Below are 254,707 nucleotides of genomic sequence, written 5' to 3' on the forward strand. Positions count from 1 at the left end.
TGAGGCCAAAAACTTTCTAGAGTACTGTACAAAAATATCTGCTAAAAATATTAAAACATATTAAATTAGTGGGCATACTTGTTGCTCCCCATCTCGGCGCCTGTACGTTGGGGTTTACCCCGGTGAACGAGAGGGTAGGATCCCTCCGCCTACGGGTGGGGGGACGGGTTCTGACTGTCGTTTGTGCTTACGGGCCGAACGACAGTTCAGATTACCCACCCTTTTTGGAGTCCTTAGAGGGGGTACTGGAGAGTGCTCCTCCTGGGGACTCCCTTGTTCTGCTGGGGGACTTCAACGCTCACGTGGTCAACGACAGTGAGACCTGGAGGGGCGTGGTTGGGAGGAACGGCCCACCCGACCTGAACTCGAGCGGTGTTCTGTTGCTGGACTTCTGTGCTCGCCATGGATTGTCCATAACGAACACCATGTTCAAGCATAAGGGTGTCCATATGTGCACTTGGCACCAGGACACCCTAGGCCGCAGTTCGATGATCGACTTTGTCATCGTTTCATCGGATCTGCGGCCGTATGTCTTGGACACTCGGGTGAAGAGAGGTGCGGAGCTGTCCACTGACCACTACCTGGTGGTGAGTTGGCTCCGGTGGCGGGGGCGAAAGCCGGTCAGACCTGGCAGGCCCAAACGTGTTGTGAGGGTCTGCTGGGAACGTCTGGCGGAATCCCCTGTGAGACGGAGCTTTAACTCCCATCTCCGGCAAAACTTCGAACACGTCCCGGGGGAGGTGGGGGACATGGAGTCTGAGTGGACCGTGTTCCGTGCCTCCATTGTTGAGGCGGCCGATCGGAGCTGTGGCCGCAAGGTTGTCGGTGCCTGTCGCGGCGGCAACCCTCGAACCCGTTGGTGGACACCTTCGGTGAGGGATGCCGTCAGGCTGAAGAAGGAGTCCTATCGAGCCTTTTTGGCCTGTGGGACTCCGGAAGCAGCTGATGGGTACCGGCGGGCGAAGCGGCATGCGGCTCGGGCGGTTGCTGAGGCAAAAACTCGGGTGTGGGAGGAGTTTGGAGAGGCCATGGAGAAAGACTTCCGCACGGCTTCGAGGCGATTCTGGTCCACCATCCGGCGTCTCAGGGGGGGGAAGCGGTGCAGCACCAACACTGTTTATAGTGGGGATGGTGTGCTGCTGACCTCTACTCGGGACGTTGTGGGCCGGTGGGCAGAGTACTTCGAAGACCTCCTCAATCCCACCAACATGCCTTCCACTGAGGAAGCGGAGCCTGGGGACTCTGGGTTGGGCTCTCCAATCTCTGGGGGCGAGGTCGCCGAGGTGGTTAAAAAGCTCCGTGGTGGCAAGGCCCCGGGGGTGGATGAGATCCGCCCGGAGTTCCTTAAGGCTCTGGATGTTGTAGGGTTGTGTTGGTTGACGCGACTCTGCAATATCGCATGGACATCGGGGGCAGTTCCCCTGGATTGGCAGACTGGGGTGGTGGTCCCCCTGTTCAAAAAGGGGGACCGGAGGGTGTGCTCCAATTATAGAGGGGTCACACTCTTAAGCCTCCCTGGCAAGGTCTATTCAGGGGTCCTGGAGAGGAGGGTCCGTTGGATAGTCGAACCTCGGATTCAGGAAGAGCAGTGTGGTTTTCGTCCTGGTCGTGGAACACTGGACCAGCTCTACACCCTCAGCAGGGTCCTGGAGGGTGCATGGGAGTTCGCCCAACCAGTCTACATGTGTTTTGTGGACTTGGAGAAGGCGTTCGACCGTGTCCCTCGGGGAGCCCTGTGGGGGGTTCTCCGGGAGTATGGGGTACCGGGCCCTTTGATACGGGCTGTCAGGTCCCTGTATGACCGATGTCAGAGTCTGGTCCGCATTGCCGGCAGTAAGTCGGGCTCGTTTCCGGTGAGAGTTGGACTCCGCCAGGGCTGCCCTTTGTCACCGATTCTGTTCATCACTTTCATGGACAGAATTTCTAGGCGCAGCCAAGGTGTTGAGGGGATCCGATTTGGTGGCCTCAGGATCTCATCTCTGCTTTTCGCAGACGATGTGGTCCTTTTGGCTTCATCAGATCGTGATCTGCAGCTCTCGCTGGATCGGTTCGCAGCCGAGTGTGAAGCGGCCGGGATGGGGATCAGTGCCTCCAAATCCGAGGCCATGGTCTTGAGCCGGAAAAGGGTAGAGTGCCTTCTCCGGGTCAGGGGGGGTGTCCTGCCCCAAGTGGAGGAGTTTAAGTATCTCGGGATCTTGTTCACGAATGGGGGAAGAAGGGAGCGGGAGATCGACAGGCGGATTGGCGCAGCGTCTGCTGTCAAGCGGGCGCTGTACCGGTCCGTCGTGGTGAAGAGAGAGCTGAGCCAAAAAGCGAAGCTCTCGATTTACCGGTCGATCTACGTTCCCACCCTCATCTATGGTCATGAGCTTTGGGTCATGACCGAAAGAACGAGATCGCGGATACAAGCGGCCGAAATGGGTTTTCTCCGTAGGGTGGCTGGGCTCTCCCTTAGAGATAGGGTGAGAAGCTCAGTCATCCGGGAGGGACTCAGAGTAGAGCCGCTGCTCCTTCACATCGAGAGGAGCCAGTTGAGGTGGCTTGGGCATCTGGTCAGGATGCCTTCTGGACGCCTCCCTGGTGAGGTGTTCCGGGCACGTCCCACCGGGAGGAGGCCCCGGGGAAGACCCAGGACACGCTGGAGGGACTATGTCTCTCGGCTGGCCTGGGAACGCCTCGGGATTCCCCCGGAGGAGCTGGAAGAAGTGGCTGGGGAGAGGGAAGTCTGGGCCTCCCTTCTGAAGCTGCTACCCCCGCGACCCGACCTCGGATAAGCGGAAGAAGATGGATGGATGGATGGATGGATATTAAATCAGAAATAATGAGGCTTCCATGCATGCACAGTATGTTTTTTGGACTTTTCTTTCTATCTAGAGAAAAAAGTTGTTTATGGCTTTTATTCTCTTCATCTTAAAAAAAACTGCATCATGTGATTTTGTATTTTTACTAACTTTCATCATTTTGCACATGTGCATCAGGCATATGTGAAAGAATCTGCATTTTTAAATGTTTATATGATGTGCTTGATGTTTGAGAGGCTGCACTTGTGTGTTTGTGTCTGACCGTGTGTTTGGCGTGTGTGCGTTTTGGTGGCGTTGGGATTAGGAATCGATTAAGAGGAAATTGGACTGCAGGCTGGGGGAACAGGGGGGCAAAGACAGGAAGGGGTGGAGGGAAAGCCAGGCAGCTGCAGCAGCAGCAGCAGCAACAGCAGCCTGTGGCATGATTACACTGCGCCTCCAGAGCAGGCCGGCCACCAGCTTGTTTGTCGGGGATTAGAGAGGGGAAAGAAATGAATCATATTTCTAAGTCCTGACTCCGTGTCTCTGCGCTTTACAGTCCATATGCTGCTGCTGCTGCTGCTGCTGGGGATTACAGGAGGACACTGTCTTCGTCTGTCTGTCTATCCATTCATCTATTCATTTGTCCATCCATCCCTCTGTCCGTTCGTTCGTGGAAGGATGCTGAGCTCAGCCTTATGGCATCAGGCTGAATGATGTCTAAAGGTCCATTGTAAGCCTTCATAAACAGCTGTTTGTGTCCCACAATTAAGCGACAATTAAGCCTATATTTGCAGTTTAGTTTAATTTTCTTACACTATGTCACCTTGTGTAGTCCATAAAATCACTTCTTAGAGACCTGTAGATCTCCTGTATCCTCAAAGGAGTCTGCAGTATTCTTAAAGCAGTGGTGTCCAAACTCTTTGCAATATGTTTTAGAATACCAAAGTTGAAAATCACATTGCTATTCCAACTTAAAGCGCAAAAGAATTTTGTTGTGAATTGTTTCAACAATAAAATAATCATGCAATATTTCAATGAACAAAGTGGCAATATTTTGTATTAATAAAAGGCAGTTTCCCAAATCTTTGGGTACATTTTCTTCCGTTTCTTTGCTCTATATTCCCAGAAACAAAAATGAGTACTTCCTTAAAATGATCCTTCTTCTATTAACCAGATTTAATAGATTTAATTGTGCTCAGGTTTTGTTTTATTTTTATTTGTTTTTTAAAGTTGGTGGATTTTTACAGCCATGCTTACTATAAAGTTAGATGAAAACATTTCTATTTAAAGAAAAATATTTCCGTTAAAGAAGAATGAAATTTGTCACTGAAATTCTCATGCTAAAAAAAGGATACCAGTAATCACTGGAAGGCCAAAGTTGTACCATTCATTAACTACAATCGGAGGGCCACAAAAAATGTTCTAAGGGCCACAAATGGCCCCCTGGCCTCACTTTGGATACCACTGTCTTAAAGATTAATTCCATGCAAGTCACACTTGGAAAGCTAGTGTGGGCATGTAAAAAAATACAAGTGCAAATGTATGTATATAAAAAAGGACCTATTAGTTAAACTGTGCTTTTATCTTTAATCAATAAGTATTTATTACTGAAACATGAGGATGCAAAGCATTTCAAGCACAGAAGAGAGCTACAGTTCCACATTTAGTTGTTATATTTATATATGTAAAGAGAGTTGGAAAGTGTGTGTTGTGTATTTAGTTATACGAAATATATATAAAAATACTCTTATATATGAAAGCGGCAAGTATTGAAAGAGGATGTTCACTTTACAATGACTGTAACCATGAACAACACAAAGCAGCTATACTGAACCCCCCCAGCCATTTTAATTAAAGTAATATATTAATTCACTTACTCTATGTATGTTTTTGATCAGGGAATAACATTATAACATGATGTTAATTTCAAAAAAGTTGATTTTGCACAATACCTCCCCTTCAATAATTCAGTCCCATTGTGACAAGCTCAGTGTATTGTTCTACCTTCCACGGTTTACATTCACTCAGACACAGAGGTCAGAGGTGAACCTTTCAACATTATTGTAATACAGCTTAAATACGTTCCTCTGCTAAGAGCATTGTGTTGTGATACAAGACCCGCTACGTCGGTGCAAGATATCATCTGAACACGCATGAGCTAATAGCACTCTTAAAACCGTTGATGCAGTCCACTTCTCATAACCCCGGTAGAGCTGACCCCCCCGACCTTTCAGTGGCATGAAAACACAGCCAGAAATCCAAAGTAATCTGCCCGTCCCTCGAACTTTAGTTTGGGCCCGGCAGAGTGATGGGACTCGATTTAATGGCCACTTCTAATCTTTATTCTGTCCACTCTGCCCTGTTTCAACCCATTTCTGCCTTATACCCACTGAAACTCTTCTGTGGATTAAAAAAGCTGCTCTCACAGTGCCGCAAATATTAGAGAAATCACAAGAAAATGCCGCCTTGCAAAAGTATACACATTAGGTGTACGACATTTTTGTTAAAAAGCATACAGAAGAACTGTTCAAAAAAATGTAAACAAAGAAATGAACAGACTGAAGATGTGGTTTGATGGTAACAAGTTGTAGCTAAATTTGATTAAAATTTAAATAATGTTACTCAGGAATTGCAAACCAAGTTCTGAAACAAAAATAGAGATAAATGGTGTAACTATTGAAAGAGTTCAGGAACACAAATTTCTTGGAGTGATTATCGATGACAAGGTTAATTGGAAACCGCATATTCAATATAAACAAAAGAAAATATCAAAGAGTATTTTTTATCCTGAATAAAGCCAAGCGATTGGTTGAACAGAAAGCATTACATACTCTCTACTGTTCCCTAGTTTTACCCTACCTCAGTTACTGTGCAGAGATATGGGACAATAATTATGCAAATTTATTACAACCACTAATTAAGCTGCAAAAAAGAGCAATAAGAATTATTAATCACACAAACCTGGATCAGCTTTAAATAATCTAGATTACTAAAACATTCAGATTTGGTGAATTTACAAACAGTGTGTGTCTTATTTAAAGCGCAAAATGAACAGTTGCAAGAAAATATTCAAGAATTGTTTTCAAAAGAAGAAGGACGTTATAATCTCAGAAGAAAACACAAATTTAAAGTTTGTAAGATCAGAACCACAAGAAGAAGCTTTTGCATGTCAGTCTGTGGTGTGAAACTATGAAACAGTTTGACAAAACATTAAACAATTCAAACGTTTGTATAAGGAAATGGTTTACTCTAAATATGAGAAACTGTCTTGATGCATTATTTTGTTGTTGTTACATTATTGTTGGCATCAACATTAACAATATTTTGTAGTTAATACTGTTAAAGCTATTGTTAATATATCATTGAGTGTACTGCACTAATTAAGAATCAGGAAGTGGAATGAAGGTGTACTTATAAAATATATATAAACAAGATGAGATCATTTTGTGATGTTGCTGGAAAAGGGATGGGTTTTAATAAGCTCACACTTATTAAAACCAGCTCCTTTGAAAATGTATTGTTATTGCATTGTTGTAATTTCGTTATAACTTGGCACATTCAATAAAGTAAAATAAAAAGTAATAATAAAAAAAGTTTTGCTTTGTTCAACACACCTTCAGTGCCAATCAGTTAGAGAAGAACTGAGCCAGAACCAAGACCCTTAGACTCTTTTCTTTTCCAAACTCTCACTTTTACACTAATGAAAGTAGTTCTAATTATTGAATTAATTGGTATAAGAACTTAAAAATGATGACCTTCTTTAATCTCATGAGAGAGCAGTAAGCTTCTGATCAAATCTGCTGATATTCAGGATCCAATCATTTAGTTTCTTATTCAAAAAACTTTGCTTCTTAGCTCTGGCAGTAGTCTCAAGCATTAATGTCTTTGTTTTATCTTGTTTTTGTTTCTTTTTATTTTATTAAGTCATTAGAAATTAGATCCAGGTTGATCGATGATGACTACAAGCATTAATTACGTTTAAATCATTGTATTAATAGTGAATAAATCTTAATCCAACAAACCGACTGCTTTTTTCTGTTAGACGCTGCAAACTGGGGCAGAGCCTCACTTGACAGAACGAACAACTAGAGCTGCAATGGCACAGTTTAAATCAAAGTATATTTGTGTATCTCTACTCTCCAGTCAAAGTTCAGGCCAAAGTCCAACTGGGAATCTGTAGTAAGAATTGATAATTGAAGCTCAGAGGTGTTCTCCATCCAATCTGACTTTTTTTGCAAGAACAAATAGGCTCAAAATTTGTCTTCTAGATGTTCAATCTTGGTAGAGACAAACTCCAAAATATGTAGTTCTACAAATCACAACTTCCTAATTATGCACTGCTTTTGTTGGTCTACTGGAAAAACATATTAACTAAGCTGAAGCTTGTGCTTGGTTCCATCCAACCTCTGGCTGAACTACAATTATGCTGCTTCGTCTAGTGACTTACAGACAACAGTGAACCCAGAGCTTTAATTAAGTCATTTAATGTCTCATCTGAAACATCAGCACTATCTAGGTAATGGTGAAAACGCTCACACACACACACGAGACAAATGCAAGGTACAAAATAATCCATGGCAGAAAAATATAGGCAAAGAAGACTACAATGCAAAAGAAAAGAATACAGAAAATGATAAGAAGCGTGAATAACATTGTGTGTCATCAGTGCTACTTTTATTGGTTGAACCCCTGAGTTTGAAAAGAAAAGAAGTATAAACAAGAGAAACATGAACAGTAAAAAGTTGGCATTTTTCTAGATTTTAAGGGTGACGAAGAGAGAGACAGAGCCTGTTGACAGACACCAGACGAGATTGCACTTTCAAGTTTTAATATTTACAAAACAGCAACAGAAAATTACCTTTATTAGCGACATCCATGTCGGCTGAAGACATAGTAGCGACGATGATAGTATTAATACTGATAATACTGAACAAATTACCATTTTTTTCTTCTTTTTTTTTCTTTTCTTTTTTTTTTACTTCAACAAGTTCACAATTTGTTTTTTAAAGAAACATAGTATTGTTAAAGTCTAATACAAAGAAATAATCAAACAAAAAAAAATTGAACACACACAAAAAAAAGTGGTGTCACTTCTTTACAAGACGGAGTGGAGCGAGGCACCAGACGCTCTGTGCAAAAGGGACAGGCTGCCCCTTCCTTTTCTCTGGTGCGGTTTTCTCTCCAGTCATGCAGTCCACCAGAGCAGCAAATTCAAGAACTGCTTCTCTCAGGCAGCTGAAGTGAGGGGAGTGGGCATCACAGTGGGACTGTAGCTGCCCACCCTGCGTGGAAGTGATCCTATTGAACAAACAATGTCCAGGTTTGTACTGCAGTCTCTGGAAAGGCCAACTCTTCCCAAAAGGCTGTTTGGAAACATTTATGTCCCCTCTTATTTCTGGACTAGTGGCTATCCTGTTAGCCGTCGTAACTATGACAACCCCTCAGCTCTTTTTCCTGACCAAGTCCCAGTTCTTAGATTGTTAATCAGGCGGATAAATTAAAAGCTAAATGAAAGTACAGATTTTGATAGGTTAAAAAAAAATCTTGATCTGCTTTGGGTTTGTTTCCATTAGGGGTGCTGATTTCAGATTACATCAACTACCAGTTGAAATGATTGTTTCTTTTTTTAAAATTACTGTTATTCATTATTATTCTTAATCAACGCCTGTTTTGAACACTTTGGTGTAACTAATTAGATTTTATTGTAGCTATACAACATAAGTCTTGTGTTCCTTACATGTGGCCTCAGGTGAAGGCTGACATTTATGTTTCTTAAAAACACACATAGAAACCCAATAGTCCAAGACAGAAAAAACTCAAGCATTAACAGATCAACTTCCATACTTCTTTTATTCTCCTTTTCTGTAACATTAGCTGGTTTGTCCCTCAGCTGACATCACTAATGTCTCTATGTCCCCAGCTCTCTGTCTTCTACTGAAACACCAACAGTAATATGGGGGTTATTCGCACTACTTCATTTTTGTTGTTGTTGTTGTTTGATTCCCCACCTCTTTTTATCGTCGCCTCCCCCCCGCTGTTTGAAGCCGCTGTTATTTACAAGACCTGGAACTTCCAGGAGTTCTGGTCTTTGTAGTCCAGACAGTCAGCGGCATTGAAATTGAGCTTCCAGGCAGCTTGGTCTTTGTAGTCTAGACAGTCGACGGCTCCGAAGCCGAGTGAGGCGGCTGTGTAGCCCTGCGAGGAGAGCGAGGCGGGGGACTGGCTGAGGGGCCCTCCCATCGAGGAGGCCGTGATGGGGCTCAGGGCCCCTCCGGTGCTCGACAGCTGCGGGTGCATGGGAGACAGGTAGGAGCTGCAGTCCAGGCCGGTGAAGTAAGAGGAGGAGCCGGCGTAGCTCTGGCTGTAGGCCGGCGCCTGGGTGTAGGTCATGGGGTAGGCGGTGGTGCGCTGCATGCAGGGGGTGGTGGAGGCTGACAGCGGGTCCGGCAGCGGGGAGATGGAGGCCGGGCTCCAGATGGAGACGGTGGCACTGGCGGAGCTGGAGCTGGGGGTGATGGCGGTGCCTGGAGGAGGGGGCGGAGGGCTGTAGGGTCCATTGGTTGGGTTGGCACTGGCCTCCGTGGGGGCCTCTCTGGCCGGGGAAGCCTTCTTCTTAGGAGGCCTGGGTTTGGATTGGCCGGTGCTCTGCTGCTGCTGCTGGCGGCATTTGGCACGGCGGTTTTTAAACCAGACCTGCAAAGCACCAAAGTGAATCAGAGTGATCAAAAAATAAATGAATAAATAAATAAATAAATAAATAAATAAATAAAATAAAAGGAGAGGATTCACAAAAATATGAGAAATGTTCCACATGTTGGCCTAAATTGTCCAGTGACGATACCTGAACTCTAGACTCAGGCAGGTTGATCTTGAGAGCCACCTCCTCCCTCATGAAGATGTCTGGGTATCGGGTTTTGGCAAACAGAGCCTCCAGGATGTCCAGCTGCGCACGCGTAAAGGTGGTGCGTTCCCGACGCTGCTTTCGCGGCGTACCTAGAAAAAAAACGTTATTATTATTATTATTATTATTGGGGTTTTTTGTTATTTTACTTTAATTTTGTAGAAAATATGTTATATTTTATCGTTTTATAACACTCTACGAAACATAACATGCCATATATACCTGCAAAAAAAAAACCGTTTCAATGAAATCGTCATGAAGTGCAAGTAAAACTCGATTCAGCTGTTTTTGGGGGGAATTACTTTTTCTTTTTCTTAGTTGTTTAATTATTATTTGTGTTTTTCCTGGTTTTCGCGTTTAATGACATTTCATGTAATTGTCCAGAATACTTTAATAGTTTCAAATTTAAGAGAGAGTTTATTATTATTATTATTATTATTATTATTATTATTATTATTATTATTATTATTTCTTTGTTTTTCATTGTTTCGATTTTTTCCTACTGACTTTTCACGAGAGAGTCAATTATTGATATTATTCTTGTTATTGTATTTTTTAAAATCTTCTCGGGAAAAAAGGTCGTTTGAATAAAGACCCCCTTTACACAGACTATATACTTATCGTCCAAATTGCTCGATTTCCTTCTTTCTGATCTTTGTTTAAAAGCTTGTCTAATCGGCGCCGGAAATCCCTGTTTTATTTGAATTATTGTGTGGCGATGACAGATGTTCGCAGCGCATTGAAAAACAATAAGCGCGTTAACCCACTGAGTTAAAAAAAAAAGAAAGAAAAGAAATGTGGATAACTAAAAACACACAATGAGAGTGTTTTCGGGAAGTAGGTTAGATGATTAGCGCAGCAGATTGGAGTTTGTTTTAATTCGGTGTGAGAACAGGCTGCATTTTCATTCACACACAGTTTCATTGTTTTGTTTTGGGTTGTTTTTTTTTTTGACTCTGTAATCCTCTGAACTGACAGGTCAAGTGAGCACATGTCCTGATGCCCGAGGAATCAGGCACATAAAACGGAGTATGAAACTGAAGGAAAGATTTATGGACAATTGATTTGCAAGTTCATTATCACAGGCTTGCACGTGTGTATCAACTGATAGAGTAAATTAGAGAGATTAAATAGACACTAAGAAAACATTCAGTTAATAGAAAGGAGGAAAAAAAAACTTTTTACTTACTGGGGTATCCCACGGCTGCGGTGTGTAGCAGATCCATGCCCGGGCCGGACAGCGTTAACCCGTTCACGGCGTAATGGGGCTGCTTTATGTAGGACATCATGCCTCCTGCCGGCTTTAAAACACTCCCTCACTCCCTCACTCTCTCTCTCCTTCTCTCGGGCCGGGGGCCGGCTCTCTGAACTATTCTCCAGGGGGTGTTTCTCTCGTTCTCTCTCTTTCTCTCTCTCTCTCTCTCTCTCTCCTTTTCTCTCTAACCTGTTTTCCTCCCTCTCTGTTTTTCTTTTTCTCCTGTTTTTCAGATGTATTTTTAAAAAAAAACTATTTTCTGCCCTTGTCTTCTGCGTTCCTGACTCTCGGCAGCAGTGCACCTGTTCTCACCTGATGCGCAAAAGCGGAATCGCTCTCTGACCCTTTAGCTCTGATTTTAAAAAATGACAACGAAAAAAAATAAATAACAGTTTAAATCAACAATCGGACCAAATTGTCCGAAACAAATCCGCGCATCTATTTTTCTCCCTAAAACTTCGTGCGTAAAGGCAGTGCGCAACAGGAAAAGAAGTTGCTCTGAAAATGTTTGCCCGACTAGGTTCCCGGTCCCTGACAGGAGCAGGAGGATGCGCTGCAGGGTGGACAAGTGAGGCGAGCAAGAAGAGACTGGCTAATTAGAAGAAACTTCTTAACCAAGTAGACGCACAGAGCCCTCCCCCCTTCCCTCTCTCTATCTCTCTCTCTTTTTCTCTCTCTCTCTCTCTTACGCAAACTCATTCGCTCACGTTGCGGGTTCAGTTTGGTTATCCTTTGTTTGACTTTATGAATTGTTGCACATCATTTCTCTATGTTTATTTGACATATTAAATTTACATTTAAAATAAAATTGTACTTTAATCCACACACACACACACACACACACACATACTTGTTGATATGCTCAACAATTTACACAAGAAACAAACGGAAAAGAGCGAACAGTTAAAACCGAATAATGACATTTGAAAGAATAAGGTTTGAAGAAAACTTGCGTATCTATCTGAGCTGGGTTTTTGTGTTGTTGTTGTTTTTTGTTGTTGTTTTAAATAACGGCCATTTTTAAATTGACCTCCTGAAATAATTGGGCAACCATAACCAGAGAGCCAGGGTAGAGTTATCAAGAGGCGGAGAAGTGGGTACAGGCCGGATTAAAAGCAACACAAAGACCCCGTTGTTCTGCGCTTAAATCCTTTCCTGATCCCCAACATGCTCCTTTTGCCCCCTTCATTCATACATTCACCGTAAGCTTTATTATTATTATTATTATTATTATTATTATTATTATTATTATTATTATTATTAGAATAATTTGCCTGACCAAAGCCAGGCAAAGGCACAAGCAAACTAGGCCGCTATAGCCCTCTTGACAGGTTTTGAATAGGCCAGGTTTTCGTGAATTTCTTGTTACGCTCCTGGTTTGGAGCCCAATGCTCCCGACAGTAAACCTGCTGCTTCTCCTTAAACCTGTGGTCTCTCCCTACAGCAGGCAGTCTTGGTATTTGGTTTGGCTTAGCCTTGATTTGCTCTTGCTGGGCTTCGGCTTGTATGTTTCAGACCAGGGATGACCAAGGGCACACAATGGAGCAAGTCTGATCTGCAAGCAGATCACAGATGGTCACCTTTTTTTATATATAGATCTTTTAGGGCAACACTTCCACAGGCAAATAAAGTCTTCTTAAAATATTTTTTTTAAAGTTACTTTTGTTTCTCATCACTAATCAATCCTATCATCCTTTTCATCTCTCTTGAGTAAATATCGCCAAAAATCTGAGTACCAGTGAGGTTCATTTGTCAGTTTAAAGCTGCCATTTAAAAGTTTAAAATCTTTAAAATGTTATTAAACAAACTTTTCATTAAGGCTACACTTCCGTTAAAATTTTTTTTTTTTGGTCTGATGTATATTCTAATTTTAAATGTCATATTTTCATTACCTGTAAGCTAAACATCGTCATAAAAAAACACAATTAAAGGCTTTCAAACATCCATTTGTGTAATATAACGTGTTTCACCTAGTGAAATAACGCTCAAGCTAAAGTTAAATGCACTTTTCAACAACATTTTATATATACACTGCTCAAAAAAATAAAGGGAACACTTAAACAGGTGTTTAACACTTAACGTGTTCCCTTTATTTTTTTGAGCTGTATATAAGAATATATTGCCCTGCGACAGACTGGCGACCTGTCCAGGGTGTACCCCGCCTCTCGCCCGGAACGCAGCTGGAGATGGGCACCAGCACCTCCCGACCCCATTAGGGACAAGGGTGAACAGAAAATGGATGGATGGATGGATATAAGAATATATATATATAAATATATTTTTTATTAAATATATATTCTAATTTAATGATGAAGGGATTAATTTAAAACGAATGAATCTCAGTCAGTTTATAAGGTTGATCACGTTAAAGCATCACACTGAGATGAGTTTTTTTGTTTTCGTCGTTTTATTTGCGTTCAGGCTCCATGTTTGCTGTTTACTCCTCCTCTCCTCGGTGCAGGCCTTTATGCCTTTATGGTTTTGCTTGTATCATCCTCTGCGGCGAGACAATTTTCCCAGTGTCCAAATCCGATTCTGCGCGCTTGTTAATTGAATCGGATTTCTTATAGTTTAAAATCCACACACACTCACACACACCCACATAGGTCCATGCAGCTAGTGCCCAAACTGTATAAGGGGTTTATCTAGCTGGGTAAAGCCAAAGCGGAGATATAAAGACACACCGAGAGCTGCGGGGAGATTCTACAGGCGTGTTTGAACGTTCCCAATGCTGGAAGAAAATGTCCTGAGTTGATGCTGAAGGGTGTGTTGGTGTTTGTGAGTGGGTATTTGGGTGGGTGACTCCGGAGGCCTGCATCCTCCTGACGCTGGGAAACATCCAGTGGAAGCTTCATTTCGTTCACAGGTAGGCTACGCTTTGTCTGATTTTTTTCCCCCCCTTGTGCTGCTTTGACACAGCAGCAGGTTGGACTAAGGCTAACTGTCTGGAAAAATCTAAACGAGAAGAAGAAAAGAAACTTTGGGAACTGAGAGACCTCAAGGGAGCGCGCGGACCACGGAAGTGCATGCGCACTGCCGTGGTCCGCGCGCACTATACTCTAAGTCTCCTCTGACGTAGTTTCTGTTACACTCTGTCCGACCGGAAGCACGGGTCATAAGTCGTCCGTCTAAGATCAAACATAACAGTAAATTTATTGCTAGTACAATACAATACAATATAATAAATTTGCTGTTAGATATTTTAAAACCCCCCAGAAAGATTACAATTACTCTTATGCGTGGTTCTACGGCTTGTTCTGTCATTAGGCCCAGTCAGCCCAAGGCATAAGCAAACTAAGCCTGCAAGTGTCAGACAGAATGCAGTTCTCATATTTGTCTATAAAAATTAACAATCTTTCAATTTACTCTGATTGTTTTTAAATAGCGAAAGATATAAAATAAGTTTCAAGATTAATACTCGAAACATTTATAACAAAATGTCCATATTTAAATGAGCTTGCGATGTATTTGCTGTACAATTCATATCAATGAATGCTGCTGCCCTTTAACGTCTGGCAAGAGCTCCGATAACAATTCCCAGTATATTGCAAATGCTTGTAAACAGTGGTTAATAAGCACAACTAATTAAATTTGACCAAACTCTTCCTATTAATTATACCAAGTTTTTGTTTAAATTACCAAGTTAAGATACTAAAGACCAATGATTCACTTTTGAAAGTGTGAATCATGTCTCATTTTGCTGCATCAGTAAAACAGAATTCAGTACATTATTTTATAAACATAGCATTCTTTTTAAGACCATTGTGACTAAATAAAGCCTAATCTATTATAACAATCTATAGACGTTCATAGTTATTAGATTATTTCCATAAGAGTAATTGATGATCTTGGATGATGGTGAACTTTCAGTGGCTTTTTCTTTTTCTCCCTGTTCTTGACAGTTTCTTGACAGTTTTGAATGTCTGCATGCAGAGTTAAGCTAGCTAGCATTGCCAGTCACATTTAGCCCCTTCATTCTGACTTTGCAGTCCCTATTAAAATGCTGAACATCAGTTATTATTTTATATCTCCACAAATAATTTGTTACTCTCACCTTTCGACACATTTAAAGTCAGATAATCTGAGTACTATAATAAAAATATATAGGCACAAATGTAAATGCCAATTGAAATACATTCTGTTGTACAATCAGTTAAAGAAATTGGTTTTGGTTTACAAAATAACTGTAAAACAAGCTGGGATCAATGTGTAATGCTTAATGTTTCACACATAAATAACATTATTTTTATTTTGAAAGAAAAACAGAAGTGCCGCTGCGATGGTCAATGAACTTAACCCAATTTTATGTGCTGGCTCAGATTAGATCTGTGGCTTATTAGCAATTTTAAGACTTTGTGGCTTCTATATTTCTGACACTAATTTGGCTGCTGAATCATCTATTAAGTGACTTAAAATTGTGCGTGAGGAAGTAAAACATGTTGGATTTTATATAGTTTCATAAGGACATTTTATGGTCTTTAAGTCTGTAGACTTTTTAAGTCAGTGAAAGCAAAAAACAAGGCACTTTAAAAGCACAGAAAATGTTTTTTTCTTTATTATCGACCAGGATTTTGTAATATAAAATGTTGAAATATGTTTTTAACATAGGGATAAAACGCTTCTCATTTTAGGTTAAAATCTTAACCAATTTCTGGATGCCACAAGTAGATAAATAGTGATAAAGTTAGTTAGGTTAGTCTTTCTGTAATTTATTTTCCTTTTTTTAATTTACTTTGCTTATTTTACTTTAATCCTGTGTGGAGTTTGGCATAAGACCAGTGCTAAATATTAATGCTCTTTGATCAAGTTGGTGTATTTGAGGCGGCTGCTGTATGACAAGTGTTTCTGGGTTGTTTGAAGGAAATTGCTCCGAGATGAAGATCTGCTGGGCAGTTCAGACGCGCTAGGACCCAGAGCAGAAGCAAATTAAGGACAAGCATCACATAAGAGGCTTAGTGCATCTAATCTATATTGCTACACACAGAGACTCACACTCACAGAGACTCACACAGACACACACACACAGCATTTCATAAACATCCCATTTTGCAACAAGCACGCATTCATGTCCCCAAAGGCGAGTGTTGCCATTGTGTTTTCATTTAGTTTTTCATTTTCTCCAAACTCTTTTATTCCCCCTTGCTGACCTAAGCTTCCATCTCGTATTGTTGGAGAACCTTTGCCCAGATGCTGTCCTGCTCCTCTCATCCTATTTCATTAGCAGACGGCCTTCGATGAACTAAGAAACCAGGAGCAAACTCATTTGCTGCAGACAATTATAGTCAGAAAAGCAAAAAAAAAAAAAACACTCAGGGAAGCTTCCTGAGCGTCTGAGTGATTCATCTGCCTGTTTCACTGTTAAATCAGCTGAACAATCACTCCGGCGGGTCGACAAATGAAAAAAAGGATTTCAAGCTGAAATGAAAATGAAGTTTGACTAAGTCATGGCTTCTGAACAATCATGTTAATGAAATTATCCTTCCATCCAGCCTGAACAGAAAATGCAATTTTCTTTGTTTTACAGTGTCCCAGGAGAACATTTACCCAGAATTCCCCCTGCCAACATGGCTAGATACTCAGTATTCATTCTGATACCTGAGTTTGATTCTGATTGTAAGAACAACAGAAGAGCAGCCGCCATGAGGCGTGCCAGTATGGATCAGAAACTCCTTCTGAATCTGAATCCTAAAACAGCCATTCCCAGCTGTTCGATGGAGTGTTTTTTTTTTGTATGTCTGTGTGTGCACTGTGTGCTTATGTTGCATGTGGGAGTGTGTGAGACATTTACGCACTCACGCACACAAACACACTCGTGCACTGAGTTCAGCCGATTTATCATAATATGCTTTATCTGAAAAGTAAGTATCTTACCTCGGGATAAAGGGAGGAAAGAGGGGTTTGTGGCCAGATTGACAGAGGAAGGGTGAACGGATAGAGCCGAGCAGAGCGCTCGCTGCTCGGGAGCGGAGAGCTGGACTTTTAGTTCGGTGGCTGGATTGAACAGAACTGAGAAGGTAACTGGGCTTGGTGGGATGGGAGGGAAAGGAGCGGGCCGCAGTGGTGTGCGTGCGCGTGTGTGTGTGTGTGAGAGAGAGAAAGAGAGTAGACAGGAGACTGATGCTTGGATGAGAAGAAAGCAGTGTGGTCTCAGAGAGGGGGACTGGTGGATGTTGAAGTGCTACCTGGAGGAAGTTGAGTTAGATGGGGTGGGGTAGAAGGAAGGACAAGTGGAGACGTGTGATGATGATAAATCAGGAGAAGTAAGTGGGAGAGGGACAGATGGGTGAAGGGGGGAGCATGGGAGGGGCATCGGGACTGGACCATGAGCTCTCTGAGGGTCTCTACCTTCACATAGAGAATATTCACACAGAAACTCATTTAAATTGATGTGATTTATGTTTCCTAATGTCATCCTGCCGTTGAGCTTGTACTGAGTTATAAAAGCTGCAGCGTTTGTGTGTGTGGGCATGTGTGTGCTTGTGCGTGTGTGTGTGTGTGTGTTTGGGGTGTGTATTGAGGTCAGTGTGTGTTAACCCCTCATTTAGGAGATGTGAGGATTACCCAGCATGAGTTCAGGCCGCGCCATGTGTCTCTGCACCCGGACCGCGTACGTCTCCTATAGCCACAGAAACACAGCCACATGAAATGGAGGTTCTCACGCTGCCTATAGGTTATACTGCTGTGTTAGTGCACAGTGCATGCCTCTGGAGCACAGACTTGCATATGCATGGGCTTTTGTTTAAATGAACGTCCATCTGGAGGGATTTAGGGTATGAGCAGTCTGGCATGAGTCCGGGCTAAAGATAAACTGCAGGTTGTTTATATAACGATGAACTAACTGACTGTATACAGTTTGGTGTCTATATGAAGCCTGAAGGATCACTAAGAATTGAGTTTTGTCTCCATTTCACCAGCAGAACTGCTGTACAGTAAAACCCACCATCACATCTTTAACAATCAGATAATCTGGAAATTAGCTGGAAGAACATCAAGTCAGAATCTGTATATTTAGGAATCTGGTATTTTAAATAATAAGTAGGAATATTAAAGAAGTTAAATTTCCTACAGCGATGATGATGCATGAACACATGTTCATGTTTTGTCACATTACAGTCACAAAATAAAATGTATTTTATCTGGAGTTTATGTGATAGAACAATAAATACAGAGTAGCACATGGGAGTGATGCTTGAGTTTCAAAACGTGCTGTGAACAAAAATCTGATAAGTTTGCTATGCATTTGTATTAAGCTCACTTTATTCCGACACCCCTAGACAAAATCTAGTTCAACAAATGTCTGTTACATCTCATCTAAACCAACAGGTTAGGCAAGGAGAGAATCAGTCAGAGAAGCAGCCAGGAGGCCTACGGTAGCTCATGAGGAGCTCCAGAGATGCATGGCCCATCTGGGCAAAAACTATTAGTTTTACCTTCCACAAATTTTATCTTTATGAAACAATAGCCAGGCAGAAGTCATTCAAGTCCAATTACCACTTGCTAAAAGTCATGGAAAGTCAAGAAATTGCTCTGTTCTTGAGACAACAATTGAACAATTTGGCTTACATGAAAAATGCTATGTATGCAGGAAAACTATCACCCTAAACACATTCAACCTGGTGAAACATGGTGGTAGTAGTGTCATGCTGTGGGGATGCTTTTCTTTCAGACAGAGAAGCAAGAGAAGCAGATGGGAATTCGGATGTAGATGCAGTTCTTGGAAGATAACCTGAAGCTGAATAAGACTTGAAACTGGGGCGGAGGTTTGTCTTCCAGCAGGTCAGCCTCCTAAAACCTGCAGCAAGAGCTACAATGGAATCATTTTAGTTAAAGATTATTCATGTGTTGGAAGGACACACTCCTAAATCAAATGTTGGTCTTCATCTAATCTGACTGAGCTTAAGCTGTTTTGCAAAGAATTAGGAACAATTTCAGTCTCGTGAGCGAACCTCAGACCACACCTTTCACATCTATATTTTCCATACAATGTAACATTTTTTCTTTCACTTCAAAGTTGGTTACTACAGAGGACTCCAATTTATTTCTGAAAAATCTGCTTTTTAACAGATTTTTCCATAGAACATAAAATATTTGCAAGAAAATGCAGTTTGGGAAGACAAAAAAAACCCTACAATTCTTGTCTGCACTCTATTGGTTTGCAAAGCAGCCAATCCAGGAGCACCAGGAATTTTCCTCGGTGCTGATTGGCTGGAACCCCAAGTGCAGAGAAACGGAAGACTGTAGGTGTTAACTTCTTTTGTAGTGCTAACAATTTCCATGGTGTATATAAACATATATTTAGTGTATAAATTCTTAAAACAGGCAGTCGTAAGCGTTTTTGGAGCAGGTCTCAAGATTTCACTTCTCTGCAGTTCCTGGCCCCCTCTTTGGCTACTTTATGTTGCTCTTTTGCATAAAATCAAATGAAGTACATTGAAGTTTGTGGTTGTAATGTGACACAATGTAAAAACCCAAAAAGTCAAGGTGTGTTATCTTTGGAAGGCACGTTTTTATTCATTAAATTATTATTATGGAAATTAGTTGAAAGAATCTTTCTATAGCAAAGACATGTACTGTATATTTATGAGGCTAAAAATATGAATAATCTGCTACAGTACAAAAGCAATCATGTTTCACATATTTATAAAGTTTTAGCATATGTGCTATACTCATAATGCCAGAACACAATGGATAAGAAATATACTAATGATATACGTAATTAAAGCATAATTTTTGTTTTAGTGTAATGGGATCAATCTTTTAAATATTTTTTAAATCTTTCTGACATTTGTGAAATAAACTAATCTAGCCTTGAGCTTTATTCAAGTTAAACCCCAATGGTGTAATGTCTCTTTTTGAAGGTTTTGTTAAGATACATGAAGTCACAGTAAAAACATTCTTTCTGTTTTGTTTCTGGAAAAGAAAATCAGATAATTTATTTTTGTAAACTTCAAGCATCCGCTAGCATTTCTCTTCAACAGCTCCCAGACTAATTTAACACAGCATTGCCTCTACATGTCACCTATTTGCTGAAAGCTGCTAATGTGAACTTCTGTGAGACTTTCTAAAGAGGACAGGCCGTCTTTCCACACGTCTTCTTTAAGTTGTGTCAGAGGACGTATTGGACAGAGGACTTGGCTGGGGATCAATACCAGTACGGCTTCATCTTTAAATAATGTCTGGCAAGCATCTTGATCAATTTCACAGACTGCAGACCCCCCGATGTGTGCATGTGTGTGTCCTGCTGTCTTCTAAGAGTAGACAGATTTCTAATCCGCTAGAGACAACAGCAGGTTGGGTCTGCACGCTGTGTGTGTTTGTGTGTGTGTTTGTTAACTGACATCATTTTACCCCCTCCTTGATCAGTGTCTGGGGTTTTAGCTTGTTAACACCTGTTCATGCCGTCATACTCATACACTGCAATAAAGGAGTTAAAGAAATTGTTGCTGCATCTGTAGAACCAGACAGTTTAAATGAAACCTTTATATATATATAAAAATATCGCATTGGATAACAGCATGTGATTCATACATTCTGGCAGCAAAACTTTATTATTTTTGGCAATTAAATTTATTTGTAATGAACTATTAATATCAGCCTAAATGCTGCAGAAACTTAAAGGAAAGAATCCTGCAAACATGCGGCTGTATGAACAGATTTAAACGGCAGAAAAACACACAGCCATTAGGTTGTTGAGGCCAAAGGTCATGCAGGCACTAATGCATCATGAAAATCTCGATATGTGTGCCTAAGAGAGATCTAGGTCTGAGGAGCATGTGTGTGTGTTATCTCTCAGAGAACAGGAATGTTGCTGTAGGTGAGATGATGTCCAATAGTTTGAACCCCATCAGCACCAGCAGTCCCCTTCCCCCAGCCTGCACCCTCATCACCCCATATGGCAGGAGGCAGCAGTAGTAATCATGGAAGTGGAGCAACAGGCTCTGAGCCTCACTAATCCCTGGCCACACTTCGACACGTGCCACACTGATGCATACGCTCGCCCAGCGCACACTCACAAATGGCTATTGAATTGAGGGACCCGATTTTAATACTCACTCGCGCATCTAAACAATAGTTTTGGCAAGCACATTGCAGATGACTCATAAGCAGAGCAGTGATAATGACTGCAGTGTTTTATTGTAACACCAGGTTTAATTGCAGCTGGTTGATGGAGAGGATCAGCTCCAAGCCGCCTCATTAAGAGCACTGTGCCAAATACACTTTGTTTGATCTGCAGCCACAATTTGCCAAGCTGTCCCCAAATTGCGCTTTTTTCTTTTTACTGTTTATTTTTAACCCAACTTGTCTTTAATGAATAAAAGCTAGCACACCCATCAATGCAACACCACACTGAGTCCTAATTGACCACTGGAGAGCACCTTGCCTTATTGCGCACACAAAGGCGCTTGCACCCGTGCACTGACTGCGTCACGTACGCACACACATACAACCTTTTAACTGTGACGCACAAGGAGACAGGGCCACAATGGCTCTCTTATTGTTAATTGGCTGCTTAATCCTGAGGAATGCTTGTGATTAGAACCTGGTGGTGGGTCAGGATCTTGCTCAACACTCTCGTCCACAATAGGCGAGCTGTAACAGAGATCTGTGATGGAGCACACACACACCAGCGCACGCTGTCACATGCAGAGAAATAAGTGCCAACATTAATATTTGCATAAAGAAATGCAGAGTCGAGTATAAATGTTGGTACTTGTAGACCTGAAAGTGGCAAGAGAGTTTTAATCATAGCCTCAAAAAAGTGAATGCCCACAGAAATCTGCCCCATTAAAACCAACTCAACTATACAGAAACCCTAAAGATTATAACAATGGAAATGGTGTGCTTGTTTGTGACTTAGTAGTCAGGTTTTATAGGTCTTATTATCAATCCTAACCTCAAATTCCAAAATGGCTGCCTGGCACCAGTGTAAAAGTTGTTACTAGGTTTTGTCTGTTGACGTCTTTTATTCCACCGATTACCCAAGACACAGCCACACAGACTATGGGAAAATGGTGGGAAAGGAGTAAGTTTCAAGTGTTGCTGGACATTCTAATAAGAAGTCTTTATAGGTAGACTCATTCTACACAACAATGGAACCACAATAATCTACTTCCTTTCTTACTTCAAAATAAGAGTTTCACCACATAGACCATCTCATCAGACTTTCACATCCTTGTAACAGCTGGATTACAAAGTGCACAACAGATTTCATTTAGTTTAGAAATATGGTTTAATATTGTTTTAATTACGGAAGATGTTTTGCTGTGAGATACTGAGACAGAAACTAGAGCCCCCTGGTTGTCTGCTTTTCAACATGCTTCAAACTGGGATGATGTTCTAAGTAATCCAAGATTGGACTTCTTTGGATCTACTCCAAATAAACCTCATCTTGTTGCAGAAGAACTTTGTGGTAAAAAACTTTCAGTAAATGGAATAACTTTTCAACTCTGAGCACACCAGTCACTTTGAAATATTGGTCACATTGTTTGATTAGCAGCATGCATTTTAACTACTTCAAATGTTAAATAATCCAAAATGAATTCTAGAGTGAACTGACAATAAAACCCAGTACTTTTTAGGGATGCAACTAGATACAATGAAATCTCAAAATGCATCAGTATGTCTCTTTAAATTGAATATTGTCTTGCAAAGTGCTATCTGTCAGTCTAAACTGTTATGAGCCTTGAATGTGAAGAGCAACATGTATTTATGTTGGGCAGTGTTATTTTGATGCGAAGGAAGTATGGTACTTCTTGGGCTGTTGCATTGAGAGAGACGACTTATGCTACTTTGTATCTCAGTTTTTGAAGAAATCTCGGCTGCACTTAATCATCTGTACTCTACACTAAACAGTGAGTCAGTGAAACACTAATTTACTTACACAGCCTTAATTAAATTTGTAGGGGAAAATGAAATAAATGTATCACCTCTAACCATGTGTCATGTTCATTAGCAACATTCATGACATATTGCATCATGTCATCTTGTGTATTGTTTATCATATGTACTATAATTTATGTACAAATTATAGTTCATGTATTTATCATATAGTTTATCATTTCAGTAGTATCATAGTATTATGTTGTATATTATCATATCAAATTGCACCATATGATGTTGCATTATATCATAACACAATGTAACATTGTATAACATAACAAAATATGACATGACATAACATTAGCATAATCTAGCATAGCATAATATAGCATAGCATAACATAACGTAACAGGATAACATAATAAAACAGTGATCAAAGGTTTTTAGAGCACGTCAAAACTATGTAACAGTAGCCTAGATGAGAGAAAATAAAAGCATAAATCCCTACTTTAAGTTTATGTTTTCTCATCATTTATTGGTCAAAAACAAATTCCTTAAGTTTGGATTGACAGCAAAATTTAAATGTCAAACTCTTGTTTGATCACATGAATTGTGGTTTTCTCAGAGATCAGTTGAAAGGAAATTATTTAGTATTTTTTTAGGGACTCAAGAAATTCAAAAGTTTGAAGAATTAAGAATTTATGAAGAAGCACTACAGCTGAATGTCATCTGCTTAAAAATGATACGATATATAATGAAATATGTTAATGATCTGTCCAAAATGGGTTTGTAGAATAAAACAAGAAGTTGGTCTAAAACAGGGTGTAGTCCACATACTACATCAGTGGAATGATGTGACTTATGCAGACACTGAGGCTTCTGTTTGAAGGGTAAAATCTAAACAACTTCAAATGATTGAGCAAGAAGAAAAGATGTTTTGCAGTTGGAAAGTTGTGGGATTCAATTGCAGTTCCTCCTATAAGCCAGGTGCAGGCTAAAGTGTTAAACTCTAAAATAAAATTTTCATTCTCTTTAACAGAATAAACGAAAACCCTTCTGTTACTGGCTGTTTAGTCTATCTCTGTTACTTTCTAATTTTCAACCATTAGGTAACATAACGCATATAACAGAGATTACAAGTGCATTTGTGGATTTTAAGGGAGTTCACTGTAATTATGTTGAAGATTCTAAAACCTTTATTGCTCTAAAAGATTTCTGGGGTTTGTTTTGGAGTCAGTATGCAGTCGGCATGCAGTGCTGCCCACTATCGCCTCTGCCTCTTCATGTTCTCTGTAAACTAACCTGCGGAAACATGAGACAGTGTGACAGAACGGCGGTTTAACTGTCCCACCAGTGCAGACAAAAAACAAACACACAAAAGAGAAAAGAATTACAAGACAGACTGGTTACAGGTAGATGGATAGTTAGGGTCTCTGTGTGTGTGTGTGTGTGTGTGTGTGTGTGTGTGTGTGTGTGCGTGTGTGTGTGTGTGTGTGTGCGGGTGTGTGTGTGTTCTGGAGGAGGTCTAGCCAGGCTGCATCACTGCTGACACACTGCTGCTGGTAAATCCAGCTTAGTGTGTCTAAAACAGGCCTTCAAAATCTGCCACAGGGCACCTAATGCAAGGGCCGCTGTCACCCGCAATCACTCACACACACCTAATCCCCACGCTGTGACCCAACACATACACACATGCAGACACAGACACACACATGGCCAATGCTCTGGGTCCCACTCAGCTTGGCGAGCTTGTCCCAGTACCAGGAGACACCAGCCACAGGGTCAACATTTCATGCAGAGGGGTGGGAGGGAGAGGGCAGAAAGGCTGTGTTGTGCTGTGTGGCCGGGTATTAGGACCAGGAGAGGTTCAAGCAAAGGGTTAAGAGACGTGTGGAGGTAGTAATGGAGGTGGAAGCAGGCAGAGGAATGGAGAGTCTGTGAGTTGAGGTTTCAACTAGGTCTGTGGTCCGAGGAGGTGGCTCAACAATGAGAGCTGAAGCAGGAGAACACCTCTGAGTTAAAAAGCTAAAGCAAAGAAAACAAGCTTAGAAGAAGCTTAGAAAAATTAACGACTTTAACAGCATAATTTGAAACAGTGTCATGCAACAGACATGTTGAATTAATGACAAAATCAGACATTCGACTTGCTGTAGTTTTACTAGGGCCAGGACTGTAATGCGCTAATTAATTACGTAGCTTGTAATGCATTTTTTTTAACATGCAAAGATTCTGCTTGAAAACCTATATACTCGCGTCGTTCTGGTACGACATGAGAGCAACAGCAATGGATGACGAAGCTGTTCTCTGTCCGCTGGGGGATAATTTTGGCTTCTGAATACAATCTGATTGAACGCTGGAAAAGACTATTGTTGTGTGCAAGTTGTGCAAAAAGGAGTTAGCCTATCACTGTAGCTAATTATTAAGCCTGAAATACCATCTTGTTGTGCCAAGCGAATACGTCCCGAAGACTTAAGTCAGCGTCCGCAGTCCACATTTCTAAAGAAATATTTTTTTCAAAGAAGATACATGAATGAGTAGGGATTCCTGAAACACTTTGCACTAAACTGATGGTTTAAAAACTTAAACAACAGATTAAAACAATAAATATGTTTGTATTGATCTCATATGTATGCTTATTAAACACTTTAACTGCAAAATTGACTTTTTCATTGAAAATGTTGCTCATTTTGTACTTATATAATTTTAAATTATCATGTGATTACTTACAAAGGAAGAATGAATGTATGGATGGATGGTCTGAAGTAGTTTTGTGTTGTACAATTTTGTGTAAAATCGGGATTTGTAAAGGATGCTGTAATTTTCATTTTCCCATAACATGGAAGTTTTTTTTTTATAAATTCACTGAAAAATGCAAAAACGTTTCCGATTTTAAATAATTCTTGTTGTAAGTCCCCAAAAACTATTTTTAATTGAAATCTTCAAATATGAAACTGAATTAAAAACCACCTGAAGTGACAAGGATTTTAAATGGGATTCAGCATTTAAGAGAAAAAAACATTAATCAGGAAATTTAAATGAAAGATTTATTAAATTAATCTCCTGAGCAGAAAGAATTATTTTTCTTTCTTGGGTTTTATTCTTTGCATTTTTCTATGCTGCTGCAATGGAAATACGTCTAACAGTTTCTCGTGTGTATTTGTGTTTTTTTTTTTCAGGTTTCGGTTAACACAGTGAGGATAAAGAGTTCACCATGGCAATAACGTCAACATCAACCTCATTTTTGGTTAATAGTAGGAAAACCAGAGGTGTAAGACCACTGTATTGGTTTATTTGAAACTGTGTAGCCAAGTTGGACGTATAGGATTATAGCAGGGCATTTTCATATGATAGACTTGTTTTATTTTTCCAGATTTTTTTTTTTTACATAAATAAACAAAAAGTAAGGCAAGACACTAAATCCAATTAGAAAGGTTTGCATGTTCAGTGAGACCAGCAGACCTTCTGACTGCTGTGTGATGCTCACAGAAGCAGGGCTCTCGTACTAAGTCCCACATGTGTTTGCAAACAAAATCATGATCCACTCTTGGAATACACCTCCTCTTGTTCCTACGGCAGGTTCCAACAGGGGATGCAGCGTCTGTGTCAACTCTAAGTTGATAACAAGGTTAACAATGATGTTTTACTCAATTGTTGTCATTTATTAATTGCAGAAAGTGTGAAATTTAACAAAGTGAATCAGGAGACCCTTCACTGTGACCTTTCACATGAAACTCACATTTCTCTACAAAACAAATATGATTTTCTTCATTTGCTGATTGGACAATACTTGTCTACACATGCTGTGTACTAGCTAATATCAATGAAAATTAAATTCATCCCTCATTGTGCTTACTTTCACAGTTTATATTATTAGACAATATAATTAGTTTGACATCTTGTTTTGAAATGGAAGAATCATTCTCTTGCGATCCCTACCTTCAGTTTGCCAAGGACTTTTAAAGGTAAGATATAAAAGCATAATAAAGATGTTTAACTTGCAACTTAGACTGTTTATAAATCCTGTTTTTTAAAGGTTGTATAAAACTAAACATGTATGACACTAATCAAAATTGTTGACATGTATCTTTAGCTAAATAAAAGCTTTCCAATATTTGTTTCGTCACTGGATTTTGTTCATCATGTATAAGTTGATTGTTTTTCTTTTCTTGTTATTTAAATCAAACTTAACTCTGATACTTGCCATGAACCTAACTATTACCTGTACACCTAACCCTAGCCTGATTCTAAACTCATTTCAATGCAAACACTAAAAATGGTGGTCCACCACACTAAGAACGGGCTTTGGTCGCAACAAGATTACACCAGAAAAGGTCCTAAAGGGGCAACATAAACAAGCACACACACATTTAGAAGGATAAGAAGTTTAAATGTTGACCTGAGTCCAAATAGAGGTCTGTAAGTAGGCAAGTAAACAGGAATTATGAAACAGTGTCAAGAAGGTGACTTTATGCACGACACTGCCACCCAGTGGTCGCGTAAAGTAGTTCAGCTCCTGCTGAAATACCCAAACGATGCTATCCTGTCTCGAACTAACTGGAATTAATGTGTATTTATTGCTTACAAACATCAGTTATCTTTTTAATTCATAAGAACAGTTTCCCTACTTTCCTAATGCACATTCCTATTAAATTATCTAAAATAAAAGAAAGACAGGACACTAATTATTCTGTTTTCTAGCCTGTTTTATTATGAAGTGTTGCTACAGAGGTGGAATAAGTCCCCCGGTTGATGAATTTAGAAGGGTCTAAAGAAACAGTATCAAATAAGCTGTTGGATTGTTGCTGTGGATTTTATCATCAAAACCTCACTGGAGTCGTCAGCTGAATTGAACCTGCATCCATCAACCCTTTCCAACAGCGTTTCATTATCAGATGCACATGATCCATCCTCCTGACACAGAGAGAAAAGGATGCTGTTTGCTGTTTTCTGACTGCGATCGGCGGTGCAGCTACACTGAACATGAAATGCCGCAAAGCACAAGTGTCAAACTCAAGGTTCGCAAGCCAAATCCGGCCCACTGTAGCTATCTCTAGACTCTAGAACAGGGGTCTCAAACTCCAGTCCTCGAGGGCCGCAGTCCTGCAACTTTTAGATGTGCCTCTGCTGCACCACACCTGAATAGAATAATTAGGTCATTAGCAAGGCTCTGGAGAACTGATCCACACAAGGAGGAGGTAATTAAGCCATTTCATTCCAGTGTTTTGTACCTGTGGCACATCTAAAAACTGCAGGACTGCGGCCCTCGAGGACTGGAGTTTGAGACCCCTGCTCTAGAAGGTCAAGTAAATTGAACTTTAAGATAAGAGTTGTGTGTTTAAATATTATATTATCAGTGAAGTCAAATCTGTTTTCATTTGTATAGGACCAAATTACATCAATGTGAGAAAAATGTTTTAAAAATTGTTATATTTTAAGAAGTAAATTGCAAATTTTAACAGTTTGCTTATGGGAAGTTTTATTAATACATTCTGCCACAATCGGCCCTTTGAGGACATTCATGATCTTGATGCGGCTCGAAATGAAAATGAGTTTGACACCCCTGCTAAAGAATCGCTGACTGCTGCCAGTGAGGACGCCTCTACTCTCGCTCTGCTATGGCAACCAGGTGGACTTCGATCTCAGCCTCCGACAGGGTCCTACAGAAAGGTGAGGATTAAACAGTTTTATAAGATGCACATGGCCTTTCTTAAGCATTTAAATACCATACACGTTTTTACATGTTGTAACATTAAAACTATAGTGTTGTGTATTTTATTAGGAGTTTATTTGCCAGCAGATAGTAGAATCTAATTAGAAAGTGAGCAGTACATCTAGAATAGAGTATGGTGAAACAATTCCATATTTTCAGAAAGTGAAGACATTATATAGATCCATCACACATAGACTGAAACATTCCAAGCCATTTTTATTATTTTTGTAATTTTGATGTTTACGACTGACAGAAAATCTAAACTCAAAATTAAATAAATAAAAAATAATATTTATATTAAAATATTTTAGAACTATATTTAAGAATATTATTTATAATATCATAATAATAACTAATAATGTTAATGCATATTAATTCTAATATTTATATTAAAGAAATTACATGCAATATTAAATGTAAATATGAATTTATGTTGCTTTATTTAATATTTAATTATTTAACATTTGATAATAATAATAATAATTTTAAATAACATTTAAAAATAATATAATATTTTAAAATAAAAACATAAGCTCTTTTGTGTTGGTTCACAACAGAAAATCCCAATAAAATACATTACATTTATGATGGGTAAGTGACAAAACCTGAAGAAAATCAAAGAGCTTCTGTAAGTTATTCTGAAACTTCAAGTACAATTGATTATATCAACACTGTAATTTAATTTTTTTACCAATGCGGCACTATTTAAACTGTCCCTGTTTGAACATTTCATAAAATTGTGTGACAAAATAAGGTTTAAAAATCAAAACAGGTCAGTACAGTTTTTAAAGAAATTGTACGTTACAGAAAAAGAATCAGTCATAATCATAGAGTCGTTACCTGAACTTAGGCTTGTCTTTGGTCACTACACCGATCTCCAGCTCAGAGGCCTTGAAGTCCATCGACAACACAGAGGCCAGACAAGATATGGCCATCTGCAGCAAGAACAGAGACTTAATAAAACAAATTAAATAGGAGAAAACCAAACTAAGAAAGTGAATTAATAAAACATTAATCAACCAGCTCTTCACATTGTTCTCAGTATTTTAATGTTATTCTAGGGACAGATTTCTGGTCTCATTTTTTTGTGCCAATGCATTTTAATGACCAAACTGAATCCTTAACAGACTCCTCCATCGGCTTTAGACCCATTTTCAAAGTTTAAATGAAAAGTTCTAACTTTCATAACAATGAATGTGTTTTTGCTGATGGTATTTTTTACAGACAGAATGAAGACCATGGTGGTCCTGTGATGGACCGGCAAAATGTTCAGGTTCTCCCAGTCGTACCTGTACTGCCCTGTCATGGCTCAACTCTGGCTTCTTCTTGAGTTTCTTCTCTAAGTAGCTGTTGGCCTCCGTCTGTTTGGCCCCGACCGCCGTGGCTCTGAAGCCGCAGTAGTATCCTGCCGGGTCACATTTATACAAGACGGGGCCGTGCTGGGGGTCCATCGCCACCAGGATCATACCTCCAGGGATTGACAGGACAGATTTTAGAAACATAAAACACAATAATGAGACTTTAAATACACCCACTGTCCCTGTAAATGTTAATCATCCAGTTTGTTTTTACCTTTTTATTCAAAAATCAATCATAATCAAGAAAATGTGACTTTTTTGACAAAAAAAACACCTCTTTAAGGTCAAAGTGACAACTGATTTCTACTAATTCTACAACATTATCCATTTTATTTATGGTTTCTTATACTTTTTACTGTATTTCTGAAACACTTTATATTGATAACACAGTTAAGGAGAAATAAAAGCCTTCACTCACAGCAGCCTAGTGGTCTCATCTCTGCATTCTGTGTGTACACCTGGGAAATATCCGCCAGTCTGCGACACAACACGTCCGCTGTGATGTCATAGCCAAACTTATATTTCCATTCTCCGGCCTCCACTCGGGCCCGGTGAACCTGCGAGCGGCTGTCCGCTACAAAAAAACAAGTGAGCAAGTTTGAAACCCTGCATCTTTAAAATAAAAATCAGTGGCAAAGAAAATCACAGGGATATGTAACGGATAGTACGAGGGCTGCAACTAATGATTATTTTAGTAATTGATTATTCTGACACTTAATCGGATAATAAATTCTACACATTCTACAGACTTTTTTAACCACCTGTTCCTATTTTTATACAATATTAGAAATACATTAGAATATGCAATAAACAAATTATACAGTTGCTTTTTACATAAGAAAACAAACATTTTATTGACTAAAATGCAATAGCAGCATTCCTTTAGCAAATTATACATCTGCGGCTAAAAAAATATACTTCCAAAGTCAACATGTGAAAAACTCAGCCTTTCTGCTTGATATGCAGTACAGACCAAAAGTTTGGACACACCTTTTAATTCAATGAGTTTCCTTTATTTTCATGAGTATTGACATTAGTAGATTCACACTGAAGGCTTCAAAACTATGAATAACACATGTGGATTTATGCACTAAACAAAAAAGTGTAAAACAACTGAAAATAGCCCTTATATTCTAGTTTCTTCAAAGTAGCAACCTTTTGCTGTGATTACTGCTTTGCACACACTCTGCATTTTCTTGATGAGCTTCAAGAGGTAGTCACCTGAAATGGTTTTCACTTCATAGGTGTGCCCTGTCAGGTTAATAAGTGGGATTTCTTGCCTTATAAATAGTCATGAAAATAAAGAAAACCCATTGAATTAGAAAGGTGTGTCCAAACTTTTGGTCTGTACTGTAAGTCCAAAAAGAGGGAAGGACTGATCTGTAGACTATTTTTCAATTAACAAATTAATAATTGGTGCTTAATTGGAGTTGTTTTGTTTTTTTTAAACAGAATGTGAAACAGGTGAAGCTAAATTTATGCCAATAGAGGAGGTTTGGGTAGAATATATTTACAGACAAAGTTATTTTTTTAATCTTAAATGTAAAATCTTTTCGTACAGTTTTGGTGTAATCAGTGCTCTGAATATGTTGTTCTTTCAGAAAATGGCCTTTTCTGAGTCTGTATGCTCAAGTTAGTCGCCAATTATTTCAGTAATAGATTCATCACGATTGATTCGGTTAATTGCACCATCCCTCCTTGGTACGCACCGTTGTGACCCGTCATCACACAGCCGATGCGAGGGGTTAGATGGAACATGTTGGTCACAGTGGAGGAGTCCAGCAGCTTGTCCTACAGTCAAAGGAAAGCAAGAAAAATCCACTTTAATTAGGTAATTCTCTGTAAATGTGAGCTAAATACATCAGATCGATTCAAAAATATGAAAGTATGCTGGATAATCTACATAGGTTGTACCATAATACCTGACCAAATAAGCTAAAAATGGTTCTGTGGTGTTGTAATGTGAGTGACACCCTGTTGACGGTAGGATCAGCTTCATAAACTAGTTTTGTGTTCCAGCTTCTTGCTGACTTGAGCAGCGTCTAGCTTCACTGGCTCCAGCTCATCCACACAGCCTGTGTGTGTTTGTGTGTTTGTGTCAGAAATCCTACCGGTACTTTCTTTTGCGTCACCACCACCACACTGTCCGACCCTCGGACTCCGATAGATGTCAGCCCACTCTGAGAGATGGCTTTGAAGGCATACTCTGCATGGGAGCACACCAGTACACACAATGAGGAAAGAAGCTAGGGTGTGTAAACATTTCCCGTTTTAAAATGTAAAACTTTTTCAGTTTTACATTTTGTGAATTTCCACCTTTTTCAGCGAATATTTGGGATATTTTGATGTCAAGGACAAATATTTGAAATAAATTGATCCCATCACCACAAATAAAACATGGATGCTGCTCAAATGATGGAAACCTAGATTCAAATCTTGGTTTTGACGAGGCCATTCGACCATTATCATGCCTTGATTTGTTCTATAAAAACAAAAAAAAAATATCTAAAATATTCTGTTGTTAATTAAGAAATATTCATACATAGAGTATTGTTCTGAAAACTAATATTGGGAAACTTTGAGACAGAATCAGAGACAGATGCAAATGTTCGTTTCAAGGATTTTTACTAACACATTTTTCCACAAGTATCAATTCTAATTCTTTCTCTCTGAATAAAAAGTAATTTATTTGCACTTAAAAATATAAAAGTCAACTTTTTCTTTACATTAGATTCCAACTTTGAGGTTTCTAAATGATATCAAGATCTGGTCTTTGACTCCAGTTCTGCTTCAACTTTTATTTCTTTACAGAATGTTTCACTTTTTTCCTCCAATATAAAGTGAAATTTCTGTTCAGGATCTGCTGCAGCAAATCTGCCCCAAACCATCACGCGTCCAGCTCCATGCTTCGCAGTTCGTAGGATTTTCTTTTCTTTTTTCCTGAAATGCTGTTTTTGGTTTATATGTCAAATATGTCTTCTGATCTTGGTGTCCAAATAATTAAAATTCAGAGTCACCCAACACCGGTTTACACACCTCATATGAAAGTTAAATATATGTAGTCTCATCATGTTTTTATCTGTTGCAGTTGAAGCAGGTTTTTTTCATTATTAGCCTGCATTTTACGCCATTTATGTTCCAATAAACTCTGACCAACTTTCCTGCAGTTGCGCTCTATTTTCACTGACAGATCAGATGAATTAAACGTTGCTCTGTGAGAAGCTTAAAGCTTGCCATTTTGCTTTATGAATTAAATCAGCTTTAAAATTTCTTTCTGATATATCTTCATAATGCTGTTTGTTCACTAATGGTCTCAAACAACCTCTGAGGCCTTCAGATAACAGCAAAGTTTATGCTGAAAATATATTAAACACACACGAATCTCATATGTAGTAGGTGGGTTCTGAAGGCAGTTGATGGTACTTGATTTAATTTAAGGGGAACAAAATGGAGGATTCAGAATACAAATGCACACCACACTTTTCGGTAAAACTTAAAATTAAAACCATGTATAATTTTCAAGCGGTTTGTATGGAAGAGGATTAGGACCACCGGAAAAAAAAAAGAGTTCTTAAAGTCAGAATTCTGACTTTAATCTCAGAATTATGACTTTAAAGTCAGAATTCTGACTTTAATCTCAGGATTATGACTTTAATCTCAGAATTCTGACTCTAATCTCAGAATTATAACTTTAAAGTCAGAATTCTGACTTTAATCTCAGGATTATGACTTTAAAGTCAAAATTCTGACTTTAATCTCAGGATTATGACTTTAATCTCAGAATTCTGACTCTAATCTCAGAATTATAGCTTTAAAGTCAGAATTCTGACTTTAATCTCAGAATTATGACTTTAAAGTCAAAATTCTGACTTTAATCTCAGAATTATGACTTTAAAGTCAGAAGAGGATTAGGGCCACCGAAGAAAAAAAAAGAGTTCTGACTTTAAAGTCAGAATTCTGAGTTTAAAGTCAGAATTCTCTTTTTTTTTTCCGGTGGCCCTAATCCTCTTCCGTAGGTTTGAATACTTTTCCAGATGACTGGATGTAATATAAAATCGCTCTAACTCATGACCATGGGTAATAATAATATGATTAAATTCCCTGAGTAAGAGGAAATTTAATCCCTCTTTCTCAGAATTAAAAATACTGTGTGTCACCTAATTCTAACTGAATAATGTATCTGGTCGCCATATTTTAGCAGGTAAAGCTGCGTGTATTCACATGAACTCAGGGTCAGGAGGCAGCGTTGGCACACAGCCTCTTGTTCTTGGGCTGACTGAAGCCTCCGTGCCTTACACCTTGATGTCAGGCGGCCAAACCTGGCAACCTGCGTGCTTCTATAATGTTTTAAAGCTGCTGTTTACGGTTATATGTGCCTACAATAATATTAAGTGTTCAAAATAAACGTAAAAATAAAAAATTCTGCGTGTACTTTAGACAAAACAAGTATAAGTCTGATGCTAACCCAGCATTCAGACACAAACCAGCTAACCCAACAGCCAGCACCGTGTTTATGCCTTACTAAAAGTTAACAGTGACTTTATTACGACGTGCAGCCGCAGCAGAGTCCTTCTGGCAGACAGCAATCATACACAGGTGTGTTAGTGTCGGCTGAAATACCAGAAACAGGTCCTTACCGACTTGGTAGAGTCGGCCCTCAGGTGAAAAAATGGTGATGTGTCGGTCAAAACCAGCGTTGGAGCCGCGGGACATTTTCCTCCTCCGGTCTCACCTCAGATGAACTCGGCGGGGGGCTGATTTGACCTGCGTCGGGTCGGATAATCGATCAATGTAAAACTTTTAGGAACTAGCAGTCAGAAAACAGCATGGCTGCGCTGTCGCTGAATGATAAAGCAGGATAATGGAGTGACTTCCCTGAATTTTTTTCTTTTTTACTTTCTCTTTCAGTTACATTTCTGAGCCGCTCCGTTCCTCTCTCTGTCATTGGACGGCAACAGGGAAACAAGGAAGTTAATCACTCTGCTTTTCACCTGACTAAAAGGTGGCCATTTTAGGAGGGTCAAACACGAAAGATGCACTTAAAGGTGGGAAATGTGACTCTCATTCCTCCCGAGACCTCCAACCACTCTTTCTGGAGGGCTGCTGGGTCCGCAGGTTTTTCCGCCAGAGGCGGATCCACGAAGTTTTCAAAGGGGGGCCATTTTCTTGCATTTTCTTGAAAATTTCCATGTATAAGGAAGAATAATAATAACAAAGAATGGGTATAAAAATATTAAGCTGTACAATTTTGACAAAATACAAAGTAAAAAAATGACAGATGTAGATCCTAAAGTATTGCTGTATTAAGCAAAAATGTGCACAGTGTTTTATTTATTTACTTATTTTTTTTGTAAAAACAGGTTGTTTCTCTTTTGTAATTATTTTGGGAAAAAAATGTTTTGGAAATGTTTTACAACACTGCATTTTGTATTTTTACATCATTAATATTATTCTGATTATATTCTTACTCCAGTAAAATTTCTGGATATAATTTCTGGATTAACTAACTTTGACTATACAATGTTTGTTAAGTTTATTCACTTTATTAGAAACATATTTTAACCAATAAGGTACCAGGCACAAACCTACACTTTATGTTAGAGTGAAATTTGTTGTTCCTACACAAGCTTTGTTGTTCACATAAAAATATATTCTATCTGCTGAGCCATTTAGAGATCAAGTGAATTAAATACTAGAACTTGTCACTAAAAGTACTTAACCTTTTTCTAACATACAATACCTAGTGTTGGTTTCACATGATTTATATTTAACGGCACAGACAATGAACTTTCAGTCATATGACCATCCTTTGGTTTGACCACCTTAAAAAACCAGACGCTCCATTCTTTTATTGAAATAAAAAAGCTCCCAGATCTTGACTGAGCTCCTTTCACTGTGCCTCAGAGAAAACATCTCCAGTGGAATTTGATTATGCCAGGAAGGAATTTTGTGGTTAACTGTGTCAAAAGTCTTCTTTAGGTCCAGAAATACAAACATCCATATCTCCTTGGTCCAATTATATGTCAAGTTAATGCAGTTTCTCCTACAGCCATCTCAGACACTGATGACAGATTAGATGTATGAGTTCAGGAAAAAAACAAAAGTTCAAATAAATAGGTCACACAGAATGGTTTGATACATGGTTTATTGATTGACAGATAGCATAGAGAAGGATACAGCAGGCACAAAATACAGCACTGTGATTGACCAGTAATATTGCAAATCATATATATGGTATTATCAGTTTCTGTTTACTTCATCCATTCAGATTATTCTCTGTATTCAGATTATTCCCTCATTCCCCAACTTAAAAAATGTTAATTTTTTGCTTTCTTGCTGGCTTCTAGGGTTACATTTTGTGGAAAAAATGTTTCACTTCTATATAAAAAAGAAAAATATAGTACATTCTTTGCACATTTGGAAACAGGTTTCTTTGGAGAAGACTATATTAGTATTATTGTATGATTTAAAAGATCATACAACCTTGCCTACTATGTTACCAGTGTCTAAACACATGCATGTGCTGTAATCTTGGCTTTATAAAGACGGAGGGAGTATATTTGCTAAAGAAATACCTAATGATGCATTTCAATTACATATTAAATACACTTGGCTAGTTATTGCATTCACATGTGCTATAATCTATATTGCATTATTGCAGCAAGTGGGCCTCCATTGCTAACTCTGTTAATCCCTGCTCTTTGTGCATGTCTACCCAGCGTCCTCCTGGGGGGGCTGTTGCTCCACATCTCATATAATGTTGGCTGAAGGCGCGCACGTAATATTAACACAAATGGGGTGAAAACTACGGACTCTTAAATGTTATTGTTGCTGTTACTAGAAGACAACACATGGCTTTAAAGTGTCCCTCCACCTTTCTTCGACAGCTCCTTGGCATGTTGAGAGTGCAAAGCTGGATTAGAACCCCAAGTGACACTTTTAGACCTTTTAAGCTCTGAGTGCATCACTATTCTGTCACCGCACCACCAATCACACTAAAGACAAGCCTGCCTCTGGCGTGCAACATTATAGTTAACGCCGAATTTGGCTCATGCCACTGGGGTTCGTCACAAACAGTCTGATTTTAACAGTGCGTGAGCCAAATTAATCCATGCTTCTACTGGACCATCAAAAAAATGAAGAGGAAGTAATGACTTATTCCTAATAAGAGCATTGTTGCTGATAACAGTCAGACAGCATGAACTTAGTCATGAGTTATTGCACTAAATATTTACAAATGACCAACAGGGAAGCCGGTCGGTCTCCCCAGAAAAACACAATTCAAACAGAGATTAGAAGAGCAGGGATTTCTAGTATTGTGCATTCAAAATAACATTTGAATGAAAGTGCATGAGTTTGTGAAAGTGCAACTAAGTGAAAAATACCCTGTCTTTGTTACAAACAGCATTTACAAGCACACAGACAGGGAAACCAGAGATGGACGTGAACCTGCAGAATCTCCAGAAGGCCGCCTCATTCGGCTGAGGAAACTGAGACGGACCCATCCTGGCAATCTAACACGATAAAGCAGAATGCACACTTTCTACTGACATCCACATTTAAAGACGTTTCTCTGTGTGCCGTGATGACTGTGTGATTGTAATATACGACTGGAACAGGGAGTGTAAGGGGAAGGGAAAAGGATTGCCAGTCGGTCTGCTCCCTGGGTGAGCTTCTCATCCTCTGCGAAGCTCCCTAAGCTCTGCTGCCACTTTACGCAGCTCTTCTTCAATCTCCAGGAGCTCCTGGTGGTAGGAATGAAAACACATGAATAATCTCTGCAGGAGATTAAATGAACCAAGATCAAAATGTTAAGCTCTTTTTAAAACTCCAAATGGTGTACATCAGGGCTCTACAACCTTTACAACCTAAAGAGTTATTTCTGCTTTCAGGTCAGAACAAATAAAACTTATTTAGAGCCAAAAACTGTCACATAAATTTTTTGGGGAAAAGATTTGAAAAAAACAGCTTATAATTTTAGATAAATATCTACTCCAGTAAATTTGGAGTCATTTTTAAAGAACTGCCAGAGAACCAGAGTACTGTTAAATATTACAATATTACAACGTGTTTTCATACTTATACTGCACTGGTGAATGAAAATAAAACACAATTTAATTTAAAGTATCATTAAACAGTCAACCTGGTTGTGTGTAGCTAAGTAGCTCATCATGTGAAGATTATTTCTGAGTAAAAAGAAGTCCTGATATCATATAAAGGTCATTCTTTTTTTCCTTGTTGTTGTAATTCATTGTTAAAATAGGTCAAGATTTAGTTGTCAAGTAAACCTCTAAAGATGTGTAAAAAGTTAACTTTTAGAGCAATATCTTCTGCAATATCTTCTGCACCTAATATAAGGAACTTGATACGTTTCACTGCTTAGGAGGTGGGATTAATAACTGGAAAGTCGAGCTCAAACCTGTCTAAATTGGGTAGATGTGTTTGCAAATCTCTGTCTCAACAATACATTTGTTATGAATATAAAATTAAAATACCTAGAGATCTATGAAGCATTAAGACCCTTAGACACATTTTCAACAATTTTTGAGCATTTTCAGAGTGAAGTTGCTGCTGTGATAAGAAATAAATTTATCTTAAGGCTTTTTGCACATTTTTCCTGGAATGTAAATATGTTTGTCCGTGTGTGTAACAAAGTAAACATGGTGTATATTTATTTTATATTTATTTTAATTTTCCAGGTACATTGGACATTTTGCCTTTGGGATTAGCTGAAAAAGAAGAAACGTTGAACTCCATCATAGTTTGAAAGTGTAACTGATACTGTTTGCTCTAACTCACCTCCCCTTCATCTTCTTCATGATCCCCTTCATCCTCATTGTCTTCATCCTCATCCTCTCTAACAAACTCTTCCTCCTCATCATCATCCTCTCCATTTTCTTCCTCCTCCTCTTCCTCGTACCTCTCCCTCTCAAACTGCCGTGTGGCCTCATCGCTGGCTTTCTCCATCACTCTCTTCTGCAGCGGCTCCTTCAGCTCCGCTGCTTCGTTCGTCTTCTTGACTTTCCCGTCTGATTTTTCCACCTCTCCACCCTCCTTGTCTTCGCTCTTGTCATCCATACTGTCCTCTCTCTTCCCGCTTTGCGACTCCTGCTGTTCCTCCTCCTGCACCTGTTTCATCTTTCGGACAAGCTCCTCCAGCTCCTCCTGCTTCTCCTTCCTCTCCCTCTCCTGCTCTGGTTTGCTGCCGTTGCTTTGCTCCCTGAGTAGCTCCTTCAGCTCCTTCTCCACCTTCTCTTTCTCCACCATCAACTCCACTTCATTCTTCTTCCTTTCTTCCATCTTTTGCTTCTCGAAGTCCTCTGCTCTTTTATCCTCTCCCTTGTTGCTCTGCTTCATCTTCTTCTCCTCCACTTCCTTTCTTAGCTCCGTTTCAGAGCCTTTCTGGTTCTCCTTCGCAGCCTTGTATCGCTTCGTTTTGAGCTCCTTCAGCAGCTCCTCTAGCTCTTCATCATTCTTCTCCTCTTCACTTTTCTTGGGGATCTCTTTGGCGAGCAGCTCCTCAAGCTCTTTGGACGTCTCCTCTTCATTATCGTCAATCTGTAGCTTCCTCTTGTTGTCTTCATCTTCTGTCTTTTCTCCATCACTTCTCATATCTTTCTCATCCTCCTCATCCCTCTGCTCAGACTCGATCTCGTCATCGGTCAGATTGTACTCGTCCCTCTCCTCCTTTTCCCGCTCTGCAAAAATTGAGAGACAGTGTCAGTTCCATTTTGACTTTAATAAAATCAATGAGACATAAAATTAGCACTTCCATGTTTTGCAACATTCATGAGCAGCTGTCAGTGGGAGTCTGTGCGTACCGTCATCAGCTAGCTTCTGCAGCTCCCTGAGAAGACCCTGGTGTCTCTGCACCTCGTTAAGTTCCTCTGAAACAACAATGGAGCACATGAAGAAGAAACAACAGTGCCTTGCAAAGATATTCATACTGCATGAGCCTTTTCATATTTTGTTACACGTTAGCTACAAACCTCAATGCGTTGTATTTTAATTTTTTTCTAATAAACACAAAGTATTACATAGTTGGGAGGCGGAACAACAAGGCTACATGGTTTTCAAAAGATTTTATAAATAAAAACCTGAAAAGTGTGGTATGCATTTATGTTCAGCCCTCTTTACTCTGACTCAACCAAATATAAAATCCAGTGTTGCAAATTCCCTTAACTATCTGCTGAATTAGATTTAATCTAAGGACGTCAAAGAAGATTTTTGTGAAGTGCAGAACCATTTGTTCTGGTCTTTAAAAAAGAAATCACAAGAAGAAAGTTATTGATGAAAGAAAACCATGTGAAGTTTGCCTCAATCCATGTAGGGGAAACATAAACATGTGGAAGATAGTGTTCAAATTAGATTAGATCAACAATAAATTATTATTATTTTCTTCCACTTCAGATGTACTCACTGTTTTGAGTTGCTATAACAAAATCAAAGCAAAACACACCGAAGTTCATGGTTGTAGCAGGCATGCAAGGAACAAAGACTGTTATTGTGTGATACATTTAGATGAGACGAACAAAACTTGACTTCAGTTTTTTTCCCACTCTACCCAGCTCTTCAGCTGACACTGTGGAAATTGAAGAAAATACAACATGTATCTTCTACCTGCAAGATGGGATCCACACTCATGGTGCGACCCGTCTTCATTCAGTGTCTCCTGAATTATACATTCAACCTGTTGGCGAAAACAGCACAGTTAATACCTGAAGGAGAAAAGCTGAACAACAATGTAAATACAGTACAGAAGGGTTCTTTCTGACCTTGGCGTCATTAAGGGGTGAGGTAACTGGTCGGCTTCCCACTGTGAAACCAGAGCAAACAAAGCAGGGACTGAGACCAAGATTGAACGTTAAATACAAGAAATATCAACAATCATTTAGTAATCACAACACCTAACAGCGCCGCAGCTGAGCGACTGCATGTCTTTAATCCTGCATGGGCGTGGGCAGAGCTGTTCCCTCATTACAGTGAGTGCAGTTACCCCAGTGAAGCAACACTGCAAAGGAGCTTAACTTTGCGTTCCTCTCGCTCTGAGATGAAGGCGGCTTTAGCTCACAGGTTGTTTTCCCACCAGAGCTAAATCAGTGACCAACTACCCGTACCATTAAGGGCATACTAAGCAGCTCCCTCTGTGTCTTTTCTCAAAGGAAGACAAGTTAACCAAAACATGAACTTTAATACAAGGTGAAAAGACTCAAAACACATCCAACGCTTACATACTTGGTCCAAAAAAGCCCAACTTTCCAAGATTTCTTTTGAGTCTTTCTACTACCAACACAACATTGTGCCTAAAAAGTCCAGAAAAAAAAGAAATCTTCTAACAGATAAACAGTAGCAGAAGGTGAAATCTGCTCTATTGTTCATTTTTAGCTGACAGCACTTTGAAAATCACACTGTTCTTAAAATTTTAATTTATATGGATCAAATAACTAACTTTTGTATTTTTTTTAAATAAATCAAGCTAAGTAAATCTAGTAACAAAGTCCCTAATCATTGAATTTCAAACTGGTTCTTTGTTATCTCTAAGAGATCACAGTTTAAAATTCAATGTTTAGGCACTCTGTAACTAGTATTATTCAAACATTTTACTGAGTGAAATAGCTTTACAGGAAAGGTGGCGTCAAGATGGTGGTCGACCGTGGGGAACATTTAGAAGGCTGGTAAATTTGCTGGCCACTATTTTCTTCCTCAGTCCTGCTAGTAAATTTCCAAGTTCTTCTAATATTAATTATGTTATTTATCTAATATAAACATTTAGAAAGATTAAAAACAATCAATGATTACCCATGATTCTCAATATTGATTTAGTTGTGTCAGACCAGGAATATGAACCTGAATGTTTTAGGTACATAATAATAAAAATGCTAATATGAGAACAGCCTCAATAGGAGTCATTTCTAAAGTAAACACTTGCATTAAAATGTTGAGCTTCTCTCAGTCTTAATGTATTTTACAACAAAAAGTTATGGAATCAATATTTTTGGTCTGAAGTAACTAATCATTCTGCAACAGATTTCCCCAGAAATATTGTTAAAATATTTTGTTCTTGTGAAACCAATATTGTCACACTATTACCTACTGCTTCCTTAACCTTCAATGCTTAGCCGGTCCATGGCATAGGCAAACTAGGCAGCTGCGCAGATTCTCAAGGCCAGAAGATGGCCCTGGAGAACGCTAAACGTCTGAAAAGGTCTACAGATGTCAAAAGTATCAATTTATAGTTATGACGCAGAAGCTTGCATTTAAATTGGCTTTAAGGTACATTAAGAGCAGATTTAAAGAATTTAGCATTTAGGATTTTAACATAAACCTACAGAGGAAAGTATTTACTGTATTGACAGATTTGTTTGTCTTCCTTATTTCATAGTTCATGTTTACTGCTTGTTTCTGTGCTGGATGCACATCTAATGTACATTTTTACTGAAAATGAATCAATCAATCAATACATGTTTACCAGTAACCTCTCTCACCCTCTCAAAACAAATAAAACCTGAAGAATTCAAATGGGATACAAGACTAATGGGTTTAACTGGAAATGGGGCCCCAAGCAGATTTGGGGCCCCATAAGATCTCAGGGTGTTCGTATTTGTTTTAATCACAAATAAATTAAATAGATGAATCCGATTCTAATATGTCTGTTTAGGTATTTTTATTCTTTTTTTTCTTCATAAAATCGCGTAATTTTGAATAAAAATATTAATTAAACGCGATGTAAATGAACGTAAGCTCGCTTCAGGCTCATTTTGTTGGTTATATTTTAACATGTTTAATCAGCGCACTCCGAAGGTGGACGGCTAAGGCGCTGGCACGTGTTGCTACAGCACGCGCACCTGCGCGGCTTTAATTGGCTCTTTAAATGTGCGGGTGAGCTTAGGTGACCTCGTTTTATCTATTTAACGTTACCGTCCCAGCAGCCGGTGGTCGTTCAGTGACACACACTGAAACAGAAGGTTAGATGTGTTCATACCGGGTTATGTAACGTCGCTCGTTAAGCGCATTAACTCTAAACCCTCCAGGGTTTTCGTCAATAGGTGGGCGAACCTGGTTTCTCCTCGTTCAATAAACAACATTTCTCTGTTTCCAGCTCTTGTCGGCAACAACTGAGCTGATGCAGCACTGCAGCAGAGTGAGAAACAGGAGGCTTTCATCCAGAGATATCAGCCTATACCCGCCTTTTCCAGCCACACCGCCTCCTCACGCAGTGATGTACATAAACACGGAGCAGCTTGTAAATGAGATGGTCGCCTACCTCCGACAGCAGCCCAGAGAAAAATCGCGGTTATCAGAATTCCCATAGGATCCGTGAGAGGAGTATCCTGCAGGAGATAACCTTGAAAATGCAGGGCTGGCTCTACCTCCCACACCCGCTGAGTGTGAGGTGGAGCCGAGTAGCTGTGTGTGTGTGTGTGTGTGTGTCAGGTGACCGAGCCCAGCCAGATCAGAGCCTAGCACTGTTGCCAGGAGGTCAAGTGTTGCTCTGCTGTCAGGGTCTCAACAACAGACCTACACACCATACTGTAAAAAAATAAATAAAAATAAAAATCTCATACAGTTCAATGCCCAAACAAGCACATCTTCATCCTGTTGGCTCCTTTTATATTCTGCACAAACTATAAAATAAATCATTACAGTATTGGTCTGGAAATATGACCAATTACTCTTTCGTTATTTAGACTAGTTCATCTCTGGAAAACATTTGTAAAAAGTATTTAATTTTACACAAAATTACTCTAAAATTTTTTAAACAACTAAAATGTCTTACAGCAATGTTATTGAAGCATTTTTTTTTTACTTGCACTTTGCTTTTTAAGTTTGGTCAAAAAAAAAAAAGCCAACTAAACTTCTACTCTTCAAAAAGAAATATAAACAATTCACGATACACGTATGATTTATTTCATTTTATTAAAAAGGACATACAGCATTTCCACTATTAATATTCAGCAGCACTGCTCTGTTTCACGAGAAAGAGGTTGTGTTCAAGTTTTTCTCTCGGTTTGTGTGGAGAAGCGCCGTCTGGTTGGGTTTTCATCTGGGATTAGGACCAGGCCTGGGTGGCCGACTGTGCTGGTTGGGTCCAATGTATTTCAGAGGAGTGTGCTTTGGCTGCTCTATCACTTCCAGACCCAGATAAGGCTGCAGGGCTTGAGGAACACACACGGTTCCATTCTGAAGACATACAGTCACCAATCAGTTACTAAAAAACTGAAGATGGAGGAAATGATTTGCATGCATAGGACAAAAGATAAGAGTTTGTACAGAACACTATTTTCATAAGCCGTAAACAAACTGCGCAAAAAAAGTATTCACATGCTTTGAACATTGTTGCATTCTGTTACAGCTACAAAATGTATTTCATTAGGAATATATGTGATAAACCAACACAAGTTTGTGCAGAATTATGACAGAGCAAAATGATCCATGGTTTTCCAAATTATTTAAAAAAAATTTAAATAGTGCAGTGTTCGCCTTTTTATTTAGTAATATTTTTCCTGTATGGAGAAGCAGATCTCATTTAAAGTTTTTCACATCAGTGTTTACTAATGCCAATTGCTTTTAAAATTGATAAAAGTTAATGTGAAATGTTTTATTTCTCATCTACTTTTACACTTTCACAAAAGTATTTTCTTACTTAAAACTTGAGACTAAAAGTGATATTTTTACATTTTAAGCAATAACATGTTTTATTAGCATTTTTCTTTGATATGTTTGTTTTACTACCTTAAGTGCAAAACAGGGCAATTTTTTATTCAATTACTCGATTAATCGTCAAAAATTAATCAACAAATTACTCGATCACTAAAATAATCGTTTACAGCAGCGCTAGTAGTAACAAACAGTACATTTCAGAAGCTGTATGACTTTAAATCCCAATAAAATAGCTTTAAAATTGATTTTATTTGTAATGTATGTGACTTAAGAGATTTTCTGATCACTAGTTTAGTCATAAAAGCACACGGAAATTTTTATTTTATTTTTTTACATTTTCCATTCAAACACTGGAAATCTGATTCTGCATTCCAGGCTTTCCCACTTCTATCATGTAAACGGTTTGTGCCTTACTTTGGTCTGATGAGTCTCCAGGATGGAAATAATCATTCGAGGAATTGCACACGCTGTAGCGTTCACCTAGGTTGAAGAGAAATAATAGACTGTAGATTTATGGTCTAATGTGGAGCAGCAGGAGCGTACTGTGGTCTGCAGCCTTACTGTGTGGGCATACTGCAGACTGCCGTCCTCCCTCTCATACAGGATGTTGAGGCGTCTGCTCTGATAATCTGTACAGTTGGACGCGCTGGAAACCTGATACACAAGAGAGAGCTCTTCAGAAATCAACCTGATCAGTCGTTCAAAGCAACAGCTGCTTGTTTTTAGCTCGGCAGATCTGATTAAAGATGTCTGGCGTATCTGGACTGTTAAGGGAAAGTAATGACGCTGACTTCTCCGTAGCTGTTCCTCCCTGGCATCCATGCTTCGATGTCATACTTCCTGTAGGCGGGAAGGCCCAGCTCCTCAGTGGGCATGTCCAGCACTCTGAAATCAAACCAATGACAGCAATATCAATGAATGTACTCATGACTCAAATAGATGTCTCCAACAACACTGAGCTGAATTATCAAGTCAAATCAAAGTAGAGAGTAGAGAGTCTTTAGAAAGGTATGATAATTCTATGATAGCTTTAGTCACATTATTAGACACTGACATAATGTTTGGATAACAGGAAACATGTAGGAAAGACTGGAGGATCTAATGAAGTGGTATCCAAAGTGTGGGGGGCGCAGTGCCATTGCAGGTGGGAAAGTGGTATGGATGAAAAAAAACAACAAAACAGTTACACAAAAGTGTTTCACTGTAAAGATGGTTTGTAGAGTGTTTTGTTGCAACCAGAAGTGTGAAAAAAACTACAGTGGAGTTTGAAAACAAAATACGTGTACAGGTTTATGTCTGGTTGAACGATGTGTGTGCCCAGTTGATTTTTTTTTCTTTCCTTTTTTCTGGATTTTATTGTAATCCTTAGGGGGGCCCAGGAAATCTTTGGGAACCACTGGTTTAATGAGTTATCTAATGAGTATGTTTTGTACATATGCAGTGTGTGGTAATTTCTTTCACTTTCAGGCATTGATGTTAACTTGGATATCAGACTGGAACACAGGATCAGTGATTGCCTAATGTTAAATCTAATAAATAAGAAAAATTTTGATTATGACATTCCAACTTTTAACCTTAAATAACTTAATGTGGACCACCAGTAAAATCTGTTATTTATTAACCCAGATAATTGCAGTGCAGTTAGAATGGATTTAGTATGTTTTATAACTTGTTAAGATGATTTTTTTCAGGTAAGGTTCCAAAGAAAATAATTTTGTCAAATTCAATATTTTTGTTGCATCTTATTTGCGATCTCAGATTATCTCTGATGCTGCACAGTTGTTTGTTTCCTCACCTGTAGTGAAGCTCCAGCGCAGAAAGCATCTCCTTCTGCAAGGAGACGAACTCCTCCAGCAGCTGTGAGCTCTCCTGTCCTGTCTCATTAGCCGTCACTCCAAACATCTCAACCTGAAGCAAAACACGAGGGGACAATAACAGAGCTTTTAAGATGAATAAGATGAATCTGTTTCAATTGGATTTTTTCATCTCGCCATCATTTAAAGTCTTTCCCCAGGTAAGACCTCCTTTGTGTTTGACCTTATTGAAGTGATGAACTCTGTAAAGTCCCCACGTCTCTCTGCCGGTGTCCGTCTCGGCTCTGTAGCAGGTGCTGCTGCACACCGTCCTGCAGTGAGAGACGACACGCTGCCACGGTTACAGATAGGAGTCGCTCCAGGATGATGAAGGATGAAGGAGTGAGGAGAGCTTCTAACCTGACTGGCAGGTCCTTCCAGTTTACCGCATGATCCATGAAATAACCTGTGGAAATACAAACAAAAATGTAGCACACAACACTGATTTATGCACAAATCTTCTTCTAGCAGTAAGGGGAAGGCAAATATTCAGTATTTATTAACAGCTTTTCTTTAAAGAGCTATAGTGTTTATTCAATAGCATGAGGAACAGAGGTGTGTGTAGCGACAATGTAAAGGTGAGCAAAGCCTCACCTGCCACCCCGACCTCGCCTGTCCCAGCCAGGTTGAGGTCTGGGAAACGTGCCGGGTCCAGGGAGTAAACCTGAGAGAGGTGGGCGTTCGGCTGCATCCCACAGCCCTCCTGGGGACAGTGACAGGAGGGGATAGGAGACATTACTGAAATCCTGGACAGAAAACCAAAGCTGGCTGGACAAAATAAACATTTTACAGAGAACACAGTTTCAAACATTCTGCTTTTGATTACAGAAACAAGATGGCATGATGGACTAATCAGCATGTCTTGAACATAAACGTGAAAAGCTCAGCCCTTTCTGTTTGATTGATTTTTTCAATTAACCGATTGATAATTGAATAGAAGAAAAGATGCTTAGTAGCAGATTTTTTTGTTTACAAACTTCGAACCAGGTGAAACTAAAACTAGGCCACTTGAAAAGTTCTGGGTCAAACAGATGTAAAATGTGTAAACGTAAAATTTAATGACTTGTTTTCATCTGCTCTCTATACAGACTAATCCAAAGTTTATGTGTATAAATCAAAATAAAGCACTAGCTGACTCGAAATCTTTCAAGTAAAAAGCAAGACTATAAAAGTACTTTGAGTGATTTGTAATTGACTTAAATTATATGAAGAAATAATAAAGCAGTTTGCAAAACAAGTCACATGACAGACAGGTAGAAAGTTGCTGCAGCCAAGACAGTCTCTCTTTTGCTGCGAACATTCTTGAAAAACTGGTAGGAAAGACTCAGATTCAGTAAGCCCACAAAATGAAGTGTTCGGCCCATGAAACTGTTTTCAAATCCTGCAAAGAAAAATAGGTTGAGAGTTTAAAAAATGGCTTCGTACGACTAGCTGGAGCTCAATCTGACAAGCATTAAATCTGACAAGCATTTAATTTACCTTATATTCCGGACTATAGAGCGCACCTCACTATAAGCCGCACCCACAAAGTTAAAAACACACAAACAACAAAACAAACTGGAAACGTACATATATAAGCCGCACCGGGCTATGAGCCGCTGGTATCTCCGCCGCTCTCGGTTTTCCACAAGGACGCAAATAAATCTATTATTAAGAACGCAGCTCCGTGTCACCAATGCCGAACCATGGATTTGTTCACACCGAGCTTACATGCAGCGGCTCTTCTTCCCTCCTTTACTACCAGATCGATAGCCCTCAACTTCAAAGCTGCATCATATGAACTTCTTTGTGTGATTTCCATGATGAGGGGGTATGAGTTTGAAAACATTTCTCCGTCGTGCCTGCTGCTAGCATGTGCTTGTTCTAAATGAAAATCAGCACTTTCTTCTTTGCTTTCCAATTTTGACTTCCAATGGTTCACTTCCTGCTAAAGAGCCCCCTGGTGGTTGAAGAAAAATCCACAGAAAAGTCGCACCAAAGTAGCGGCGTATTGTCCGAAAAATATGGTAAGCCCATACTGCGGTGCGGGCATTCAGCAAGATTTTACTACTGCAGCTGACAGATGTGATACTCACAAACACCACCGCCTTCAGCATGTCCGGCACAACCATGGGAACGAAGCCCTGCAACAGAGGAAGAAAACTCAACTGTCAGTGTTTTTTTGCCTGAGGACAATGACTTTACTCGTTTTGCATTCATTCATTGCAGAAGATTTTTCCAAACCACAATCATACCCGTCGCTGCAATGTATCAAGAGCAAAGTTCTGGAGTGCAATTTGAAGTTTGGCTCCCGCTCCTCTCAAATAGTAGGACCGATGGCCAGAGACGTGAGACAAATGCCTGCAGCAGATGACAGACAGACTATGAACACTCTCATTGTGCTACACAAGTATTGAGCACATTGGGTGAATTTCAGCCTACCTCTGCCTGATGAGGCCCAACGCCTCACCGAGCTCTACGTGGCCTCTAGGCTTAAAGTCAAATTCTGCAAACAAAGCAAGACCGTTTTCTTTGGTAAGCATGACAATAAACCCTTTAAAGCCGTTTTTAATTTACTATTAACATCACTCACCTGCTTTCTTTCCAACCAACTCCACCACCCTAGCCTGGCTCTCATCTCCAACTGGCTTAACAAAAACAAGGCGAAAAGGGAAACATCACTTCCACAACTTCTGCTGCACACCAAAACCTCATTGGAAACGCTTGGGATTAGTTCATTAAGTTCTCACCACATCAGGGTGTGTGTTGTTGGGCAGTCGGAGCGAGTGGCTGTAATGTTCCTGCTCCAGTTCGGTGTCTCTAAGGTAGAGCTGGTTCAGTCTGTTGCGGATGTCGCGGCCCTTCTGCAGGGCCTGGGTGTACTCTGGAAGCTGCAGCAGAAACAACTTAGTCAGACACAAAAGATGCAACACATTCAACCTCACCTGGTCATTTGGAGTAACCAAAAGAGAAAGTGGGTACTGAGGCTGCACTTACATTAGCGAGGACCTTCTTGTCTTTTTGGTTCTGTGGAAATAATTATAAGAACATTTAGAAACAGCTTTACAATACGGGTTCCATTAAAGATTGTTTTAAAAATGTATTATTCTGGTGATTGTTGTGTCTTTTAAATGGATAAAGAAAGAGGGCACATTCTGCTGATTTTTCATCTAACTACTTAAGCATATTTTATACAATATTAGCAATACATAAGAAAATGCAAATAGCCATTTTTGCTTGACTTAACATCAATAAAGTATAGGGTTAATCTTTTGATGAATTTTCATGATTACCAATTAAGGACTGGATAGCAAAAACTACATAGTAAGAGATTTATTTTTATTATTATTTTATTTTTTAACCAGGTGAAGCTAAAACTATGCCACTTGAGGCGTTCTGCACAGAACATATTTACACGCAAAAAAGGTTTTGCATTATAATGTGTATTCTTAGTGAACTTTTGGCTCAATTGTTGCTCTTACAGAGTTGTTCTTTTAGCAAATTGTATATTTTAGATTCTTTAAATTAAAGTTAGCAATTAATCGATTGCTTAACTAGTTGAAGATTATTTCAATAAGCAATTCATCACCATTAATCCAATTGAGTGTCTTAGCCATAAAATTGTCATTTCTTTGCTTTATCTTGTTGCATTAAGTCCTACTGAATCAGATCAGAGCATATATTTGAAGATTTGTGGGTTACATTTTTAACTGGTGCAAAATAAATCTCACCACAAGAGTTCTGACTGTCTCACTGATGCATCTCTTCTCCTCTTCCAACTCAAGGATTTCTGTCCTCACAGCTTGGAGCTCCTGCCACACTCTCACCTGAAGCAATATAAGTACGAGGTGAAAGGTCAGTCAGTGTCATTCTAAACAAAGCTACTTTCTGCACAAGAAGACATTATGACAGTTTGAATGCCTTACAATTTTCCTGACATCGTCCCCTCGCAGGTCGCCCTTCCTGTTCTCCACATTAGCGATGACTTTGTCGGTCTCCTCACACACCGCTCCCATGTCCAGCTCGGGCTTGTCGCTGTAGCCTTCACGGACATGCTCGTACAGACTGCTGCGGACTCCATGCCGGAGGCGACGCGGGACAACACCGCAGGCCCTCCGCCTGGAGAACAACTGTCTGCTTATCGGTTGTAACACTGTCAGAGCGACGCCTCTAACTCTTGAAACCATACTGATGCAGGTCGCCATGTTTCTCATGCCGCATTCAAGGAACCCCGGAATATTTAGTTTCATTCACATCACTTGAGAATCCCGCTGAACGTTTTAGCGCTTATGTTATTGAGTTCGTATAAGGATGAAGTAAAGTGGAATAAATTAAAAGTCAAAATTTACATTGCTTTCTTTATTTTATTTCTATATTAGGGAGCATTGAGGTTGCGTATTAATTGACATTCAAAACCCATAAAAAAATTAGCTAGATAAATAACTTAATACATATATAAAAGACAAAAATTTAAAAGACAAAACAGGAGCCAAGGGTTTTCACATGGAAAATTTCTGATCACACATAAGTTGGACATGAAAGCTTACACCTGGTTTATACAGGTCTAAGAAATCTGCTTTTATGCAAAAGGATCAAACATACATATTTCTACTTCTTTAAGTTTACGTGAGGAAATTAATATTTTTTAATTGTTTGCCATTTTTATGCATGTGAGCTCAGTATTTAAAATTTTCTATCCTACTTTTAGCTGTGACATCATGCAATGAATAAAAGCACCTAATCTTGCTTCATCTTGGAGTGCAACGGGTGTTACAATGTGAGAAATCTGTATGCTTCACTTTTCCAGTGATTTTATGTTTGTTTGTTTTTTGTTATGTTTTGGTTTATTAAATAAATATATGATCATTTAAATGTTCACTCATTTGTTGTTGTTTTTATCATGAAAAAGATAGCAGTGTATTTTTATGAAATTGTGCTTCAAACCAAAAATCAAATAACAACAGGATTTTATGTTTATTTCATTTCTGGTTTCTTATGGAAACCTGTAATTGCCAGAGCATTCATAGACCAGTATGGATCTGTCTCTTTTTTAAAAAGTTTTTCTGTTTTATTGACATAAAATGCTGATTGGAAATGTTCGGTATCTACCTTGAATGCACCACGGATGCGGAAATCATATGGGAAACAAATATAATGAAAACAATTAAAAACAAGAAAAGTGTTTTGTTTATTTTTTTATTTCTCATCAACCACAGTAAGAGCTAAACAATAAAAATACAATCGTTTTTACTATTTATTAAGCATAGCTCGATGCGTTGGTACAATTCCTTTCATATGCAAGCAAGCGAAATTTTCATAAACAATTTAAGATATTCAACTATACTTCAATCGCCTTTACCTCGTTCCTTTATTGACTGAAGCTAAATTTAAGTTGCTTTAATGCATTTTTCTGCCTTGCTGTTAGCCATTTCCTTCATTGCTGTTAACCTTCTCGGGTTCTGTTACCATAGCTACCGTTACCAAAATAAACAAACAAAAACAACTGCACTCAGTCGCCCTTTACAAAATATTATATATAAATATATTTTTTATAACTTTTTCTATTCGACAGGAAACGGATCATCAGCAAACAATTGTCACGAGGCAAACTCGGCCAATCAGAGTGAGCGACAATCGAACGTTGCGGTAATCCGGTTCAGACGTGACGAGAGCGGCCGACGGAAGCTCAAGTCCGGGCTCGGTTTCTGGCCACAACAACTCCACTTTTTTACCGCTGCACCCTCCAGCTGAGCGTGTTGGTGGCTCTCTGTTTCAGTAAACAGATATGCGTTGCAAATATGCATCTTTAGATAAGACTCCAAGAGTTTCCTTGTGAGGTTACCCTGTTTTTCTGTACGTAGGGATGGTGTTACACCGGGCTCCATGAGCAGAAACTAGCCTAACGAGGCTGCATTACAGGCCGGGGGACGAGCAATTCGGTTGAGCCCGGAGGACGGAGGAAATTCAAATGCTCACAGGCTTCCATTAACAACCCGGTTGCTTTTTCAGTTTGTCTTATTTTTTCTGCTTAGAGAGGCCCAGCCAGCTTTCACGGTGGAAACAAGAAGGAGAGCAAAGGTACATAAAGCAGTAAACCGTTGCTACCACTGGAGCTTGGTGTTCAACTCTTTCACACCCAGAATTTAATAAAAAATAAACATAGAAGCTGGAAAAATCAATATGAACCTACATGTACATGAATATAAAAAAATCAGTCATGAATTTTATCCCAGAAAAAATATTTGTGATCCTTTTTCTGTTCCTTTTAGCAGAAGGCCACGTTTTCACTTCATGTTGTGTCTGTTCCTCAGATGAACGCTGTGCGGGGGGGCACAGTCACCTGGCGTCCCCAGCCGTGGCAGGACGGGGACGGGGGAGGAGGGGAGCCTCTCTCAGACAGCGACTCAGAGGAGGAGGACTTCCCAGATGACACCACCACCCCACTGGGGGACTACATTACCCATGGTGAGGAGGTCTCTGTCTTCGCCTGTCTGTCTCTCCTCCCATTCCTGCCTATGTTCTAATTTCAGTCGCTCTCTGTGTTTTAGGGTTAAAGCAGCTCCTGGATGCTCAGCAGCTGTGTGATGTTACATTGCTTGTTGAAGGAAAAAAGTTCATGTGTCACAGGTGCAGTTGGGTAACCTTGCTTTATAGTGCTGTGGGTTACTAGAGCAACTAGGCATGGGTCAGTTACTTGTATCAAGGTATCCTAAAAGCTGTGCTTTGTGTACTTGTTGCTGCTGCACACTGTCTGTCAGCTGGCTCAAAGAAGACTTTCACTTGGTTGTATGAAATAGAAGCTCAGTAACGGAATACATTATTGAAATATTTACAATTTTGAAAATCACGCAGTCATGGTGTAGATACTAATGTCTGGTTCGCATGACAAGATTTTAATAATGATCTAACCATTCCTACAGTAAAAGCACACCATCATTGTGATGGCACTAAAGATAATCTCAGGAGATGTTGCTTCTGTGTGTGGTGTGTTAAGAGTAATCTAGTCCGCTTGATTAGTCTCCATCTTCAAATTGGGGATATTCAACATGTTGAATTGTCTTGGTGTCACAGCATGCAGCCAGTTTAATTTGATATGTAACCAATCAGAAAAATGTCTGTGCATTTTTCACAGACAGAAAAATCCGTAGCAATAATTCCATTATGAATAAGAACATTATTAATTAAAATCACAATACAAATTTAGAAAATTATTGAAATAACAAAATTCCAGGTGTAATAATCAATGTTTTATCGTGTTTAGCAACAGTAGAAAATGTTGTTGCTTTTGTGATGTAAACGCATAAAATAATTAAAAGTTTATGGTTTATCATACCCTAGGAATCATAATAATCACCCCACACCTAGGGGTAAATTAATGTAATAAGAATTAATAATTACTAAGTCCAAACAAAGCATATTGTTTGTGATGAGTATCAACATGTCTTCTGTCCCTCTGCGTCTCAGAGTCCTGTTAGCAGCTGTGAGTCCATACTTCCGGGCAATGTTCACCAGCCCTCTGGTGGAGTCCCGCCTCAACGAGATCCGTCTGGAGGAAGTGACGCCGTCTGTCATGGAGACTGTCATCCAGTTTGTTTACACGGGTGAGGCGGGTCTCTCTCTGGAGACGGCCGAGGACTTGTTTGTGGCTGCCAATCGGCTTCAAGTCATGCCCCTCCAGGACCTGTGCTCCAGGTAGGGTGGAACCTCTATGGTTCAGGTTTTTATGCTTTAGCTTTTGAAAGGGGTGCAGTATTATGTAAAATAGACTTTTTTTTAGCTTTATATTATGTTATAATGTTATTTCCACAAATACCTTGTGCAACTGCGAGTCTGCTGGTTCATCATGCAAACTAGTTGTTAGTCCAACGCTCTTAAGAACAGTTGTAAACAGCATAATTAGAAGCATTTCGTGACGACGTGCTGAATCGGAGTTTCAGAAAGAGCAGAGGCTTCTTAAAGAGACAGAGGCCAAATTTCAAATTATCAAATTTCTTTTAAGTCATATTTGATACAGCATTTTATAACAACTGAAGGTAACATATACTTGATTGTGTTATAAAATGTCACTTTGTGTCTGAAAAATACAAAATACCAGTCCTTTTAATAAAATAACAATAATAATAAAATGGAATTTTAACACCCTTGCAATTATTTCACATCTGTATTTTATTGAGGTTTTTGTCAGAGGATCACTAAAAAATCCAGTAAAATATAAAAGGTGTGACCCTGATAAATAAGATTAAATAAAATTGTTGATGTTTGGAAATGTGATTGGTTTCTGTTGTACCTGTCTTACCGGACGCAACTGTACAGTCATTTGAGTCTGACCTAAATGTTTGGATCATGTATTTATTCATTTACAAATATGTATGTGTAATTGGAGTCCATACAAACTTGGACTGCATAAGTGTGCCTTGCATTTCCACTATTATTAAGAGCATAATGAATGGTATCAATGAAAAAAATAATGTTTAAAAAAAATCCATCGAATGTTGAAGGCATTGTGTGTCGGTGTCATCCAGTGGTTTCACCATCCGCCTTTTAATCTCTCCAGGTTTCTGTTCGAGCACCTCTCAGTGGAGAACTGCCTCGGCATGTACTCGCTGGCTCGCTCGCATCACGACCAGCTGCTGCTGCGCGCCTCCCTGCGACTGGTTGCGCAGCACTTCCCCCGGGTATCACGGCAGAAGGACTTCCTGCTGCTCGACCACGGCACCCTGGGCAGCCTGCTGAGCTCTGACCGCCTCGGAGTGGACTCCGAGGCCGAAGTTTACGACGCGGCTCGCCGCTGGGCGGAGCACCAGCCTTTGGATCGCTACGCCCACATGCCGGCTCTGCTGCACCACCTGCGCCCCGGACTGCTGTCCCAGGAGGAGAGCCGACGGCTGAGCCAGGAGCTGGGGCCCGCTGCTGCTGGAGAGGGCCTGGGGGGCCCTCTGAGACCAAGGGAAGGCATGTTTGAGAAAAAGATCGTCTGTGTGGATCTGACACCTCGGGAAGATGAGAACGTGGCTCTGAAGGAGTACACTGTGGACTGCTTTGACCCTCGGACAGGGAAGTGGGAGAAGTTAGCGGCTCTGTGCTCTCTGGTGAGCCCAGGGTGCACGGCGGTGGGGGACAGGCTGTTTGTAGCCGGGGGGATCCTCCGGACCGGCTCTGTCTCTGCCGCCGTGCACGAGTACGACGCCGTGTTGGACAGATGGATAGAAAGGCCTGCGATGGGCCAACCCCGCGCCATGCTGGGCCTGCTGGGCTGCGGTGAGTCGCTCTACGCCTTGGGCGGCTGTAACCGCTCCGCCCTGCTGGACTCCAGTGAAGCGCTGGATCTGACTTCGCTGCAGTGGGGTCCTGGACCGCGACTCCCGCTTCCTCTGCGAGCGTTCGCCTGCGCGGCTCTGCGTGGACGCCTCTACCTCCTAGGCGGGACCACGCTTGAACAGAACAGGGCGGTGGTGCACTCAGGTGTGCTCATTTATCACACCTTGACTGACTGCTGGACACGGGTAGCGCTGGACTCCGGCACCACATGCCTCGCTGGAGGTGTGGCGGTGAGAGGAGGGGTCTGCGCTATCGGAGGATACATGAGGGATACCACCAAGTTCCTGGATGGGAATTACACCAACCTGGAGACTTTAGATGCAACTGGTCGCGTCCTGTTCTTCAGAGAGGGGAGGGGGACGGGGGTGGAAAGGGAGGTGACAGGGGGAGGGGTGATGGTCAGCGCAGAGCAACGGGGGGTCGCCTGCGGTGGAAGCGACCGGGCTCCGAGTCCTGTCGTCTTCCCCGGTTTGCCACGGCGGATTGCCGCAGGGGGCGTCGCTCGGTGGAAGAGGAGGATTTATGTGCTGGGGGGAGAAAACGGCTCGCGTTTCTACGACAGCGTGTACTGCTGGAAGCCTGGTTGGCGCAGCTGGGTGCAGAGGCGGGAAAAACTTCCCGGAGAGACTGGAGGGGTCAGCCAGTTTGGGTGTACCACTCTTAAATTCCCCAAAAAGCACATCTTGTCCAGACTGAGACTAGCCAAAGAAAACTGCAAGAAGCCCAACGACTAACTCGACAGAAAACCCCGGCAGAGGCAGCCTTTGTTTGGCTGCTTAATGATTTCATGCAATGTTGTTGTTTTAATTAATTTAAAGCAGAATATCTACTTTTCTACACGTGTGCAGCCACCATGCAGGCCTATAACAGATTAGATCCTATAAAAGGGATTATCTCTGATAGTCAAAGAGGAGAGTTGGGTACCTGAATGTTTCCTAGTTCACCATTTATTAAAGGAATAAATTCCTTTCAAAGAAGAAAATGTGACATTTTTGGCTTTTTGCTCTTCTTATATTTTTGAAGCTATTTAAAAATCACTAATGCTGTGAATTTTCTTTTTCTCATTGCGTTGTTTAGAAACTGAAATGTTTTATGATGTGTTAAAACTGATCTTATGTCCTATCTGGGCCTGTGATGTGCGGTGACACTGCAGTTAAGGGCTACACAAATAAACTTCATAGGAAAATATGACATTCAGAAAATGTTCTTGCCCTTTGTTAATTCAGATGACAACATTCAATTCAAGGGAGGGTTGTAAATGAATATTTGCATTAGTAGAGTTTGGGTGGGTATGATGTAGAACAGCTACATTTGGGCTTGCAATGAGTTTAGCATCCTTTAAAGCTGCAGTATGTAATTTTTGTAAACAATATTTATCTAAAATATTTGTTAAAATTGTCACTATGTCCTGACAGTATAAAATGAGGCAGATAATTTGTGAAAAATTGAGCTCCTCTGCATCCTCCCTGTGGTCCTAATGCCATTTGCAGAAATACAACGCTCTGTCAGAAACAACCAATCACAGCCAGAAGGAGGGTCTCAGTGCTGTCAATCAGGCTCATGTACACTCCTTTGCTGTCCGCTACACTACGGCTCCAATGCCCAAACTAGTTAGCATGACCACTGATGAAGGTGGATAAACAGTTTTTTTCTCTGGCATTAGCACACTGAGTAGCACATACACGAGATTGATTCACAGCACTAAGACCTTCCTAGTTCTTGATTTAACAAGGGCTGCAATTGTATTTTTTCAAAACCAGGTGGGTTTGAAAACATCCCCTGGAAACAGCAGTTTGTTTCCTCTGACAAGCTACTGAATATTTTTCCTCATGTGAAATATTTAAGTGCGACAACAGAGCAAATACCGAAGACATCAAGAAAGGGGCAAATGCAGTCATACATTTTAAAAGCATAAAACAAATATAACATCCATGGTCACAAGTATGGAAACTTTTCCCCAGCACTTTGTGTTCTTAGTAAGCATCTGGTCTACATCGTATTTATGATCCAAACAGCTTCTTGATAGCTTTCATTTAAAAGCAGCGGCATTATCCAATTAAAAGACAAGCCTACTTTGTGTAAAAACAAACAGAATTTCTTGATGACTAGAAGAGGAAATGGGCATTGAGGCAAGTCAATGTTGGTAAAATGGCTATCAAAGCAAAAATAAAACCGCCCACCTTTCACCTTTATTTTCTACCAGTGGGCAACGGAAAGGAGCTGATGTGACATAAAAAGTTAAGAGAGCTATAAAAAGTATCCAAAAACAACAGATTGCCTGTTGACTTTTTTTTCATGGCTTGGTGTTAATAATTACTCTAATAAGCAAACTGCTGAATCTGCATATTATCCCATCTGATCAAAGTTCCCAGTTAAACTGACCAACCTGAACCGTCCTACCCAGCTTTTCCATTACATCAATGTGCCTGAAACCCAGCAGGCTTCACTTGAAGCTGCAGATGTGAGAACTGAGAAAAGTTTCAGGTTTGACTAAAAGGAGCGATGGCGGAACCCTCATCAGGAAACGTGACCATCAACAATCCCGCCGACATTGCTGTCATCGTTGGATACTTCCTGATGGTCATCGGTGTCGGCGTTTGGGTGATTTTTTCAGACTTTGTGCCTGATAATTAAGACAGGGAAGAAATTTATAAAGTGAGTATAAGCATGAAAACTCTTGACCTCTCTGTGTGCTTTAGTCCATGCTTCGGACCAATCGTGGGACGGTGGGAGGATATTTCCTGGCAGGACGGTCCATGGCTTGGTGGTCGGTAAGTCTAGAAGGCAACAGGACCTTGACCTTCGATCAAAAGTAATATGAGCTGGTTTGTTAGAAAAATAATGAAGAATTGCAGCACAGAGGTGCTGAGGGATGATTTTAGTGAAAGGTGTCCAATTTTGTGATACAAAAGGAGAATATCTCGAGGTTTCTTTATGAATGCTAATAATTGTTGTTTTCACCAAGTTGCACAAACTGATTTCTATTTTTAGATGTTGCCTTTTGTGTGGAATGTCTGGGTTTTTTGGGGGGGGGGGGGGGGGTTTACCACAGAAACTTCCTTGTATTTTGTTCAGGATAAGTTCTGTGAAAACAAAATTTGTGGTATTTTACATTGTTTATGAACACAGAATTATTTGAACCATACATTTGAATTATTTTCCTAAAAGAAAAAAGATTTCGTTCCTACCTTTGTCTTATTGCACTCCCATGAATCTTAGCGGTGCTGAGTGCGTTTGTGTTGCAGGTTGGTGCGTCCCTGTTTGCCAGTAACATTGGGAGCGGTCATTTTGTGGGCCTGGCAGGAACCGGGGCAGCGGGGGGCATCGCTGTGGGAGGCTTCGAGTGGAACGTAAGCAGCGTAGCTGAAAACATGCTGATGTTGCACAACATGCAGATTAAAAAAGTCTTCACACTTCTGAAATGTTTTCACATTTTGTCAATAAAACACTTTGGAATAATCTTTTTTTATCAGGATTTTGTGTGATTTACCAACACAAAATAGTGTACAACTGTTCATTGAAAAGGCGGAAAAAAAACAAAACAAACATATTATGTTGGTTTAAACCATCATCATGCGTGTATGTGTGGATTTGTTTGCTTTCCGCTTTGACAGGGACCTTTTATTTACAGAAAATATAGAAAGTCACAAATCATTTTCTTTTCATTTACTGATACCCTACTTAGTTTTGATCTATCACATAAAATCCTAATAATCATCAGAGTTTCTTTGCTTGGTGAAGCCAATACAGCAGAGTCATGTGAGTTGGAGTTACATATTATTTTGTGCTTTATTATATCAGGCTCTGTTCATCGTGTTGCTGCTGGGCTGGCTGTTCGTACCCGTCTACCTCACGGCCGGGGTAAGACGTTCAGTCTGTGCTCTTCATTTGCTCAGAATGACCCCGCCGTTCACTGCTGTGATGGGCTGAAATTCCCCCATAGGTGATCACGATGCCTCAGTACCTGAAGAAGAGGTTCGGCGGGGCCAGGATCAGCCTCTACCTGTCCGTTATCTCTCTCTTCCTTTACATTTTCACCAAGATCTCAGTGAGTCAAGCTGTCCGGTGAATAAAACTCCACATATTTTGTTGCTTACTCTGATCCATCTGTTTCTTCCCTCCAGGTGGATATGTTTTCTGGAGCTGTGTTTATCCAGCAGGCGTTAGGCTGGAATATTTATGTGTCTGTCATCGCGCTTCTGTTAATCACAGCCTTGTACACTGTCACAGGTAATATAGCAGTATGGTTTCAATTTATTCTTCCCCTAGAAGAGATGTGTGAAATCTTTCAGCAACATTATCTCATACTGCGAATTGTAGAAAAAACAATCCCTAAAGGGACAGGTATTATGCAAAATTCATATTATAATGCTATTCCCTCATCACAAACATACCTGGAGAGTTGCTTTGATTGTATCATGCATGTTTGAAGAATCCCTGATTCTCCAGTGGCAGCGATTCACCTGGTGGAGTTACATATGACCTCATCATACACTGCATACTGACGGAAAGAGCAGGAGCTTCTTAAAGAGACAGAGGCCATTTTCAAGGCATCAAATTGCAAAGTCAACTTTCTTTAAAGTTATGTTTGATCTATGCAGCTTTTTTATAACATATGAAGATAACATAGCTACTTGATTTTGCTGTAAAATACCACCATACTTAACAGTGGGATTCATTCATTTTACTCATCACTCCCAAATTACTGGTTGATATGACAACATCCAATCGTTGTTACAGAAATGTAGCGACCCAGAGATGCCACCGTTTGCTGCAATTCTCTAATAACGAGCTTTGAAGATGTTTTAATCGTCCTTACCATTCAGATATCTCTGGTTTTGTTAAAAGGTATTATTTATTGTTTCTGGGTTTTTTTGTTTTTTTTTACCACCAATAAATAAATGAGCCCAAATTAAATGTTGGATTATTAAAACAATTTTGGTGTGAGTTTAATAAAAAAATAAGTAAGTTTTATGGCTTTCTAAATATAATTTAAATATAAAAAGAACTGTGCATACTTCTTGCATTTTGTTGATTGATAACAAACGGCTTCAACATTTTATCATCTACATCTTTAAGTCTCTGTAATTTTCTAATTTTTTTTTATTATGCATGGTTCCCAGGTGGCCTCGCAGCTCTAATGTACACAGACACTTTTCAGACGTTTGTCATCATCGCTGGAGCTTTCGTCCTTACCGGCTTCTGTGAGTACAAACACTCCTGGGATCTCATCTGTGTTCTTTCTGGTTTCTGCAAATAAGAAGGTGAATACATTGTTCATAGTGTAGAAAATGCATCCTGGTTTAGAATGAAGACAAACACAGGAATGTTTGCAAAGTGGTGATCAACAGTTTGCTCTGATTAAGCAGATGATTCACACTTTCAGTTAGGACAGCCTGACACTGCAAGAGAGCAACAACCACAGGAAGTCTGTAATCAAACTGACACCAAAATGGCTTTTCTGGGATTCTCTCCACCACCTGTCATTTTCAGCCTTTGCTAAAATTGGCGGCTACAGCGCCCTGCTTACCAAATACTACTCTGCCATTCCGAGTAACTTCTCCTCCCTGGACACCCAGCGCTATAACATCTCCTCCCAGTGCTACATCCCGAGACAGGACTCCTTCAGCCTGCTGAGGGACGCGACTGTGGGGGACCTTCCCTGGCCTGGAGTGGTGTTCGGGATGACGATAGGGGGGATCTGGTACTGGTGCTCTGATCAGGTGAGCAACACCATGTGAGCTGAACTGAAACAAACCAAGTCTCTTCGAACTCTATGTGCACAACCAGAGATGGAAGGGAAAGGCAGTAATGATGCATCCTGAGGAGCTTCATGCACTGCAGCACATTCTGCTGTTAAACATTTGTTGGATTTAAGATTTGGGCAAAGGGCAGTGAAATGTGTTAGTTCAGGGATGAGCACTTAAGGGTAATTAGTCATGTGCGAACAAAAAACCCCGACATCCTCTGTTAGATCTTAGGTTTTACAGATCAGAGTGGTTAAACTTTAAAGTAATCTGATCCTGAACAGACTGTAAAATATAACCACAGAAAATTGTGGCAGCAAAAAGGCATGAAAAAACCCCCATCTACTCTCCACCTTGGGAGGTTTGCCGTGATGTTTGGTTTTCAACAGAGGTAGTGCTGTGCATTCTGAACGTCCATCTAAACCACCAAGGTTTCCCCCAGTGTATTCTAAGCCTGGCCGGCCACCAGGCTTCACTTGGGCCCCCACCAGGTTAAGCATTGCTTATTTATTTTAGTTTTTTAAAATGTTTGCATTTTTTAAGACTTAATAGTCTGTATTCAAGCATTAATCTTCCAACAACACATAATTATCAAGCGATATTTTCAAATTTCCTGTCAACTGTAAACATTTTTAACTCCAAAACACGGCAGGCAGCTGAATGAATGAGCTAGTGGCCCAACCAGCGAGCTTAGCAAGTTTTTGGGGGAAACCGTGAGGAAAGACTTTATGTTTATGTTAAAATTTATGTTCAGCATCTGATCTTAATGAATTTTTATTCATAAATACCTTTTGGAAATTGTTTTCCTCCTATTCTCTCACTTCCCAGTAACAAAGCCATTAGTGGATTCCATGTTTGTCCATGCTTGTTCTCATCTCCAGGTGATTGTCCAGAGGTGCCTGGCAGCTCGTAGTCTCACCCATGTGAAGGCTGGCTGCATTGTGTGTGGCTACCTCAAACTGCTTCCCATGTTCCTCATGGTCTTCCCCGGCATGATCAGCAGGATCCTCTACCCAAGTAAGTCACCAAAGCAAATGATCGCTAGACCCCTAAAAACCTGTCTGAATGGATTCAGCCTATAAAATCTGACTCTAAACTAGTCCTTGGGGCCAGACTTGATTTTTTGAGGGGATGAGAAAATAAAAATACTCCCAGTTAGGAGTTTTATTTTATCTGTACAGTTAATCATAAGGTTTTATTAGGGGGGTTCACACAATTGGCTTGTCTGAACAAACTCTTCATTGGTTTGACAACCATCTGACCAACAGGTCTCCATGTACATGATGGAGTTCCTCAGGGCTTAGTTCTGGGCCGCTTTTGTTTTGTATACAGTCTTAATTTAAATGTGCTTTGTCTTCTTGGAAGCGGTTCCAGAAGAACATGAAGCTGAAGGTGCTGTTGGCACTCCTTGGTTTTAAGGCTGCTCTGGGTGATTTTAAGAAGTTATCATTTGTCTGTAAATGTTTTACTTGAGGAATCTTTTTACTAACTTACTTATGATGGCGTTAAACTTACATTAAGCTGCCAGTCTCTACCAAGATTCTCTTGTAAAAGAGATTTTTAATCTCAGGGGGATTTGCTTGGTGAAATAAAGGTTTACAGTCAGTGTCCCATAAAACATCTTTAGTTTGCTGATGAAACACATGACTTCATCTTAGCTATAGACATAAAGCATAAATCTAATCATGTTTCTGTCTCTTTGTAGATGAGGTTGGCTGTGTGGTCCCAGAAATTTGTAAGGAGGTCTGTGGAACCGAAGTGGGCTGCTCTAACATAGCTTATCCTAAACTGGTGGTTACAGTCATGCCCAGTGGTAAGAATAAATACAGATTGGAAGGTTACATACACTAATCTTTTGTAAGGATGTTACAGTGAGGAAAATAAGTATTTGAACACCCTGTGACTTTGCAAGTTCTCCCACTTAGAAGTCTTGGAGGGGTCTGAAATTTTCATAATCTAATAAAGAATCTGGAAATCACAATGTATGATTTTTTAAAAGAATTTATTTGTGTGCTACTGCTGCAATTAAGTATGTGAACACCTGTGAAAATCAATATTAATATTTGGTACAGTAGCCTTTGTTTGCAATTACAGAGGTCAATCGTTTCCTGTAGTTTTTCACCAGGTTTGCACACACCTCCACACAAATCTTCTCTAGATCAGCCAGGTTTCCGGGATGTTTGAGTATTTTCCCCACACATCTACTGTCCAATTCAATTCATTATCTGACCCAAACTGTCACATGTAAAGCAATTAGTGAGGATGTTCTAGAACAGGAAGCCAGGGAGCCTGAAGTGGAAACTGCTGGAACTCCAGCGTCACTGTAAAACAGTGATACATGTTTAAGACAATCCACAATAAAGTTTGAGTGCAGCACTTGTTTTTATAAAGTTGCACATGTTGAACATTCTTTAACGCATCAGAAATAACCAGGACCTTTATGCTCCAGTGACTGTGTTCAAACTTCAGGTTGTAAATTCTCACCAGGTTTTCGTTTTTAAGTTTCACGCTGAATGTTCATCTGTCTCTGTCCAGGTCTGCGAGGGCTGATGCTGGCTGTCATGCTGGCAGCTCTCATGTCTTCTTTGGCGTCCATCTTTAACAGCAGCAGCACTCTGTTCACCATGGACATTTGGACCCGCATCAGACCACAGGCCACCGAGCGGGAGCTCATCGTTGTAGGCCGGTAAATGGATCATAGTACTAACAACAGCAGCCCAGTTACAGTGCCTTGCAAAGTTGTGCCTTTAAGTTTTCCATTTAGGGAACACGCACTTAAGATGCTTAAGATTTGAGGTCATAGACTAACCAATTAGAGCATAATTGTAAACTTAAAAGTCTAGTCAATTTTATTTGTACACCATACTTCAGCAGCAAAGCAAGTCAAAGTGCTTAACACCATAAAACATAATACAGCAAGCAAATATGAAGCAGTAATACACATGAAATTTTGTCAAATTTCTTCATCAGTCATCAAGAAAATATACAGCAAATATATTGATCAATGCTCCAGGTGCTATGAATCAAAGGCAACTCTTAACAGGTGTGTTTTTAGCTTTGATTTAAAAGTGCTTCATCTGTTTTGCAGGGTCTCGAAGTTTGTTTCAGATGAGTGGAGAATAAAAACTGAATGCTGCTTCTAAATGTTTCATTGTGGGAATGCAGAGTAGATTAGAAACAGAAGACCTGAGTGATCTGGAATTTCCAACGATGCCTGGCTTTCAATGATGATAACAAAACTGAAATTTTTTAATGCAAAATGCTCACTGTGATGAAAACACTCTGCATGATGTGCAAGATGAAACATGGTGGTGGCAGCATCATGGGACAAGGAAACTGGCCAGAGTTAATGAAAAGCATCCAGACTCCTTGCAGCTGTAACTCCATGGCTCTACAGAGCATTGACTTGAGGATGTGGTGTAACATTAAGGAACACAGACACATGAATGTACAAATTGTGAAAAAAAAACAACCTTATGGTTATAAATACGATTGCAGGGCCCTATATCCATACAACTTTATGCTGTTCCTCTGCTCTTCAGTGTCTGGGTTCTGTGTATCGTGGCCATCAGCATCTGCTGGATCCCCGTTGTTCAGGCAGCGCAGAGCGGTCAGCTGTTTGACTACATCCAGTCAGTCTCCAGCTATCTGTCTCCACCCATTGCCTCCGTCTTCCTGCTGGCTGTTTTTGTCAAACGGGTCAATGAAACAGTAAGAAGGGATACTCTATTAATTTATTTCAGGTCATACTCTTTAGACATAAACACATTGTTGGTTTTTTCTCCCATAAACCTGCAGGGAGCCTTCTGGGGCCTGATTGGTGGTCTGGCGATGGGTCTGTGTCGGATGTTGCCTGAATTCTGGTTTGGTACCGGCAGCTGTATTTTCCCCTCTCAATGCCCTTTCCTGGTGTGTGGCATCCACTACTTACACTTTGCCATCATCCTGTTTACCTGCACATCAGTGCTGGTGCTTCTGGTCAGCTTCTGCACAGAGCCCATTGAGGATAAACATGTAAGTAAGAGATTAACAGGATGGGTCAGACTGCAGAAAACGACTAGAGGTCAAAATCTTTTGTTTCTTTCAGCTCCATCGCCTGGTATTCAGTCTACGTCACTCTAAAGAGGAGAGGGAGGATCTGGACTGGGAGCAAGAAGAAAGAGCCAGAAGAGCCCGCAAGGAGGCGAAGGAGAGGATGAGAGAGAAGGCTAATGTAGTTACAGGTGGGCAATAAGAAAGTAACACAAAGACAGACAAAAAAAAATCAACTACAAACATACATTATTTCTTTTAGAAACTGAACATGATAAAAAGTCTGGACTCTGTCGCCTGGTTGGTGGATTCTGTGGACTTAATGAAGACCAACAGGTTCAGGATGAGGAAGCAGCCGAGGATCTAGAGCCTCAGATGCCCGACATCAGTGAGAAAGCAGTGTGGAAGAACACCGTGGACTCCAACGCTCTGGTCATGATGGCTGTTGCAGTTTTTATGTGGGGATACTTTGCTTGACTGAGTCATTTTGTTCCGAGCTGAAGGTGTTGTAGCTGCCGTGTGATCGCATCTGCTGCCGATTACAGAAATGGAGTAAATCTTCAAATAGAACCTTGTCGCCATCTGCTGGCAGTGTTTTGTTATTGCACCAGAGTGAGCTCTTTGAAATTCTTGGAAGCAAGGTCAGCTGTTAACAAAAAATATACTTCACAACAAATATATATAAGTCGTCACTTAATGTATAATTTCACAATAAATAAGGCATTTAGGGTTTTATTGCTTTAAAGTAACCTGCTCTGGCTTTAACACCAGCATGTTACATCTACTATTGTGGAAGCTATCATTTTTAATGTTTGTACTAAAACTTTATGGTATCAATACATGTGTAAAAGTAATGAGAAAAATGTGCTTATGAATTAAAGTGAAGGATGATCATTTAGTGCATGTCCAAATACTTTGGATTGTGTACTGCTTCTTTAGAAATGGATTGTGAACAGAAAACTGAAGCCCATTTCAAATATTCGGTCTATAGTTTAATTGTAAATAGTAAAAACAAATCCTTCAAGGTTTATGTTTTTTATTTAAAAAATAATCCGAAAAGTGGGACGTACATATTTGTATGCGATAGTCGTTACTCTGATACCTATAATACCTAATGCTAACAAAGGAGAATATTAGTCGGGTAAGAAGCCTCACTGGTGCCTCTGAGGAAAGAAAGATGATGAAAGAAAATTTGGCAAATTCTGTAGGGATTGAAGGTCAAAACAGTTCCTTAGGTTGTAAAGGTTCCAGATCTGGTTTAGATCACATTTTACTCAGGGGTTAAAATGGCCCAGTCAAAGTCCAGACCTAATCTGATTGTCTCAGTCTTTACATCCAATTGGACTAAACATAAACCATTTCATAAAGCACAATGAAGAAACAGTTGTCTACATAAAAGTGAAAGAGATGTACCTCAAAAAGACTGGTTCTACAATGTATTAGTTTATGGGACCTGAATATAAGCACTTCAGATTATTTATACAACTTTGTGTTGCTATTATATGTAAAATCTTAGAAACAGCACAGGGAAAAGTTCACAAACTTACTACAGTTTCAGAGGTACAGAAATTTCATCCCTGCAGCTTTAATGATCAGATTTAACAGAACCCGTTATCAGATACAAATGCCATTACAGCATCTGGTTACACTCTGATCCAATCAGTCATTCCTAAAGGTGTGAAGGAGAGAAAGTTTAAGTAGCTCATAAATGCATTAATAAAGTTTATCCCACACATTAAAACTTTGGTTTACAAGAAATCAATGTGAGCTGTAAGTGGCTTGAAACCACCTTGGTGCACCCGCCCATCACAATTTAGAAAACGAGCAATGTGGATCAGCGTATAAAAAGCAGACATACCAGGTAGTGGTTCGGATTTCCAGTTTTAATCATCACTTCTGTTTTATTTAAGCAGATATTTCCCATTAGCATTGTACACATCTGCAACCTACAGAGTTCTCCCATGACTACCCAACCATCTTCCTATCTCCATGCAGAGTTTCAGCATCATTCATCACATCAGTTCTTCAATGTCCAGTCTGTCAGCTTGCAGGGGTGGGGAGGGGAATTAAAAGCAAAGGAGGAGAAGGCAAAGATAAATAGATTCCATTTTTTTATTGCCCCCTCCCCCAATATTGAAAAGTCAGAGCCATCACCAGGCACTGTTCTTGTACGCGCAATAATTTAAGTGGACCCAGTGGAGCTGGATGGAGTGTGTGAAGCATTGGAAAACTGTGCAACTTTTGTTGTGTTCTGATCATCAGGTATCTGATGCCTCGATCTCCAGAAGGGTGGGGTAAGAGGTAGGGGGGCTTTTAAGGCTGGAAACTGGTATAGAGAGTTTCTGGTGTTTGTGGTGGATAGTTGAACACACGTCAAAGTATGAATGATGGCTCTGTTGAGGTGGAGGGAAGGATAAAAGAAGGGCATATTTAAAATAAAGATGGCATATTTTTTAAAAAAAGAGAAAACTTCAGTAGGATGACAGTCTGATACACAAAGAACACAGTCCTCATGAATAAAAGCAAATACAACAGCAAACATTCAGACACAAAAACCCAATAAAAACAACCAAACAAAAACAAAAAAATGGCAAAACAAGCAAAAACAATCAATCAAACCATACAAAGTGACATCAGGCCTTTCCAAAGTGACATCTAGTTTCTCTTTTTAAATCCCATTCAAGTCTGTCTCCCATAATTCTCTGTAAACCAGACAGTGGCTCCCATTTATGGCTGGTCAGCAAGGTCAGGGTCCGCTCCGTAACAACAACTGGGCGGCTCTCTGAGACCTGGGCTCGGGGGGGGAGGGGCCCATCCAGAACCGGACTCAGAATGAGCATCAGTGACGAGCAGTAAGTTCAGCAGCATCAGCAGGGGACTAATCAACTTAATACATTATTACAGCACATTCAGAACAGAGAAATGCATGGTGCAGGACAGCTACAAATGGCATCTTGTACAACCGGAAAAAAAGAATCAAGTTTGCTTTATACAATCACATTTCTGTAATAACTCGAAACATTCTGCACTGAAAGATTTTACATGTCTCTTGAAGCCCGTCTGTACAGCTAAACATGGATGCTTGGGGCAAAACAACGCGGGACACGTGTTGGGAGCTGAAAGCACGCTGGTGGGCATTACATTTCTATACGTCACTTTATGAATGCTAATCTCAATCCAAAACACTGCAACGTTTTCACATAAAATCGCCTACTGCAACATCCATGTGCATATTTAAACAGAACCCCCTCAGAGACCAGACTGACAGCAGCAGGAGAGGACCCCAACCCTGCTGTACAAACTTTTATTAGCCACTCTAGGGGGAGAGAAGGACTCTGGAGCAGTTGGAAAGAGAAAAAAAAAGGCAAGGAGTGTGATGCTTCTCTTCCTTCTTCAGATCTCAACCTCTCTCTATTGACAGAAAGAAGGAGACAAGCAAACAGTCTTGGAGTGCTGATTCCTCCCCCGTTGCCCTCTCTGTACCCCAGTTCTCTGACCAGTGATGGAGAGACGGGAGGAGGTATGCAATGAGATGAGACTTTGTTTGCACCCTCTACCTGGCTTCCTCCCTCCGTTCTTCCCTCTTGGTGCGGATGGGCTGCGAGCCGTCGGCAGGCTGCTGCACCCAGTTGTTGTCATGGAGCCCAACCCGGCAACCCGGAGTGTCCTTGTCTGTACGCCGGCAACACATCCAGTAGGAACGTCCGTAAGGCAGGTCATGGTGGTAAGGTTTGGGGTGCCAGCGGCACAAAGAAACGTCCCCGCGCTCATACTGACGCTTGCACTGTTTGCAGGGGTCGTCTCTGTAGAGGGGGTCCTGGTTCCAGCGTGAGTCCACCGCACGCACCCCGTAGGTTTCTATCAGCGCCTTAAAGTAGTGGCAGGTGCACTTAAGGGCCGCCAGAGAGCGAGTGGGTAGGTAGCTGAAGATGTTCACCATGATGTGGTCGGGGAGCAGCAACATGTACTGTCTCGGCTCGAGGAGCCGCTGGATCTGAAACCGGATCTCCAGGAAGTCGTGGGACACGTGGCGGTAAAGGCGACACAGCGAAGGGTCAGAGCAGTCCTCCCCAACACCAGGGGAGTCTGGGCGTGTCGCCCGCTCCACTGAGCCCACTGTCACCCCTGTGCCAGGACTGTTGTTGTTGGCGCAGTCCAAAGAGCACATTCCTGCCCCGCTGCCAGATGTCTTTGCAGTTACATCGTCCTCTGGTCCCCTAGGGGACTGAAGGAAAAAGAGCTGTCCAGGAGGGGGATCGTCTGATGATGGGTCAGTTGAGCTGCCAACACCACCACCACCTCCTACCGCTGTAGGCATTGCGAAACACACCGTTTCCTCCTGCACATTCTCTGTGCTGTCCTTGCCGTAGAAGACACACTGGTCCACAGCACCCGTCACCACAACCTCCACATGGAACCCGGTCACTCGTTCCCTCCCGACGCCCCCTTTCTTCTCCCCCGTGGAGAGCTCCTGGTTGGGGTCCGGGGTGCCGCAGGACAGATTGTCTTGATGAAGATCTCCGTCTGGTTTGGGGGTGGAAGCTGTGGTGGCAAGCAGCAGACTACTGGGATCTCTTGAAGATGGACTGACGAGCTGGTACAAGTCACAGGTGATTTTCTCTTTGGCCCTGGCAGCTGCCTGGTTACTCCCCCCACCACAACTCATGAACATACAGCGGGACCGGCCAGCTGGCTCCAGTTGTGAGTGAGGGTCCATATTTGACACTCTGAAAGCTATCCTCACCTCCCCATGGGTGTGGTTGGGTGGTGGAGGTGGTGTTACAGTGTCCCCTCTTCTGAGCTCCCCATCTCCGCTTTGATTATTTGAGGGTACTCCAGATCCAGAACCCAGACGGAGGCGATTCTCAAGGGTCTGAGATTCAAAGTGTGCGATGGCCTGAGCCACCCTGCACGTCTCCTGCTCCTCCTCAAATTCCTGATCTGTCTGGATTGGAGATGATGGCTTTTGGGATTCGCTAGAGGCTTGACTGTCTGAACTGTTTGATTCAAACAGCATGGGAGAAGGGTCGGAGACTGTACCTCGGAGTAGAGTATGTTGGTTGTGGGGGAAGCCCTGACTATGAGTGGTGGTAAGCGACTGGTGGTGGTGCTGGTTTCCATGAACTGCCACAATGCCCTGAAGTGCCATGGCGGTCCTCTGTTCCACCAAGGCAACCATCTCAGCCACAGAAAGCAGATCTGTCTCATTCACACCTAATGGTAGCTCATCGGGACTTGGAGGTCCTATGGAGGTGTCAGGAGTCAGAGCTTGGGAGCGCGTTGGAGGGTCGTAGGATGAGCACCGCCTTCGTCTTTTGGCTTTACTGCAATCTGTTGCCCAGTTACCTTTAACCTGTGGAAACAGAAATTGATTTAATTAGAGGCCACACACAATTTTATAGCTATGCAACATTCTGATAATGCTAGATAGTGTGATGGTGATGATTAGCTACAGTACTGTCTATATACATCGTAATGACATTGAACGACAACCCCTCAACTGTTTGACCTTAGTCACTCATACATCAAATGATCGTGAAAAGCCATCCAGATATAGTCAAATATATTTGAATGCATGTAGTCTGTGAAATAAAAGCAGTCCTGTGTGATTTCAAGATGCAGAGACTAAATTTGCACATTCATGTTTTATTTTATGTTTTTCTCTCCACAGAAGCTACTCCTGATCTGGCATTCTGTTTGACTTTGGTACCTTCCTGGAGGACGGCACAAGCTGAAATAATGCTATCATCAACTAATCGTTGTCCCTTTTCTGCTATTAACCTTTGACTTTCATTAACATAGAACATAATCCTACATCAGTTCTGTTTCTTTTAGTGCATTCTGCTCTGTCTTTCGGCTGTGGCAAATGGCCGCTGGTACTGATCCTGGATCTGCTGGAGGTTTCTTCCTGATAAACAGTTATTCCTCTTCAATGTTACTACAATGATGCTCAGTATGAGGAATTGCTGTAAAGTCAACGACTCAATGCAAGTGATTGTCCAGCACGTCACTACATGCTCATCCAGGAGAGGTGCATGATGCAAGTAAATGACTCGATGACTGTTCCATAGGAGATCAAAATTGCAATGTCTGAGATTTTCAGCTGGTCCGGTTCGCTTTCACACTACACTGTTTCAAATGAACTAGACACTGGAAAACCTGTTCTCCTCACCTGTGGTGGCACTACACCAAGGACCACTGAAGGAAACGACATGAAAATCTCTGAAGAAGACATGGCTATAACTTACTTCTTTATGAAATATAGGAAAAAAATTGAGTGGTGTCAGAGTTTAGTAGTAGGATTTCTCTTGTCTTTGATAAGTGACTACAAGCCATATCTCCCATTAGCACTAGACACATATTTGTTTTGGTTGCCTTTACCTAGAATGCCTTGCACTATAATCCACTTCCTGCTTATGAAGCGGCCTCTGGTTCTCTTGGTATTCACATATGCAGTCAAACGATATCAGGGTTCAAAACTGAGACCTAGGTTTTTAGGCGGACCAGAGTTTGCTTTTTTAGGTCCATATAAGAGTTGCATATTCACATCTCCCCAGACAAATCAGACTTTCTAGCAAACAAACTAGAGCTCGATTAAAGCAACCTTAGATACAAACTTTTTAGAATACTCTGATATTGTACCTGAACTAAAGGAATACTCAAATTGTAAAAGAGAGACATATACCCCTCTGTTAAGTTCTCACCTTCATGGCACTCGGTCTGGGCTGGCCTGCTCCACTGAACTGGTGTGCAACAAAAAAGGCAATCTTCTCCTTCGTGTTCCCTGGTTTGATAACATACCAAGTGTCCAACAGCACACGCCCATCTTGCATTTGAGACCCTGTAGTTGGTGGCGAGGGTGGAGCAGGAGGAGGCTGAGAGGCCTGGGTTTGTGTAATGGCGCCAGATTCAAGCTCAGGTTCAGGTGGCGTGTTCTCTGACTCCACATCCTCCTCCTCCTCCTTCCCCTCTTTACCCACAACTATCATCCCTACATCTTCACTTTCTTCTGGCGTCCTCCTGGCACCTTGCGAGAGCTCAGCCTTGCAGACCGAGGGGGAACCTGCCCCACTGGCTCCTCCACTGTTGCCCCCCGAGCCTGGACTCCGAGCTTTGTTCTGGGAGTAGGTGCCGAAGGGGCGAGGGCACCACAGCCGGATGTGGGAGAAGGTGTCTCGGTCCATCAGGATGAGGACCACCGTGGCATATCTGCATTTATGCTGGCCAGCAAACACCAGGAGCGCTCATTGTTCGTCTCTGTTCCCGTTGCCACCAGACTGGCACCAAGACCAACACCGGGCATAAAACCTGCATCAAGAAAACAGAAAAAAGGTTAAATCATGGTTTCTGCAGGTTCCACCAACTCGAATTAAAGACTTAAGACCATTTTAAAAGCATTATGCATGAAATTTGAGACCTGTATGAAATAAAAATTGAATAAAAAATACAAAAAATAAAATTAAAAACAAACTACAAAATATTAAATATTGATATAGTGCATCTACAAATTAGGGCGTTTTTTAAAGACTTCATAAGGATGCATAGACACCCTTAAATACAAGAAGGGATGGAGTGACAGAAATGATTGAGATAAAACTACACATTTTATCTATTTAAAAGTGCAGATTAACAAAGCTCATCCGCAGAGGGATTAAATTAGATTATCAATAACTAATCGAGGCTCTACTGAATAGTTGCCCTCAAGTAATCAAACAGTCTGAAAGCATTGCAAGCCCCATTACAACCACTAGTGTTTAGAAAAGACAGCATCACACTCTTATAGACACCAGTCACAAATCCTCTGCTTCAGACTTTGGCCAAATTTAATCAGTAGTTGCATTCACTTCTTTGCAACAAGACCATCTCCCCCACTCCAAGGCCTCCAGATTAAATTAAAGGGATTACATTTCGGATTTCAAGATGAAAGGGATGAACGATAGAGCACAAAAGCACCAAATGGATCCTCCTCACCCTCTCTCTGCATCTCAGCATTTCAAACAGGACTTGACTTAATAAGAGGCAACACAGGGAGGAGCATCCAGGCATATGCTGGACCTATTTTTAGAAAGCAGCGGCGAGGGGGAGATAGGAGTGAAACTGTTGTTGCTATCCTCACCTCTTCCTCGCTGGCTATACTACAGAACAACAAGGGGGAGCTTTTCTGTTCACCCAACATCATTTGCTTCTGTAGCAAGGGCGGCTGCAGGGTATACCAGGGACGGGCCAGCATACTTGGGGACAGACGAAGCAACGCGCCTGACCCACTGGTAAAGTGTTTGCACTTACTTTATTTGCCCCAAGATGCTCCGCAACTCTTAAAAATAAAAAACAATACAGTTCAAAGTTACCATTTATGTAATTAAAGCCAAATCTGGATCAATTTTACTTAAAAAAAAAAACAAACATTTGACACATTGATACATTAACAAATATTAGATTTTTAAAAAATGTAGTTTGCTTTAAGGCGTTGAATTTTTCCAAATGAGGTTAAGTTATTGTTGGTGTGCTCCAATATCTTTGGCAAAAGGAGGTCATATTACTGTGAGTTCACTAGAAAAGTAAATGAGGTTAACTAGTTAACTCCTATTTCTCTGTGGAGCCTCATCTGATCCATATTCTGCCACTGTAGTTTTCATACCTTCTTTACAAATGTTGTAAAATCAAAACATTTACTCCATTCATGACAGTGAACTGACAAGTTATTGCATGCCTACTACATGGCCTTAAATTCCACTGATATGAATATTTTTAGTTTGAGCTGCTTTAAAATGCTGAAGAGGGTGATCAGAGGCATGGGGGTGGGGGGCAGTAAACGTTTGACACCGCCAGACACCTTTTAGATCAGGGGTCTCAAACTCCAGTCCTCGAGGGCCGCAGTCCTGCAACTTTTAGATGTGCCTCTGCTGCACCACACCTGAATAGAATAATTAGGTCATTAGCAAGACTCTGGAGAACTGATCTGCACAAGGAGGAGGTAATTAAGCCATTTCACTCCAGTGTTTTGTACCTGTGGCACATCTAAAAACTGTAGGTCTGCGGCCCTCGAGGACTGGAGTTTGAGACCCCTGTTTTAGAAGATCAGGAGCTGTAAAGAGCCTGTTTAGATGGTTGACTGCAGTCAAAGCCCAACAAACACACACACAGCTCCTAAGAAAAATAAAAAAATATATCAAAATGGACTTCTTCAAGACATCAGTTATGTAAATAATTGGCATTTCCATCTTTAAAAAATGCAATTTGTTTTTAAAGATGCACCTGCATTTAATCATTTTCACAGATTTATTGACGCTCTTTTGTAATCAACAGTGGAGAAATAGAAAAGGTGACTCTGCAGCTGGCAATACTGTCAGTTTTGGGGGTTTCAGACATTCCAAAAAATTTTTTGTCATTACGATAAAACGATTTTCACAACAACAAGATATAACCCCATCCCTACCTGTTAGTCTCACTGTATTGAACACCCAGTTCTGACAGATTTTAGTGCCCATTATGCCTAATATACAGAGTTGGAAGTGTAATGGGAGAGAGAGATTTCCTAATATAGTGAAAACCTGGAACCAACGAGATCAATGAATTCTATTAGCTCTGTTGGATCTGAAACTTTCCTTTTGTATTAACTGCTGCCTCTGAACAAGGGTTCATTATTCATGAGGAAACTATTACAGTTTAGTCTTAAGGTAAATGGAGAGGGGAAAAAAAGTTTTATTCTTCAACACTGACTCAATACAATGCTGTGAAGAGTCTCAAAATGAGGAAAACATTCAGACAGTCTTGCTCTAATTGAAAAGTTGATCAGCTGGGCAATTTAATTCACGATTTTCTTATTCAGGAGGAAACTTGAGCCGCCTGTTTGGCCCATTTTTGAGCTCATTTGACACGTATCCGAAAGGGTCACTTGTTCTTTTCTGTGTAACACACTGCATGGGTGGTGCGTTATACAGTTGGACTAATGGATTGGCTCAGAGAGGTGCAAAAAACAAACACCTCCCACACAGTGTGGTGTAGCAGTATAAATGCTTCCTCTATAATCACACAGCAACAACTCATCTAAGAGCAGACAGATTATACTGTAGCGAAGAGGCTGAAGAGGCTTTTTTTACTGCATTTTCTTCAGGGATTGGACTAGTCATAACTAGTTTCATTCTTTAACTCTTTCTTATCCACCATGATTACCACAGATTTATGCAATATGTTGCTCTTATCATGAAAGAGAGCCAGAAGAGAAGTATTGGCTTTTGCTTTTCTGGAAACTTGGCAGAATTGGGAGATGAGATATTATCTCGATGACAACATGAAATTAAAGGAATCTGGCAGGGAATCAAACCATATTCTGTTTAGACATGGGCACTTCCTCTTAAATTAAATAACGTGCTTTTCAATGAGAAAAAGGTTCAAAACCTTCTCTCTGCTGTAAGAGAAACATGACTAAATAGGGGTACAACAGTCTAAAAGCCAAAAATTCTAAAAGATTTAGAATTACAGAATACTTTAGTTTCAATTAAATGTCACCTGGCAACATAAACATTTAAGAATGAAAGGCAACATTTTGACTGCAAGCACAATATAAGAAACCACAGAAATTGAAATGCCTGCCAGCACTACAGAATATTAATTATCATTATAAATAAGCATGGGCTGTCTACTGGCATCAAGATATACTCAGGTTTTTAAAAAGTAACCGCTAACAGTTCTAATGGTATAAAGTTTGTTTTAATTAACAACAGAGTCAAAGCAGCCATTTTGCTCCAGACATCAGGAAGAATCGTGTTCCTACATACTGCTGGTCAGCCGGCTGATTAGATCCAGTTGCTCTCTGAACTTGGAAATTATATTCCTAATTGGAAAAATCAACTGGAACGCCCTCCAAAGTCGGATTTCCCCACTATAAAACAGGGAGCAACTCTGACTACCTCCTTACGACTTGTAAGGTCAAATTTTTATGTCATTATGGCCCCTCCTCGCTCAAATAGCAACAAGATGTGGTGGATACTTGTTTATTTTACACATGTAAGAGTGCATTTAAAAATCAATGTTACATGATTTTTGTAACATTGTGGTTCTAGAAAGTAAAATGATGAATGTAAGAGGTACAATAATCCTCTTACAGAAAGTTTCTCTTTTACAATTCCAACTTAAATATAACGATGTTACCTCAGTTCTGATCAAACCTAAATCCAAGATAAATGGAACGCAGCATAAACTATTATGGCTGCTTAGAAATTCTTCCAGTTGGGCAAAACAAGCACTCAAAGTGCGCCACCTATCATTTTTATTATGGTACAGAAGCCAACTGCAGGATTGTTCAGACGAATTATTACCAGACAATATCAGGTGTAGGTAGTACTTTTTCAATTAAGTCAATGTTTATTCTATAATATTTTCTTAAAATCCAAGTGCTAAAATGTTAAAATGTAATAATGAATATGCTATTAATTTGACACAGTAGGAAAAAGTAATTAGATCATGTCATACATACAGTATGTGCAACATTTGCAAAACATACTGTGATATTTTTAAACCATGAAATTTCTACTGTAGGTTGTAGTGTGAAAATCTAATACTGGCCCAAATCTGACATATAGACTTTATTAAATGAGGAAAGTTTCTTCTAAATGTGTCCAAGTTCTGAAAAGGGATTGTGACATTTTATGCCGTGTGCCTCAAACCCAGACAGCTGAAAGGATATTTATCTTTTGTCTTTAATATTTCACACAATTGAAAGTTAAATCCAACTAACAGATGAGGCACATTTACACATGTATTTTATGCATCGTTTACTCCTCAAACGAATCTCTGCAAATAAGACTCTGGGTTTGAATTAAGCAATCTGCAACAACCTAATCCATCAAATCCTGTCCAAGCTCAGCAGCAGCCAGTGGCACCACAGCGACTCTGCAGACTTAATCGTTAGAAACCCAACCTGTCTGACAGACTGTCAAGATTTTTCTGCACAATTCCAGCAATTAACTCGTTCCACACACCAACACATGGAAGCATGCAGTCTGCCAACTTTGCGGACTTGTTAACCAGGAAAGCCCAAAATGCAGAGGCATGTTATTCAGTAAGGTTTGGGGCTGGTTTACGAGTAGAGATCCATAAAAGGTCAAATCAAACTTAACAGTGTGTATTCACCTCAAACGGGATGTGTTAATTGGATCAGAGAGAAGATATTTGTTATCTAAGTTACGTCAGTAAAGTTAATCAATAATACAGAGTACAACATTCCTCTACTGTCTGAGAAGGAGCTTCTGATTGCAAAATAGCCACGACACACAAAGGAGCATCCTTCTAACCATCAGAAACCTTCAGATGACACAAAAACACAAATATTAAAATAACAGGTTCTACTGTCTGAACAGTGAAAGCCCGCTTTTTGTTAAACTTTCAACGTTTTCAAAGATGTTAAACTGTTAGCATCTTTGATATCAAGTTTCTAGAAATTTCCCCAGCAATACAATAAACGATTCAGAAAAGATCAATTGTAACAGCTTTGCCGAATATTAATTTAAATCAAGTTTCCAGTGTTTAGATCCTAAAACAACATATTTTTCCAAACTCAAAATTGATTATGCAGTCAATCTCAGATTGGTGGTCCAGATCTACATACAGTTTCAGTCATACAAAGATTAGAAGAAAGAATCAGTTTTCACCTATTCAAAAACAAACATTAGAAACATGGAATTTTTTTATTTTATTTTTTTCTGGCTTGTGTTTTTCTCTGGACACACACCATTGCTTCCTTTAATGACCCTCTCCTTATTTACACTTGGCTGGGTGGGTGTGTTCAGACAACTATATCCTTGTTAAACACCTATAAAACTTGGCAGGTTGGATAAAAAATTCAAGCAATCATTTCTAAATGTTTGATATCACAATTCAAGATGTGAGGTCATAATTTTAGGGCGTTTCGAGTTAATAAGAACCAAATGGTGAAAAAAGAAAACAAGCTGAAGAATAACTCTCAGTTGTGTCTGTTAGACGGTCACGCTCTGAAGCATTTCATTCATGTCAATGTGCGGACCGCAGCCATAAAAGCACCAATCATGCTGGCACGATTACAAAAAACTTTACAAAAGTTTCCCTCTGCCTGTGTGTCTTTGACGACAGTGTAACAGACGGCCAACAGGCCGTTTGTTTAGCACACCGGTGACAGAACAATAGAGTGGAGCGCGTCGCTCCAGCAGTCAGATCAGGATCATGCGACGAACGACACCTGAGTGACCACCAGCCTGCACGGCCATCTCTGACTGGGTGTGTGAGTGAGTGGCAGCATGTTTGTTCAGAAATATAATCACAAACCTCAATAAGACCTCCACCAACACTTCTGTGTCAGCACAGTGATCTGTTGTATTGACCTCCAGAAAAGAGCTTCAGTCACGCACCGTCTGAATAAACAACATCAAATCACTCAGAGAGAGGGCTGCGTCCAAACATACCTACACTAATAAAGCAATAAAGTTAAATACTGGGACAGAAACTGATTTTCTTGAAAATATACATTAATTTATGTAAGTAAGCATTTGGGTAGAAAACAATCTCTTAGTACAACTACAATTTATCATAAAACACAGCTGAGTTTCCCAGAATAGGCCGATCATCAGTGTTTAACATCGTTTTACAACAACATATATTCATATATTAAAAGATACTTTCTATATGTGATTTTATTTCTCTGTTAAATGAATGAAACTTTTGCACTTGAACAACAGCATAAACCGGAACTCCATAGAATATTTCTGGAAATAATTTTACGACTTCCTTCTTTTGGCAGTTTGTCAACATTTTCTAAGTTTTAAGAACATAAAATCATCACGTCGGCCACTTCCATTCTGAAACATGCAAGTACAATGGACACAATTTCTGACTGATGAACCCAAAGTCATGATGGACAAAGAGGCAAAGAGACTTTGCATCTAATTGATGCGAAGTCCTTTGTATTCTGTCAAGAATTATATCGTCCGATTGTTTTCTATGTGCATTTGCCATTCAGAAAGTGAATAAATGTCAAACTGAGATTATTTCATATTAAATCACAATATGGTTTGGCAGCACAGGTGAACTGCATGCAGTCTTTAATCATAATACTTTATCTTAGTTAAACAACTCATTTTATTACTGTTGAGCAATGGGATTTTTCTCCTCTCCCACCTTCATTCTGCTATCAAATGAAATGACTACGACTCTGATGACAAGCAGACATTTCAGGTTAACAGCAGCTGAGTCAGAAGTTCTGACCAACCCTTTATTGTCAGTAATTTCAGGCTAATTCATAAACCGTTTTCATGTCTTTTTATTGCCAAATTTAGGCATTCGACAACTGTACAGAATGTAAACAAACACAAAAGAAAGTGGAATTTTGTTAAAACCATGAATAAATTATGTGTACAAAAGAAAAAAAAACGTGAACAGACTAAAAAGAGCGTTGGGGATGATGTGATGTCACTTGAGGCATGTGGGCTTGGAAGATTGGGAGGGCAGGTTTTTATCTCGATTAGACGATTATTCACAGCAAAAAAGAGAAAGAACTGACCAGATGGGTGTTGTTCTATGAGTGATCTATTCAGAATCCAAGTATTACAGAATGTCTGGTAAGCAGTTTTAACTTGCAGTAAAAAGCACCTGAATAGCCGTTTGATTACAGAAGACCTCTTCAAGATCTTAAGCAACATGTACAACACTAAAGATTGGATCGCAGTTGTTTTCTTCGAGAGAACCACACATCGTGACAGGAGAACGTTAAAAAGGTCAATGCACAAAAAATGTCAGATTGTTCTCCTCGCTGTGACTAAAGTTTCCTAGTCAAAAACGAAGGCCCGCAGCTCACTAAAAGCATTTCTTTGGGTAAATGTGTCAACTTTCCAAAATATATTGAAAACAAGTTGAAACAACGTCTACATCTGACGTGACAATTATGAGGAGAGATGGGACAACAATAACAAAGACGAGCAAAACAAAGCCAAAGGAGATTATGTTTACCCAACATTAAATTTAAATGTCTCTAACCAACTACCAGCTATTTAAGCAGTGAGCTAGCAGAGCGTCGCTGGGACATAAATACCCAGCCGACCAGAAGTCAAACAAAAACTAGAGAACTACAGTATTTAACTAACACACATCTGTTCAAGTCTGCTTTTTTAAAAACGATTATTCACCTCGGTATAGACTAAGAAGAAGTTATAGAAAAACAAACCCCTCTGAGCTAACGAGCTAGCTAACTGGACAACAGAACTTACCTGCAGAATATTATAACAGAGCTTTGCTCTGCTAGCAAGCAACGATTAAAAAAAGACTTTAATTTATGCTGTGGGAGTAGAAATACCTGTTAGGTTGTTCTCCACGGAAACCCCGCGATGAGCAGAAGGTCGGTGACAAGTCCTTGTTAGCCGTGTTTTCTTCCAACCAAACTAGTCTAATACAGGTGACACGAGTTGACTATCCGAGTCCACGTAGCTAGGCTAAAAAGCTAGCAGGCTAACGTCGACATTAGCCCACAGCTACTTTCTGTTTTATCAACCTTGCTTAATACTAGCTCCTATCGCAGCATTTCAGGCTGTCAGTTCCCTGAAGAGAATCCACTTGACCGTCCGCCCAACCAGGTCTCCCAGCAATCTCTCTCCCGCTGTCTATCTAGAAGTGTCACAGGCTTTCACAGTATGTTCTCGGGGATACCAAAATAATCTGTGTTAAAACGGCGAGAGGAGGAAGGCCATCTTGTTGACAAGCAGCTGCATAAGTCCATCAGCCAATAGCAGTGCAGAGTCGGTGGTGTGCCCATATATGGTGTATGCCCAGCGCCCTCCCTCTCCACTGCCCCACGGACTCCACACCGGCCACACTGTGACACCCCAGCATCTAAAGGTCACTGTGTCAAAAACAGGTGGGAAAACTGAAAGCCACACTAACATAACATGGCGTATGTTCATTCTCCACAAAATTCACACGTTATTAGAGTGACAAACATGTTTATTAGACTTCTTTTTATTGTTTCATCAACAATATGTTAAAAATACAGGTTTGTGTGACTAAAAAACGTTTCTACCTGTAATAAATCCTTCACAATTTAACTGAAAGATAAACAAATCTGTTAGGTTAAATTTGAAAAAGCTGCAGTGACTTGCATTGTTAAGTCTCCACAGTTATTTACTTTATACTTTATTGGAGCACTTTAAATAAAAAATAAATCACCTTTCCTTCTTCTGTAATAGTAACTCAGTCTATCTTATTAAAGTTTTCCAATTGTATCAGATTATGGTGGACATCTTTTGTGCACAAAACTCTTAAGATCCACAAATTTTATGTCAGATTTTATTCCAAAACTTTATTTTTTTCCTGATGAAAAGGCCCTGTTGTTGTTGATGATGTTTCTTTAATTTTACTGCAAAGCTGAGAAATGAAATTCATCCTATTCACTAACTTTGTAGCAAACACCTGATTGTTTTGGATCCAAACTGATTCTGAAGCAATCCATAACTTTATTTAAAAATAATGTTCCTTCTGATGTACCTACGTCACTACATGATGCTGCCACTACCATGTTTCACAGTAATTTTTTGTGATACTCAGTACAGCTGCTACTCTGCCAAGAAAAGCCTTTTAGAGTTATGGTGCAAAAAATTAAATTATGACTACATGAGACTGTATAGCATTACCTCACTAGGTTCTGGGAGATTTTAGCCGGTCCTGCATGTTTTACTGCTTAGTTCAGACATTTGAAGAATACAGGAGAATGATGTCATGTTGAACACAGCCACCATTGGGCAGAAATTCCTGCAGCTCCTTCAGTGTTGCTGTGATCTTGGGCCTCCTGGTACTTTCCTTAATTAGTTTATGCCCTTTCTTCATCAATTTTGAAATAAAAACATCCTGTTTCTTCACTATTGGCCCTCAATTTACTGCAATTATTGATTATTACCTACACTTTATTATAGCCCATATTTCACCTTTTTTATTTTAAATTACCCCATCCCAAACGTATCTGTTTTTCAGCTGAATTGAACAGGGTATGTGCTACGTCAAAGGTGGAAAAAGCTTTAAATGATTTATCCTGTTCCTGACTTAGATGCACTGTATTTGTTTTTCTGAAAAGTAATATGAATTTTTTTCTTTATCATTTGCCTTTTCCAACCTGTTCCTTCACTGAGTTGAAACATGATGCGTCTCCTTTATTTCCTACTGGCACTGAACCTAACATTGTAGAGCCAAGTTTCTCCTGTTTCACTTCTTCACACATTGTGTCCCACAACAATCAAACAAGCAGCAAGCGTCATTAATGTTTCACTAAATTTCCCCCCGACACATTTTGACGCCAGCTCCTGCTTTAAGCTGAAGTCCAGTCTTTCAACAGTACAGACAGAATCCAAAGTCTTAATGTCTGTCCAGCAGAGGGCCACATACCACCTTACTATGTGCTTTCATTGTATGCCATTCCATGCTGCAAACAGAATTTTACAATTTCCAATGCCTTGCAAAACTATTCAGATTCTTTGACATTTTGTCATATTTTATCAAGCTCAATGTATTTTATTGAGATTTAACGTGACAAACGACATAGTTTTACAAATACATTCTGAAAAGTGTGGTGTGCATTTCAGCCCCACTGAGCCAATGCTTTTTTTAAAACTAGGTATAGCTGCAAGTAATTTAGAGATGTATGCATCTAAACATTGAATCATTTGTCCATTTTCTTTTCAATATTACCCAAGCTCAGTCAGTTTCCCTGGAGAGCATCTCTGACATCAATTTCTAATGTTCACAGTCCATGCTATACATTTTCTACAAGGAAATTGCAGTTTTGAAATAATATTGGAATGCAGCTTATACTTGACATGATGTTTAAGTGTGACACATGTTTATATTCCTACAGCTGTAGGCATGATAGTTGTTAACATGCTAACCCACAAAAAACCTAGTCTTTTCAATTTACTGCAAAAAAGTGTCTAAAAACCTTTTTACTACCATTGCAAATAACAAAGAATGGCAAACGTTATGCTTACAACAGGAACCTTGAGAAAAATAACCATAAGTTTGGTAACTGTACCTCATAGCACGTGTATTTAGTAACCCACCTCCATGGGAACACCTCTTAACCCTCATTGGAGGTTTTTTCCCGCTTTGACCCGCCTTTGGTTAAACACGATTGGTCAATTTATTCCAGTTGCAGTTTCGTCATCCACTCTTTAGTGCCGCGGTTGGTCAGAAGAACATTCCCGTCGTTTTGCAATCAAAACCCCGCCCATCTACATCTATCATTGGACGTTAGTTCAATCTGTTGAGCTTTAACTTCCGGGTGTTGTGTGCCGTTGTAAAACAGATCATAAAGAGCTACTGAGAGGGCAACCGTTGAACAAACACTGGAAGACGATTTTATTCAATAAAAGTAAGTCCTGGCTAGGGTTTAACCCAGGCCGGTTTGTTCTTTCAGACTTTAGAACCGTGGGTTTAAGTTTGCAGTCGCTAGCTTGTCGTTTTTAGCACCTTTCAGCTGCAACTCCGTATGTTGACTTGAGTACATCCAGGAGCTAAACACAGAGCTTGTTGTTATGTTTCTAAATGCTTGCTATGATTTTGAGAATATTTTTTTCCCGCACTGATATGAGATAACACTCGTTTCTGGCGCATGTCTGGTAACTTTTCTACCCAGACAAATCCAAGGTTAAACATCCAAATTCAATAATCCTAATTCAAGCTGTTGTGAATAAGATATTGTACTCATAACAATACCGTTGTACTATATATATATAGTGTATAATATATACACTATATATAGTAATTTATTTATTTTATATTGTATTGTGAAAATGTATTCACAACTTTATTGTCCTTCCTGTGTAGTTTCAGCGTGCTGGAGAACTGCGGCTGATTTGTTTGGCCATTTCAGGCCACCCTGTTTCATTTGTTCCCTTCTGTGTGTCTGAAGTGATGCTGTCAGAGGTCCTGCAGGTGCTGCGTGGGGCTGGTAAAGTGGGTTCTGCTTTAGTCACCACCCAGGGAGAGCAGCTCAGATTAATGGCCTGCAACTCATCTGTGGGTGCAGGAGTCAAAGCTGCTCAGGATGTGGCTGAAGGCCTGCTGGCCACTTTTATGGGCAGCACCAATGAGGTGAGTGTAATAAGCTGTCTGTGACTGTGGGGCACAGCAAAGGCTTCACTCGACTGCTCCTATCTTTTTCTAAATGCTTTCTGTTATGTTTGTGTGTGTGCACCATAGTCTATAAAGGAAGATGTGTTTCCGGATGCAGAAGGCTGGGAGAATATGGACCCAGATGAAGTAGCCAAATGGGGGGTGGGATCCGAGTTTCCCCCTGGAACTGCAGAGCAAAGCCAAGAAGGAGTAGGACCGACTTCAGGGATGCACACAGGTATTAACATCCCAAACTTGCGGCACCAAGGGAATCTAAAAAAAAATGCCTGGAAGCCATTTAAACCTCATATTTAAAAGAAACAGAGAAAACTCAGGCAGAAACCGAGAAATCTTTGAACTTGGTCTGAATATCTTTCAAAGCGGATAAAGTTATGTTTTTATTATAACTGAACAACAGGGTACCAAATAAATCGTCTCCCTGTTATCCATTAAATACAAACTGACTGACCCTCTCCTCTTTAGTGGAGATTTGACTCTGGAAGTCAACAAATCACAGGGCAACTTTCCTTTTCACAGCTCTCACGATGTTTTAGATATATTTCAGAATACATTGACTATTATTTCCACTGGCTGTGGTTTTAAACAAAATTTCTTTGAATGTTATTTTCTCACTTCAGAATAGGAATGGACCAGTTTACACTTTTCAATGGTTTGATAAAAATTTACCTTATGTAAATTTTTACATATATTTTAATGGTTGTAGCTAGCACAGATGTCCCCAGTGCTAATGCCAGGTTTGATAGTCTACATTTCTAAAGAAGTATTTTTACATGAATGATCAAGGATTCCTGAAACACTTGAAAGCTGAATAATAATGGCATGAACAAAAAGGGTTTTTGAATTGAAAATGTTACTTATGTTGTCAATATATAGTTTTCAATTAAAATGTGATGAATTACTGGTTCTGTAATTAACTCGATTCAAAAAGTTTAAGCAAGTCCCAGCACAAATTTTTAGCTTTGTCTGCTCTACAAAGAGTAATGTTTGCATTTAATTACCAAAACCTTATTTCTTTAGACTGGTAGTGGGCGTTCTTGCTGAAACTCTACCTCTCCAGTGGTTTTACGCTCATGTTTCCAGGATGTCTTTGTCTTGATGTTTTACCCAAACTTTGTTTTTGTGGTGCAAAAGTTTTGAAACATATTGCTGACATCAAATACTCAATAAACATAAACTCTCTGTTGCTCGTCTCTATCAGCCTTTAAATGTCATGTTACGGAAGAACAAGCATCAATGTTTAGTTCAGAGTATTCCTTCTTGGTCAATATGGCACCAGTGTCCTTCATTCAGTCTCTGTTCTACACATCCAAAACACAGGTTTACTCTGCAGGTCTAAACCAGCAGGGTGATTGAAGTTATCACCTTCATGTCTTTATGTTGTAGAACATTCCTGTTTCCTCTTATTCTTGGAACTCTTTCTGATCCAGGCACAGCTCCAGGTGGAGCGGGCTGGCCAGGACAAAACTCTCGCTTCCTGCACACCGTCCACAGCCATCGGCACTTCTACTGCCAGACCAGATCTGTCCACGACACGGTAGTGGCCAAGCTCACACCTGAGGACATAAAGAAAGCCAGAGAGGCAAAACAGGGCCAGGCAAAACCAGTCAGACAGAAGGTTGGTTTGAAATGGCTCCACTGTATATCACTGCACATTATGCGATATTTACTGTGTATACAGAAAAATCTTGATCTGAGCTCGTTTGTATTTAAAATGAGGTGTGGAGATGAATACCTCATGGTGTTTTAGTACATTTAATTTGTAATGTGGAAGTACTGATGTGTCAATTGGAGCAGAGTGGTGCTGTATTAGATGAAATGCAAGCAAAGTCAGAACTCTGCTTGTATTTCTTAAACCTCCTCAGTCACATTTTTTCCTTTACTCACACTGCTATGAATTACTTGTGATAACAGTTTTTTTTTCACCTTCTTCAGCTGAGTGAGCGAGCCAAGGAGAGGAAGGTTCCCTCCACAAGAATCAGCCGGCTCGTTAATTTTGGTGGTGAGAATATCGTGTTGTTCTGTTTTGGCTCATAGACAGATTTGTTTTTTCTTACTGAATATTCATTACAAAGTTAAAATTCTGGTTAACAAGGGCAGTATTATATTTTTTCCAGGCACAGCGCCATTTCATAGCACAACCAAATGCTATAAATCAAATGCTATGACATAAAACTCAGAAGTCAAAATTACATAATATATTCCCTTTAAAATGTAAATAACATCAGATTTCTTTAGTGTCTTCCAAATGTAATCATACTCCTTGATGCTTCTGCTATTTTGTGACATTAAAACCACCAATTTTAATGTAACACTAAAATTATTAATCATGTCACTTGCAAGTATGTACAGTGTATTGCTATATATTGTATATTCTTAGAGTCGAAAGTGCTACTAATGCTGGCAATGGTAACCAAATGCTAGCAAACCTTATTGCCAGAATTTTAGAAAGAACATTTGAAAAATGCTTGAACTCTTCCGACAGTAACCTCAGCATTAAATATTTCTGTGTGTCTGCTGCAGGTCTGGCTGTTGGACTGGGCATCGGTGCCATCGCAGAGGTGGCCAAGCAGTCGCTAGGAGGGAAACAAAAAGGAGGTGAAGACATTCTCACTTCTCTGTTTAGTGTTCTCGCTGTAGTGAGATATTTCACAAACTCAACAGATTAATGGAAAGCTGTTGGGACTCTGAGAAGTTGGGCTAGCTTTGGATCAAGCAGTATAACAAGCCTTTGAAAGGTTTAGGAGTTGAGCTCTGTGGGAATCGCAGCTTGCTCAAATTTTTTTTTAGAAATAATCTGTAAATATTGAGTATGACATGTTCTCAGTATGCATTTTCTAACATGTTTGTCTGTTTTTATGTGGTGTTTCCAGAGATGAATGCCCTTATGGACTCGCCCTTCCTCTCGGAGGCCAACGCTGAAAGAATCGTCAACACGCTGTGTAAGGTTCGAGGAGCAGCTCTGAAAATAGGCCAGATGCTCAGCATACAAGGTACTCACTATCACGGCTTCATGTGAAAATCTGCTCACAGTCAGAGTTGTTTTCCAGCCTTGACATGTTTTCCTTTTTCTCAGACAACTCCTTCATCAACCCTCAGCTGCAGAAGATCTTTGAGAGAGTCCGACAGAGCGCAGACTTCATGCCCACATGGCAGATGACCGTAAGCACGATCTGTCCGTGACAGATGCAAAGTGACTGACTGAATCGAATGAAACACAGAAAAGTGTGTGTTTCTGTCTGAGTAGAAAGTCCTGGAGGAGGAGTTCGGGCCAGGATGGAGGGAGAAGCTCTCATCGTTTGAGGATAAACCGTTTGCCGCGGCTTCTATCGGACAGGTGCATCATGGGGTGTTGAAGGATGGAAGAGAGATTGCCATGAAGATTCAGGTATAAAACAGTTCATACCATCTTTCCCTCAATGTTTGTCTTATTTTTAATCTTTTTATTCTCATTTCCATCCCAGTACCCTGGAGTAGCAGAGAGCATCCAAAGTGACATAGACAACCTGATGTCAGTACTGAAGATGAGTGTGGTTCTGCCAGAAGGTAATGCTGTAAATAATATCTTACCACTCTCTATCACTGCAGCATTTTCTTATCATAGCATTTCTGAATAAACATCAAAAAAAATACTTAAAATGTTATCGGTTTGCGAAGTATGTATGAGAAGAACCAAAAAAAAAGTTCCTTCTTGCACCAGAAATATCAATAACGAGACTAAAGCTGCAGATTCAGAGTGGTGAGCAGCACGCTGTGTAAGAACACAGAGCATCACATTATGTGAAGTAAAGCTTCATAGAGCAGCTTCCTTCTGTTGGCTTTATTTGATCAACTAAAGGGAAATTCAAAACTAATACAGTAACCAAGTGCAAAGGAATTTTAAAATGGTTGCATTTTATTTATTTATTTTTTTACCTGTAACGATACTTCAAGTGTACCAGAGGATGTGATGTAAACTTGAGTTAATGCTGTTTAGTTTTATGTCCAGAAGTTATATTAGCTAGTTTAATTTAGCTGATTACATGAAACATTATTATTTCAATTTTAATCTTTTTCTTTCATTCAGTGTCATCACTGCAATTGACCATGAGGTGGTGCTATAGTTGTACCAGCAGTCTAGTTCCACACTATCTATTGTTCTTTTGGGTTTTATCTACTTTAACATTTTTGTTAAATAGAACCAAAAAATGCAAATGGAAGGAATCAAACTGCAGGAGATGCAGGAAACCAAATGTTAGGATCATTTTCCAGGTGGCTATTTATGCTTTAATTAATAATATACAAGTTTCTTTTAGAAATGTTGTCTATCCTGAAGCATTATTGTGGCATCAGGTGTCGATGAAGGTCAAAGACAAAATCTTCCGCACAAAGTCTTACTGAGTCAACTCCTTGTTTTTTCCCACGCACATCATCTGAAACGCCACGTTCAACAATGAAGTTAACGGTTATGCTTTGGTTGTTTTTACATGCTGAGTTTTGCTCCATTTGTCCACAGGTCTGTTTGCTGACAGCAGCTTGGAGGTTCTCCAGAGGGAGCTGGGGTGGGAGTGCAACTATAAGAGGGAAGCAGAGAGCGCCAAGAAGTTCAGGTAACTTTATTAGTCTTAGCCACAAGGCAGTTTGTCAGTGCACTGACTTGCATCATGTCAAATTAAAACCACTTTTTGCTACCGGTTAAATTTTTTTATTATTATTTTTTTTTCCTGTTATTGGACAACACACGTCTGGCCTGCAGGTCACTGCTGGAGGGTGACCCATATTTCCAGGTCCCAGAGGTAATCGATGAGTTGTCCTCACGCAGGGTGATATCCATGGAGCTGGTACAAGGAGTTCCTCTGGATCGCTGCATTGACCTGGATCAAGAAACAAGGAACCAGGTACAGTTTTACTCAAGAAACACATGTATTTTAGGTGTTAGAGTTGAGAATTTGTATATTTATTTGCAAAAATTGTTTTTGCAAGGGTGCAGTGATCACAAGCGTCTCTATATCTGCATCTTGCATATAAACAAAAGTAATCTGAATATCTTGTCATCTGATCACTAAGGTAACCGCGCATAAGTGGAAAGCAAAGACCTTCATTATCCACACACACATGAAAGCTCTGGAATCAAAACCTCTACACTTTATGAATATGATCCATGTTTTAAATTGACATTACAAACTTTGCTGGTGGTTAGAAAAGCAGTGAGTAATGTTTGGTTTGTTTCTTCAGTAAAACTTGGCACAGGGTTTAAGAAAAACAAAAGCTAAATACTGTTGTTTTGTTTATATAAATACATTTTTTTTTCCAAGGGTGATCCACTTTGTTGCAAAGCTTTATGACATGACCATCAGATGCATATAGGAATAAAATCATTGTCTTGTTTCCTTTGCAGATCTGTTACAACATCCTGCACTTATGTCTGAGGGAGCTGTTTGAGTTCAGGTTCATGCAGACTGATCCAAACTGGGCCAACTTCTTTTACAACTCTGAAACCAACAAGGTGAGGAATCTACATTTGGAGAACGCGTTTAACACAATGGAACCTTTTAAACTCGTCTTCCTCTGATATGCAGCACGAATCCTAACCCTGATCCTTGTCTGCAGGTTGTCCTCTTAGACTTTGGAGCTTGCAGAGGCTACCCAGAAACTTTCACAGATGACTACATCCAGGTGTGCTGACTGTTGTGAATCTCAATACATGATTTATGAAGGAAGATTTTCTCTGAATAATTGAACACTGAGGATCTGACTACCAAGGAAACTCATCCATGTAGACATTTTGCAACTGCTAATGGCACTAATGCAGTTTCTGCAGCTACATGATGGTTTTGTCTGGGCTCTTACGTCATGTGTCCAGGTGGTTTATGCAGCTTCTGTTGGTGATCGGGACACCGTCCTGTCCAAATCCAAAGACCTGAAGTTCCTAACAGGCTTTGAGACCAAGGTGGGCTATTTAAATTAAATCTGCTGCTTCTGCTTTGCTCATTTATTTTTGATGTAGTGTTTCCTTCTGCCTAATCTGCCCGTTGTTATTTCCTTTCTGTCCTTGATGTCATTTCCTACCTCCCATCCTCTTTTCCAACTGCCTTCACCAATATGTTACTGATCAGAACAGTTTAGACCAAAATTGAACTCAATATTAAACCCGCTGTGGTGGAAATATACCACTACAAAAATGAAGTGGTATCAGATTTTAGCTGTTGTAGGACTTCTCTTTTGTCGCTGGTAAAAAACAACAACAGAAAAACAATCCATTTTTTCTCTAGACTCACACTTTTGTATTTGGTTGTATTTACCCAGAATGCATGCACTGTAGTCTGGTTCCTGCTTTTGGAATGATATCCGGTCCACTTAGCATTCACATATACATTCAAACCGCACCAGAGTTCACTTCAACCACACCAAGACCTAGGTTTGTAAACAGACCAAAGTTCACTGTTTTTGGTCCACATCAGAGTAAGATTACACATTCACACCTCCTCAAATGAACCAAACTTTCTAGGCAAACAGACTAGAGTTCAGTTTAAGGCAAAGTAAACAGAGATCTTAAGGATTTGTGGCAAACTTGAAAACTGGTGTTCACACATGCTGTCAATTCCTTCTGACAGGTTAAACTAACTTGCAAAGATTTTCTTCAGAACTACAAAAACGTAGAATCAGTGCAAAAGACTTGCGGCTGTGCTTGCACCTCACTTCAAGATGTCCTTTTTTGTTGTTGGTCTTGCACTTAAAATTTAGTAAATTGCATTGAGGTTTGTGAAAAAGTTCAACAGGCTTTAAAGCTTTTGCAAGGTACCATATATCAGGGAATGAAGAAGAGACAACTTTAACGTGGGTTCTTATTTGCCATCAGGCCTTTAAGGATGCCCACGTTGAGGCCGTGATGATCCTCGGCGAAGCCTTTGCGTCCACCGAGCCCTTCGACTTCAGCACACAGAGCACCACGCAGCGCATCCAGAACCTCGTCCCCATCATGCTGCGCCATCGCCTCACTCCTCCCCCCGAGGAGACTTACTCTCTCCACCGCAAAATGGCCGGCTCCTTCCTGATCTGCTCCAAACTGAAAGCCAACATACCCTGCAGGGACATGTTCCTGGACGTGTACAACGCCTACATGCAGAGGAGGCAGGCTGAGAGGATGGCACCAGCCAGCGCCTAGACAAGCTGAGGGAGGGACAATTGTTCCTGCCCTAAATAAGCAGGGATTGCTGTACTAAAAGAATTAGCCTGAAGTGGAGACTCTGGACTGGACTCTGTCATCTGGATCTTCAGCATTGTGAAGATGCAACATGAGCCATCTGAGGCGCAACTGAGCTCCTATATAGATAATAATGTAAAAATGTCATAATAGTCTTTTGAATTACTGTAAAAAAAAATTAAGCAAATTATTCATTTTACTAGGGAAACAGTTTTTAATTTTATTTAACACAACAAACACATCTTCTCAAGTGTTTGCCATGATTTAAAACAAAAAGAATCCAACTTAAAATCTCTTGACAGCAAGGCCAGTCATATTCCTGAAAAGAAAATGTCTGCCCTCCAAATAAAAGTCCCTGCAGAGGATATCTGATGCTGCCAAAGGCTTTCCTTTGTTGGAGAATGAGTCTGTGAACAAAGCTTTCACCTAAATGTGATGCCCGCCAGACTGGATGAGCAGATTATCAGAGGAATTAGACGGCCTAATGGAACCCTGCAGAATAATGGTCTTTCATTATAAAGTCTACTTGCCATAAAACTCCAATGTGCTTATTTTAAACACATTAGCAACATTGTGTCTGGAAAATACGTTATTTCCTTGTGTGCTTTCTTTTTGTATAACTAAAATGCAAGACTTATTGAGGCGTCTATTTAAGGGTTGCCTTTTTTTGTTGTTGACCTTAAACGGCCGAAAGTCGAGGTTTTTCTTGATCACAGATTGATCTTTCCATTTCAGCTTTAAGAACCCATCTGTGGAAACGTCACTAACTGGAGGCCATATTTGACCTCACGGTTTCCTGCAATTGTCTTGCATCGACATGCAAGCATAATTACAGGCTTAGATACTTAAGCCTTGAGATAATGGAGGCATTGATGGGTCTATATTCAGGGAAGCTAACTCCACAACCCCTCCCCCAAGGTGATTTTGCCACTTTACTGTCCAACCAGGCCATTAGAAACTATTAAAAAAGGAGGACTTGAGCATGTTATTGATGTGTTTGATTTGTATTGGAAACCAGACCTTAGATCTGGGAGGAATCTTGCGCTAGTTAGGTATTATGTACTACATATGTAAGCTGTGGGTAAAATAAGGATTGAACTCATCAGAAAAGTGCTAAATATATTTTAAGTGCAATCGAGAGAAAATTATCACCAGATGTCAGTAACAACCCATCCAGTCTAGACATGCCAAAAAACAAAAAAATCAATGCTGATGCTAAAGTCCAACATACTAGCAAGCGAAGTTTCAGCACTGTGAGGCAGCTATTGCAAAAGAATCAGACATCTTAGCTGTCTGATGTCAGGGAAACTGCTTACAGTTCAAACCAGAAGTTTACACTGAATGAAAAGACACCTTTTTTCTTCTGTCTGAAGTTAAATCAGACCAAAACTCTCTTGTTAGTCATGATTGTCAGTCATATATTTGTATTTGCTAACTGCCACAATAATAAAAGAATAGGTCAGAAATGTATTTGTTAATGTCTTCAAATGTAAAGGTTTAAATGCATTACTACAATTTTTGGTATCATTTGACTTAGGTCAAACATTTTGGGTTTTCTTTCACAAGCTTCTCATTATAGCTTGCAGAACTTCTGGCCCATTTCTCATGATAGAACTGGTATAACTGAGTCAGGTTTGTAGGCTGTCTCACTTGTACATATCTAGGGAGGAAGGGGGATACAGAAAGATCAATTATCCGAATCATGTTTTTGGACTTTGAGAGGAAGCAGGAGGACCCAGAAAGAACCAGTCTGTTTACAGGGAAAACTTCCAAACTCTGTGCAGAAACATTTCAGACGTGGATTCAAACCCAGGAGCTTCTTGCTGCAAGGCAGCAGCATTACACTGAACTACTGTCCAACCCTGAGGACAAAACAAATATTCTTCATAATTAGCATTTAAATGTTGTCAAATCAGTTAATTTGACAGATTAGTTGGATTTCATGAATTATCTTTTAACCATTAAATTTACAATGTTTCCACATACACCGTGTTGCAAATTATTATGCAAGTGATATTTTTTCAGATTTTCTTAAATGGTCAATGCAAATGATGGTCAGTATAATTTTCAAGTCATGAACTATTACAGTATAAATCAAATTTTACTGAACAAAGCTCCCTATGAGAACAGTATTTTTTTCAAAAATAAAAACCTCAAAATGCATTGTTCCAAATTATTATGCACAGCAGATTTTCTAAACATTTTATGGATTATAAAGAATTGCAAACAGTCATTCTTTGAATGTGCAGCATTAAGTGGTCAGATGTACTAAAATCAAAAGCTATTTCAATCAAAAACATCTTAACAGACTGAGTTGCATGGTAACATAGGGCCCCTTCTTTGATATCACCTGCACAATTCTTGCATCCATTGAACTTGTAAGTTTGTGGATAGTTTCTGCTTGAATATCTTTGCAGGATGTCAGAATATTTTTTTTAAACCATGAAATAAAGTGATCAGTCAGAAAGTCTATACTTTGCTGAGGTCATTGTCACACTTTCAGGGACTCTGAAGGGGCCGACCAATGATTCTCTCCCCATGATTTCGGCCCAAAAAACGGCTCCTTGCTGACGTCACAGCCGTGTTGGGACATGGTGGCCGTCCACCACCAATCCACTACTGCGTCCATCTGGACCATCCACGGTTGCGCAGCAGTCATCAGTGAACAAGTCTGTTTGAAAATTAATCTTCATGTACAGCTGGGCCCACTGCGACCGTTTCTACTTGTGAGCTCTGGTTAGCGGTGGCTGAATAGTAGGTTCATGCATTGCAAGCCTCTGGAGGATCCTCCACCTTGAGGTTCCAGAGGCTCCAGCAGCTTCAAATAACTGTTTGCTGCTTTGTAAGGGCATTTTAACAGCTGCTCTCTTAATCCGATGAATTTGTCTAACAGAAACCTTCCTCATTATGCCTTTATCTGTACAAAGCCATCTTTGTTCTGAATCAGCCACAAATCTCTTCACAGTACAATAATGCTTCAGTTTTTGTTAAATATCTAATGTTTTCATACCTTGTCATACAGCACTACACTGTCTGATGATTTTCTTCAGCAGAGAGATTCTTTCTTTTTCCCATATTGCTTGAAACCTGTGGCCTGCTTAATAATGTGGAACATCCTTCTTAAGAAGATTTCCTTTAATTGAGCTCACCAGACAAACTAATCAACCCAGCTCTCTGAAATTAATTATTGTGATTTAAAGAGCCCTGACACACAATACCATCTATAAATTTAATAGCACAACAAAAATGTCATCTTTATGACACTTGAATCCAATTTGCATAATAATTTGGAACACGGTGTAGACATATTGATTCAAATCCATCCAGCTTAAATGTCTGAAAGTTTATTGATTCAACTGTAACATTTTGTTTTTTTTCAGTTTATGCATTCTTTAACTGCATCTTATTAGTGCTAGCTGGAGGCCTCGCTCCACTGAGGTAACATCTGCTGAGCTGTTCGGACAGTGTGTCATGTCAGGCTCTTACACAGCAACAAAATCACAGGTTTATTTTTTCAAGCTCTGGGAATCAGCCACAGTTAATGAGTGCAGCACATGTTGAGGAGGGAGAAGAAAAAGCACTTTCTTTTCGTGTAATTTTCTTCAGTGGAAAGTTGGAGCGTTCCTTTGCGTGTGAGAGGCAGCTGGTCACAGTTCATTGGAGCAGAAACAGCTCTTTTTTGTTTAATTTTGTCTCTGAGCTTTTTATTGGTGCTTTAACTTGACCGCTGTGAAGTCAGCTCTACTAAAAACCAATGTATTAATGAACATTGACATTGTGCAAAGAAGGTCATTGGGGAATGAGAAAAATTCAGATTGGAAACTGAAAGGTAACATTTTCTATGGACTACGCCAGGTAGGCCTAACCAAAGCATCTTCTCTCACTTGTGTGCTGTATCCTCTGTCTGGCTTGTTCCTATCTTTGATCTAGGTCTTCTTGCAGAGGTCTAAAAACCATAGGACATGTCATTTCTTATATTTTTTTGTAAAATAAAAAAAATAAAAAACTTGCTTTCTGGATGTCCGTCACTGTAGGAATTTCTGTTATTCCATCTTTCCATTTTTAGATGTTGCATTGAGCAATGCTCCAAAAAGTGATGTGTTTTATAACCTAATTCTATTTTTTGCATCTCCACACCTTTATACCTGACCTGTCTGCTCTGTTTCTTGGTCTTCAAGATCCTGTTGTTGGACAAATGTTCTCTATCAAACCTCTGAGGCCTTCACACGGTTGCTCCAATTATATGCTTAGATTAAATTACACACAGGGGTAGTTTTTTTCTTTAATTTGGTGACTTTTAAAGGCAATTGGTTGCACTAGGTTTGTTTGGGTCTGTCAGTAATTGGAGCTGAATCTGTGTGCATGCACACCATCAGATTTTTGTTTTAAAAATTGTGTTAAAAAGGTACATTATTTTCTTAGATTTTACTTTTCCTTAGTCCATAACATAAAATATATTATAATCAACAGCATATTAAGCACTCTATTTGGGACCCTTGTACACTTTAAAACAGCATTTTTTTGGAGGAAGGTAAATTTTCCTGCAGTAAGACCTATTACGCCACACGAAGGCGCAGTAGAGAAGCTGAAAGCGAGCCCATTCCCCTTCTTTCTTTCTTTTTCTTCTTTTTTTTTTTTTTTTGGAAAACATCAATGGGAAGCTTGGATTTGCATGTCCGGTTGCCTGTGCCAATGGGCGCACTGGGAAGGTTGGGTTAGCGGGTGGAGCCGGGGGAAGCGGCCCAGTAAGTGCACAGTCAACAACCAAAGCATCCGAGATTACTACAGCCGCACCAAATTCCCAAAGAATATCCTCCGAAAACACACATTCTGGTTTATTTCTTCTAATAATTTCGCTTTGGTTGCATGAGTTGGAGAGAATCGCTGATTTGAACCCTTTTTTAAAAAAAAATCATTACTATTATTATTATTATTATTATTCTAAGGAGTGCTTGCATCGATCAGGTCGGTTTGTGGCTTCAAGTCGCTTCCACACGTCGCTTTCCTAGTGTGGATGAAAAACGATTTCGCGAAATTCCCTATCCCAGATTCCTCGACTGAATTAGTATTTTACCGTCCGGGGTCCTGGATTTACTTAGAGGAGGAGCAGAGGGGAGCCGATCATCCGCCGATCTCTTGGGTGAGTTCATGGGATTCAGTCTGGCACTCATCCCTGATATTTCCAGTGTTAAAACCCGCTGATGTCTTTACAATCAAGAAATAACGATGCAAACAAGATTTCTAGCAGCGTGTTGTTGAGTTATTGAGTGTAGAGGTCATTATGCATTTCAGACAGTGCTGCAACGCGACTCGCATCTCTCCATATGGCTCATATGGTGTAAAATGAATGAAATGCGGCCGCTTCAGTCTCTGCTATAATCGTATACAGCCCTCATTCACAACCAGGGAGCAAACCTGCGTCCTGAAGAGACTCTGATCTGCCCTTACGCACAGCTACCGGCAGGCTTTGGACATCCTAAAGCAGCAGCAGCCTGCAAAGGATGGACCGTCAAACGCTGCAACTTTACAGCGCTGTTATAGAAATACACGGTTTCATTAATGAACCCTGCTCCAGCAGTCCTGCCGTGATTCTGGGTTTTATTGCGTCATTGTTGTCGCGAGGATGACATCATTAAATATCGATTTAGCTGTTAAGTGTGTGTGGCTTTCTTTTCTAGTAAATGCAAGGAGGCACTTTGGGATTGAAATATCATCAGCAAGCTACAGCTCTCTCCATGATTTCTCCTTAAAACATCATGCTGTTTTGGCCTAAGTGAATCCTATTCAGTGCTGATTTTTTGATGTGGCCTCGAACCCACCTCCAGTATGATTTCCTGAATTTGGGGGGTATGCTTTGAGAATGCACCCCCCACACACACACACATAGACATGCACACGCTTAGACAATTGGCACATGCCTTGCTATACAGGGCGTTGTAAACGCATGCAGCTTCATTGTCTGAGGGTCTCCATCTGTTCCATGACAAGGCATTCCTCAGACAGCTAGTCATGCCGCTAAACGGGGGTGGTCTGTTCTTCTGACTGAGGGGCTCAGAGCGAGGTCAGAGTCACCTGAGGTGTATTAACAGAGAAGGGGTCCCAGCCTCTCAGGGTTTGACTACTTGAATTAGATGGAAGGTTTTTAGTTGATCTCTGGCCTCACGTTGGGATGGAAGACAGAAAGTTCAGCGTGTGTTTGTTTGTTCTCAAGCTCTGAGTAAGAGAAAGGTTTTGGCAGGAGGATAAGCTCAGTCTTAAATGAGATCAAGTTCTTGTTTGCGTCCATTTATTTATTTATTTTTTCGGTCTGAGTACTTGAATGTCTGGGTAGTGCACCTCGATTTTCTCAACAGCTGCCCAAAGGCAAAGTATCATTACTGACATTTCTCTGGAGCAGTGCCAAGAAAAACATGCACAACTAAAGACATAATATGGCTATGCTCTGGGCTGTTTATTGAGGATTGAAAAAGATACTTGACTGGTTTAACTCATTTCCATTCATTACAAGGGAGGGGTTGCTGTTTCTTGCAAGACGTGTAGAAGAGAAGTTTGTAACTGCAGCTGATTTCTTACATGCATCCATAACTGAACATATCTGGAAAATCTCAGATTTATTGGACTGAAAGAAGTTGGATTTGGTGAAATGTTTGGGTAGGATACACCTGCTGTACAGTATCATGCAGTGCTTGATAGGAATCTAAACTTGTGTTCATTCAAGGGTTTGAATGGAGGGAAGACAAGATGTTTTCCACAGTAGGATCTAACACCTTTGTGTTTGTTCGAGTCTTACTTCCAGCTCTTTTCCCTGTTTTCACTGCTGTACTTGCATCCATTTCTTACATTTAAACAAACCATGTTGTACCCATGTATTGAGAAACTGAATTTCCATTAAGTTTTCTCAGTGGCTAAATATTGATAGCTAAAAGCTGCTTCACAAACACTAGTCAACGGCATGTCTTGCAGCATTCTACCTAGGTATTCCATCGTCCCAAGTGGCAGCGTCTTTCAAAAATGAGATATTCTCTACAACAAAAAAAAATCGGGAAATGGGTGGCTTTTCTACAAATAATTTGAAGGTACATTAAACAAAAAAATGTCTGCAAATAGGTGAATTATTGGAGTTATATATTCACACAAGAGTCAACTGTGAGTAGATTTGTAATAGAAAAGTTTTGATCATCAGTTTTCACAGTAGGATGGAAAATCTCCATGACAGGTGTAGATTTACAGATTGGTTGGTAAACATCCTGCAGATCTGAAAAACTAATAACTTCAGGGAAGAAGGAAAGCTCCCCGGTGAGCATTGTCACTGATTTGTGAAACTTATCACTGGTAGATTCAGACATGAAATGTAAGGCAACTTAGAGAAACCACTTATAGATCTAAATTTGGAGGATATGTGACGCTCATTTTAATGTAACAATTTTTGATTAAAACCTTCATTATCAGATGATTTTCTCAGTCGAACTCAACTCCTTCTCAATGTTTAGATTTGATATCGACATTTAACTTAGTTTTGCAGGAGAATGTTGCCACAAACTGCAGCCATATTGAGTCTCTCCATTGCCATCTTTGGTCTCTACTCTTCGAAGGGTTAACTGGTTTTGCAAACTCATAGCCCGAGTCACAGGTTACGTGATTCTGGTGGAACCAACACTGTGAGGGAGACACTGTCTTTGTTTTCTGACACTCAGACTTCGGATCCAGAGTTGGAGTCTATATCTGGTCAGCTGGAGACCAGGAGATGCAGGTAGATGATGAGAGACATAAATTAGCAGCTATGCAAGTAATCACTACTGAAACTCAGTCATCAAAAGCAAAATATAATTACACCGCCCACATTCACACACACAAGAGCACCGCACATAGTCAGCTCTACACACTCTCCATTTCCCCTCAGACCATTTCCCTTCTACCACTGCTCTGATTGCTACATTAGGACTTGACAGTCGTTCATTGCACACACACACACATACACACTAGGGGGAGGGTCAGTAATGCTGAAACCACAATACAACGAGGATCAAAGGTCACCCAGCTGACCAATCAAGGAGCCGTCTGGTGGAAAGAGAGTCCCCCCCCCTCAATGTTGGGCAGGGTGGGTCTACTAAACAGTCAGCTCCGTTTCCAGCCCTGGCTGCTGCTACCGTCTCCATACTGCTTTTCTGTGGATTACAAACACCGACCTCTGGAGTCTTATAATAAACCGGAGGTCAAGTTCTTTCCCAGTTTGCAGACAGTGCTTTACTGCTTTATGACTAGTTTGCAATGTTTTTGAAACTACTGGGTTCTTTAAAGCTTGTACTGTGGATACTTGAAGGTGAAGAACTGCAGGCATAAAAAAATATGACAGAAACTATAAGATATGTCGGCCCTGAGCTATTTTTCTAAATAATGGCAGTGATTCACAGTGACTGATCTTGTTTTTGAGGATTTACAGCTTGCTGTTACCACTGGGCTCTGTGCAGGATTCATCTTTAAAGGCACATCTCAGTCAATTAGAATTTTAGCAGAAATTTATTTCTGTAATTTAAGTGCAATTCTATAGATTCATTACCCACTGATGATTCCTTCAGTTACCAACTTTTATATCTCGTAATTTCAAACATTATAGCTAGCATATAATGAAACACTAAAATTCAGTTTCTTAGAAAATATAGATAATAATAAACCATCAATTTTCCATACCCGCTTGTCCTTAAAGGGTCGCAGGAGAGCCGGTGCTTTTGTCCAGCGGTCGCCCTGTCATCACAGATACACACAATCATTAAGGCACACACACTGATATCTAAGGCCAATTTAGAGAAACCAGTTAACCTAATAGTAATATTTTTTAGACTTTGAGAGAAGTCACGCATCAAAGAGTAGAACATGAAATCTCCATGCAGAAAGACCCCAGTTTGGGATTTGAACCCAGGACTTTTGTGCTACAAACTGCACCATCTTGCAGCCCCATACATAAGCCCCAAAAGCAAAAATACTGTTAAATCTAGAAGTTTCATCCATATTAATGGAAATAAATAAATTAAGTGAGTTATTAAAAGTAGTTTGGTCTTCTAATCCACTGAGAATTACCCAGTAGATGTGTGGTTGTTAAATCATAATAAAAGAACGCTCAAAGCCTAAAGCTGGATGCACAATTCTGCCAGTAGAGACTTATCAAAACTATTAAGTAGATGAAAATTCCATAAAAGAGGTTCAGCTGTATGGAAAGAGATGAGTTGAGGAAGAGGAGGTGCGGAGTTGAAGACGAATTGATATGGGTATCGGTTATCAATATCAAGGTATGCCGAGGTTAAATAAAAAACATAGATTTCCAATAGTATTTGGATTGTTTACGGTCAACATAATAAGATGCCAGAGGAAGTACAGGAGTAAATTTTTGAATATGCTATGATGCCTCTTCCCCACATGTGCTGCACAGTGCCAGTTCAGTCTTTCTTTCCCTCACTGACAAGAAAGAGAAATTCAGCTGTTTTGAAATATTCCCGGTCGGTCAGTGTACCAACACATAAGCTATGAGCAGCATGTCTGCTAACTAGCAAACGACAGGCTTTACCTGAGCAGTTAGCCTAACCAGCTAACACCAGATAACAAAATCAAGTGAACAATTAATAAATGTTATAAATAACAGCATTAAAATTGTTCCTAATAGGAATACCTGCTTATAATAAAACAAAACAAAAAAAATCATATATTTTTGTTTCATATTTTTGCCTCAATAGAGTGAAAATTTTGTATTTTTACTCAAGTTTACTACACTGTGATAATTGCATACCAGCTAGAAAAGACCAGAGAAAATAGAACACAAGAAAAAGGAGGGAAAAATGAACTGAAAGACAGAAACATGTAAACCACCAAACAGAGCCTCTCTTCTTTGTCGTTCTTCTGCACAGAACTTCTGACCCTGGTGATGCATATTTTCTTGGTTTTTAGATCTGTCCTCCATTCTAATTCCCTCTTAGTCAAACACACTCACACACATTTTCACACACTCTACTGCCTGAGTGCCTCCAGTATGTGCTGAGTAGAGATATCTGATTTTTGCAGGCCAGTTAAATGCAACCACTCTTTGCTCCCATAAACTTCCATTAGTGCACACATTACTGGTATGGTCCCAGTATGAAGACAAATGCGTTGTTTTGCTTTAGAGTCCTACTTCTGCACATAAAGCCTTACGGGCCCCCATTTCAGACTGGAAAATGATTGAAGCGATGAACTTGAATGGCTGTCTGGTGAACAGTCATGTGTGAAGGCAACAATTTGTGTTGGCTTCGTGTGACAGAGCGTGTATGTGTGCAGGGAGCAGGGTGGGGGGGGGGGGCTGGATGTGTGAGGGTGTATTTGCAACGCATTTTACTTAGGCGATCAGCAGTTTCTCTCTTTGCTTCACTAGATATAACAAGGAAAGTGGAAATTGGTTGCATTTTTCTGCTTTCTGTGTGTATTTATTTATTTATTTATTTCATCATGACCTGTTGTAGCCTGTCTAACTGACAAAATGGAAACACAGTTTCAGGACTATGGTGAAGGACCTCTTCTTACCGGTAAAACTAAAATGCATAAGAAAGCAATTACTGCCCCTATGGAGCAACGGATGTCTTCCTGTTGTACGCGTTTATAAAATTGTCTGCTTATAGGTACAAAATGAAGGCAGGAAGGGGTGAAATAGCAATGTGGGAAGAGCTATGTTCATAATATGCTTACAATATGTCACGTTTAATAACAATCATGCCTCTTTAAACAGTAGAGATGTAAACAAATTAGCTGCTATAGAAGCTAGCACAGGTTAACTTGTAAGTTTGTAGTGTGGTGGCAATATTAGTGAACTCATCAAATCCCAGAATGTAAGGATTTGGATTTTTCTGTGTTTATTTAGATTTCTGTGTTCTGTGGAGTCTCTGTGTCGGCTACCCCTTGATTAGTCACACCTGTTCCTTGTTTCCCCTGATTGTCTCCCTGTGTATTTAAACCCACCTGTGTTCCTTGTTCTTTGTCAGGTTCTTGTCTCGTCGTCTTGTCTGCCGTCAGTTATTTTGTTATCAGTTGTTACCAGTTTTGAGCTTTTATCCTTCGCTCATTCTATGCTGCCTGGACTTTGGACTTTTTGTATCTCTGTCATCTTCATTAAATTCCTCATTCGTTCTCAACAACCTGGGGTGACCTCGTTTCCCTCACCACCTCCAACCGCAAATCATGACACAGAAATCAAATGCTGACTCACAAATCTTTTAGTTTTTTATTACGTTCTGCATGTCGCTGCAAAATAAATAATTGTATTATGCAGAATCAAATATTTGAAGTGAATGCTGCAGAGAATCTACCGCTGAGGACTCAGAACAACAGACTGCTTTATTATTGGCACAGAGCCCACAGTCTCCTGTGTTTTGGCAAAAGGCCTCGATCTCTTTGGAATAATGAACACTTTCCATCTATCTCTTTTGGTGGCAGGTCAAGTTAACAGGCTTTTTGTTTTTGCTCCTGAGCGGCCTTTCCAGCTTACTTTCTGTCTGCTGATGGCATGGACAGCTCAGGCAATGTTGAGTTTTTTATTCTACTTATTCAGCATGAATGTATTTTGTCTCAAAGTGCGAAAACTTTAAACTGGCCATATAGTCTTAGAGGGAAAATATTGAGACATAAATGTGATGTAATTAAATTAATTTAACATTTCCTACATAAGGAAATAATTGTCTTTATCAAACCCAGTGTTTACCCAATAAGTGACACATTTAACTATTCCTATTAAATATAACTAAAATACTTTTTAAATAGATGTCTGTTTTACATTAGCATTTTAACAGACTTTTAACAAGTAGTCCATGACCTCCTTTTTCCTAAGTTGTGAAAAACAATGCGACATCTGACAATGATCCATTCTTCCTTGCTATTCTTTAAAAAGACAAGACAACAAAGAGAAATGTTTCCAAAACTTCAAATGTTTGGGAATGGTTGCAAATACATTGCAGCCATTCAATGGATGGATAATTAGGTTATTAGCTTGATATTGACAAACTAATAACCTCAGTCAGAGCAAAAATGAATAAGCTCAAAACAACTGGAAATGAAATAAAAATAAACTAGACAAGTTTTGTTCTGTTTTTGTATGTGGGTGACACAAAAGAGACATCCATGAACAGCAATAGAATATAAAACCGCTGCTCTTGGCCCACTGGGGGTTAAGTTTTGCTTTAAAAATGATCTGATGAGATGCTTGAAAAGAATAGTACTGTTTGCAAGTTGTGCTAAAAGGAGTTAGCCTGTCATCGAAGCTATTCAAGCCTAAAATAGCATCTCAATGCAAAACATGTTGCAGCAAGCACAGACATCCCCAGTGCTATGGTTCGCATCCACAGTCTACATTTCTAAAGAAATATAAACTGGACAGCTGAATGCATATAATAGCACTTTGCTATTATATATAACATAGGCTATGCAAAATAAATTTGTTGTATAGCTCATATATCTGTTTATTCAATAAATGTGCAGCAAGAACGGTTTTTGAACTGAAATGCTCATTTTGTCTGTATGTGATTTCCGATTAAAATGGGATTAATTGCAATTAAGATCCTTAATTTGATGAAACATTTGTTCCAGTCCCACCACTTATTTGATAAACCCTACCAGGTTTGTAAAAACATATTTAGGATGGTGGCTGTTTCTATAACAGAGACAGTAAAATAAGCCTGAAAAGATTGTTTGGACTATTTTACATCAGAGGAACAAGTGTGTAGCTGCACTAGAAGATTCACTGCCCATGTATGCAGTTCAGTACTTTATAATCTATGTAGACTATTGTGTGTGTGTGCGTGGGGGTGGGCGTGCGCATTAGGGAGTATTTCTTTTGGGCTACCGAAGAAAGAACGAGGTCTGATACAATGATTGCTCAATATCAGAGTGACTCAGAGGGAGATATTGGTAGCAGTAGACGGAAGTCGAGCTAAATCTTCCACAGCACAGAGAGGACAATTCACTGAGCTGTGTGAGGAGTTAAAAAGAGGGTGAAGGTTGTGTGTGTCCCAGTGGTGTGATGGAAGGGCGCTGTGCATGTATTCGGTATATCCGGTAACGCTCGTACAGAAAGCCTGTCTCATATGTTTACGCGACATCAGCTGATTCATCTGATGGAGGACACGTAAGGGAAAAAAGAGGTTTTTGTGAGTGTCTGCATTTTGTGAGATTGCAAAAGTTCAACCTTGATGAAAAGAATGAGTCACAGTAAATATCACAACTTTGTCTGACCAGTAATGTAGTAAGATTCAGCTTTAAAAAAAACTGACAAAATCATGAAACAGACAACTGTGGATGGAAATATTGAAAAATTTACACAGCCTGACATATTTGTGTGAGTCCAGTGATTATATTAAATCATTATTTTGATTAAACACTTCCCTTAAAAGAGCCAGACTATGAGGCCTACAACTCACTTTCACTACAGAAAGTTTATCTTATGTGAAATGAGTTCGTAAGCATCTTGGGATTGATTTTAGGTTATTAATGCTGGAATATAAAACACCTAATGGACTCAGGCCTGGCTATTACTCCCACTTATCAGAGCTACATTTGTCCTCTTGGTCTCAGATTGATCGGATATTTACTTTTATTTGTGCAGGTCAGTGCCGGATGATGGAGGGGTCTGGGCTTTTGCATCTGCTCCAGCATAAAACTAACTGGCCTGTCTGGGAATCAGACTTCAACACTTTAATAAACAGAGGTTCTTTAATAATACATTTCTGTTTAATAGCTTTTATTCTATTTTGATTCTTAGAGGAAAAAAATTTAATGACAATCAAGAAAAAATATTTGAAAAGCAACTTAAAAAGAAGTGCTTTTTTTAAACTAAATTGTGGGATTAAAATAGCAGCTATATAATTGACAATTATGTGAAAGAAATGCGAGTCAAACTTGGCTGTATGCTTATAGATTAACCTGCTTACCCTGACCGGTGATCTGCAGGCAAAGCCATAAAAATCGGATTAATGTGTCAAAACTAAGAAGTCCTGCAATTTCTGATCTAATAACATATCGTCCAACAGCATGTACTATCATGAATATTTTGAGTTCACCACTGCTCACGTTGATGGTGCTTTGTTATTTTTTCATTTTCTTTTGGATTTCCATCATATTACTACCACAAAGGTTAACATCCACAATATTTCTCATCTCCACTCTATGGGGTTCAGCCAATCAGTGCCAAGAAAAATTAATAACGATTCTTGATTGGCTGCTTTGCAAATAGCAACTAATAGTATGTCAAGTAGCTTTCTCATATATTTTAATGTCGAAAGTTGCATTTCTTTTACAACACTTTAGATATGGACCATGAAAAAAACCCACTAACAGGTGAACTTATGAATACTGAACCACAAATAGATGGGAGTTCACTGCAGAAAAAGAAAAATCTAAATAAGTAAAAATTGGAATCAAACTTGAAAGAAAACCTGAAATTGGAATCGATATGAAATATTATTAATTGACTCTGTTAGGAGTAACATCGTTGCTCTATTTTCAACTGGCTGTCTTTTTTAACACGTGTACCGACGACTGTCAGGGTTAATATGTCGGCAACTTCCTCTCAGTGGGATCCAGTTTGTTTCTCATCTTGCCTCTACAGCATGGAATGATCCCTTAAGAAATGTGCTAGAGCTGCTTTCCGTTTATGAAACTGCTCACTGGTGCCATGAGTCACGGTTGCTATAGAGAGGAGCTCTGACAGCAGCACAGCTGATTAGGAGCATCTGACTCCACATGACTCCTCTACCTTCATCTCTTTCTCTATCTCTGCCCACATCAGTTCACCTCCTCCTGTGTGGCTGCCTTCTCCATTTTCCCTGTTGCTTTTTTTCACCTTAAAATCACATTTTACTTTTTAAAACTGTTCCTTTCGTTTAATATTGGCTGATCTTTCCATACCCACATTCTTCTCTCCTTTTATGTTTTTATATATCGTTATATATAGAGCCCATCTGCACACCACATGTGACCAACAGCCTCAGATGTTAGCATCTCTGTCATGAACAATACAAGACTAAGATGAACAGGAACCTTATAATAGATGTAAGACAGATGTTAGTTTGAAAAGATCTCAAGGACAAAATTGCTTGAGGAAAAAAATCTGGTTTTATGGTGACAAAACGTTATATTCTGTCATATGGGATGAAATTTATGCAAATCTTTACATGCATGATTGATGATGCTAAGGGTGAAAATTATGTAGTAAATTCAGGCCAAGAATGTGATAATACATCCAACTCGTGAGGTGGGATTGTGCATGATGTTGGATTCACAAGAATTCATCCTATTTTGTTTGTAGAGAAAAGGATTACAACTCGGATTAATCACTTGGATTAATCATGATGCTTTAAATAATCGTCAATTAATAAAGTAATCAGTTAGTCGTTAACTGGAGTAGATAGACTCAAACACAGCAATTTAGCTTCACCTAGTTCACCAAATTCTGAACAAAAAAAATCTCCTATTAAGCACGTTTTGCTACACTGAACTTTTCACGTTAAAGTTAGAAGTATTCGTATGATCAACTGTTACAAAAGGAATACTACATTATTGAATTTTAGGCAAAAAAATGCCTAAAATGAAGAACTTTATTTCCTTATTTGAAAAAGGAATTCAATTATGTGCATTTCTTTTTATATATTTCTCATTTGAAAAGAAATATATATATATGTGTGTGGGGAGGGGGATGTGTGTGTGTGTGCAGGAATGGGCTGTCGGCAGTGAAGCTCTCTATAGGTTTGCATTAAAAACAAAGGAAGACGCCGATCTGGAAAATGAGGCCTGGAGAATCTAAGTCTTGCACAATGCTTTTCACATGACAGCAGCTATTTACAGGAGCAGATGGATGAGGCTGCAGGCCAAGAGGAAAGAGGTGAAGAGCCATTGTAAGTGCTGGTGAGATGAACAGAGGGATGAAAGGAGGGCAAGATGGAGGAGGAAGAGGTGTCTCGTTTCACAGGCGAGTTGCGGTAAAACGCCCATGAGAATAAAGCAATAAGCTTGCAGGAGATGGAGCTTGTTGACGGCGTTAGCATCTAGAGTGTACTATTTCAACTTTTAAAAGGAAGCTGAGAGGAACACTGTTAATGTCTCAACTCTGCTCGTTGTCAGAGACCAGAGATTTTTCTCTAAATCTGCTCCAAATCCTCTCATATTTTTCCTCCGTCATACAGCTCCCTATGGTCACGTCTTCTTTTCTGCCTTCTATCTGTCTTCCTTTGGATTTTTGCTCGTTCTCATTCCCACAACTCACATCCCCTACATTCCCTCTGCCTTCTATAGTCAGAGGAAGTGGTAGTCTCAGTCCCTGCTGGCTCCCAGAGGAACAGACGGGCCTTTGTCTGTCTGCACTGTAGGAAGATGAGTAGTCGGTCCTCCTGGTAAGCCCCAAAAGTCCAGTAGGAATTCAGGCATTCACTGTGGCAAGTTTGCCACCCAGAATGCCAGTAAATCAGCCAGCAGTTAAAGCCAGGCCTTTATGGTCCTAACAGCCTCTAATGTATTATGTTAGGCACTCAGGAGTCCTGGGAAGAATGGACTAGAAAGCTGAGAGCAGACGGAGACAAAGAAGCGACAGAACCAGGTTAAATACTATGCAGACATAGTCAAAAATGTGCAATGACTTTGCAATGGGAAAGCTGCTATTCACATTACTAAATAGTGAAATCGCAAAACATCCATTTATTATCATAGCATTACCATTACTGAGAAGGTGAAGTTGTTGGGAAGAAAGTTATAGATGAAAATGACTTACTTCTAAAAAAAGTTAATAAAAAATTATCAATTTATTTTCCTTCAAATGAGTTTAAAAAAATTATCAATTTAACAGACCCCACCAATTACACTTGAGCTTTCAAGACCTGTCTCAGAAAGTTTAGATTGTCAGACGTGACGACTTAAAATTGACTTAAAATGTGAAATGCATGCAGTTCATAGGAGATTTGTACAATTTTATATGATTTTATAAATGCATATTTTTTTCAAGTTTCATATTTTGACATTTCTCACACATTACACAGAAAAGCTGGTTGCTTACATGTAGCAGGGCAGTTCTGTTGAACAAAACAGATCTGGGTCTGGAATCCTAGTTGTATGGTTCTCTTAAATTAAATCAAGTGTGCATCTAGATAAGAACCTGAGTCTGTCCAATGTTCAGCCATTTGTAGGTGTTGTTTGTGTAGGTGAGTTGGTGATTGAGTAGCACAGGCTTACAGTATCACAATATTAAAACATAAAGTTTTGCAAAGATTTAGTTACTCAGGTTTTGATCTGAATATATCTGAATATAGCAATAGCTTTCAAATTTATTGCAATCCACTGTATAGCTCTCCTTATCCTTATCTTGTATCACTTTGAATACAACAATCTGGTTTTTGTTGTTGAATTAGTCAGGCTATCTGCTGGGGTAGCCTTTGTCAAAGATGCCCCATAGCTTGCCAGTTATTATTTCATAGCCATTTTATGCTAATTTTCCGCAGTCTGACGATCCCTGTTTTCGTCCCAGAAAATAATTCTAAACAGCTGAATTTGTCTTTCTTGTGATCAAGGGAAAATTGTTGCAGACGTTTTTCAGTGTGCAGCAGTGTGCATTGCTGCACACTGATTGGCAGTGTGCAGCAGCAGTTAGGTGAGAAGGAGCACTGCAGTCTCTCATATGTAATCACTTGAAAAAGGCACAAGAAAATCTTAGCAGTTTCGAAATTGTAACTTTTAAAATTGTGATTTGAAACTAGGTTGATGTCTGTATTTTCTGTATAAACTCTGATTTTGCAAGTTATCATATTTGGAATGTGCTGCATCCTGGAGGCTTCACGTGGAAAAACACACAATTACATCTGTGTTTTTTCTGCACAAACATACTGCCTTTTTTGGACAAATAATATTTGCTCCAGTGCACAAAGTCTTTTATCTTTCTAGCGCAACAAAAAACCTTATTTGGTGAAAAAAACAACATGTACTCAAGTAAATATTTGAAAGTTTTGAATATATTTAGCTTCAGCCTTGATAAACGGTTGCAAGTAGGTTTTCTGATGTAGTTTGAAGACCTTTCTGGTGTTTGGTGTCTTCATTTCTTTACAGTAATAGTGCTGCAATGCTTTTTTCACAAACAAATATGCTGTTTTATGAATTGAATAAAAATGATATAGACACACAAATGTCCTTTTAGGCACTTTGAAGATTTACTCATACATTTACAAGATGTTTTATGTATTTACACCCTGACAAACTGATTGCCAAGATAATTAAGGGAAGGTGATATTTTATATCACTCAACAGAGAGACACGAGGAGTCATGATTTTCCTCATCAAATTCTTTTATGGTAACTGAACAAGACAGGAAATACGAATAGTTACATAACAGAAATTCCACAGTCTGCTTGGATTTAGCTGTGTAAAATTTCTTAGGCTGCTAAAAAAAAAAAAAGCAGCAAAAAAGGCAAATGCCACTGGAAGTAATCCCAGTTATTCTGCATAAACCCTCCCTCTAGTTTTCTGCAAGAAGTTTCTCTCCCATAAAAACCCATTTACAAAGGCAGATTAAGCATACAACATATGCTGATGCTGCTAATCGTTTACCAAAAGTGAACCTCTATCACTCACACAGCAGGATTCCTCTGATACGATCATCTAAATGAAATGTACAAGCATGACATTACTTTGTCTTGTTAGAGTTTAATCTTGTCATATTTTATTTTTTTTATTCTCTGAGCTCTCGCCCCCAACAAGCCTTAAAAATAAAATCAATATTTAGTATTATTTCCCACGGGCTGCATCTGCTCCAGCCTGGGATCCCAAAGAAATATTGTTGCAATGCGAACAGAACCCACTGCAGGCGTGGAAGTGATCTAACGTGATGGGAACACTTTGCTGTGATTAGTTCTTGTTTTCTTCCCGTATTCGTCACCCTGTGTGACTACATATTTTGGAACAAGTGAGCATTTAGTGCATTGAAATGGTTCATTTACTATTTAATAAACAGTAACAAAAAGTTACGACCTTCCTTCCATCCCTGTCATTTAAAATCCCTTTAATCAGGTGCACGGAGACGTAGTGGAGTGATGAGAGATGCTCTCTGCAAAAAGCTAAAGAAATTACTGTGGACTCACAAATAGCTAAAGTCTGAAAATATTTCACCTGTCTAAAACTGCTCATTACTCCCTATTTTATTAGTACAAATGCCAAATATACATTAATATGCATTGAAACACACAGTGGAAACTTTTTTTAGCACTCCTGCAGAAACTAATAATCTCCACTCTTGGCAGAAAAGCTAGTGTAAAGAAAAAGGAGTGACGCTTTTGGATTGGCTGCTTTGCAAATTCCAGCTAGTAGCGTGTCAAATAGCACTGCACCCAGATATTTCAGTGCAACATATTTCAGATATGCTTTACAAAAAAAAATCTGCATATAGGCGGATTTTCCGAGAATAATTTGGAGTTACGTTCCACAGAAAAATCTGCAAAAACTGAACTGCAAATAACTGGGGCTCCACTCTATAATACGAAGATAGAATAAATACAGTAGTTGAAATCCATTACCAGGTTTTACAAGTATATTTTGTCATCAAAAGCAAATTAACCACAAATATTATAAGTGTAATTACCATCTGGTCACAAATCTTTCAGTAGTAGTAAGAAAAAGTTTGAGTTTTTGTGTTAAATATAAAAAGTATTCAGATCTATATAGGTTTGTTTAAAATTATTGTGTAAATACCACATTGTGTTTTATTCAAAGTTATCATAATTCAATCTTTACAGTGAGCTGTAACAGTGGAACAAATTTTTTAATAGATAATAAAACACAAATGGATGAGATATAACTTGGGCACAACGGTATAAAATGCATTATCTTGACATCAGTGGAACAGTACAAGCCAGGAAGTGATGTCGTTTTGGCAAAAAGCTCCACTCACTACTCTCTGCAGGGCCTTCTTGTCTGCCTTATTGCAGCTGGAGTTGGCCACTTATCTATTCTCTTTCAGACAGAATCCATTGGTTAATACCAGCCTTCTAGGATGACAGAGTTGCGCTGCCTGCATGTTGTGAGAGAAAGACAGGAAGCTGACTGTGGCCATTAGTGATGTTTAGGAGAGAACCGATCTAAATGGCTGCAGGGCGGAACGTCAGCCCGACTGGGTTGTTTCTGGACCGTCCACTTTCCAGATGGCTGCCTGAGAGCGGGCCGAGACAGTGCACACTCTCAACTCTGGTGTCTGTGTATTTATATCATCCATCCCGAGATGCTCACTGCGGTCCACATGGGGAGCATGTTATTGCTGAGGCCATGAATTCCTGAGAAATAGTGGAAAATCTCAGCACCTTTTTAACCCCTTTACCCAGCTGCAGAGCAGCTTTGAAGGTTTTTTTTTTTCTCTTTCTGCTTTTACGCTCTTGCGCTCTCCGCGCACAGAGTGGATGCAGGCTGTAGTAGCTTTCATTCTGTGAATGTAGACTCTGCTGCAAGGTGCACAGCCTGCATTGTGCATCTCTCTTGGATGACGGCTGATGGTGAGCACTGGTAGAAAAAACAGCTTGAGATGCGGCTTTCTTTTTCCTTGCCCATTATGTTCCCTGGAGACTGCTTTTGATGGACAGATCTCCGGCCCACAGAGCAGCTGCATGCACCTCGGCTGCCTGTGAAGTGCAGGGCTGCTTATGCATGCTGTCTGCATAGCTGTGTCCCACAATAGCTCCTCAGCCACACTGTGTCCTCCTTCCTAATCCCCATGTTACCTTTTTTAAATTATGTAGCTGTGTGATGAAGATGTGTGCGCAACCATGTTTCACGAAAACAGATGTTCAAAGGCCCAGTAAGAAAAAAAAAAGTTTAGCATGCATTATGTATACTCTTTTACAACCCTGTTATAGAGCACTCTGCAGGGCTTGGTGCTTATTTCTTTCAAAGACTTGGATTCAGTACAATTTCTGCTGTGCACAAGCCTGGTTTTCTGATCTATTCCACCTGGAAAAAACAAAAAATGAGAAGAAAAAAAAACCCCAGACGCATTATTGTCACCAGATACTGAGATTGGAAATGGATTGAGTCCTATTGTGTTGGCTTCTGCCTCCATGCAAAATGTTACTTTTTTGAAATCGCTGAAGTTCAATAAAACAATGTTAACAATGAAGTGATGTTAACTCCTACTATGAAAACAATAAAACCACTTGCAGACCTCTGAAAAACCTGTTTACTTCAGGAATTTTATTACGAAGTGAAGCACATTATTAATACACATATGTATGTATGTTTGAAAGCCTTCCACTTATAAAAACCTGACATTTAAAAACAAATAAAAACCTGACATTTAAAATTAGAATATTACATCAGACCAATATAATACAAACTTTAATGAAATGTATGTTTATTACCTGTTTAAAGGTTGTTCTTTTCAAAATGTACTTTCAGTCTGATGAGCAGGCATCATATAAACACACGTTCTAATTTATTGTATATGTTTGTAGTTTGTAGACAAACTCTAGTGTGTGAGGAAGTTGCAGAGGCACATCCAAACATCTAGACCTTGGTGTAACTGAGATTCCTTGGCAAGACTTGAAAATGTATGTTCTTTTTGTGTTTTTTTTTTTTTACCTGGGTCAAGGTGAAGCCCAGCAGATTTTCTTTCACAAGCAGAGCATTACTGCTTTCACCATGAGGCTCCACTTGATATACAACCTATATGAAACTTTGTAAGAAATTGTTTTGGGTTTGTTTCAAATGTAATTGACATAGAGACAGAGAAAATGAGAAAGGAAAGGGAGCGAGGTGGGGACAGGAGTAGAGGAGAGAAAAATATAGAGGGAACACAAGTCAACACCTTACAAGTCTGTTTCTACGTAGAGAGAAACAGACTGAAACACATTGAAATTTTTAACGTGACAAAATCTATAAAAGGATCAAGTGGTTATAAATATTTAGACAGCGTTGAAGCTGAAATAATAATGAGAAGACAGACATAGGGAAAAACAAATCATCTAAAGGCAGAAGATAAACTCAGTGAAGATGACATCAGAGCCTTCAGATTCTAATTTTATTGAGTTTTCTTTTAAAATACTGTAATGTCAGTAGACAAAAGCTGATTATAAATAAAGACGAATCAGTGGCACAACATAGGCCATGTAAACACAAAGCATCCTGAAGCTGTGAAACGCAGCACTCACCTCATTGCCATCTGTGCATCCGTAAGTCATAAATCTTCCCTTTGTGATTCTCCTTTTAGCCTCTATCTGGGTCTGTGTTATCTAATGCAATCTGTCCCCATCTAATATTAACTCTGTTAACCCTTCCAGTAGAAGGAAATAGATTATATTGGCTTTGCATTAGTAACAGAGTCTAAGTTTAATGCAGATGCTCTGAAGATGCCTCCAGAAACTAGAGCTCTAAAAGCCCCGTCCTTTTATTAGCATCCCACTAAATGCAGCTGCATCCCACCTGAACACAAGTCTTAGTGAGGAGGCCTGCATTGCTTCAGAGACTTCCCCGCTCTTCGAATTGGCCTCATCAGCTGGGCTTAGCTGGAGGGAGATGATGTTGCATAGTTTTGTTGCAACAGTTGCATAGTTTTGTTTCTAGTTCTGAATATTTGTTCAAAAACAGGTTTGCCTGTGAATGGTTTCATTAGATTGTTTTTGAGGGGGTTGTTTCTATTCCCTTTCTGCTGCCAGTTAGTGTCCATTCAAAAAGGCCAATTAAGCAACAGATTGTCTAAAACAAGACACTAAAAATAATAAGAAGACTTCTCCCACTCCTCTGCTCCCTGAGCATCAATCTAATATGGCTTCTTTTTGCTCTCCAAAACAAACATATCTTTGGCCTCAGTCCTCTCTCTCTCTCTGTTCTGCCTTCTTGTTCTCTTGAGTTCTAGTGGATTTGCTCCTGCCAGCTACAAACAACAACAAAACAAGAACAGAGCTTGAATCAATTACTCTGTGGACGCGCTTGATTCGGAACGAGCTCCTCTGAAGTGATGCTCCCTGCATTAAAACCGAGGCGACTTTTTTGTTTTTGTATAAATCAGTGCTAATTGGTGCTGATCTGCTGTCGGGCCGGATGATCGTAATGAAGAAAGCAGCAGCGACAGGCAGGCGGCGAGATGCGTGACTCGGCCTCTTTGAGAAAAGGGTTGATTTGGGAAATGTGAGACATACTGTCAGGGTAGCAGCTTTTTAAAGATGATGATGGGGACAATACTTTTCATAGAGCAGACATTTTTAGGGAACAAAAGGACTTCAGCTGAACACAACCTCATGTCCCTGCTTATTTATGACAGTGCATAAAGTTTAGTTTTTATTAATTATCCATGGAATATTTTTCTCATAGATGTTTATTAGTTGTATTTTCCACAGCTTGATGGGGTCACCACCATGTTTCGTTGTTTGGTTTGAACAATCAGGGTGAAATGCTGGTAGGAAAAGTTAGTTTCTTCCACAAATAACAACTAGTGCCCAGGCGAAAGGTTCAGTTTTGGTCTCATCTGACCAGGAGATCATCTTTCATGTGTTTGTTGTGTCCTTTCCGTGACTTGTGGCAAAGTGTGAACACATTTCTTGTGGCTTCTTACCAGTTTTCCAAAAAGGCACATTTGTGAAGGGCACTTAAAGTTTGTCACGTCAACAAATTATCCTATTTAAGCTGTGGATTAAGTTTGAAATGATTAATCAGATGATTCAATTACTGAAATAATTGTCCACTAATTTAACCGTCGATTAATCGTTAAAAAGAGTATACAAGTTCAAAAGAAGGACCCACAGAGAAGCAATTTAACCAAAACTGTACAAAAAAATATAATAATTCTGGTTTCAAGTAAAACAAAAACAACCTGTATATAAATATGTTCATGGCTTCTTAAGGCAATTGATTTTGCAGAATTTGATTTAATGTAAACCACCACAGTTATTGCCCCAATAGAAACCACAGAAAATTGTTGCTGTAGCTTTTGGTAAAATATGGAGAAATTTAAAAAGGTGTAAATACTTTTTGCCAAACCGTGTTAGTGATGGCTGCCTCTGATGTCAGAGGACACTTGTCCAGACGCGTGCTTGAGAATAGCGATGCATATCTCAGGGGTTTTCCCCCATGCAGACGCCCTGTTATGGAGCAATCAGGGAGACAACTGTCCCACTCCTGACAGATGGCCGCATGTGTGTGTTTCTGCATGCATTAGGGGAGGAATCTGTCCTGCCGGGGGGAAGGGAAGCAGAATTTGGGGAGGAAGAGGAGGTGGAGAGCTGTGAGGAGAGGTCAGTGGAGGCACAGCTGGTAGGACCCCCAGTCTAACCAGCTGCTGCTTCAAAAGAGCCCGTCAACAGCCTGCCTGCCTGGATGTACGTGTCTGCCCCCTTCTTATTTTTCCTCACCCCCCTCAAAGCTCTCCTGTCGGTGTGTCCCCCTGCAGACTTAGCCCAGCTGTTCTAAGCAGCCGTCCCTCCGCCCAATTCACAATGCGCTCTGACCCCCACAAAATGGAGCTACGTTTACAAACAAGCACACATGATCTTATGAGCGTACACATAAACACGGGCACCTTGAGACTCCCCTTCTGTCTAGGGTTTAATCCAATAAGCCACATCAAAGGTGTTCCAGGAGGTGTGATGCATCCGCGGGTCGCCCGTTGGAGAAAACCGGCCCCTCGGGCTGCAGAACAAACAGCTGGGGCTGGGCCATTTGGTTTAATGTTTGCTCATGGGCATCAGCTTCATCATACGCCAAAGTATCTCCATCTGTATCAGGTGCAGCGTCAGCGAGCACCTTGTTTGACTCACCAGCTGTGCTCCTATCAGGATTGAACGATAAACTATTGGCATCTCTCACTACTTACAGACATTTAAACATTCCCACTAGACCTTTTTAGCAAGCATGAATAAAACCTGTCTGCTACATGTCAGAATAGCACCAATTTTAGACCCAATTTATCATTTCTTCACATTCAGAAGTTGATGCGACCCTGCTGTGTTCATCTCAGGTCCAGTAGGTTCACTTCACAACAGACGCACTCACTCACTTATTCTAACAAGAGAAAAGAAAATCAAGTTGCTGGTTAACATCAGCCCAGAAACTTCTGTGTCACAGTTGCCGACGACAACAGGAAAAGGGGAGGAGTTGACAGTTATTGGTTGCTGTGGTAATCACTAACTGTCAAGGCCAACATAACATAACTTCTATAGATAACTTTGACAAAATAAAATGAATTCAAAGAATAAGTAAACCAACTTTGATTAACTATAGTATTGTTAAAATAAAACCCTGTTACACAAACAACTAGACTATACATTTCAACATTTTGGGAAAGCCCAAGTGATGCTTTGTACCGTTTGTTTAATTAACAGCATTTATCTTAAATTGAGGCACATTTATTTTAAGGCAGCATCTCACTTATGCTGCTTCCTGTGTGACTTTATGGGGGGGACAAAAACCAGCAAAAGTGTCAGGAAGAAAATTTTGGATTTTGACAAATCTGGTTCAACCTCAGGAGGAGATGTGAGAAAAATTACTCCAAAACAAAAAAACCCAAAACAAAACAAAACAAAAAGAATTCAGTTTGCAAATGCAAACCTACACTGTAAAAACATATTACTAAAACATATCATATTACCCACCTGTAAATAGAAAAGATTGATTTTGCTATTCCGTTATATTTTACTGTAATCTCAAGGAGATTACAGTGTTTTGAAATGAATTAGGATGGTCATTGCCTAGAAGTGACAGTTATACTGAAATTTTACATTCCAAAAAGTAGATGGCTACAGGAATCTTCCTGACGTCACACAAGAGGCAGAAAACTCAAACACAAGATGACTCTGCATACTGTTATTGTTTCTCATTTCATTAGAAGTGTGCAGTATAGGTGCTCATGTATCATGAACAATGCTCAGTGAATTGGTCGACACATGAAACTTCTATTACGTTCCGATCCTGAAATGGAAACTCTGAGGGATAATTTAGCTCCAAATAAAAAGCTAGATTAGAATCTTGAAATTTTAGCAGAACTCTCACGTGCTTAATTTCCGGCTCTAATTTCTGCTGTGTTGAAACTAGCAAAACCCTTCAAGCTGGAACATGACCTCAGGGCCACCCAGGCTTCACCTCGCCCTCGGTCCTGGGGTGCCACGCCCTCCCTCTCCCAGCGCCATTGTTCCTTCGATGACAAGGCCCACGTGCCCCCCTATTCAGCATCCTGGTGGGGGGTGGTGGGCGGACTCTTTGTCTGGCTGCCATTGTCCCAGACACACGCTTCCATTTGACGGACACACGTGCTGACAAAAGAGAAAGGCAGCGCAGGAGGAGGAGGGGCCACCGCTGGGCATTATTCTCGGCCGTGGTGGCGGTGAAAAGACGAGACACGCTGGCCATCTGTGGTGCATGTCTGTAATCTGTATTGGCAGGAAAGGGGTGGGTGGGTGTTGACTGCGCACTCCTAGAGCGGTACTCCTCACTTTCTAGAAAAAAATCCCCACCCTTTGTTGAGCCACGCTTCACCAGGGCACATGGTGCCAATTGAGGTGGCTTCCCTTTGCTCCTAATGAGATGCTGTGTTGCTTTCAAGGAGGATTTGGACATGGAGAGAGCTTGGAATGGGGGGAGAAAGTGACTGTAAGAATGTCCTAACTCATCTCTCTCGCTTCCTTTTCTCCTCTCATGTGCTCCTCGGATCTGTGTCAAAGTGGCCATTGTTGAGGGTCTGTTTTCTAGCAACAGGCCTAAACACCAGTCCACTTGTCTTTGTCCTCTTCCTCCTTCTCCCGGCTGGTCTCTCTGCCAGAGAGTCTTCACCTCGCCTTTGTTTACTCATTACAATCTCTCTTAACTTCCTTCTTTTCCGCAGGAGCTGAATGCTCCCACATTTCTCTAGAAATCATGATAGGAGGTTTCCACCAACAGGAAATCTAGTTTTGTCTTCCCTTGCTACATCTTCACTATTTATTGATTTGCAATCGCCATTTTAAAATCTGTTTGTGCTGCATCAAAATCACAAAAACTGCATATTTCGTGGGCTGTTGCGTTTCCGCTGCCAGGCATCCAAGTCTGCGAGTGTGAACCCAAGTTTAAGGCCTTAAAGCTCGTCTCTCTGTGAAGAACGTATTGACATTAACATCATTTGGCTGATATTAGTCATTTCTTTTAACATATCAGTCTGATAATTAAAATGAGGCTGATGTTGGCAGCCAATAGAGGTGTGCAATAGTGCATATTTTGGCATTGATCCAACACCAAGTAAATACTGAACTAGTGTTGCAGTTGCCAATTCCGAAACGTATTATTGAAATATGATGTATCACGAAACGTCTAACCTTTAGGTGTTTTTATGTTTTTTCCTTTGAATTACTTTGTTAAAACCTAGAACTGAATTTAGATACTTTGTATGTGTCAACACAAACAGAAACAACAGAAAAACAAAACACATTTTTGTGCATTGCTTCCTAAATAAATAAAGGGAAACAAATTATCATTTGAGAGCAAATTAAAGCCAAATTGTTTTTTATTGTAGAGAGAGTACTATACAAAAATTAAATATAATTTTAACATGGAATATGAAATTAATGTATCAGTCTTTTCACGCTAGTATCGATCCGAGACTGATGCAAACTTTGTACTGATATTATTGATATTTTGGATCTATCTACCTACCACTAACAACTACATTTTATTTCCATCTTGTTGCTGATTGTGTATGCTTCAAGAAAGGAGCAAGTTACATATTTTCACAGCAACATTAATATTGTAAATTGATCTTGGCCTAAATTTTTACATTGGTAAAAATGTACCCTATTTTGTATATTTTTCATTCTTTCTTTTGTAAGAAAAGAACTGAAAAATAAGATTGAAGTGATTTCATACCAGAAAGTGTTATCTTGAGGTTCCTGGTAAGAAATCAAAATCTCCCTACATTGTATTTCCAAAATCAGCTGTTGCTCTTCTTCTTCTGCTCATCATCTAGCTTTCAGTTTTCTCCATCTGCTGGGATTTTGGTACCGCAGTTTGAATTGACTGATTGAAATATTGACCAAAATAGCATCGTTGAACTGTTTTTTATTATAGTGCAGTCCTGATTTTTTCTACTTTTCCAACTTTCATTTAGCTATAGTAGCTTCTGTTTTTGTTTCCGTTCCTATTTTTCTACTACATTTATACTTTAAAGATTTCCCAAAGTTATTTTCCAATTCTGGAACTTTTCTCTAGTTTTTCTAAATGTAATCCATCCAATCCCTGATTTTTTAAAATATCATGTTTTGTTTAATTTAGTTGGCTGGACTCATAATATCTCAGCTACTGCATGTGTGAGCCCATATTTTCTGGTCAGTAAGTGTATTGACCTCCTCTCAGCAGACCAGAGCGGGTGAGTGCTGCAGCGCCACCACAATCCATGGCTGGAATTTTAAAACCCTTTCCTCTTCCGTGCGTTTGGCTTTTAGTGCTGGTCGATAAGACACGACCACCCCGTGAAGGTCATCCTGTCTCGCCTCTCCACAGAAACCAAAACTCCCAAACCACAGTAAAGCGGGCCACAATCATGACCCACATCTGGGGTAATTTTCCTCTGAAGGGCTTTGTCCTACTCGGGATATTTTCTTCTCTCTTGAAACATGTTGCGTCGCAAGATGTTGCTGTAAGGATTATTGTAATTTAGAAGAACTGGTGAAGATGCAACCGTCTGTTTGTGACCCAGAAAAGAAAAAAAAAAAAAAACGGAAGACGGATTCTCAGACGACAAATTTGAGCACAACCAGACAGATGGTTGGGGTCACTCATATGAAAAGAGAATGACATATGGATAAACATTTATATTGAGCCAGCCTCTGACCTGTTGTAAGAACATTTCAAAAGATATGTAGTTATAAGAACATGGAGTTATCTTGTTTCAGGAATGCATCAAACAACATAGAAGCTTGTCAGACAGGAAGCCTGAGAGTGTCGGAGTCAGTCGCTAATAGCTTTAAAAGCTCTATTGATTGTGTACTTTTTGGGCATTGTAGGTTTATGCTTTACATGCAGAAGTATGCATTGTGCATGACTGCATTGTGGTGACAGTCAGCTCGTGAATGCAAATGAATGTTTACGGCTCTTAAAGCACGTTTTACAAAGTTGGTTTAAAAAAGAAAAAGAAAAAGGGAGGAAGTAGCTCTCATTGTCTGGATTGGAGGTCAGAGGTGAGATGTTGGCTGATGTGACCTGGATCATGGAGATCAGCTACATGCACACAGACAGCTGCTCTGTTGCCATGACGGCGATACTCCTGATATCCAGCAGGGACGCTGCTACACAGGCAACAAAGCCTCTCACTTTCCCTGCTCTCTGTGAATTACCCTGAGAGCACCATCCACCATTGTGTGTGCTATCTACAGAGAAACAGAACTGTAAGCCATCAGAGTAAAACCAGACGATAAGAGGTTATTTTCACTGGAAGAAAACATTAGATAAGTTAAATTTTTACAAGATAAATGCCACAAGGGTAAGTACCAGGTCATGTTTTTGGTTTGCTACTGCAGAGCCTTGCGAATGTCCATACCACTTTCTACTTGTTTTACATTTTATTGTTTTACTGCTTTAAGCTTCTGTGTATTTTAGAACAATACAGGGTTGTGCTTAACTGTAAGAAGTGAAAGGAAAATAATTCACACATTTCAAAATGTTTTCCAGATAAAGATCTGATATGGACCAGTGTCCTGCACCCTTGGAGACAATACAATACTCTTTTGCTGCGGTTACAGGTGCAGATTTGACGGGGTTGGTTTCTACCAGCCTTTCACTTACACAGACTGAAACTTTTGGCTAATTCTTTGTAAAGTAGTTCAGCCTCGAACACGTTGATGGAGAGCACATGGCCTTCTGCCTTACAGCTTCAAAAATTGCTTCGTTTTGTCACTCCTTTTTAAAGACCAGATTTGTTGAGAGTCAAACTTGTTGTTACATCAATAGATGCTTCCACCTGAGCTGTTGATCGCTTCAGCTCCTCCAGAGTAATCATAGGCCTCCTGGCTGCTTCGCTAACTAAACTCATCATTGCCTGCCCTGTTTAATTGGACAATCATGTCTTAGTAGGTTTGCAGTTGAAATACTCTATTATTAATACACTTGTCTATTTTCTATATGACTGGAGAATTAAAAGTAATCTTGATTTTCTTACTTGGTTACTTCTGAAGACAACTAGTTGGGTTTAATGCTTCTTGCACTGTCAAAATGTGGTATGTTATATTTCTTCACAAAATGTTGTGACATGAACAAGTGTGAGACAGGCTCTTCAACACAGTTTTTTGTGGGAATGCATATAATGCAAGTTCTCCGTTGTTTTCATTTCCATGTGGTTTTTAATAGCTCAGTGCCATTATGTTTGGAAATTAAACCTGAAGGAGTGAGTGGTAGTATCGCAGCGGGCCGTGAAATTAAGCACTCATGTTTCCTTCTCTTCCAATGTAATTACAAAGTAGCTTCTAGGGCCCTCTCATGTTTATAATATGCTATGCATTAATATGTCAGCAGATGACTAGAAGGATGACTGCTTCTCCTTTGTTTCACCTGGTATTGATCAGTGAGAGTAGAGGTCTTCTTGCACCCGCTGTTTTCTACGTCTCATCTGATCTCAGTCATGTTTATTTACTCATGTTGCTTCTTCAGTCCTTTCTCTTCCTGTTTTTGTTTTCTTCCCCCAATTCTCCTTTTTAATCCTACAAAAAAAAAAGGAAAAAGAAGGACGTTAGTTGCTATGACATCTGGTTGCCATGCAGCAGTCGAGTCTTCACGTGGTCTTTGCATGCGCGTGTGTGTGCGCTGTAGCATGATGGAGTTAGGGTGCCATGCTGACAGGGAACAGGATATGGGAACTGCTATTTAACATTTAGCCTCACATTATTTATGCGTAACAAAATCAACATGCATGTACACCTTAAAGGTGTCAGTGGTTCTCTTCATGTAAAGTCTTGGCCATGTTGTGTGCATGTCTGTTCTAGTCACACTACCTGTCTTTAACTACAGGCAGTGTGATGGTCTGTAGAGGGAGTTCAGTCAGGATAACGGAGATATATGGTGATGGAGAGTCACAGAGGGAAGAGACAGAGAGAGAAGGAAAAGAGAGAGCAGTATTGACTAGAGGTAGGAGTAGACAGGTCAGCCTGTCAGGTTACAGCAGAGGAACTGGCTCTGCTTTTAGACAGCCTGCTTGTCTGGATGGATTTTAACCTGCATGAAAAAGGCAATTTTTAGTCTGTCAAGATGAATCAGCCTTTGCTACAGTGCTCTGCAGAAGCATTCATGGGCCCTGAACTTCTTCACCCGTCATGAAGTTAAAACCACAAATATTAATGTTTCTTTCAATGGGATTTTATGTGTTGGACCAGCACAAAGTGAAGATCCACTTCAATCTCTATAGATTGAAGTGGATGAGTGGTGTTACATGTTTCTTTTTTTAACTATAAATATCTGGGAAGTGCGGGATACATTTGGATTCTGCTCTTTTGAGTTAATATTTAGTAGAGCATCTGAATTCCCCCCCCCCCATTCTTCTTTGTGAAGAAGCTCAAAGGTTAGTCAGATTGGATGGAGAATCTCTGTAAGCAGAACATTTCATCCCTTGCAACAAATTCCCAATTGGACTTGAGTTTGGACTTTGACCAGGCCATTATAAGACATGAACATGTTTTGATCCAAACCACTCACATCTTTTGAACCCCATGAGGCCAAATTTGTACAATTCTTGAACTCCAGTCAGGGTCACACAAAATCATTCCAAGGGTCGCAAAATGTTTGCACTTGGAACTTGATGTAAAACATAAAATACTAATAAAAGGCACTGAAGTTTGTACTGTGTGACGACAGAGTTATTGATAGTTTTTTGCAATCATGTCAGTTTTCACTACAGACTACAATGTCCCCGTTTTTAGTCTTTATTCAAAGGAGACCGCCAGGAATTTTAAGCAGCTTTTATATCCTCGTGGTTTGTTTTTAGGGAAAAAAATGTCTAAATGTGAATACCAGTCAGCCTTCTCTTACGGGGAGTTTGTTATTGCTGAACAAAATTATTTAAGCTTCATTCTCTTCAGAATCTCTGTTTATTGTCTCTGAATTACGGAGGAGTAAAATCATGTTGCCTGCCACATGCATAAACACATATTGAGGTTTAGAGAGCATTCTTGGACCATTTGGTGTGTTGTAGAAAATGATGTTATAGTAAAGTGGTTGAATTTCAACATTCTGCCTTTGGCTTGGTTTCTGTAACAACAGGAAAACAAAGCAGTGTTTACTAATTGCTTAAAAGTGATCTTATGGTTTTGGATCTAGCCCTGATAAGTGAAGTGGAAAAAGCAGTCTGCTTACAGCTGGAGGTAAAGATGTCTGGAAGCAGATCTTTCCATTGAGCTAATGGCTCAGTTCTTAGCGTTAAATTCAATAAAGCCGGAGAAAGTTTGCAGATAGCTTAGAAATGTGTTCATAAGAGTGCAAACACCTTCAAAAACAATAAAAAAATATATATTTATGATGTTTTTAGTTACAGAGACCTAACTTAATTTTAAATTCAAAACGAGACGGGGTAGTAGCTATTATTTTGAGTTTTTCATTACTTCATTCACCTTGACAAATACACCGGTACCATTAAAAGAAAAATAGCCGCAGACCATAATACTTCCTCTATTATGTTTTACTGTGACAATTGTGAACATTTGACAGTATTTTTGATTTGTTGTCACCTCTCTGTAAAGTATGGCTTTGGATGCAGATTAGCAAATCTAGCAGATATTTGTTTTTCAGATAAATTAATCAGGATAAATGAGACATTAAAAGTGATAAACCTGGAAACATAACAAGGCTGTGCACAACTGTGATACCTTCAACTCATTGTAGGCCAGGAACCATTTGTTGCCCTTGAAATTACTTTCTTCATCCCCTAACAAGTCAAGAACGATAAAGAAAATTTGGATATCAAAATAGAAGAAAATTGATGACACAAACAATGTAAAAATTATCTGTTTTTCTTTTATCAAGGCAACAGTTGGAAACATGAAATGTTTAAACTAATTTTTTATTTAATTAATTTTGTGGCCCACCAGTTTTTTGAGTGCGCCGGTTTTGACAAAAAAATTGGATACCACTGCTGTACCTAATATTTACGAGATTCCCAACAAGTTGCAGGTTGTTGATGAGTTTACAACCCCTAAAAAAGTAGGAGTTTTCAATGGAACACAGCAAGGCTTGTTTGTAGTGTTCTTTTTCCAAGCATCTTAGTTCTGAGAAGGTAAAGGGAACATTGGTTGAGATTGATTACTACGTTCTGATTGCTCATTTACACAGATTTTGATGATTGTTTGTTGCTGCACAGATAATTAACGGAGGCTGGGTGTTCGGTGAGCAGTGGCTAATTTACACTCAGATGTGGTGGGGTAAAAATAACAAGCTGTTAGGGAGTCGCTGAGCCAAGGTAGTAATAAGGGCACATAGTCAGATTTAACACATTCACAAACACAGAGAATGTGTTTCTGCTGTAAGTAGAACCACATGGTAGAGTACTGAACAAGTTGTGGGTCTATTACGACCTGACTGATGACATCACCATGTTTCATAACCACACAGCAGTTTTAACAGGTTTATATTATCATCTTTACTGGGGACAAACCTATTCATCAAGAGGTTTGTTGATAAATATCCACCAACAGATGAACACAGACTTAAACACTCAGGTTCAGGTTTTCGTCACCATTGAAAACCTGAACCTCTGCAGAGGTTCATGTGCTGCACCTTTCCCAACAGACTCCAACTGTCTTTGTCTTCTTCTGTGGTTTTGTCTTCCACCTATTTTTAGACCCCTTTCAACCTCGCTCTCCTCCCTCCTCCATCTGTGCATCTCATTCCTCAAAGAGTCCCAAAGAAAAGGGAATAGGCGGAGGAGGACAAAGTCATTTTGATCAAGATCATTAGTCTATAGAGTAGGTAGTGGAAAGAGCTCAAAATTTCCAAAACCAATTTTAGCTAGCGGATCCTTTTGGAAGTCGTATTTAACAGCATTGAAAGTATTTTTTTTCAGCCGTCTTGCCTTCCATGTTTGTTCGTTATTCATATTAGGATCAGGGGTGACATTACACTGTGTGTGCATAAGAGCCGTTACTCTTATTTGCTTCCTTAAAATAATAACAAAATTATGTGGAGTGCACATTTTTAAGTCTCCTAAAGCATATAATTAAATACTGTAAACATTTCTAAATCCAGCATGTTCCATGGCAGAGGAGGAAGCTCTAAAGGATAAAACAGACTAACTTTGCTCTAATTCCTTTAACCTTCCTATTACTTTCCCAATTAGACGAAACGTCCCAAAGGCAGACTGTTACTTTTCTATTTAATCGTCACCTCTAAATGCTGTCCTACATCTCTGTGCTTCTTCTGATTTAATAAACACCTTACTAGCCTTTTTTACAAAGCAGTTCCATACGCCTATAGGTACAAGTCCAAAGTGAGCCGCCTCCAGTCATTTTATGAATCACAAATCAAGCCATCATTGTGGGACCAAACGAGGTGAGCGCTGCAGGATTGATCTAGAGCAGGGGTCTCAAACTCCAGGCCTCAAGGGCTGGAGTCCTGCAGTTTTTAGATCTGCCACAGGTACAAAACCCTGGAATGAAATGGGTTAATTACCTCCTCCTTGTGTAGATCAGTTTTCCAGAGCTTTAATGACCTAATTATTCTGTTCAGGTGTGCTGCAGCTGAGGCACATCTAAAAGTTGCAGGACTGCGGCCCTCGAGGACTGGAGTTTGAGACCCCTGATCTAGAGTTTTACACATGGTAAGAAACTCCTAAGAGGCTAAATCAATGGAACACAGCAAGGCTTGTTTGTAGTGTTCTTTTTCCAAGCATAATTTCTGTTCTGTCTCAAAGTTCCTCCATGTGACTTATCCAATATGTTTTAACACTGAGAAATAATGTGTGTTAAAGCTGCAGATATTTTCCTCTGTGTGTTTTTGCCCTAAATCTTACCCAGCTGGTCACACAGACCATCTGTATTTGCTGCATCATACATCCAAGCTGCATTGCCGAGATCCCCTTTCACCAGTCAGCTGATAAAGGGCTGTGACTAGATCAGTTGGTGAGTCAGTGGAGTAACAGTGTTTCAAAAATACATTAGGAACAGCAAAAAGGCATCTTAATCCCACCTGTAAGTGTTTTATGATAATGACTAACTATAGCAGCTATAACAGTTAGTTATAGCTAACTGCTATAGTTAGTTATAGCTAACTATAACTATAACTATAACTAACTATAGCAGCTATGATGACTAACTATAGCAGCTAGTTATAGCTGCTATAGTCGCTCTAGACAGGTTGTTTAGAACAACCTGTTTTCTTATTTTCTCAGCTGGTCAAACTGAAGATCTGCCAGTTCTGGTTTCTGCTTGTAATTTTCATTTAAGACAGACCTTGGTGTTGCTGTGAGACTGAATAAAAAATACTTCTTGAGCAAATGTCTTAATTTCTATGATTTTACCAGGTAGGCAGGCCACAGCAGTTATTTTCTGTAGCCGTTGTGTATTCATTGGCACCAATAACGGCATGTGCAAACGTAATAGGATTATATGTGATTATTTTTGTCTTTCTACACACATTTTATTAGCTGCAGAGGATCTACATCCATTTACATGTGGTCTGGTTTAACATGATGAGTAGTAAGACACAGTTCCCTCATGGGGGGAGCATTTCAGTACATCAGAATCCCACCAGTGTTTGCCCTTTCAGCATTTATTGTCACTTGTTTAAGCAGATGTGACAATAAATGCTGAAAGGAAAACATCTGACAATACGAATATCGACAGACGGTCCTCGTAGTTGCCAGTTAGCTACAAGCTGGAGTGCTGTGTCTTTAGCAAACCCCATGAACAGAACCAGAGTCCAACAAGGACGTTTTAATCCCTCTAGATCCCATCCCTCATTGATTCCTGGCTCTGGGTGTTGACGTGTAAACAGCTTAGGGGATGTGATGGAATCATGATGGCTGAGGAGCTTGTGGAGCAAAGAGAGCCAACACGACTGCTGTTGTGTCTCCAGCACCACATCTTCAGTCTCAGCACTTTCTTAGTTTCTTCATGTTGTCTTGCAGACAGGACAAGCCTTCAGAACTGAGACGTATTATTTGTTTCCTGACTTTATGAATGTTGATGTTGTAAAACCTGCAGTAGTAGATAGGCCAGCTGCTGGTTGTGCTTTTGGGTGGTCTGGCTGTTCTGAATAACTGAATGCACTGAAGCCTTCTCCATCTGCAGTGTGTAGCTCAACTGTAATCTATAAGATTCCTACTCTGGCTTTAGTTTAGTGCATTTTCCACTAACCCTCCTTTTTATCCAAACTCTTCCTTTTCCAGTTAGTCCTTACTAAGTGATGTAAGTTTTATCTGTCTGAACCTCTCTCTTTTTGATGTCTACCTTTCTTAAAGAGGGGGAGATATTATGTAAAATTAACTTTTTTGAGCTTTATATAATTTTCTAATGTTATTCCCTCATCAAAAACATTGGAAAAGAACTATATAAGTTCAGTCCATTTACCATTTACCATACCTGTACAAGCGGGCGCTGTACCGGTCCGTCGTGGTGAAGAGAGAGCTGAGCCAAAAAGCGAAGCTCTCGATTTACCGGTCGATCTACGTTCCCACCCTCATCTATGGTCATGAGCTTTGGGTCATGACCGAAAGAACGAGATCGCGGATACAAGCGGCCGAAATGGGTTTTCTCCGTAGGGTGGCTGGGCTCTCCCTTAGAGATAGGGTGAGAAGCTCAGTCATCCGGGAGGGACTCAGAGTAGAGCCGCTGCTCCTTCACATCGAGAGGAGCCAGTTGAGGTGGCTTGGGCATCTGGTCAGGATGCCTCCTGGACGCCTCCCTGGTGAGGTGTTCCGGGCACGTCCCACCGGGAGGAGGCCCCGGGGAAGACCCAGGACACGCTGGAGGGACTATGTCTCTCGGCTGGCCTGGGAACGCCTCGGGATTCCCCCGGAGGAGCTGGAAGAAGTGGCTGGGGAGAGGGAAGTCTGGGCCTCCCTTCTGAAGCTGCTACCCCCGCGACCCGACCTCGGATAAGCGGAAGAAGATGGATGGATGGATGGATGGAGTGTGGCTTTGATTATTTCAGGCATGTTTGAGGAATCTCTGACTATCCGATGGCAGCCATTCGGGTTGTTCACATCAGGCAACAAATCAGCTTATCAGCTGGCAGAACGTTGTGCAGAACATTTTATGGAATAATGAAGAAGAGTGGGGGTCACTGTGAGGTGGTGCTTACTCTTTAATTAGTGTCACTTACTAAAGAAAACAAGCTTTTTATATTCAGCGGTAACTGAGCTCATTTGAAGCTGTAAGAACTCTGATTACATTGTTGAAGTTGAGTCCATATTGGACCACAAGGTTTAGAAAAAATATCACGGTGGTCTTAAACAAACCTCTAGCCTGACTTCAAAATAAGCATATTTCCATCTACAATTACAACCACATGCTTGTTCTGTGTGTGTTCTCCTTGCAGTAGAGGTGGATGTTTAGAAAATGTAGGCTTAAGCAGAAGCCAGTGTTAGATGATGGTCTGATGTATTTAAGTTGTTTTTCTTGTATGACATAAACTTAAACAAGGCAGTTTCTGTGTTTATACTTAGGAACATGAAAAAACAAGAGTTCAAATGTGTCAATTAGACAAAAAAATAAAACAAGTTAAATGCTAATTAGTCAGTGGGGATAGCTAGAGATTCATTTTACAATATCCTGCATGATTATAAACATTTTACATGAACATGAATACAAAAAACAGAGAGTGAAGAATCCCAGGAAACAAATCAGTCAATAAATCAATAAATGACTTTTATATGTTTCCAGTGCCTTGCAAAATAATTTTTACTCCATAATACTGTTTGCATTTTCTCGCTTTTTAGCCACAAGCTTTGGTGTTTTATATTTATTGGAATTTCAAGTGATACACCATCCGAAAGAGGGCATAATTAAATTAAATCCTATTAAAAAATTATTTTATTTATTCCAAAGGGAAATTAAATTTTGTCATAACCCATTTTATCATCAAGGAGTCTTTGTGGATGGGTTTGCTGTGTGCAGGAGGCTTCTTCAATAGCTGTCAGTTTCCCTGACAGCTACTATATGTAACTTCTAGAAGTACAGACAATATTCCACAGCAACATTGATGAGCCCATCATTTGTAAGCAAGCACATCTAATCCACCTCTTTGCTTTTTAATCTTATTTTTAATGAATAATTGTGTGAGGAAGATGATGCTACAATGGTTTTAATACTTATAAATAAAAATGAGAAAAGTGTAGTGTTGTGTGTATACAACTCCCTTAACTGCAAAATGCCTGCAAAAGTCAACTAATTAGTGAACATTCACAGTCTACCTGCGTGTAGCTTCATTTCCGCTTAATATCGGGACTTAGAGGATTGATATGAAGGCCGTTGTGGTCAGATAATTCCAAAATTGAACATGTTATCCATGAACTGCATATGGTTGCTGTGAGGATATGGTGGTGACAGAAGCATGCTGGGGGGGGATAGGTTTTGTTTCCACAGTGATGCGGAAGCTATTGCTGGCAGAAAACCTGTTTGAAACTGCAAAAGATTTGACACTGGGGTGAAAGTTCACCTCATAGCAGGAGAACATCACTAGACATACAGCACAATAAAAAAAACCTGAAGCATATTTTTGTGTTAGAATGTCCTAGTCAAAGTGCACCCCTGACTCCAACCGATAGCCCGTGGAAAGATTTTAAGTTTACTACTGAAAGTTGTGTTTTTATTCAGTCTTACTAAGCTGGAGCTAAGTGTATAGATGTGCAAAACAAGAAGAGACCTAAAACTAAACAACTGTGGCTCTAACTGCAGCCAGATGGAGTTGATACAGTACAAATACATAGCACACTTTCCACAGTTTGCCAACTTGCAAAGCCATATTCAATTTCCTCTACTACTCAGTGCTGGTCTATCTCAAAAAATAATAAAGTAAAAATACAAAAAAAAGTTAATCCTAATAGGTTTATAAATCAATGTCTACACACTTGACCCACAAACCTCCTGGAACTGTAAGCAGAAGGATTACAGCTGTGCACACCAGTTCCTGTTTCAGCATCTCACCTGAACAGGCTCTGACATTTTAAGATGCTCCATATGTTTCTCCAGTTCTGCCAGCAAATGTTTTCCTGGCTAGACAATCTGGAGCAGAAACCACTGCACCCCAAACATGACAATCGCTCCTCATTCAGCCATCTGTTTGTCTGGGTGTGGCCTGTTGGTTTCATTCTGCACAGCTTCATCTGTTTGGAGCCCTGCCTGGCGCACAGCTGTGACCTGCCCTTAGCATCCGACACCAGAGGAGTACCATGTACCCCTGGTAATACATTGCTATATTAGCTAACCGCGACTTCAGCTCTCACTCTAAGCACGTCTTGCATCTTTTCCCCTGCTTCCAGCCTCAGTTCTCGCCCTCTCCCCCAGTGCACTCTTGACCAGTGTCGATAGAGAGCAAAGAAAACTGTGTCACCTCCCGCCATGACTCGTTTAATCACTCCTCCCCCCCTCTCTCTCCTTTCTCAATCCTCCCACTCCCATCTTTTGTCGCTCTCAGGATTGGGATCGTCAAACATTGATCTGTATTTATTTTTAGAGCAGCTGTGAGCATGCGTGAGTGCGTGTGTGTACAGTATCTGTGCGTGCCTGTAAAACAGACTCTCCTCCATGCCAACACGTGGGCAGTTCGACTGTGTTTGGGTGCGTGTCCTATTGTGTGTGTCTCTGCGTGTGTCAGGACTTTCTTTTTCACAAAGTTAATCCCTTAAGAAGAGGTGTGGTTCTCTCTCTCTCTGGCGCTCTCTCTCTCACACAATATCATCACATGTTCTCTCGCCGCTCTCTTCTCTCTCATCCTTTCCCTGTGCTGTTATTGCTGACTGCTAGTCCAAGGGAGTTCTTCCTCTCTTCTCTCGGTTGGCTCGTCATCTCTGCATCGTTCCTCATCCGCCTGTGGATCTTGTGTTTGAGTTTTCAGAGTGAGATGGGGGAGGCCATTGAACTCAGGTGAGTCGGCTTCAGAGCAGGAGGTGTGAACCGTGCGTGTGTGCATCTACTGACGGCTTATGGCCAAACATACTCTTGCATGTTTTCTGTGAATGCATGGATTTCTGTGTCAAACTTGATCAGCTGCTGCAGTTGGAGACAGCACTTGGAGCCTCATCTTGCTCTGAGTCTGTAATCTTGACCCTAATCCAGCAAAAGGGTGCAACCTGCAGCCTCTATCAAACTTAAAAGACTTGTAGCTTTTGTAAAAGTGATTTCTCTTTTTCTTTGTTGGTGTTGATGTTTTTTTTGAGGTACCAGGCTCTGTAACATTTTGAGTCTCTGCCAAACTGATAATAGGTCTAACCGGTATCCACAGAGCTCATAGCAGCTTATAGCCTTAGCAGATGCATTAGACCCCATGCCCATATGGAAGAGATTAAACCTGCTAAATTGATACTAACACCCAATATGTTTTCCTTTTTTGCTCTAAGGTCATGGCTGCATATTCTGGGCAAGCATCAGTGGAGATTGAGTTATCATATTTGTGTGCCACACGCTTTCATTCAAAGGTTTTGGTTGAAAATGTTAGTTGTTAAGTGAGTAAAGGAGGATTCAATTTAATAAAGGATCAAAATTGTACATGCTTAAAGTAAGTGGATAAATAAAAGACTTGAGTTGTCATGGCTTGGACAGGGATTTTGTATCCACAATCACTAACCTGCTAAGGCCTGGGATCTTTAATTTATGCTGTTTTTGGGTAAACTGCGCCACAGTGTTCCACTCGCTGAAGTTAGGGCTCTAATTTGTCAGCTGCCTGTCCTAAAGCTAATCAGAGAAAGGTTTCGAGTTTTAGTTTTATCACCAAACACAGACGTGTTGTCGGTGCAGATGGTCACACTGTCATAAAACACTCAAGACCTGTTGAAGAACGGTACTGATGATGCCTGGCATTGATTGGGCAGTAGAGCAGAACATGGAACATGAATATTTTTTAATGCTCTCATTTCTCTCTTGATGCCATGTTTTGTTGAAGTCAAAATAGTGTATTCTGTGCTGTGACATGTAGCACAGAATGTATAGCTTTCATGTTGCCTTGTGTGATAAAGACTGGGAAATTTACAATATTTATAAAGGCGGCTTATGCCTTGGTGGCAAGATGTTAGCCAGTGTGACGATTTTGTACTCATCTTCTTAGCTTTGAGGCCATTGCTACACATCTGAGGCTCTCATAATTGGGTGTAAAGAGGAAGTCCATACTGAGTTTAATGTTATTTATTCCAGAGGCAGCAATGAAACAAGCAACACCCTGTCATTGCACAAAAACATGTCAGCATTTACAGGAATGACAAGGACATTGTCCAGTGTGGACACCTCATACGTACACGTTGAATGTGTGAGGTGTCCAACATTCAGAGTCAGTCTGACTCTGAAATACAAACCTGTGGCAGAAGCAATGATGATGAGAAAAATAGATGACGGGGATAAAGTCCTGTGCCATTTCTTGCCTCAAGGAAGACATAATGTTTGGAAGGCCTGTCATGACATTGGATTAATCTATATGCCTGCTGATTGTGAGGGTTGCACTTTGCTTTGGTGCGAGTTACATTTTCCAGAAAGTGTTGGTTGAGGTCAAACCACAAATATTAACATGACTTATAAATCCATGGGAACCTGTTGTTGGTGATGACTCTTTTAATGCTAGCAGAGTCACATAGTTAAAAAGGCAATGCTGTTAATGAATGTTGTTTTAAGCGTATCGGTCATATTCCAAGCCTCAATCAGTTTTCCTGTTGAATATTCTTGTAGTTGTAAAGTATTAGAATCAAGGTGGGCATTTCTGGTTGCTGAAAACCGGGGTCCTGCTTGTTCTAGACGCTCCAACATGGCTGATTTAAATAGTTGAATGATCTCCTCAGCTGGCTTTTCAGGGACTTGTTAATAACAGAGTAATTTAACCCTGATGTGTTCAAGCAAGAAAACATCTAAGGCATGCAGAACACTGGCCAAATGAGAATGAGAGACGCCCACCCTTCTGCAGAACTGCGGTGCTCAATTCTTCTCCATTATAGTGGGTTTAAATAGCTGAACTATCTTCTCAAGGTGTTGAGTCTGCCAAGGCCTGAGAGTGAACCATTTATTGGATTATGATGTGTTGAACCAGGGAAACATGTAAATCATGGAGGATACAGACTACTGGGTTTATTGCCACTGGAAAAACGCTAAACCTTTAGCATGAAGATTTCTCATATATTTCATTTTGCATATAAACTCAGTGTTATAGGTGTGGCCAAACATTACCAAGCTTCTCCTATATTCCCTTCCTAAGTCTTTCATGGAGGAAAACAAACACTTTCTAATTGTTTGCATGAAACGAATTAAGCAGAATTTTGCAAAAAGGTTTTGAAACATTTGTGAAAGACCATTTGCGTTCTCTTGAACAAATGCAGTTGCACTCCCTCTCACATCTAGTGGTTCCTTTGCTATTTTTCACTACCTGCCCTCACGGTTGGATTGCTGAGGAGGCCAGATCCCAGGCGTGTTACAAAAAGGAAAGAGAACAGGCTTGAAGAGTGAGAGTAGTGCATACAACAGAGATGGTGTGATGGGTGAAACGAGGACAAATGAAAACCAGCAAATCAGAGCCAAAGGATAAGACAAAGGGTGCGACAGCAAAAGCCGAAACTTAGAAGCTTAGAAAGCATTATGTTTTTATACGAGAGCAATGCATTATGGGTAAGAGCAAAGTCAGTGTACAGTGGAGTTACTGTGGAGGAAATATTAATTTCCTCCTTTTGTCAGCAAAGGAAGCAAGAGGCAACAATTAACTGAGGGATTTATTTGGTCTCTGAAATGATTCGTGAGTTCAGAGAAGACAAATAAAATCCTTTTTAAGTGTAGAAGTGTTTGCTATTCACAGAGCCTTCTCAAATCGAGTCATCAGAACCACACCAGGCCCCTTGGCAGTCTTCTCTGATGGGAGTGTGACGTAAATCCGTTCAAATAAATCATAAGGGTGGGGTTGTCAAGAGTCTAATGTGTTGCAGGAGCAATAAAGGGCCCCTCATTTTGGGAAAGTTTGCATCCTGATTGATTGTTTTTCTTTTTTTATTGGGTTGAATTGTTATGTTAGGGCTTCAGAATGTGATATCGTCTACATTATTTTATTATTTCCTCGATTTAGGAGGATGATCTCTTTGCCTGGAGCTGAAACTTTACAGTTTGCTTTGCTGAGTTGTAGTGCATGAGATCCACCAGCCTGGAGGGGTCCGGTTTATAATGATAGCGGGGCAATACAAAGTGGGAACACGACACGACAATATCATGCTGGAGCGTATCGACCGGGACGCTCCACTTCACGCCTCGCTACACTATGTTTAGATTAACTTGCTGGCGCACACACGAGTGCACAGTTTTCACAGCCCCAGACATGCTGGCATGCAGACGTGTGTGTGCTCTGATGCTGACGCAGACAGGAATCTATTTATCTAAACGAACAAACAAGAATGCATACGGCGACAAAGGACACAATGCACGCCTGGTCTGTAGCCTCTTTGCCTGCTGTCCAAGGGCAGAGGGAATTTGGATATTGTTACGTTAATCTCCCTCTATTTGGCTTCTTGGAGCACATTCAGATAAACAGACTAGCACAGCCGCACATACACAGGTATGAAGTCATGTGTGTGTTTTAAGAGACAAAAATACACATACATATTGGAAAAATTTCCCAACACACATGCAATTAAGGATGTAAACTACCTTCTTTTAGCTTCAGGTTTATTCCCAACCTTACCTATGTCTGTTGCCTAGCAACCGGGATGATGCAAAACACAAGATGGTAAAAATGAAGCTTTACATCTTGCTGAGTTTTTTATTACATATTTGATCAGTTTAATTAATTTAATCAATTGTTTAAAAAAATGTGTACAAATGTTATATTAAGAAATATGTCTATGCAAAATAGCAAAAACCCAATAACACAATTGATTTAAATCCAGTTTATTTTCAGCAACAAGGCAGTTCAAAGTATTTTTCATCATAAAAACATACAGTCATCAATTATGAAACAAGAAATATTATTTTTATATTTGGTCAAATATGTATGAAAAATTATAAAACAATGCAATTACTACTAATCAAATGAAACTTTAAACAGGTGGTTTTAAAGTTGCACTGAGTTATAGAAACCAGAACCAAACAACATTCAGCTGAATGCTGCCTCTCCATGTTTGGTTCTGGTTCTGGGGATGCAGAGCAGACCAGAATCGGAAAACCTCAGTGGTCTGGAAAGTTGATACAACAACAGCAGATCTTTAATGTGTTTTGGTGCCAAGCCTCTCAGTTATTGTTGTCGTAACTCATGCCATTCTTAGAGCTGTGACTGATTGAAAAGTTATTTTGTGGCGTCCTGTCGACTGTGGCGCCCTGGATCGTGAGCCATGTTGCCTCCTGCCCCCATGCCTGTTTTGAATTGAAACACTGAAAGTAAAACAATATGGCCTCAAAACCAGTGATCTCCTGGTGTGGTAGAGGCAGAGCAAGCACCAGCACTCATATGAAAGTTTGCTCTGCTCCTCTCTGTGTCTTGCTGCAAGTCTTCCATAATGCAATTTAAAATTTCCAGTTAAATCCTATTTGCCGGAGAAGACAGAGAAGCAGATCATTTTAATGCAGGATGTTTTCTCTGACTCTCAGACCGACCTCCTCACTCAGCTGCAGGACCTGGTCAATAAATCGCTCCAGTACATGTGGCTCTGTGCTTCTATTGACCTTTATGTTTATTTTCAGACAAATAAAAAAAATAAACACTGCAAAGTGCAAGAGAATATGTTTGGAAATGTGCATGTATGTGTTTGAGAAGTGTAGTGTGTTTCTTAGCATATATTAGGGGATGGTAGATGTGGATATTAGTAAATCCTATTTGACAGTGATGGAGTTAACTGGAAACCAGCAGTTTCCTGGATTCACCCAGGCCTGATTGATAATTATTATGATGTTATCTTTAGATGCAGTCCACATCTATTACCGTTCATCGTTACAAATAAAATAGTTTTAAAAAATTGTGACCTTTTTTGTCTCTAATATAAATTTTTTTATTTCATTTTGCTCAGCACTTGACTTTAAAAACAAATTTCTCTGACATCGGTAAATAATAACTATCACAGGTTGAGATGGAGCCGATAGTTGTTCTGCAGACAGGTAAAATCTGTCAATCAGGATTTTTGGTCCATCTATGCAGATGAAACGGTAATAACATTTGTGTAAAGGAAACAAAATCCTATTCCATTGGGAAAACAAAGTGGGAAATACACAAAACAGTGCAATGTCCTTAATATTTGCACCTTTTTTGTTGCAGGTCTGACAGATTTGAGCAATTTATATCAGCTTGCGGTTTTGTTTTCTTCAGGTCAAAACAACAGATGCAGTGGTGATCACAGAGAAAAATTTTTTATTTTAATTTATTAAGAAAAGATTTCAGATTTTTACCTGATGAGGCACTTACTTGCTTTTATAGTGACATAATTTTAGTCATTATGTCTTTTTCCTTTTGTCCTAGCATAAACTTTTGAATCTAATTTAACATTTTATTGGTTTTGAAGGCTCTTGGCTACCTTTTTCTCCACCTTTAGTAGTTTTATGTCATTCTGTTTATCATAACCTAATAATTTCCTCACTATGTTAATCTCCAGGAGCCAAATGGGTGACAGCTTCGCTAAACAGAAGTGCAGGTGTTCAGATGCAGTCGCCAAGGACTCCATCAATCAATTTCTAAATGAATAAACAACAATGATCATAGTTAAACACATGCCACAGTTTCTAGGCTGAATACTAGATTATGCTGTAAGAACTACTGGAGACTTAAAAATTGTGATGTTGAATTTTTAAAAGCAAAGCTGAAATGTTTAGCAAACATGCTGAGGATAAATGAATGCCTGCCGCTTAGTTTTTACTGGAGAAAAAGTTCATTAACTTGTCAAGGACTGCCGGTAATCCTAGGTCAGCTGGATGAGGATCGTCATGATGGATTCTCTTTTTTTCCTCTTCGATGAGGTGGTGCCCTGAATTGGACACACTGACTGAGACAGACAGAGTGGGGATTCAAACTCCTACTTTCCTCTGCCTTTTCTTCATTATGATATTATAAGTCATGTATTTTAAAGTACAAAAGAACTCTGACGGATGTGGACTTTGTTGCCATTAGAGGTATTGACTTGGAGTATAGTGAAAGCAGTCACAGCGAGCTTCAACCGTAGAGCTATACACATAGATTTACTTCAGTTGCTGCCATTTATGGGTCTGCACAGCCTCAACAGAAGAACCATCACTGATGCAGCCTCCTCACTCCCAGATAAGTAGGATTCACAGGCCACCTACACACTGTACTGTTTACAGCTCTCTGCTGCATTGTGCTGACAGAGAGGCTTTGCTGTCAGCCTTAGTGTGTTTCATCTAGGATTGTTAGTGGAGCTTGCATGCTGATATTTACCCGGAAATGCTTTGCTCTTCAACCATTTTACCTACTTCTTGTGCTCGCCCACACTCCAACACCGCCTGATAAGCCTCTCTGATGAATAAGGCCATCCTGTTCTGGGTCAGTCTATAGCCTAAACACAAGGCCGCGGTTTTATCTTTGCTATGTTTTGCTCCTTTATTCGCTAATCACACACATGGACACACATGTGTGCGGACCATTTGTGGTTTTCTGTGTGTGGGATGGTGGAAGAAAGGCAGTAAGTTTGGGATGACAAGTGTCGGTATCCTTATGTGGGTCACGCAGTGTCAGCTGAAGTCTGCAGGGCCCAGAAACTGGGTCAGGCCTTGGCATGAGAGTACACATATTTATATACACTACACTGAGGGTCACAAGTTTGCAAATTTGTTGACAGGACGTTGAGTTTGGAGTGAACAAAGGCCGGTGAGCAGACATTGTTGAAAATTACTATTACCTTGGGACTAGTGTGGATAATAAATAATATTTTACTTGTCAGCAACGACTGTCTCGTCTGAGAAAACTCTCAGTTTCAGATTGATATGATCAATGTACGTAGATCATACTCTACATTGACTCTGTGTTGACCTTTTTCCTACTCTGCTGGTTTGGCAACCTTAGCATCAGGCAAACAAATGTACTAATCAGATGGATAAAGACAAGTAATAAGATTCAGAGAGTTTAACAGTTCACACTTACAGAGCTGTTCAGTAGGCAGATTATCAGGAAGACTAATGTCATTCTTCCTGACCGCTCCCATCCCTGATATTCTGAATTCAAGTTTATCTCGGCTTAGACTTCCTAATATGAAGACTAACAGGTTCAAGCTCTCCGTCATCCCTACAGCCGTTTCCCTTTTTTAATTCAGGACAGGATAGGAGGAGTTGTATCTGATTGGTTGAAATTGGTGTTGGCAGAAATGGAGGATTGCACATTCCCTTCCTTGTTTTTACCACTACTGATATTGTTTCATCACACTTTATCATCCCTCACCTTTAAGATTTTTATGTATGTCTCCTATTTATATGTCTTTTTTTTGTTTTACTTCTTAAAAAGAAGTAAAGAAGTGCCTGTTGGGGGCACAAACTAAGCTGAATCTGAATTTTTCTTCTAGACTAAACATCTTCAGATTTTTAGGTCCGTTAGGAGTACCAACATCATTCCTGTTTGCTAAATAGCAGAATTATGTAGGAGAGACATTAAGAAAAAGTTAGGAAATTAACTTTTCAAATTATTTTATTAAAATAAATAAGAACAGGTAAAAACAGTGAGGGTAGAAAATGTTCCTGTGCCCCATAATCATATGGACTTTCACAGCTTTAGGTGACAGGGTTATTTGACTTACCGCAGAGAAACAAACACGAACAGCTTTAGTGATGCAAGGCTAAACATTGTTTCAGTCTTAATTATCTTAAGAGCTTCATGTTATTGAGCACCTGACAATTTTACCATAACTCCCACGATGAGACTTCACCATGAAACCCACTGGACCCACAGGATCTCCTGGTAATATGGTAAAAAAAATGTTTAGTAAACGTTTTTAAGTTCACATTAGATGGTGCGTATTAATATATGGTCTTGTTTATGAAAGCCATAGGGAAAATTAAGTACACCCCTCGATCCAACAGTTTGTCAAATGACATTTAACAGCAATAACTCTGTATTTGTGTTTTATGTGACATTATTAATCTCTCACGTCATTGTTTTAAGAACTCTTCTTTACAATTTTGCTTACAAGTTTTGGTAACAAGTTTGAGGAGATATTCTTGTGCCATCACTGCAAATTAGTCATGTCTGGACCTTGACTAGGCCATTGCAACACTTAATTATTTTCTGTTGTTCTGTTGTTTTTTGCTGTAGTGTCTGGAATTATTGTCCGCTCGATGATTCAGTCTGGGCCAAGCTTTAGTTGATGGACAGGTTATCCTCTAGCATTGTTGGGTTCATTGTGGAGTTCACGGAGTCCAATGACAACATGGTGCCCAGATCCTGTGGTTTCAGAAATCATCAACCTTCCACCATCAGACTTAACACTTGGTGCAGATATATTGTTACCAGCAAGCCTCCGGCTTGTGTTTTTGCTCCAATTGCTTGATTGGTGAATATAATTTATAATTTAGATAATAATTTTAGGACTTTACTCTCAGGTTTCATTTAATGATCATCATTTTGGACAGAATATTCTCTAAACGTTGACCTTCAGGCCGAATAGAATTAGTATTACAAGTCAAATCCCAGACTTTTATTGCAACCATTTAAACGACCAGCAATTTCATAACATTTTTTTGCAGAGTTTCAGCTTTTTATCATGTTGCAGCTGTTATTTTTTGTCCACATGCATGATCTTGATGTAATTTTAGGTACATTTAAAAAAATATATACTAACACACGTACAGTACTTTATATGAGATATTTCTTGTTCCAAATGCTGTGCGTCATGGCCAAACATCTCCACCCATCATCTCTCTAAAGAACATTACCTCTGGTTCAGATGCAACTTTGCAAGCCACGTTTATTCGACTTTTTCCTAACTGCGCTGTGATTAACTTTAACATTTAACAAGAAGCTTGTAAAGTCTGATAGGTTGCCATGCAACCTATTTGAATACTGAGAGGTCCGACTTTGGATTGAATTAGCTGAAACATCAGATCCTGGTAAGATTGGAAACTATTTAAAATGTTTTCCGCTTGTGAATAATTCATTCCACCTGTAGAACGCTTTATTTAGAACACTAACCTTCTCAGGAAGAATAAAATAAAACTTACCCTTTACTCTGTAGAAGTTACGGATTGTAACACTGATCTTTGGGGGTTTATTTTTCCTCAGTTGGGACTCTAATTCACCTTTTGGGAAATCACAGCTCCTCTGCTGAGACACAGAGAGAAACAAGCTGATTGGAAGCGGTGCGAGAGAGTGGAAACAGGTGGCTGCATGGAGCGCTGGGCTCGGCGATGACTCATCTCAAACCGTTACCACAAACTCCTGGACACTTGCTCCACTGCGTTCTGCGCTCTCCCCTCTTCCCTCTGGAGCCTCACAGACATGTGGCTTACCGTAATGTGAGGTGTCACTGACTCATTCAGTGGATTTGCAGGAAAATCACCCCTTATTCTCCTCCAGCTCCTTTTCCCTCCCTCTTTGTGCTCAGTGTTTTCCAGTCGTGAGGACGTCTAAGGGAGGACTATGTCCAATTTAAGTCTCTGAGCTAAACATGGAACATCTGGATCGGGGAGGGTTATTTTGAGTGCGAAACAGAGGTGGAGAGCCAAAAATATCAAATCAAGTTCACATCTGCCAAGAAGCTCACATCTGCCAAGTACTGACTGCAGCCGGACACAGAGGCTGTTTAACCCGAGCTTATATGGTGTGAACACAGAGGTAAAAGACAATAGAAATTCATGGCATTTGGAAATTTGGGACAAATACGCTTACATAGACTTCTAAGATGATATTTTCAAACTCACAAACTAAATTGTGTTAGCAACAATTTAGGTGTTCCAACACTAAAAATACCAACTTTACAAGCCGGGACAAAGTGTGCATTTTTTTTTTCTTTTCCATTTTATGCGTCTGTGTATGTGGGCGAGCTTCTCACACTGAATTCATTCTTGTGAAATCCATTTTCCTACATTCCCATTAGAAGACATTCAACTTCAGACATCTTTGGATGTGACGAAGAAGAAAAGCAAAGAAGAATGAAGATAATCAACGAGACCAGGAAGAAGAGAAGACATGGCGTCCTTCTGTGTGAACTCATTTGAATTTTTACCATACAACATCATATGTGTGGTTGCTGCTGCCATCTCCAGCGCAACAATAAAGTCCAGATGGCTGCAAGTCAAACACTGGATGTGGAACAAGAATGTGCTTTTTGGCTCAGATCCTCCTGTTTGTGTAGTCTGCAGTGAAGCAGTTCGAATTTTCAGCGTGGGTTTGTACAGCTCCAGTTCATTTGTGCAGCTGATTTATAGATTTATTTTGATGTCGTGTATCGTTGCCTGTCTGTCTGCCTGCCAGCCCATCCCATCTGTCTCACTCCAGTTTGTTTTTTACTTTTGCAGATGTTCTGCAAAGTGAGGTCACAGCTGTACAAGGCCTTTCCACTCTCCCCTCATGTCTCGCTTCCACAATAAAGTATTTGTGGAAATACTTTACTGTAATGCATTTTAAACTTTGGTGCTCAGCAACAAGGCTTTAATCTGCAGATTTTATTAGTGTCACTAGAAAGATGAAACGCTTGCAACTTAAACCAAATTCAAAATGATATTAAAAGTCACTGCACATATAAAATATGTTAACATGTCTCATCAGTTAGTAGGTTTTATACTGAAGTTTATATCTATTTTCCTTGAGTCAATGCTTTTCAGGAATCCCTTCCTGCAACTCTCTTTGGAAATCATAGAAACAATCTATTGCAGTGTGTACAGTATCAAACTGCAGTAGATTGCTTGGATGCAATATTTTGGAAACAATATAATAAAACCGCTACTTTCAAACATCATATTTAAATGCTATGATGAATTTTCACTGTTCTGTATACCCACAACTAACATAGATCTTAGTGTTCAGGATCAGAAAGCCCAGGGAGAGTGGTGGAAAAGACGAAAAGGATGATTGAAAATGTACGTTGATTACAAACAAAATCATCATTGCAATATCCAATAATGAGATTTTTTGTTTTTCTAAAATCATGCATCCTGATTGCTGACTGATTTTTTTTTTCAACATTCTTTGCAAAATAGGTCAAGTTTTGTCAGATTGGATGACAAAACTTCCAATCAAAAGCATATTGATGGTCAATATGCTTTGATTTAAAACTATTCTTTCTCACTCTGGCTGCATGTTTAAGGTTTTGTCTTCACCCAAATCTAATTTTGTCTACAGCCAAATAATTGTTTGCTTGAGGCTCCCAAGCAGAAAGTAGTTTACATGAAAGTCAAAAATTTTGTTTGTTGGTTTTACTGACCAGAGCACATTCATCCAGATTTTCTGCACCATTTACACGGTCTCTGGAAACTTTGAATTTGACTTCTTTTGGTTCTCTAAGAACAACAACTTTCTTCCTGCCAGTCTTCCATAAAACAAGGGTTTTGCACAGAGCTTTAAAGGTTTTTAAAAGTTTAACTTGTCTTATCTTAGGCCATAATCTATTCATTCATTGCTTCTTTTAGAGACTTTTGATTTTTTGTTATCAGGAGCCTCCCAGAACACCAGAGCCATTTTTTTAAAATTCTGTCTCATTTTGTTCTGATTCTGCTTGAGTTAAGCTTCAAACATTATACTAAAGATGTAAATGACTCAAAAGAACTATAGCTTTCTGAGCAACAACCATTTCAGGGAACGTTTTGCACTTCTATGGCAACACTCAGGATCTTCTGAGTTTTGGCAACGTTGAGTGTTACAAACACTTACATAATCACCACCTACAAATGCAACATGAGTGTTTTGATTGGAATGGCAGAAGCAGCAGCAGCGTGTTGTATATATATATATATATATATATATATATTTTTTTTTTTTTTTTTTTTTTTTCAAAATTTAGAAATGAAGAAATCCAGTTTATTTATCAACTTATTGTGTATATACATGTATTACAAATGTCTGTCCTAACCCCAGGTATTCATCATTTTATTTGTACTTGTTCATCTTTTCCCAGTGGCCTGACATCAGAGGCCATTCATGTCTTCTTGCTCCTCCTCTGCTTCCTGTCTCAATCCATATACAGGCGTTGTTGGGCATTGTGCTCTCCCTAACCAGCCCTTTCAACTTCTACCACCAAACATCTCTCTGACACCCCATGTGGGGTTTAATGTGTCACTTTGCTTATACGTCCTGACACACACACCCATTCACACCTGCTGCAGCAGTGCTGTTGTCGGCCAGGTGCCAGTCAGATGGCTCTCTGCCCACTAATGACTGGCACAAGCCTCAACATGTGTGCATGGTGAGCCACAGAAGGGCTGTGCTTGTGTCTAAGCATAGATGTGTGTTTGCGCCTCCTCTTGGCAGAGGACTTATGCCCTACATGCCAGGAATGAGTAAAGCCACTTGAGCTGCTGAATTCAAATGCTTTACATTGCTCACACATCTGATCATGAACATAAGAAACATTACCAGCAGGATGGATGCGATTATGAGAAGTGATGAGCCTCGGTGATGAGCAAAGTACAGATCAAGAGTTTACAATGAGTCTGATTTGCCCTCACTGTATGATGGTTGTGCTGACACTGTCGACAAAGTCCAGAATGCCGATTTATGGAGCAACTAGACGGTAAGAAAATAATATGATTGCTTAGAATGAGTTAATTAACCAAAGACATATTGTGAAGTACTGCGTGTACCACTGAGGAACTCAACAGTTCTGTCTTGACAACCTAAAACGTGACATGCCTTCCATCCTGTCTTGGTTTTCCTATGTATTTTGGGTGGTTATGGGTAGTAGCTATTTTGTCAAGTTGCCTTTCTGTGATTCTTGTTGTACCTTACAAACCCCTATGCCTTTAAAGATCTGCTAGACGAGTCATGAGAGTTTTGTTGTCTGATTAACATGTCTTTATGAGTTTGATTAAAGCTTATGCCTGTGTTCCCTTGGGCTTCTTGTAAGGACGACTGCTGGACCTTGGAGTGACTTCCCAGTCCTTGTATATCCCAAGTAAAAGCTTTGTTCACATTTTTGGCACAAAGACTCAGGTGCATTTACACTAGCCATGTTTAGTTCCGCTCTAGTTTGTTTGCCTAAAAAGTCAGATTCATTTGGGGAAGTGCGAATGCACATGTTCGGTTGAACTGGACTCTGGTGCAATTTAAATGCATGTAAATACCTAGTGGACCAGAGACCGCTCCAGAAACAGGAAGCAGATGATAGTGCAGGGAATTCTGGGTAAATACAACCAAAGCAAACATATGAGTCTAACACTAGCAGTAGAAATGTCTTGTGATCTTTTTCCAAAGACAAAAGAGAAATCCTACAAGCACTAAAATCTGATGCTTCTCTATTTTCGTTTATATTTCACGAAGAAGGATGTTATGCTCAGTGTCTTCCGCAGAGGTTTCTGTGTCATTTCCTTTAGTGGTTCTTGGTGCAGTTCCACCACACCTGAGGGGAACAGGTTTTTTAAAGGTGTAGTTTATTTGACACAGTCCAAACAACTGAAAATGTAAATCTTGCAATTTTGTTCCCCGATCTGGCTATCAGGTGTGAAAACATCCTTAATTTTGTCATAGTCTTGCAAATTGCAAAAAAAGTTAAATATTTTTGTTACACACAGGAAGAAAAGAGCACTGACTGTTGGCCAACAACAAAGGAGATCCATTTAAGAGAGTCTCAATGAGAATAGCTGGTGTATGTAAAACAGATGTTGTTTTTGGACTCTAGATTTTCTAGCAGAGGGGGATGTGACTTTGGGGGAATGAAAACGGTAATTATTACTTTGAAACAGGTCATGTTTTGATGGTGTTGTTTCATTATGGAGGGAAATTAGCATAGCTGAGCAGGCCAGCGGGCTGAATGCTTAAATTAGGGAGAGGAAAGAGGATCGTTCAACTAGAGACCGAAGCGTACGTTCACATGTGTGTGCTTGTGAGGGGGTTGATCTACTCATCAGCGCTCTTGATGTTTTTTTGTTTTTTTGCGATAGATGAAAGCCAGTTCCTACGTCTATATCACCCGTGGGACTTTTCCAGCCTGTCTCTGGTTCTGAACAGAGCAACACGATGGAAAGTGTTTGTTGTTGATTTATTGACTACATCGTTAGAGAAGGTTACACCCATAACGAGCTCAAGCTAATCAATGAAGCTCATCCCACTTGTTAATGTCTGTTTTAGTCAAAAAAAATGAGTCAAATGACCATTTTCTTTTCCAAAGTAGAGATAATCAACTGCCACCCAGCTGATCCTGTGTGTGCTCTGTGTGTTTGCAGTTCCAGGGAGCACGTGACCCCGGAGATGAACAAGCTTCGTCAGAGTCTGAGGAGGAAGAAGCCCACCTATGTGCCAGAGGCCAGCAGACCGCATCAGTGGCAGGCTGACGAGGAGGCTGTACGCAAGGGCAAATGTAACTTTGCTGTTCGGGTAGGTTTTGTAGATATTTATTTACTTCCATGTGTTTGTGTTTTTTTTACATAGAATAGAATAGAATAGAATTCAACTTTATTGTCATTGCACTGTCACATCCATTTTTTCTACAGTATGGAATATGATATGATAGTTTGCTGTTAATTTGAATGAGAAATAGGGTTCAGAGAGTCTTAAACTAGTTTAAATAATGATAGATCAAGAACTGAGTTGGTATCTAAACCCCAAAAAATAGATTAAAGTGTCAAATTTGAAGACTATGTAAGAGTTGATAAAAATAATTACCCTAAACCTGTATAAATAACCAAATCATAATTGCGATACTTCTTCCACTGTCCAAAGACATGATAATTAGGTTAATTGGTTAAATTAAATTCCCCTTATGTATACGTGTGTGTTTTTATGATTGTTTGTACTGTATGTCTCTTTGTTGCCCTGTGATGGACTTGCTACCTGTCCAGGATTTACCCTATCAGCAGCTATAGGGTTTCTGGCTTTTTGACTGCTGATAGACACAAACTACCAGCAACCTTGAACATTATTAAACAGGTGTAGAAAGTGGATGTATTGCATTGATATGCTCCAGGTTTCTGCAAGCTAGCTGTTTTAATAAGGGATCTTTCAGCTTTTCTGTTCTAATTGTGCCTTCAGGGGGAATCATCATAGTTTCAGGGCTGCAGGTATAGCCTGCAGAAATCCAGATATTGATTTACATTTAATGCAGATCATATTTTAAAAAGCTACTAAAAGCCCCAGTTATCAGCAGATGTAATAGATCCAACGCTTGGTTAGCATTTAAACCCAAAGTATAGATTAAAGTGATCCATGGCAAATTTCATGGCTGGATGAATAACAAGTCATAACTGGGTTTAAAATGTATGATTAATTTATCTGCTGTATCGGCTTAGCCATTTTCAGCTAAATTTCAAATATATGAATCGTGGAAAAGATGAATAGGAAGATTATGAAGGTGTGTATTCCGATAAAATGTAAAAAAAAAATCATTAAAACGGTTTAAGTTTTTGTTACATTATAAATGTCACATATGTATTATATATGTGAATTTGAAATTGTCTGACATTGTGCTGGCTGAACCTTCACTAAAACTGCGTCTGAGGCTTATCGTTGTCACACTCTCATATGGGATCAGCTTTTGCTTTCATTGGTGTAGGACAGTGGTCTTCAACCATACTTACATGCATATTGTGTTATCACACACAGTCTCATACTTCAGCTCTGCAGGAGAATACCTCAAGAGGAGCAGAAGCAAACAGCAGCGTTATGAAAGGGCAGATTTTATGACTGACCTTCCTCGGTGTGAGCGTGTGCCGTATGAGAGCTGATTTGTAGACGGACTAAAGAGATAGTGACAGAGAAAGATGGAGGGCAGAGCGGGAGCTGTGACAGCAAGGTGGCTTTACAGATTACAGAGACCACAGGAAATGACAGGGAGAATGAAATAGGCTCACAGAGGGGACAAAGACACATCCTGGGAATGGAAATTGCAAACAGAGGGAGAGACTGGACAAGATAAGAGAGGAGAAATGAAAATACAAAGATGTTCAAGAGCAAAGTTTGAGCTGAGCTTAATTTCCTGAATGGCTAATGATGGGATGTGGAGGGTTTGCAGCATAAAGCTGGTAGCACAATAATCTTTTATGTTCCATCAGATATCTTTTTCTTTCTCTGATTCTAAATTTATTCTCAAGTCATGAACTATTAATGCCTCCCTAGGAGCTGCTGAACTTTGCTAAAGGAGCGAAAATGGGTTTTCTAAGCCCAATCCTGATTAACCAGACTAGCAAGGAGAGCAAAATGTAGTTTTTATTGTTCCCAAACCTCCCTTGCTTTGACAACCACTAACGTCATCCAGCAATTTACATCAAACCTTGCATTGGAGTTCTCATTCGGAGCATCCCATAAAACACTTTGTTAGCTCAGACATTTTATGTTTTTTAAAATTTTTTAAATCATTGATTCAGAATCAGGGAAACACACTTTTAATACAACTTTGATTATTCTTCCTTAATCCTGTTGCAAATAATTTTCATTTATGTAAGTTGTTGACAGAAATCAGGCAGGGAGGGAGTTAAAAACACACTGCTGCCAAAACCTAACCAACAGTTAATGAGGCAATGAACCGACAACTCTCGTTGGTTTTTCAGTTGTCTTTTATTTTCTTTTTTTTCCCTGCGGTTTGTATTTTCATTTTCATTTTCCACTGCTAGCTGCTCAGTTACCAAACTGAGCAGACAAAGCGCTCCAGTTTGGTTTCCTTGGACCATAACCTGATCTTCCAGCGAGCAGCGGGGGGTTTTAATAAGAGGCTGCTACCTTACAACTCTACTTCTTATTCCTGAGAACGGCTTAATCTTTTTACTAAAATCTGTGAATTGGACTGGAGGGATTTTTTCAAATGCAAATAATAAGTAGATAAGCTAATTAAGGTATGAATGGGGGAATACCTTTGTGACTATAATTATGTGACCTAAATATAATCTTAGATTAACTTTTGCAAGTGGTTTATGTGAAGCAACATCCATCATATATTGTTTGCTGTTGGACCAGAACTGCCTTATAGAGCTTTTATAAGATTTTGCAGAGGTCATTCCAACATGTACAACTTGGATACACATTGACATTTGGTTTAATTAAAATTTATTTCAGTTGGAAAGGGTGAAAGTGCTGCTTGACTGCCTTTTCTGCATTGATTTGTGACTAAACTTTCTAATTTTCATCACTTGCTAAAATAAGACAGGAAGCAATCAATAAAACTAGAGCAGAAAAGTTGCCCAGAAGACTCCTCAACTTGGCTGCATGTTGTTCAGCACATGCTTCAGTTCAGCAACCAGATTTCTTCAAACTCTGTCCTTAGATATTTTAAAACCCGTCTTCCTCTTACACTTGGCTTCTGACTCCAGCAAAGCTGTGAGAACTTTAATTGTGCCCCCATGGGCGCCGAGTGTACCACAGCAGAGAACTGGAGAGACAACAAAAGAGGAATGAATACATGCTATAACCGACTTCAGTTCTCCTCACACTCTCTCTTCCTGCCCTCATTATCAGGACCCTCATACAGCTGGAAACCCAACAGTGAATGCAGATTTGCTGCTCATGTGACAATTTCAGAGCAATTACCAAAGTACTGATTGGAGTTAATGAGGTTTTAGTAGCTTTTTTTTTTTTGACTCATTTTTATTCTGACATTCCGGCTCTTTTATGTGATGAAATGTCCTCAGGAACAGTAGACATCCCTTCAGGATGTTAATTTTCTGTCTGTTTGTGCTGCAGTACCTGGGGCTTGTCGAGGTGGAGGAGTCGAGAGGAATGCATGTTTGTGAGGAGGCTGTTAAAAAGCTGAAAGTTGTAAGTACGCTCTCACACTCAAAACACATCCTCGCACATTTATTCTGCAGCTCCAGTTTGTCGTTCAGACAAAGTTGCATGTTCACCCCTGAGGAATTTGCCTACATGGCACCTACTGTACATGGCCTTCCCAAAGTATTCCCACCCAGTCATCTTTTCCAAATTTTCTTATAACAGCAAATTTTGATGTGTTTTATTGGGATTTATAGTGATAGACTGACACAAAGTAGGGCATATTTGTGAAGTGGAAGGCAGAAAAGAAAATTAAAGGTGCCAGAACTGCAATGAAATAGTTGACATCAAATCATGTTTGTATGTCTGAATGGCAAGGTCAAAGTTCAGATGGAAATTCAATTGTAAGATTTGTAAGATTTGAAAATAGTTCACCGTAAATGCTATTCATACAATCTGACTGAACTAGAGCTACTTTGCAAAGACAAATTTGTTGAAACTTGCACAAAAAAAAGGCTTGCAGCTGTAATTGCAGTGAAAGCTGGTTTTACAAAGTATTGGCTCAGGGCTGCTGAATACAGATGCACACCACACATGAAGCTTGGAGAGTGGGACGTAACCCGGCCCAGTATTTTCCCTTATTGTTGTTTACTTTGAACACTGCTTTCACTCTCCCCGGTGGGTCTGAGTCCACGTTTATTTGTGTTTGCTTTTATAAAGTCCGATGCTGAAAAAGACAACAGAAAGTGAACTGTAACACAACACACACACACACACACACACACACACAAACACAATGACACACACTGAGTTTACCCCCCTCCTGGGAGGCTGGACTCAAACAGGGAGCGTGTGAAAACGGTGACACAGAATGGTTGCTGTCAGACAGCAATAGTGGAAAGGCAGCGTACAACAGGAGTCACTTTGTTCAAAATCCATACGTGGTTTTTCTCTGTAACCAAAGAACTCAAAGGAACACATTGTAGAAAACAGAGTCACATATGTTCTGTTTTCAGTCATTCGGATTTTTTTTTCCTTTCGATTGTCCGTTCCACCTCCACATTCAGTTCTCCTCCCATTTTCTGCTCTCTCATTGCTTGCCTATGTTCTCCTTTCCTAACCTCGCTCACATCAATCTGATTGTGTTGAAATGGAGACTCAGAGTCGATTCCCTGCTGTTCTCCAGGTCACCATATCCCTCACTCACACAATTTCTCTCACTCCATCTCCTGCTTGCATGTTGCATTCTCTTACGCATTGATTTGTGCTGTTTAAGCATGTCTGGTTATGGAAAATAGTGGCTGGAACAGGCTTTACTCTGCTCAAACATTTGTACCACTTCACCTACTCCTAAGGATGTGGTGATAATTTGGGATCTGTATGAAGCATTTAGATTAGCTTGCTCTAATCTAAATGAACAAGCTAATCTAAATGCAGAAATATTTTTTGTTCCATGTTGTTACCATCAAATTAATTTTTTCTTCATTCTCTTTTGCCTCTTCTTTGCCTTTGCAGAGTGGCAAAAAGACGGTAAAAGCAGTGCTGTGGGTTTCAGCTGATGGACTCAGGGTGGTTGATGACAAAACTAAGGTAAGATGACATTTCTTTCTTTGGTCTCTCACCTGAATCTGCTAGTTACATCCCTCTTGTTCCCTCCCGTTCCTTCTTTTCATCTTTAGATTGCCAGATGAGATGAAAATTGAAGTGGTTGTCCTCCATGCTAAATACAATGTGTTGGTGGAAAATTAACCCTGCACATCACCCGAAATGTGCATTCCCCATAGTTGATGTGTGTCTTCAGCTGGGACAGGGAATTAGGTCAGATGGATGGATGGAGTTAATTCTTGCAGAAAACCTTGTAGAAGCTGCAGAAGACATGAAACTGGAGTGAAGGCTGACCTTAGAGCATGGCCATGACCCTAAGTCCAGCCAGAGTTGCACTGAAATGTCATAAAATGAGTTTAGACCAGGATCTGTGGCAACATTTGAAAATTTATGCTCACTAATGCAGTGCGGTATGACTCAGCTTAACCTGTCTTGCAAAGTAGAATGAATTGATTTTTTTTTTTTAGCAGTGCTGGTAGAGACATACTTGGACATACTCTAGGTCAAATTATTGACTTAAGTGTCTTTAAGTACCACTGCAAACCCCCTTTTGTCAGATTTTTATATATAAAAACTTGAAATCGTTTAATTTTTCAAAAGGATCCTCCATCGGGTTTCCAAATGATTGTTTGTGTAAAAGTTTGTGCCATAAATGTCTGGTAGGAAGCATGCACATAAGCACCTGTGTGGGGGGTGTTATTTAGCGAGGCAGGTCTCCAGCAGTGAGTATAGATAGCTGTGGCTCTATTGAATGCTAAGTGGGATGAAGAGCAACAGAGAAAGGAAAAACAAAGCCTGTTGAAGCCACTTCTGTTTCCTTGCTTTACTATTTTTGTTTGGACACCACACACGTTGGCCTCACTTCCCCTACTCCCTCATCACACTTTTCTCCTTTGGCTCCATCTCCCTCCTCCTTTATCTTTTTCAGCCATATAGCATATCACTTTTAAACTTGATCTGGCTCACTGTGTGTGTCTGCAGAGGCTATTAAATGTTGTGACACTAGAGTTCAGCTCTTGTTTCCTCAAAGATGGGGACTATATTTCTTCTTACATTTTACATTGTTTTCATAATATCTCTCTTTCTATCCAGGCTAACTGTTGGAATAATGTTAATGTTAAACAGCTCAGTTGTTTTAGCCATTTAAAGGAACAGTATGTAAGAGTTACTGCTGGTCTAGTGCCCAAATTAGAGATCACAATCATTTCCAAATAGAGCTTATGATTATCTTGATTTAATGGAAACTATCACCTTTTATAATAACAGGGAATCTGACATTTAACCTAAAGGCAGTTGGATTGGGTTTGAATTAGACTGTAGTGAACTGAATTAAACTGGAGTGGACAGAATCCAATAGACGACTTGGACTTGGACTGCATACCTGTGTAACTGTTTACAACTGTTGTTATGAAGTGTCATTCAATAAATGACACTTTTAATGCAAATTTGCATTAAAAGTGCATTAAAAGTGTCAGCCTTGTATTATTCGGGAAAAAATAATACATTAAAACGCTGCATTAAAACTTGCATTAAAAGTCCATTAATATTGTCCACTTCGCATTAAAAGTGTCATTATGTACAGAATGACACTTTGTGACAACAGCCGTAAACATTCATGAAAACTCCTTCCTCATCATGACAGGCATTATGTCATGGTTATGACAGTCTCATGTCAGTCTTATGCACACCCTGTCACATAAAGTGCTACCAAAAGATTTTGATGCATAAATGTGAATGTTTGTCAATCGATATTAGATTTATGGAGTCTTTCAGCTCAAACAAAGCTTTTAACAGTGTAAATATGAGGAGATTCTCTTCTTCTGCAAATGAAAATAGAAGCAGACAGTAATTATTCACTCAGTGACGGTGATGGAGAGAAACCCAGATAAATTCTTACCAATTAATGTCTTATTAAAAACACGCAGAAACAATCACTACTCATGTTCTCCTCCTCTTCCGTTCGACATCTCTTCATTACTTTTTCTCAGTCTCAGTATTTTTTCTATTTTTTGAAACCTACATCTAAACAAATCTATAAGCTCATTTATGCATGTGTGTAACACGCAACACTTCTGCAGCACCTTCCCAGTGAATCAATACAAAGAAACAGAAACATCATTACTTTTTTGGCTTGTTCAGCAGCATTTTGGGCTTCAAGCACAAAGTTGTTTCTCGATGATACAGTCTGAGTCATGGACTGCAGTGCTGTTCCTAATGCCACTTTAGTTTTTTGTTCTTCTAATATGAATTCTTAGAAAAAAACATCATCAGATTTTTTGGATGTGTACTGAGAAAGAAAGACACACACACCCCCACACACACATGCTACCAAACAAACACTGGTCTTTCCCCAGCCTTTCACCTTGGTACCAGCATCCCCTTTGATTTACTAATTGGCCCATATTGAATGGACTCCTATTCTTCCACTTCTTTCTCTCCACATCCCTCCTTCTTTTTCTCCTCTTTTCCAGTCTTCCTTCCCTCTCTCTCTACGCTTGTACTCTACCCTTCTTATTTTCTCGCCGACTCTGAAAGAGAGGAAGGAAGTGTGTGGATGAGTGTGTGAACCCTGCTCCCTTTTTACTCTCCTTCGCCTCTTGTTTTCTTTCTCTTTCTGTGTTTGAGTGCGAGTCAAAGCGCTGAGCCGGGGGCCCCTTAATGTACACAGAGAAAGACAGGGGCCCCCTCTTAGTTTCATCTATAGTGACTGTAGACTGAAAGCAGCTGAATAACCCTTTCAGTGAAAGAAGGGCAAGCAGTGGAGACGGCCCAAAGATTCAAAGAGGGTCAGTGTCATTAGTTAGTGGTTAGTGGTCTTTTCTGTCATCAGCAGGTTTGCAAATATTCTGCAATGAGAGAGGATGGAGCTTCATGGAGTGCAGCAAGGCTCTAAAGCAGTATGTCAAGTAATTGGGATCAATCAATGGTCAACTTTGGCCCAGGATTTCCTGTTTCTCTTTCTTCAGGCCTCACACAATAAAATGAAATGGTGCCTACTGACTGGTTTTTAGAACATCCTGTCTGATTCCTGCCGCCTCTCTCCTATTTTTGTCCGACTTCCTCTGTCAGGACCTCATTGTGGACCAGACCATCGAGAAGGTTTCCTTTTGCGCTCCTGACCGGAACTACGACAAGGCCTTCTCCTACATCTGCAGAGATGGAACCACCAGACGGTGGATGTGCCACTGCTTCATGGCTCTGAAAGACTCGGTGAGGCTGCTCAGCGTCAAAAACCTGCAATTTTTCAACCTGCTTTACTTTTCTTTAAATATAAATTCTACTGATATTAGATTGCTGCTCCAGTCTACATCACATTTGTAACCACTGTTGAAAGTTGATGGTAGCGCTCAGGATTTATTGATGCGTTAAGCTGACATGATGAGATGACAACATTGCATTCACAAGATTGAATTTGTAGCAATACTTTTTGAAAACATATATTCACCTTTCATTTTACAAATCAAAGTTTTTGTAAATCACAAACTGGACTTTAGAGAATCTGCAGTCAGTATTGACTAATACAGCTGTGGTTAAAAAACAAATAACTAGGGTATAAACTCAGCCTAGAAAATAGCCCTGGTAGAAATGCAGGACTATTTTATTTACCAAGACCTTTTGGTTATTCTTTTACTGTATTATTTATTTTTCAATATTTTAGTCAGTTTAAACTAGTCTAAGGCATATATTTCCTGTTACTTTAGTTGCAGATTTAAATATATTAATCTGTTTACGTCAATTTATTTTGAACAAGGGAGAAAGTCATTGATTCAAAGCATCATTTTAGAGTTTTAAGACCTTTATGTTCTTGTGGATTATTGATTTTCAAGAAAATAATTTCTGCTACTCATGTTTATAAAATGTTTGTATTAGCATCTTTGGATTTAGTTTTTTAAAATGCAAATTAAACGAATTTTAGGATGGATGCTTTAATGTTGCTATAAAAAATCGCCAGATTCATCTGTAAGGCCGACATCTTAAAGTACAATTGTTTTTAAACTGAATGAAGTCAATGCCGACTTACGCAATTCAAATCTCTTGAGAATCTGTGTTTCTTTGTGGGGGTTTTATGAGCTTTAAATTGTTTGCGGGATTAATAATCTGCATAGAGAAGGACAGAGCACAGAACTGCGGGATTAGAGGAGGGGATTAACCAGAAGCCTTTGTGGTTATCTGTCTCTGTCTCTGTCTCCATCACATATTGGTTTATATCTCTACCCATTCATCTTCAGATAAACCATCTCTTCTGTCTCTGGCGCTCCTTTCTGTAGGCGAAGCTGCTGAGGCGACAGACATCCATCATTTTTGTGGAGAAAATGCTATAGAACTGGTTTCTTTGAAATGCCATTAATTCATGTTTATGTTTGACAACATGAGGGATTTACAGCCTAATCCTAATTACCTTAATTATACACAAATGGGAATGCAACCCAGTCCTTTACATCTAAGCTAATTACAAACAAGTAAGTGCTATGTATTATCTGACGCCTGAAACTGTCAGGCTCTGGAAGCAAGACAGAAACATTTTATACTTCATTAGATTAAATAATCAGAAACAGTTTCGATGTTTGTTTTTTATTTATTTCAAAAGCGACAATGTACTCCACAAAATATTGCAAAGTTAGCCATGGAGACTAGTTTTCACCTATAGTGTCTCAGGGTACAATCAATAATAAATAAATAATCAAGTTTGATGTCCTATTTTTAAATTTCTGATTTTTTGTAGAGTTTTAAATAATGTGTCATCTTTTTTCTCTTAAAATGTATATTTCTATTGAGAAAGTTGGAAAAAGAAACCTTCGGATACAGCTAATGTTCTTTCTAAAGGATGTATGTGGATATGTGAAGCTGTACCTCAAGGTTTAAATGAGAAACACTGGTCTGCAGGATTAACCAATGACCTGAGAGAAGCAACTGTTTCTTCCTGTTAATCTGGGAGGAGCCCTAAAGAAATTTCTAAGTGCGTCAACTGTGAGGTTCTTTACAAGTGAAAAACATTTTAGGCAGCTGCCAGTGTTTACTGGAGTGAATGATGGAGCACAATAAACCTCAAATTCATGTTAAGACAAATTTCCAAAAACACAAACTATGCTGTAGCCCTTAAAAGGACATATTTTATTACATTACAATGCTAAGAAAACTTAACATGTATAGTTTATCTGCAAAGGGATGCTAGGAGGAAGCAACTTCTCCTAAAAAAGACGTAGAGTTAATTTGGTTTGCAGCGTTGACTCTGAATGAACCACAAAGCATCCAAAACAATGTTTGACTTATGAGACGTAACTAGAAGTTTTTATCTGTAATGCACAGTACTATGTTCCAAAACAGCAAAACATAGCAGTATAGCTTCATAACAACTCTCATTCACTGTGGTAGAAAGCTGCTGAATTGGACTTATTTTGCTGCTGCAGGACTTGAGTGGGCACCTCGGTTGAACTCCTCTGTTTACCAAAATATCTTTGAGTGAGAAATGAGGGTTCTCTTTCTGTCTAACTAAGCTTGGCTATAACTAGCAGGATATCTAGAAGAGAGGGGCTGAAAAAATTAAGGTGTTGCAAGAAACAGGTCAATATTCTGATTTAAACCTGATTTAAATTTTGGGCCAAATTTCTCCAAAACAGTGTGAAAGAGTGATAAAGTCATCAGTATGCAAATTGTGGTTGTACAGGCTGAGCGTATTTTTTTTCTTTTTCTCATGAATGTAGAGGAGATTTTTCTGATTGGTGTGTTTAATAAATTACTTTTTTTTTCTTCAAATGTTTTCTACCAGGGTGAGAGACTGAGCCATGCAGTCGGCTGTGCCTTCGCTGCCTGTCTGGAAAGAAAGCAGCGCAGAGAGAAGGAGTGTGGCGTGACGGCTTCTTTCGATGCCAGTCGCACTTCCTTTGTGCGCGAGGGCTCCTTCCGCATCAATTCATCTTCCAGCCAGCAGGGCAGCAGCAGTGAGCGAGATGAGAAGATGCAGGATAAAAAGAAAGGTAGTAGACCACTCCAAGTCCTCGCCACTCACCATAAATTGAAAGTCAAATCAAAATCCCGTCAAATGTACTTATTTAGAAAATATTGCAGGAATGCATGTTTGAGTCTCATACAGCACTGAGCACAGGTCGTTGTTTCCTTCAGATCAGCCCTCTGTCGTCCCAGCTCTCCCTCCTGGCTCCGCCTCTCCACCCGAGGGGACGGCGTCCCAGATGGAGCGTCCAGAACCAGGTGGGCCCCACGCCATCCCTCGCCGCCATGCACCCATCGAACAGCTGGTTCGCCAAGGCTCATTCAGGGGATTTCCAGCTCTCAGTCAGAAGAACTCTCCCTTTAAGAGACAGCTGTCGCTTCGCCTCAATGACCTGCCATCCACTCTGCAGCGCAAAACAGACTTTGAGGCCAAGGACCCTGGTGAGTTGAGACATTTTTGTAGATTGGTTTACAAATGTTGACAAACGTAGACACCCACTGACATTCTATCCTCAATAACTTTGGAAACAGAAGATTTGTCACATAAAAACTGTTTTTCTTTAGGTTACGCTTTTAGATATTTAAAATGCTACATGATTTAGGCTTCTTGTATCATTATATTATTCCACTCATCCATGTATCCATTGTCTATAACTTTAGCTGTCATTGGGTCAGAAATGAGGTAAACCCTGGCCAGGTGGCCAGTCTATCATAGGGCAATCTAGAGACACACAGGACAAACAACCATGCACAAACACACATGGAGACAATTTAGGAAGAACAGCCATGTTTTTGGACTGTGGGAGGAAGCCAGAGAAACTATTTCAGCTCAGTAATATTTTAATGTTACTTAATCTAGAAGGGTTGGCAAAACAGATGGATTTTGTGAAAATATTTTGCAAATGTGTTGATTGGATTTTGATCTTCCTAGCTTTCTGCAACTCAAAGAATTCAGTTTTGTAGTTAATATAACTACCGACAAAATATTGGACCATGTGGAACTTTGACCATTTACAATGCAGCTGTTTGTTTCAGTTGCAGAATTTGGTGTAGATTGAAACTTGATTGAAATTACATTTCACAGGTTCACTATTTACATCTTACCAATAATCTAACTAAGATCTCTCCATCTTAAATTAATTGAGGATCGAACAGAAAGTTTCACTTTATGTTGATTATTTAACAATTTTTATGACAAAACCCCATTTTTTTAAACATTTGTGTTGCTTGACCATTTAGGTTACATTTCAGTATGTTTATTATTGGGCACATAAGTAAGCTTTTTTGGTATAATTGATGAGTAATTTTTTTATAAAATATCTCCATTATTGAGTCAGTGGAGTAGAGGTTTATTTGTTTGTTTGAAAATATCTTTAACCTGCAGCATTCACAGAACCTCAGAAATTGGAACTTTAAACTTTTTGTTTTCACATTTATCTCCTTTTTATGTGCTGGTTGGAATCAAAAGATATGTGTCTGACTCAGTTTCATAAAAACAGTGAGGCAATAATGCTCTAAGGTCTCCTCCTAACCTTGACAATCAATAACATAGGACCTGCTGAATAGAAAGAAACTGACTTTAAAAAGAAAATGGTTTAAAAGAAAGGTTGTAAAAATGTAAAGTTACTGTAGCCTTTCAGTTTAATCTTGTTTGGCCTTGAATTAATGACATTTGACATCTCCATTCATTTTATCCATTTATTTATGGTTTCAGATACGCACTAAGTGATAGATAATTTGTTAGCAGGTTGATACAGAGAGACCCTCGTCAGCAGTAGAAACCTTTAGTCCACGGTTCACAGCATGTATGTATACAGTGGGGGAGGCTCTGATCGTATATTACCTTCAAAGTGCTCCCACACACATCCATATGCACTTACATGGTAGAAGGCAATTAAATTGCTTATTTGCTCCCTTATGACGCTCCAAAATATCAAGTATTGATCTTTACAGTCAGTCAGCTAACCAAACTAGCCGGTCAGAAACCTCCTATTGCCAGGGGTATAACAAAACAAACATGCACATTTACTCTACACCAATACATGTGAAGACTAAAGGAGCCTCTGAACTCTTCAGGATAAAGACTTGATTATAAAATGTGACCACTTATATCCTCGGTTTATGCAAAACAAAGCAAAAAAGAAAACCTGAAAGGTAGATATGATGCCAATACTTGTCGGTATTCACCAATATAATCCAGGCCCTTCAGCTGTACAATTCTCACTGTTTAAACACATTCTGTAAGTGAGGAAAAAAACACCAGGAATAAAAGCACAATTACTATATAGTTCATGCAAATGCATGCATACCCATTAAACCTTTCATGTGTCACATTACATCCTCCAAGTAATTCTGAAATCAAACTTGTTGGAGGCTGTGAACGATTTTAAACTGGGGTTAGAATTTACTTTTCAGCAGCAGCAAAGTGTTTCTACAAACTACTAATTAAGGTGGACTGAATGCAAATTTGATAAAAGATGAAATGTTCCAAAAACCGTATCCACAAACACTTTACCATAATGCACCACTATGTGCTGGTCTATCACACAAAATCTCAATAAAATTTGTGGTAGGGATGAGACAAAATGGAAAAAATGTTCAAGTGGTGTAATTACATTTGAAAATCCTCATAGCTTTTATCTGTAGTTGATCAGTTTTGAAAATACACAATTAAATATCTTGTGCTCGTGACAACTTTTACATTAGTAACCAACAATTATTAAATCCTGAACATCCTATGCAAAATGAATCATTAACTCAAGTATTTGTTTAGTTTCTCAAGCTTCTTCTTGTCTCATCTACATGTTTTTCCTTTTGTGCTCTCTGTTTTCTGTGTATCCCTTTCCTGCTGGTACCAGAGATGGACATGGGGTTGCCTTGTGAGGGTGACAGTAGTATAAATGCACTGTGTTGCCAGATCAACACATCCTTCGCCAACCCATCAGACGAGCTCTTCTCCAACCCATCTATGTCTGCAAATTGCCCTCCGACCTGCACTGTGCCCCCAATTTTGCCTCCTCCGCCTGCACCTGTCCAGGGTAAGAAGGAATGCAGAAGATCGATAGCTATAGATGGATTGTTCCCACTATCTGAAGCTCTTTCTGTTTGTGTTTCCAGTCACCTCATCCTGGGTGCAGCCAGAACTTTCTCTCCACTCCCCTCCTCCAGTTTCTGCTGCACTGCAGAGCGGTCACAAGCGCACCCCCTCAGAGGCTGAGAGATGGCTGGAGGAGGTCTCTAAGGCTGTCAAAGCCCAGCAGACGCCTCCCTCTGGGCCCATCATACCCACCATCCCTGGACCCCCTTCCGTAACCAGTCATCATATATCCACACAGGCGACATTGTCCTCTGCCCCAGTATCTTCTGTCCCCTTGCCCCTCGGTACTTTGCCCAAATCTCTTATCTCTGGCCCTTCTTCCCTTCCGTGTCAAACCCAAATGCCTCTCCCACCCATGTCAATATCATCTGTCCCTCTAATACCAGGTCCTCCAGTGTCAGGCCCCCCAATGTCTCTCCCATCCATGTCCATCCCAACTATGTCTGGCCCGAGCATGTCTGGAGCCCCCATGATGCAGGGCTCTCTGCCTGGGCCCCCTGGCTCCCTTCCAAGTGCAATGCAACCATTCCCCCTTGCTTTTGATGCCACTCCAGCCCCTGTTGGGATGTTTGCCAACCAGCCGGTCCAACCTGCCTTCATACCCATGCAGACCTACATGCCTGGTCTGGCTAGCAGCATGACTTACCCCAACGCCAGCGTGCCAGTGGTAGGCATCACACCATCACAAATGGTGGCCAATGCCTTTTGCACCGCCACAGGCTCATCAGGCACAGGTCCGACCATGGGCTCGGCAGCTGGAGGGTCCAAAGTGGGGCCCTTGGGCACTGTCGGGCATCACCACTCCTATCCTGGAGCGGCCGGTGCAACCGGACACCCCTCAGGGTTTAACACAGCTACGTTTTCCTCCACTCCACCTCTGTCGTCAGCCATTAACGGCCTCCCACCCCACAGCAGTGCAGCCGCAATGAACCTCCAAAACGGGACTTCGGTCAGTGGTGGCAGTGGAGAGAGCTGGCCTCCAGAGGGCAGCCAACTAACCGCTCCAGGGGTTAGCGACTCCCAAGACGATGATCGTTTTGAAGCCAAGTGGGCGGCACTGGAGACAAAAGGAGCGACACAATCGACAGGGAACAAGGCACCGGCTGCCACAGCCAACCCATTCTCCAACAGTCTGCAAAAAACATTTGAGATTGAGCTCTGAGTTGGACTCTGGCTCTTAAAGATGTAGATCTTGCTCTGGGGTGAAAGCCCACGGAAGTTGGGAACCTATTCCAGGAGTTTTTGCTTAATTGGTATACAGGTCCTTTCAGATGGCCTAGCATCTGGCCTGTGGCAGCCTTGGAGCCAGTGCAACTATGATCTTAATTTCTTTCTTTATGATCCCATGTGAGATAGAGATGAACTCAGCAATTGGCTGGGCTGCAGTCTGAGAGAATCAGGTTCCCAGCTGTCTGAACTTCACAAACTGAATCCATTCAGTCCAACCGTCAACATTCTTTCCTTCCTGCTATTGCTTCTCCACTCTGGCTTTATTTTCCCTGCTGCAAGTCCCTAGATTTACTGCATGTTCGTCCTACTGAAAGCACTGTGGGGAGGACACGGCTCAGTGGTTTCTTTTTTAAAAAGAGGACTCAACTTGGATGCATTCCAATCCAAAAAGATATTTTTTGGACGTTTGCTTGTTATATTTTTATTGTGGCGGTTTTATGGTGTCTGGCAACATCATGGACGAAGGTGTAGAAGATTCAAGTAACACACCAGTGCTGATCTCAGCCGAGTGGGGCAGAAGTCTGGATGCCTTAAAGGAAGAGTCCAAACGACTTGCTGACCATTAATATAGATTTATGGCCAAAATTGCTTTATTTATTGTATTCTGAGTTTAACATGTTTTATGTACCTTGAAACCCTTAAGTTGAAGCAGAGTTTCAGAAGCATGTTTATGTTATTTATCCCAACATGTTTGATTTTGAACAGCAGAGAAAGGAAAGCACTGTGGGAATCCTAATCATATAACAGGAACCAAATAACCACAACTTCCACTACAGCTGCGTACTGGGATAAGTCAGACTGGTGTATATAGCCGCATGTTTCTTCCACCTCACTGCTGCTGAGGCCTGATAAATCAAAATGGTGTCACTTGGATGTGTAGCTTGTTACTTTTATAATCGCCTAACAACAAGGGCATGAGACACTTCAGGATAACCAGCGCATACAGTAGAGCACACAAGCAGTCTGTCTTCACCAAACAAACCCAAGGAACTTTAACAACTCAGTGGGAAAAAAAATGCTCCTCCTCACTGTGCAACTATGGAGAAACAATGCACTACATTCCAGATTTCACAAATCCTCATATGTCTGCTGACACAGGGTACACGCTCCTTATGTACAACAATGATTGTGTACTCACCTCTTTGAGTATCATGGTAGTGCTACACTCACCTCACAGTGTGCTGCAAAAGTATTCCCACCCTGATGAACTTTTTTGCCATGTTGCATGTGATGGACCGAAACAAAGTAGTACACATTCAGGAAATTTCATCAAAATGTCCCATAGCAAGAAATTGTATAAGAGCAGTATTATGTAAAACTTGTTTTTTTGAGCTTTATATCATGTTATAATGTTACTTCCTAATCAGAAACACAGCTGGAGTATTGCTTTGATTCTTTCATCCATGTTTAAGAAATCCTAGAATCTCCTGCGGCAGCCATTCTTGGTTGCCTAAATGCCTTAAGTTCCCACTCAGCTCCTCTAAACTAGTGGCAGCAGCAATTATCAACCACCTGGTGGAACTTATTGTCTGCTGAGCTAATCGTACAAACTACTTCTCAGTCCAACACTCCTAAGAACAGTTGTTAACTGTGAAATAGAGGAGCATTGTTGGGATGACATCCTGAAAGGAAAGTGAAAGGGTAGGAGCCCAATTTCAAAGCGCCAAATTGTGAAGTCAAATTATTTTAAAGTTATTTTATTATATTTACAGCTCTGGAAAAAATTAAGAAACCTCTTAAAATAATCAGTTTCTCTGGTTTACTCTTTATAGGTTTATGTTTGAGTAAAATGAACATTGTTCTTTTATTCTATGAACTACTGACAACATGTCTCCCAAATTCCAAGGAGAAATTTAGTATTTATTTGCATAAAATGAGAAATGGTCAAAATATTCATTTAGAAACAACAATACTAATGTTTTAACCCAGGAAGAGTTGAGAAATCAATATTTGGTGGAATAACCAGGAGGCTTTCAATGGGGTTCAGTGCAGTGGACTCTTTTTTTTCCAGAGCTGTATGTCATTTTTCTAACAGAATTACTTGAATGTTCTATAAAATGGCACCATGTGCCTGGAAAATACATAATACCGCCTCTTTAAAAGAGTGCTTCTCATCCGTCTCAAGTGAATTTAGATCTGAACTTTGACTAGGACATTCTAGCCCACAAATAGGCTTTGATCTAAACCATTATATTGTAGCTCTGGCTGTATGTTCAGGGTTATTGTGCTGCTGGAAGATGAACCGTAAGACCCTTCCTCTTTAAAAATATGTACAGCTTTGTTTGGCATATCACATAAAATCCCAATAAAATACACTTATGTCTGTGGTTTGAATGGCACACAATGTGGAAAAGTTCAATGGGGTTTAAATACTTTTGCAAGGTATTGTTGAATAGATGAACAGAGAAGTTGGGACTTGGGAAATAATCATGTTGAGTGAATGTAAAACAAAGTTTCAGTTGACACATAAACAGGGACAATTAAAGGCAGAAGCACATGTTGCTACCATGGAGAACGAGCTTTATATGAGAAACTGAGGGAGGGAAAACAAAGTCGCACCTTTAGGGAATAAGGAAAAGGAAGTCTAATGGAAGAAACATAGATAAAACAGGTTGAATAGGATGTAAAAGCAAGAGGCAGATTTGGTTTAGAGCTAAGACATATTCATTATTACGTCCACAAAACAAGCAGTGTCTCTGGTGTCCTTACACTCTGCAGCTTCAAACACTGTGGAGAAACATCTCTGATCAGTTTAAAACAAAATGTCAGCTGTCCGACTGCAATGTCATAACTGTTCCTTTTTAATTTTTGAAAAGTACAACTCATGATGCAGTTCGAACTTCTACTAAGTAGGTAGCCCTTTGAGTGTCGTAAGGTTGTCTCCCACTGAGAAGATCCAGAATTAAAAAAGCAGAAATGTTTATAATCAAAGGGCTTTCTGCAGGTGGTTTCTCTCCTCTACAAGCTATGATCTGATCAGAGATGCTCCTGCTTCACTCCATGAATATGAATACATTATCTGCTCCTTGTTTAAATGAACTTAACGACTCTCTTCCTGTGGCTGACGGCCTGACTTTTTCCATCACCCAAATTTATAGACAGCTGACCTAATTTGTACCATTTTATCTCATCCCAGGCTTCAGCCAATTTGGTTTAAATCAATATTTCTTCCAATCTGAGCAAACTGCTTTCTCTACTTTCCTTTCTTTATTTAGAGAATCTGATTGGTTGATTGATTGATCCATAAAGTAGATGCTTTTAGTCCATTCAGAGACCATTTTTGCCCTTGACTCTTGTTTGCACGCCCTCCAAATTATAAATGTAGGCTAATTGTGTTCTGCGTCAACGCAAACTAAATGACCTCATCAACTTGATTGTAAAACCTTAGCTTAGTGATGGTAACAAAGCAAACCAGTGGAGTTTATTTTTAATCTTTATTTACAGAAGTTTTTGTATTTAAACCAACATATTTGTATTGTAATTACATTGTACAAAAGATAAATAAAGTAATATAATATTATCCCTGCTTATGTGTCAATGACCCAAACATTACTTATTTTCATGCTATTTTCAAGCTTGCATCTGATCTTACTCGTTCCTGAATTATTTGTTTTTTAACTGGTGTAAAAATGATTGCAGAATAAGCCACTGAAAATCTACTTAGTACATAGTACGGTAAATTTATTTAGTAAAAATGTATGTGTTCACTTGAATCCCTGGGCACTCCCTCATGGGCAGCTAGCCAATCACAACTTGAACTACTATGATATTTTCCTGCAACAGTCATTTAATCAAGTATATTCATTCATTCATTCATTTACTCACTAACTGTTCATTGGTCGGTCCATCCTTCCGTCATCCTGTTTATCTTTGCAGGTGTGTAAAATATCATCTAATTGAAGATGCTAAATATTTTTAATATACAACTCAAATATTGACAAGTCATAACCCCTCAACAGAACCCATATCATAAAGCTGTTTCTTTAACATGAGCAAAACTGCTTTTAAAGGCGTTTTATGCACACTACAAATAAATATTTATTGTTAAAGATAATACAAATAGGAAAGTCACACTTTTTAACAAAAACACAAAGACTGCAGATAGAACAAGGATTAGAACTCAGTTTCTTAAGTTAACTTACAAGAAATGTTCTCATTTATTAAGTTTTTTATTGCAACAGACAGATGAACTCATATTCTTCAAATGAAGGGCAATGAAATAAAAATATCCCTGTGAAGAAATAAAAATGTTTTACACAGCATATCTGCAAACAGGATTTAAAATAGCCTAGAAAAGCATGACCAGCCAATGGCTCCATTAATAATCTGGTGCATTCTAGAAACTGCAAGTGATGACAGGTTGAATCTGTCAACAGCAACTCATTCAGCTCCTTCCTGTGTGCGTTTGGTCTGAACCAGCCCTGACAGTACCTGAATGCACCGCTGTCTTATCAGGGCTCTCCTCCAGTCCGCTTCGGCTGAGTGGTTCTGCTGCAGCAGCTCAGATCGCTAATGAAACCAGACAAGTACCCTTTTCTTCTTTTTCTACTGCACTAACTCTCAGTGGACCGCTGGCCTCTGATCTCAGGTCAGTGAAAGAGTGTGAGCTGCCAAAGTGTAACAAAGGGGCAGGCTATAGAGCACTGGATCTTTTTTTCCCTTCACCCTTACTCATTCAACGAGCCTTCCAGTAAAATCTTTTTATAGTGTGTCATCATTTAAATGAGCTTTGATGGGACTTGTTTTACAACTGTGCCTAACTAGCAGCAATCTGTGCCTCCTCAGGCTAGTTTTATTCCTGCATCACTGCAATATGGTCTCAGATTTAAGCAAATACTACCAGGAATACACCAGAACGATGACTAATGTGGTAAAGATGATGCCATTCAACTTCATGTTAATCTCATACCAGCTGTTAACACAATCTTATTGTGGGGCTTTTATCAGTAAATATTACAGCTGTTGGCTCAGTTATTTAGAACAACATACTGTTTTGAATACTTACAAAGTATTTTAATCCAACTTTGAAAACTTGCATGTTAATACTAAGACATTAGTTTGTTGTTCCTTAAAACAGAATATGGCTAACGTAAACAGACTCATCTCTGTATATTCACACACATCTGCTAACCCACTGACTGGTTCAACAGAGAAGCAGGTAAAAAGAAAACCATGAAGCCAAAAGGAATCCATGTTGACAGAAATTATAGTACAGGCACAGAAAACATGTGGAAGAAGGATTTCTGGTCAGGTGAGACCCAAATTGAACATTTTAACCTACAAAACAAACCTATGTTTTTGTTGGAAAACCATTGTTATTCATTATCTGGAACACAATGTCTCCTTGATAAAACATGGTGGTAACAGCATCATGCTGTGGGGTTGCATTTCTTTATAAGGGACAGTGATGCTGGTCATAACTCTGGCTCTAGATGTAGATCAAAGTGAATTCATGTGTAAGAATGGTCTAGTCAAAGTTCAGACCTAAATCCAATTGAAAATCCCTGATTTGAAAATTGATGTTTAGAGTAGGGATGAACAATTACCATACCAGTAAACATGAGGCTGGGATTCAAACCCTCAACCTTTCTGCAGTTTTGCCACCAACTATTCCACCAACATTCAGGTTTGTGGCTGCAAACTGACACAACATGCCAAAGTTCAGTAAGTATGAGTGCTAATGCAAAGCACTCTGTGGGCCTTTTCAAAAGAGACCAATTAGCCTAATCACTTTTTCCCCGAAGGTAGGAAAAACCGGAGCACCCGGAGAAAACCTTTGCATTTAAAGAGATGGGATGCATATCAGGAGGCATCCTAACCAGAATTTCCGGCTCAAGAACTCAATGGCCTTGGATTTGGAGGCACCGATCCTCATCCCGGCCACTTCGCACTCGGCTGCGAATCGCTCCAGTGAAGGCTGTAGATCACGACCTGATGAAGGCAGTAGGACCACATCTTCTGCAAAAAGCAGAGATCTGATCTTAAGGCCACCAAATCGGATCCCCTCAACACCTTGGCTGTGCCTAAAAATTCTGTCAATAAAAGTATTGAATAGAATTAGTGACAAAGATTAGCCTTGGCGGAGTCCAACTCTCACTGGAAACGAGCCCGAGGTACTGCCGGCAATGAGGACCGGACTCTGGTCTGTTCCTGAGCTTCTGTAGCTCAGGATCAGATCACCAAGGTCCCTACCTTCAGCTGCCATCCTTTTGACTCTGCACCCCACCAGTTTGTCTCCCCCAAAGGTGGTGAGCCCGTGTGAAGAGGGAATCATGTCTCCTCTTCGGCTGTGCCCGGCTGGGCTCCATGGGTTAAAGCCCAGCCCCAAGGTGTATACGCCTCTTGTATGTGATGCTCACAAATGCAACTCATAATATCTTGTTGCCTTTAACCTCTAATGAGGGAACTTTAACGTTCCCATCAACTGTGGCACGCCTGCCTGATTGACCACTATTTTTTCTCTGCTCAGGTTCCCTGAGGACAATCTTCCTGCCTGAAAGTGTAAATGATGGCATTTCAAGCTTCTTTTTGCTAGGGGGTATTGGGCTAAGGTTTAACTTTTCTATTGTTATGAGCTTGTCTTCTTTCAATTCTGGCTCTAACCTGCCTCCACCCAGAGGCAAGATTCCTTTATAACGAACTGACTTTCCGTCAATGGATGGTAGAAATTTTGCTTGCTGATCGTTGGTCTGTGTTTCATTTTTAGGTATTTCCGCAGCAGTATTATCTTGCACCTTTGTCTCTTTGCTCTTTATGGATTCATTTAAATCCTTGTATTTCTTCTTCTCCCTGTAGTACTTAGTTTTCATTGTATTCACTTGTTCAGTGAGATTTTTAATGCACTCTTGATCCCTATGCCTGTTTTCAGTTAGTGCCTGTACCTGACCATTTAAGGACTGAATTTTCTCCTTCAGCTTTTTCCAATCAAATTCTGTGCGATGAAAACTTCTTTCCTTATCCATGGCTTCTTGCTGTCGTCGTAAGTCTTCTTCCTGTAGTTTTAAGCTTTCTTGCTGTTGTAAGGCTGGGAGAGTTGAGTGGCTCTCGGCCTGCTTCTTCAAGGGTTTTCCCTCCTGGAGAGCTCTTGCCTTCCGATATGACTGATTCCTGTGGGACCTCTGGTTCATTATCTCACTTTCTAACTTTGGGATTGTCTTAAAGTTCAGGTTTTTGTTTTGTCTGTGAGACTCATCTAGCTTTTCCTTGAGTGAACCAATGTTCTGATTTAGATGCACAATTTCTTCCTGAGCTGCTTTCAACTCTTCCTCCACTGCGGTTCTACTCTGATGCTTCTTATCTATTTTTTTAAACCTTTGTATGAAATCCAGAATCACGACGATCAATTCATCTCTACCCATTTGTTTAATTTCGCATTCTGTTAAATAATAAGTGTTAATTGGCAGCATTTTGGCTGTCCGACTGATGTATCACAAAAGCTACGAAAAAATGCACTGTTCAATCCAATATGGAAAACCCAACGTCCGAGCTGCTGGTGCTTGACTTCTGCAAGTTTGATTCAGACCCTGGATATTCAAGGCATCTGTTCCTTGTGATCATAACACTTTGGCATCATCAGATTACATTAGTGGAATAATGTCATGTATACTATGTTGCCAGGCAACAGCAAAGCCAGCTCACTTTCCACCATATTCCTGGGAGGCTTACTGTGTGAAACGATTCTAAAATTCATTAACTCTTATTTGAGGAATTGTTTAAGAGAAGTAGTACTGCTCAGCACGCCACGCTGCCAGAACTCTCTATGGGCTCTTTGCACCTGCCACTCTGACATCACATCCGCATGCGCAAATACGGCTCATTTTTTTTCCTTTTGAGTGACCATGACCGCAAGGAAAGATAAACTCGTATTTCAAAGGCAATTTAAGCAATACCATGAACACTGTTGTGTTCCACGGTGCACAGCGTCTTCTAAATATAACAGTCGTTTAAGTTTTCATGGATTTCCAAGCGATCCTGACTTACAACGATGATGGCTTGTCAATATTCGTCGCAACAACATCAAGCTAACATCGCATAGCAAAGTTTGCAGCCTTCACTTCCCTCCGGATCAGTTTCATCAGCCTAAAACTCCTGGCGGGAGAAGAATGGTTAAAAAAAAGGAGCCGTCCCTGTGCTATTTCAATGGAACAACTTCTGTGTTCAGCCTGGAAGAGCCAGTGTATGGGAAAGAGTGAGCCGCCTGTGGAATGCACGTATGCAGATCACGATTATTGCTCTGTCCCAGAACCAGCTGGCTGGACATGGTAATAAATGAAAACCAGAAATTAAAAGAAGAAATAAAAGCCCTAACAAGCCAGATCGAAGAACTGAAAATCCATTCTACCTTCGGATTACAAAGGTTTGCAGGGTCTGATGATGACATCCGATTTTACACGAGGTATGCATCCACACCGCAACAAACCTTTTTCTTTTTAAAATTTGTGTTACTCGCCCCACCTCTGGTTTCTTAATTAAATATGTCTGAACTCAAAAATACAATACACAAAAATTATGGGGCTTCTCGTGCTTCCTCATGCTTCGGAAGCAAAAAGCCTGAACCGTAATCTCCCCGTTACTTGGTCTCTGTTTGACACTAACGACAAAAAACACACATTAAAGCAATAAGCTTAAAAATGAATACAAAATAACGTAAGAACATTGTCCGTTAGAAAGAATAAGAATGTTTAGATATTTAAATAGTACAATTGTATTAGTAAAATGTCCGAGAATATTGCCTATTAACATAAGCTAAAGCAAGCCACGAAGTTTAAAGAACTTTAAAGTAAGACTCACCTTCATATCCATGAATGTATGACGATACGTACATCTTAAAACCTTTTTCCAGTTTGCTTGATGGGGCTTTAGATCCCACCTTACAAATACCATGTTCATCGTTAATTGTTAGCATTGGCAAGCCCTGCAAACACCGACTGTAAAATGACATCTTCAATAGACCGGACAAAAATGAGCCGCTTTTCCCCGAACGCGGAAGCTGAGGTGCAAAGAGCCCATTCCTGGGAAGCTTACTGTGGAAACGATTATGAGTCTTACTTCCGGCGCCCACCGGACGTAGCGGCATTTTACTGTAATTTGTAGGGTTTTTTGTTCATCTATATTCATGATAGAAGTTACATCTCTCTTTTCAGTTACTGTACAATGTTTGGTAAAACTTGTTCACGGAGACGCCATCTGCCATCAGAGAGCTGCTCAGTTCAGAGGACATGTGACGGACGTGTATGTCGATGGCTAGTCGCCCCCTCACTGACTATGTGCTCCGGTCAGAGAACAGCTGCGACTCAGGTGATGTTATGGGTTTTATTGATAAGCATTTGTGTCTGTGTGTGTGTGTGTGTGTGTGTGGTCTCTGCAAGATAAACATATACAGAAAGAGTAATTAGAATATTGTACATCTAAATTCCACGTATGCATATACAAATTCTAATGTATGCAAAATATTCGATTTCAGGTAGAATCAAATACACATCCGGTTACATTAACAATATATATAATTGTAATTGCAATTCAGTAACACTTCAGTAACATTAATGTAACAAGGAAGAGAATTACTGCAAGTAACAAGTAATAACAGGATAATAATATAGGTGAGAACTAGGCACTCAAAGTGTTAATACAGAGCATATAGATGCAGTACACTTAATGACCACAGGGTGGCGCATAAAGACCACGAATGGTAGAAGCGGTTCTTCCCGCCGCAAGATCGAGAAAATGATTATCCACTCGAACATACCAGCTCCATAAGCGCTCGATGCTACATTTGGAAGCTAGTTTACCGTCCTGAACATCTTCAGAATAGTAGAAATAACACTACAATTCAGAGTACTGCCAGACAACTCTCAAACTGAACTATTCTTGTAACGTTAAACCAAGAAATGAGCGTTTAGCCAGGCATTTAAGAAATAGGCATTTCCTCATCAAAATGCGTTGGAGCTCGCGGTAACCAAGGTTACACGGTTGCCGAACTAAACAGCGTGTAAGAAACACGAGCGGATGAAATGAATTATGTACTTACATTGTCATCAACGCACACGTACACACAAAGAATTCAACATTTTAGTGAGGTGCTGGAACAGAACTGCATGTGTCTGCTAGTGAAGCACACTGAAAGTCAAGAGTCATGAATACGCGCAGGCGCGTGGTACATCCCCAATAATGTCTCTGACGTCACGACGCTGGCTCCAGCAAGGAGTTTTCCACAGGACAGTTTGTGCGTTTAATCACGGGGAGCGACAGGAACACAGCGTTAAGTTTGGTAATGGAGTGACGGTGAATTAGCAGCGCTGCTAGCAGCTCGTCTCTCTGAAGAACCGACTTTAACAAAGAGAAAAGCAGAGAAGCTGGTCAGAGTTCAGAGCTGCATGTTTGTGCCAACAGTGTAAAACAGCAGAAATACATAATATTAGCTTGGTGTGATGTGAATTTGAGTTTTCATTTGGATTTAAAAAGTCATAAAGTTCATGATCTGAATCTTTATCATTATGTTTGGGCCAGCAATACATTTCTATAGTACAAAAAAATATATCTGGGTTTATTTAGTCCATCACAACCAGAACGTCGAGGTTCTCCGTTGCTGAGTGTCGCTGCAAATAAGCGGAGAAAAGACCGCAGCTGTCCGTAACCCGGAGAATCTCCCCATTGGACCGGAACCGAACCGAACTGAACCGAACCACACATTAATCTGTTCTAGAGAACAACTTGCCACTAGAAAGGGCCGTAAGATGCCCCTGTGGAACTCGGGTAACTGCTGTGCTCTAATAATTAGACCAAACTTAATTTGTGGCAGCAACAGGTGTGTTTTGAACGTGCTCCCGAAACCAAAAAGACAGTGTTTCTGTGATAAGAGGTAGTTTTCATAGCCTACCGACAGATAAGGAAACAAAAAGAATTCAGCTAAAAATTCTAAACTTGGAGAGAGAACCCAAAATGCTTTATGTGCTCGTTTCATTGTGTGGACAAAAAGCCAATGGAAGGAAACCCGCATAGGCATCCGAAGCAATTGAGTCAGTGAAGTAGCTAGATATGCTAACATTGAGTGAAATAAATGAAATTTTCGTATTCAACATTATAAACAAACAAAAAAAAGCTCCTTGAATAGAAAAGAAAAAGAAAACTCAGTTAAACTGATTACCACAAAATGATGTTGAGCAGCAGGTCCTGTTACAAAGTCTACATCTCCACCTTAGTCAGTATAGGTACCTTCCAGTCCGATTTGGCGTCCATCAGTAGGCCACCTTCCCGGCTCCCCTGGCTTGATCAATCTGCAGCCACAGACGATTTCCCTCCTCCCAGGTTTCTTTGGGTAGCATTTTAGCAAACCGGATGCCCAGTTCTTTGCAATAAGTGGATTTTTTTGGTCTTCTTCCAGATTTCTTCCTTCAATAATCTTCGTGTAAATAGCACAATAACGGTTCTGTTTGTTCTCCATCCTTCGTCCCAGTCGATGAACAACATGCACGTCCCCCTTCAGCCTTGATGCAGATTCAGGAACGATGTGCTTCAGAGTACATATGACTAAAGCCCTGATGTCTTCATCTTTCTCCTCCTTCAGACCTTTTATGCGAAGGCTCCATTTCATTCTGTACCTTTTCTCTGAGCCTCTTCTTAAGACCAGCATTCTCCTCTTGTAGTTTTTCACTTTGCTTTTCCAGCTCTTTACCTTTTGCGGCCCGTGTATTTTCAGGCAGTTCGTTTTTTTTTTGTTTGAAATGAAAAATGAAAAAACAAAACTAGACTAGTTTTTTGTTTATTAAACCAAAATCGGATGACGGCCGTTATCCGATTTCCCATTTAGTGAACAAAACGAAAATGGAAAAACCGGATAACGAGCGCTCAATTTCGATTTTCATGACAACATTTTTGACAAGATATCTGACCCGTAAGTTCTCTCTGTCAGGCGTACACAGGGTCCCTATCACACATAGACTTTATACAAGCTGCAGAAAGACGATCTGCCAACCGCAAGTCAGTTTAAGTAATGCTCCTGTGAGAAACAAACAATACCGGACACCTGGCCTCTGAGAAAAATGGTTAGCCTGAGTTTTTATTTTGAAAAGCCAGAGCGCGAGGGTGAGGCTTTCCACACCATCCTGCAGTCATAACTCCCTCTTCTTTGGACCAGCAAGATGGCGTCCATTGCAATGTGCAACCAGCACCGGTAAATAGAGGTAAGTACCCTATTAATTTGCCACAAAAAGTAGTCCTTATAGCTTCGTCTATCAACTTAGTTCATCCAAAATTAGGCTTCTTTGAAATACCCGGAGTTTTCGGAGCAGCGTAGCTCCGCTGACGGGGCCAGGCGGCGTGCGTTTTCCCCGCTAACCTCATTTCGCCAAGTTCCTCTGTTGTTTTCCGCTGCCTGTTATCGGTTCGTAGCGGCTCAAAGTGTGATATGAAGAGTTTAATGTGTTTGTAGGCTATATGGACCGTTAGATACCTGTATCAAAATAAAATACTCTCTTTTTTTTTTTTACTTTTTTATTCAGATTTTCCAGTGCATGTCACATCTCACACATCTTACTACGGTGGCCGACAGGTGCAAATGCGCAGCAAAAGAGAAAACATGCAAACAAACAAAAAACACGCGCATAAATTAAATGCGGCAAGCAAAAAGCGAATAAAATGCAGCAAACAAAAAGAGAGACGCAAACAAAAAAGAAGACACCCCCGAATGAAATGCAGCAAACAAAAAGTGAGACGCAAACAAAAAAGAAGACACCCCCGAATGAAATGCAGCAAACAAAAAGTGAGACGCAAACAAAAAAGAAAACACCCACGAATGAAATGCAGCAAACAAAAAGTGTTGAAAACGGAAGTGCTCCAGACCACTAGGGGGAGTCAAAGAAAATAGTATTCATTTCTATGGGACCAGATGCAAGATTCAGAGAAAGAAATTTGAAAGAAAGTAAAGGTATGTATAACTATATTTCTTTTCAGAAATATAGTTATACGTACTATATAACTATATTTAGTACGTATAAATACTATACGTACTTATATTATAAAAAGATACGCCGTCTTTTATAATATTATAGAATAACAGAATAATTTATGGGTAGCGTGATAGACTTTGTGTCAGTCATACCGTTCTGGGCTCGGTCTCGATTTTCTTTGACTCCCCCTAGTGGTCTGGAGCACTTCCGTTTTCAACACTTTTTGTTTGCTGCATTTCATTCGGGGGTGTTTTCTTTTTTGTTTGCTGCATTTCATTCGGGTGTGTTTTCTTTTTTGTTTGCTGCATTTCATTCGGGGGTGTCTTCTTTTTTTGTTTGCGTCTCTCTTTTTGTTTGCTGCATTTCATTCGGGGGTGTCTTCTTTTTTTGTTTGCGTCTCTCTTTTTGTTTGCTGCATTTCATTCGGGGGTGTTTTCTTTTTTGTTTGCGTCTCTCTTTTTGTTTGCTGCATTTCATTCGGGGGTGTTTTCTTTTTTGTTTGCGTCTCTCTTTTTGTTTGCTGCATTTCATTCGGGGGTGTTTTCTTTTTTGTTTGCTGCATTTTGTTCGCTTTTTGCTTGCCGCATTTAATTTGTGCGCGTGTTTTTTTTTTGTTTGCATGTTTTCTCTTTTGCTGCGCATTTGCACCTGTCGGCCACCGTATCTTACAGTGTAGAAGACTGTGTGCGTCTAAACAGGCGCTAAATCCAGATTTCTCGTCAATCGACTCTTGCTCGGTCAGAAGGACTAGGGCGACTCCAACGGTGCAGCTCAGAAGTTTATTGATGTTTCGTATATGAGTGTGTGTGTGTGTGTGTGTGTGTGTGTGTGGTTATCTGAAACAGAAAACAATAAAGGTACATATTAATACCCATGCAAGCAAAACACAGATACACGTAGATGCAGGACGAAAATGGCCTGCAGCACCACAGAAATCCACCGGAGGGCACCATAACACTACAAATGAACAGTCAGGTAAATGCAACAAACATACAAATGACAAAAAGCGTCAGAACACATGAAATGAATGGTAATTCCCTCATATACTAATACAATAACAATATGTATCTGGTAAAGTATAGTATAACCTGAGCTATCATAATTAAAGGAGAAGAAAAGACCTGGTTGTCATGGTGACACAGTAAAAGATTTATGTCCTAAGAAAAAGTGCTATAATCAACAAAAAAACCACTACACATCGACACACAATTCATTACAGTGGTAACAGCTGAAAATACAGTACAAAAATCATCCCTGTGGATTTTCAAGGAAAACAGCGTACTTATTGTGTGCGCTGGGGGATAGAGGAGGTTATTTTTGTTGCACAGTGTGCGTAAACACTCAAAGCACATTGTTTTTAAAATGATCAGAACAGAAAGTGTGTGTAATTCTGTGCAGCATGGTTGTATTTTAAATGGAAACACTCACATCCACTCTCCAAGCTGCTTTTAGTGACCGCTTGCTTCTGTCTGTGTGAGGACATCAGCACAAGAACAGAGTCAGTAATTCTGTTTGCATAATGGACTGTGGTTAAATTGTCTGATAAGCAGAAGATAATACAACCATGCTCTTTGCTTAGAGACTCACACTCATTTACTGTTACATTTTCCTCAAATACACTTACGGTATTTGCAAAATTTACAAAATATTTGTAGCATTTGTAGCAAAGTCTGTAGGTAGTTCTTCACTATTAATGGACACAACCCCTCCCCCATGGTTACATGACCACACGGCTAATTGTAACGCATAAAACCACAGCCATGTGACCCTGCAGTCCTTCAAGCTTGAAAGAAGTAATTACTCTGATTAATTGCATGTGTGAACTATCGATGAGTGCAGCTTGTCTAGTGTGTGGTGCACAGCTGGCTGCTACAGCACAACATGCTCTGCTGTGCAAAAGTATTCAGCACCTCTTGAATTTGTCACATGTTGTCCATTCACAACTGCAGTCATCTGTGTAATTTATTGGAGCTTCATGTTTTCCACTACTTTTTGCAAAAAATAAATAAAATAAATACATAAATTCCAACCTCATTAAGATTAGATTGAGAGCAACTGTGAACATCAATTTTCAAGTCTTGCTTCAGATTCTGAATTGGATTTAGCTCTGGACTTTGACTAGGCCATTCTTACACATATGCTTTAAGTTAAATTTAATAGTAATAATTTGGTGATGTCTGGAGATATTTCAACACATGGAGTAAAGGGGGATGAATATGAACATATAAGCACACACACAGTCTCTTAATGTCTCAAATACACATAAAATGTTATTTATACATAAACACAAGATGAAAAAGGCTAAATTTAAATGCATTCATAAAAATAACTATGCCAGATCCAACAGACCAATACACAAGAGGCTGGATCCATCTGAGCTACCACTCAGAGGGAAAGTGCGCCACCTGTTGTTCGTTTGCTGAATTTCTCCCAGTACTAATATAAATCACCTGTTTATTACAAGCAGAGGGGATTTTCTGACTGCGTTCACCTGTGCTCCTAAAAATAAAGGCTGTTCTTAGTCATTCTTTGAAACATTTTCTATATGAGTAAATCGTTCTCTTTTTTTCCTTAGGAAATATTTCCGAATTTCCTACAGCTTCAGATCACTATGATGTGGATACAAATGAACAAATTAAACTTTTAGATTGTCCTTGTGCAAAATTTAATCTGATACATCTGTAGAGTCATCTGAAGAGGAATGGGAGCAGAAATGTCCTCATTGTTAGATATAAAGAACCTCAGCAATGTAGAGATGGACATATATTTCCAAATGAGTTTGTGCAAAGAAAGTAAAGTAATTGTTAAAGGGAGCATAAACTTTTGGAACCAGGTTGCTGCAGAGAATCGTCTTTTTCTGGCTTCTAACCAGGACGGTTTAGTTGTTACCCACCCGCCGAGACGGTCTGAACAGTCAGCAGCAGGTGGTCTCCTGTGAAATTTACTCCCGTGTTGTTGCGCTGCTGATGTTCATGGGGCGCCCTCCTGTGTACACATAAGGTACTGCAAACCAAGATCACACTGTATGACATTAAAAAAAATTGAATAGTGCGTAAAAGTTAGTAAAACAAATCCAACCTTTGCAAGGGTCTGTCTGCTTTCAAGAACGAAATAAAGGTTCTGCTTTTAGGAAAAACAACATAAATGTTTACAACTTTTTTAAACCTCAAACTGGATAATGTTTTCCTTGTGGCATAATATGTGTATCAGTGTCTTTAAAGGTCACCTGGGCGCCGTTTTAGGAAAAGACAGCTCTGCAACCCTTAAAAGTGAATCAGACACGCAACCAAAACTTTTTACAAATACAAGTGAGTCGCATACTGAGCTGACTCACGATAATGATTAATGCAGATCATTGTCTAAACATTAACACTTACAGAATGTCACCAGAAGAAAACACAGTTCTAGCCAACACTATAACTGTTGTGAATAAATCAGCTGTCTGTTATATAAACAAAATCTGTTCATTTGAAAAGCTTTATTCTGCCAAAATGAGAATCATACTGGGAGCCATGCTTCATGTACAACTAGTCTGGACTAATAATTAATGTCCCCCTTTATAACTGACCCTTGTCACTGCCTTTCTGTGTGGAATCCTTTTTCTACCCCTAGATAATACAAAATAAGAAGCTGTTACTGCAACTTGATGTCCTCAGTTCTACAGCCATTGATTTCATGATTTGCTTAGTTGTGTTTCTCTTTGAAACCAGGCCACAAAAAGAGCTATTACTTTTAGCAACCGTGCACTTTTTTTTAAACTTTGAAAGTACTAGTGGAGAAATTCCTTTATTTTGGATTTTGTGTGACTTTTTGTGACAGACCGTTTTCTCAAACCTCTGTTTGTCTTGTCAAGTCTGCTGATATCACATTTTTTATAGACCAAAACTAAGAAAACTTGCAGTAAATTCCTGGTATTGTGGGCAGCAAGGCTGAAAATTCTCACCATATATTAAGACTTTCTGATCATCTCACATTTTAGAAGTGAATAAAATGTTGATGTATTGTTTATCTGCAAAGCAAAGACAATCAGTCACAGAAAGAAAATGTGTTTCTTTTCTTTATTTGGTCAACGTTATTTTATTTAAGATCAAAGTCAGGAGTTTCAATTACCAGAATTGAATAAAAACTGCATTTTACACAGAAAAATAAACTAAAGCAAGAATCTGTGACAAAGAAAAGTGATAGTTTTCAAACCAAACTTTCAATGTTGTATTTACATATAATTAGATGAGACTGCATTTCTGGTTTAGTGCAGCTGCATTAGCTTTCTGAGAAGTAAATCTACTCCAATACTCAGGGCTTTTAACCCACTGGAATGTCTAAATGTGCTAAGATATTGATTTTATTCTCATTGCTTTCGCTATATAGCAAATGTAACTGTAAATGATAGTCAAGGCAATAAGTGAAATAAATCCATAATTAATGATATGTTTAATTGAGTAGAAATATACCCATGAAGGCACACGCTGCTGCAGATGAACCTCGTGAACCACAGGAACACCCCAAACTTTGTTTTTCTAACTCCAAGATTTTCAATCTCTGCTCTCTGTGCAACAAGAGACCAAAAAGATGCTTCCTATGGCTTGGGGGAATTAAGAAAATCCAAACAACTCCCTTTTACTTTAAATTAACTAGTTAGTAAGTATGGTAAGTATGAGCAGCCCGCTGCAGAAAGGGAAGAAACAATAATATAAACCTCGGTTTAAGTTCTGCTGCAACTTAACGAGAACTGAGGAGATAAACATCAGACATGATAAAAACTGTCTGTTAAAAGTTAAATGTGCAGCTTGTTCTTTTGTCCAGTTCGACTCAAAGTTCCTTGATGCTGAGAGGCTGCAGAAAAACAGCTCTGCCACTGGATATGACGCCTTATAACTGATGCAGAACCAGTTTGTAAAATAAAGGCAGATAAGAGTGAAACAGATACTTCAGCAGAGCTGACAGTTAGCACCCCACCTAGTGATTATATCAAGCCTCTGAGGTTCCTCTTTAGTCCCCATGAAAGCTGATTCCAGTTCAGTTTAGTTTCTTAGTGCGGTTGGGTTGATCCCTCTCAGGTTCCTTGAGCGTTGGGATTCACAGTGCTGAATGGGACCATCTAAGGAAGACTGGAAAGTTGTCCCGAATGTGGCGGGCGGTCACAGGGTGTCGGTGCGAGCAAAGCAGCCGTTGCACACCCTGACCGGGTGGTCCCAGCCTCGGGAAGGAACGGGTTTGATGTGGGTGGAGCAGGGGCCACACACCCCCTGGCCACAGGCCCTGCAGTGGTGCTTGGACATGGCTGGGGTGAAGGGCTTATTGCATTCATGGCACTGGGTGATGCTGTGGTCCGGGACCCAGTAGTCTGGCCGAGCCACGTCCTTCACGAAAGCTGATTAGCGATACAAAACCCCCCCCCAAAAATTAAATTTTAGCTGTCATTATTTAAGGATATTGACAAATTGTGAGATATAGGCTTCCTGCCAATGCAAAAATGTACATGAAAACACAAGGTTTTACTGATCTGTTTTATCTGATATCATCTTTAAAGGAGTATGTGGGAGTCTTAACATAATGCGATGAGGAAGAAGAAGTAGAAGGGACTCACAGCGGGGGTAGTCCAACGCCGTGGTGACCATATCCACTGTGGATTGAGCCACCTCCGTCACCCTGCGAGCCATCAGACCGTGAGACTCCACTTTACTCACTATTGGAAAGAAAAGTACATTCAAAGTGTCACAAACATCACCTCATAGTGTTACACTCACTGATTGGCTGTGTGGGTCTTACCCTGGCTGTTGGTATCGGTGGGTCCTCCCCCCTGGTGGCAGGGCTGACACACCCGGACAGGACTGCTTCCCCAGCCCCGCTGTGGCACCGGCATCCTGTGGTTGGAGCAGGGATGACAGAAACCCTCGCCGCATGATCGACAGTGATGCTTCCGATCCGCCTCCTTGAACTCTTTCTGGCATCCATGACAGGCCTGAAGGGAGGGAGGGAGACGTGGATGGACATGCTTCAATAATATCAGTGCGAAAGCTTTGTGAGCAGTGATGTCAGTAACTCTAATCTCTCCGATTCTTTCAGTAATAACTAATCTAATGCCTCATTTCTAATCCAGTAATCAGATTAGAGTTATCCAAGTCTACTATCGTTATCCTTTTACTTGTTTCTTTCATCTTGTGCCTCAAGGAGAGATGTCTCATGTTTAACACCAGGCAGCAACACAAACGTAAACAATGGAGGGAGGAGAGAGATTAGCGTTTACTTTGTGTCAGCTACCGATGACAATATCAAGGCATGTTGTCGACAAAGTGTTGCTGTAACACCCTTGAATGCAGAGGAGACAGAATAACGAGACTGATTTCCTCTTCTTCTCTCATGCAGCAGTTTAATGCAATAAGGAGAGAGGGCGAAAGCCCCCTAGTGGAGGATGGAGCTACTACCAGTCGATCCCAGAATAGGCTTATCAACTGATTGCTGATGTACATAGCCCGATTTCATTTAATAAAATGACATAAACATGAAAAAAAACAACAACTTTTTTTTAGCAATTTTTTTTACTGCATGTACATTTTGGGGGAAGGAGTTCTGTTGACTAATATGAAGTCATATTTATTGTAAACCATTTTTACAATAAAATGTAAGAGTTTATTTCATTTCAACTCTGAAATGAAATAACTTTTTACTACTGCTTCTGAGGGTATAATAATCATTTTAAAACTTTCCAAACCATTTAACTACAAAAATTCTACATCAAGAACAACAGCATTACAATATTTGAAAAAAACATTAGGGATCGCAGCTTGGTACAGTGAAGCTGACGAAGCAAGCTCCACCAGGTGGTGTGTAGCAGAGAGATGCAACTAAATGGCAGAAGGTCCCCCAACACCAAAACAACAAAAACTGAACTTCAGTGTAAAACCAGTAAGAGGATAGGACTTGTAACGAACGTAGTCACATGGGCTTTTTTTTTGTACATATTTTGGGGGGTACCGTTTGATTGGTGGCGTCATCTGACCACCTCAGTAATTAGGTCGTCACTTGGTCACGTGATGCTTTTGATAGAGAACTTTAAGTTTCGTTTTATACTCAGTTGGTGTGCGCAAGCGGCAACAAGAAAGACAAAGAACTGAAATAAGGAAGAAATGGACTTCTAGCAACTCCTAACCTTCTGGTTGGAGGGGCATACGGTATGGACAATTGAGTGGAATATTCTTGTGTTTGTATATGTGTAATAAGTTTCATGTGAATAATTCATATAAGGGAACATGACGGTTTTATTGATGTATATTTGTCACCGTGTATTTTATTGCAGTGTTCACGGTGGTCTTGGACGTTTATGCGGCAAAAATTCATTTAATAAAACGTTTGAAACCATCAGTCGAAGTGTTGCACCTTCATCAACCAGCGAGAAAAAGTTGGGAGCAGCTACAGGACTTGAAGAAGTTGCTGCCCTTAAACACTACCGACTGAAACTGGTTGGCATTTTTATATTAAAGCATCGGAAGCTGAATGTAATTAATGAAGTAACTTGTGATCCAACTTACTTTTCAAGTAATCAAGTAGTAATCAAGTAATCAGCAAATTAACTCTGTTGCTATTTTAAGGAATAATCTGAAATCAAGTTACTTTTGGAAATACAGCTACTCTGCCATACTTACAATGCCAGTTGTTACATATGGCAGAGTATCTGTGTTGCTGTGGGCCTGTTTCTGAGTCAGTTTTGAATCTCTGCTTTAGTTCTTGGGACTCACAGTGATCTCTGCGTTGGGTCTCCAGTATGGCGGAGCCACCTGGTCAGTGAGCCAGGCAGTGACGGCTTTGGTGGGGCCGGTTCCATACTCAGACACTGACTGGATCACATAGTTCATCCCGTCCAGAACCCTTTGAGCCGCGTTCTGGTGGCTGGTCATGAACATGTCGGACTAAAAGAAGACAGAGGGATCCAACAGAGAGGAAGAGAATCATATCAACGTATTCTGATCATCTCTGGACTGTTAAACCGACAACACGATTAAAATATGTTCAAAATAAACTGGAGAGGTTTTGTCATTTTATTTATAGGTGCTGAAATATTGTGCCAGATATGATTGTTGCCTCACATCCTCCCAGACGTGTTTGACCTCGGAGCGGACCACGCCGCTTTCAGGGTCTTGGTTGCCCATCCAGTACTGCCTGCTCCGGTAGATTACGCCGCAGCTGGCGCACTCCAGCACGTATCTAAGTTAAGGACAGGAAGAAATAATCGGAAGCTAGATATGAACCAGAGAAGAATGCGTGTGTGTGTATCGTCTTACCCTGACCAGGCGTATTTGGCCAGCCCAAACCACGGGTTGTCAGAAGAAGCCGAGGTTTTGGGCACAACAATCACCTCCCGGCCTCCTTCGTAGCACCGCTGGAGACAGAACCAAGTCAAACAGAAAGATGGTAAATTAACTGGGCCTTCTAACAAAAACTGAGAGAGCAGTGACTCACTGTGGTGCTGCTGACTTACTTTACAGATGAGGACCTTGTTGTTGAACTGGTGAGCAAACTGGCAGAGTCCATCTGCCATGTGGGGGACCCGGTCTCTGAGGTGATTCATGCCGTTTTTACAACGGATGCTAAAAGGTGCAGAGAGGAAATTATAAGGGGAGATCTGATTAAATGTTTCATTTTAATCAACCAGTTATTGTTATTTTATCTTCAACCCAATATTACAGTTTCAAAAAAGGCTTTAGAGGGAGATGGCAAAAGGAAAAATCATAAAATAATTAAAAAAGAAAATATATGATATTTATAAAGATAAACCTTGTGTGCATGTTTTATGTGACCAAAGCTAAAACCCAAGCTTAACTAAAGATTAAGCTCGGGAAATGCCGCCAGGGCAGAGCTTGCTCAGTAATGGAGTGTTGGGTGGCTTTTGGATGCTGGCGTGGGGTTGATTGGGCAACAAGACCTTTTTCTCCAAGGAAAACATCATGCAGTAAGGGATATGATCCTCATTCCTCATGATCGATGGAAGAGAACATGCGACCATGAATCCTCTCTGGAATTTGGGGTTGTGGTTCAGATATTATTGGAGTTTTTAAGATGCCAATCAGCTGCTCCCAGTTTTAAAGCAATACCTTGTTGCCACAGATTGCCATCAGAATAATTGTGCACAAGCAAAAAGGTCACAGGAAAAATCCTTCCAGATGCACGGCATCTAAAACAACGATCAGACGGAAAATGTGTCCAAACATGCAGCATGTGAACCAAAACAATCACAAACAAATGTTTACAAAATGAACAAATCAGAACTAACATGACAGAGACACTCCAACATGCTGCCACGAGCAGCAAAAATAATAAATAAAAATTTTGTATTCCAAGCCAAAGAAATGCCTGAACATTACATTCCAGAAGAATTTGATAAAAAGTGTTCCAGTAAAGTCTGCAGACTGTTGGACCAACTTACTTGCAGCTGAGGCACACAGAGGAGCAGGTGAAGTACTCATCAGGGAAGAAGGAGTACAGCGTAATTTTATCGTCTGATAGTTCTCCACTGAAACGCTCGCTCAGAGCCTGACAAGCAGAGAGAGGGGGAGCTTAGAGGGAGGAAAAGTGCAACTTAAAGTGGGATGAAAGCTAAACAGAAGGTAAGGAGAATCAACCCAGAGGACCAATTAAAACTAAGAACTGCACACTTTCCGATTCATCTGCTAAAGCTCGCTAAGACCACTTACTTCCAGAGCATGAAACACAATCCCAGGCTGGCGCGGGGAGCGCGTGTGAGTGTTATTCACTTGCTGCCTGACGGCCTCCAGCAGCTTGTTGTAGTCGGTGGGGGGGGTGACGGTCTGAGTGCCGACGTACTGGACCGAGCTGAAGGCCTCTGTCCCCAAACTCAAGTCATGGAAACGCTTCTGAAGAAGAGTGTCAGCATAACCAGGCGCCTTCGAGTCTAAGAAGGTGGATTTTTAAAAAATATCTTAGTACACTTGAGATAAGACAAAACTAACTTACAAGTAACTTTTCAGCAAGATATAGGAGTTTGTTTTAAGTCAATAATTTCTTAAAATTGATGAAAAAGTACTAGTTCCACTTGAATATTATTTTACATGGGAAAAGTCTACAAGTAAAATAACCTGCGGAACTAGAACTTTTTCATCAATAATATGACAACATGTGAAAACATTCAAGCGGTTTAAATACTTTTGCAAGGCTCTGTACTATTTTTTTGTACCCTGGCCCAGCAGCTGAGTGTGTGTTGTCTCCTGAAAGACGATGACCGCGGGTCCGAGAGACGACAGGGGGACGTCCAGACCGCACCGACTGGACAGAGCCTTCAGCTCTCGGGTGAAGTGCTTCAGGTAGGCCCTGGACGCGCTGCTCAGGAACTGGAACATGTCATTGTGGAGACGCTCCGCCCGAGTGCGATAGACGACGATATCAGACACGGCCAAAATCTGACGAAGACGAGAGAACGTGTGAGTTCACTTACTGAAAGAATGCCAGAAGATTATTGCAATGCAGGCATCACAATATCACATCACAAGAACAGAAAGATTCAGAGAAACTCCTATTAGTTTATACAGAAAAACTCCTGTTGTACCAGGAACATTTAGTTGTATACTTCACTCAACCCACAGCAGGAATTAGAACAAACTTAAAATCCAGAGAAACTCCTATTAGTTTATCTTTTGCTGGGCAAACACAAATAAACCCAGCTAAGTAATGGCTACTGGAAACACCTCAAAATGACTCCAAACAACAAACTGTAGTGCTGCCTGTCATTAACGATGCAGAAATAGGTAAGTTTATAGATTTAAAGCATCAAGACCAATCAGAAACCTCTAAATTCACCTTTAGAAGAAGACGCATTCTCTGGTTTTGATTGGCCGCTGCTCCCAACAGACCCTCTGTATCCAGGGCGATGAGGTTCAGGGAGGGATTGTAAGCGGCCCACACGCCCACCGTGCAGGAGCTGGGGGACTTGGAGGTGTAGAACACGCTCTCACCCCCAAACAGGATGTGGTTGAGCGTGTGGGACTTGCCATCGCCGGTGTTGCCAAAGATGGAGAGGACCTTGACCCCAGTGACGTCCGCACAGCCGAGCCTCTCCACAAACTCAGCATCATTTTTCACCTGGAAGAGGAGAGACGGGATGAGGGAGAAAGCTGTGGCTGTGAGGTTGACGCATGAGAGCAGGCTCCAGTTGTTACTCAATTAGAATGAGTCTGGGTGAGGATGACAGAATCATCAGGAGGAAACATAATAAGAAACCAATTTGTCCCGTTGTGGGGTCAGAGCAGTTGCATTTACAATCAATGTCTTGATGAGCTTTAACATGTTTAGATAAGTAAAGAAAGTCCTTATCTAGCTGCACTTTGATCACGTAATAAAAACAAAGTGAGAGTGCCTCCCTGTGGGTCAGAAGAGAATGACTCACTAGGTCCTTTCCCTAATGACAAGTCAACACGCTGCTCTGTCTCCTTCTGCTGTTAAAAACACTCTAAACATTTCTGGAGAATTATCTAAAACTTACACAATAGAAGTAGACATCTTAACGCTGCTACATGTTTAAATAAAAGGCTGGAAATAGCGAATCGTTAAAACGAGCTAACTTCGCAAATTTAAAAAGAACTGTATAATGTTCTAAAAGATGTAAAAAAAAAAAAAAAAGAGAGAGAGGGAGAAATATTTCCCTATGTGCACCTTGAGGCATGGGCCTCCATTAGAGGGAGTGTTAGCTTCGCTTTAGCCAAATAGCTAGCTGTTAGCATTAGCTCGGCTAACTTTACCTGCAGGTTTTCCTGTTCGTCCACCAGCAGGAAGCTCTGGGCCCCCTCCCTCAACTCCTCTGACTTCTTTGGGCCGACCGACAGACTATCCATTTCCTTCATCAGTATTTCCGACATCGTCCTTTAAACATTCAAAACATAGTGGAGACGCCAGAACGCAAAACGAAAGTTCAGCATGACTGTCAATCACAACAGCCACAGAGAGTGAGGCGCCGTACGGTATGGTAAGTAAAATGATCATATAGAAGGCAGGCTTGGTAAACTGGTAGATGTTCAGTGACAAGCTTCCTTCACGCTGTTCTCGTAAGTAATAAATACAGCCGTAGAAACTTAGAACACAATTTGTAGCCGCAATTGTACGAACATAAATGAGTATAGAAAATTGAACGCTCAGAGTGGTGTTTAATTTAATGCTAAATTAACCTGCCATAAAAGGGGTGGACTCAAAAAAACCCCTCGAAGATGTGCCATACTCAGCGTCATTGATACATTTGTGCACGGTGCATGAGCACCACCTTGTGGATAAATATAATAAAGCAGGCAACTTTGCCATTCACAAAACTGTAGACACCAAGTTGTGGCAACGTGTAAATTTAAAAAAGATGATCCACCTGATTACCCCTATTATCTGATATCTATTCATAAAAGTAAATTATCAATGGAGACAGAATACAATTCAAGTTGTTATGTTTGATTTACAATTTCAAATATGTATGCTTCGCAAAAACCTTCCCCTCCACATTTACAGCCACCAAAGCAAAATCAAAGTTTTGATGTAGCTGTCAAAGAGTATTTTACTGGAGCAGTGCTGCCATGTTAGAACTAGTTGCTAATGTTCATTAAATATTTGTTAGCACAGATCTATAAATATCGCATGTCACCGAATGGCTTTAGAGCGGCGCCACTGCTGCGAACATGACACATACAGTAAAAAAAAAAAAAAAGAAATCTAACATCGACGCTATGTCAGGTCTCCTTCGTTCCTTCGTTCCTACTTCTGTATTACACAGCTAAAATATTGCTTTGCAATTTGCATTAAATTAAATTCCTCATATCCATCAAGAGGCCAGAAAACAAAAAAACAATGTCTCATACAAGGAAGAATATAGCTGAAGTGGTGAAGAGGTTGAAGAGAGTTTTGCTTGGGGCTCATTCAGTGCAGACACATGTCTGAAAAAATCAATTACAGATCTAGACCCGAGCCATCACCTCTGATTAGTTAATAATTTAGGATGTTCCCTGCCAGGCTTCATAGATAATGAGATAAAGCATGGTCAATTCATGTGTCATCACTTAATACACACCGGTCAACCACATTTATTGGCACTCCTGGTATAGATGTATAAAATCTTTTCAAATGTATCTTTTACAGCAGACATAATGTTTTTTTTTTTTGTTTTTTTTTTTTTTTTACAAAATTAGCAGTTGGTATGGATTGTATGGGATCTTAAAAATCTCCAATGTTCACTGTTACAGGATAAGAGCAAAATGTAATATTTTGGGATCACCTAGTCTCCATAACAGCTACTAGACATCATCTGGCCAACTGTTTTTTTTGGGAATCATACCAGAAAAATTGCTTTTCTGTCCTACCATCCCAAATATAAACATTTAAAGTTTGTTCATAGCTACATAAACTCACATGACACTGAAGATTAATGTCTGGGCAACAAACTTTCCAGGTAAATTTGGTTCAAAACAAAAAGTGAATATGTGGAAAATGACATTTTGCACAATGTTAGGTACGATGGAGGTCCTATTATGCTGTGGGGCAGTTTTGCTTCCAAATGCCATGGGGAACTTATAAGAGTACATAAACCAATTACATACACAGAAATGTGGACCCCACTGGTAATTTGATTGTGCATCACTGGAAATTTCAGATGGATTATGATCAAAAATATATCACCAGATCAACAAAGAAATGGGTTCATCAGACTAACATCAACCATCTCACACAAATATCCAACTCGCTATGAAGAATGACCTGGAGAGTAAAAAGTGTAAGAAAGGACTGGGGATGCTGGAATGTGTAAAGTGGCTGTGCATAGTGGAAAGTTCAAAGATCACATGTTCTCGAAGAAGATTTCTGTTTTGTTGTCAAAAGGACATTATAAGCAGCAGGGGTACCAACAATTGTGGTGGGTTTTAATATGGGCTATAAGGGCAGTTTCCCAGGGCAGCATTGCACAGGGTGGCGTATAAGCACCAGATTATAAATCTAACATCTATGTGTGTGTCCAGGACTTACTTTCTAAAGCTTTTATGCATATGTAGTCTAAGCGGGATGTTAGGTTGTGACAGACAGAGGGACTCGCCCACCTTGCTATTCATGTAAGAACCAGCACTGCCACAGGTGATTTTATAAACATAAAATTAGAGAGAATTATCTTACTCCTGAAAGGAAATGGACTCAAATTAAACACAGGACTTTTATAATTTTCTTATGCTACTGAAATAAAAGAAGATTTTATTTTATGGCATGTCCCCCCTTTTTTATGATGGGTGCCAATAAATGTCTTAATTAGCTGTAAACGCTGCACAGTATTATTTAACACTTTAATATGTGTTATAGGAGTTTCCAGGCTGAACCTTTCAGATAGATAATTTCCTTCATTTGCATATACACTCCTACCACCGCTTTAATTAAAACTTACATTGGAAGCTAAAGGTATTCTTGTAATCTAATTTATCACCAGATTAGACAGTAATAGATTCATAGTCATCCATGCAACATAACTCTATAAACGAGCCCCCCCCACCCCCCTCCACCCCTCTGTAAATTGGGATGGGGGATGGCTTTGCCCTTACAGGTCCGAGGCGGGCCTGTGGTCCACTGGCACCGCTATCCCCTCTGGTACTTGTAGTGCCCACCGCTTCGCCGTGTGACAAGCAGACATGCGCAAAAAACTACACTTCCCCGAAGCTGTCACTGAGCGCTCCCGTCTCCCATTGGCTGGCTCGGTCCAGCCGCAGCCCCAGAGAATGAATGAAATTGAAATAGCTGCTACATTACATGTACAATACCGGGCTCTGCGGTGTTGCATTCTATCATACTATACCAAAATGGCCACAGCGGTGCAGAACCCCCTCAAATCGTAAGTACTGGGCATATTGTGGGCTTTTGCGCCTTTTTCGTGTGTGTTTGTGCATGCTGTCAGCGCAACCTCGGCGCTTTTGGAAAAAAATAATAAATCACAGATAATTCTCAGCATGATCATCAGCATGTCTACATACATACAATGCACACAGCAGACACTGGGATAATGTCAGGGGATGCGAGTGAGCAGAAAAGTTGCATTTTAAGGATCTCGGTTTGGGGATGGAAGTGTTTTGTATGTGCGCTCCGGTGCAGTTCATAAAATCATTCTCCTGATCCAACAGCAGCGTGTGTGTGCAGGGATATGGAGGAATGCTGGAGGTAGGTTTGGGTGACCCGGCATGTCCCTTGCCAGTGTAACCAGCCAAGATCACGGTCAAAGTCAGGCTGTGGAGGCGAGCTGGCCGCAGTTCTGGATGGCTTTAGAGCAGCTTGAACTGAGCACTGTTTCTAGACCAGGAGGAGGTAAACACAGCCGCTGATTTTAGGATGCAGCTTTACCTTCCGGACCCCTCGGAGATGGACAGGCGGGATAAATACGCCGGTCAGAGAGCTGCGCTCATCCTACGCGCGTTTAAGCCGCATTTACACTAACCTTGTATGCATACAGCATCACGTTTGCTTCTATATGGAGATCCGCTTTGCGCATTGGTTTTTAGTGGTTCTACTTCTTTTTTTTATTATGATGAGGATGAGGTTTATTTCAGAGCAATGCAGAGGTTGCCCGCCTTATGGGCTCCCGGCCAAAAAGGTTAGCGGATGTGCACCTGTCAGTGGGTGCTTACACTAATCCAGCCAAAATCTTCCACAATGGCTCCGATAAGAGCCAACCGTGATGTGCTGGAGCGCTCCAAACCGCTCCGGCTTTAAGCAGTTTGAAACAAAGAAAAGTCTCAGGAAGGAGAGCTGTGTGTGGCAGCAGGGACAGACATCGGATGCATGTGCCGGATCTGTAACTACCTGAGACCAGATTACACATATGGATCGTCGTTGTGCTTTTCACTCTGATGTGCAGACACGAGAAATTTCGTGCGATCCAGCGCGCGGCCAGCCTACATGTGGCTGCTTTGAATATCACTTCACAAGAGGCAGGAAACCGGGGTGCTATGGTGCTGATTGGAGGACTGCTCTGATTGGCTGTCAGGGTATTTTAGTGTTTTTGGTTGATTGCTATTGTAATTAAACACCAGCTAGTCCCCAGAAATAAAAGATTCCCTTTTTAGTAGAATAACTTTAACTCCAGAATCTCTACCCATATAGATCCTGGCAGATTTCGAATTTTCTTTAAAAGCTTTAATATAAGAAGACGAATGTATGAACAGCATTTTAAATATTTTTGTAGCCTTCCTGCCTTGAGTAGTGATAAATTATTCATATCAAGATCAAAGACATCAAACTGGATGTGTAAAATTCACTCTAAAGCAGGGTTTTAGAAATATTTTAAAAACAAAGACACAATGGTTACACAATTCACATTTTAAAGTTTCCTCTGCATTGTGTATTAGCAATTAGCTTAGCATTCCCAAAGCTGCAGTCTGTTTGTTTTCAGTGGAGAATGTAGCTCATTATTTATCATTAAAAAAATCCACAAAGAGCATTTTAAAATTCAACATACTAGACAATTTTAAAACGCAATGGACTAAAACAGGAACCTTTCCTTCCTCTGTTCTTCCTCCCTGCGGAAAGTGTTGCTCTCTCTCGCTCTCTTGCAGCACGAATGAACTTCGTCTAGACTTGTTTTAAACAAGTAGAGCTTCCTTTCAAAGTGCTTTTGACAGCTGTGGCTTACTTTGAGTGGCAAAATACAACTTAGAGTATTCTTTGAGTATTCTTCGGTCAACAGCCTAAGTATGACATGTTTGGAAAAAGATCATAGTTTAGAGCAGGGGTGCCCAAAGTTTAGTTCTCTCCCTGGTACTACCAACAACCTTTTCACCATGTCAGTGTTCTTCTTAGGCCTTCTATTTGACCCAGATGCGTTAAACCAGGGAGAGAACTAAAACATGCAGGATGCCGACCCTCGAGGACCGACTTTGGGCACTCCTGGTTTAGAGTTTATGACCAGCTGGTAGTCAAGGCTGATCAAACACAACAATCTCACTGTTCAGAAAACAAGATGGTTTCTTTGGTGAAACACCAAAGAAATGCCTTACAGTAGTTTGTTTTGTAATATTGGCAATATAAATTTATGTTCAGGATGGCACTGGGGGGCACCACGGGGTTAAACAAACAAAAGCTTAGCTGAACAAGTTGTTAATTTTTTATTTTTGCTAGTCAACAGTTGTTGAAATGTGTTGTTCTCGCAGAGTGGCTGCTGTTGCGGAAGTTGGTGTTTGATTCACATCTTATAAACTGAGCCTGCAGAGAATCCTGATAGTGGAAACATTGCCTTCACCCAATATGTCCACTATCCACTGTAATCCCACTTTATTGTCCCTAAAAATGGGGTACAAAAGAGACTAAAGCTGATGCAAAAGTTGGTTTCTGATTCAAGATTGATTTTTAAGATTCCGAACTGCATTTGATCTGCTGCAGAAATTAGTTATTTTACAATGAATGAATGGAATTTTTGAAGCCATTACACATATATATGTTGATTATGCCATCATCATGTATAAGCAAGTGTGAAGAGCACAATATATTGACTAGTCTGACATGCATTGAATTATTCTACAGTGATTATAGGTGCTCTAATCTACATGCAAAAATTGGATTCGTAGGTTTCTCTTAACATTGTCGAACCTATGACCCAACTTGTGTAGCCCTTTTGTTCAGTGTCTACTTTTTGGGGTATTTGTTTGGTTGTTTGCGGCGTGGCAGAAAAAGGAGCTCACCCTGGGCATTATTTATGCCAGAACTAATGTAAACAGTCATAAATAAAACTGTTTATGATAATCTTTTACTAGGTTTTGGACATAAATGAACACATGAAACATTTCGTCTCCTCCTCTGCCATCCTCCCCTATGTCGTCTTTGGTCCATGGTATGCTCATCCAAGCAAAGCAGAAGTGTGGCCAGATTGCTCCCAGAGGCCCTCGGTGAGACCATGTCAGGGGATTAAATTGACTGATTTGCATGAAGTCAGAGGGGGAGCAGAGGTTGAGCAGAAAAGAAGGAGAATAGGGTTGGTTAAAAAAAGGTGCACAGGGAATGCAGAGTAAATGCCAGACTGAGGGCCAGTGACTAATGAACAACAGCGCACTTTCAAATGGTGGTCCTATATTGATTTTTAAGTGCTTTAAGTTAGACAAAGGAGGTAAAAACGAGGCACAAAACAAGGCAGCACAAGCTGTCAGCCAGTATCAGCTCTGCAGAGATGTTAGATCACTGAATCAGTGTGGGCTCTGTGAAACTGCAAAGCTGAATGTATGTAATAGACAACTCAGCCACAGCAATCGAAGCTCCTTTTAACATCTCCTTGGCTATATAAATGCCATCGTTACCCAGTATGGCTTTAAGTACGTTCCAGTTACAACACTGAAATGGGCTTTTAAACAAGCCCTTTTAATTAGCACGTCCTCAAACAAACTTGCTACAAGAGGCTCACAAATTAGAGGCCTATCCTGCTAAAAATGGGCCAAACAACCAGCGAGATTGGGTTCAAAGTCAGCTTTAATAGGGTGGCTGGCTGTGAGCCTGGGGCGAAAACAATGCCTGTTCTGTCCCTAAATTTCTTTAAAGATTGTTCAGGCTCAGGAATAAATTCACTGATAAAATGTCTTATTGATGCCAAATAAACAGATCTTTCAGTGTTCAGAACAACATAGTTTCTAGTCAGAGCCACAGCCTCACCATATCTAAGCTGCTTTAATACATGAGCTACGTAAAGTAGTGCAATTTCACCACAAACAATATTAAAATTGATGTCTTCCCCTTCCAAATAGTGCATGCATATTGGGAATCCACCATATTCTGCTCCATCAAGATGAGCTTTGTTACGTCTGCCATGATGTCAACGTCTCAGTTAATTTTTTAACTGATTTATTTCACATTCAAGGCTCAACTATAGAGACATTTGAATGAGTGTTCCTTATCGGGTGAGATAAATAAAGTATTAGTCACAGCGTAAGTCCAGCTTTAGTTTCTCTTTCAGTTTCAAGCATCTGACATGCTAAGCTGGGAGCTTCTTCATAAGTGTAGATGCGTTACTGTTGTGTGAGATTGAGCATTGCTTTTATTGTGTCCTTACTGCAACATCCATCCATCCATCTTTTTACATTCTTGTCCCTAGTGGGGTCAGGAGGGGTGCTGGTGCTTTTCTCCAGCGAGACATTTCGGGCGAGAGGCGGGGTACACCCTGGACAGGTCTTACTGCAACATTTGATTTGAAAATACGTCTCTTCTGTAGCAGTGGTAGACATAAACAACGCGTGTGGGAGCTGCAGCTCTCTTGAAATGTTCAACTTGCCAAAACAAATTTATGGCAGCCTGGCTGGCTAGTTTTCAAGCTGTGCATGCCACAGATTCAGTGTGTAGTCAGGCGTTATTTTGCATCATGACTTCCAACACCGCTGAAATGAAAGGCAGATAGATGATAGTCTGACAGGGATGTAAAGTTCCTAAATATCAATTGTAAAGCAATTTAAAATTATTGCCCACTCTATCAAGTCTTTATTGAAAAGCTGCATATTAGACAAGACCGTCAGACCAAATGAGTAAGTCAATAATTGTGTCTCCATAGTTTGTTTAATGGCATATTTCTTTAACAAACCATGTAAAATGATTGATGTAAGGCTCAAACAGAACATAATCTCTTATATGGTCAATATGATTGTACTACTGATCTGTGAAACTGTAGAGAGGGGGAGTGGTTCTTTCTTCCATTCTTTATTTTGGACCTTTGCAGTTTTGGTCATGTCGTACAGTACATCCTCAGATACAAAATGGAGCCATCTGGTTCAGAAAGTTTTGTACCTGCTAAAGTTAGCATTGGACAGTTTGTGATTTCTAGTCATTTTCTATGTTTTACTACAGTTTATTGTGGTGAAACATGGTTCCGGCACAAATTATTCACTTTTATTTGAGAAGTAATCTGAATCTGTCACAATTCAAAAGAATCACCTTGCCCAAATAAACTAAACCAAACCTTTGGGAAGTTTTAAAAATAAAATAGCACATAGGTGAAGTAGGTGGAAGTAGGTGGAATAATTGATATCTGATTTTTTACCAACATGTTTCATAAAAATATTGGACTTCAAGAAAAAATCAGCGTATACAGTAGTTTAAGTAGATGGGTATTAAATAGTTTATTTACAAGTATAAAATGAAGGGATGACATGGGAACAAAACATTTTATAATCAGTGTGGAAATGCCATGACTCGCTAACCGTTAGCCACTGATGATGCTAAAGTTAGCATCTGTTTTTGAGTGTTTTGTCAGATTAAACAAAAGCTTTAATTGTTACCTCTTGTTCAACAGGGTCTTTCTACACTTCCTTTAAAACACAACTCGAGCTTCATAAAATATATCTACTGTTTACAAAAACTCAACAAGGAGTTATTTTGTTGCTTTTTAGACAAACATGAAAGCATTAAACAGTATGTGGACTAGTATAACCTGGTGATTAATTTACTCTGTTTGCATGATTTCAGTGGCGGTGGAAGATGGGTTTAACTGGAGGAGGGCCTCCCAAATCAATGTCAGCTTAGGGTCCTAAACAATCTTGGGCCGGCTCTGTCAGTGGCTGACGAGTGGATCCACTGTGCATTTCCCTACCAGTCTGTCGCTCTGCTGGATTAGAGAAACGTTTAATCTCTCTTTCTATCTATTTCCCTCTGCTTCTCTCTCCATCCGATTTCCTCTCTTCCTCACATCAATGTCGCTGCCCTATCTGCATCTTTTCCTCCCTTCTTCCTCATCACTTGTTTTCCTTTTGTTCAGCCACTTCCTTTCCATAGTCCCCCCCTCTTTACCTTCTTCTTTGGCTCAAATCATTAAACCCCCACCACTTCCAAATCACTCCTCCCATTCTGGATTAATGTCTGTGTTGATATTCAGCAGAAACTATAACTGAGGACAGTTTATATCCATTTTTTTTAGATTCCTGTAATTCCTTTTAGATAGCTTATACTTAAGAGCTTTTTAGGGGGATCTAGACACAAATCTATTGACAGGAAAGGTTTATAGTCTACTGTTACCAAATTATGTAATGTTTCACATTCTGAGATGGGATATAAATATCCCGTCTCACTATATTGGGATTAGAAAATGACAAAAATCTTTAAAAATGGAACAAAGCGCAATTAAATTCATTTCTACGGCTTCAGCCAGAACTCAGAATGTGGGGATGTGGTGTCTCTCAGCGATATTACTTCTTTGTGCTGGTTAGAAGGGGCAGATGCAGATAAGCGCATGCTGCTGTATTGGAGGCAGTTGCAGCAGGGCCTATATAATATTACTTGTGCCCTGCCTGACTGAGCCCAGCTAAATGAGTTCCATGTAATAACCGGCTCTGTGTGCAAACAGCCCTGTGTGATGGCTCAGGCTGCAGCCTGCCAGTTCTAGAGCTTTCTTTCCCCTTCCCAGTCTCACCCTCTCATTCCCTCACTCACTCATTTCTACTCTGCCTCCGGTACACACGCATACACACACACTGTTGCACTCATTTCTCCTCTCCGAGTTTTCTTTTTCTGTAATCTTATGGGGGTGAGCCTGAGGTCTGATGTTTTTAAGAGGGTTACTTTTTCCGAGTTTTTTCTTTTATCATCTCCATTACTTAGACTTTCTATATGTTGTAGTTCCCTTTTTATTTTTAGGAAGGTAAGAGCGAAAGAAGCTGAGAGAGGGATAAAGAGCGAAGCATAGATAAGTATTTATAGCGCTATGACCTATTTCTCCAGTGCTACCTAACTGACTGTCAGTCAGCTCCACTGCTTGGGGACCTTGCGTGCTTTCCAGCCAGCAAATTTAGGAAAATTCTGCATGAATGTTAGTGTAAATTTGAAGAGGACTGTGTGGTGGGAAAAGATGGGGATAGCTCAAACCAAATCTATTTTGTTCTCAGTCTGCACCAAACAGTTTCTTGATTCATTCCGAGAGAATTGGGTCCAATCTAGTTAAATGCCATTACCAGACCTGATACTGACGTTATTTCTGGATCACCGTGGCTGTTGCTCCACGGCGCTGTGCTGCTGTAGGTCATATTTTATCTTATTTATTTTGGATTATTATTCCTGTTTAAGCTTATATCAAAAGATGAATTAAAATGAAAGATTTTCCAAGTGAGCATTAGACCCAATTTCAGTATCTAATCTATACATAAGACATGAGTCAATAATAGATTTATTCATAGTCGTAGTTAATTAAAACCTATTAACTTATGCCAGGTTTAGACCAAGCCAAAGCCTCTGGTCTAAAAGTGGTCTAAACTTAGAATTTAAATTAAAAATTCATAAGGTCCTCAAAAAGACAGAGGAAAATGCAAAAATGTCAGAAAGCATAAAACATGCCATTTAGTGAGACAATCCAGCTGCACTATGAGATGCTTCCATAATATCATCATCAGAGTCCATGTTCACGTCTGTTGGGGTTGTGTATGAAGAATTGTGATTTCCAAGCAGAATACACCACACACCACCGTGAAAAAGTTGTTTGTAACAGCGAGCATGCAGCTCTGACAGAATGTAGCCACGGCAGGAAAGAGGAACGGAGTTTCAAAAAAATAATTGCTAACAATACACTCATGCCCTGGATTTATATATCATTTGTGCTAGAGTAGCTATCCTGACACATAGCTTTGTTACAAAAACACAGGCAGCTAGTTGAAGGGTCATGAGTTTAAAGCTGGCTACTGTTCCTTCTATTTAATGCTTTTTTGGGCACTAGGCTAAAATCAGTCCACATTTAGACTTCTAATAACTCCACAAAGCAACTTTATTTACTTTTGGTAAACTAAAATATGACTTATCAACTACTTTGCTCTGTTGTCTTTGTTTCCTCCCCTGGAAATACTCTTCCAAATCTCCAGGATGTTTGATCCAAAGATAGTTGGAGTAATTTAAGAAGCACAGAAATGTGCCTATTCAGAAGTAAAAAGAAACGTTGCTGCAGTGACACAATTTGAATGATTTCTAATTGCTATTAATACTAAAGTTAGCATCTGCTTCTGAGCTTCCCATTGAGTATAAGCTTTTGGGGCAATCTCACAATTTTTAAAAAGTCTGAACTGTATTTGATTGTCTCTACTGACCAAAGCTGACATGGATGATCCTAAGCATTTTTAAAATCTAAACTGACCTGATCAAATCTTAATTTTGTTTGTTACACCTCAAAAGAGGGAGCACTTTAGAATCACCTGAGACAAGAATAAAAAATATCATTATATGGTTGAGCTAAACCTGTACTGGAATAATCTACCGTAGTCCTAAATTTCCTAAAACAAAGTTTATCATTCTTGAAATCTTTTTACATGAGATTGGTAGCAATACTTTTCCATATTTTTACTTAAGTAAAAGTAGTGATAGAACAGGTTAAAGTACTTGCAGTGACAGAGAATATACTATTTACTGTACATTTACTTGACCTCCAAATGGTACAACAGAGAGAGAATATCATTAAAACAACAAAGCTTGGGTACAAGCAATCTTTTTTGGTTAAGACATGTTATTTGACTTAAGTAAAAGTCAAAGTATAGTGAAGTAAAACCAGTCCTAAAAATACAATTTTTCTAATAAGTTACTTGAGTTAATGTAACTGAGTAAGTCTAGCTACTCCCTGCTTTGGTGAAAAACAAAGATACAGATTTTTTTTTTAGCGGTCTTGTTTTTGTGAATCCAACATCAAGGATTATCTAATCTGGTCAGTTTGCTGCTCCTTCATGTCGACATGCAGCGACATGGAGGAGCAGCAAGGTGCTTCAGCACAAACAGGAAGGTTAACTGGATTACAGGAGGCTGGTTTGTCTGATCTGTTTGAGGTTTCAGACTCGATCTCACATGGAATAAGTAGAACCTAGAAATGTTGGCGGTCTGCTGTAAGACTGGGTCAAAATGCAGGAAATGCTTAAAATCTGATTTCTGTTAGCATCTCACATGCACACCTGGTGTATCATTAATTCATTTGCTGGATTTAACACCTTTAACAGACTGTAATATCAGCATGTTTCTCCAAAAAGAGTTTATAGTGACATTTTTTTAAGAACTACCATCACATTCTGAGGTCCATATTGCTCCTACCCCCATCCCCTTCAGCAGTCTGTAGATCAGGTTGAGCAGCTCCGCAGCTTATAATAATTGAAGTATGGAAAAGGAAGTGTACCTCTGAAGATTTTATGCAATCATCACTCTTGTAAATATAAGTGCAACTGAAGTCAAAGGCAAAATTGCAATGATTTAACTGACGGTGCCTGTGAGGTTTATTCATGCTAGCTTAAGGCAGGGGTGAATTACTTGTATCAAGATATACCAAAAATTTTAAAAGTTACAGTTTCAAAATTGCCTGAAATGTTTGAAAGCTTAAATACTTTTTAATGAGATGCCAGAGAAAAAGCTGGAGTATGCAGAGGTTTCTCAATCTGTATGGAGCATAGACTAAGCCTCCTCTCCACAAAAGTGTTGCTGTGCACTGCCGATTAGCTGGTTTAAATTAACAGTTCTTAGCAAATACGAACAGCTAAATTGATAATATCCTTCTCAATAAAACACTTGCCCTTCAAACTTTGGTAGGGTTATATTAAATGTTTTTGCTGGTGTATTTTGGCCTTTTAACACTGAAATGTTTGGAGAATTAAAAATAGATTGAAATGTATTTCTTTGGACAGTTTGGGGGAAATGTGAAAGGTCCTCTGAACTTTGAAGTGGCTCTTGATTTGCTTGCAAGTGAACCCTAGGGCAGTTTGCAAAAACGGGTGGAAGTGCGTTCTCCTGCAGAGAAACATCGACATGTACTTACACTTCACTTCAGCGCCTCTGCATAGCAGTCTCTCTGTTGTTTGGTTCACTTTTTCAAAGTTTAGTGTGAAAATGAATCAGATCAAGATGTAAAATGTTTCCACATCCATTCATTTCCTTACACCCTTGTCCCTAGTGGGGTCGGGAGGTGCTGGTGCCTATCTCCAGCGAACGTTCCGGGTGAGAGGCAGGGTACACCCTGGACAGGTCGTAGGGCAACACAGAGACAGACAGGACAAACAACCATGCACACACACTCACAGCTAGGGAGAACATGCAAACTCCATGCAGAAAGACCCCAGCCCAGGAATCTAACCCAGGACCTTCTTGCTGCAAGGCAACAGTGCAACCAACTGCACCACTGTGCAGCCCCTTATGTTTCCACATATTATTTCATATTATTTCATTAGTAACTAAAATTTATCGGTTCTAAATAAAAGCAATTACCTTGTTTCTAGTTTTAAACGTGTAAATGCTGAAAATCTTTTAATATTTTTATACTCAGTACTTATACCAACTGGCGTACTGGCATACCAAAAACTACGCTGAATGAGAAAAAGTGTTTAGATTTAGAAATTCTATATTTAATTGTAAATATGTGAGTCTAGTCGCTCTATAAAACTGGATCAGAGCATCTCTATTTCCTCTGTGCTTCTTTTGGGTCCATATGAGAAGTTTATGAGGGTGGAATAAAAAAAAAGGCTGATTTTCTCTGCAGCGCTTTAATAAGGATGCAGACTCAGGTGAAGAGGTGGGGGTGGGTTTTGGTAGGGTACCCCGCGCACGCCCGCACGCACACACATTGCCAGCACAGAGAAGTGCACGCACAGAATCAGAGGTTGGGAATCCATCGCTATAATAAGAGGCCAAGTGCAGTGGTGATAAATCTCACCTGAAGGAGCTGTTCAGAGGCAGATTGCCTTACCCTGATGTACTACCCTCGGTACACTCTGCAGCCAGCCATGGGCTACAGCAAACACACCCACATGCTCAGACCAGGAGAGCATTGCACACAGGACGCATAAAGAGGTGTGCACTAACAGTAGCCTGCATGTGGATTTATGCACAAACAGACCCTGTGATTTAGGGACTCCCAGAGAAACCACACCCAGTGGACAAAGAAGGAGGTCCATGTAGGAAACCCCACACCTCTCATTAAAATCCTATTCTGTAGGTAACACAAAGCCCTGACAGAAATGACATGATCTGTGGCACAACTCTGCACATATGTCTGGCCTGCTACTCTCTGTCAGTGCTCTTGAGTTTAAATATGCACACACACATTTACACATGCAAACAGGCCGACCCGGTGCCGTGACAGCGATTCGAGGAAACTGACGTTTTCCAGCTGGTATTGTGGCAGACGCTTCGTTCCTGCACAGACACCCGCTCCTGTCCGTCCATCTGTCTGTCTGTCACTGTCAAACTGAGTGTGTGGCCTCTTTGTCTCCCTCTGACAGACACACGCTCACACAGGAGCTTTATTAGTGCACGTTTGAACATTTTAAGCCACCGTTTCCCTCCGTGTGCCAGTTTGAGCCCAACATCAGAGGAGCAGGAGGATGTGTTTGCATGCACACACACACACACACACACACACACACACACACACACACACACACACACACACACACACACACACACACCCACACACACACGCGCGCGCACACACACACTCTTTCTGAAAGTGGACGAGAAGAGAGAAAGAGAGAGGGGAAAAAAGAGAAATCATTTGACTGAGAGGAGGAGAGTGGAGAAGAAATTGAATTGGGGTGGGGTAGGGGGTGACTTGGTATGGGTGATATTGCATAGTTTAATCTGTTAAGTTCAGCCGTGGAAAGGCCGGGGATGGGGGAGGGGAGCACCAGAGCGGTGGTGGGATGCCTGATATCAACCCTCCTCTGTGCATGCTCACATAAAGCTCTGCAGGGGCCGAAATGCATGTGTCTGTGTGTGTGTCTGCATGAATGTGTGCACAGATGGACAATAGTGGACGAAACAGGTGTGTGGGCCAGGTGTAGAGACTTAAGTGTTTTTACTGGTCTGACTGCAACAAAACCCAAACACACACATTTTTGAGAAAAAGAACAGTCGGAGCAACAAATCAGTATAAAACGCAATCTGCCCTCAGCCCTCATAAAGCCTATTTTACATGTGCAGCACTTCATTCACTTCCAGTTTAATCACCTTATTTCCCACCACTAAAGTGAAATCCTTTGTTGGCTCTGACGTTTCTCGTAATTGGGCACTAATTTTCCCAATTCCCTCATATTTCTCTTTTGGCTCTTCCAATGATGCGGTTTTACCTCTAGGGGGAGCCCTTTGTATCCCTATTGGTCAAAGAGGCAGCTAATTGGTATAGTTAATTTCAGCACAGTGCAGTGAGAAACTGTTGCTCCTTGAGTGAGTGTGTGTGTGTGTGTGCGTGTGGGTGTGTGTGTGTGTGGATGTAACTTAGTGTGAGCTGAAGTGGGCTGCTTCTCCTGGATGGGACTTGAGGGATCACCTAGAGATTCAGACAATGGCTTACGCTCGGTGGGCCTGGTGGGTTGGCTGTGCTTTCTAGGATGGCTCTGTGTCTGCTGGTGACTGTCAGCTGCACGAGGCACGTTTATTTATGTGTGAGTGTGTGTTCCCAGTCATACCAGTTTCCTCAGTGCTGTAGCGTAGGCCTCTCCCTCCCCGCTGTTTGCTCTGTGGAGGCTGAGGCAGACAGCTCAGTGTGGGCTCAGGATTCATCCTCACACACACACGCACACGCAGTCTGCATGCTCCAGGCTCTCATTCCTTTTCCACATCTAATCTTGAGTTGGCATGTGTGGATGTGCTCAGAGGTTCATATCTGTACTGTATCTGCATGCCTCCTGCAAGTATTTGGTGGCATGCTTTACTTTTTGGACGTCACTCTGCGCAATCATGCATGCATGTGCAGGTGTCCTTCGTGTTTTTGTGTCCTTGTAAAGTACAGACCCACATAATTGTCATGTATGTCATGTCTGCCTGGACATTTTTGGTAGTCAGCTCCAGTTTGTTGGAAATTTGGCTCTTTGCCACTTCATTACTAAAGCCGCTGCACCTAAACCTCTCTCTGTCTGAGAGTAGTTAAGTTGTATCTGTTATTGTTAATCCAAGCTTCCACCATCAGGGGAAAAACTAACAATATGTTCTTTTAAGATTACTTTTTAGTTTTCTCGTTAACCGTCTTAGTGATTTGGTGTTGTAAAGGAGTTTTCATGCAGACGGAGGGATCAGCTAGCCGTTTCTGTGTGTGCCTGGGTCTAAAATCCGGTCTTGGCTTTCCTCCATCAGCTGTGTGGTTTGATGATAGGCAGTTTGGTTTCTCAGTGGCGCTCTCTGTGGTCTGTGTTTTCAGCAAGTGCTCTGCATGTAGGACCACAGTGGCCACAAGCCAGCAGGCTGCAGCTGTGGGAGTTTCCATGTTCACTTCCCCAGTTACCTTCTCATTTTAATCAACTGTCTTTCTGGCTTGGTTAATGTCAAATAAATGTTTCCATACTTTGGGAATGTATTTCTTACTCTTTATGCAGTGCTGGGCAAAATATATATCTACTGCTAAATGTTTGTCAAATTCCATTGGAGACCTCTATATATTTTATGGAAATAAAATAACAAGAGAAATCTGAAAAGTGTGGCATGCTTTTGTTTTTAGCCCCCCCCCTCCAAGTTTTGCTTTCAAAATAACCCAAACTCAGTAACATTTGATGGAGAACGTCTATCAGTGTTTTTTATCTTGCCATAGATTTTTTTTTTGTCTTGTCATAAATTTCCAACTAGATTTAGGTCTTGACTTTGATTGAGCCATTCTAACACAGATATGCTTTCATCTAGACCTCAAGTCTACCATTCCCTATCATTCACTTGCTGCCATTCACTACGTTGCTGCCACTGGGCCTTGTGTTGTAGTGGGTTCAGTACTGAACTGAACTGACAAGTGGCAAGTTCACAGTGGCAAGTTCACAGTGGCAAGTTCACAAGGAACCCAGAGTTTCTCAGAATTTTGTGGAGTTGTGTTGGTTGACACGATTGCAATATTATGTTGACATCAGGGACAGTTCCCCTATATTGGGAGACTGGGTTGGTGGTTCCCATATTCAAAAAGGGGGTCTGGAGAATGTTTTCCAACTAATGGGGGATCACATTCTTAAGCTTCCCTGGTAAGGTCTATTCAGGGTTCTAGAGAGGAGGACCTATTGGATAGTCAAACCTCAGATTCAGGAAGAACAATGTGGTTTTCGTCCTGGTCATGGAACACTGGACCAGCTCAGCAGGGTCCTGCAGGATGCATGGGAAGGTGTTTGACCGCATCTCTCTGGGCCCTGGATGACTGTGTCAGAGCTTGGTCTGCATTGCCAGTAGTAAGTCAGGCTCTTTTTTGATGAGAGTTGGACAATTTTACCCTTTGTCACTGATTCTGTTCATAACTTTTATGGGTTGAGGATTGCATCTCTGCTTTTTGCAGATAACGTGATCGTTTTGCTTCATCAGATCGTGATCGCCAGATTTTGCTGGGAAAGTTTGCATCTGAGTGTGAAGTGACCAGGATGAGGAATAGTGATTAGTACTTTTCTACTCATCTATAGTCACAAACTTTAGGTAGAGACCAAAAGAACAAGATCACAGATAAAGCAATGGCTTTCTTCTTGCTACTCTTCCATAAAAGTCAGATTTGTGAAGTGCATGACCAAATCTTGTCTTGTAAACAGATTCTGACACCTAATCTTTGCATCACCCCGACATGGGTCTGTTGACTGTTTTCTAATTAACTCTTTCTCCATATTTATGTTACCTTATGATGGCAAAACGCATTAAGTTCCCAAAATAGATTTGAGTTTAGGGGTAAGAAAAAATGTAAGGGGTATGAATACATTGTCAGGGAACTTTGCAGAGTATTTGTGGGTGGAACACAGCTCTTATATTTTCCCACATTTGAGCAGAACAGACTTTTTCAATTCACCTTGTTTTCAGACAGTAGTATCCTAAGCCGAAAATCTTCTGGCTGCAAATTCATATAACAAACAACCCCTTCTGCCATGAGCATTTTTTAAAGCATTATTTGTGTTGCACCTGCAGCCCCTTTAGGGATCAGGCTGCCCCCTTGTTGCTCTAAGAATAGCTTTATGCCTCTGCAATTCAGGTTAAAGCTATTTAGCAAGCCGGCCAGCACGACGAGGGACTGCATTCGAGGGAATGTTTGCTGATCTTGCTCTTTCAGCTGTTCGGACACAGACCCGGCTGAAGCTTGAGATGATTATTTTTTTAACCGGTATTCAAACTCTGATGAACTCTTCCTGCTATTTGCTCAATAGTCAGGTTAGATTAGATTAGATTCCCTCCTCTGCCTTGTCTCCTAACTTTCTCTGCCCTCTTTGCACGTCTGCCTCGCCAGCTCCTATTGAAGCCTCCTCACAGGCAGTCATGCAACTTACCTATCTCAATATAATGAGATTGGAGGGACTCAAATTGAAAGACGCCATTTTCTTCAGCTGTTACCTTATTATTGAGTTGGGCTTGGGTGGGTGTGGGGTGGTTGAGTTATGCCAGTTTCTCTGAAGGCAGTAGGGGGGGGGGAGATGGAGGTGAAGGAAGACTGGAAGAAGGATGCAGAGGGAGGAGGGAGGAGGGAAGCATCAGGAGCTTAGGGGTGAGCGGTTTTGCATTTAGAATATTTCTCCTTTTCTCCCTCCCTTTTAACTCTGCCTGGTATTTCCATTTGGTCACTAGAGCAACCTTGAAGTCCATGTCTCTCATTCATGAGAGCTCTCTTTGTATTTCCAAATTTTTGGGCTCATGCTTATGGGACTTTTTGAGCACATCTGCATGTTTGTTAAATTTCTCTTTTCCAACTTATTGTTATTTACATGCAAACAGCAGGCGGACTATATTTGCACTCTATAAATTTAATTTGAATGATCCTTTCATCCCTATTATACATTCAGGCATCTGAAAGGTGCTGGCTATCCATAAGTTTTAATAATAATTATGGAAAATAATGTCTTATTGGCTGGGAAAAAGCAACTCTGGTGCCTCACTGGAGTGAGTTAGAGAAACAGAAACATTTCTGTTATGGGCCACAAAAAACGTGATGTTTGAAGTTCATTTTTGAGAGCTGAGAGGTAACATTTTTGTCAAAAAGAACATTCACTTCAGAAAAAGGTGTTGTGGCCCCTAAGTGGACCTCAGCTCAGCATATTGAGATCCAGTTACATCCTTTAATGCGTGTGGTCAGTGATGACCCGCGAGGTTGCAGATCGGGTTCGTGAGATTTTGATGTTGCCACGCTCAGCCTGTCAGGCCGCTCCAACATCTGTTCGGTTCGACGCCTCAGCTGTACTTACACCCAGGACTGCTGATTTTATTCAGCAGTGTCACAAGCTTTCTTAATGATTTTTTAAAAATGTTTTTGTTTGTCAGTTTGGTATTTATTCCTTACTGGTTATAATTATATGCTCTGGTTTGCAGCGTGGCACTAAACTGAATCAGACTGAAATAATTATCTGTGCCAGTGAGACTTTGTAAGTCTCTGAGTTGGTTTTGAGTTGCTTTTTATCTGTTAATTAGGGCGGATCTAAAAATATTTAATGTGTTTCTGTGTAATTTTACAGAAATTTGGGGCTTTGGGCTAGAAGGGAGAATATTAGATTTTAGTCAATAAATAAATTAATTAACAATATTATATAATACATTAGTATAGTTTCTAGTTGCTTCAGGGCAAAAAATGTTTTTGATATTAAGACAAGTACAAGCCTAGATATTTTATAATCTCTGTGTAATAATAATAATAATAATAATAATAATTTTCAGCCTAAGATTTAACTATAATGTAGATATTTTTCAGGACCAGAGTCATAGACCATGTACATTATTTTACTATCCTTTGGGAAATGTTTCACTTGTTTGCAGAAATAAACTTCTTTGTTTAATAAAAATAACTTTAAATTCATATTTGTCAGGTCAGGGGTGTGAATTTTTGCAGCTTTTGTGGTGCAGCTGATGTAAAACCAGAGTAGGTCGATGACATGTATCAGGAATGAAGTGCAGACAGTTACTCTGATAAGGTTCATCTAACAATACTGAAACTGAGACTTCATTTGTTACTACATTGAAATATTTCTTAGATTCCTTTAACACTGATTTGGTTTATATATCACTGTTAACCAGAGCCAGCCTAAGACACAAAGGAACTATGCAGTGGGTTAGCCTCCCACCCCACAAATTCTTGGCTTTTAACGTTTGTTTTTTGAGAATGATTTTAAGTCTAAATTAACAGTTTCAACATAGATAAATATATATATATATTTTTAATTGTTTAACATTTAAGTTTAAGGACTTATCGAACTGGCACAGAAAACCAGAGGAAATACAAAATGTAGTTTTGAAATAATGTTTTAACTTAGTAAGAGGACAAAGCTTTCAAACCGAACCTGGCTTAGCAACAGTGATGCAAAATATAGCCCATTATTGCTTACACCTGATGTCAGTTGTTGTTGCTAAGGGTACAACAACCAGTTATTAGATTAAGGGGGCAATTACTTTTTCACATGAGGCCAGCCAGCATGGTTTGGATAGCTTCTCTCTTCGTAATAAATTAAATCATCATTTGGAAACGGCTCTTTGTATTTACTCAGGTTATCTTTGCTAGATAAAAATGTATTTGAGGAACAGCGTGTACTGTAGCGTTGAAGCAGGGACTCCATAAATAGAGTCTGTTAGACATAAACTCAGGTCTGGGGTCTGATTCCCAACATGTGTTCCCCCTTTTCTCTTCTCATTTTTTCTCTATGAAGGCCGATACTGCCACAAAAACCTTTATGTTTAACATGTTTGAGGATTTTAAACGTTTAAGCTTCAACACATCTGAACACAAAAGATGCCTCATCCTTGTTCCTTTCAGGTCCCCGTTACTTTTATGACTTTTACCACACCCTGTACAGCCAAACACCAGATTTTTCACACATCCACATCTGCAGCAAGCTCTCTTTGTGTAGAAATCAGTCAGTCTTGTTCTTTGGCGATGGCACATAGAAAAAAAAAAACCAACAAAAAAATCGAATAAATCACTATCAGCAGCTACTCTGCACTATTTTTGTGAAGCCGCTGTTGGCTCTGCACCGTAACTCAGTGTGTGTGTGGTTTTGTGTGTCCTGTATCTACAGTCTGTGTAGCTGAGTGACCTTGATGTCTGCACTCAGCAGGAAGACACTGGAGAGGAGTGATTAACAGGAGAGAGAAAACGAGAGAGAGAAGTGCGAAGAATAATGAAATAAAATTTTTTTAAAAAGGAAAGACGTACAGAGAGAGGGAGAGTGTGAAAGTTAAACATGGAAAGAGACATTTCAATGAGTGAAAAAAAAAGTGAAAGTGAAGTGTTGGAAAGCTAAACAAAATGTGGAGAAAATTGGGGTGGGGTGAACGAGTGACTCACCACACATCTGTTGTTTTTTTTTTCTTCTTCTTTCTCTTCTTCTGCTTCCCCCTGCAGGCAATCTGGAGGTGCAGTCATCAAAAACAGGTAGGTGGCTGGGAGGGGAGGTTGGGAGTGAATATTACACTGAATGTTAATCAAACTCTCACTTCTGCGGGTGAGGAAAATACAGTGCAGACAGCACTCTAGCAAGGAAGTATTGTTTTACTGTACAGCTTGAGCATGTGAGTGCAGATGCCTGCTTATCTGCTGATAGGACTGGGCATCTCCATGGCAACACATACACACACACATATATACTGTGTGTGTATCCACTGCCCCTTTTGACTTACACACGTGTCCCCTGTAAGTGCAACATGAAGCCTGAACACACACACACACTGATATAAAAACCATGCCCTCTACATGTTTCTGAAAGTCATGATGAAACTCTCCCTGTTTGGTTTTTCCTCCGCTGCCGCCTGTCTGTGGGCTCCCTCCTGCTCTCTCCCTCTCTCTGTTTTGACTCTCAGTCTCGGAGAGGAGTTTTATAAGGAGGCCATTGAACACTGTCGCAGCTACAATGCCCGCCTGTGTGCGGAGCGCTCCATGCGGCTCCCCTTCCTGGACTCACAGACCGGCGTGGCCCAGAGCAACTGCTATATCTGGATGGAGAAGAATCACCGTGGACCAGGTGTGTGTGCATGTGTGTGTGCGTGTGCCCCTCCACACTGTTCTTTACAGGTATTATCTGTTTGTGTGCAGATGTTCACAACCTTTACAGTCCAGACGTCTTTGTATTGATTCTAACAAAATAAAGTTGCCCTAAACCTCAAAAACTTACTTGAGCATTTTTATAAATACCAACTTTAGAGTTTAATTACTATTAAGGGCCATAGATTGCAGGGATGTATATATCAATACACTAATATACAAATAGAAAGAGCATTTTTAAAAGATCTGTGCACCCTTATGCAGCTATTTTATTTCAGCCTTTATGTTTTGTTTTATTTTTCTCCAAACAAATTTGATTATTTGTCAGCTCTATAGCATCCTGATTTTTACGTCTCTTCCCGATTTCCTAGTTTTTGCATGTTTGTCACACTTCATTATTTCAGAATATCAAACCAATTTAAATCTTAGTCAACATAAGAAAACACAATGAGCAGTTTTAAATGAATATGTTTATTATTAAGGGAGTCCACACCTCCTGAAGTATTCGTTTCTGAGCTCTGAGTATCCAGACCTTCTGTATGACGCAAATAGCGTAAAACAAGGGGCTGTTTTTTTTTTTTTTTTACCAGGCTAGCATAATTGCTGCTCTGACTGTTTTGTTCTTTCAGCAAATTTCCTGGCTTTTTTTTGAGTCTGTATATTTAAGTCAACAATTAATCAAATATTAAATTAGTTGACAATTATTTTCATAATTGATAAATCATGATTAATTTTTCATCCCACAAATTTTTTGTTATACACAAAGAATCCATAAAAAGCAGCAAAGGAAATACAAAAACTAGCAATCAATTTTAAAACCATCGCCTTACATATAATTGTTGGTCAAGAGTGCAGACCCCTGGTGTGTTTACAGCTACTCTCTCCACTCATTTGTCTCCCAATTTTTTCTGTCCTTATCCCATTTCTCTTTCTGATGTTCACTCTCTCTGGAAGCTTTTTTTTCCAAGGCGTTTTCTCTTTTCCCTCCCTCTCACAAGTTTCCAGCTTTCCCCAAAGGGTATTTCTTCTGCGCTTCTTCTTTTTCTGTAATGTCAATGTATTTTGGCAGCGATTCAGACACCCCTGTAGGCAATGATGCGCCGTTGGCACCAACTACTCTTAGGAGGAATATTGTTGTGTGCATGTGTTTGTTGGCTGCCACTAGAAACTTGTGCTTTCAGAGTTTAGCACTTAGTGTTAAACTTTAATTTAAGTCATGTTTTAAAAGTTAAATTAAGTTTATGCTATTTTTTCTAACCTGCTGTGAAACATACTGCGTTTCAGGTCATGCTCCTGGTCAGCTGTACACGTATCCTGCTCGCTGCTGGCGCAAGAAGAGACGGCTAAACATCTTGGAGGACCCACGGCTTCTACCTATCGAATTCAAAATTGGTGAGTAAGAGACAGGACAGCACATTTTCAGGATTTATTACACTAACCAAAAAAAATAAATCACCCTCATATACCTCTTTGCTGTATATCAAGACTTGCCTTCACTTTTACACTCTTTGTCATATTGCAGCCACAGACGACTGCATGTTTTATTTGGATTCCATGTGTGATAGACCAACACAAATAGATGTTGTTGCATGGTTTTCAACAAATGTCCAAATAAAACATGAAATTGGTGTTTAACCATCTGATACCTCTAAACGAACTACAATTCCACTTGTTTGTAACTTAATCTCAGCATTGATATCAGATGTTCTATGAAAGTTTCAGGGGTTTGTTAGAGAACAAACAGCATCATGAAGAACAACAGGTCATCAGACAGGTCATTGATAACGCAGTGGAGAAGTTTAACACAGATTAGGTTGCAAAAAAACCCCCCAAAAATCTGGATTTCACACTTTTCAGCTTTTTAAGAATTAAAATATTTGAAAATCATGTATCCATTTTTTTTCACTTCACAATCATGCATGACTTTGTGTTAGTCATGGAAAATCCCAGTAAAATACACTGATATTACAAAATGTGATTTGCTTTACATTGTAATTTATTTACTTATTTATTGATCTGTTGCCTGTTTTTGAGAATGAACTGACATTTCTCTAGTAGAGAATCCACAAACTGCCATTATAATTTCATAATGCAGTTAATTGTTTTTAATGCCTGTACAGTGTAGAAGTAATGTTCCTTGTTTCCTGAGCCAGCTAACTCCAGTTTCCATCAGCTCACCTATTCACATTCACTTTTACTTGAGATCTGCTAACTAACATTGATTGTCTTATAAATGTCCAGACTATGAGACCTCTCTAAAGAAGGAGGGGGGCATCCCAGACGGCCCCGTCCTGGAGTCGCTGCTTGCTGGGGAGACGCTGGACAAGAAGGTGGAGACCAAGGAAGAGGAGCCAATGAGTGAATGTCAGGTGGGGCTCTGCGTCCTTTTCCTTCCTTTTCTAAATTTTTCTCCTTTTCTGTTCTGTTCTTTGTGTTTTACTGTGTTGTTTCTGATAGTACAGCATCTCTGTCTTTTTATCTGCCTATGTTTGTGCGTCTTTGTCTGTCATTGCCTTTGTTTCCTGGAGAATGTGTTCTGGTGCTGACACAGCCTCCTGTGGCTCTGATCGCTCCCTGCGGGCTGTCTGTGCACTGGCACGTGCTTCAGACTTCCACTCGGTTAGAAGTCTGAAAATCTCCGTATGAAGCACCCATTAAAAATTTATTTGTTTATACCTAGAATAAACTCTAGAATATTTCCCATAGTCTTACAAAGTAGCTCAGACGAATGGCTAATTGATTAGGACTTTAGAGATAAAAGCTTGCATTGCCCCTTTGAGTGTTGAATCTGTGTTTAAGGCACCTAATCCAGGGCTTCCCCTGTCTCCAGGCAGGCACTACCCTGTGCCCTCCAAAAGCTCCATGTCCACTCTTTACTCTTCCTCCATTACAATTATTCTCCATTTATAAGGAGTCTGACATTAACAAATTGCTCATTTATCACATTTACTTTACTGATCATGAGATAAAGCCAGCATTGTTCCAAAGTGGTGACAAAAATCCCCAAAAATGAAAAGGGCCACTCAACTATTTTTACACCCAATGCTGGGATTATTCATGGAATGGGCCCTACACAGACGGTGGATATTTAGGACGCACAGGAGTCTGATAAAAGAGGCCATCAATTACTTTTGCAGCAGGCGTAAGAACTCATGTTTTTGGAGCTTGACCTAAAACAGGATGTGTCTGCATCTGGAGCTTGGTTTTATCCTTCTTTTTATGGAGCAACCACCCTCGTTTTATACTAGATAATCTGCAACCTAATTCTGAGTCCGTTTAACCGAGGGCACACAACAACAAATATCAAACGTGAGCAAAGGTGGTATCACTTGTTTTCATAATGTTACACTTAATGTTTCTGTGATTAAACTTGTTTTCAAGTTCTCCATTTTAACTGCAGGAAGCTTTTTGAGAAACTAGGGTCAAGGTGAGCTCCAGCACCAGCTGGCTTTAGTTCATTGAAGTGAAGCCAAGTTACAGAACCAGTGGTTTACCGGAATGCTTTTCATTCAGCAACATGCCACTGCCTTCCATCTAAACATGGAAATAGTTATAGAAAAGGGAAAGTTGAGAATGTTTATTTTTTTTTACCTGAAGTTGGTGAAATTGCCAATTTATAATTAATATCTGTACTTTCCTCTCTCAGTGATCATGTGTTTTTTCTCCACAATAGTTTGAAAAAAATCACATTTTATTGTGCATCAATATTAATGTCTCAAAACATTTCATTCACACCTCATTCTTTTCTTGATCATCAGGCAGCTACACGCAATATCAAAATTAAAAAAAGAACAAACTCAGTGAAAAAAGCTGTAGCAGGCTTCTTTATTTTATTGCCTTCTTTATTGTTAATAAACACCAAAACATGAGAATGGAAGGAGCTTTCCAAATAAACATAATTAAAAAAAAAACAACTAAAGATAAGCAGAGAGGAAACGATAAGCTACAGGATGCACATTGGTAAATATTGTAACAATGAAAGAACATTTATTTTTTTTCTGTTGAAGCAATTCTGTGTTGAATTTGCCATGTTTTAGATCACTCATGATGAAAGGCCCAATATCCTGGTATTTTAAATAGTTAATGTTGACATCTTTAAGGATGCTATTAAAGATGGAGTCTTTAATGCATCTTTACTGTGGGCATGTTTTCCGAAGATAAACATGCCCACAGCGTCACAGATCTTCCACTATGCTTAATAATAGACATGAGGTTCTTTTCCACATATTCATCTTTTGTTTCACACCAAGAAGGCTGAGTTTGTCCCACCAATAGTTTGACCTTGATCCAACTCAGTAGATAAAAGCAAACCTGATACTGAACTTTAAACTGAACTGTGAAGTGTAGCACACATAGCAGGTAGAGTGGAATGACACAAAGCAAATATAACCCTGGATCCCCTCTTATGCTCACTTCTCTTCAGCTCATCTAAATTTTCTGTATGGTTTAGGTTTAGGTGTTCAGATGAACACAGAGGAAAGGTTGATTTTCTGTCTGAAGTAATATTTCTGTGCTGATTTGATCAGTTGAGTCTATTTTCTTGTTGAGAGACTCAATGGTGTTCCCATCAGTTTCTGAACAGAAATATGGGGTAATTTTTCCGCCATAATTCGAGAGCACACATTTTCATTCTGAAAGCAGAATTTTATGTCTTTTGTACTCAAAACTTTTAATACTTGAGCTTACATTTTCAGCTTGAAAGCAGAACTTCATGTCTTCTCAAAACTTGCAATGCTCATACTCAAAACTTCTGCTCTCTTTCTAATATTCACTGATTTCTCAAACCTTTCTCTTTACTCGCAAAACTTGTCTTTGCTCAGAGCAAATCTCCGCTTGCCGCTTGCTTCGCTTGCAAATTATTTTCTGCTAGCACTTGGAACAAAAACGTACCGTCGCCTGGCAACCTCTCAGCCAATAGAATAAAAGTGATATACTGGGTGTGTTTGTTTCCTTCTAGTGGGTGTGCCTGTGTGGCTACTATTAATTGTAGAAACCTGTGTCACCCACTGGACAACAGCATCACAGATCCACATATTTGTTCTATAGTTTTTGACCAAAGTGAAGTATTTTTTTTTTTGCCAAAAAGTTCACTTATAGTCTCATCTAATCAAATTGCATGGTTCCAGTTGAAGTCCCAGTGGCGTGTAGTAAAATGTGTAGTAAATTTTCTGGCATCTAGATAGGGGGACTTAAATAAACCTCTTTCTGCCTCAGATCTATTTCAGTGAGCTTTGGAAACTTAAAAAAAATTTTTTTTACCTTCCTTACCATCTTGTACATGATAAATCAGGGAGCACTGCCAGAAGAATTGCCAGTGGCTAAAATAAATGGACCCAGGTTTCATGTCATATTTATACTCCAGTGAAGCTGGAAATTATAATTACTAATTAGAAATTTCTAAAAACTTAAATCAAGTTTAAAAAGTAAATGGAAGTAATATAAATTGAAAAAAAAAATGTTTCTAGTACATTTATTTAAAAGGCATTTTTCAACATACAAATAATGAAATATATGCTTTTTCTATTGTTTTTTTCCAGTGTGAGAGTATACCTATATGTTAAAATATACATGTATTTTAAGGCTTTTTACAGATTTGAGTGCTGCATATCTGCTGTAGAAAGGAGACAGCAGTGTAATTGCAATAAAGCAGTAAATTACACTTTGTCATTTCTTTGTCCTGTGTAGGCTGATCTGACCTGTGCTGCAGCTCTGTTGTTACAGCAAGGATAAGAGTCCTTTCTGATAGTCCACCTTTCTCTCATTTTATAGAAGCTGCTTGTTGGGGATTTTCCTCATGAGCTAGAGGTGGACGACATGGAGGAAGATGTACCGAAGCGCAAGAACCGTACCAAAGCACGGGTAGGACAGCAATGACATTTCAGACTATTTTTTTCTCCAAGTTTCCACATGATGGTCAGTTTTCATGTGATTACAGAGTGCCTGGTTGGCTGTCTGTGTGAGAAAGTGAGGTCAACATAAGAAAAATAGGCCAGCCAGAGCTCAGAGTTAAACAGTGATGAGACAAACAGTGACCTCTGTGTTTCCAGGCTCTAAACTAGAGTACATTGGAGTCTTCCTTCTCACAGTGTGACATGTAATCATTTGTCAGTCCTCTGCATACCACACTAATGTAATGAGATTTCTTCTGACAACGCAGGACTTGGCCCGATTAAAAGCAAACAGATCTAGAGATTAAATCACGCTGGGATGACCTCTTTTTTTTCTATTTTTTACAACTTTGATTAGAGCACAGAGGTCTTATTTTCCCACTCTTTTTGTGCATCCTATGGGAGGATAATCAAGTGTTAACAATGTATTCTGAAAATCATCCCACACACATGCAGCACATACACACAGACTGTTTCTCTCTGACACACACACACACAGACACCAGGGTTGCTAATTGGAACTGTTGCTCCCCTGCTAGGTGTCATCAGCCCCCTCCTGCTGGAAGTGTAGCTTTGCACTGAGAGCAGATGATTAGAATCCAAACGTGCATGTGTGTGTGTTTGTGTGTAGAGGCACTTGAACAGACTCATGAGCGTTGTGCTGTTATGTTTTTCTATATTTTTGTTTTATTCATACAAGCCACATGTGAAGAGTGTGGAAGTTCAAACATTTTTGTGTCTACCTTTGCATGTGTTTGCATGAGAGTTCTTACATGTGTGTTTGTGTGGGTGTTTCTTTACAGGCCTATGGTGTTGGAGGAATGAGGAAAAGACAAGAGCTGCCTGCCATTGAAGACAGAGATAAGCCTTACGTCTGTGACAGTGAGCGTTGGGTTTTTTATTCAATTCAGTTTAATTACATAATGCCAATTCACAACAAATGTCATCTTGAGGCACTTCTATTCAATCACATATGCATTCTGGTTTGTCCTAGTCATCAAACAGTGCATGAAGATCAGTTTATTAATCTCATTAAAAAAGTTTTTATCTAAGGAAATCCAGTACATTGCATCGAGTCATTGACTTGCAGCATTCACTCCTCCTGGATGAGCAGGTATTGACAGCAGAAAATTTCTTGTGTCAGGTTGAATTTAGAGCAACCTTTCATACTGAGCATGCATGTAGTGAAAGTGGAGAGGAAATACTACCCTTTAACAGGAAGAAACCTCCAGCAGAACCAGGCCCAGTGCAAGCGGACATCTGACACAGGGGTTTGAGAAGACAGAGCAGAATGCACAAAAGAGAAACAGAATAAATTATATAGAAGTACTTTCTATGTTAATGTAATATTAAAAGTTAATAGTAGAAAAGGAAGGATGTCTAGTTGTTGACAGCATTATCTCAACCTATGCTCTCCTCCTGGAAGGCACCACCGCCAAACAGAACGCCAGACCAGGTGGAGCGTCTATGGAGAGAAAAATAACTGAGAGAAAACAACAATTTAGCAATTGCAATAACATTGAATAATGCAAATTGAAGAGTAGAAGAAGAAAGTGATGAAAAGTGGCCAGCAGCATAACTACAGAGACAGTTCAAGATAATTATCTGTGTGAATGAGGCATGAGAGAGCCATAGAGGACCTCCTTAAAAGACTGTGTTCTCTCCTGCTGGCCAAAAGATCTACCTCACCTCAATTGACTGGATAAACATTGCTGTAAGCTTTATCAAAAAGAAAAATTTTAAGGTTAATCTCAAGCACTAAAATTGGGAGCTGGTTCCACAGGAGAGGAGGATCTGCCTCCCGTTGGACTTTGAGAAACTCTAGGAACCATCACTAGACCTGCAGTCTGAGAGCAAAGTGCTCTGTTAGGAACATATAGAATAATCAAATCTCTGATGTATGATGGAGCTGATTATTAAGGGCTTAGATGTGACAATGAGAATCTTAAACTCTGTTCTGAATTTAACAGGGAGCCAATGACGGGAAGCTAAAATGGGAGAAATATGATCTTTTTAATTTTTATCTTGCTGCAGGGGTTTGCATCAGATGAAGGCTTTCAATGGCATTTTGTGAACTTCTGTATAGAAAATAGTTATAGTAGTCCAGCCTTGAAGTAACAAATGCAAGAATTTTTAAGAAAAAACAAATTTACTTCACTAACTTGTTGGCATTCAAAAATTAGGGACCATAATGGGTAAAAGCACAACTTTGTAAATACGCACATTATTATTATTATTTTTACATTATTTTTAGGGGTGTAAGGACATATCGTGCTCCTGAGACAAGATTAGATTTAAGCTTATTTTTGGGAAACATAATTCCCATCTGTTGTTTTCACAACTCACAATGTGGTTGATAGATTCATTTGCAAATCATTTGTATCTCATTTGTCACTCTGGGGACATGTCTATTTTTTATGAAATCTAAAAAAACTTGAGGTTTCTTTAATGATAATGTAAATGAGTGATGTTAGCCAGTAGGCGAGAACTTAGCGGAGTGTGTCCACACAACACTTCAACTCAAGAACTTCCTTCTTTCTCACCTCAAAATGAGAATGTCTAACAGATACAACAGGTTGTCAAACTTAAAGCACTTCACTTTAAATCCTTTATAATAACTTGAGCTTTTCTCACCAGAAATATTCACATGATGATATAACTTCTGCATAGGGTTTTTATGAGAAAAGCTTCTCTTTGGTGAGAATTACTATACTGTATATTGGAAGATTTTGTAGCATAAGCTGTCCTTCCACCCCTTGCTTTAATGTCATCATACATATTCTTGCTTTCGGGCAAAAACCTTGAATTGTCATTTTTATTTTGTTGTAAAATCAACTCTGCTGATCACTCTTCACATCTGTCTGTGGTTACATTGATGCATACTAAGTATTAAAAAATATTAACTTTGACCATTATGAAGACTTTTTAATGTCCTAAAAATAACATTTTTGAAAATGCATGGATTCTTTCCAACTTTAACATTATTCAAAACAAGGCTTACACAAATCATATGGGTGTGTTGCAGTCTGTGGCAAGCGATATAAGAACCGTCCTGGGCTGAGCTACCATTACACTCACACACACCTGGCAGATGAGGAGGGTGAAGAGGACTCGGAGCGACACACACTTCCCTTTCAACGCAAGAGCAACCACAAGCGTGAGTCTGCAGTCTGAATATGTCCGTCCTTGTCCATTATTCACATCATGCATGTGTAATGTATTAAGAATCAATGTATAAGAAGTTCTGGTTCAGGAGATTTGACTCTAATTCCAACAAGGTCTCCAAATCAGAATATTGTTATGACCCAATGATTCTCCTGAAGAAGTGTTTTGGTTGAACTCACTCAAATCCTCAGTGTATGCATCCTCAGTTCTTTCTATGTCATATTATGTGTTAACCAGATAATTTTTCACTCTCAGAGGTTTCTCTTTGTTGATTAGGTCAATGGGCAATAGAGAGAGGTACCTGTTAAAACCGCAGTATGTAACATTTATGAAAAATATATGTTTTTTACTATTTGCTAAATTGTTACTGCCATGGCAGCATAACATGAGACACTTACTCTGTGAAAAATTTAACTCCTCCCTGTAGTTCTGCTGACATCGGCAGAAATGCATCGTTTGGTCAGAAACAACTAATCAGAGGCAGGAGGAAGGTCTTAGTGCTGCCAATCACCTTTGTGTATGTGCTGCTCACACCCTTCCCCCTTGCTCTCTGCTATCAGGAACTATACTAACGCTAGTTCCTTACAACAGAGCCTGTCATGAGTATTCAGGCTAGTTAACATGGCCACCAGTGGAGGATAAACAGTTTTCCTGGAACAGTAATTTGTTTTTCCGCCATTAACACAGTAGCACATAAACAAGCCATTGTCCATTACAGGCCAACAAAGATGTAGAAAACTGTAAGAGGAAGCCAAAATAGCTGGAGAAAAGCCATCCAAGCAACCTGCTTGCTGAAAGACAGCAATAGTAACCCTCTGAGACAGCCCTCAGTGAAACAACAATGTCTATAACAACTACCATTTATGAATAAATTACAGTCATAAAAAAATCATGCCTTTTATTTGGTGTAAAGAAGATAAAAAATAAGATTCTTCACTCTTGATTTCAGCAACTCTGATCAAATTCAGTGTTGCCTGATAATAGTCACTCCTATAGCTGCATATTTGTTTCTAGGAGATGTAATGTCCTTTATTATTTGAACATTGAAGGATATCAATTCACACACTATTCCTTAACAGCAAGTCAAGGTCAGATGAATGTCTTTGATGCAATTGCTACAACCATTCAAAGTGAGTTGCAGCCAAGTTTATTTCAAGCAATTGTTTGTCATTAGTATGACTTTAAATTCAGCTTTTTGTGTCATGCTATTTATTGTTACTGAGCATCCAAAAATTCTGATTTAAAATCTAATCTTTTCACATACGGTGCTATGCAAAAGTATTGATTTTTTTATTTTTTTATGTTCTTCCTCTGTCATGCTACAACCACAAACATATTCCATCTGGGTGTTATCTGATGGACCAACACAAAATAACGCTTGACTGTGAAGTGAAATGAAATTGAAAAATGACATTCAAAAATGTTTACATTAGAAATCTGAAGAGTGTGGCTTGCATGTTTAGACAATTTTAATCTGATACCACTAAATAAAATTCAGTTCCCAATTGTCTTCAGAAATCACCCATACTTATTTGAACTGAACTTGGTACATCTGGTAAAGTTTAAGATATATTAATAATTGAGAGTAAACTTTTGCAAGGCACTGTAGCATAAATCTTTTATTAATAACTGGAATTTGCATTAGTGCAAAGTATATTTATTTCATTTAGACGAACTAAAGATACATTGACAATACCTTAATGACTGTTGAACCACAATGACTCAGAATACATACATTATATTTAGCTCAACTGCTTGAACTGGCAATTGTTCAGCCACTAATGTCCATCAGATAAAAAAAGACATAGTCATGGATTTATCGTTTGCTCCCAGGTAGATGATGGCAGCGATCTAGTGTAACTTTGCTCAGAGACTAATATTAAAGTAGTCGAGGTTTATTCAACACAATCAGTGCTGCTTCACTTTCAAATACAACACCAAACTTCAGCTGAGATCATTTCACCAAAATGAGTGTATGCATAACATCACAGTATAACAATCCTTAGTCAAAGCATTGTTTAGGGTTCAACTCAAACTTTTTCAGCTTTTATTTTTTAGCTTAATTTAAGTCTCCTAAGATGTATTTCTGTCTAATTAGTTGAGTTTTCATCTTTGAATTTCTTTTTAATTCACAAGTTAAGCAAGCTTGGAATTAATCCGTATTAAAGGATACATTGAAACATCCGTTACTGATTGATTGATTGATTGATTATTGATGTAATTGCTCTGAGGCCACTTTAAAGCAAGAATAACTAAACATCTCTTTCTTTGTGTCAGTTTCCACTGTCTTGGCAACTAAAGCTCTGGAAGAATATTATTGTCAGAATCACAATTTCTTTTATGTTTTTACTCGTTAAATGTTTTAGACTCTAAAGACTCTTTAGAAATAATGCCAAATGTATCTAAAATCTGAAATGTTCTTCTAATTTATTCTGGTCCAATTGACTAGCTCATAAAATTTGCTTTTGGCCCTTTAACAAAAGACAGAGCAACATTATAGACTGTTACCAGTTTTTTAAAAAAGAACATGATAATGATAACGAGCTCTGGCTGTATGTTTTCCAAGCAAAAAAAAACAACAGGTGCATTTTAGTAAACAAATATAATAACCAAGCTTTCAAAAGATTACAAGTGAAAGTATCATCAAATACCAAGATATATTATATTATATATAATGTTACCAAGACAAGGAAACATTTTCACTACTTACAGCTCTATGGCTGAGCATCTGGTGTGTTATTGTAAGATAGCATTCGCCAGGCGTATTCTAAAGGGTTAGATTTACCAACTTCAAATACTTTGGAGCTCATATTTGCATTTTTCTTCAGTTTCTGGATTAGCACAGGAACAAAATCATAGATGTATCTTCAGATGTATCTAAAGTGTAATGCCTCAAGTAATTTAAAAAGACTCTGATCAATGCAACATGCTTTAACCTTGTTGAATCAGCTGCAAGGTTACATACCGACTTAATGAGAGAACAAATTACTCTCCACACAACATTCACCAGTTCTAAAGAACAAACACCAGTAATACTGTCACAGACCTCTTAATCCATAGCGCTCTTTATAGTTAAACCCTGAATGTGTGTATGTTTTCATTTACCGCTCTCAGCATGGCTCAATAGCTTACAAAGTGTCCATTAGTTCACTGGTGCATAATATCATGAGGTTGTAACGAATATCCACCATATTGTTTACTAATGCTTTCTTCCCCTTAGGCCAGTTTTAGGCTAACATGATAGAGATATTCTTTTGGCGCTGTCAACAGGATAAAAACCCTTATGTTTTTGGTGATGAGCTGAGTTTCATTTGTTTTAATTTGCAATCCTGTTGAAAATTATTTTTATCACACTATTATAGTCATATTAGTAGGTTCCTAGCATGGTTGTAGCTAAACACCCTGAATATCACACAGCATTAAGAATCTTGTAGGATGCACCTGATGTTTTAGCTTTAGCTTTTTTTTTTGTAATATCAGTCATTATTTAGAATCCAATCAAATCAAATTTTTAAGGGCGGGATTATTGTGCTGTTAGAAAGTTGGGTTTTTTGCATGTTTTTACCAGGGATGCCAACAAATGTTGCCAACAATGCAAATCTAGAACCATCTCTTGAAATTTACTTAGAATTCAATACACAGAACTTTGTATTGTGTTGAGTAGAACTCTATGTTAGATATGTGTGGAAATTAGCAATTTCTTTTCTGTATTCACTGATTTAGACTATGAAAAGGTTCTAGTGACATACAAGAACACAGATTCTGGTAAACACTGAAGTCTAGAATCAAACCCTAAACTCCATTTATGTCAGCTGCAGGCTCAAATCTGCAAACAATCTTTATCTTTTGGGATGTTTTGTTTTCTGGGCCAGTTTTCTGTCAGCGCTATGGTTTGTGTTCACCATTATCTTGTGTCTTTAGGCTTTGTTAGTTTTTGATCACTCCTTTAAGGGAAACAGAATGTATTAGTCCTGAGAGAAGTTGTGCTCTGGTTGGTAATGTTTAGTGAAATTGCTACAGTCTTCTTTTGCGGAAAGGCAGCAGAAATAGTTGCAGACATTTTGAAAAAAGGAGTATCTCTTTTCTTTGTTCTGCAAGGTCTTAAAAAGCAAGCAATTTGCTCAGAGCAGATAAACGCACAGTGCACGCACACACACGCACCCTATCTGTTGTGTGTATGCTGCACTGCAACATTGTCCAGACTGAAGCTGTGCTGCCTGTTATTTAATTGGCAGTGTGCTTTTAAATTGGCCTGTCCTAAACAACAAACTGACCCTGGCTATATAAATATATATTTATATGGTCAGGCTGGAGTTCTGGGTCTCTTCACTGGAGGAGTGCAAGAGAGACAGCATTTGAATCACTTAATGTGCTCCCGCCCAACACACACGCACCCCTCCACACACACACATATTCCCTCCTGACGCAGAAATACACACGCGCACACACACACTGCTTCAGAAAATGCAATCTTCTCTGCTGAAATGAAAAAGGAAGCTTAGCCATTTTTGGAGGGTGGCAGTGTGTGTACGTGCACATTTATTTGCAAGGCGCAAGGCGTGTGGGTGTGCATGTGTGGGTGCCCTGATGTGAATGTGTATGCGTCAATACGCATTAACCCAATCTGCTGAGCGGTCCACCCTTCTATATATCGCCACATGTGTAATAATATTAATATATCTGTTAGTTCAGAGCAAAACCCGCATGCATAATTTATGCTATATCCTGGCTGTCTAGACACTATAGTATGTATGCAGCTACCGCAACAGGAGTGTGAGCTGATACTTACAGAAACTTATCGTTTCTGAAGCGTTCCCTTCCTGTTCCTTACCATCAGTGTGATAAATGGCGGATTATTCCACAAGGAGATGAGATTTTCCTTCATTCTCTTGGTCCATCTTTCACTACTTTCTTCTCCCCTTCCTCCTTCCCTTCCTGCCTCTCCCATTTTCCATTTTGTCTCCCCGTGTTTTGCTTCATCAATCAGCTTTGGCTCCCCTCACAATTATTTTCTTCTTTGTTTCGCATCTAATGTCTCTGAAATCAGCCACCATTACGAACATCGCCCATATATATCTGAATGCGTGCCAATGTAGTGTTTACTCAGACTGAGCAGAGGCATTAAAATTCATGACTGCACCACATATAGTGTTTTTTTCCTTTTGCTCCCAAACAGGAGAAGAAGAGGTTGGAGGTGTAGAGGGAGGGAGAGAGGGTAGGGTGGAGGTGTGGAGGTCTCTTTTGGCATTGATGTGATGTTGGGAGGGGTGGGGGTAGAAGACAAAGAGGAGGTGTCTGTGGAGATGTAGTAGTGGCGGTGGCGGGGGGTGCTTATGCTGGAGGTCGGACCTGCAGCGCCACACCTGTAAATTGGTTTTATAGGTATGGATCGGAATGTTAGGGAAATCTCAGGAAAAGGTTACAAACTGAGGGACATCCTGGTATGACTGAGACCAAAGTATATTGAAAATAAAAAATGGCGGGAGGATAGGAAAGAGGAAGAGGAGGATGGGGGTGCAGTTGTCATTAAATACCTCCCTCTCTTTCTCAAATCAGCACTGAGATTCAGAGCCCACTTTATCTGGACGGACAGACGGTCCTACAGTGTGCAGCAGCAGGGATACTGAATTCTTGTGTGTTTATTTGCATGTGTGCTTTGTAAAACACACACACTCTGCATACACATGCATTAACATCTTTGTGTGTGTGATTCTGCCAGCTAGTTGTGCAAATGTGCCATACGGCCAATCATGCCCAACTTCCAGTGCCTATCTGTGTGTGTGCTACATGTAATTGAGCCCTTTGAAGGTCAGTTTCCCTCTGTACCTTCTCAACATTGAGGGTTATTATGTGCCCCCTCCTTTTCACTTTTCTGCCTTGTGTTTTTAAAATGGCGTTCCTGTCCTCTACCTACTGTCTACAAACAGTCAAATAGAGGACATTTTTCAATCAGGCTGGATCTATGAGAAACAATGTTGCAAAACTAAAACTAACAGTACCCAATCAGTACCAATGGTCCTTGGACATGTGGTATATTTCCCTTTAGTGTTATTACATTACCAAAAGTAATCAGTTACCCATCCTAACCAATGAATTCAGGAGTTTCAATAACTTTGGGCACAGATGTATAAATATCAGCACCTGGTATGCAAACTACTTCTACAAAGATTTACAGAAGAATCATTCACAGTGTAATACAACCTGTGCAGCAAATACCAATTCTTAATACTTGTGATATTATTAAAAAGTGGGATTGATTGAATTAACTCAGTGACAAAGTGGTTGACCATGTAAAATCACAGAGAAGGGTCAGAAGATACTGAGGAACAATTTGCACATACATCACCAACCGTCTGCAGAGTCAGCAGGTTTCCATGAGCAGCAACACACAAACCTTATGTTGTCAAGCACAATGCAAAGCATTGGATTTGGTGGTGAAAAGTGTGCTGCCACTGCTTGATTCATGCCTCTTACTAGCAATTAAATGGATGAGTCAGGAGAAAAGTTGCCAGAAGAAAGGCGCTTTTATTTGCAAAGTGTAAAGTTTGGGAATCAGTAAATCAGTAATTTGGCTTGGGCCCTGTATTTTCAATGAAAGAAGTATACCAGTACAACATGTTATTAATGCTTCTGACAAGTATTTTGAGTCTTCAGTAACAACATTCTGACTTAAGAGTGCTGTTGAATGTGCTCAAATGTGGTGGGTTCACTGATTAATTGTGAAATTGAGTTTCCGACCAGCCAGTCATGGTTGATCAAGCTGAAAATCATCAATTTCTCAATGTGTCTCTTGTTTCCAGCCAGCATATTTTTGCATTCAACTCCTCCTGATTGGTGAGAATAAACCCAAGCAAAACTTGTTCAACTGTCATTCATATGCCACAATTCAGTATCCGATAAATAAGATTTAAGGCCATAAATCTGTGACAAATAAAGTACATTACCAACTTAACCCTTGAAAGGATCTTCAAGACATCTTTTGGGTATTTTTATTATGTTTAAATAGAAGGTCTGGGATACATTCAAAAGAACTCTGTAAAGTCAGACATGATAACCTTAACAGCCGATACTTATTGATTGGATATGTACTTGTTGCCCATGCTCAGACATGGATTTGTTTTGAACTTTTCACTTACTCTGACATTCCCTCTGAGCTTTTGATTGGTTAATTGTTGCTGCTGCCACACAGTGCCGGAGAGAGGAAGGGGAGAAATGGCTGTTGCCTAGCAATCTGGTTGCCATAGATACCGCCAGGGCTCCCTCCTAAAGAGTACACAGCTATGTACATTGAAAAGAGAGAAAGATTGAGAGAAAAAGGGAGGACGAGGAGGAGGAGAGGGGCAAGAGAGGAGAGGTATGGGAAGATCAGAAACAGTGAGAAGAAGAAATGAAGGAAAGCAGAATCTGAGAAGTTCAAGAGCAGACAAGAGCGAGAGAGGCGCTCAGAGGAGTTCATTAAAAATAACATAAAGAATGGGAGGAGTGAGAGAAAGCAGACAAAGAGGGAAGCAGAGCGAGGCGCACAGAGTTGAGGACCAGGAAAAATCTCTTCATGATTCATCATATAGATCCCCCCTGACACTCCGACTGGTGAAAGCAGCGTAATATTGGAGTCTACTTCATTTGGTATTCTGTCTCAAGATGTGGTGCTGTGGCTTGCTGGCTGGTTGTTTTGTGGTTCTTTAGTTGTCTTGGCCGTGTTTGGAAAAGCCCCAGCTCGCACAACCACAGCCCACCAGTTTCCAACCTAGTCTAGTCGTACTTTACATCTATTTCTTGTTTTGTTACTGTCTGAAAAAGGGAGAAATTGGCGCAAACCTTCTGAAAGAGATAAGAATCAACACTACCTTGGTTACCGGTCAAATTATCTCTACTAGAGCACAGAAAATTGGTCTGATGGGGATTATTTTTTCAAAACATTTTTTCAGAGTGGAGTAATAATTTGGTTCTTCCTGGGAAACTTACCAAACCTGGTGCAAGAACTGTTGCCACTTGCATTGAAAATCTGTTTGAAATAAACATGTGAATGGAAGCAAACCAAAGAAACCTGCTCCAATGACAAAAACTCCATATTTCCAAGCAGAATCTTCTAAAAAATGGGATGCAGTGACTCTCCCTCCGCCCCCTGTTTTTTTTGTCTGAAATCCCCCCCCTTTTATACACTCTGCTTTGTCCCAAGTGGTAATTTCTGACATTTCCACATGATGGTGCAGGGCTGACATGCTGTACAGTGGACCATGAGAGGCTGGGCGCAATTCAAACAGGATTTCACAGTCACATTCCCAGCCTGTTCTCTCCCCTGGAACCAAATAGGATTAATAATTTGCATTTTAACTCTTTATCGACGGGGACACTGGTCTGTGCTGGCTAAGTGGCTCTTTCTGAGAGTTTGCAAATGTGAGCATATTTGCACAAAATAATCACACACAGACACATAGTCCCACTGTAAGGCTGATTTCTTTACATGCATGATTTATGGGAGAGGTTGTGTGACTGTGTGCGTGGGCCATTTATTTGCATGTGTGTCTATTTACTGTATGTGCACACATTCAGAAGGCTGTAGAGCCTGATAGATAGATGCTGTGTGTGTGTGCATGTGTGTGTGTGTGTTGTCTTGGGTCAGTGTGATTACAGTGCAGCCATATATCAAGTTTTACTATGCACCAAAACAGCCTCCGTCCTCTTTACTTTGCAATGTCATCTCGGCACACCGACTCACATTGCACACACAAACGCACACATCCAGTCCCACAATGCACCGAGAGTTACGCAAGCTGCTGAGTGGACACGAGTGGAGGTAATACTTGTGTCTTTGTGCGATGCATGTGAAAGGCTGAAGGTTGGGATGGGTGTGGTGAAGACAGAAATGGGGAATAAAAAGAGCAGGTTTTTTTGGGAGAAACAGAGGACGGGTATGGAGGGGGTGGCACTGGCGCAAGCATTAGTGTGACAACAGATGGATTGCAGCAAAGAGTTCCAATTTCCTCTCCAAGAGTGAAGCAGGAGCAGGCAAAAAAAAAAAACAACTAAGAAAGAGATGAAACATGAAAAGTAAAGAAAAAACAGAAGCACAATGAAGCGTAGAAGAGATGGAATCAGAAACAGAGAGAGGAGAAGCAATAATGAGAAACTGTGAGGAGGAAGAAAGAGGAAGAGGATGGGAAGAAGACAGAAGCAGAGGGAGAGAGAGAAAGACAGGGAGGAAGGAAGCCAGTGACTTTTCATCTGTGACTGACGGTTTCCATCTGACTGCATCTATGTCTTCTTGTCTGCATAAAAAAAATCTGGAAATGTCTCCCTAAGCATTTGGGATAGTGTCAGTGTGAATGTGAAGTGTGTGCTGCTGGTTTCCTCTGCATCCGTTCATCTCTTGTCCTCTCAACAACATCCTCAACTTTACATGTATACAGTATATATGTGTGTGCGTATGGGGGTGCATGTGTGTGGCTGCAGAGGGGTTAGAGAGGCTCCTGTGCATCATGTTAAAAAGAGCGAGCAGCGGGGGGAAGGGGATGGAAGTAAAACTGGACAGCCAAAGTTATTATGCAAAGGCATCGCTGTAAATCTCTGTGTGTGCACATGTGCTCCCTACTGTATGTGTGTGATTTTGGCCGTGCATGTGTGTGCTCTCATTGTGTCTGTGTGCGCTACCCCTCAGAGGCTTTCCTCATTAAGCAGCGAGGCGACAGGAGTGCAGAGTGTGTGTTTTCACACACTGCTGCTTCGACACAACATGGAGACATTTTTTTTTCCTGCTTCCTTTCCTTCACTCCCGTTTGTGTCTTCATTGTCTTCCTCCTCGGTTTTTCCAGCTCTCTTTCACTTTCCCTCAAACACTTACCTTGCCTTCTGCCATTTTCCCCTCTTACTCCTCATCCTCATTTCTTTCTTCCATCTACACCTGCCAAACTGGAAGCCCTGCGGTCCTGAGTCCAAAGAACAGCTAGAACAAAATGGCTACAATCAGTAATGGCTTTGCTTACTTTTGGATAACTGCAGAGAACCAAAAACGACAGAAGAGAAAGAAAGAAAACACACACAAAAAAATATTAAATTACTTTAGTCAGTCCATTAGAGTCGCAAATACCATTAAGATATTATGCATTATAGGTAAAATCAAGAATCAGACATAGACATGGAAAAACAATTGAAATGAATCAAAAAAAGTAATTTAGAAGACAGTGAGAAACATCAACGCATTCAAGCAGAAAGGTCAAAGCTAACACTTTTTCAGTGGAAGCACAAAAGTCATAAGACAATAATAAGTCCAAAGAAATACATTACAACCTACAAGGGAAAAAAATAGCTGCCCAATTTTGGATTATTTTGCTTAACCAGCTTTGGGTCCAATATGACTCAACATGGTCAGGTTTTACAAACCATATTAACCCAAAAAAGGTGAAATTGAATAATATCTAATGTTAAGGGTAAAAAATGTGAATAAAAAAGAATAACCCTTAACTTGGATACTAACACCCCTGTCACACTGTTGGTTTATTGGCAAAAGAAAGTTCATCATCAGATTAGTGTTTGACATGAGGCCATTTGAGCTTCATTGACTCTTAATAACTTAACATAAAACTGTATTCAAGTCTGAAAGTGATGAAAAATTATAGGCTAGCTGTTTTTCTGTGAGTTTTCAAGCAAATTGAAACTTTTATGGTACAAGGAGTATCTTTTTTCTCTTTAGGCCACAAGCCTTGTGCTCTTCCCCATAATCCCTTCCATAAATGCAAATCTTTATATTCTATAAAAGGTACATTAACTTTCCAAAAAGTTAATTTAGGAATAAAATTGAGCTTTTTAATCATGAAAATGTGCAATTTATAAATAGAACACATTTAGATAATTTGCTCAGTTGTATTTTTTCAAAGGGCCATAAGGTTTTATCACTCAAGAAGAAAACAAATAATGAGAGTAATGGTATAAGGGAATAAGGTTGTTGATCCATAATGTAAATCATTGCAATGTAGCTGTAGTTTCATGTTTACTGTGACTATGGTAAACCTCAGCTCCAGCACCAAATCGTTTTAGTGTCCCACACACTTTCTTCCAGACGTACTTCGTATTTAACTTCATGCATCTTCCCATCAAGCCTGACCACCTTCCTTGTCATTGATAGAGAAAAGCCCACAGCATGATCCTCCCGTCACCACGTCTCACCATGGTCATAATTTACTTTTGTTCCCCTCTGACCACATCATCTTCTTCCTCATGTTTGTTACATCTCCTGCAGCTTAAAGCAAACCACAAACAGGACCTTGGTTAATGAGGGGCACATTATGAACCACAGCACCATGTACTAATAGGGTCTTAGGGTTTTACTGAGAATATATTAATGTTTAACACTATTTAAAATAAGTTGATTTTGCAGCGTGGCCCCTGAACTGCACATGCTCTGTATTGCAAATGCAGATCTGATTTAATGTTTCTTAGACTCTTCCCCTAATTTGCTCTTGACCTCATGACTTTTAAATATTAGGTCAGAGAGATGTTGGAGGAAAAAAAACTGATTATCATCAAAATCAGGGTTAATTTCTGAGGTTAAACATATTGACACGGGATAATGACTTCTTTGTGTTGTTCATGCACTATTTTCTCTCTGCACAGCAGTTTTGGTGTGACTTCCTTGCGGTGATCTGGTAGAACATTAGTAGCTGCATGACTCACAAATAAACCTGTTGAACTAAAGAGTGAGATAATAAAAGCTTCAAGTCAAATAGATCTGATAATTTGGGCTATTTTAAAGGCAGTCTGGATGGATTACTTCCTACTGAAAGTCTTTAAAAGGATGGTAATATTTTAATGAATTAGGTCAGACAGCAGGGAAATTAGCACTCCTCTAAGCTATGCATGTAAAGACTTTGTTAAAGTAATATTCTGCACTATGCTCATCAATTATGATATTGTTTGTAATTTCACAAAGCTTAAACAAGAGAAAACACTTGTTTTAGTAAAAGAGATGAGACACGAGTGAAAACAAAAGGATCCAGACACAAGAGCTCGAAAGCAAAATAACAGCAGATTGTAATGAAGGAGCAGCACGGAGGAGGAAAAGAGGAGAAAATGAGACAATGTTGGGGGGAGAAAGGCGGATAGGGAGAAGGGTTGGTGTTGTTGGGGAGTCGAAGGGACCATTTGAGAATTCATCTCTTGCTGGATAATTCCCAGGAGGATTTCTCTCCAACACTTGAAAGCTGTGAAGTGTGCGGTTCTGCTCGTACTCCTCCTGGTAATTGGAAGAAGAGAGAGGAGAGCAGAGGAGGGGAGGGAGAGAGAAGAGAAGATGGTCAGGTAAAGGAGGAGAAAAATTTGGAGATGGGGATACAGAAGGAAGGAATTGTCAGGAGAAAAGGTGGAATATATAAAAAAAGTGTACAGATTCAGCTCTTTTTTTTCTCTTGGTCACTTTATTTCTTTTTTCTTCTTGCCATGTATATCTTCTTTATTTTTCCCTCTCATTCCCACTCCTATATATTGTCTCCCTCTATTACTGTTTTCCACCCTTTTTTTTCTCCCCTCCCTCTCTTTGGCAGTACTAGTGTGTCTGTGGTTGCAGGCAGCTTCTGAAACATGGCCACAAGCGTTTAATCATTGATGGGAGTTTTTTTTTTCCTTTTCCCCCTTTCGCGCAGGCAGGCCAGACTCACTCACGTACGTCAGGACCTGCTGATTCACTCTCTAGGGGCCTTGAAAGCAAGCACACATAGGGAGAGGCAAAGTAAACAAAGATACACACAGACAAGATAAAAAAGAAAGAAAGCAGACGGAATGTGTTTTAGATGTGTGTGTGTGCATTCGTGCGTAGTGGAGTGTGTGTGTGTGTTTTATCCCACCAGGGAATCTGAGCTCCAATCAACAGCAATGAGTCCAAATAAGACAGTAAGATGAAAGAAATATATTTGACCACAACAAGAAAACAGAAATATGTTTATACTGACCTCAGGCCTGCGTACCTCAGGCCTGCAGCGTTACGCATCCTCCTGCTACTCTCAGTCAACGTCTGGTTCTGTTGGTTTATTAATAAGTAAACACACATTCATGCATGAAGTCTCCACTGGACCCATTTTTGCAGCTTTTTTAAAATTTGATCACAGTTCTTCTGTGGCCATGGCAGGAGTGGTTCCATGTTTTTATTCAGATTTGTGCCTCAAAGAAGGTTTTTCTTTCAGTTTGATTGTTTTTAGAATGGATCCATTGGAGGGATTCTTATTTAATAATAGCGTTCACTTCTGGTGCAACATTAAGTTTTATTTGTCTATACAAAATTAACAATTTAATATACAATGTATGGTGGAAATACAAAAAGTTAGTAAAAACAGAAATTCAAAAGAAAATACTAATATTTTGACTTGAAATACTGATATGCTGCTTCAAAATAAAAATAAAACATTTCTCATTATTGCCCCTCCGATTGACTCACGCATATACAGCATGCACACAGAAAGAGAGGGCTACAGTGATCCATCCTTTTAATAATTCAGTTATAAGGAACTTTACTCACATGGTGCTAATAAATAGCTCCAAAATAAAATACTGACCTCAAGTATTATGGTAAATTTTATGTTTCTCTCAGTTTTGAGAGAAACATAAAATCACTTTGTGTTGCAGTGGCTGCGGTACACCCTGCACAAACCTGTCCTCATAAGACCCCAGGAGTGAAACCCTTTCATAAGCAGCTCCTTTAGCCTCAGTGCATTTAATGTTGTTACACCTCCAGCCTCCATGCATAAAAATGGAAATAAATCCTATTTAGATAAAAAAACTGCATCTTATTAGTACTATTAAGAGCTATAAAAGCATTGATCTGTTTACTCTTAGGTCTTGTGAAATGTATTGCCGTGACTGTAAGTTAATTTAAAAGATGTCAGTGACATTCAGTGAAAGACTATATGTATATATTATTATTGTCTGATCTCAAGGACGAAGATCCATTTGCCTTTACAGCTCCCTAAGATTACACATAATGCTAAATTGCAAAGCAAAAGTATTGACTCACTCATACGAACGAATACAGCCAATCAGAAGGACTCAGTCTCATTAGCGTACGGCCCCTAACCCAAATGTAGCAACCTGGCATTACAGCCATTTATTCCCTCCAGAACTGAGCAGGAGGAGCTAATAAAACCTTCCTACCCCCTAGAGAAACTACATGGAAAAGTTAGTAAAGATAATGGATAGAGAATCGATTGAGGGTTTTTTTGTTTTTAACTTGTTTTATATGTAAAAATCCTTGAATCCTTAAAAATGGTTATTGTGGAAATTTAGTCACCAAAATTAACACAGACTCAAATGAAGGCCACAAGTCGTTAACATATTCGTCTGTTGATAAAGTTGATTTCTCAAAGCTTCCCAGTGTTGCTGAAGTCCTGATATCTGAATTTTGATAAGCAACAGAAAAGTTATCCCCACACGTTCATTCTGCCCCCTGATGAAACTTTGCCCTGGGTGCAGAGCCATTCCTCTGACAGACCAGAGGTTGCTGGTCGCCACATGAATGTCTTTGTTTATTCTTTCATTTTTTTCACTTGTCCAATAGAGGGGAAGTTGTGTGTTTTGTCGTAACATTCTGTTGCACTTTTACAAATTTTCCAAATACATCTAAGATGGCAGTAAATGTAGTGTTGTTTTCTTCCTTTGTTTTTGTGGTTGCCACACAAAAATGCTCAGAAAAGTATTATATGTTGTCAGGCAAGCAATTCGGTGAATTACCGCCAGCTGGTAGTAATATTATTAGCAGCATGTAAATGCTGGTGAAAAAAAGATAAAATTCTAAGAACAACAGTTACATACTGTTTTTAGATTTGTACACTTTACTTGAAGGCTAGAATATAAATAGCTGTTCATAATAAAGAAAATACATGTTTTATGTATTTCTTTTAAATGAACTTATTAAAAAATATGCAAATATTATGCAAGGAAGATATTTTGTCCCAGTGTGACTCTTACATGCAGTAATCCTTTGATTTCACTAGCCAACACTTTGAATATGGTAGTCTACAGGAAATCTTTTTTTCCTCTTTGATCATTGAAGGACTCTGTTGCCGGGCGTTATGCACAAATTGAGAGTACAGCACCTGACACACACCTTTGATTTTCAATGAAAAGGTCACAAAAACACACAACATAAAAAGCCAAGAACTGTTGGGTCGTTGCTGTCACAAACTACTCAGTTATCACAACAACAATGCTAATAGAATGCTAGCCAGTTTTATGACTCTTAATCAGATTCCAACTTAATAACATCATCTCTATACATACATAATCTTTTTCTCTGCTGTATTTAGATTATTTAATTTTCTTTGGGTAAAATGCACGAATATGAATCATCTGGATCCTCTCTGCTAATTTATAACCCCCAAGTGAAGCAGTCAGCAGATTGGGAATAAAGTGCTTGTGAATTTATTGAGTAGAATCTCTAATGTTGAACACCAGGTCAGATGTAACAATGCTGAGACTTCCTTTTTGTAGCCTTTCGTATGATTTTTTTTTATGTTGAAAAAATTCTATAGCAACATGGAAAAAATTCAACCTCATCTGTTTTTTTATTGACAGCGCTGAAATTGTCATGTTTAATCAAATCTGTGAAGATCAAGCATCTTAATTTTCAGTGTGTAAAATATGAAACATGGTCATTTACAACTACTGAAAAATATAGTAATAATTAAAAATTAAATTTTTTAAAATATTCAGTTAAAACGCTGCAAATGAAATACAATACAATAGACTGATGCTTCACGCATCACTGTATTCATATTTGTTTGCCTATTTGTTGCCCATATAGTCTGTCTGCATTACAAGATTTCTTCAGAGGATTTGCAGCTGCAAAGATTTGTGGGACAGAAACACCCATTTTGCTTTCAGAAAGCGTTGGCCAGTGAATGCATTGCTGAAGGAGATAATAAAGGGAGGACTGGAGCTCATTTCCTCAGTATTTGGATAATTTGAACAGCACTCATCATGGCTACCACTTTAGTACTTCTGGGTCATTTCACTCAGCAAGGAACCTTCCTTAAAAATGACTTTTTGACCGGATCCTAGTGTGTTCATGTCCTGGAGAGGAGCTGCAGCTGCAAATCAGGACGAGCATTTCCTGCTTGCTTTGTCCCCCGTATTGCAGCTGAATCAACTAATGATTAAAAAAAAACAAAAAAACATACAGTGCAGGAAAGTTTGGACAGCACAATTCTTTATTTATGTTGACAAGAAGTGTGGGATTTCTCTGGGGGGAAGCAGAGCGTATGGCAAACAAACGCCAGTGGTTGCCTATCCATTACTCTGACTGTATACAGCAGGGACTGGTGACATGTTGTCACAGTTTATTAGAGACAAGCACCGGGGTGCTCATTTAGACACACAGCTGACATGATCAGTTTCCTTCAGGTTATTGGAACAGGCCTGAAAGAGGCTAAAGGGGGAAAACCTCCCATCTGTGTTACATTCAGAATTACAAATTACTCAGCACTGAAAGTAGACGACAAATTCAGGATACGTTTGGGTTGGCTAATAGAATTACACTTTTAAGGTGTACATTTTACTCTTGGAATAATCTGTTAATCTTCAACACTGATATGGTATATTGTGGACCAACCAAAAATTTAGTTTTGTTGACATGCAGGTGTTGGAGTGTTTCAGTCTAATGGTTTGTTTCTCCTCAGCATGACTCCATCCTGAAATGGATAACCCACAACATTTCTGTCTGCACATTTCACTGACTATATTTAGCCATTCATCACATTTTATTGAGACTTTTAACAATATTGTTACACAATATTGTATATAATCAGTCCCTCCTGAATGCCGAGGTGGTTTTTTGTGATTATTGTTCCTTAAATTACTGATATTGTGGCATCTTTAAAAAAAAAAAAAAGTTTATTTTTGCCATAACAATGTGTTACAAAAAAGTTTAAATTGCTTCATATAAACTTCTCCAAAAAAGTGAATTTTATCATAGTAAGTATTTAAAGTGCAAATGACATTTGCAGGTACTTTCTTGAAATAGCACCCTTAACACAAATAAAATCATATCCTGAGGAGGTGTCAAAGAGCTAAAGAAGAATCCCATATTGGTCAATAAAGTTAACATGAACTGTATACATAAGAAAATTCTACAGAACATCTCAAAATGCCCAAAAGGCTAATGTTACCATTTAGCATCATTCATGCTCTCATCTTGCAAGTTCAGCATTTAAAACAGGAAGTTCAATTAGAAGGAGGCTAACAGGATTGGTCAAAATTCAGCTGAGTTGCAGTGATTGTCAGAAAAGAAGGAAATACAGTTGCTATAACTGGTGCAAGTCCGTGCAAAATTTGTGAATGATGTTTGAATTTGCATTAAAAGTTGCGATCGCAACTTCCTTTTATTTGAGAATAGATAATTGTGTGGTACACATTTACTCGGATGGACCTAAAGTTAAACAATAGCCTTTAGAATAAACAATATTACTTTAAATAGAGTTCACCTTTGTGTAATTTAATATCAATAAATTAGGTTGTTTTGTTGAGACGGCTACGATTTGTAGTGAACAAATACCATCACGGAGACCAAGGAACACAGCAGAATTATCACGGAGAAAGTTGTGGAGCAATTTAGAGCTAAGTTAGGTTATAAAACAATATATGTAGCTTTGAAAAACTCAAGGGAAATGAAGTACTAGCAATAGGAAAGTGATCACTGAAAGAAAGTCTTCAGATTTAAAATAAACAGAATCTGTGTTTAGATTCTGAATCAATCCACTCTGATATCAAAATGTTATTCAAAGGAGGATGTGCAAAAATATCAGTTTATTGTTGTGCAAGGCCCAAAAGACTGAAGACAAAAGGTGGTTCTACAAAGTACTGAATCCGAGGAGTTAATATTAGAGGGTCACCAGGCTGAAGTTTCTGCTTTTAACTTGACAAATGTAAAAACGTTAAAGGGGTTTGAATACTTTTGCAAAGTTCACCTGTGAAATCTATTGCATTTTGACTCCATCCTGCTTGGTGACTCATTGTTAAAGGGCCAGTACACTGCATTACATCTTAGAGAAAAAAAGCCTACGTACACAGCAGAGTGCAGTTATGTGATTGCTTCCATTAAAGGGATTATGCAATCAGCATCAGAGAGACAGGAAGTGAGATAGTTGGGGGTTACATGTGGAACACATACACACAGACATGCCCACATACTGTACATGCACAACAGGCTGGCAGGCAGGGGGAATCTCTCTCTTGTTAATAATTATTATGAAACTGATTCACACAGAGCACTTGTTTCCTGTGCTCAGCATGTTGCCAGGTCTGTCACTGCATCTTTCCGTCAGGAATAAGTACACTCGGTTCTGTTCAGCCTTCTGTTCTTTCTTACATTTCTTGCTCATCCTTGTCTTTGCTCCCAACATTATTTACCCGCCCCCCCATGAGGCACCACTTCCTGGATGAGTTTGGGTTTGGAGAGTCCCTGGTTCCCGTGAAGACTTGCATTTGTTTTAAGCAAATATAACGAGATAATCGGGACAGCAAAGGCTTAGTGGCTTGTCTCTTTTCTTCTCTTTTGTCTTACATCTCAGCATTTTGTCTGTAATCACAGTCTTTCAGTAACACTCCATGGTACTCTTTGTCACATCCCGCTGATGGCTGCTTTGTGGATCTCTTTTAGTTTTTCACCTGTCTTCAATCTGTCTTACTGTCGAGAGACTGACACAGGGTCCCCGTCCCAGGACAACATTTCATATCTCTAACTTATGAGTTTACAGTTTGCTCTTCATCGCCTTTTTCTCTGGAGAGCAGTTAACCTAGAGTGGCTGCTTTTTCTTGTTTTTTCAGCTAAGAAAGCACCGGACGGCTCAGTGATTGCCAATGGCTACTGCGACTTTTGCCTTGGAGGCTCAAAGAAGACGGGCTGTCCCGAAGACCTTATCTCCTGTGCGGACTGTGGACGCTCAGGTAGGACACCGCAGAAGGGAATGATTGGCAGGAGGAAGGCAGCCATCTGATGACCCACAGTTTGGAGATGTTTGATTTCCAAAAATGTGTATTTCAACTAGTACGAGTCTTAGCCAATTTGATCTTAAAGGGTTAGCTTGGATTTTTAAAAGTGAGGTTCTGTGAAGTTATCATCAGTAATAGTTCCCCTATTGTCTGACATATGACATCTGTCCTACACAGATGTCATATGTCAGACAGACAAACTTTCTTATTTAGATGATTTTAGAAAATAAAACATGTGAAAGTAAAACTAATTATATTTGTGGGATGCAACACTAAGTCAGATGATATTAATCACCTTTACAAGAGATTGTTACTAAGTTTTTTCTTTTGATGTTTTGAAGATGTGGGACGTATCAATTCGTCAAAGTGCTCTAACTCCACCAAGAGAGAAGTAAAGTTTGTTTTTGGCCATTGTTTATGCAATGAGGATAATATGTTCCTCTGCCATTCTTGGTCGTAATAACTTAAGTTTAGTGTAGAAAAACAGCAACAAAGTTAACAAGTCTTTTGAAAAAAATGTTGATAACTAAAACCCCACTATATATAAATGTCTACAAATACTATTCTATATTTTGATATTTGCCTAGTCCTGGTAAGGGATCTATTATCGTAAATAACTTTATGGAACCTCAACAAAAAATCTGAGCTATCCCTTTAAAAACTAAAGGACCATGCCATTGTTTTTTGTATTTTAGCCCTTTAAATAAAAGTCAGAACATTGAGTCTCTGATAACTTTATAGTGTAATGTTTTCGGTCTTCTGAGGCGTTTTTGTGACCGCGCTATTTCTAGTGATTACATCTGGTTCTTCTACAGTGTGAAATCAGATTGCTTGAAAGAAAGCTAAAACATAAACAAAAGTTTTTTATTCCGTTTTGTTGTTTTTTTGTTTGTTTTTGTTTTCTACAAACACGGTGAGCATGCTCTAAAATATCATATTTAAATTCCCCAAACACAATATACAAATTACACTGTCATACTGGCTAAAAGACAATGAAGTCACAATTACCCAGTTACGGCAATTCAAAGTTTTTACTGGAAATGATTGAGAATGTGAGGTGATTGTTTTTAGTGTAACCGTCCAACAAATGAGGGTTTTTTAACATCACATATCCCTGATAAATTTTTATTTAAAAATTCAAATTACATACAAATGTATTCATACAACGGACAGATTTAGATTTAGAGTTAGTGTTTCTTCTGACTGGAAGTAACATTAATGTTTTATGGTGGCACAGCAAATATCCCGATTTGAGATTTTGTGCTGGAGATTAGATGATGGTAAGGACGGCTTTCTGTCTCAAAGGCTTGGAGCTCATCACTAGAATAAAAAATACCAGCTAAGACATGTAAAAAGCATGTTGTAAGAAAGGTTTGATTACTGTATTAAAGTTTTAGAGATTTATGTCTAATTTTGTATCAGAAACAAACTTTCTGATTGATTGAAAATTATTTTACCTCTAAATCTGCCAAATGTACGAATCATTTCAGGCTTAACTTTTCATGTTCATGTTCATGCATTTGGCAGTCGTTTTCATCCAAAGCGACTTACAAATGAGGCTCTAACATTAACAAAGCTGCCAAAAAGCTGCCTAACTATAGTTTCATACATGGATATGGGCTAGTAGACTTACGTTCAGCTAGAAACCTTGAAAACATCCTGCTCCCTAGTACTAAGAGTGAAATACTTTTAGTACTGGATATAAATAGAGCCAGTGAAATGCCATATTTGGACAATCTTGTATAATACAACACATTTCCCTAGTTGTCATTTTATAATAACTGACTGTTACATAAGTCTACTGACATCTCTGAGTGGATTTCTCCATTTGCTCATGATTGATGCTTTCATAATAAATGATTGTGTTATTTTTCCATCATCAAACTTGTTTTGCAACTGAATGTTACTGTACATTTTGCTTGCATGTAAAACCATAGAATGTTGTGTAATTGGTGCAGAACTTTTGTATCTATCATTGACTGCATGTACTGTATAAATACATATATATTTATTCCGTCCATCATTTTATTACTCTGAAAAATAAAAAATCAGTGAACAAACATTACGTCTGTGAACTGTAGTGAATGGGCTAATGAAAAAGCATTGGTATGGTCCCTTTTCTGTGAAACCTTTAACATGGAAGGTCATGACAGCTTAAAAAGTTGTAAAATTTATTAAAAGTTTACAGCTCTGGCCCCATTTATTGGCATTCCTGGTAATATTGTGTGAAAAGCTTTAAAATAAATGTATATTTTGTTGCAAGAGCGTAATCTTGGACTCAAACATTTAGAAAATCCCACCTAAGTGAGAATTTATTCACTGGAGAGAAAAATCCCACCCAAACAGCTAATTGTTTTTGATAAAAGGATACAATTGCCAGTACCACCTCCTGAACCATTTGTGCGTAACTTTTGCCAAATTTTAGGTTCAATACCTTGTTGAAAGACCCATTGATGATCCACATTGAGTTTACTGGGAGAAGTTACCATATTTTTTTGCTAATGTGTCCTGGTTTTCAAAGAATTCACAATAGCCTTTACTCTAACAAGATTCTTTGACACAAACCCACAGCATCATGGCTCCTCCACCATGCTGTACTGTCAGGGTGAGGTTTACGTCTACATAGTTTTCTTTTGTTTTACTTGAACCCCCTACTGTTTGTTGTCAAAAATCAAAATTTTAGTCTCTGCTCACAAAAGAAGAGAAAATGGTTTCAGTTCAAAGTCCCAGTACAGTTTAGTTAACTCCACAAAGTTACATTTGTGATGGTAGGAGGCATGATTCCCAGTGGTCGGCATTTGGATAACAGAGATGCTTTTGTTGCATTTCTCTAACACTGAGCTCTGCTTGTGGTCTGTTGTTCAAATGAGTATAGTATGAACCTAAAAATACTTCAGTTTTATTTCCTAGTTAGGTGTGCCAATAACTGTACAACAGGCAATTTGGCTAAAAACTATTATTCCTCAGTCTTGGATATTTTTCCCACTCAATAAAAGCGCTGTCATTAGAAGTTAATTTTTTCTGAAAAAAAAAGAATATATATATATATATATATATATTTTTTTTTTTTTATTATATTTTTTTCTGTTGCAATTAAAGATGACTTATTTTTAAAGACTTTTTTCAAATATTTAGCAGGGATGCCAACAAATTTGTCCATGTCTGTAGTTAACCAAGAAAAACACAGGTGCATCTAAAAATTTGAATGCTGTGAGAGAAATCTACATTTTTTTGTCGCTCATTTTAGAAATGGAAACTCATATGTTGTACTGTAATTGTACATAAAGCCAATTATTTCAAGCCTTAGTTTCTAATTTTGATGATTATGGCTTACAAGTCAAACTTGAAACCTAAAATTGAGCTGTAATGGAAGAGCAGGTTGTTTTGATAGCTGCATTCAGGACATCTGCATTGCTGGGTCTGGTGAGTCTCATCTTCCTCTTGACAATACTCCCTAGATTTTCTATGGAGTTCAGGTCAAACCAAATTCCTGGCCAGTCAAGCTCAGGAAAACCATAGCCACTGAAGCAACTTTTGGTACTTTCGTCAATGTGGGAAGGCATGATGTGCAGCTGGGAAATAAAATCAGCATCTACACAAAGCTGGTCAGGAAAACGAAGCATGAAGTGCTCTAAGCTTTTCTGGTAGATGGTGGCGCTTACTGTGGACTTCAGAAAACAAAGTGGACCAACACCAGCAGATGACATGGCACCCAAACCATTACCAGTGGGGGAAACCTTACGCTGAACTTCAAGCAACTTGAATTGTGTGCGTCTCCACTCTTCCTCCAGACTGTGGGACATTGATTTTGAAATAAAATGAAGAATTTACTTTCATCTGAAAAGAGGAAGTTGGACCGTTATGCAAAAGTCCATTTACTTTTCTCCTTAGTCCAGGTAAGACACGGTAACCCATGTGTAGGATTTGTCTGTGTGTAGTGGCTTCTGTCTCCAGCCTCAGTCCACTCCGTGGAAAATTACCCCAAATTCTTAAATTGATTTTGGTTGGCAATTTTCTCAAGGCTACTGTTATCCCTGTTGTTAATGCACCTTTTTCTATGACACCCAACTGCTGATGAATATGCTTGAATACAGAACTCTTTGAACAGCCAGCTTCTTTATCAATGACCTTTTGCAAAGGGTGTCAATGACTGTCGTCTGGACATCCATCCAGTCAACAGTCTTCCCCACGATTGTGTAGACAGCTGACCCAAAGTGAGAGACTGTCTAAAGACTCAAGAATCCTTTGCAGGTGTTTTGAGTTAATTAGATGATTATGCTGAGACACAATGAGTTTCCAATAATGAACTTTTTCACAGTATTTCATTTTGTGACAGAATTTGGGGTTTTTATGTAAGCCATAATCATCAAAACTACAAGAAATGAAGACTTGAAGAATTCACTCTCTGTGGGATGAATCTATACCACAGGTGTCAAACTCCAGTTCTGAAGGGTCGGTGTCCTGCAGTTTTTAGATGTGCCACAGGTACAAAACACTGGAATGAAATAGCTTAATTACCTGCTCCTTGTGCAGATAAATTCTCCAGAGCCTTGCTAATGAAATAATTATTCTATTCAGGTGTGGTGCAGCAGAGGCACATCTAAAAGTTGCAGGACACCGGCCCTTGAGGACTGAAGTTCGACACGCCTGATCTACACAGTATGAGTTTCACTTTCTGGAATGAGTGACAGCAAGCACATAGTTTTTCATCATATTCAAATATTTTGGGATCTACTTGTGAAGTGAAAGGATAAAATGTGGGCAAATAACTTTAGAGTCCTGGAAAAATGCATTACATTTGCTGAAATGATTTTATTTTTACTTTCTGAATGCATAACCTTCTTAATTAAACACTGACTATTTAATTATTGCATTATTATATTGAATGCAATTTCTCTTGTATTACATAAATGAGATGTTGCACAAATAATATAGATGGTGAATGATTTTCCTAGAAACACAGAAGCAATGACAGTAAAAACTGTGTGGCCATATGCTTGTGTGTATGTGTTATGTTTTTGTATGTGCGTGTGCGCGGGTGCGTGCGTGGGTGTGCGGGCGTGCATGTGTGTGTGTGCACCCAGGCCACCCGTCCTGTCTGCAGTTCACAGTGAATATGACGGCTGCGGTGAGGACTTATCGCTGGCAGTGCATCGAGTGCAAGTCCTGCAGCCTGTGTGGCACCTCTGAGAATGACGTAGGATTCCTTCATTATGCTACATAAACACATGTGGCTGCACACACACACAAACACACACGCACACATAATACACAGTCATGCACACTGTACACTCAGTGTACAAGCACATCTGAATTAACTAGAGTCCCTTAAAAGTTAATTTATTTCAGTAGCCTATATATAGATTCATTACACAGAGTGATATTTTTCAATCATTTATTCTGTTGTTGATAGTAATGATTTACACATAATGACAGTCTACATTAACCTTTCTAGCAAAGTTTTTTATTATTGCTGAAAAACAAATAAAAATTGACTAAATTTTACATTGAGGTACGGTAAACTAAATGCGTTCAATACCTGCTCCAATTAATGCATCAATACAGTGTGACAAACACTTAGCTTACCTTAGCTCTGCTGAGGTATAAATTAAGCCCAGGTTGTTTTGATAGCAGCCTTCAGTTAAAATATTTTGTTGGGTTTTGTGTCTCTCATCTTTGTTTTGTCTAAACTACATAGCTTTTATGTAGGTCAGGTCAGTTTGGTGTCTGATCCAGCACAGTTGCACTATGGCCATTAAAGCAGGCAACAGTACTTTGGTAGTCCTAAAAGAAGTTCAAAAAGCATCTTCAAAAAGCTTGTCAGCAGCAGGAACCATGAGGCGCTCCAAGATTTCCTGGTGGAGTCCTGCTCTGATATTGGACTTGATTAATGACAGTGGACCAAAAGCAGTTGATGAGGTGGCTCACCTAAACATCACTGACTGTAGAAACTTCACACTGCACTTCATCAATCTGGATGCTGCAGCCCTCCACTCTTCATTCAGACTCTGGCATCTTGAATTCAAAATGAAAAGCAAAACATACTTTAATCTGAAAAGGTGACTTTGGACCCCTGAGCACCAGTCCAGTTCTTCTTTCCCCTGGTAAAATGCTTCTGAAGCCTTTGATTCAGGAGTGACTTATTAAAACAAGTAATGCTGCAGCTGCAGCTCGTCTCCTGGACGCATCATTGTGTCTTGAAGTTCTAACTTCAGCTTTGGTCCACATCTTGTAAATCTCCCTGAAACTCTTAAATGAGTTTTGCTTCACAATCCTCCCACTGCTGTGGTCCCAGTTGCTTGTGTACTTTTTGAAATCCACATCATACTTTTTTCTTCCTTAGCTTTCTGTTAATATGGAATATTGAAGGACATTCTTTGGACATCAAGATTTTTTTTTTCATAGATTTCAAGACAGCAGTCTTTTCTATGACTTGGTAGAGTTTTCCATGACACTTCTTTATTAAAAATCCTGTTTCATTGGCATTATGTAATATTTGTATTTTATTAAAAGCTATATTTGGAGTCATAATCCTTAGTATAAACCACCCAAAAGTCACAACACATGTGCCACAACATTGTGCAACTAATTTAAACATTAGTTTTACCTTGGAATGGAAGGTAAAACTAATGCATTATATAAATCACTCACAGAATGTAATATTTTAACTCTTGTTTCTTACAATTTTGATGATTATGGCTTACAGATAGTGAAACTCAAAGTCTAGTGCCGTAGAAAATCTGAATATTACATATAAACAACACAAAATATATCTTTTAATAGAAAATAACAGGCTTCTGAAAAGTATCTTCAATTCTATTAACTTAATATTTGGTTGTGCATGAATTATTGCTTCAATGCGGTGATGTATGGAGGTACGTATAGCTGGGCAATAAAATCAGTATCTACACAAAGCTGGTCAGGAATAAGAAGCATGAAGTGCTCTAAGCTTTTCTGGTTGATGGTGTGGACTTCAGACAACCCAGTAGACCAGAACCAGCAGATGACATGACTCACCAACCATCACTGACTTTGGAAACGTCACTCTGGACTTCAAGCAACATGGTTTCTGTGTCGCTTCACTCTTCCTTCAAACTCCTGATTTCCAAATGAAAACCATATTTTAGTTTTCTCTGAAAAGTGGACTTTGGGCCGCTGAGAAAAATGCTTTTTCTTTTTTTTCCTTAATCCAGATAAAACGTTTACAATGTGTCTGGTTCAGGGGTCACTTTACACAAGAAATGCAAAACTGTAGCTCATGTTTAAGAGTTATCTGTGCATAATCGCTTTTATTGTGCTGACTCCAATCTCAGAGCAATCTTGCTAAAACCCCCCACAAAATCTCGAATGAATATTCCTTGACAATCTTCTCATTCAGTCATCCCTCTCGCACATTGTTCTTCCACTCAACTTTCTGTGAACATACTAGGACACAGAAGTCTGAACAGTCAGCTGCTTTAGCAATGACTTTTTTGTGGCTTACCCCCTTGTGGAGGGGGTGCAGAATAATGGCTGTATTCTGCACATCTGTCAAGTCAGCGTTTTTCCCAGCCTACTGACCCAGAGTGAGAGACTGTTTAGAATTGATTTTTTTAAAGATGTACCTGTCTTTGTAAAATAAATAACAAATCTTTTCTTTTCACAGTTTCATTAATTAAATTAATTACATATTAAAGACAGTCAGGTAAACATGCTGTTTCTGCTTTCCATAGAACCAATTTTTAGGTGAATTTAAACATAACATTGTTTTAATGGCCTGTAAGAAAACAAATTTGTCGGCTTGTAGCTGCTGATGTTAATAGTGCTTGATCCAGGTCAGATACAATTTCCCAAGCATTAATTGTACATAAAAAGAAATAATTAAGACCTTAGTCTAAATGCAGATATTTTGCGGTGTGTTGCTGGAGTGCAGGATTTAAAAAACAAACTCAGGAAATTAGCCGTTTCTTAATATTTCAGTTTAACTCCCTCCTTGAAGCCCACACTGTTTCCAGTGCTTATTAAAATCAACCCAAATTTACAATTCCCAAATAACCCAACACACTTAAATTTGTGCTGTTGAGTCCTGCAGCTATCGTTTCAAAGTTGTTCATGCTACTAATGTTAACATCTGTTGTTCTGTTGTGTTGTAGGACCAGCTGTTGTTCTGTGACGATTGCGACAGAGGCTACCACATGTACTGTCTGAGTCCTCCCATGTCTGAACCACCAGAGGGTACGCACTAACAGTTGGTTCATTAAAACAGTCTTGTAGTCGAGTGTTGCTGCTTACGAGGAGTTCACAGGCCTGGTTTTGGTCACACTGCACCAACCAGAGCCATCTTCTGAGAACATTTTAGCCATCAGTGCAGAATAAACGGCTCATCTTTTTTTTTTTTACTCTCAGGAGAGCAGCCATGTTTTGTCTTATACTTTCATACGAAGGGGAAAATATAACAGTGAGGAAGCGGCAACTCTCTACTGGATCGTCTTAATCTGAATCAGAAAGAGAGGGAAAGAGAGAGAGGCTTGGCACTGTGTCTATGATCCCATTAATGGTGCAGGAACATCTATTTAAATCAAACTGTCATTTTTCCACCTAAGATGGCTGCCTCAGGATGTTTGATGGCGTTGTCATGGAAATGAGTCGTGGAAAGATAACCTGTTTCCATGGTAAAAGTGGCTGAAGATACACTAGCAGTGCCACTTGTGTTTAACGCTTGGTAACAGTGTCAAGCTCTGCCCACACACATGCGATGCCTTTTAATTTAGAAGAAAAGTTCTGAAAGCCTGCCTCTTGCTTGAGGTGAACACTCGGGGGTTCCGTCTCATGGATGGCGATCTTACATGGTGTATGCTTCAGCATCTGTGCTGTGTTCAGTGCTCTCAGCATCTTCAGGCAAGATTACCAACCACTTTGAAGTATTAAGGTTGAGGTAAAATTTAGCTTTGGCCTCCAAGGTCTTTAAGAAATGTCACACAGTCTCGAATCTCACTGCAAACCAAACTATTTGTGAAATCCCCTGCATCTACAAAATCACAGACGCAGCATGTGACGTCTCTTCGCCGAGCTTTAATTTACAGTGTTACTCAGCTCTCTGTGTGAAACAAGAGATTAATCCAGCAGGCTTTACGATCGCAGTGATTGAACGTCTGATCTGTGATGTCGCTGATCTGTGTGCCTTACAGGGAGCTGGAGCTGTCATCTGTGTTTGAGACAACTGAAGGAGAAGGCCTCGGCCTACATCACCCTGACTTAATCTGCAGAGCACGTCCTCACGGCCCCTCGCCCTCTCCCAAACCACCTCTCTGTCGCTCCTCCCGTGTTCTTCAGCATCTCCACCTCTCCCGTTTTACTGATCTACTCATCGGCACAGTTTTCACAATCTGTCCCTGCGACCTTTGGAGCACGCAGATTACCCACAGTGCTATGCCTGCTCCCGAGCATCTCTCCAGCGGCGAGCCACACTCCGTCCTCTTTTGCCCCCTGAAATTCCCTTTTGTGCTTGACCCGAACTCCAGCCTCCCTCTCCTCCGTCTCAGCAGAGGAATTCATCAGCCGGCAATAAGTTTGTCAGCAAGACACACACTTCAGCCCGCCAAGGGCACTTCTGAGACATACTACTCCACAGGAACCCTCATAAGGGCCCTCGGATGTGCCCTAATGATCTTCAGCTGTGACTCTCTCATGTAGTGAGTAAAAATTAATAAAACGGTGACATGTTTGAGAGAGGACGAAGCTGTGGAGAACCATGGAGCAGTGCATCTCAGTGTTTTTCCAACTGTGAAATGTACATTCAACCAAAATTTTATTTTCTTCTCTCTGTCCTCCTTTGTGTACGGCAGAGCTGCAGAGACACTGAACTCTCCTCTGGTATTTGTCTGGATGTCTTTTTCAACCAGGGAGTAAATTGTACAGAATTTAATCTGATTTGATTTTTGAACCACACTCTCATGAAAAGACTCAACTCAGTGGTAAATAAGAGGCATCCGGTCAGGAACTCAGACCACCTTTGACCTCACCCTTTCTTCTCTCTGTGCATGGGGTTCCCACAACTTAATGGTGCATTTTAGAAATTGACACTGAAGGTTTTTAGTGCATGGTTTTGGCTCCTGGATAAATGGAGAGAAGGATTTTTTCTCCTCCATTCAAATCAAACTGTGTATTTGAAAAAATAACAGTTTCGGCTTAGCATCTCTCGCAAGCCCTTACCTGACCTGCATATAACCTTTCCACCCACGAAACCATGACTGTGAAGCCAGTGCAAGACTGTAACACTTCTGGTGATTGGTGTGTTGTCTATGATCTCAGAATGTAGGACTGGTGTGTGGAAATATGCAGCTCTCATGCCGAGGCCTGAAAACACATTTTCTATGATTCCTTTTATTTATTTGTGTTCATTTGCATGTTATTAATTTTATTCTTTAAAAAGAACTTTTAATTGAAATGGAAAGGAAAGCACACTTAATTCGCAATAATGTGTTTGTGATACAAACTCTTTAGCCGCCCATTGTAACTTTGAAGTTCTGTTTGTGCCTGTGTCTTAGTGGATTTCTTTGAACGGTGCAGCCAGTGACTGTGGCCAGTCAAATACCAGTTAGATCTATGAAGAGGTCAAAGACCAAGTGATCTGAATGTAGAACGGAAGATTTAACAACATAGGCAGACTGATTGAGATACAAGTCCCGCTGTAAGTTTGAAGTACAGAGTAAAGTTTAAAAGTGTTAAAGGGACAAGTTCAAAGTTCACATTTCATTGTGCAACATTTCACAGTGTTACACAAGTGGACATCGTCTGGCACACAATACACTGTATATAAAAACAAATTCCTGCTCACTTTCATATTTTTCCCTTTAAAGCTTTATAGCTGTAAAACAGCCTAATAGCTTATTCAAGACAAGCTATGTTCTGAAACTGCATACCTTGGGTAGAAATCTATCCCAGTCATGAACCTTGGTAAGAAACTTTTGACATTACCCTGAGCGTTAGGTTTGGAGCGCAGTAAAGGGAAGATGTCAAACATTTTGAAATTATTGGCTATTCACACCATTCCACTCATCACAGATTAAATTGCTAAATACTAAAATTTTTCTGCAAACTTTAATGACTTCCCTCATGTTTTGAGACAGATTTGGGACACTAAATCCTCCAGTCAAGGTATATTTCATATCATAACTGCATATTGTCAGCATGTAGCTGTGTTTACAGCCCTCTTTTGGGTGACGTTGCACTAGCTTTTTTGTTTTTAACATCAGCTGTTGTTATATGTTTCTTCTGAATTTAGAGTGATTTTTAATTTGTTTTAAAGTGTGACTGCATCAAAAGTTTTACGACATGTGTAGATCCTTTTTATTTCTAGTCTTTAACAAATGCAGTGACTAAAGAAAATCTGCATTTGACAAAGATTGCACAGTTATATCTTTCCACACAGTTTGACGTTTACTAAATTGAGACAAACTGATTTTTGATCCTTGTTGTTTTATTGTTATTGTTGTATTAATTTTTGTTGATATCAGTTTTAGCAGACTGATTTTCTTTTTAAATAAGTTCTTTGTGTTTTTTCTGAGCTTCTGTCTGAGTGACAACTCCCACATGAAGAGTGTTTTTGTTGGGGTGACTTAGGGTTTGGACAAGGTGCATTCACTGAATAGGAACAAAAGTTTTTTTGAGACTCCAAGAATCTGAGCACTGGTCAGGGCCTGTAAAGCTTGAAATGAACAGATTGTGGTCACCAGACAGTTAATGGAGTGAATTTATATCATCATTTTTTATTTATTATATTTTCTATATTTTTGTTTTCTAGCCAAACTCACCACGCATAGCGTTCACATTAGCACCACACTCACTAACACACAACTTTATGCACCAACACACATATTACTTGGCAACTTGGGGTTAAGTGCCTTCCAGGAGGAAGCTGGAATCAAAAACGTTCAGATTGCAACTAACTACTCTTCCTACTGAGCCACAGTCACCCACACAATCATCATCATTTCGGTCTTATCATTTCAAGTAAAAGGGTGGAGATGTCATTGGTTATAGGACATCAGGGTTGTCACAGTCAACTTAAAATCATCTACAACTTCTGATTTCTGGAAACGTTCACTGTTTTTTTGCTAATATGTTACACTTAGACTGTAAAACTGTGAATTTAATGCTTCGTTATTCTGATTTCACTGTTTTTGTTCCATTCAGGATCTGCCTACCCCGGTGCAGGGAATAGTCCTGACAATGTATTTGTCATAGTAACAGCACTTATTCAATTCAGTTCAGTTCAATCCAGTAATAGACTATTGAGCTTAAAGGGTAATTAAAGAACACTACAATGGCTGCAGTGCACTTCTTCAAATGATTATTTTTTTCTGTATAAAGCAGCAACACTGACAGTAGCCTGTAGAGGATTAGCGAGACTCGCAGCATCAGTGAGTCTAATTCACCTAAACAATTGAAACTTACTTGACAAACAGTCTGGGGGACGTTAAGGATTCTTGGTAGTTAGATTCTGAAGTATGAAGGTTTAAGATAACATAATGGAAACAAACTTGTAAGTCTCTTACATCTTTATTTACCTATTAAAGAAGTGAATACTTCTATCTTTTTCCCATCATATATACAGTAGCTTAGCCATATTTTCAAGATGTATTCTTTAACTTAAACCAATCAGGAGCAGAACAAAACAGTTTTACATGACACATGGTTAACACTTGGTGCACCTACATTTTTGAATCTTTCAGTTACCATTAAGGTGACCTTTGCTCATTTTTGTACCATGATTTTTTAACTGTTTTAGCTGCACTGCTCTTTTGAGCCTGCAAATCTTGTCCTGCACCTCTTAGAAGACTCCATAGTGCGTTTTGAGGCATGTTTTGTATCACTATGTTGCTTTAAATACTTTTTTCCCCCACTGTACTGGAAGAACAATTCTTGACCATCTGTTGGCTGTGGCTTTACGGCTTGTTTTTCAGAGCTGTTAAGTACCAGTTTAATGGTTAGGTCAAAACGGCCGGGCCTTTTTTGAACGACTGATCCATCTTTCCATGTAGATTAAGTGAAAGAAGTAGAAAGTTATTACAAGTAATTACGAATGCAATTTAAGCAAGCCCTTGATGTAAACATGCATATGAATTAACGCAGTATGGCTGTGGTGTTACGTAGCTGGTCATGGTCATCTGCTGGAATGTTGGAGAGAACACATTCATATAGTTCTTCATTCACTGAAGGAGTAAATTAATGTTCAAAAATGTACCGAAGCAATTGGTGGCAAATGAAAGTTATTACATCACTTTCAACTTTAAGATAGCTAAGAAGATATCAAAAGTTTTGACTTTTTCACTACAAATTGGTAGTGAAAAAATTCTAAAGCCAGTCAGAATTCTCTGAAGTGCAGTATTTATATGTATTTTACTACAGTTTCTAAGAAAGATTTTTCAGTGAATCTACTCAGTTATCTAATAGACCAAAGGTGTTATTCAAGATTATGTCAATTAGACAGATTCAGATTCCCTCACCTTTAATCTCTTGTCACATTTTCCTGTCTTACCACAAATCTTGGTATATTAGAATAAAGGGCCTAAATGTGAAAAAAATAAGGGAGTTTGTGAAAAATGTAATAATTTTCATGAATTGAAGTACAAGTTGCACTTCTGATGGACGCTTGTTCTCAGTAGTGGATGGAAATTCAAAAAGTGTGAAGTTCACAGTTTCCACTGTGACATGACAGGGCACATTTTGCCATAATGTCACCATTTTATTATTTGTTTCTTATATTTAAGGATCAACTGACTAAATGAGAAGCAAATCTCAATGTTTTATGAGTATCACCGAGTGGTCAGATAATTATTAGCCAAATCAGTCAGAGCATAGGTCAAGCTATGAGTTTCACTTTCAGTTTCAAGCCTTCAACATGCCATGGTGAGTGAATCTTCATCAGTACAGTTTGGATATCATACTTATTGCAAGTAAGGAATGTCCTAAAAATCGATGGCTTTCTGGCTTATGTGGTGATCAAATTATGCGTGCTGCCAAAGGTGTAGTGAGACCAGGATGGTGTGTTATTTTTATAAGGCATTGTGCTATTAAAAGTAAATAACAGATCCAGAGTAGTTTGGCCTGGGTTTAACATTCACATACATTGCTATACATGTTAACATAAATTAACATGTTGTGTTCTATTTTGTTTTTGGTTTAGAAAGCCATATTTACTAGAACTTCATAAATAGAAAACCATGCAACTAGAGTATTAATTCCCTCTTCCTGACATTCTGATTTTTATAATACCTTCTGAGCTCTTTAACATCTTGGACACTATGAACTGTGCACTAAAGCCCCATCCAAAAAGCTGAAGCTCAACACTTCTTGGAATATAACTTGGCTACTTAAACAGTTCTTCCCAATGTTAATATTGCACACACTGAGAATAAAATGACAATATATTTCTGATATATTTCACAGTCCTGAAATAGGCCAAAAATATGTTGGTATGCTAACCATGTTCATCATGACCTCAGTATGCTTAATAAGCTTTTTTAAAGCTTGCACTAAACAGCTCTCCTCAGATTTAAAGTACTATTGTTTTTTTTATCTATAAACAGTTTAACTGGATTTTTTAAAAGCCACTTTAATGGCCACTCTTGATGGGCAAAGTGCTGAGTGAGAAAGAGTCACTCAGCCTTCCCAAATCATTTGCTGTAACAGAGCAGAACTACATTGATTTGTCTGATAGATTTAAGCTTGGAAACAATAGCTGTAAATATCAGAATATCTTCAGATCAGCAAATAACAATTTCACGCAATATTTCCCATGCTTATGTATAAATCCATACCATTCAAATTTGCTGGCTTTAGTTAAAGTTGATCTTGTTTAAATCATCAGCTTGTGCAAGTTTTACCCAAACTGTCGGACTGCAGGTGAAAAGTTATGCCACCACTTCAGTTCAGAGTAAAATCCAGTGGCGCAAGAATGACACAATAAGCTACTACTTAAGCTTTCATTCATTATCATTATGTTTAGAGCTTTTTTTTTCTTTTGTCTTGTTGGATATTACACAGTGTGGACACATTTGGTCCTCAGGAGAGTTTTTGTGAGGTAGTGGGAACCCTAACCTTGTCTCAGAATTAGTGAAAAATGCATACTGAACCAAAATAGCTGTTTTGTTTTTGTTTGTTTGTTTGTTTTTTTAAAGAAAAACAGATTTCTAAGATGAATCAGTTGCATGGCACGACATCATGCAATGCTGGTCATTTCACCCCATCACTATTTTATGGTTTTGCATGTTTGATTTCATGTCTAGTAAAGGTTTAGTTTTGCAGAAAATGTTGATTCGTACCCATCCTGAAGGCATTTTGTTCCCACTGTGACAGCTGATTAAAAGTAACATTCTGTGAGCTAATAATATTTTACTGTAAAGAAATGTAAATGTAAGGTGTCAGAATTGTCTATCAGCGGAAAAATCTCTCATAAATATTCTGCCCTTATTAGGACTGATAATCTGTCATATTTAGTTAATTTGCCTAAATGGAGATGGAAACGGGGTGCAATAAACAAGTTGAAATAGTGATATATTATATTGGATTATAGTATAATTGATATCTCAGCATTTGGAGGATCATTTAACTCCATGATTCGTAATAAAAGCATATCCATGAGAAAAGGTTGCTCTACAGTGGGCATAAAATGGAAGAAAGTTGGGATGAAATGGCAGCATGTATTCATAAAAAAGAATGATGAATTGTAAAAAGGGCAAACTGACCTAGCTCTCAGAAAGCTGCACCGGGGTTACATTCACCTCAGTGTACTTACAGAATTCACACCTTGCACTTGAATAGCACTCTTTCACATTGTTAAAACGGGATGAACATTTTCACAAACATGCTGTCCAATAACCTATTCTTTTATCATTAACCAGTCAGAGCTAACATTTAGACTTGAAGTGTGCTTGAGTGAAAATGTTTCTTGATAAGCCTTAGCTGGAAAATGTTTGTCTTTTGAGTGGTGAGTAAAGACAATGTCAGGGGAGAGTAAACAGCCTTTTTACCGGGAGCTTTCTTGGCACTGGGATAAGCGTGGTGGAGTCAAACTCATTTTGATTGTACTCTCTAGGGAGGGTGTGGAAGCCATGTTGGACTGTGATTGTCTGATAAAATGTGAGCCTTCACTTTGTACAAAATGGACAAACCGATGTGAAGGAGATGCGAGGGGTGGGGACAACAGAACCCTCACCCGGATCCACGGGGCCCATGGTTCGGCCTGGTCTTTGGCTGCTGGACGACGAGACTTTGGGCCACTCTCTGACTTTCTTGTAAATTGTTGTTCTTCTGTGATCTTGCTTGCACTTTTTTGTTTCCTTTCTCAAAACCCTGAAACTAATTGTAAGTATGTAAGTGTGTGGGTGCGATTGCACTTTTTATTTTTATTCTTGCCATTTTTAAAAAAAATGTGATTGTATGTTGTTATCAACACTAGATGCAGAGCAATTTTTAATTTGTATTTTCTACCTGGGAAGGAAGATGAAATCTTCTTGGACATTTTTTTAACCCCCCTTCACCCTTCCAGCTCCCGGTCTCTTTCTCTGTCTGGTACCTGGGAATGCTTTGAAGTGTGGACTGTGACTGCATTGCTGCCATCATTGCTGTCAGTCATTCTCTGTGAATTCATTTGGCTTTCTCAATTTACCCAGTTTTTTCTCTTCCCTTGACTCTTTTTTTCCATTAAAAATTGCAATTGAAAATGAGCCTCAACCGTTGCTGTGTAATTGTGTGTTTATGGTTATGTTATGCTTTGCATACTCTTTTTCTAATTGTTTAACTATTTGTTTTCTTCATTATTTTGTATCCCTATTGTTTACTCTTGTGTACCCAGAAGTCAGATTTTCAGTCAGTTCTTCTCTCATATGGATAAGATATTTCAAGTCAATTTTTCCAATTCAAAGTCAAATCTCTGATGATAAACCTTTTCTCGTGCTTGGCCTCTAGTCGACTGTTACTAAATGTTATAAATTCAAAATTAGCACAGTTTGTCCTTATGCCAAATTAATACCTACATTTTTATCAAATGTAATTTAGTACTTTGCAGTTTAACAACAATTATGTTTTAGTCTTTCAACATTTTAATCAATATCCAAAAATTGTAGCGAGTTGAAAGTTAAAAGGTGAAATTATAAAATGCATTAGAAATGTAAAAATAGATTTATGTTCAAAGACAAATAAGTTTACAGGGGGGGACATGTAGATATTATTATGAGGGTTCTGGTAAAGAAGTAGGTAGGGGTCAGTTATAGCTCTCAAGGAAAACCAGCTTTTTTGCGATTTCGAAACCATGAAAATTTCCCGTCATACCATTCCAGCCTCATCATTGAATGTCAAAGAAAGTATTAAACGTAGCACCCCTTCGTTTCCTTTGCTTTTCTTTCCTTTCCATTTAGAAAGTCATGGATTGGACACCCACTAGTTTAGAAACTAAAGGAGAACTGATCACCTTTATTAAGCTGCAATATATAACTTTTGTAAACGTTTTATTTTTTTACACATGTCTTAAATGAGACAGATAAAATGTAAAAAAAATTGAGATCCTCTGGTTTCTTCTTTTATTCATGTAAATAAGAGCAATTCAATCATTTTATATATTTCTTTGCCTATATGACAATAGTATGAAATCATCATCTGTGGTATTTAAGCCTGTTAATTTCCTATTTTACATTTTCTACCCACGTTTTTATTTAGGTAAAGTCACCCAGTTCTTGTCTCAAATGCAGCCACACTTCTGGGCTCAAATCCGAGGTCAACAGCAACCATTTTCTCCTCTTTCCACTTTGCAGATCACAATCTATCAAAGCAGTCTGTTCAAAGTCAGCTCTCAACACTGAATAACAAATGATAATTTCTTATTTAAATGAAACACTCTTCTGCTAAAACACATTAAACAGAACTCTGCTTTCCTTTTTCTCTACACGCTCTTGAAAAGAATTTAATTGGTTATTAACTCACAACAAAAAGGAACAAAATGTTTCACTAAGATTACCTTATAATCTAAGAATAGGAGACAAAGCAGCTCTATTGTCCACTATTGTTTTCAAGAACAGCAGAGCCAAGTACGCTTTGCTATTCAGGGCAGGTACAGCTTTTATTTGTGATGTATTCCTGAATATGAGACATTCATCACTGTTGCCGTGTTGGCCAGACTTGGCTGTACAACGGCGGCATGGTGAAGTCAAGCCCATCAACAGTTTCATTTTTATCCCTCCTGCTGCCTCCCAGTAGACAGAACAGACAAAAAAAAATACTATGCACTTCATACCAGGGGGAGCATATAGGTATTTTTAACTATGCTCTCCAAAAAAGAAAAAAAAAAACCCTCCATCCATCCTTTGGCAGAGCTCCA

General features: G+C 39.8%; 11 protein-coding genes and 2 long non-coding RNA genes across 17 annotated transcripts; 6 read left to right on the forward strand and 7 right to left on the reverse strand.

Moving 5' to 3' along the window:
* Positions 1-8,769: 8,769 nt before the first annotated feature.
* On the reverse strand, positions 8,770-11,544 carry LOC114161397 (homeobox protein otx5-like). Its single transcript, XM_028044650.1, has 3 exons — positions 10,874-11,544; positions 9,625-9,776; positions 8,770-9,476 (listed from the first exon to the last, which is right to left on the reverse strand). The coding sequence occupies exons 1-3, from the start codon at positions 10,971-10,973 to the stop codon at positions 8,838-8,840; spliced, it is 891 nt and encodes a 296-aa protein (XP_027900451.1). The 5' UTR covers positions 10,974-11,544; the 3' UTR covers positions 8,770-8,837.
* Positions 11,545-27,441: 15,897 nt separating this feature from the next.
* psma6l (proteasome 20S subunit alpha 6, like) lies at positions 27,442-34,742 on the reverse strand. Its single transcript, XM_027999599.1, has 7 exons — positions 34,465-34,742; positions 31,939-32,033; positions 31,537-31,618; positions 30,246-30,401; positions 29,759-29,937; positions 29,310-29,404; positions 27,442-28,416 (listed from the first exon to the last, which is right to left on the reverse strand). Exons 1-7 carry the CDS (start codon positions 34,538-34,540, stop codon positions 28,359-28,361), a joined length of 741 nt encoding a protein of 246 aa, XP_027855400.1. The 5' UTR covers positions 34,541-34,742; the 3' UTR covers positions 27,442-28,358.
* Positions 34,743-35,955: 1,213 nt separating this feature from the next.
* On the reverse strand, positions 35,956-43,254 carry LOC114133439 (DNA ligase 1). The gene is made up of 6 exons (XM_027999346.1): positions 43,092-43,254; positions 40,603-40,643; positions 40,448-40,517; positions 39,649-39,714; positions 38,627-39,525; positions 35,956-37,572 (listed from the first exon to the last, which is right to left on the reverse strand). Exons 1-6 carry the CDS (start codon positions 43,135-43,137, stop codon positions 37,504-37,506), a joined length of 1,191 nt encoding a protein of 396 aa, XP_027855147.1. The 5' UTR covers positions 43,138-43,254; the 3' UTR covers positions 35,956-37,503.
* Positions 43,255-43,712: 458 nt separating this feature from the next.
* On the reverse strand, positions 43,713-50,585 carry sars2 (seryl-tRNA synthetase 2, mitochondrial). Of its 2 annotated transcripts, none has more exons than XM_027999160.1 (16): positions 50,247-50,585; positions 50,052-50,147; positions 49,318-49,347; positions 49,071-49,211; positions 48,914-48,968; positions 48,763-48,826; positions 48,576-48,681; positions 48,417-48,464; positions 46,936-47,044; positions 46,702-46,747; positions 46,526-46,613; positions 46,284-46,396; positions 45,280-45,373; positions 45,050-45,142; positions 44,903-44,968; positions 43,713-44,008 (listed from the first exon to the last, which is right to left on the reverse strand). In XM_027999160.1, exons 1-16 carry the CDS (start codon positions 50,568-50,570, stop codon positions 43,868-43,870), a joined length of 1,614 nt encoding a protein of 537 aa, XP_027854961.1. In that variant the 5' UTR covers positions 50,571-50,585; the 3' UTR covers positions 43,713-43,867. The 2 variants fall into 2 exon arrangements, with proteins under 2 accessions (XP_027854961.1, XP_027854960.1); XM_027999159.1 differs by having other exon boundaries at positions 49,071-49,226; positions 50,247-50,556.
* A 1,344-nt stretch (positions 50,586-51,929) lies between these two features.
* LOC114133338 (kelch-like protein 17) lies at positions 51,930-56,831 on the forward strand. The gene is made up of 5 exons (XM_027999158.1): positions 51,930-52,398; positions 52,632-52,785; positions 52,869-52,947; positions 53,785-54,012; positions 54,875-56,831. The coding sequence occupies exons 2-5, from the start codon at positions 52,632-52,634 to the stop codon at positions 56,370-56,372; spliced, it is 1,959 nt and encodes a 652-aa protein (XP_027854959.1). The 5' UTR covers positions 51,930-52,398; the 3' UTR covers positions 56,373-56,831.
* Positions 56,832-57,096: 265 nt separating this feature from the next.
* Positions 57,097-67,869, forward strand: slc5a2 (solute carrier family 5 member 2). The gene is made up of 15 exons (XM_028045554.1): positions 57,097-58,239; positions 58,338-58,409; positions 58,884-58,988; positions 59,440-59,499; positions 59,582-59,686; positions 59,763-59,868; positions 60,762-60,842; positions 61,132-61,361; positions 62,267-62,402; positions 63,091-63,198; positions 63,921-64,071; positions 64,928-65,096; positions 65,184-65,399; positions 65,473-65,608; positions 65,680-67,869. Exons 1-15 carry the CDS (start codon positions 58,141-58,143, stop codon positions 65,892-65,894), a joined length of 1,989 nt encoding a protein of 662 aa, XP_027901355.1. The 5' UTR covers positions 57,097-58,140; the 3' UTR covers positions 65,895-67,869.
* On the reverse strand, positions 67,286-81,157 carry fbxo46 (F-box protein 46). Its single transcript, XM_028045553.1, has 3 exons — positions 80,737-81,157; positions 72,122-72,725; positions 67,286-70,770 (listed from the first exon to the last, which is right to left on the reverse strand). Exons 2-3 carry the CDS (start codon positions 72,599-72,601, stop codon positions 68,971-68,973), a joined length of 2,280 nt encoding a protein of 759 aa, XP_027901354.1. The 5' UTR covers positions 72,602-72,725; positions 80,737-81,157; the 3' UTR covers positions 67,286-68,970.
* A 2,489-nt stretch (positions 81,158-83,646) lies between these two features.
* On the forward strand, positions 83,647-92,932 carry coq8b (coenzyme Q8B). Its single transcript, XM_027999695.1, has 16 exons — positions 83,647-83,793; positions 84,334-84,515; positions 84,624-84,774; positions 85,985-86,172; positions 86,490-86,556; positions 87,078-87,152; positions 87,428-87,547; positions 87,631-87,716; positions 87,802-87,942; positions 88,019-88,100; positions 89,050-89,143; positions 89,290-89,431; positions 89,932-90,039; positions 90,144-90,209; positions 90,397-90,483; positions 91,393-92,932. Coding segments are annotated over exons 1-16 (1,896 nt in total). The 5' UTR covers positions 83,647-83,792; the 3' UTR covers positions 91,699-92,932.
* A 3,551-nt stretch (positions 92,933-96,483) lies between these two features.
* numbl (NUMB like endocytic adaptor protein) lies at positions 96,484-162,522 on the forward strand. 4 transcript variants are annotated; one of them, XM_028045825.1, is made up of 10 exons: positions 144,283-144,396; positions 144,483-144,514; positions 146,163-146,313; positions 149,608-149,682; positions 151,150-151,224; positions 154,309-154,449; positions 157,007-157,214; positions 157,360-157,629; positions 160,047-160,226; positions 160,306-162,522. In XM_028045825.1, the coding sequence occupies exons 2-10, from the start codon at positions 144,489-144,491 to the stop codon at positions 161,445-161,447; spliced, it is 2,268 nt and encodes a 755-aa protein (XP_027901626.1). In that variant the 5' UTR covers positions 144,283-144,396; positions 144,483-144,488; the 3' UTR covers positions 161,448-162,522. The 4 variants fall into 4 exon arrangements, with proteins under 4 accessions (XP_027901627.1, XP_027901624.1, XP_027901626.1 ...); XM_028045826.1 differs by lacking the exons at positions 144,283-144,396; positions 144,483-144,514 and adding an exon at positions 96,484-96,877; XM_028045823.1 differs by lacking the exons at positions 144,283-144,396; positions 144,483-144,514 and adding an exon at positions 131,361-131,774.
* LOC114162064 (uncharacterized) lies at positions 137,268-144,118 on the reverse strand. The gene is made up of 2 exons (XR_003599126.1): positions 141,009-144,118; positions 137,268-139,746 (listed from the first exon to the last, which is right to left on the reverse strand). It is a non-coding gene; the product is annotated as an uncharacterized LOC114162064 (long non-coding RNA).
* A 15,977-nt stretch (positions 162,523-178,499) lies between the features above and the next one.
* LOC114133298 (zinc finger FYVE domain-containing protein 1) lies at positions 178,500-186,422 on the reverse strand. The gene is made up of 12 exons (XM_027999088.1): positions 186,207-186,422; positions 185,269-185,550; positions 184,649-184,871; positions 184,149-184,366; positions 183,881-183,987; positions 182,936-183,044; positions 182,739-182,836; positions 182,544-182,661; positions 182,196-182,366; positions 180,229-180,421; positions 180,047-180,145; positions 178,500-179,830 (listed from the first exon to the last, which is right to left on the reverse strand). The coding sequence occupies exons 1-12, from the start codon at positions 186,321-186,323 to the stop codon at positions 179,598-179,600; spliced, it is 1,968 nt and encodes a 655-aa protein (XP_027854889.1). The 5' UTR covers positions 186,324-186,422; the 3' UTR covers positions 178,500-179,597.
* On the forward strand, positions 180,428-181,821 carry LOC114133299 (uncharacterized). Its single transcript, XR_003593149.1, has 2 exons — positions 180,428-181,631; positions 181,757-181,821. It is a non-coding gene; the product is annotated as an uncharacterized LOC114133299 (long non-coding RNA).
* Positions 186,423-189,171: 2,749 nt separating the features above from the next.
* dpf1 (double PHD fingers 1) lies at positions 189,172-253,068 on the forward strand. Its single transcript, XM_027999113.1, has 12 exons — positions 189,172-189,304; positions 207,695-207,724; positions 208,150-208,310; positions 209,615-209,722; positions 210,572-210,699; positions 214,100-214,189; positions 215,022-215,100; positions 217,244-217,375; positions 236,188-236,307; positions 241,437-241,549; positions 244,485-244,566; positions 245,520-253,068. Exons 1-12 carry the CDS (start codon positions 189,192-189,194, stop codon positions 245,588-245,590), a joined length of 1,227 nt encoding a protein of 408 aa, XP_027854914.1. The 5' UTR covers positions 189,172-189,191; the 3' UTR covers positions 245,591-253,068.
* The last annotated feature ends 1,639 nt before the right edge of the window (positions 253,069-254,707 follow it).

Source organism: Xiphophorus couchianus, chromosome 18 (assembly GCF_001444195.1).
Source record: "Xiphophorus couchianus chromosome 18, X_couchianus-1.0, whole genome shotgun sequence".
Lineage (NCBI taxonomy): Eukaryota > Metazoa > Chordata > Actinopteri > Cyprinodontiformes > Poeciliidae > Xiphophorus > Xiphophorus couchianus.

What these genes read in the sequence shown, in the direction of transcription:
- LOC114161397 (XM_028044650.1), bottom strand. Translation starts at nt 10,973, where the DNA reads ATGATGTCCTACATAAAGCAGCCCCATTACGCCGTGAACGGGTTAACG. An exon ending in CGCAGCCGTGGGATACCCCA is followed by an intron (nt 9,777 to 10,873) that starts GTAAGTAAAAAG and finishes TTTTTTTTCTAG; the next exon opens with GTACGCCGCGAAAGCAGCGT. An exon ending in TGCCTGAGTCTAGAGTTCAG is followed by an intron (nt 9,477 to 9,624) that starts GTATCGTCACTG and finishes GGTGCTTTGCAG; the next exon opens with GTCTGGTTTAAAAACCGCCG.
- psma6l (XM_027999599.1), bottom strand. Translation starts at nt 34,540, where the DNA reads ATGTCCCGCGGCTCCAACGCTGGTTTTGACCGACACATCACCATTTTT. An exon ending in TGACGCAAAAGAAAGTACCG is followed by an intron (nt 31,619 to 31,938) that starts GTAGGATTTCTG and finishes CTTTGACTGTAG; the next exon opens with GACAAGCTGCTGGACTCCTC. An exon ending in GATGAGACCACTAGGCTGCT is followed by an intron (nt 29,938 to 30,245) that starts GTGAGTGAAGGC and finishes CAATCCCTGGAG; the next exon opens with GTATGATCCTGGTGGCGATG.
- LOC114133439 (XM_027999346.1), bottom strand. Translation starts at nt 43,137, where the DNA reads ATGGGAATTCTGATAACCGCGATTTTTCTCTGGGCTGCTGTCGGAG. An exon ending in CACCCCTTAATGACGCCAAG is followed by an intron (nt 40,518 to 40,602) that starts GTCAGAAAGAAC and finishes TTTCGCCAACAG; the next exon opens with GTTGAATGTATAATTCAGGA. An exon ending in ATGAAGAAGATGAAGGGGAG is followed by an intron (nt 37,573 to 38,626) that starts GTGAGTTAGAGC and finishes TCCTACCACCAG; the next exon opens with GAGCTCCTGGAGATTGAAGA.
- sars2 (XM_027999160.1), bottom strand. Translation starts at nt 50,570, where the DNA reads ATGAAACTAAATATTCCGGGGTTCCTTGAATGCGGCATGAGAAACATG. An exon ending in AGACAGTCAGAACTCTTGTG is followed by an intron (nt 49,348 to 50,051) that starts GTGAGATTTATT and finishes TTATTTCCACAG; the next exon opens with AACCAAAAAGACAAGAAGGT. An exon ending in TGCTGAAGGCGGTGGTGTTT is followed by an intron (nt 47,045 to 48,416) that starts GTGAGTATCACA and finishes CACTGTCCCCAG; the next exon opens with GAGGGCTGTGGGATGCAGCC.
- LOC114133338 (XM_027999158.1), top strand. Translation starts at nt 52,632, where the DNA reads ATGAACGCTGTGCGGGGGGGCACAGTCACCTGGCGTCCCCAGCCGTGG. An exon ending in GGGGGACTACATTACCCATG is followed by an intron (nt 52,786 to 52,868) that starts GTGAGGAGGTCT and finishes TCTGTGTTTTAG; the next exon opens with GGTTAAAGCAGCTCCTGGAT. An exon ending in CTCCAGGACCTGTGCTCCAG is followed by an intron (nt 54,013 to 54,874) that starts GTAGGGTGGAAC and finishes TAATCTCTCCAG; the next exon opens with GTTTCTGTTCGAGCACCTCT.
- slc5a2 (XM_028045554.1), top strand. Translation starts at nt 58,141, where the DNA reads ATGGCGGAACCCTCATCAGGAAACGTGACCATCAACAATCCCGCCGAC. An exon ending in TCAAACGGGTCAATGAAACA is followed by an intron (nt 65,097 to 65,183) that starts GTAAGAAGGGAT and finishes ATAAACCTGCAG; the next exon opens with GGAGCCTTCTGGGGCCTGAT. An exon ending in AGCCCATTGAGGATAAACAT is followed by an intron (nt 65,400 to 65,472) that starts GTAAGTAAGAGA and finishes TGTTTCTTTCAG; the next exon opens with CTCCATCGCCTGGTATTCAG.
- fbxo46 (XM_028045553.1), bottom strand. Translation starts at nt 72,601, where the DNA reads ATGGACCGAGACACCTTCTCCCACATCCGGCTGTGGTGCCCTCGCCCC. An exon ending in CCAGACCGAGTGCCATGAAG is followed by an intron (nt 70,771 to 72,121) that starts GTGAGAACTTAA and finishes CTGTTTCCACAG; the next exon opens with GTTAAAGGTAACTGGGCAAC.
- coq8b (XM_027999695.1), top strand. An exon ending in AGGAGGGAAACAAAAAGGAG is followed by an intron (nt 87,153 to 87,427) that starts GTGAAGACATTC and finishes TGGTGTTTCCAG; the next exon opens with AGATGAATGCCCTTATGGAC. An exon ending in TAACAGGCTTTGAGACCAAG is followed by an intron (nt 90,484 to 91,392) that starts GTGGGCTATTTA and finishes ATTTGCCATCAG; the next exon opens with GCCTTTAAGGATGCCCACGT.
- numbl (XM_028045823.1), top strand. Translation starts at nt 131,593, where the DNA reads ATGTTCTCTCGCCGCTCTCTTCTCTCTCATCCTTTCCCTGTGCTGTTA. An exon ending in TCATGGCTCTGAAAGACTCG is followed by an intron (nt 154,450 to 157,006) that starts GTGAGGCTGCTC and finishes GTTTTCTACCAG; the next exon opens with GGTGAGAGACTGAGCCATGC. An exon ending in CTTTGAGGCCAAGGACCCTG is followed by an intron (nt 157,630 to 160,046) that starts GTGAGTTGAGAC and finishes TGCTGGTACCAG; the next exon opens with AGATGGACATGGGGTTGCCT.
- LOC114133298 (XM_027999088.1), bottom strand. Translation starts at nt 186,323, where the DNA reads ATGTCGGAAATACTGATGAAGGAAATGGATAGTCTGTCGGTCGGCCCA. An exon ending in GAATGCGTCTTCTTCTAAAG is followed by an intron (nt 184,872 to 185,268) that starts GTGAATTTAGAG and finishes CGTCTTCGTCAG; the next exon opens with ATTTTGGCCGTGTCTGATAT. An exon ending in CACCGATACCAACAGCCAGG is followed by an intron (nt 180,146 to 180,228) that starts GTAAGACCCACA and finishes TCTTTCCAATAG; the next exon opens with TGAGTAAAGTGGAGTCTCAC.
- dpf1 (XM_027999113.1), top strand. Translation starts at nt 189,192, where the DNA reads ATGAATGAAATTGAAATAGCTGCTACATTACATGTACAATACCGGGCT. An exon ending in GTGCAGAACCCCCTCAAATC is followed by an intron (nt 189,305 to 207,694) that starts GTAAGTACTGGG and finishes TTCCCCCTGCAG; the next exon opens with GCAATCTGGAGGTGCAGTCA. An exon ending in AGCCAATGAGTGAATGTCAG is followed by an intron (nt 210,700 to 214,099) that starts GTGGGGCTCTGC and finishes CTCATTTTATAG; the next exon opens with AAGCTGCTTGTTGGGGATTT.